The following is a 220,505-nucleotide window of genomic DNA, read 5'->3' as shown; positions in this document are numbered from 1 at the left end:
ACAGAACCACTTGTCTTGAAAAGGCTGAAATACCACGTTCAGCTGTATGGCTTCATAATGCAACTAAAATTCAAATTGTGACAGGTTGCATACTCATTGCCTTCATGAAGAATCTCAAGTTTAGTCTTTCCCTTAGGTAGTTGCCTTTTAAGATATCCATTGGAAAGGGATGGAGTGGTCCTATTCTTTTTTTCTATTGGTACCGGGAACCACATACCAGGCAGCACTTATAATATATACAGCATAAGTTATAAATTAACACATCCCATCATAAATAACTTTTATTTTTTTTATTTACATTTATCATAGGTATCTATTTTTACACATTTCAATCATAACCATTCATTATCTCTTCTGGTGTACATACATACATTCGATCACGCTTGTTACCTATCGGGGTAGACAGAGACTATGATTTGCCACTTGCTACGATCCTTACAGACCTCTTCCGCTTCCTCTTATTACTCTTTTCATGCATATTTGACGGTTACGAGTATTTCTAACATCTTCTGATGTACCTAGGCCTCTTATATTCTCCAGACTTCGACTTTAAGTCTTTTTCTATCTGCCTTCCACCTCAGTTGTGGGTTACCAATGATTTTTTTTCGCTACTCGGCACCAACAAAAATTGGAATAATTAATATCTTTATTAATCCAATTCTGTGGGTACAACTCTCATAAATGTGTTTTAAGGCTTTAATAAATAAAAAATGCACTTATTTTAGTCTTTTATTTGTTTACCGATCTACAAATATATTTGTACACGGGTAACTCGAAACATATTGGCGAATTCTTGCCCTAACACTCATTATATATTTGAATTTATTAATTCAAATGCTATGGCAGCCTAATTACAGAACATAAACTTATTTTTAGGTATTTTTCTTTACAAAATTAGTGAGGTATTCCATACCTATAACATAAAATTGAAAAACTTAGGTAACTACTAGTAAATAACAATATAGCGATCAAAAATTGAATACTTTTTAAAAATAAATAGATACTATGATAATAAAAACAAAACAGCGGGTAAGTTACTTAGTTGCAGTATTAACAATTATTATTTTCGATTCTTTGGTATTTTTATCTATACATAGGTACAAAATACTTGATTATGTATAAATAATAAAAATAATAAGTGATATCCACATTGTTACTTAAAAAAAGAACAGTAAAAAATCTTTAACGCGCTCTTTAAAGTTTTTAAAAGTAAAAATCTTGAAGATATATAATTTTATAAATATAAATTGTAATCAGCGTTATTTTCATTATTCACAACAAACGTAAAAATTTCCTATCATCATGACGTATATTATAATATTCTAAATTATTTTATTAATACATTCTCACTTTCGACATTTTAAAGAGACTACAATAATAAGAGATCTTATTACATACCTATCGATGTATTAAAATACTTAGATATAATAATTATCTACTTCTTTGTAACATTTCAAATTACTGGTCTTTTAACATGTCCAGATTGCAGCAGTTTAATAATTTTTGTATCCTGTTTGAGTATAAAAAGTTTTTCAACAGTAAGAAGTTAAATTCAACATTTATCTGTGCCATAATCTAAGTAGGTAGTCTCTGCCTACCCCTCCGGGAAAGAGGCGTGAGTTTATGTATGTATGTATGTATGTATGTATAATCTAAGTTGAAATATGAACAGAACATAGGTAGATTAGTATATACAATGGTGCAGTTTTATTTCGTATTTCCGAAGAACCGAGTAAGCAGCTAAACTTTTATAAATTTCCAGAAGATGTATCTAGTATTTTTTAACACGAGGCTGAAAAAAAAAACAAAATCCAATATGGGCACCTACTTAGCTAAATTGACACTCTTAAAGAGTGAATTATATAAATATCTATGTATTTCAAATAAATAAATATAAAATGATACCTAAATAAAACGAATTGAGCTAGCCCTCAAATAAGTTACCTTGTAATTAAGGGTAATAAGTCAAACTATTTTTTAATATCTTCCAATTGTTATGATAATTTTTTTTTTATTACCTAAATCTCACATTTTTAACTTTTGGGGTATCAATAGCTAATTAAAAACTTCAATTGCATCTAATGTAACATTCGCTGTACATAAAAAGAATTGACGTTAAAACATGAACCATGAATACAATTATAACAATTACGTCTTTTGTTTAAAACCATTTTCTTTGGCAAACGCATTAATTTCTCTGATTCAAAAATCCAAATTGTATGAAAGTAGGTAACATGAATTATCCTCCACTTAATTGAAGGGGAGAATTGATCACATATTATATAATAAGTTCTATATTATGTAAATATTTTCATATTGAGAATTTAAACATCCAATTTATCACAAATTACGACAAAATTGTTTTATTTACAATTTCAATTGTTATATTTTTTTTGTTAAGTAACACATGGTCTGTTAACAAGACGAACGTATATAAATGAGATTAGGTATTTATATCATATCTTGTCATTACCTGAGCCATAGAGAGATTATGGTATAATAATACCACTTACAACGTTATTGGAAAGTCCCGTTGAAGAAACAGGCAGAAACGTTGAAGAAACAGGCAGAATTTTTTTATCTTAATACCTATGTAGATTTTTTATCCATGGTTTAATTACTAGAAGCGCACACAGATATCGTGTTTTAGCGGCAAAATATAACCTGTCGCTCCGACATTCATTGATGATCATTTAAATTTAGGTATTCAGATGAACATTTATGACAATTTTCACATCTGGAAAATACCTAACACAGAAAGCTATAACATCCAAATTGGCATCTTTTAAAATAGCCTAACTATGGAGAAAATCTTATTTTCAATATCTTAATCTAACAACCTTTACTGTGGCGTGTTCGCTAAGTACGCATTTGGCGTCAATTCAATGAACATTATTTTACATCTTAGTTTACACAAATTTAATTACGTTTCACGATATTTACATGGTATAAATTTATTAGTTGGATCGTAACTGTTTATAACATGTCATCTCTCTATTAAATAAAGATACTAAGATTATTCAATCGTCTTAGCATAATAACTTAGCCTCTGGAAGTTCTGAAACCATGTTTTAGAACTGCACTTTTATAAACAACTTCAGCACTGCGCCGCCACGAATTTTAAAAACTCAAGATGGCTGAAATGGCCCCTTCCAAATTTTTCATATTTTTCTTTTTTTTTAATTCCCACTATTGACGATGAAAAAAATGTAAACCTTCTGAAGTTTATGGGTCAGTGAAGTTTTAAAAACTTAAGATAGTTAGTTACTCAATCATCGGTAGGTACTCATTTGACTCCCGGGATGCCTTGATTGAAGCGCGATTTTAATGATTGTGTAGAATAGAAGTATTATGTATAATAATAATAGTATGTGAAATACCGAAACGAATTTAAACTTTCAAAAACCGATTTCCAGAGACAGTTATTATCTACTGCAAATGCCATACAATTATGTAAATCTATCTATAATTATCAAAATGGCACCAATTAAAAGGGTTATTAACGAAGGTTTTTAGAGCAAATGTCTAATCTTACCTCTCTTTTCCTTTAACCTTAATAGAGGGAGAGGGAAGATAGCACATATGCACTGTCAACGTTATTAAAACCCCTCATATCTATTGGTAGGTAATCATCAACCCACAGAAACCTACGGATCTCAAAAATAATTCATATTTTCTTTGGAATGAGGTTGTACATTGGTCTCAGTTTAATATTTTTGTGCGACAAAATTACACTTTTTTTCCTAAAATAAATTGCCTATATAGGCACTTTGGATTAAATACAATTATCTTGAATACATCTAATCCATACACGAAAAAGATTCGACCATTTTGTGGAACATACAGCCAATCGCGATACATACAACGAAAGTTAATTTATTGTCTTAAACAATATCAACTCGATAACAGAAGGTATGTAAATATAAGTGCGTGTAATAAGTACTTACAACTCTAAAAATCGCAGCGTCCCACTGTCCGTACCTACAACCATTTATTGGCATATTTCTAATTGGATAAGTTATTTTTTTAACCTTTGCCATTACAACTATTTCAAATAAATCTCGAGTGTTCAAACAATTAAGTCTTGCAATTGTTATAACTGAGCAAAAAGGTTTATAATTTAATTACATTTCATTTTTCTCAAACAAATTCTTAAAGGTTTTTAATATAATAGTAATTTATTCGAATAAGTTGGTTTTTTTATTAAACACAGGTTAAAATAAAATAACTTAACCAGATAATTCCATTAGCAAGTAAACATTATTAGCGATCTAGGCCGGCTAAGGAAAGTTGAATAAAATGTCTAATATTAGTACATACACTATTCGTAATACTGATATTTGATACTTTGGCACTCCATTTTGGAATAATTGCTGCACAAGCAAATACACAGGTAGATAATATTTCATTTGTAGACTATTACAATTTCGGAGACCGAATACCTAATTAGGTAGGGACAAAGTTACAGAGTAACAAAAACGAAAAAAATATTTGTTATAGAAAAAGAAAGTACTTAACAATATTTTTTGTAATTGGAACTGGCCTAAAAAATGTTAAACTTTTCTTGACATTTAAAAAAAATGTAATTATTTGCCTTTTCTTAGTAACGCTTTATATAAGATATGGAAAGCAAATGTCCGTTTAAATCATCATTTAAAAAATTACACCCAGCCCTAGTTTGGATGTTTCTCGATATAGCGGCGCCTAATTTTAAAAAGTGATTTTATCTGAAGTTTTTGTATATTTTTCATACATGAAAATTTGTACCTTAAATCTTTTTACATGACTTACGCATAATATTACAATGGTAACTAGATAAATTGTATTGATATCTATTGAGAGATCACATTTGCTGGAAAACTTAGGTAATATTTAATCCAATTCTTAACATTTGATGATAGAAGACCGATGTGATTTTGTTGTCCAGTATCCTATATTAATTGCACAGACACCGAAATACATATTATTTACATTGTATGTACGTACAGGCAACAAAGTTTCAATTTAAAATATTTACCATTTTATACCACCGTCCTATAGAAATTTAAACAAGGACAGCGATACAAAATGTTAGTTTGACAATTGGTTTCGTAAGAAAGAGATAGCTACATGTTGGTAAAGATTCCAAACTTATTTTTTTTTTCTTTTTATTATTTTTAATCTGTACGAGTGCTTATTAAGCTATTGGTTCTGGATGAAAACATCGTTTTTTCGTCAAATGGATGTGTATGGTACAGTATGTACTACGTTCTTAGTTTTAGCCACGAACTTAAAAAATTCGAGATTCCTTTTTTATAAAGTCAAGTTCGACATTAGGTACTTATTTTTGCAAATATGGGAAATGTATTAGTAATATTTAAAAGTAAACCAGTACGCAATCTTCTATCTTGTTTTGATTCTTTTATATTTCCACGTGTTTCCATGTCGTAGTTGAGGTCAGTACTCTAATTTACAAAAATAACATGAAGAAATGTCAAAATATCCATAATGGCTACCGTGGTATTTAATCTTAGATTCGTAGACGAAAAAACGTGTCTTTGGAATCATTTATCCAAGTTTTAATTTTAGCATACCCTCTTAATAATAGGTAGGTACATATTACCACTTTTTTACTATAATAGGTAGAATAAAATTTAATTAGCCAAGTATATTTTACTTATTTCCCTATAATGTTCGTTTTACAAATTTTTATGGTCAGTGGTTATTACAACATTTCATAAAACAAGTTTTATCATTCACATAGGTTTGTTGCAATAAAATTACAATATTACTGTAAAATTTACTTTCACCTCTATCAACATGTAGTACAATCAGTATGACATGAAAAGCATAGACAATATGGCCAAGTTAGCCAACAACTTTAAGAAATAGGTTACATCGCCAGTTACCGCTATATTCTCAATTTTGTCAGGCAGTGATTTTCCTTCATTACATGGCAACATTTAAAACCACAGTTCATAGAGTGATAACCAATACCATGATTTGATAACAGTCGTTCGAACGTTAGAATTCAAAAGACGGCCGCCCATTGGCCACTGGATTCTCCACGCGATATAGTGCGTCCGCTATTGGTGGAAACCTAAGCTCAAGAGTGTACTTCTGTGAATAAAAGTTAGTTTTATTTTTCTGGATTGCTCGAAGGTTTCTTTCCTGGATCGGCAGATGGCGCTTGAGGCTGTACGCTGATACGGACCTCGCCTGTGGGGCCCACCACGATTTTCACCTGAAAAATATATTTTGTATGTCGTCATAAGGTAAGGCAGGATTACGGGGAGGTTAGTTGCAATCTCCGCCTATTTCTTCGTTTCGTTTCTTTGCGCCGTGTGGTTCCCGGCACCAAAAGGAAAAAGAATAGGACCACTCCATCTCTTTCCCGTGGCTGTAGTAAAAGGGATAGGCTTATAAACTTGGGATTATTCCTTTAGGCGACAGGCTAGCAACCTGTCACTATTTGAATCTCAATTCTATCATTAAGTCAAGCAGCCGAACATGGCCTATTAGTCTTTTTAAGACTGTCGGCTCTATCTACCCCGCAAGGGATATAGGCTTGTTTCTGTATGTGTGTGTATGTGTTCTTCGTTAAAGACACGAGATTAATAACGTATGTATTCATACCGTCATAGAATCATTAAGTTGGTATACAATAACACAAGTTGTAAGTTTTGGAGCTAGATCAATTATGTAAAAATAAAAAAAAAAATGTAAAAAACACTTCGTGTAAAAAATGTTTTATAAAGAGCATGTAGCCGCCGCGTCGTAGCAAGCAACTACGGCGTAGCTGCTACGGTGTAGCAAGAGGCTACGTCGTAGCTTAGAAATCGCTTCGTGTGAACCCCTCTCCTATCCATGCGCATTCCCAGTTGCACCCTCCACTGGCCTGGCCTGGGTTCGCTTCTTGTAAAAACTTGACTCGCCCAATTCAGAATCCATGGTCAAGGGCATATCTCGAGCTCCTCTTCAGAGAAAATAATAGATTTATTTTCAAAATTAGTTGCAAGGTATCACATACATACATATAATCATGTCTATATCCCTTGCGGGGTAGACACAGCCAACAGTCTTGAAAGGACTGATAGGTCACGTTCAGCTGTTTGGCTTTATGATGGAATTGAGATTCAAATATTGACAGGTTGTTAGCCTATCGCTTAAAAGAAGAATCCCAAGATTATAAGCCTATCTCTTAGTCGCCTCTTACGACATCCATGGGAACGAGATGGAGTGGTCCTATTCTTTTTTTTATGGGTGCCGGGAACTACACGGCACAGAACTCCCGCTACACACTTATTAATATTAACAGACTTACCTAAGTCTTATTATATCTACTACCGCTTCTAAAGCGCATGTTTAAAAGAAGCAGCGGAACAAACTGCACTGTAGCATATACCGAGTAACCGAGCTTGCCACCAGGAGAGATTGAAGATGACCTACCTAGTCCCCCCGTCAGACGTTCATGGCGTAATAGACCGGGTTCGGTGGCGCTGTCATGGGGGACGTGGCGGCGGGGACGTTGACCCCGGACGGGGCGCCCTCTGGGGCTCCCCTGGCGGCCCTCGACGGGGACCCCGGGGCCGGCTGGTATAGGGGAGCTGCCACCTGTAAAATTCACAAGGATATAATATGAAGATAGATATACCGGAGAGCTTGCATGAAGAGAGTTATGAATGTGGATGAAGCCAAGGAAGTATGGAGAGATCGCGGCAAGTGGAAAGAGGTAGTCTCTGCCTACCCCTCCGGGAAAGAGGCGTGATTTTATGTATGTATGTATGTATATATTAACCATTTGCAATTCGCAGTCATTTTTCTTAAATTATCTTTTCAGATTTATTGAAATCTTTCTTTTATTGTTGCGTGTTTTTAATTGCACCCTCGCACTTAAGACTTAGCTAATTTTGATTATATTTACATATATTTCACTTATAATCGCAAATGCATAAATATAAGACAAATTCGCACTGCTTAAATTATACTTTACTAATTTGAATTTAATTAAATGATCAAATCGAATTGAATAAAGTCAAATTATACTTAATTAATTTGAAAAAAACCGTCTACCCCGCAAGGGATATAGACGTGACCATATGTATGTATGATACGCATATAAGTTTTTTTTTTTAAAAACCATGCATTTTGATGTGTGCCAGCATCTCTACGCCACGAGTCACAAAAACAAAATCACGCGACGCTATCAGCCAATAACAGCGAATAGTCTAAATCGCACAAGCAAAGATTTCACGGATTCGAGCATATATACAACCTCCGACACAAATCGTCTGTCGCGCGGTTCCCCAGGCATCACACCTAGCCTGGCAGAAGATCTTCCCTTTGGTGGCGGTCAAGCTCAAATCGTCGATCACGAATTGTAATACAAAATCTATTTACTTTTATATTTTCAGGTATTAAATAAATAAATATGTACCTACGGGACAAATTACACAGATTGAGTTAGCCTCGAAGTAAGTTCGAGACTTGTGTTACGAGATACTAACTCAACGATATATATAATACTTATATAGATAAACATCCAAGACCCAGACCCATCAGAAACAGTTCTTTTCTCATCATGCCCTGGCCGGGATTCGAACCCGGAACTTCCCTTGTAATCTCGGGGTCATGTGAAGGCCGCGTGTATATCATACAATCCATGCTAAGCAAAGCTGTTAAGACATTCTGCCTCACACACACATACCTTGACAATTTGACACGACAACTTTTGCTAAACTTCTTTATAAAGCAAAAAAGTGCCGTGTGGTTCCCGGCACAAATAACAAAAAAGAATAGGACCATTCCATCTCTTTCCCATGGATGTCGTAAAAGGCGACTAAGGGATAGACTTACAAACTTGGGATTCTTTTTTAGACAATGGGCTAGCAACCTGTCACTATTTGAATCTCAATTCTATCATTAAGCCAAATAGCTGAACGTGGCCATTCAGTCTTTTCAAGACTGTTAGCTCTGTCTACCCCGCGAGGGATATAGACGTGACCATATGTATGTATGTATGTGTTTATAAAGCACGTTGTAAAATTTCGCAAGAGCACTTGGTGTAAACAAAACAAAAAAAAACTCTTCAGCTATAATATTAGTATAGATGTATACGAAGAAAAAACATTTTGTCTTTGTACTAAATCTCCAGTTACTTGGTGATTGCCACAAAACCACAGGAATCACATAAATTAGTTCCCACGGGAATGAGATTCGCAACATTTAAGCGAGCTAAGGTAGTTATACAAAACATTTGCAATGTAACTTATTCGCTAAGCAATAAATATCATTTCTTCATTTAGGCGATGCGCTAGCAACCTGTCACTATTTGAATCTCAATTCTATCGTAAAACAAAACAGCTGAACGTGGCCTATCAGTCTTTCAAGACTGTTGGCTCTGTCTACCCCGCAGCGGATATAGACGTGATTATGTGTGTGTATATTTTACAAATGATATTTATACAAACATACATAACATATAAAAACGTCTATATCCCTTGCGGGTTTGCTAGCCCGTCGCCTTAAAGAGGAATGCGAAATATATAAGGTTTTCCCTTAGTCGCCTTTTACAAAGCCTTCTCCTTGGAAAAGAGATGAAGTGGTCCTTTTTTTCTATAAGTGCCGGGGACCACACGGCACACGAATACACTACAAATTTTATTATAACTATAAAACGTGTTAAGGACGTCCTGGTAAAGGGTCAGGTCAAAAGTACCCGTAACCGCCGAGCTTGCATGAAGAGAGTTATGTACATATGTGGATGAAGCGAAGGAAGTATGCAGACATCGTGACAAGTGGAAAGAGTAGTAGTAGTCTCTGCCTACCCCTCCGAGAAAGAGGCGGTATTTTAAGTACCTATGTATGTAATTCCTGTGTATTTATGTGTTGTGTGGCTCCCGGCACCAATACAAAAACGAATAGGACCACTCCATCTCTTTCCCATGGATGTCGTAAAAGCCGACTAAGGGGTAGGCTTATAAACTTGGGATTCTTCTTTTAGGCGATGGGCTAGCAACCTGTCACTATTTGAATCTCAATCATATCTTAAAGCCAAATAGCTGAACGTGGCCCATCAGTCTTTACAAGACTGTAGGCTCTGTCTACCCCGCAGCGGATAAAGACGTGATTATGTGTGTGTGTGTATTTTACTAATGATATTTATACAAACATACATATAAAGCCTAGACGAACGTATCTTGATCAAATTAAGGACGTCCTGGTAAAGGGTCAGGCCAAAAGTACCCGAAACCGCCGAGCTTGCATGAAGAGAGTTATGAATGTGGATGAAGCGAAGGAAATATGCAGAGATCGTGACAAGTGGAAAGAGGTAGTCTTTGCCTACCCCTCCGGGAAAGAGGCGTGATTTTATGTATGTATGTAGGTAATTCCTCACCTTTTCCGAGTATGATATCATCTGCTTCCCGCCGCTCGGCTGCGGAGCTGGGACAGGCCTGTATCTCGCCGGAGCCGGGCATAACGTCTGAAATAAATCATAATAAACATAAAAGATAATATTTAAATAAATCGATTGTCTGTAAAGTCGGTTTACTGACGATTGTTGAACGTGACAACGTCTTAAGAAAATACTGATACACCACATTCACTTTTCACTGCACTTGATACTCGATCAAAACATGTAAATGTACTATAGTATAGCAGCTGTACACGCAGACGCATCGCTCACTCAAGTAGGAGAGGCGGATGTCGAACGCTGCCGAACGCGAAGGCCGATTGTGCCTCTTTGTCGCTCGTTCCGCGCTCTCGCTTGCACTTCGAGCCTTACATGGAACGCCTCAGAGCGAGGTAACGCCGCATGAGTCATGTTTTTTCGTGCGTGCAGCCGGCTCAATCGAATTTTAAGACGTTGTCACGTCACGATTGTTTGGTACGGGTGCGTGTGCGCATCTGTATAGTGAGACGTGATATAATCCTACCTGTAGTTGTAGAGCGTGTGAGTATTGGGCTCTCTGAGGCTGGATGGCCGCCGGTTGCGGAGTGCCGGCACCGCTCCGAATTTGCTGCGCAGCCGCTGCTTGGTAATACGAGTGCATTCGCGCGTCTGTAATATAAAATTAAATAGTTTTAGATACATGTGCCAGATACAAACATACATACAGGGTGACATTTAAAACAACTGCATCCTTTTAAACATAGACTATACCCATGCTTCTGAGCTGTTTGAGCCTATTTTTATTTAAATTAAACGTCATCGTTTTCATATTTAAAAACCCATAAAAACTACGTCACACGCTTTATTAAAGACCAATACTACAAAAAGAAATTAAAACTAAACATGTTAATAAATGTCTGAAAAATAAAATATTTTTCTAGTATCAAGATCGAGTAAAGTACAGAGTTGTCGAGATCGCTCAGCTGAATTAATTGTGTCGTTGACCACTGAATCTTACGCGTCGCTTTTCCGCCGGCCAGGGTGATATGTATGACGTATTTAGGATCGTGGATTTTGATACTTTTATTTGTTTTACTACTCTTTGAAATATGAACCGATATGTTTTCTTTTAACGTTTTTAAATATCCTTTAGATGAGTACATTTAACAGTTAAATTTATGCAGTTGAATTAAAAGTCACCCTGTATAGTCACTAGCCCAGATGTTAGACGTGCTTTCGAAAATCGGACCTACGTTAAAGACAAGATAATAATCAATTTTATTCTTGATACTTACAATCAGTATTCGTCCAATGCGCTCCATAATCGTGATGTTGATAATGATAATGATTGGTGTACGGCACGTAGAGGAGCTGATGATGGCTTCGGATAGGTGGTGGAGATTCTGGTCTTCGGCAGCGGGCGTTCCTCACTGGGGACGTCTGTTCCGAGCTCGTCTGCGAGCTGTATAACTCTTGACTACTGTCCGAGCAACTGAAATTAATGATATAAGACATTATTTTACACATGCATCCGTACATAAATCACGCCCCTTTCTCGGAAAGGTAGCTACATCTTTTCATTTGCAAAGATTACTGTATTTAAGTCGCTTCATCGACATTTATAACTCTCTTCATGAAAGCTCGTCGGTTTCGAGTACTCTTGACCTGACCTTTTGTCAGAACGTCTCCGATTTGATCAAGGTACGTTCGTCAAGGCCTTCCCACTCCAACAGTCCCATTCGCATTTCCTTTGTATATTTGTAAAACAACCTGCTTTCATTCATCATCTCGACATGACCAAACCATCTAAGCATTTTATTTTACATAATAAGTATTAGTTACATAATTATATTAGTTATTTTGTAAGGAATAACCTTAGTGTACAACATGCATATAATCACATCTATATTCCTTGCGGTGTAAGCAAAGCCTATTTCCGAAGGTTAGCCCTTAATGCCGTGTGGTTACCGGCACCAATAGAAAAAAATTGGACCATTCCATATCTTTCCCATGAATGTCGTAAGAGGCGACGAAGGGAATTTTTAATACACTAGGGATTCTATTTACAGACAATGGGCTAGAAATGTGGCCTCTCAGTCTTTTCAAGATTGTAGGCTTCGTCTACCCCGCAAGGGATACAGACGTAACTACATATATGTATGTATGTATTATTGTATAATTTAGTTATACATTCATTTGTTTAACTTTATTTGTAAAACACCGATGATTTTTTATTACATACACATCACGCCGCTTTCCCGGAGGCGTAGGCAGAGACTACCTCTTTCCACTTGCCACGATCTCTGCATATTTCCTTCGCTTCATCCACATTCATAACTCTCTTCATGCAAGCTCGTATTTTATATTCCCAATAAAAATTGTGATACTCAATTGATGTTGTGAGAGAATTCTAGTTAAATATAACTTTCTGAACAATTGCCCGCGCAAACAGTGCAGCGAGTCTGCAAGCGGCCGTCTGATTGCTCTGAATACACTATTCAGTGTTAGCACTGCGTTTAAGGGAATAAATAAATGGATTTGTATACGTAGGTAATTCTTTTAAGAGGAACTTGTGTGACAGGCTTATATTTTATACTAGCTGTGCCCGCGACCTCGTCCGCGTGGAATAGTTAGTTTGGGCATTCAAGGTTGAATAATTTTCCACGTTATTTTCACATATTCCATTATTTCTTTGCTCCTTATAGTTATTCCCTTACGGGGAAGCCAGAGCCAACGGTCTCAAATAGACTCAAAGTTCACGTTCAGTATGCTTTTTGAATTTATATTTAACTTAAACTATAATTCTGTGGTTAAATCTATACTAATATTATAAAGTTGAAGAGTTTGTTTGTCTGTTTGTACGCGCTAATTTCAGGAACTAATTGTTCGAGGAATGCTTTATGCTATATAACATAACGCTTCAACTATAAGGAGCGAATAAATAATGGAAAATGTGAAAAAAAACGAGGAAAATTATTCACCCTTGAAGGCTTCAATGATGCCCAAACTATTCCACGCGGACGAAATCGCGGGCGCAATTAGTAATTAATAAAAATATTTATCTACCTGACGGCCTCTGTGGCACAGCAGTAGTACGCTTGTCTGTGACACCGGAGGTCCCGGGTTCGAATCCCGGCCAGGGCATGATGAGAAAAGAACTTTTTCTGATTGGCCTGGGTCTTGGCTGTTTATTTATATAAGTATTTATTATAAATTATACTATCGTTGAGTTGGTATCTCGTAACACAAGTCTCGAACTTACTTCGAGATTAACTCAATATGTGTAATTTGTCCTGTATATCTGTCTATTTAACTTACCCAACATTAGCGTAAAGCGAGCAATTCCTATACATGGTCTCGTGTTGCCTCTGCTGGTAGTGCGCGTACGTCGCCATGCTTTGCGCGTGCGCATAACAAGCGTCGGTGTGCTGTTGCGGCACGGGCGTGCTGTTGCATTGTCTGGCTGTCACGTAGTCCGAAGATTTGGACCTATGACACAAATTCATTGTAAAATTAAATAAAAAAAAAATTAAAAGAAAATATCAGTTCAATAAAGTGGAAATTTTAGTTAATAAAAAATAAATTGCTATTATAATAAACTATAAAAGAATAGGACCACTCCATCTCTTTTCTATGGATGTCGTAATAGGCGACTTACAGATAGGTTTACAAACTTGGAATTCTTTTTAAGGTGATGAGTTAGCAACCTGTCACTATTTGAATCTCAATTCTATCTTTAAGCTAAATAGCTGAACGTGGTCATTCAGTCTTTTCAAGACTGTTGACTCTGTCTACCCTGCAATTAATATAGACTGACCGTATGTATATATATGTATCTATGTTAAATAAACTATAAATACAGTCCCTAATTTTGTTTTCACTTGTAGTAGTGTGATTAAAAGGTTGATTATTTGATGGTCCAAATATCATTTGGAAATAATTTCCAGTCCTCCAGTCACGAGATACCTCAATCAATTAACACAATGACATTAATATATAAATAAGCATACATTTATACATATAGTCACGTCTATATCCCTTGCGGGGTAGACAGAGCCAACAGTCTTGAAAAGACTGAATGGCCACGTTCAGCTTTTTGCCTTAATGATAGAATTGAGATATATAAATAAAGCTAGCTAGTGATCAGTATTATTCTTGATGTAACCAAAAAAGTACGGTCTTTTTATTGAGAAGTTTTTTCCCGAAAACTTGTATTGAAACTGTGTGCGATAAGAAAACAGGTTAAATTTAAGTTGAAGTACATAGTGCGTGAATTGAAATTTCATAGTAATTTTGACTTCTACTTTCTCGCATACATACATACATATAGTCATGTCTATATCCCTTGTGGGGTAGACAGAGCCAAAAGTCTTGAAAAGACTGAAAAGGTGACTTTTCAGTCAGCTGTATGATAGGATTGAGATTCAAATAGTGACAGGTTGCTAACCCATCGCTTCTATCGTTTAGCCTATCCCTTAGTCGCCTTCCCTTTTCTCGCAATTGGTCTTAAATTGTTTTACTCAAATAATTCCTATAATGACTACCGATAAAATCCAGCTACTTTTTTATTTGTTATCTACATATGGACTGCCTCGAAGTTTTTAAAAGCAGCTCCACATTTCAGTAATTTTAACTTGTACCAAAATTTAAGCTCGCGACAAAAATAACAACGGAAGCTTATCTTTTATTCAAACACACCGCCTACTGAACTCATAAAACGCCTGGAAATATTTTCTTTTGAATCTTCTATGTGTATAAATAAAAAATGAAATGATCTTCTTGGAAGACGCTAATCTTAGGTATCACCGGTTGATATTTATACCATTGTGAAAAGGTAAGTACTCTTTTATTGTATTTATATTCGAAGCTTCGCAATTCTTGATACGCGAGTGTTGTCGTTCATCATATTTTCCACGAAATTTCTTCCAGGATGAAAATATTATATCTTACATCCTGGAAAAAAAAATATCGCTTCGTGTTATCCTTGTTCGCCTCAGAACCTATTTCTTACAAAGTGTAAATAAAAGTAACTAAGTACGTGTTTACTCAACTAGAAAATTTATGAAGAGACAAATATAATATTGTGACGTCAATAAGTGATACCTTGTTTCCAATTTTAAAAATAAATCTATTCTATTCTTTTCTACAAGAATTGTTGTGATTCTCTTGGACCTAAGTAGAATGCAGTTTGAAGAATCCAGGTTTTTCCTGGAGAATATTTCCTGAGCCCCAAAGCAAAGCGAATGCTTCCCTTTTGGAGGTTTTTTGCTGGCCCAATATAAGAATTTATATTGAGCCAATAAATATCTCCAAAGAATTCACTTACCAATTAGACTTAACACCTAACACTAGCTCTATTTTACCGCCTCGATTTCTAATTGGCTTAAGAATGATAATACCAAGTGTAATTAGAGTTTGTGCGGTGGCAGAAGTGGGATAGCATCTGCTCAGAAATTGCATCTCGCCAAAGTTACAGGAAAATAAATCAACTCACCAATTAGAGTTAGCACTGGCTCTGCTCTGCGGCCTCGAGTTCAAATTGGCTTCCGAATAATAAGGCCAGGAGTAATTCGAGTTTGTGCGGTGGCAGAAGTGGGATAGCATATACTCAGAAGTGGTATCTCGCTAAGGTTACAGGTAAAGAAATCAACTCACCAATTGGAGTTAGCACTGGCTCTGCTCTGCGGCCTCGAGTTCAAATTGGCTTCCGAATAATAAGGCCAGGAGTAATTACAGTTTGTGCGGTGTCAGAAGTGGGATAGCATATACTCAGAAGTGGCATCTCGCCATAGTAACAGGTAAAGAAATCAACTCACCAATTGGAGTTAGCACTAGCTCTGCTCTGCGGCCTCGAGTTCAAATTGGCTTCCGAATAATAAGGCCAGGAGTAATTCGAGTTTGTGCGGTGACAGGAGTGGGATGGCATCTGTGCAGAAGTGGTGTCCGGCGAGGGTTGCAAGTCATTCTGCATTTGTTGAAGGATTTCGTCGGAGGCACCCAGTTGTTGCTTTACGGCTATTCCGCGGACGGCTGGCCGGCGGTGGAACCCTGGTTGAAATAGAATTAAATTATAATGTTAACGTCAACGATATCTCATATTAGAAGTGGAAGATCTCAGGTAAAAATAGTGAAGTGGACGTCATTGAGTCATTGAGTCTGTATTATTAGACATTTAGGAGCAGGTGCAGGATTCCTCAAAATTTCTTTCTTCAGCATTAATAAGAAAATCGGACTAATGTAGATAACGTACGGCTGTAGTGGAATTATAACTCAATACGCCTTGAATCGACTAAAATCTTAATTAACTACTCTGCCATTAAAAATATGACTTGTTTTTCCATATATATGCATTAGCTTGAATGATTTAAGGTTTTGCACCGTCAGTTTCTTTGGTAATAAAAATATAGGTATCATTTCTTTGTAAAACTTGGCAAATAATTGAAAGTAGACCTACCATAATCATCATGTTCGTCATCACTGCTAACCGGCTGCGACTCCTGGCCGTACCGCTGTCTCAGTCTCTCAGTCCTGGGCGCCGTGGCCCGGGCAAACGCGGCTAGCCCGTCGTCTCCTTCACCAGCACCTAGAAGTCCAGGAATTTTGGATGATTTTGATGACAGGAGCATCTTCTTATGGATCCCGTCAAAGAATCAGTTACAATTAAGTTATATCCTGTATTTTAAGTGATTACCATGATCGGGCAATTTTTATTTTATTGCTTTCGACCCAAGATAAATAAAGGAGTGCTAAACTTTTATTAAGACTACGCACAAATCTGTCAGCAAAAGATATCCTCACAATAGGGTGCGCAATCACTTTATACTTACAACCACAGCGCGCTCTTTCGAGACTCCCTATTGTTTTTTATTTTATCACTAAGTCTCTTATTTAAAACCTCACATTGATTTCTATAAAGTTCTGACTGAGAGGGAGAATTATTTAAAGTTACCTGGAGTACCAGCCAGTACATCCGGCGCAGGCGCATCGTTATGCTCCTGCAGATCTATAGTTGTGGCGACTGCTGCTGACGTTCTGTCCCCAGGAGGGACGTAATAGAAGCCCTCGTGATGAGCTGTGTTGCCCACGCAAGCTGTCAGTGGAGCCAGGGTAGAGAGGAACTGGCGTCGTGGCTCGGATCTTGGCTACAAGGAAAATACATATAGTGATGTCTATTTCCCTTGCGGGGTAGACTGAGTCAATAGTCTCGAAAAGGCTGAAAGGCCACGTTCAGCTATAAAGCAACCTGGAGCCTAGCAAGCTCAGGTTGCTAGCCCGTCGCCTATAAGAGGAATCCCAAGTTTATAAGCCTATCTCTTTGTCGACTTTTATGGCATTCATGGGAAAGATATAGAACCGTTCTGTTCTAAATTTCCAGAAACCACACGGCCGAAATTGATACAATTATCCTGATAGATGGGGCATTGGCTTTTGGTCTGTACCCAAACCAGTTACCCTTTTGCTGATTTCAACAAACACCTCGTAGAGAAAAATCTTCAGACTATCAGAGGAATAAATGTCTGCCGTGTCACCTCCGTCGGACAAATGTACATTTGTTTTACCGAAAAGATGTTGGCCTTATATTGCTGGCCAAGTTGTGATTTAAGACGAAGATCAGATATCAATTTGTCAGACTTTGGTTCCCATAACTCAGTGTTTTATGAGAGAAAAGGTGACCCCCTTTTCCCCAAGGAGAGTTTAAAGTTCAAAACATACCTTTTGTGGTTCCTGATGGACATCACCCAAATCTGGTGGCTGTTGGCGACTCGGCACCGGAGCTGATAAGGTGGAAGATGAAGAACTTGACGAAGCACTCCCAAAGGCCTTCTCGTTGTTCTTATCAACGCTCGTGTAAGACTTGTCGCTAGATTTGTCGCTCGACTTGTCCGAGTTGGAGAACTTGTCGGGCGCCCCGGAGGGCGAAGATCTTTGCTCTTCTTGGTCGTCTTCTACGTCGCACGTGAGGAGTCGGATGCGTTCTGCTAGCGAAGTCGTTTCTTGCTACATATGGGAAAAATTATATTGTTGTAAATTTCTTCTCGAATTTGTCAACAGATTTGTTTGGTGTTTTGTTAGTTTGACTCATTGCAGTGGAATGCTTTTAGCATTCACCTGTTGCTTCAAAATTCAGTATAGTAATGTATTAATAATGAACTTACAAGGAAACTCAGTTTGGGGTTTAATCAAGTTCTCGCGAACAAGAAAGAGAGAGTAAGATCAGATCGGGTTATGGTTCCACTAGATGAAAATGCTTAGTTTCCTTTTACGACACTTACGCAAAGCGTTTCAATCGATCGAAGCTTTAATCCAATATCCCTGCAAAGTTTGCGAAGTCAGAGTCTGAAGGGAGTTGCTTAGTGTAAAAACCTTATTTACTCAATTACTAAATAGCGGTACTAGATATGATCAGATTTAAGTGATGTGACGTCAATAAGTGATACCTTGTATCCAATTTTGAGAATAAATCTATTCTATTATACTAAAGTGATAGGAACCACGTAGAACATCGATTAATACCTAGCATCTTGTCTGTATGTGTTGACAAATTGATTACATATTATACCTAAACATGAACCAAACAATGCAATATACAGGTGTGTGGACGTCCTAACCATAGACATAGATATTGGTAGACCCCGCCAGTGAATGTACACTCCATGGTGCAGGAAAATAAACCTCTGTTGCAAACTAAGGCTTATATTGAATGACAAACTTTAGTTGTCAAACAAAAAAAACTAAGTACTTCATACATTTCGTTCAAACCAACTTTCATTTGAAGTTGAATACTTTATAAGTATCAAATTATTTAATTTTTTTTTTACATAGTTAAGAGTAAGACTTTATACGTATTTAAAAGTGAATATAAATACATATATATAAAAATACTATGATTTTGAAAATACCAGTTTTAATATGTAAGTCTCATCCAACGTCTTTAAATATCACGAAGGACTTTTTCTATAAAAAAAATATTTGCGCTGCAATAACATACACGTGGTAGGTATTTACATACATACATATGATCACGTCTATATCCCTTGCGGGGTAGAGAGAGCCAAAAGTCTTCAAAAGACTGATAGGCCACGTTCAGCTGCTTGGCTTAATGACAGAATTGAGATTCAAATAGTGACAATCATGTCTAGCTAGCCCATCGCCTAAAAGAAGAATCCAAGTTTAAAAGCCTTTAAGACATGTGAATGTGACGGAGTGGTCCTATTCTTTTTGTTTTATTGGTAGGTACGAGTATTTTATGTTACAAAATATTTTTCAGTTTGCTGTATCTACTGATACCTATGTCTGTGTTCATGAGCATACAATAATATGCAATTAATTATTATTGACGTATTAATGCCCTAATATCTGGCGGTTATCTGACGCACAATGGCAAGCAATAAGGGGGGTGGGGTGTTCTGTGCTCTGTCGTGTTCAGCATTGCTTAGGGTAACCAGGCCTTTGGAAAAAAAAATTCAAAATTATGCACATTAGTTTAAATACTTGAATACTTTAAATACTTTGACGGCCTCTGTGGCGCAGAGGTAGTACGCTTGTCTGTGACGCCGGAGGCCCCGGGTTCGAATTCTGGCCAGGACATGATGAGAAAAAAACTTTTTCTGATTGGCCTGGGTCTTGGATGTTTATTTTTATAAGTATTTTTTATAAGTATTTATTATAAAATATAGTATCGTTGAGTTAGTATCCCATAACACAAGTCTCGAACTTACTTCGAGGCAAACTCAATCAGTGTAATTTGTCCCGAATATATTTATTTATTTATTATTTATACTAACCGATGCCCTTACGGTGAGGGAAAACATCGTGAGGAAACTTGCACATTGGCTGGCAAATGTGTAACCATGGATCCAATACGGGTAAGTTTAACTGCAAAGGTTGCGGAGGTCAGATGGGAGTCGCTTCGTGTATCCTGACTTAGTCAATTTAGGATCCATGGTCAAATGCATACCCCGGGCTCCTCTCCAGAAAGGTGAGGATGAAACCGGGACTAAAGCCAGGAGGAAGAAGCCCAGGCGTTTGGCTAAAGCCGGACGTTAAAAAATTAAATAAAAAAATATAATTTTGTGTTACAACTCTTGTACTAAAGCTGATACACTTGTGGTCAGTATTTATGTATAAAGACTGTAAGTGAACAGCGTGTCACGTCTATATCCCTTGCGAGGTAGACAGAGCCAACCAGTCTTGAAAAGACTGATAGGCCACGTTTAGCTGTTTGGCTTAATGATAGAATTGAGATTCAAATAGTGACAGTTTGCTATCCCATCGCCTAAAAAAGAGTCCCAAGTACGTAAGCCTGTCCCTTAGTCGCCTTTTACGACATCCATTGGAAAGAGATGGAGTGGTCCTATCCTTTATTTTCTAATGGTGCCGGAAACCACACGGCACTTAACTAAAATCTAATTATATCTGGTACCGCTTCGAAAGCGCATGGGTAGATGATGCGGCGAAACCAACTACACTGCAGCATTATCACCGGACGTCATTTTACAAAAATATATCTTTTAAATCTTTAAATCATTGCCTCTAGAGCATCATGGCGACCCTACATGCCCGAGGATATTACTGTTACCACAGCTGTGATGATGATCATTGGTACGTAACCAACGCCGAATTGACATATGAAATGATAATATGAGACCGAATTCGTGTTACCTACATTATGAGAGATTAGTTTTGAATGACATCGTAAAAGGCGAGGGATAGGTTTATTAACCTATGATTCCTTTTTAAGGCGATGGGATAGCAAACTGTCACTATTTGACAATAAGGGAAAGAGATCGGGAACCACACGGCACTTCTTATATACATACATACATATGGTCACGTCTTTATCCCTTGCGGGGTAGACAGAGCCAACAGCCTTGAAAAGACTGAATGGCCACGTTCAGCTATTTGGATGAATGATAGAATTGAGATTCAAATAGTGACAGGTTAATAGCCCATCGCCTAAAAAAGAATCCCAAGTTTGTAAGCCTATCCCTTAGTCGCCTTTTACGACATCCACGGGAAAGAGATGGAGTGGTCCTATTCTTTTTTGTATTGGTGCCGGGAACCACACGGCACACTTCTTATATATTTATGTATGAAATATACAGGCCCCTTCATATATACTAGAATATGGCAGTTCTTAAATTCATCTTATCATTAACACAACCGCGGCTCAAACCTAAAATAGGCACATTCAACAAATATTCATTCATAAAATCTCAAATGCGAGCTTGAATCGCTAAAAAGCTACCGGCGAACTTTTGAAAATTCCCTAACGAATGACGGAACTTGCGGAAAAAAAAAGCAGAATGTAAGCATTAAGGTCAAGTAAGACCGCGCCACGAATTGCATTATACTAATTGGCTAAGTAAAGTTTTCTTAAACCTTTGTATTTTATATTTTACTTAGAAAGTAAAAATGTATTTAAACGGAATCATTTTGTTTTTATTAATTACTAGCTGTACCCGTGATTTCGTCCGCGTGGAATAGGTAGATATTTTTAGCATCATTGAAGCCCTCAAGGATGAATAATTTTCCCCGTTTTTTTTTCACATTCTCCCTTATTTCTTCGCTTCGCTCCTAATAGTTGCAGCGTGATGTTATATAGCCTAAAGCCTTCCTCGATAAATGGTCTATTCATCGCAAAAAGAATGTTTCAATTCGAACCAGTAGTTCCTGAGATTAGCGCGTTCAAACAAACAAACTCTTCAGCTTAATAATATTACTATAGAATCATCAAATCAGACTGACGGTTACAAAGTTATCGCTTTACACTATTACTATCGCGTTACTCGCTTTTTTTAGAAAGAAAGAAACCGAAACCGCCGAGTTTGCATGAAAAGAGTTATGAATGTGATTGAAGCGAAGGAAATATGCAGAGATCATGGCAAGTGGAAAGATGTAGTCTCTGCCTACCCCCCCGTGAAAGAGGCGTGATTTTATGTATGTATGTATCAATGAGTAGAAAAAGGTTAGAAAAAAGTTAACTTAGCCAATTAAATTATACTAATTGGGTTGGCTCGAGTTCAATGTCACAACGATACCTGATATTCGTATGGGCGTTTCGTGGAAACAGGTAAATGTTTACGGATATATGTAAAGATTGAGCTAATTCGAAAGTAAATTTGCGACTTGTGCAAAGATTATTAAACATTAAACGTATTTCAAAGGATCGTAAACAACTTGCGACTGTTGGTACAGAACTTTTGCCAAAAGTGGGGCCATATTGACGATCGTTTACAATGACTATCTAACTGTATAAATAAATTACGTTGTTAAAAATGCATGTGTTTAATTTTTTTATTATGCAATAGAACACCTCGGATGCAACCCAATGCATGCCAACCATGAAATATTATAGAAATAGTTTTTCTCATAGAAAAATATCGGTCAAATACGGCTTTCTGGTAACCGGACCCTGAAAAGCGTCTTCTCTAATGTTGGTTACCTAGTACATACATACATATAATCACGTCCATGTCCCTTGCGGGGTAGACAGAGCCAACAGTCTTTAAAAAAACTGACAGCCTATCTGTACCTGTTTGGCTTAATGATAGAGTTGAGATTCAAATAGTGACAGGTTGCTAGCCCATCGCCTAAAAAAGAATCCCAAATTTGTAAGCCTATCCCTTAGTCGCCTTTTACGACATCCACGGGAAAGAGATGGAGTGGTCCTATTCTTTCTTATCTAACGGTGCCGGATACCACACGACACCTGTTGGGGATGACCAAGAAGGTTGTTTCGAAATATTTCTTAATTTTTTATGTCATTTTTTGAATAGTGTTTTTTTTTTGTTGTTCTCGATTGATAGTGGAAGTAATGACCGTATTTTGCAATCTTCTGTATGTTTTTATTTATTACTGCCGCTAATTAGGGACATCTTTGGGAACAAGGAGAGCTGCGGGTCTACCGGGCAAACATACATACATACATATGGTCACGTCTATATCCATTGCGGGGTAGACAGAGCCAACAGTCTTGAAAAGACTGAATGGCCACGTTCAGCTATCTGGCTTAATGATAGAATTGAGATTCAAATAGTGACAGGTTGCTAGCCCATCGCCTAAAAAAGAATCCCAAGTTTATAAGCCTATCCCTTAATCGCCTTTTACGACATCCATGGGAAATAGATGGAGTGGCCCTATTCTTTTTTGTATTGGTGCCGGGAACCACGCTGCAAAAAAACCGGGCAAACGATTCCATAATAACACCATTAACCTTGAGAATACCTAGTATGTATTTCTATAAAAAAATAAAAAACCCAACTCATATACTTCCAAAACTATCAGCCTAGTGCGACTTACCTTGGGCATCTGCTTCTTCCTGGCTTCGCTTCTTAGCAACGAACACCTCAGAGCGTTCCTCTCAGCCACTCTCCTCACAGCCGCCTCCTCGGTCTTGGGCCGCACTCCGGCGTCCCACGCTCTGTAAACACATACATACATACATACATATGGTCACGTCTATATCCCTTGCGTAAATATAAATATATACGGGACAAATTACACAGATTGAGTTAGCCTCGAAGTGAGTTCGAAACTTGTGTTACGAGATACTAACTCAACGATACTATATTTTATAATAAATACTTACATATATAGATAAACATCCAAGACCCAGGCCAATCAGAAAAAGTTCTTTTCTCATCATGCCCTGGCCGGGATTCGAAACCGGGACCTCCGGTGTCACAGACAAGCGTACTACCGCTGCGCCACAGAGGCCGTCAGAAAGTAAACTAACCTTCAGTAAACTAAACCTCTATTGGATCCATGGTGGACAGGTTTCCTCATGATATTTCCCCTCACCGTAAGAGTATCGGCTAGTTTTCAAACCAATGACATACATACATACATATGGTCACGTCTATATCCATTGCGGGGTGGACAGAGCCAACAGTCTTGTTAAGACCGAATGGCCACGTTCAGCTATTCAGCTTGATGATAGAATTGTGTCTATATCCCTTGCGTGGTAGACAGAGCCAACAGTCTTGTAAAGACCGAATGGCCACGTTCAGCTATTAAGCTTGATGATAGAATTGAGATTCAAATAGTGGCGGGTTGCTAGCCCATCGCCTGAAAAAGAATCTCAAGTTTGTAAGCCCATGCCTTAGTCGCCTTTTACGATATCCATGGGAAAGAGACGGTGTGGTCCTGTTCTTTTTCGTATTGGTGCCTGGAACCACACGGCACTAATCTAAGTATAAATTAATAGAGTTATTCATTAAACGTTACCAAACTCGTGTCTAAGTTGATATGAAGTGATGTGGGTTCACATATCACGTAACTATATGTATATACGTCTTTGTAACGTTATTCAATGGAACGGACAGGTAAAGCTTTGTGGTTAAATTAATGATTTATGAAACGTCCATTTGTTAAACAAGACTTCGTGAACAGTTAACTTTATATTCGTATTGTTTTGTAAGGAAGGTAAAATTATAGTGGAGAAACTAATTCTAAAGGTCCTCAATAATTTTTACATATACATATTAGGGTGGTCCTTAAATACCAAAAAAAAATTATTTTTTTTATTTATGGTGAGGCACCCTCGCATAGTGATATGTAAAGTTAGAAAGTTACTTGGTATTTTTTTCATAATTTAATATTAATATTTAAGGGTCGCGACGGGACTTTTAAAGTTGGAAAGAAAAAATAAATACATGTATTTTTCTAAATGGTCACATTTATTCGTAGCAATGAAAATTGACACGTTAAGTTATTAAAATAATCCAGCTCAAACATAAAACATACAAAACAATCAAAATTTTACTTAATCAATGTCGATTTCTTAGAATCCGGATATTTTTTTCTAAATTCTTTCACAATCAAAAGGAGATATTGCTTTTGATCTTCATTGGCGGTGATCAACTTGTTATATTCCTCCATCAACGCAACACCACGTTCAGCAATATCATTCACTACCCTTATGGACCGCACAATGTCTCTTCCAGCTTTGTACTCATCATCTTCTGGCCAGTCATTCACATCTTTTTTTAAGAATTAAGATGATATTCATAGTATTTCAAAGAAACGAAGTGAATTACTGGACACAAAGTCTTCGATATTTTTTCTTGCAATGTCTTTCGTATCCAAACTAATTCTTTTCGGAGAGAAATCGAGACCTTCTTTTTCTAACGCCTGTACCATTTTTCGTTTGGTATCTGATGCTATTTCGTCATCGAAAAATGCAAATGATACGAGCTCTTTCTGCCAAGTACCACAGATGTCCCATAATTTTTTTAGAGTTACTTTGAATAGATCTGGACTTATATAATCGAATGTTGTCAGGTCCTTTAATAGCTACAAGTCATTTTTGGGAGCTGACAAAGCAACAGAAGCTTGATACCAGTACTTCATGTAAATCATGACTGAAAAGATGCAAACATCTTTAATTCCTTTTTCTTCTTTTTTGGTCATTTTGAACTGGTGTCTAAATAAGAATATTTTCAAGCAATATACAGCTTTTGCCATCCAGCATGCCCTGTGCAGTCCAGCTGGCATTCTAAATGATGCTTGTTTCTCAGGAAGTCCTCCTAGGTACATAATGGTGAGGTTGAGTAGATCTTTATAATCATCTCGAGGTTGATAGTCGTTGAGTTGGTTCTGAGCTAAAGAAATCATAATTTTGAATCTATTTCTGTACAGATTCCAGCGAATGAGGATCAGATGCGACTGTTTTGTAGTCGGTCTGGTCTATTTTGCTCCAGTGATTCCTGAATCTTTTAAAAATCAACATGTCAGGCCCACTTGATGGACCTAGAGCTGTACTTACGACGGTTCTAGCATTATCTCCAGTATATGATGGCGAAATGCAAGCCCAAGCATATCTTTCTCCATTTTTTGCTCCAATAGTATGCATGCCCCATTTCTCAATCCCGAATTGACTGCAGTCGTATCGAAGCACATGCATTTAACTCTATCGTTCAGTCCCCAATCCAGTATAGTAGCATACACAGCTGATGCACATACTTCTCCTGTTCCACGGTCCAGTTTCGGGACCGATAGTAGTTGTTCGATTCCTTGTCCTGACACCAAAATTGGAAGACGATCCACTGTTTCGTGCCCGGTAATGTCTTCTATTAGCTTTCCATCCCAGTGAATAGTTAAAGGCAAGTGAGTAGTGAATTCGCGTTTCAACGTCTCTGCCATCTCTTTACGATGTTTTATCCGATGACGACGAATGGACGATCTATTCACAGAAAATTCCATGGGGTCCGACCCAGCACATTTCAGCGTAGATGTGATTAAATTGCAGATTTCCTGTTGCTTAATTAAGCGGCGTCCAGACTTGATAACGGACGTAAACAAAACCGACTTGCGCTCACACTTACGGCTGATAGCGAACTAGTTGCGGGGCATGTCCTTGTTAATGTATGGCAAGAGGGGGGGTGAGGAGAGCAAAATGACAACTGGTGCTCGCCTATGAGCCATTAAAACAGATAGATCATAACTTTTTATAAATTTCGTCAGGAATTTCATTCATAAGCCTTTCTCTTGTTTTGAGTTTTTTTTTTTAATTTTCTAATGTTTGGCGCGACCCCTAAATATAAATTAAAAAAATAAATAAAAAAACTGAGTTCATTTTATAGCATAAAGAACGCAATGGCAAGGTGCCCCGATGTTATTTTTCACTTTGTAAAATAAGGACCACCCTAATACATATATTAGTACATATATTCACGTCTATATCCCATGCGGCGTAGACAGAGCCAACAGTTTTAAAAAGACTGATTGGCCACGTTCAGCTGTTTGGCTTAATGATAGAGTTGAGGTTCAAATGACTTTTTTCAGATGCCTAAAAGAAGAATCCCAAGTATATAAGCCTATACCTTGGTCACTGTTCATGGAAACAGATGAAGTGGGTCCTTTTCTTTTTTATATTAATGCCGGGGACCACACGGCACAAAAAAACGGCCGGCACGGCCGCTGGCGCAGCGGTAATACGTTTGTCTGTGACACCGGAGGTTCCGGGTTCGAATCCCGTCAGGGCATGATGAGAAAGAACTTTGTCTGATTGCCCTGGGTCTTGGATGTTTATCTATATAAGTATTTATTATAAATAAATATAGTATCGTTGAGTGAGTATCTCGTAACACAAGTCTCGAACTTACTTCGAGGCTAACTCAATCTGTGTAATTTGTCTCGTATGTATGTATTTATATTTATTTACTAGCTGTTGTCCGCGACTTCGTCCGCGTAAATTACGAGTTGAATCCTAATCATACAGTCAGATAGGTACAGACAGACAGAAAAAAAGTGTAAAAAAAATTCTCTATCCGTTTCAGTCAAAATATTAATGTATCTATACTAATATTATAAAGCTGAAGAGTTTGTTTGTTTGAACGCGCTAATCTCAGGATAGACTGGTTCGAATTGAAAAATTAATTGCGTTGAATAGACCATTTATCGAGGAAGGCTTTAGGCTATATAATATCACGCTGCAACCATAAGGCGCAAAGAAATAATGGAAAATGTGAAAAAAACGGGGAAAAATATTCATCCTTGAGGGCTTCAATGATGCCCAAAATAACTATTCCACGCGGACGAAGTCGCGGGCACAGCTAGTTTATTATAGTTTTATTATACTTATGTATAGATTATTTTATACTGAACCGTATTTCTACATGTGTACATATATAAAATTACCTCAATGTTTCCGAAGTGACCAATTGCGGCTCGATAGCCGGCGGGGGCGGTCGTCCGCTGTTGAAGAGTTGCTGCACTGCTGAATTGGTCTTCGGCGCTTGGATCGTGAGGATCAGGGGGGTCTCCAGCCTGGTCGGGAGACGTGTAACTTGTCAGTCAAATACAAACACCATTCATATGTTTTTGAAAGTCCTGTTATAGAATAGCATAGAATTTATTTTCAAAATTGGATACATGGTATCACTAATTGACGTCACATCACTTAAATCTAATTATAAATACTACGGCTTCAGAAGCGCATGTGTAGAAGAAGCGGCGGAATAATCTACACTGCAGCGTTTTCACCGGACGTCAATTTACAAATCTAAATCGTGGACGAATACACATTGTCTACTTTAAAAAACATGAATGAATGTAGAACTATTTCAAAACGAATAGGTATTTCTTCAAATAAATAAAGATAAAGATAAAATAAAATATTTACAACTTATACTCGTAGCAACACCATGTCAAAAATGCACAAGAATTTAAGAGGCCTAAGAGTTTATGTCAAGCTCGGGCCATACATGTTTATCTAAGTATACTAATATTATAAAGCTGAAGAGTTTGTTTGTTTGTTTGTTTTTGTATAGAAAATTAAAAAAATACATTAATGATGAGCTTTATAGGAAAGTCTATCACAGCACGGAGGATTATATTAATGACTAGCTGTGCCCGCGACTTCGTCCGCGTGGAACAGTTATTTTGGGCATCATTGAAGCCCTCAAGGATGAATAATTTCCCCCGTTTTTTTCACATTTTCCATTATTTCTTTGCTCCTTATAATTGCAGCGTGATGTTATATAGCCTAAAGCCTTCCTCGATAAATAGTCTATTTAACGCAAAAAGATTTTTCAATTAAAACCAGTAGTTCCTGAGATTAGCGTGTTCAAACAAACAAACAAACTCTTCAGCTTTATAATATTTGTATAGATTAAAAGCAGTCTTTGCAGTGTACCTACCTAATTGGGATATTTGTAAGACCACTATAGTACCGAAGTTACCTATGTGTCGTCGTGCCAATTTCCTTCTGCGCAGGAGTTTCGTTGTCAGATGCAGCGTGGTCCTCCTTCGGTTTCTCTTCATTGGATCTGTCCACGAATCTGACTGACCGCGGCGTGACTGACCCGTCCTCATCGCTGGCAGTGGTTGAACGCTGGTCGTCATTCTATCAATAAAATAAGGGATTAAAATGGCTAACTCATAAAATGATAAATATGCCGTGTGATTTTCGGCACTTGAGAGTAAGATTTTCTATGCCATGGATATAGTGAAAGGTGACCAAGGGAATAGGTGCACTAGGGATACTCTTGATACTCTTTTAGTGTAAGCTTCTAAGTGGAGTGGCAAAAAATAGTCATGCATCACGCAGTATGCTATTTTGGCGTACGTGAATATAAGTTATGTTATCAAACAAAAGTTACACGTTTTTATACATTAGAGAAATGAAATAAATTAATTTCGCGCGCGAAATTAATTCAATATTCTCATCAGTTTCATATTCAGCCGGGCGAGCAAAATTGAATTATTTTATACTAGAGGCCGCCCGCGACTTCGTCCGCATGGAAACCCTATCAATCCCGCGGGAACTCCGGGATGAATAGTAGCCTATGTATATGTTAATCTGGGTCTTCAGCTATCAAGTTCAGTAGTTTTTGCGTGAAAGAGTAACAAACATCCATACTGACATACTCACAAACTTTCGCATTTATAATATTAGTAGGATACCTACATCGCATTGACTGCAATATCGGATAGTTGTGCGATTCAATTTATCGATATAAAAGTTTTGCAATAAAACTATTTAGAATCAATTTCAGGAATAAAAACCGATTCACTTTCCGATTCAATCTCAATTCTATCATTAAGCCAAACAGCCGAACGTGGCCTATCAGTCTTTTCAAGACTGTTGGCTCTGTCTACACCGTAAAGGATAAAGGCGTGATCATATGTATGTACCTATGTATAGAATGTCGTAAAATGCAACTGAGGGATATACCTATTTATACACTTGGGATTCCTCTTGTAGTCTTATGATCTAAGCTAAAGCTAATAACTTTTTGATGTGGTCACGGAGGTCAGACGGGAGTCAGTCCCGGTTGCGTCCTCACATCTGGAGCCCAGGGCGCGCCTATGACCACGATCCTAGATGGGCTAGGTGCTCGTGTCAAAATTCTACGGAGGTCAGACTGGAATCGCTTCGTGTAACCTGACATACTCAATCCAAAATCTTATAGGCGAACCCAAGGTTCTACCCCTAGGAGGTTAGTATCAGGACAAACGATACAAAGATGATGATATTGAAAATGGATTTAAACGCGCTCTACCGAATGGTCGTCGGCAGACTTTATATAACGATGAAATGTCGTGAAAGGTTACTAAGGGAATTAGTTCTCCCAATTGCTTAGTTGTCACTTGGATTACAAATATAAATTTCCGTGTTTAAAATGGTGGATGTCGTAATATACTTACTCACTTATTATTATGTACATTCATAACGCCATTCATTCATTCTTTCCCGGAGAGGTAGGCAGAGGCTGTATCTACCTATCCAGTTGCCACGATCGCTTCATACTTCTTTCACTTCATCCACATTCATAACAGATGGAGTGGTCCTATATTTTTCTATTATTAACGGGAACCACACGGCACAAATATTAAATACATACATAAAATCACGCCTCTTTCCCGGAGGGGTAGGCAGAGACTACATCTTTACACTTGCACTTGCCCCGACATCTGCATACTTCCTTCGCTTCATCCACATTCATAACTCTCTTCATGCAAGCTCGGCGGTTTCGGGCACTCTTGACCTGACCCTTTTCCAGGACGTCCTTAATTTGATCAAGATACTTTCGTCTTCCACTTCGGCTTTCCCACTCCGACCTTTCTCTCCACACTCTCCTTGTATATATTAAATGTGTATGTAAAAGGTGAAAGTAGCCCACAATCATAACTTTATCAGGTACTCCTCATCTGACCTTTCTGCAATCCTATTCTTGACTTGTTCTTTCTCCTTTCCTCACCACATGCCTGGTCATTGGCGTCCTTGCTTGTCTCCAGAGACTTCCAGAGGCCCCATTGAGGATTCCACCACGACGATGTCTCGCTCGCAATCACATCTTAAGGGATGGACAGAGCCAACTGTCTCGAAAACACTATAAAGCTGGCTAACCCATCGCCTAAAAGAGGAATCCCAAGTTTATTCCCCTTTGACCTGATCGACTTTAAAAAAAAACGGGAAGAGAAACAGTTGACACAGATTAATTCTTTTCTTTGCCATCAGAACACCTTTCCTCACCACATACCTGGTCATTACCGTCCTTGTCTGTGTCCAGTGACTTCCAAAGACGTCCCCCCTTGAGGATGCCTCCGCGGCGTTGTCGTAACGGTGAACTCTCTGCTGACAGCCGCCCTTCGCCGTCACTGTCCTCACCTGATGATGAAACGGGTGATGAGTAACTATAACAGTTCTTTACTACTAAATATTAAATACATAATGTTCACGTCTATTTATGGAAGACGGAGTCGACAGTCTTGAAAAGACTGAAGACTGGTCACGCTCAGCTGTATGGCTTTACTAGCTGCGCCCGCGACGTCGTCCGCGTGAAATAGGTATTTTGGGCATCATTGAAGCCCTCAAGGATGAAAAATTTTCCCCGTTCTTTTCACATTTTACATTATTTCTTCGCTCCTAATAGTTGCAGCGTGATGTAATATAGCCTAAAGCCTAGAAATGTAAAAAAAACCGAAAAACATTATCCTTGAGGGCATCAATGATACCCAAAATAACTATTCCACGCGGATGAAGTCGCGGGCACAGCCAGTTCAAAATATGATGGGAAGATCTAATTCATTTCTTAATTTTCTTTTAATGTATTTTATCATATTGTCGACTAATTTATATGTTTGTTACAAAAAAAATAAGTACTATAATGATCACGAAAAATCTTTCAGTTACAAAATAGGCACATCATAACCTCCTATTATAGAGGTCAGTGATCGGCTCGCTTTCAGTGCTATATTAATTACTTACGAGCGCATCAGATGTGCGGCCGGAGCGGGGTCTACACAAACAATTGTACATGTGTACCTACTGCCGGCCAATCAATAACAACAATTTGTACATTCACAATGCGTGTAATGGGATTCTGAATAATTTATGTAGAGGACTAGCTGTGCCGGCACCAATACAAAAAAAAAGTATAGGACCACTCCGTCTCAATTTCAAATAGGCTTATTAACTACATACATACATATAGTCACGTCTATATCCCTTGCGGGGTAGACAGAGCCAACAGTCTTGAAAAGACTGAATGGCCACGTTCAGCTATTTGGCTTAATGATAGAATTGAGATTCAAATAGTGACAAGTTGCTAGCCCATCGCCTAAAAGAGGAATCCCAAGTTTATAAGCCTAGCCCTTAGTCGCCTTTTACGCTTATTAACTTGGGATTCTTATTTTAGGCGCTGTGCTAGGACTTTTAATTAAAAGAAGAATCCCAAGTTTATAGGCCTTTTTCTTAGTCGCCTTTTACGACAGCCATGATAAATAGATGGAGTGGTTATAGATAAACTTTTTTATATTAGTGCATCAGCAGCATCTTAGATATTATTTTAAACATATATCTTACTTGTCAACGGCGCAGGCGCAGCGTCCGTTTGGGTTTCTTCCATACACAGATCTGGTGGACATTCTGCAACAATTCAAACATAATAATTTTTTTTTTGAAAGAAGGTTTTTTTGCGGACGTAGTAGCGGGCGGCCTCTAGTAAATAAATAATAAAATATCTTTAACCGATACAACCTCGAAGGTCGTCCGTAAAATAAAGGTTTCTCTCGACATATCAGAATTATCGACAAACGCGTTGCAGTCCTTACCACGGGCGATGCATTGCAGTGCCGAAGCGTTAAACGCGTCGGCGCGATATGCCTGTTTATTTCGATGTGAAACTGTCATCCGGTAAACTACTGGCTCTGTCTACCCCGTTAGGTAATAAGATAGCACACTGGGTTAATGATTGGTCGGTGAATTTGAGTTGGCTCCCATAAAAAAACATAGCACATAGCTTCAAAAAGTGACATGTCAATATTTCTATTCAATAAAAATCTTCTTTTTATATGGGTCCTGTAAATCAGCTGAAGGTGGAATCATGTCTCGTGACTATTTGCTCTGTCTACCAAGTAAAGAATAAAGATGTAATACGCGAGTTCACATAAATAAATAAATTATAATACATATATTAATATCACGTTTTAATTCCATAAAGGACAGTAAGAACCAACAGTTTTGGAAACACTTAAGAGGAAACGTTCTTGGCTAAATCAGTGTTCTAAGTTTTGTAATCAGTGTTCTATGTTTTATTTACATACCTACATACATACATATAGTCACGTCTATATCCCTTACGGGGTAGACAGAGCCTATAGCCTCGAAAAGACTGAATGGCCACGTTCAGCGGCTCGGCTTAATGATGGAATTGAGATCCAAATAGTGACAGGTTGCTTAGCCCATCGCCTAAAAAGAGGATCGCAATTTTATAAGCCTATCCCTTAGTCGCATTTTACGACATCCATGGGAAAGAGATGGAGTGGTCCTATTCTTTTTTGTATTGGTGCCGGGAACCACACGACACGGTTTTTTTTATGTAAAAGTTTTCATAATGTTTTTACTCTCAGCCTGAGCAAATTATAAACAAGGATATTATCAGTTATTTGCTCAACGGTAATTAATCAGCCATTATACACAAGGCCAATCGTGCATCGTTAATTAATCTATTAACAGTTGCAACAACAGCATTCTGAACCCACTTCAAAAACGTAGAGGTTCTCAATTCAACGGTCTCTAAAGTGAAGGCTGTTCTCTGGAGTCACTCTCTCTCTCTCTCTCCCTCATCGTATCGTATTCCAGGGTCCGGCTTCAGAATTTCCACTCTCCATTTGTCTGTTCTTGGGCGTCCTCAAATGAAACATTGGCTTGCATAACCTTTTTTGTGAAATCCACTAGGTGTATTGGTAAAAGGTAACAGCGCCGTGTGGTTCCCGGCACCAGTACAAAATGGAAAGGACCACTCCATCAATTCCCCATTGATTTCGTAAAAGGCGACTAAGGGATAGGCTTACAAACTTGGGATTCTTTTTTAGGCGATGGGCTAGCAACCTGTCACTATTTGAATCTCAATTCTATCATTAAGCCAAATAGCTGAATGTGGCCATCTTATCAAGACTGTTGGTTCTGTCTACCCCGCAAGGGATAAAGATGTGACTATATGTATGTAAGTATGATATACCCAAACAACAAACTGAAAGGCCACGTTCAGCTGTTCGGCGTCATGATAGAATCGAGATTTAAATAGTTAAAGGTTGCTTGCCCATCGCCTAAATTAAGAATCCCAAGTTCATAAGCCTATCCCTAATTCGCCTTTTGCGACATCCACGGGAAAGAGATGGAGTGGTCCTATTCATTTGATATTTGTGCCGGGAACCATAAAAGTATAACGTGCGTGTTAAATACTTATATTATTTAGTATAACATACATACCTACATACATATGGTCACGTCTATATCCCTTGTGGGGTATTTAGTATAAATAGTAATTATGTCAACCACTGACTTTACAGAAACCACATTTTCTGTCTTTAAATACGTTTAATAGACGGTGAATAAGGTTGAATTCAAAAGTTCCATAGTTGTCTAAATGAAAAACCAGTGCCGTGTGGTTCCCGGCACCAATGAAAAAAAGAATAGGACCACTCCATCTCTTTCCCATGGATGTCGTAAAAGGCGACTAAGGGATAGGCTTACAAAATTGGGATTCTTTTTTTTAGGCGATGGGCTAGCAACCTGTCACTATTTGAATCTCAATTCTATCATAAAGCCAAATAGCTGAACGTGGCCATTCAGTCTTTTCAAGACTGTTGGCTCTGTCTACCCCGCAAGGGATATAGACGTGTTAATATGTATGTATGTATGTATGAAAAACCAACTTGCTTTCAACGTAAGCGGTCCGTTTGGCTTGAAAACAGAATGAGACATGCATTCTGTGAAAATGAAATTCGCAATTCAAACAAACTTATTTCAACATGTAATGAAATACCTGTCTCATTTAGTTAATTAAGCATGATACAAAGACCACATTTCGTTAACGCAACGAAGTCTATACAAAATGTAGGTAACTCATATTAAAGTTACGGCGAGCGAGCGCAAAATGCTAGGAAATTGTATTCTGCACATGCGAAATCTTATTATATTAGGCAGTGGAAAGTCTAGAGAGCCTTTTTAGTGAACAAAATTAACGTTTAATATGATATGATGTGTAATTACTTTGAAAAGTTTCAACGACTTAAACTTTTAACCGTTTTACATACATACATATGGTCACGTCTATGTCCCTTGCGAGGTAGACAGAGCCAATAGTCTTGAAAAGACTGAATGGCCACGTTCAGCAATTTGGCTTGATGATAGAATTGAGATTCAAATAGTGACAGGTTGCTGGCCGATCGCCTAAAAAAGAATCCCAAGTTTGTAAGCCTATCCCTTAGTCGCCTTTTACGATATCCATGGAAAAGAGATGTAGTGGCCCTATTCTTTTTTGTATTGGTGCCGGGAACCACACGGCAAAAGAGACTTGATTAAGTGAATATTATGTTTTACTTAAGTAACTACCAAAGCAAAAAATATTAACGCTTTCCATCAGGTAAACTAGCAAAGAATTTCACTGTGAAAAATATTCCATTTTAAAAATTCACAAGCTTCTGATGCAGCCAAGGAAAAAGTGACAATTTTTAACAGTCATTATTAACGCCTTTTGTGTAACTAACAGAATAAAACAGGTTCACAACACTTGAATGATCACTCTTGGAAATGCCGAAAATAAATGGAGTTTAAGGCTGGCTTCCCACGGCGCGACATATGTATAGTGCAGTTTGTTACCGCTTCTTCTGCACTGACGCCTTGGAAGCGGCAGTAAACTTAGTTGTAAGTAATTAATTTGACGTCATCCAATGTTGTGAAACCAAACGTTTTGACAAATATTAAGTGATATTTGTCAAAACGTTTCAAAATTTAAAAAAAAAATTCTATTCTTTATTATAGGACACTTCGTCCTGTAATAATGATTAAAAATTTTTAATTTGAATTTTAAATTTGAATATAACGAGTCGATGCGGTGCGATGCGGTTCGAGCCATGTGTATTTCGTTCGTCACCTTCGCATAGACAGCATTATGCTGTCGACAATCCAACTGCAAGCTGTCGACGCAACAAATTACGGCTGTCGACAGCTGCAATACGTCAAATTCAAAAGCTTTTTTAAAAAAAAAGGCACTTTGCGCGCCCAGTACACCGCAGCTTGGTGTCGCCATCAGTAGAGGCACGAGTCAGCCAAGTTGATGCTGTCGCTGTAACAATATCTAAGTCGACAGCTACAGTTTGCCAACGGGACAGCTTACTGTTACGTGGTTGACAGCAAAGTGCTGTACGCGTGAGTGGCGTCTGCGACAAATCGACGTCGTGATGTCGCGCCGTGAGAAGCCGGCTTTATCGTTTGCGAATGATTCCGACAACGATAAACGAATACAAATATTTGGCTATGAATGGTTACTTATTTGAGCGGAAAAATTGAAGAGTAATGATATTGTTACGTTTGGGCGCGGAAACCTTCCATGGGTAATTTGGAAGCCTGTAAATCAGCTGATAAAAAAAGAGAAAATGATATATGTTATCTTTTGTTAAGAAAAACTACAAAAACTATGAAAATTTTCGTAGAGACATGACAAAATAAGTTTGTTTGTCGCCTTTTCACGCGGTACCTACTAAGCCAATCTTTTTGGAATTAAGCGTACTTTTAGACTATATCCCGGTAATAACTATAATTATTATGGGCTTTGCTAAAAACTTGTATTATTATGTAGGTGGCACTTAATCGCGCGTGTAGGTGGAGCTAAATGCGCGCTAAATTCTAATTCCCAACCGTTCACCTCACTTTGTTCTCAATTTAAAAATGAAACGTTACAACGTTAAGTTAGTCACCAAGATGTCTTACTTAGCTCACTTCGCTTCTTTATTTAAAGTAAAACCTCATTTTCATTCGTTCACCTCGCGACGTTCTCAATTTAAATCCCGTCTTTTGATCTCGTAAACTGAAGTTGAAAGATATTACAAACTTTCTTTAAAGTTGGAATCATAAAGGATTTGTAATGAACGTTTCAGTATTGTATTATTTACGCTGTATACTCTCCACAAAGCAAAGTTAGCTACGTCGACCCTAAGGGTATGCTTTGCAACGCTTATAGTAAAACAATTTTAAGTATTAACTAGTTTTTTCAGCGATTTTTCGCACAAAGGGTATAGATTTTATAAAATTCCATTGCGTTGAGATGAAGTAAACATAAAATCTAGCAATTGTAGCGCTCTGTTCACATGCTGGGTGCCGTGTGGTTCCCAACACATTACAATAGGATCACTCTTATCCATGGTTGGCATACAAGGCAACTAAGAAATAGTCTAATAAATTAGGATTTTATTTTAAGCCGCAGGTAAGCAGCCTTTTGCTATTTGGATCTATCTCAATTACCTTTGCCTTTCAGTCTTTGCGAGAGTGTAGGCTCTGTCTACCCCGTCAGGCATAAAGACGTGATTATATGCATTATGTATTATGAATGAATGAATGAATGAATGAATTTTATTTATATAAGTAACAAGGACTCATTTGTATTAGTAATGCTTACAAACTATGTTAGGTACCTAGGGACAGCATGATTTCTAAAGTGGCCATTCTTACACCACTCCCCCCGAAATGGCGCAAGAATGGTTGACATATAGGCAGTCTAGCCTGCCTGCAATCATATTCAGGATGCCATTACCGCTGGCCCGCACCCTGCGCACCAGGGACGCGCACCGTTTGCGCATTGTTGCGAAGAAACAGTCTACACCTGCTACGGCGAACATCCCCGATGCACTACAGAAGCGGGGCAGACGCAGCAGCACCCTGAATGCGTTATTATACTGTATACGGAGAGCGCTGTAAGCTTTTTGAGTATATCGAGCCCACAGGCTGCACGTGTAGAAAGATGTGCAGAAGGCTCTAAACAATTATGTTGCAACTGATTTTATTTTCTTACTTTGTAAATTTATGTATTTCAAACAAACTAAATTGTACAGGGAAAATTATTTGAGGGCTCCAATGATGCCCGAAATAACTATTCGGGGACGAAGTCGCGGGCACAGCTAGTCAATAAATATGACGATGCAGTCTCACCAAATGATATGAGTGCCTGTAACTCAATCGGGACAGTAAGTGCATCTCAAAAGCATGTGAAATGGCGCACTAATGGCAGCATTCGACCGACATTTCCCGCCAGGACGATATTATGTAACTCTAGAGGCCGCCCGCGACTTCGTCCGCATGGAAACCCTATCAATCCCGCGGGAACTCCGAGATAAAAAGTAGCGTATATAATTTTATTGTGGGTCTTCAGCTACTACATACCGAATTTCATCGTAATCGGTTCAGTGGTTTTTGCGTGAAAGGGTAACAAACATCCATACTGACATACTCATAAACTTTGGCATCTTTACTAATATCATAAAGCTGAAGAGTTTGTTTGAACGCACTAATCTCAGGAACTACTGGTTTGAATTGAAAAATTCTTTTTGCGTTGAATAGACTATTTATCGAGGAAGGCTTTAGGCTGTATAACATCACGGGGCAACTGTAAAGAGCAAAAAAAATAATGGAAAATGTAAAAAAACGGGGAATATTGTTCATGCTTGAGGGCTTCAATGATGCCAAAAATAACTATTCCACGCGGATGAAGTTGCGAGCACAGCTAGTTTTTAATATTAGTAGGATTCCTCTCATTTGACTTCTCGCGAAGATAGTTTTAGATCTTTGATTACAGCGCTACCCTTGAGTCCGCCCCTTTATTTCCCCAGACGATTTCCCTAGGCCGATTCCCAGTCATTTGATCCAGATACGTTATCTCTATAATTATAGCACCTAGGTCACCTCTGTCACTTTTATATCCTTTGCGGGGTATACAGAGACAACCACCTTGAAAAGACCGAAAGGTCACGTTCAGCTTTATAATGGAATTGAGATTCAAATAGTGACAGGTTGCTAGCCCATCGCCTACGAGAGGAAACCCAAGTTTATAAGCTTATCCCTTAGTCACTGTTTACGACATACATCCATTCACGTCATTAAACCTTTTCCCTTTACCATTCCTGTCACAACATTGTCCTTCACTTCACAGCCGTTTCTCATTATGTCACACAATTTTGAATCGGAGTTTATAAAAACGGTTTGCATATTTTTTTTAACATTGAAGTGTTGCAATGTTTTGAGAAATTTTGCACAAAATATAAAATGCTGAAGCTTTATTCTAACTAAAGGGTGTTTATAAAATTGCAGCCGGTGAAAAATTCTCGAATATTTTCCGTTCTACATTTATTACAGAGCAAAATTCGCGGCGTTTCACATTGATAAAAGACATTCCTCGCTTTAAATATCACACATTTATACATATAATCACGTCTATATTCCTTGCGGGGTAGACAGAGCCAACGGTCTTGAAAAGACTGATAGGCCACATACAGCTATTCGGCTTAATGATAGCCGATGATGATCACAACAATGTATTCTCTCAAAGTTTGGATAGTTGTGAACTTGAAGTTGTTGAAGAAAATGCTGCAGTGCAGTTTGTTACCGCATCTTCCGCACTGACGCTTTGGAAGCGGCAGTAAACTTAGTTTTAAGTAATTTATTTGACCTCAACCAATGTTGTGAAACCATAAGATATGACAATTATTAAATGATATGAAGTGTACCATAATAATGCATTCAATTTTCGAATTATTAATTTTTTTTAAACTTTAGTACGTAATCTCGATAAGATTTATTGCTAGAATGCCAGGGTAGGGTTCGAATGTATGGCACATCCGTTTATACTACTCCACCAACGACTCTCTAATATACCAATCATCGTATAAAGGGTCGTGTATAGGGTATCCGCAGCTTCACCCGCGCGATTTAGAGCCACTCACGCGCACGAATTTAACGGAACCTACAAAACAATAGAGGATTTTCGCAAATCCCGTGTTTACCAAAGGTGTTCTAAGTACTTCTTCAGACTCTTGATAAATAACTACGCGATAATTTCAAGAAAATTTGTTCAGTAGATAAAGCGTGAAAAGAGAACAAACAAACAGACAAAATTATTTTTGTATTGATATAATATTAGTAAGGATTAGTAGAGGAATAATTTATAGGAACATAACGATAATTTAATTTTCCTCATATTTTTATACCTACACAATCAAAAATGCTATATATAAATAAAACTGTTGTTTGTTTTTAAAGTTTCAGTGTTTACAGAAAGAACATACATTGATTCATTTTATTACATTTCATTTCCACGAACGTGTATAAAGCACAGTAGCCGGTTCACAGGCCGGCAAATTCGAGAATTTCCATATTTTGACCGTCCCAACTTGTCGTCTAGTGAAGGGAGGCGTTACCATTGGTTCTCAGAATTATTTACGTAAAAAGTTAGTCTATGTTTGGCTCAGTTAGTAAGTAATATAAAAAAATATATTTAATAAAGCAGTTTAGCCATAAATGCATACTAATATATACTATAGGTAGAATTTCGCATTAAAAAAATATTTATATTTTTGATAAGATTAGATGAAAATATGTACAAAATATCACAAAAGGTCATCGTAGCCTCGAAATATACTGTCAGTAAGAAAGTGTTTGTGCTTAATAGTAAATGTGTTTTAAATTAATTGAATAAATTTATAGGTTGATCGATTATAGTAATTTATGCGCCGATATGGGAATCAAGTTACATCTATGTATAACATAGTGTTACAATAAATAAATATACATAAAGAAATATAAATTAAATCCAAAACATATAATAAATTACTCGAGCTGAAAATCAGTTACGATAGGTTCCCATTAGTATTTCCCACGGAATCACGAATTTAAGACAAATACGAAATAACTGTCCGAAGTTTAATAATTAAAGGCGCCACTGTCTCGCACGGTTGTCGACCGCATTACTTTCTAGAACCAATAGTAGGGGACATATTGCGGCTGCCGACGCGACATAACTGGAGCCAAGCCAGCGCTCACCCCCCGGCCATTAGATGTTTCAGTTTGTTGTTAATTGGTAGGTGGTTGTTTAGATAACATTTACTTGCAGAGGCGTCTAGTATTTTATTGTAGTTTGTAAAATGTATTTTATATTCTCTTCGCGACTTCGGAGTTTTGTCAAGCGTAGACATTCACTAATTTTTGCGTGTTGCAAGATAATTTGGAGCCCGACTTTTCTCTTTATACGCCGTCCGGTCGTGAGGTACCCAGCACTTTAGAATAGGAGCACTCTATCTCTTACCCGTGGATGTCGTAAACGGCGACTAACGGAATGGCTTATAAACTTGGGATTCTTCTTGTTGACTATGGGAAAGAAGTTAACAAGTAGAATCCCTATTAGACAACCTGTCACTATTTTAATCTCTCGCTAAATCTAGCGCCTTTATGACAACGTCAGCGCGCAATAAAATTGAATTGTATTAGAATATAACATCCGAAATCTTATATTCCAATACAATTCAAATTCAAAAATTTTATTCATTAGGCGAATTTTCGAATATCGAATGCAAATTGTCATATCCTTACGATTTCACTTAATTAGTTGACGTCGAATAACTTAGTTAAAACTAAGTTAGCAAAGCTAGACAGCGCTGTAATTTGTGATTTTCAGGAGCCTAGGTACCAAAAGAAGGTCGTAGCAAATAAATTTTTCTCATCAAAATTTCCTAGACATATTTAGCACTAATTGCCAATTTAGCGCTTTTTTAAACCGAAGACAGTTAGCAACACTGAAACATTGTTGCCAACTTGGTTTTGGAGCTTTGGACCTATCCTAGCGTTCTCACCTCCGAAAGTTTGTTTGTAACTTAATAACGCTGTAACTTGGCAAAATCTTTAAACATGTAAACTATAGTGAAGTAAGTATTTGAAATTTCATGTCTAAGCTTGTCCGGGCAAGTATGCGCACAGTACAGCATTCCGCAATAACAATGTTATAATTTGCAAATTTGACGCGTAGTTTCTTGTAGAGTACAGTCAACCGCACATCAAGTTATATACATACATAGAATCACGCCTCTTTCCCGGAGAGGTAGGCAGAGACTACCTCTCCGGGAAAGTTTCGGGTACTTTTGACCTGACCCTTTACCAGGACGTCAAGTTATATATATAAATATATACGGGACAAATTACACAGATTGAGTTAGCCTCGAAGTAAGTTCGAGACTTGTGTTACGAGATACTAACTCAACGATACTACTTATATTTTATAATAAATACTTGTGGAGATAAACATCCAAGACCCAGGCCGATCAGAGAAAGTTCGTTTCTCATCATGCCCTGGCCGGGATTCCAACCCGGGACCTCGGGTGACACATATAGATATATATATATTTTTAGACAAACGCACTACCGCTGCGCCACAGAGGCCGTCAAAGTTACCCTGAGTGAAACTTTTTAATGCGATAATAGAGGGAAATTTGCAGTTAATTTGGGTATTTAGTGTAGTTCAGTACAGTACAGTAGGTATAGTATATTAAATTTAAGAACATAAATTATTATCTAGTGTAAAATAATTTTAAACTCAAATAAATATCAGTGTAAATAAATACTGTACTGTAGATTTAAAATAAAATAATAAAAAAATAAAGATTACCGAGAAATTTCCATTCGGAATTTGCCTTCGAACAAATATTTGCAGATTCCAATACTTTTTATAGTTTATCGCGAACAGAATTTACACATTGTATTAAATACAAACAAACTCAACATTCGGAATAATTTTTTTTATATATATTTTTCAATAATAGATATCACATAGCGCAGGCACTATTGTTTTAATTTGAATTCTCTCTCGTGTTAGGCTTGGTATATACATACATATAATCACGTTTATATCACTTGCGGGGTAGACAAAGCATACAGTCTTAAAAAGACTGATCGGCCACGTTCAGCTGTTAAGCTTAATGATAGAATTGAGATTAAAATAGTGACAGGTTGCTAGTCTATCGCTTAAATGAAGAATCTCAAGTATATAAGCCTTATCCTTAGTCGCCTTTTACGACATCCATTGGAAAGAGATGGAGTGGTCCTATTCTTGATTCTATTGGTGCCGGTAACCACACGACACTCCTAATCACGTCTATCAGTATTTTTGAGACCGTTGGCACTGTCTACCCCGCAAGAATATCTCCATTGTTTGTACATTTGGTATTCCCTTGCGGGCGGACCCGCGGGGCGAAACTAGTCAAGAATAACTGTGGTCTCTCCGCGATACTAATGAACGAGGCACGGCCTGGGTAACTGGAATTCACGACCAGTTTATCAAGGGCCGTGTCGTATGGCACCTTGTAACTCGCCACGCGTATTTAAGAGTGTCTAGTTACGCTGGTGATATTTGAGATGGCAAGTTGGCAATATGCCAAGCACCTTACGACGAATGTCTTCGCTTGAGGTCTAGATAGACAGGTCATAAGTTCAGGTCGTAATGAGAAATGTGGGTTTTTTTTTTAAATATTTACTTGCAATTCAAACACGCGACCTCGAATTTCATTTCTAACATTACACACATATGGTCACGTCTATATCCCTTGCGGGGTAGACAGAGCCAACAGCCTTGAAAGGACTGAATGGCCACGTTCAGCTATTTGGCTTAATGGAGGTTTAAATAGTGACAGGTTGTTAGCCCATCGCCGAAAAGAGGACTCCCAAGTATATAAGCCTCTCCTTTAGTCGCCTTACGACATCCATGTGAAAGAGACGGAGTGGTCTTATTCCTTTTTTTATTGGTGCCGAGAACCACTCGGCAAATTAAAAAGTTCTAGACGCTTAAGTCTACACTTTGTTACTGTTTATTCTCTTGCGACGTTATAAGACTGTTCCTATGTCACAAATACTAATATTTACATACATATAATCACGTCTATATCCCTTGCGAGGTAGACTGAGCCAACAGTCTTGAAAAGACTGATAGGCCACGTTCAGCTGTTTGGCTTAATGATAGAATTGAGGTTCAAATAGTGACAGGTTGCTAGCCCATCGCCTAAAAGAAGAATCCCAAGTTTATTAGCCTATGAATAAGACTGAGTGAACCTATACTTTTTTTTTTTTTTGGCGCCGGGAACCACACGGCTTATACAAATATTTATATACGAAAAATCAACACATTCTTGTCGCCCACGTAAAAGTCATCAAAATATATCACGGCGCGAAATGCGACAACAACTGATAGATACAATAACGTAGGTAACGTAATATTTGAGAAATGTGAGTTATTTCCAACACTGAGTTTCGTGAAGTGACGGGCACTGTCGTTCCCACGGACGTCCCTCAATTTCCCGGGATGGAATTCCCGCGACACATCGATCTTAGATGAACAAGATTTAATATTTGATAGACATTGCAATTGGTCAAAGAGATAAAGGAATCTTTCTTGAGCAACCATATTTATACATTTTGAACACTAAGTGACATGTAATTATGAGCCTTATATGTTTATCTTATTATTATCTATACTAATATTGTAAAGCTGAAGAGTTTGTTTGTCTGTTTGTACGCGCTAATCTCAGGAACTACTGGTTCGAATTGAAAAATTATTTTTGCGTTGAACAGACCATTTATCGAGGAAGGCTATATAACATCACGCTGCAACTTTAAGGAGCAAAGAAATAATGGAAAATGTGAAAAAAAAACGGGGAAAATTATTCATCCTTGAGGGCTTTAATGATGCCCGAAATAACTATTCCACGCGGACGTAGTCGTGGGCACAGCTAGTATTGTACACAATCAGACAATATTGTAGGTGTAGGTATGTTAGTTACAATGAAAAGATAATGGAGAATTTGACAAATACATACGATTCAGTTATTACATAATTCAGGCCTCTAACATTGGCCTCCTAAATCATAAAAATTGACGATATTTTTCGACGTTAAATCACAAGAACTTTTTCCAACAATATTGCGATATCACTGTACCTAGCTCTCTGATTCGATTGCTCGTCCACAAAGCTAATCGTCTTAGTTCACTCGGTTCACGTGTATATCGTATTGCAGAGAATCGATACAAATTGAAACGATTAAATCAATTTGTCCGAGTAAAGTGTAGCAAGAAACTGAGCTTAATAGCTTTTTAATGTTTTGGATTTAAGATCGAACTTACATTATACGTACATATAATCACGTATATAATCCCTTGCGGGGTAAACAGAGCCAACAGTCTTGAAAAGACTGATGGGCCACTTTCAGATGTTTGGCGTTATAATTGAATTCAAATAGTAACAGGTTTCTAGCCCATCGCCTAAAAGAAGAATTACTAGTTTAGAAGCCTACCCCTTAGTCGCCTTTTCCACGTGGACGATATCGCGGGCACAGCTAGTGAAATTTAAAGGTTGCACGACAATAAGTGTTTATTTTTTCTTTTTTTTTTTTGCTTAATATTAATAAAGGCAATAGGTAGAAACTTTTTATGTACTTGTACATTATTATTATTACCTTTCAATATAAATAATAAAATAAAAATGAAGCAATTAATTAAAGGGGGCTTCCATATCACATACTTATTGTATTTTATAGATTCTGGTAGGTACGGAACCCTAAATGTGCGAATCCGACTCGCGCTTGGCCGGTTGAGATATAGAAATAGAATTTAATAACTTCAAATGACCGATACTCATCAAATTAAGGACGTCCTGGTAAAGGGTCAGGTCAAAAGTACCCGAAACCGCCGAGCTTACATGAAGAGAGTTATGAATGTGAATGAAGCAAAGGAAATATGCAGAGATCGTGGCAAGTGGAAAGAGGTAGGTAGTCTCTGCCTAACCCTCCGGGAAAGAGGCGTGATTTTATGTATGTATGTATGTATGTATGATACTCATCAATGCAAAATCAATAGTTGAATATATGTTTCATCAAAATATTTGAAAAGCGACTTGCTTCGACAAATGAGCTGTAACATGATCTCATGACACTTTCTTTACAAAGTCGGGTAAAAGGCGATAAGGTCTAACCTTATTAACTAACATCAGACACCTCGTATTTACTTAAGACCTTTTGAAATATCGTCACGTTGGCTTTATGCGGACCCGGGCCTTCGCCCTGGGCATTAAACGGTTGTATAGCGCCGTGTGGTTCCCGGCAAAAATAAAAAGAAGTATAGGACCACTCCATCTCTTTTCCATGGATGTCGTAAAAGGGGATTCTTTTTTAGGCGATGGGCTAGCAACCTGTCATTATTTGAATCTCAATTCTATTATTAAGCCAAATAGCTAAACGTGGCATTTCAAAACTGTTGGCTCTGTCTACCTGTCTACCCCGCAAGGGATATAGTCGTGACCATATGTATGTATATATGGGTCAGGAATACATTCAATTGTTATGTAAAAAATCCAATCTTTTTAATTTAGATATAGCGCAATACGTTCAGCTCTAAATAGCGATTTTTTTACAGCTGTACAGAGTCAAAGCTTTTTAACAAACCCTACTCTGAACTAAGAACGAACCTAAATATCTATAATAATAATCCCGGCCAGGGCATGATGAGAAACGAACTTTCTCTAATTGGCCTGATTCTTGGATGTTTATCTATATAAGTATTTATTATAAAATATAGTATCGTTGAATTAGTATCTCGTAACACAAGTTTCGAACTTACTTCGAGGCTAACTAAATAGAATAGAATAGAATAGATTTATTTTCAAAATTGGATACAAGGTATCACTTATTGACGTCACATAACTTAAATCTAATTATAACTACTACCGCTAATCTGTGCAATTTGTCCCGTATATATAAAAAATAGCTACTTTGACTCTGTACAGCTGTAAAAAAATTCTAGCTATTCCAGAGCTGAATGTATTGCGCAGGCATGTTGAGCCCCGCGCCCCAGATGTCGGGTCAAGGCCGCCCGGCCCCTCGAACATGCCATACGCCGCCGTCCCCAGACCGCTGTCGTAAAATATGGAGATCACAGAATGTTAGTACGGTTAGGTATATGTTACTAGCTGTGCCCGCGACTTCGTCCGCGTGGAATAATTTTAAAAAATTCAAATTTTTTATTCATTATTATAGGATACTTCATATCGCTTAATAATTGTCAAAACGTATGGTTTAACAACATTGGTTGACGTCAAATAAATTACTTAAACTTAACTAAGTTTACTGCCGCTTCCAAGGCGTCAGTGCAGAAGAAGCGGTAACAAACTGCACTGCAGCATTTTCTTCAACAACGTCAACTTCACAATATCAATTATTTTGGGCATCATTGAAGCCCTCAACAATGTATAATTTTGTTCGTTTTTTTTTCACATTTTTAAATAATTTCTTTGGTCCTTATTATTGCAGAGTGATGTTTTATAGCCTAAAGCCTTCCTCGATAAATTGTCTATTCAACGCAAAAAGAATTTTTCAATTCCAACTAGTAGTTCCTGAGATTAGCGCGTTAAAACAAACAAACAAACAAACTCTTCAGCTTTATAATATTAGTATAGATTTATTTACTAATGCATCAATTCTATTCATCAATTCTATCTTAAAGCCAAATAGCTGAATGTGGGCTATCAGTCTTAAAAAGACTGTTGGCGCTGTCTACCCCCTGATAAACACAAGAAACAAAATTACAAATGTTCTGCTTATTTCAAAAGAAATCTCTTCCAGCAGACCTGAGATAGGAGACATGATGGAAAAGGGTGAAGGGTGTTATGTACAAAAATCCCAACTAAAAGTATAAAGCTGGCACCAATACAAAAAATAATAAGACCACTCCATCCCTTTCCCATGGATGTCGTAAAAGGCGACTAAGGGACAGGCTTACAAACTTGGGATTCTTTTTTAGGCGATGGACTAAGCAGGTTGCCTAAATGGCCACGTTCAGCTATTTGGCTTAATGATAGAATTGAGATTAAAATAGTAACATGTTGATAGCCTATCGCCAACAAGAAGAAATTTCAAGTTTACTAGCCTTTCCCTTAGTCGCCTTTTACAACATCCATGGCATAGATACGCAGTGGTCTTATGCTAAATGCCGTAAACCATACGGCACATAAGAAAACAAAAAAAAAGTGTTTTGTGTACAAACGCTAGATGATTAAAAGACTCACTTCTACATAATTTTTATTTTGTGTCACAGAAAGCAAAGATCTAAATCGAGCGTCCAGCAGATGACCAACTTTATTCGCATCTCTATTCAGTTATCAGATAAATTTATGTGGTAGACCTCCATTTATATTCCAGGCAGACTTTTAGTGCCTTTCATAAAAACTAGATTATGTCAGATAGCGTTAGAAACGAGAATGGTCCAACAACTTTCCTCCGGTTTAGAAGCATGATAAGTATGCAGATTAGATACAGCCTCAGTTCGGCCCATATGAATCGGTAATTCTAATCTGATAAATAATTCCCGTGGGAATTTTAGGATATACTATCTTAGTTCTTCCCAAGACATACATATATATAGTCACGTCTATATCCCTTGCAAGATCAGTCTTGATAAACTGAAAGACCACGATTGAGATTCAAATGCCGTGTGGTTCCCGGTTAACAAAAAAATTACAATGTTTTCAATGAGGATTCTTCATTTAGGCCATGGTCTTGGAACCTGTCACTCTGTTTTCAGGTTTAAAAACCGGCCAAGTGCGAGTCGGGCTCGGACATAGAGGGTTCCGTACCATCATCGTTTGTTGTAAAATCTGTTTATTAAAATTTACCAAAAGTAATTAGAAATTACGTTTGTTGATTGTAAATTTTTATTTATTATTTAATTATTTGTTAATTGAGAGATAATAAACAAATAAATATTCAAAGTTTTGAGTATGAAATAAGGCATAGTAGGAAGGCTGTGAAGCTTTTGCGTAGCACCGGCTACAGTAATCCGGTATTGGCTACGATTTTCGTAGCAGCTACAAACCCTCGTAGCGCTTGCTACGAAAATGAACGATTGAATTTGTAATCCGTTCATCCGATGTAGGTACATTGAGTGAACGTTTATCCGTTTAAATTCTATCCACTAACTAAGGAAATGGTCTGTAAAAGCTATTTAAGACATACATATAATCACGTCCGAACCCCTTGCGAAGTAGACAGAGCCAATAGTTTTAAAAACTATATAAAATACTGATAGGCTACGATCAGCTGTTTCGGTCACTGATAGAATTGAGATTCATATAAAGTGACAGGTTGCTAGCCCATCGCTTAAAAGAAGAATCCTAAGTTTATAAGCCAACCCCTTAGTCGCCTTTTACGACATCCATGCGAGAGTGATGGAATGGTCCTATTCTTTTTTCTATCTGTGCCGGGAACCACACGGCACCTCATTACCTGTGTTTTTATTTTGTTTTTCTTTTTCTTATGATGCAATAAATAGTCTATATGTCTATCATAGAATTATAGATGCAAATTGCTAGCTCATCGTCTACAAGAGGAATCCCTAGTTTATAATTCTTACCATAGACAGAAATAGAATGTGCATGGTACCTTTATTATTCCTAGTTTTAACCCAATTCGGTGGATTTGAAAGCCGTATAATCGCTGAATTTACTGTTCACCCCGGACCAAAGCTCAGTAGGATAAGAAGCTTTCAGCCGGTTCAGCGCTTTACCGACGAAAGCCCGCCCGATTGGCTCCCAAACCAATTTTCCGTTTCCGAGAAATGTACAATGTTATTAACACATTTATTTATGGCCATTTGTTGCAATGCCAATAAAATGTTAATTGGCAATTATGAAAAACGAACTCATTTTAAAAACTAATTGTAAGTTATTTGTGTTCAGTTGAAAATTGTAAAATAATCATTATAATTTTGTTGAGACCGATTGTGATTAATCTGAGGTTTATATGTATAAATATACCTATGAGGTTTATAAAATAAAATAAAAAATAAGAAAAAAGAAATATTTATTCATCCCGTGAGTAGCTAAAGCGAGTCGCTAGTGATTAATAAGCTGTTCTTTTTATATAAACACGTGTTAAACAAAGATAGGATAATAACTTAAAATATGCTTTCATAAAAAAATAAAACATCTGTAAAATTATCGTTAAGTCTTATAATTATCTGCCAGAATCTGATTATATTCTCAGATCCGGACAGATAAGATAAATTATTTATTTATTTATAATATAATTCACATACATACATACATAAAATCACGCCTCTTTCCCGGAGGGGTAGGCAGAGACTACCTACCTATATGTATAATTCACAGTTTGATTTAACATACATACTCTGTTTTCTATATGTAAAATGGTGCAATAAAAAATTCTCATTTACTCTTTGACATCACATTCATCCGAATCAGTTGACAAAAGGAAATATATCACTGCATTTTATTTCAAAGTACTCACTAAATCTCTTGTTCGATTTGAAAAAAGCAACGAATTTCATACAGGGTTAGTATTTCTAAAGCTTTGAGCTACAACCGTACGTATTAGAGAGCTTATATAAAAATCACTTTGACATAGTGCCGTGTGGTTCCCGGCACCAATAGAAAAAAGAATAGGACCACTTCATCACTCTCCCATGGATGTCGTAAAAGGCGACTAAGGGGTAGGCTTATAAACTTGGGATTCTTCTTTTAGGCGATGGGCTAGCAACCCGTCACTATTTGAATCTCAATTCTTTCTTAAAGCCAAATAGCTGAACGTGGCCTATCAGTCTTTACAAGACTGTTAGCTCTGTCTACCCCGCAAGGGATAAAGACGTGATTATATGTAAGTATGCACTTTGACATAAATTATTGACATTATGAAAAGGGAAGAGAGATGAGAGTTATGAACGTGGACGAAGCGAAAAAAGTATGCAGAGATCGCGGCAAGAGGAAAGCTGTCTCTGCCTACTCCTTGGGAACTTGTTCATAAGTTCTTGAGTGTGAGTTTCAAGAGAGAAAAGCCAGATCACTCATGATTAACCGTTCATCCATCCTCATTCACAAATCTCTTGATGCAAGCTCGTCGATTTTGGGTACTCTGACCTTTCGCCAGAAAGTCCCTGATTTGATCAAAGTTCGTCTATGCCTTCCCACTCCGCGATTCTGATTCACACTCTATTCATATATTTGCTTAGCCAACCCGCTTCCGTTTATCCTCTCCATTTGACCAAAGGTAAAGGGTCAGGTCAAGAGTACCCGAAACCGCCGAGCTTGCATGAAGAGAGTTGTGAATGTGGATGAAGCGAAGGAAGTATGCAGAGATCGTGGCAAGTCGAAAGATGTAGTCTCTGCCTACCCCTCCGGGAAAGAGGCGTGATTTTTTGTATGTATGTATGTATATGACCAAACCACTTAATCATTCCCTTTTCCATTCCTCTCACTATCTATTTATTAATCATCTGTTTTCAATTACGATCTTATTTAAAAAAAAAAAGGAATTAATTAAAGTTGCATTTAAATTGCACAAAAATGCAAAAATGGCGAAGTAAACTCATCATAATTACGTGTACGTCCCACAAATTAATCCGATCAACGAGCCAATCTCACGCAAGCCTTTTTTAGTCTGAGAGCCCATCGAATAAATGCATCGTTCAGTATGATTGACGACCGAATTGGCTTTCCAGAATTTATTACGTAGTTTGAGTTCTCTTGTTTCGATGAGATGTGACGATTCTCTGTCTCTCTCGTCTCTAGGCTTTAAGAAATAAGCTTAAAACTACATAGCTTCAGTACTATGTTTTGCTCAATTACCTACGTACATGATAGCTAAACGGTGTGAGCGATTGCTATGTGAGGAAACCTTTTCTTTGAAGTAAATTTGATTATGTGTACCCAATATAGGTAACGTTACCTTGCAAATAATTCTAGTGAGCATATCTTAAAAAGGACCCAATAAAAAATCCTCAATTTTTATTCTACTTTATTACCGAAACCTGTAAAAGAAGAAATCTGAATTATTTATATAGACATGGAAGGTTACCTTTTCGTGTTTGTTTGATATTTTGGGTTGCAAAAAAAAAACAACTTTAATGGCATATTTAAATTTTCGATTTAACGTTATTTACGAAGCCAAAGAAAATTTTCGATTTAACGTTATTTAATAAACATGTCGACAAAATGCTTAATAATTTTAATATTGACAAAAAAACGTCCTATAGTTAAAAATAAATGAATTGATTATTTTGTATGAATATTGTTGAAAATATTAACATGAACAAAAACATATATGAAGTTGAAGAATTTAAAGTAAAATTCAAACTAAAAATAAATTTTAGTTTGGGCCCCTTGGTGAGGTATTTAAAGTAGTAATATATAAATAAATAAAAAAAATATTATCTGAGGGTTTCTTTACTGATACTCTTCCCTCGAATCTCTTCTAAAATTTCTAAAGTCAATCAATCAACATGAATCTTATAAATTTTGTATGATTTTTTTTATCTAACAAATACTCGAGTTACCTATGTTTTGAGAATTCGGGATCCCATACTAGCTGTTCAACCAATCAGAATAAAGTTTCAATATTTTTACATCATTATCCGCTCCAAAATGTAACTGTTATTGCTTTTCACGTTAGCATAAAATGATACACACGTTATAACGAATACATAATTATAACGGTAACAAAGCGTATGGATCCGTGAAATTAATTTTAACTTTAAAATGAAATTCAAAGCTTATTCATGGAAAAGCCGAAAGAGCTAACACGAATTTTATTATAACTTGATCATTTGCATTTGACATGCAAAACATTAATGAGGTATAACTAACAAAAGATAATTACATTATCGGCTGGGTAAGGTGCTTAATGACCCGTTAATTTTTTGAAAAGTTATCGTTAATAATGATAATGTTGTTAACTTACCTGATCCAGGAATCTTTTGATAGGATAATTTCTTAATATCACCTAATACTCGATGAAATAGACCATTTATCGAGGGAGGCTTTAGGCTATTTATCATCACGCTGCTACTATTAGGAGCGATGAAATAATGGAAAATGTGAATAAAAAGGAGAAAATTATTATTCCTTGAGGGCTTTAATGATGATCCTGACGAAAAACGACAACTCTTGATTATGTCCGTTCCCGTAGAAATTTTGAGAAATCCTCTCGTAGTTAAGATGTACTAGAGGCCGCCCGCGACTTCATCCGCGTTGAATCAATCTTTATGTTATTCTGGGTCTTCAGCTACCTACATACCAAATTTCATCGTAATCGGTTTTTGCGCGAAAGAGTAACAAACATATCCATACTGACATCTTGACATACTCACAAACTTTCGCATTTATAATATTAGTAGGATTCCAGTGACACTTCTCATCGTGCCGACTGCACACTCTACGTGTGATGACAACTCTATGTTCCACCCATTAATTATCCTTTACAAGCCGTGAATGGTCAAACACTAATACCGTGAGTGGTCCAAAATAAAGCAAGTGGACATTTCCAAACTTTTTGCAACAACTACCTGACGTGTTCACAATTTGGTACATGCTTTTATTAAGCTATGCAATTTGAATTTTCACTGTTCTGAATTTTGTAAAACTTCTAATAAACAATTATTCTCTTCTCTCTCCTGGCTTTAGTCCCGGTTTCATCCTCACCACTCAGGAAGTATGCCTTTGACCGTGGATCCTGGATTGAGAGACAGGTTTTTTAAAGAAATTTTACCCTTGAAAGTTAGACGACTCGACTTCGACTAGAAGACTCTGCCTTATAAATTCCTTTCGTTAGTCTATCCTCATCCATTCTCTCGACATTTCTAAACTATCTTAATATACTCTTCTCAATTTTGGTCACCATTTCCTCTTTCACTCCACACATTTTTCTTACATCGATATTTCTAATTCGATCTTTTATACCAACACCACACATACTTCTTAATATCTCATTTCAACTATTCCAGCAATGAATATATATATGTCACTATTTGAATCTCAATTCTCATTAGAAATCATTAGGCCAAATAGCTGAACGTGGCCATTCAGTCTTTTCAAGACTGTTGGCTCTGTCAAGACAAGGGACAAGGGACAAGGGATATAGACGTGACCATATGTATGTATGTATGTATGAATATATATAAATTGCAATATATCGTATTCAGTAACAGTACCTGGGCGACTCGATGATTATATGTTAAATTTTCCATATGACATCAGAGAAACTACAAGAAGTATTTTGCTTTTCTAGTCAATGGAAAAAATACGGCCGAGTTATTTGAACCTGGGCATCACACCTTTTTAGTCGGGTATCTTAACCCTTCGGAGGATTATCTTCAGAAATGTTTTAAGACATCGTTACATACAAAAATAAACATACACTTCATACTTGTGAATTTCTAAACACATGCGTACCTTTTGTGCTGCCAAATGATATATCGGTGTGCCCAACCTTCGTCACAGCTTACATTTCATATAAAGATATATATATATGTAACATTGTATATGAGTTGTGTAAGCTTTGAATGTATCGTATATATCTTTGAAGGTATGGTCGTGTGGCCCGGGGATATGATAAATGATGTTAACTATATATCGCCGGTCCGACGCGAATAAATAAGCGCGAAAACTTAAGTGATATATATTATGTAACTAGTACCTGGTCGACCGAGCGGTGCTCGGTGAATGTCAGAGAAACCATTGAGAATAGTAAAAACCAAAACAAATTTTAAAAACCACTTAAAAAGACATATAATATTTAAAAAACAAAAATTAAGATTATCCGTTTCCGGGAATCGAACTCATGACTAATATTCCGACTTGAGAACCGATCGCCCGACCACTACACCAACCGTAACAAGACCGCAGTGCCAAAATTATCGTAGTCTTAACAACCATTTTACGTAAGAAAATTATCTTGAGTGAAAATATTGGAAAAAGGTAGCAAAATATTTTATTTTCAACCCCTTATAAACCTATATTTCAAATTTCAACGAAATCATTAGAGCCGTTTTTGATGAAAACGACGCGCAACGATATGGTGACTAGATCACAAAGGTGTTAGTTAGATTAGATTGAACTTTGATTAATAGATAGCTCTTGTTACGTGGGTTCCTAATTGCCTCAGTACAAATGACCAACAATTCGTATCTAAGCGCGTGACCTAATAACCATGGAGATCAAAATATAAAACCTACAGAAGTATCTATCTAATGAAAATTTTAAATTAAATCACTCAAATGTAATTTGTAGAATCAATTACTATTATATTTTCTGTTTTAAAAAGGCTATACATACATAAAATTCACGCCTGTTTCCCGGAGGGGTAGACAGAGACTACCTCTTTCCACTTGCCACGATCTCTGCATACTTCCTTCGCTTCATCCACATTCATAACTCTCTTCATGCAAGCTCGGCGGTTTCGGGTACTTTTGACCTGACCCTTTACCAGGACGTCCTTAATTTGATCAAGATACGTTCGTCTAGGTCTTCCCAGTCCGACCTTTCAACCTGTTTTCATTCATCGTCTTCACATGATTAGTTGATATATTACGTGTTAAAACCAATGTGATATATTTGTTTGGTCAGGCAATCAAACAGCGACCACAATAACAATGGATTAATCATAAAATCGTTATAATGGATTAGTAATACTCGTAACCACAGAAATTATTCCGACTAATGGAAATGACGTGATGTTTTGGTGTAAATCCTTTGAAATATATACGAATACTATAAATGTGAGTGTGTTTGTTTATCCGTATTTTTAACATGGATAAAGCGAAGGAAGTATGCAGAGCTCGTGGCAAGTGGAAAGAGGTAGTCTCTGCCTACCCCTCCGGGAAAGAGGCATGATTTTATGTATGTATGTATTTTTAACGCAGAAACACAGAACCTGTACACAAGAAATATGGTTTACAATTATTTTTTTACGGGACAAATTACACTGATCGAGTTAGCCTCGAAGTAAGTTCGAGACTTGTGTTACGAGATACTAACTCAACGATACTATATTTTATAATAAATACTTATATAGATAAACATCCAAGACCCAGGGCAATCAGAAAAAGTTCTTTTCTCATCATGCCCTAGCCGGTATTAGAACCTGGGACCTCCGGTGTCACAGACAAGCATACTACCGCTACGCCACAGAGGCCGTCAATATAAAGAATATAAAGTATAGATTGTAGAATATTTTCTAAAATTCATTCATTGCGGGTGAAGACGCGGGCGCACTTGAGTTAGCGACCTTAAAAATACCTTCCTGAGAAAACACCCTTTCCAACATTTCAACAGGAACACAATCCGTTCACAACTTTCCGAGCGACTAAGGGATAGGCTTATAAACTTGGGGTTCTTCTTTTAGGCGACGGGCTAGCAACCTGTCACTATTTGAATCTCAATTCTATCATTAAGCCAAATAGCTCAATGTGGCCTCTAAAAAATCAGTCTTTTCAAGACTGTTGGCTCTGTCTACCCCGCAAGGGATATAGACGTGATTATATGTATGTATGTATGTTATCTCAATAATGGATTAACCACTGCAATTATCCGAGTAATGCGAATGACGTGCAGTGTCTAGCTGTAATTTACATCTATGATCGTACTCGCAACATGATTTAGTACTACTGTGCTTCAGCCGTTCTACTTGTTAAGTGAAACTTATCAACAGCTGCTCTCGTTCCGTTTCTGATACAAATTTCTTTTTTATTTACTGGCACATTTGTAGTTTTTGTAGTTTACATTTTATTCACGTCTTAAAGGCAAAGACTACATCTTTCCACTTGCCACGATCTCTGCATACTACCTTCGCTTCATCCACATTCATAACTCTCTTCATGCAAGCACGGCGGTTTCGGGTACTCTTGACCTGACCCTTTGCTAGGACGTCCTTAATTTGATCAAAATACGAAATGAATCATGATTGGATAATTTAATTTTTCCTACATAATCATATTACGAGTTATTTTACGTGAAAGGTTTTTCATAAACTAGCTTTCAGCCACAAATTCGCCCGCGTGAATTTAGCGTCATCTTAAAAAAGCGACGCATTTAACGACATCTACAAAAAAAGCGACGAATTAATAATAGGAAGATTAATCTATACTAATATAATAAAGCTGAAGAGTTCGTTTGTTTGTTTGTTTGAACGCGCTAATCTCAGGAACTACTGGTTCGAATTGAAAAATTCTTTTTGCGTTGAATAGACCATTTATCGAGGAAAGAAAGGACTATATAACATCACGCTGCAACTATAAGGAGCAAAGAAATAATGGGAAATATGAAAAAAAACGGGGAAATTATTCATCTTTTAGGGCTTCAATAACCCGCGACTTTATCCGCGTGGAATACGCGGATAAAGGCGCGGGTACTGTTAGTTCAGTATATAACTCGTGAAGAGCTAACAAAAAAACACTTGACCTCAATTTTGCATTTATTATATTAGTTGGTATGGGATAATAGGTTTCATCACCTAAAACCCTTCACTATTCTATGTAAATAATTTCGTGCCAGTCTGAATTTTCTCTAATAGACCCTTTGTCGGCCCAAAAGGTAATTTGCCGTAAATGTTTTTAATTGCCTTCCATTTCGTTCACTTTCTTCACAATTAGGGTTGTGATTAAGATTTATTTGCCGTGTGGTTCCCGGCACCAATACAAAACAGAATAGGGCCACTCTATCTCTTTCCCATGGAGGTCGTAAAAGGCGACTAAGGGTAGGCTTTTAAACTTGGTGTTCATTTTTTAAGCGACGGGCTTGCAACCTTTCACTATATGAATCTCAATTCCATCAGTAAGCCAAACAGCTGATCGTGGCCTGTCAGTATTTTCAATACTGTTGGCTCTGTCTTTTCATATGTATGTATGTCTGTATGTACATATAATCAAGACTGTATGTAGCTTGAAATTGCTCTTAAAATGTTCATGCAAAGTTTCTCAGCAGGCCGAACGAATGCTAAAGATAGTTTAACATAAAACAACAAATATAGGTGTTAGACTAGACATAGGCAGTGTGACTTGCTTTGTTCCTTGGGAATGCAAATTAGGAACGTGCATTTTAAGCTTAGTGATTTCGAGCAGGTCTCTGTGAAGACTTTAAGCTTTGTGTGACGTTGCATACTGTATTTTATAGTAAGTAGTCTTTTTTATTAAGCACACAGATTTATGCTAGCACAATAGTTAGTAAGTAAGATTCGTGTCATACGAGTAAAAGACCAAACCAAGTATATAGTCAATTTATATAATGAAGACTACATGTTATTACTTATTAAACTAATTTTACCTAATCATTAAATGAAATTTTCAAGGCATTTCTTTATTTGTGTAACGTAAATATAATATTGTCATTGTTATTCATCCATTCATTCATTCATATGATCACGTCTATACCCCTTACGGGGTAGACAGTGCTAGCAGTCTTGAAAGACTGATGGACAACAAAAGTAGACTTATTGTTTAAAAATAGGTACCTTTTATTATTCATCCAAGTACTTTTTGAATGTCCATAGCATTAAAGTCATATTTAATAAACAATTTTATTACGTAAATTCAAACTACATACTATAAACTCTTTGCAAAATAGAGAAAGCTATTTGCCTTTACAGGAAAATAGCTGATATACGACGAAATATCGAACCTTCCACGTTATACCAAGAAATTGTGAATGTCAAAGGAATTTTCTTAGCAACGTGGCGTACCGTGATGTATGCACGTATCCAAGGCAGGGTTAAGGGGGCGCCCCCCACTTCTTTAAAGCCATTTTATATTAAGTACTAGTTGACGCCCGCAACTCCGTTTGCGTGTTATAGGAAGTATGAATACTTTTGTTAAGACGCATTTTTACGCCATAATTCGGTTGATTTAGCTGGTATATAATGATTCTGCATCAGGTGTTTCAGATCTTCTATTTTTATACGCCAACAGAAAATGCTCATCAGGTAGAACAACTTTTGTTAAGACGTCATTTTAATATTTCCTATAGTTTAGCTGAGTTGTTATGGTTCGATATCAGCTGTACCAGATTCCAAAATAAATTATACCCAACATTTACAACAAAAAATTTTCAATTTATTTGAGAGAAGCGTGTACAAACAAACAGAGAGACTTTTTGTTTCAAATCTATGCTTGGTTACTATTTCTTCACCGTTATAAATATATTTTTTTAATATACTCAATGTGCAGACTACAATTTTTACGGTTTTATTATATGTATTTATGATTATTTTTATAGCCATATTAATTTTATACTTATTCACTTTTTAAATTTTTAATTAAATTAAAAAAAAAATAATTTTAGTCAAGACATCAGTCAAGATAGAAGAGGATGCTATAAAATTAACTAAGTATACGTCTATTTATAGGTCTGTATAATTATAGTTTCCACAGCTAACGCGAAAAGCTATCTTCAAGCGGGCGGAGCAGCGGACAACAGCTAGTTATGCTATAAGTTTTGTTAAAATATGTAATACTTTGTGTCAATTGTGTTTTGAAAATAAATCTATTTCTGCATACATCTACATCTTATTACTCATATAATTCATTGTTATTCTGACTACATTGGAGCGTCTTAATTGCTCAAGAAAATTTGCAAAGCATTTCTTTATTTTTGTTAGTTGAATTAAATAATATCGAGCTTTTGTTTGTTAAAAAGAAACTGAAATTTTGATATTTTATGGTGTCTTTCAATTACTTTCATTTGCTTCCTATGTAGCTTTTAATGAATTTGAGTAATTTTTTTAAGATATTATTTTTTTTTTCTAAATTATATACGTAATATTGGATCATTACATCAACAAGTGTTACCCTGTACCTATTCAATTGAGAAACATCAACACTGTACTGAAAAATCTTAATACTTTTCGCTCCACCCCCCTTTCCCCTCCTTTAAAAAGCACTAGCTACGCCCCCGCTGCGGAGTCGCATATTTATAAAGGTCATTCATGTAGAAAGATGCTTGTGCATCATCTGTCATTAGGTGCCACGTGACTTGCTCGAGCCACAATGCAGTTCTTGAAATGCATTTGCATTTTACGATTGCATTTATTCGAATAACTTTGCATATAGATATGACATAATCTTATATAATATGTATATAAAATTCTCGTGTCACAATGTTCGTTACCGTACCCCTCCGAAACGGCTTGACCGATTCTCATGAAATTTTGTGAGCATATTGAGTAGGTCTGAGAATCGGCCAACATCTATTTTTCATACCCCTTAGTGATAAGGATTGTCCACCCCAACATTTTTTTTTAATGTGAATTATTTTAAAATTATTTATATGGCAAAACAACGTTTGCCGGGACAGCTAGTAATGTTATAAAAGACGTAATGTTTGCTCCTTTTTTGTTTATAAAGGCTAATCTTCGGTAATACTGAACTGATAATGAAAATTCTTCTACCGTTAAAAGGTAAATTATCGGTGGATGTTAAAGTCTATGTATGTATCTACGGGATAAGCCGTGGCGGGCCGCTAGTATCTATTCTAATATTATAAAACTGAAGAGTTTGTTTGTTTGTTTACTTGTTTGTTTGAACGCGCTAATCTCAGGAACTACTGGTTCGAATTGAAAAATTCTTTTTGTGTTGAATAGACCTCGATTTATCGACGATTATCGAGGAAGTCTTTAGGCTATATAACATCACGCTGCAACTTTTAGAAGCGAAGAAATAATGGAAAATGTGAAAAAAACGGGGAAAATTATTCATCCTTGAGGGCTTCAATGGTGCCCAAAATAACTATTCCACGCGGACAAAGACGCGGGCACAGCTAGTTTAAAATATATATTCCTTTTTTGTTAACAGACTCACAATGATACCTCAAAAATCTAATATGTGATTACACTAAATGTTCTTCATTTATGAACTGAACTGTCCATGAATGTCCACGAAATATCAAGCATGTTATAAATTATATTATTTGCCGTGTGGTTCCCGGCACCAATACAAAAAAGAATAGGACCACTCCATCTCTTTCCCAAGGATGTCGTAAAAGGCGACTAAGGGATAAGCTCACAAACTTGGGATTCTTTTTTAGGCGATGGGCTAGCAACCTATCACTATTTGAATCTCAATTCTATCATTAAGCCAAATAGCTGAACGTGGCCATTCAGTCTTTTCAAGACTGTTGGCTCTGTCTACCCCGCAAGGGATATAGACGTGACTATATGTTATAAATTAATGTGCAAAATGTAATTTAACTACGTTCACTAAAAGCCCGCCGGTAATAGTGCTTAACGTTTAAGTGCTTTGAGAACTTGCACTTTGTGGTCGATTGAGGTTTATGTTTAGTTTGCATACTACATATATAGTCACGTCTATATCCCTTGCGAGGTAAACAGAGCCTTCTTGATAGTTTGAAAGGCCACATTCTGCTGTATGGTTAATGGAATTGAGATTCAAACAGTGACAGGAATCCCAATTCTATTACAGACATTACTTTGAAGCTGACTCAATCTGTGTAGTTAACTTGTCTCGTATGTATTTATTTATGTATGTACGTATGCTTAGATCTTCAAAACTACGACGACAGATTTTGATGCAGTTTTTTTTAATAGATAGAATGATTGAAGAGCATTACCTTTATGTAGGTATTAAAGCTGCCCATGCGAAGCCGGGGCGGGTCGCTAGTTTCGTTATAATCCTTCAACACTTTGTACATATTTATATCAAACATTTTCTCCGAAACCGCTTCTTATTCCAATTTCCCGATTCAACAATCCGAACGAGCTTACAATATTTTATTGTTATTTAAGTACTCAATACAAAGTTGGATCGCGTGGTTTTAATTCATTCGAAAACATGATTTCTCCGAAGAAAAACAATACCGAGAAATAACAGCGTCAATGTGGAAAAGTGATTTTCTAAGAAATGTCCGCCCGAAAACAAAATATAAACTGAGTAATTCATGTTTTATTACTTTCGTTTTATTTCATAAATTGGATCAATTAGTCGTGTAATTGTTATTGGCGAGCATAATTTATTTTTCTAGTGTATTAATTATTTTTAATGGCAACATTTTGTTCAATTAGTTTTCTTTTAAAATTGCTATTTATTTTTTTGAAGGTGTTAATTAAAATAGGACATCCATTTCACCAAAATACAATGAGATTAATGTTACGTTAACATAAAAAAAATATTTAAGATCTTCTGCCTCATGTCTTTAAACTCGGTAACGTGGTCAGCACTTTGAGAGGAGCCTGGGGTGCGCCCTAGACCTGACCCTAGATTGTGTGAGTCAGATTTTTACACGAACCAACTCCCATCTGACCTCCGCAACCTTTGCAGGGGAACCAACCCTTATAGAATAGAATAGATTTATTTTCATAATTGGATACAAGGTATCACTAATTGACGTCGCATCACTTAAATCTAATTATAACTACAACCGCTTCCAAAGCGCATGTGTAGAAGAAGCGGCGAAACAAACTACACTGCAGCATTTTCATCGGATGTCAATATATTAATATAGATCTTTTAAATCTAAATCATGGACGAATGCACATTGTCTATGTACATTAAAAAACATGAATGAATGTAGGTAGAACTAGTTATTTCAATACGAATTATTAAATCATGGTTTAATTTTTCCCTTAATGTGTTATGTAAGTATACTTTTTTGTTTGTTTACTGTCTTTTCTACTGAACTAGTTAGTCTTCTTGATATTTTGCGTACTAAGTATTTATGTTTTTGTCTGGAGAAGAACATAGGATACTTTTAAACCCGGTAAAAACTATAGTTTAAAATTAAAACCCTGTATTCATTTGCAGGTGGCGCCTAATTCATGTGTGTTTAATATTTTTTTCTGCAAATTATGTATATATGTGACCGCTCCCTGTTTGACCGCTCCCTGTTTGTCCTTAGGGAAATCCTAGGTTCCCCTAAGGAAGGAAGCAATTAAGACAATCGCCAGAAGGAAAAGAATGGTTTAATGTTTTATTGGTTATGTATTACATTGTATTTCTTAATTAAAGATGATAAAGTGACAAGTTAATAATAAAAGTGCTTATACACTTTGGTACATAGATACTATACCTAATCAACTCTATTACCCTTGCGGGGTAGACAAAGCCAACAGTCTTGAAAATGATAGGTCACGTTCAGCTCTTAAGCTTAATGATAGAATTGAAATTCAAATAGTGGCAGGTTGCTAGCCCATCGCCTAAAAGAAGAATCCCTAGTTCATAAGGTTCTAAGCAAGACAAGTGGAGAAGTCTCTCTCAACCCACCAAGAAATAAGTGGACTTGTATGTATGTAGGTTTCTGATAGACTATAAATAAATTTAACTTCAAAATGAAACAGGTTCTGTGCCGTGTGGTTCCCGGCATCAATACAAGGAATAGGACCGCTCCATCTCTTTCCCATGGATGTCGTAAAAGCGCTAAGGTATAGGCTTACAAATTTGGTATTTTTTTTTAGGCGATGTGCTAGCAACCTGTCACTATTTGAATCTCAATTCTATCATTAAGCTAAATAGCTGAAGGTGGCCGATCAGTCTTTTCAAGACTGTTGGCTCTGTCTATCCCACAAGGGATATAGACGTGACCATATGTATGTATGTATGAAACAGGTTCTCGGGTGTTTACTGTCGAAGAGCTAGCGACAAGGGTGAAATTAGACGCCATTAATTCTTTGACGCCGGGACGGACTGAATTTGGTGATATTTCTGTAATTAAACTGCCTGCCACTAACACACATACGGTTGGCATTTCATTAATTTTTTTATTGAAATATAAACTCATACAATTACTAAGTAGAGTGTAGTAGCGTAACAGTATATTTGCTAGTTGCTTATTTGATTTTAAACAAGCAAATAAACTTATTTTCGCATTGATAATATTATTTATTTATTTATGTACACAAAATTATATTCAGGAGTATTTAATACAGTAATTCTAGTACGAAGGAACTACTTATTTCAAAAGAAATTTATTCCTGTAGACCCATGAAAAGAGAGATGAATTTTGGAGCGGTATGGCGTGTGTATAAAAATGAGTATTAGTTGGGATCAGGATGAAATGAAAAAAACATTTAAACTTATTAAATTCTCAAAATGGCGCCCGCGAAATTGCGGTGGCATTTCCTCGGTCTGTCGCAAGGAAATCTTACTGCGGTCGATTTTACCTTTATAATTCCAACTAATAATATAATGTGCAGTGTAGTTCCCGGCACCAACACAAAAAATGATTAGGCAAAATTAAGCGTGCTTAATGCACCTACGTTTTTTTTTTTTCAAAATAATTAAAATATTTAACGGTTTTTATTAAAAAATGAAACGGTACTTAATGAAATATACCGCCAAGTGGCTTAAAACACTTCACTTCAACGAGGTCGACGTGACAGACAAAATGAAATTCAAAAATAAAGGCATGTCCGGACTCCCGGGCTAGACTTAAATATTTCCTTTTTAATCTTAAATTGTACAATTTTACGTGTAACATTTTCCTGGTAGAGCAAAATTTTAAAATAAAATCCGAAAATTATTTAATCATTTTATACATTATTTTTACGTGGTCAAAGTAAAGGGTAATGGCCGTGGAATATTAATTGAGGTACTAGCTGTTGCCCGTGGCTTCGTCCGCGCTATTTAGTGCCACCCAAAAAAGTGTACAGGTTTTTTTTTAAATCCCACCTGATTTTTAGTTTTAACATACATACATACATACATATGGTCACGTCTTCATCCCTTGAGGGGTAAACAGAGCTAACAGTCTCGAAAAGACTTATCGGCCACGTTCAGCTATTTGGCTTAATGATATGAATTGAGATTCAAATAGTGATAGGTTGCTAGCCCATCGCCTAAAACAGAATCCCAAGTTTGTAAGCCTATCCCTTAGTCGTAGTTGTTTTAATCGGAATGAAATGTAGCCTATGACCTTGTTCAGTCTCTCAATTATAACGTAGGTATATATCTACTCGAAATTTTAACAAGATTGGTTCTGTATCTAGATTATATGTGAAGAGGTAACAATGAACAAACTTACTTTAACTTACTTTCCAATTTATTATTACAAACATACATACATACATATGGTCACGTCTATATCCCTTGCGGGATAAACAGAGCCGACAGTCAGCTGTATGGCTTAATGGTGGAATTGAGATTCAGATACCTACAAAAAAAGGCGTAAATCTAACACAACTCAATGCTGCTACTCGTACATAAGATTCTAGATCTCAAAACTAGACTCCGTTCTGAATGCAGCTATTTCCCGCTAAACCAATCGCCCAGATTGGATACGAGTACTAACTGAGTTAGCCTGATTGAAAGTTCGCGCCGCACTTCGTCAGCCAAACGGCATTATGACTACCATGAAATGTTCAAACTACATATGTGTAGGAATGAATTACATCGAGTTGTAGGGACAAATGTATGTTCGTGTAGGTACCGTTTAGATTTAAGATTATTTTTTAATCGACTAAAAAAATAGGAGGTGTCAATCCGTGTGGTTCCGGCAGTGCCGTGTGGTTCTCGGCACCATTACCAAAAAGAATAGGACTACTCCATCTCTTTCCCACGGATGTCGTAAAAGGCGACTAAGGGATAGGCTTATAAACTTAGGATTCCTCTTTAAGGCGATGGGCTAGCAACCTGTCACTATTTTTCCAAGACTGGTGGCTCTGTCTACCCCGCTAGGGATGTAGACGTGATCATATGTATATTATATATGTAGGTTCTCAATTCGATCGTTTTTATGTATGTTACGGTATTTATAGTCAGATTTGACTAATTAATACTGATATCCTGACGTACTCACAAACTTTCGCATTTACAATATTAGTAGGATTTACCTCCAGATATTTTCGGGATATGCACCCCTAGGCGACGTACCGCAACTACATGCCAAATTACTTTCTTATCTCTAGATCTATTTTGAAAAATGCGACAATGAACCTTGTGTTCAACAATGTATTCTCTCGTCCACATTCTATTCTAAGTTTAGATATTTGTGAAGTTGACGTTGTCGAAGAAAATGCTGCAGTGCAGTTTGTTACCGCTTCTTCTGCACTGACGCCTTTGAAGCGGCAGTAAACTTAGTTTTTAAGTAATTTTTTTGACGTCAACCAGCGATATGAAGTATCCTATAATAATGAATAAAAATTTTGAATTTGTATTTTGAATTTGAACTTGTTTTTTTTTTTGTTATGGTGTTTTAGGAATAAATACTTTTACTTCTGTTTGTTCCGCCGCTTGTCATAGGTAAACTCGCTTTTCCAAAGTGAATGTGATGTTTAACGTTATTAAGTAATACCCTCTAGGTATTCCGTTATGAAAATTAATTTATTTGTTTAATTGCATTCAGTAATGCGCAGAAATTTATGCGTATTCAAGAAACAGAAATTACAAGAAAAAGGCAATGATTTATGAGTTTAGAAGCTTAATGCGAGGCATACTAATAAGAAGTTATGTTTCAAACAACTTATGTATGTTCTCGTAAGATGCACGAGCGGAGGCGTAAGTTATTAGAAAAACTATAAATTTCAATACTGGTAGTAGTAAAATTCCAATTAAGTTGGTGCGTTTTACATACATACATATAATCACGTCTATATCCCTTACGGGGTTGACAGAGCCAACGGTCTTGAAAAGACTAATAGGCCAACTTCAAGATCCAAATATTGACATGTTGCTAGCTCATCGCCTTAAAGAAGAATCCCAAGTTTATAAGTTTATCCCGTAGTCGCCTTTTACGACATCCATGGGTAAGAGATGGAGTGGTGAACCACACGGCACTGGTGTATATTATATTATATAACGAACGTGTTATTTTTAAAAGCTTCAGATTTTTAATCATATATCATTTCGCGATCACATTTGTAGAGGAACCAATAATGTTTTAAAGTACTTACATACATAACGTCCCATTCCTTCACGGGGTTGACAGATCCAGCAATCTCGAAAAGACTTAAAGGCCCCAAGAGTTATTTTTTTATAACTAAGTTTATGCGTACATTTCCAATGACCTTTCATGTGTTTATTATAAAAACATAAAAAAATCCAATTACAAAAACAAATTAAGCGTCGAAATTACATCGTTTAGGAATATTTATAGTCTGTCACTGCCAACGAAATATTAAGATCGAAAACGTATTCGTTATTAAAAAAAATAAAAGTGCTCTCGACCCACGGCGAAGGTTGCTAACTCTGTGACTCTGTAAGCTCCGACTACACAATGGACCGGTCAGCAATGGCCGGGCTCTGAGCTTTCAATAAACGGTAGCTAAAGCTTGCTGCAGTTGGCACACACATAATAGGAAGACAAACTAGGTTTTATCATGACGTAAACTGGTATAAATATACTTAGTATTTTGAAAGAAAAATGTATTTGTTTAACATCTTTCTATATTGTACTCGTAGCCGTAGCGTCTTAAAAATAAATAAGTGATCTTTAGATACTGTTTATAAAAAGGAAATGTATGTACATAAATATCCTAGTCAAAGAGTAGATATCTGATATTTACAAAAAAAAGTAGCTTAGTTAAATTATTAAAATTAACAAAAGATTAAAAGGAAAACAAAACTGAAACTGAAAACACTGTTCTATTTTTTTTAATCTTGTGAATGGCGGCAAATATCTAAGCCATTATTTTATAAGAGTTAAGTAAGTAGGCACATGTTTGCAACTCGAAAAAAACATAGATGTTTTAGTGGCCAGTACTCTCAGAAATAATATTCAGAGATACTATGAGTATGTACTGGCCCCTAGTAATAGGTACCAATCACTTTATTTTTAAAAGAAACATGTTCCTTTTTCGAATCCAGTGATGTAACAACTCCATCAGTCCGAGAATGATTCGATTCTCTTTGATTACGGACGAGCAAACGTTCCCGCCGCCCGTGGCTATAGATACGATGTAAATATTTGTTTTAAAAAACGAATTCCTTTTTTGAAACATGGTTTTCTATTACAGCTAGGTTACGTTTTTTTTTTATTTCGAGATTCGAGACATGAAACGTTTCGTTTCAAACGTTTGTTTGATACCACATGTCAGTGCAGGCATTTTTATTGAATTTAATCGTAGGTATCTCTGAAATCAGATATCAAAATGTATTGAATGATGACCATTTCTCGAAATGAGGATGTGCGAAACAGCATGTCAACATCATTAATGTTAAATACCATTACAATACAATGCAGCGTAAATTTCGAATTCGGTCGTCGTCGCATGAAATGAAATTAATTTCTCAACAATAGTACTCTGCATCAATAATTTGGGAGGTGCTAAAAACAGGTCAAGGTGAGGCGAATAACGGAAAGTGAATCGGGCCCGATACTTGTTTATACTAGTTTATTATATACAATCACAAGTAAGTACTTGCCAAATGTTTGACGACAATAAGTGATACGATATCTATTGATGAAAAACTGAACTAAAAACTTGACCAGTATGATTTTTGATTAAGTTAAATATATAAGTATCAAATTAGGAACGTCCTGGCTAAAAGTCAGGTCAAGATTACTTAGACCGCTAGCATGAGAGGATTTATAAATATGAATGAAGCGAAAGAAGCATGGAGGATTCGTGGGAAGTGGTAAGGTGCAGTCTCTTCCTACCCCTCAGTAAAAGATTCATTCATTGATATAGTCACGTCTATAACTCTTGCGGGGTAGACAGAGCTAACACTCTTGAAGAGACTGAAAGGCCACGTTCAGCTGTTTGGCTACATACAAACAGGTTGCTAGCCTATCCTTAAATAAGAATCCCAAGTTTATAAGCCAATCCCTTAGTCGCCTCTTACGACATCCATAGGAAATGAGATGGAGTGGTCCTATTCTTTTTTATATTGTTGCCGGGAACCACATGGTACAGAAGAATAATTCTGTTTAAAAAGATGTCGTAATAGTTGACTATGCGTACACTACTAACGTCAAGAAATCCCCAAGTCTGGACGGTGGCAGTTCGACGTACAAAGATTGTTGAATGTTCTTACCTATTTTTACTCACTTAGATGCCGTCTTCAACAGACAAACGGCTTGTGAAAGCGATACCCGATAAGTATATTGTCAAAGAGACAGTTAAATAAGCGAAAATTTTGTAAAGATTAGAGTGAAATTTCAATGTTGAATTCTTTTGAAACGGCACACATTTGTTAATGTTTAGATATAAATGCGAAATTGTGTTTGTTTACTTATTGTTCATCTCTTTTTTACGCTTTATCTCCATGACCGTTTTATATAAAATTTTCAAAATATATAATTTGAGAGCATACTGAGAAAAATCATCATCCAAAAAGTTTCCGTGGAATTTGCTTTAAACAAAAATAACTACGCGCAAGCAAAATCAGATTGAAAAAAAAAAGACTAAACGGAAAATTTAAAAACAGAAACTATTTTGCGCCCTTTGCCAGCATTCGAATAATGAAAAATGTTATATCAAACTCCGCCGTACGTGGTTCTCAACTAATAAACGATGTCACGGCCAGTCGGAATGCGAAAATTATAACTTTGTCCACTATTTCAGCGGGAAATGTTTCATTTTAACACTGAAAATGTTGGAGCAACTTGTTTGTTGTTTACCTTTTGTCGTGAACGAGAAAGTCGCAATCACAGGAGTCTAAATATTGTTGTTTAGATTTCAATGGTCCCAGTTTATTTACAAAATGGCTGACGTGAAAAACTAACTGAAATATGTTGAAAGTGGTTTTTTCTCGTATATGTCCATAGGTTCCAACCTCGCTCAGGTCATGATATTTTTTTATTAACCTGAGTATTTTTGTAGCTATTTTTCTCATTCTCTTTTTTTATAAATTACTTTTGATTATTTGTTTTAGACAAAACAAGTAATTAGGTATTGTCATTCACCTTGTGGGGAGAGGCTGGTGCACTGAGATACAGGCTCTGCTTAGTTCAGACACCAGTCACTCGCAATCTTTTGTTATATTTCTTGCTTGTGATTTGTTTTTTTATACAATAACTATAAGATTATAGAGAAAAATAAAGAAATTTCGAATTTTTTTTTGAATTTTTGAACCGATATTCCAAGTGTTTAACAAATCCTGTTATTTTTGCCGGCACGAATCTAAGTAAAGAATAGTTAACATGACCGAGGTTTTGAACCTGTAGCTCCATACGCGTCACGCATTCTGTTCGGACACCTAATCTATTGGACCACCGACTCTCTTAAAAATCATTCATCAACAACTAAGCTAAGTACTCACCCTCAGTGGGAGTTGTTTGTTGGCTGGAATTGATCCTGGGACGTTCTTCACCAGCGGCGATGTGCTTGGCGGTCCGGCGCACCGCCGGCCTTAATTCTCTGTCACCATCACTGGTCTCTTCCTCTTCGTAGCCATACTCCATTTCTGCAAAGGACAAGAGTTTTTGAGAAGAGATTGACAGATATACATCTAATATGATCTTGGAAAAAATTCTCAGGTTGATACATTTAAAAATGTGAAAGAAGATGTAGTTACAGGAATAGAAAAGGGTATGTTAAGATGGTTTGGTCACGTAGAGAGGATGAATGAAAGCAGGTTGACTAAGCAGATATACAAGGAGAGTGTGGAGGGAAAGTTCGGAGTGGGAAGACCTAGACGAACCTATCTTGATCAAATTAAGGACGTCCTGGTAAAGGGTCAGGTCAATAGTACCCGAAACAACCGAGCTTGCATGAAGAGAGTTGTGAATGTAGATGTAGCGAAGGAAATATGCATCTCTGCATACTTCAAGTAGAGGTAGGTTGCTAGCCCATCGCCTAAAAGAAGAATCCCAACCCTATCCCGTAAACGCCTTTTACGACATCCATGGGAAAGAGATGGAGTTTTCCTTTTTTTCTATTGATGCCGGGAACCACTCGGCTCGTAATATCAGCAGAATATACAGAAGTCGAATAATTACTTATGAAACATTCAGTAAGCACTGAAAGCTATTCTCGATAAAATAATCGGCTTACCAGCAACGCAGTAAATAAACATTGAAATACGCCATAATTAAACATCGGTAATCTTTCCACTTGCGAATAATGTTGGAAATTACTTATTGAAGTTAAATATAACTGAATATGATAACCATTAAGCTTTGCGGTTTGCAAATTGGTTTTATAATTAATACTGTTACAAGCATGTGCGCGTTGTTTCGCCCGCGTGAATTGAAATTATTTCTTTATTTAAACTTACTTACATCCATACATATGGTCTCGTCTATATCCCTTGCGGGGTAGACAGAGCCAACAGTTTTAAAAAGACTGAATGGCCACGTTCAGCTATTTGGTTTAATTATAGAATTGAGATTCAAATAGTGACAGGTTGCTAGCCCATCGCCTAGAAAAGAATCCCAAGTTTGTAAGCCTATCCCTTAGTCGCCTTTTACGACATCCATGGGAAAGAAGTGGAGTGGTCCTATTCTTTTTTGTATAAGTGCCGGGAACCACACGGCTGCAGAGAGCGAACATATAAAATGTTGCCAGGATGTTAAAAACTATAATTGACATAGACATAGACAATGTGAACATGATAAGGAGAGAATAAAATTTGTGGTTAAAGTTTCTTAAACAGATCCTTAACTTTATACTCGTTCCCATGGGAAAGTCTCGCTCTTTAAGCGTTGCCTTATATTTCCCGAGGAATTTTTCAATTCCGTTGCAGTGGGATTTATTTAAAAACGTAATAAATTTCAATTTCTTCTTTTAGGAAATGGGCTATTAAGTTTCATATTTTTTTTTCATTTATAACTTGACCCAGGACAAAGTTAAGATTTCGGGGCAGGCTACTAATAATTCAATTTAACTTTACACTTTCTCAAGTCCAGCTACTTGTGAACGTGAGTCGTACGACTATTGGCTCTGTCAACCCCGTAAGAATGAAGATGTGATACTAGTGTCTTTTTTAGCATAGCATGACTGATCAGTGTACTAAATGTAATCAAAATATTTTCAACGGTTTTTATATGTTCAGAAGATAGCCTTTACAAACTAATTTTGTGATCGATTCCCGTTATTTATATGCAAAATATTGTATTGCTAAGTGTCACCACAAGCATAATATCGTCCTTTTCTAACTAGTGTAATTTACCATATCTACATCTCTTTTCCTCTCGAGGTTAGGGCGGCAAATCGATAAATTTGGATTTATATCCCAAACCTTGGCTCGTAAAATGTGTAAGGGTGAGTTCACACGATGATACTTTGTAAAGTATTGATAATTTTGTGATTAATGTTTTGTTTAAACTATTTTTAACTTTTGAGGCAAACCGAAAACAAAACAGTCCAACTATTATTGATTGTTAACTCTTTATTGCACATAAAAGAAATATCACAAATTACAAAACGGTCCATCCCTCAGTCGCCTTTTACGACATCTGAAAGTGCTGGAAACCACACGGCGCAGCACAATTTTGCATTAAGCAATTTTACCCGAAACTGACGAACTTTGTGAGATTTATGATATTATTCGCATGAATAAAGCGAAAGAAATATGCAGGGAAGTGGAAGGATGTAATCTCTGCCTATCCCTCCAGCAAAAAGGCAAGTTTTTGTGTACATTCAGTAACTAGCTGTACTCGCAACTTCGTCCGCGTGGAATAGTTATTTTGGGCATCATTGAAGCCCTCGAGGATGAATAATTTTCCCCGTTTTTTTCACATTTTCCATTTATCTTTGCTCCTTATATTTGCAGCGTGATGTTATATAGTCTAAAGCCTTCCTCGATAAACGGTATATTCAACGCAAGAAAAATTTTTCAATTCGAACCAGTAGTTCTTGAGATTAATGCGTCCAAACAAACAAACACGTCAGCTTTATAATATTACTATGGATTTTAGGTGTTCCCAGTTGAACACGAAAAAAAGATGAGGGTATTTAAAATAGTTTTGGATTAATTTTTGGACGCATTACGACGTTATTCCATGATTTTCCCTAACCAACTCCAGACAGTCATCTAGGGTACCGTTTAATTATAAATAAGATTGGTCTTAAGTAATTAAGCCCTTGAATGTTTAAACAGCTCCCGAGAAATCTTATCCCGGTCACGACAATTCGCTATTTTGCCAGATTTAATGATTAATGTATAAATTACTTGAAATAACGTGGTTCACAGAGTTAAATGTAGGTATCTAGAAAACGCATTGTAATCTTGATATATGTAGGTAATAATAAAATAATAACTATTAGGTACATATTACAAAATTTATTACATACATACATATTATCACGTCTGTATCCCCTGCGGGGTAAACAGAGCCAACAGTCTTGAAAAGACTGGTTGGCCGCGATCAACTGTTTGGCTCAATGATAGAATTGATATTCAAATAGTGAAAAAAGAATCCCTAGTTTATGCTTATCAACTAGGTATTCTTAGAACTAGGCATATGCTAATATCCCTTAATCGCATTTCACGACATCTATGGGTAAGATATTTTTTTTATATTCGTGCCGGGAACCACACCGCAGAAATTAAAATTGCGATTTTTTTTTATACATACTCGTAATTAAAAGTATCCTAATGGCCTATGGTAACATGGTCTATTCTTGTACAAGATTCGAATCCCACGAAATTAATCGTTGTGCCTAGCTTCATATCTACTACCTACTTTTTAAATGCATGTTTATTTTAAGGTCAGGCCAAGAGTACCTACCTACTCGACGCCGGCGAGAATTGAACGAAGAGAATTATAAATGTGGATGAAGCAAAAGTGCCGTGCGGTTCCCGGCACCAATACAAAAAAGAATAGAACCACTCAATTTCTATATTTCATTTGATAGGCTCACAAACTTGGGATTTTTTTTAGGCGATAGGCTAGCAACCTATCACTATTCGAAACTCAATTCTATCATTAAGCCAAATAGCTGAACGTGGCCATTCAGTCTTTTCCAGACAGTTGGCTCTGTCTACCCCGCAAGGGATATAGACGTGACTATATGTATGTATGTATAAAGTGAAAAAAGTGTGCAGGGCTCGTGGCAAGTGGAAAGATGCAATCTCTGCCTACTCCTTGAAAGAGGCGAGATTTTAATGTAGGTATATGTTTTGAGTACGAATTTCGAATACATTTAAACGGTTTGATATAATTCAAAATGGCCGATATTAACTCTCTAATTATGGAAGGCAATGAATTAAATCACCATTAGGTATTCTAATGATCCTAATTGATTGTCGATCATTTCATTATCACGCGCGGATGTGGGCGTGCGAGAGATTAAAACTGACACCGACTTTATAGGAATAGAGGTGACATTGGAATATAATTATAATATTGTAAAGCTGAAGAGTTTGTGTGTTTGAACGCGCTAATCTCAGAAACTACTGGTTCGATTAAAAAAAATATTTTTGTGTTGAATAGACTATTTATCGAGGAAGGCTTTAGACTATATAATATAACGCTGCAACTATAGTAAAGCGAAAGATTGTAAGTATGTCAGGATGTCAGTATGGATGTTTGTTACCCTTTCACGCAAAAACTACTAAATTTGGTATGGGCTAATAAATAAATTTAAATATATACGGGACAAATTACACTGATAAGTTAGCTTCGAAGTTCGAAACTTGTGTTACGAGATATTAACTCAACGATACTATATTTTATAATAAATACACATCACATCATATCATATCATCATCATACATCACATCCAAGACCCAAGCCAATCAGAAAAAAGTTCTTTTCTCATCATGCTGTGGCCGGGATATGAACCCGGGACCTCCGGTGTCACAGACAAGCGTACTACCGCTGTGCCACAGAAGCCGTCAAAATACAATAGCACGTATTTATTATTATAAACGCCCTTACGCAGTAGACAGAGCGAACAGTCTTGCCGACTGTAAGGCCACTTTCGGCTGTTGTAGGGAAGAAAAATGCCTGTTTAAAAGCCTGTACCTTAGTCGCCTTTCACGAAATCCATGGCAAAGAGATGGAGTGGTCCTATACATTTTTCTATACGTACAACATTCAAACATGAAATCAAATGAGGTAAGTTATAGGACGTGATATAATGCTTATAGATATGTATGTATGTGTTAAGTCTGATAGATAGACCTTATCAATCAATCAATCAGCATGGGGCACAGACAACGATCATCACTTACCTCCACAATGCATTATGATTGATCTATTGTACTTCTAGCATGCTATTTATGTACATATACATATTATATGAAGTTGAGATTTATTAAGGAGGTCAAAGGAATTGCATCTATCGAAAACTGTTTGGAAGTAAAGAATAGAATAGACTTATTTTCAAAATTGGATACAAAGTATCACTTATTGACGTCACATCACTTAAATCTAATTATAACTACTGCCGCTTCCGAAGCGCATGTGTAGATGAAGCGGGGGAACAAACTACACTGCAGCATTTTCATCTGACGTCAACTTACAAATATAGATCTCTTAAAACTACATCGTAGACGAATGCACATTGTCTTCATTAAAAAACATGAATGAATGTAGAACTATAACGCTATTTACTTCTCAATAACTTAAATTATTTTACATCCAATCATAATAGTCACTTCTTTATCCCTTGCGACGTAGACAGAGCCAACAATCTTGAAAAGACTGATAGACCACGTTCGGCTGTTTGGCTTAATAATAGAATTGAGATTCAAATAGTGACAGGTTGCTACCACATCGCCTAAGAAGAATCCCAAGTTTAATAGCCTATCCCTTAGTCGCTTTTTACGACATCCATGGAAAAGGCTATGGAGTGGTTACTTTTTTCCTATTCTTTTTTGTATTTGTGCCGGGAACCACACGGCTTACACGGCTTAACTTATTTAATACCGGTCAAATAAGTTTTGTTCCGTAAAAGAAGCTTTCGAAGCAAAGAAATTCTTGCTGTTCAAAAGCTCTGTAATATTGAAGATTGAATCGTTCTAAACATCTTGTATCAAAAGGCATAAAATGCACTTTGAAATATTGTCATATAACGCTCGTTTTGAACTTGTAGGAGTTCACTTTTAACTTTGAAATGGAGCTATCCGTCAGTTCTTGCACCGGCAACGGGCGGTTAATTTAGTTGAATTATATTTACTGAAAGGCGACTCAGGGGTAGGCTTATAAACTTGGGATTCCTCTTATTACATATATAATAGACACGCCTATTTACCTTGCGGGATAGATAGGGCCAACAATTTAAAAAAAGACTGAAAGGCCGCCTTTAGCTGTTTGGCTTTATGATAGAATTGATATTCAAATAGTGACAGGTTACTAGTCCATCGCCTACAAGAAGAATCCCAAGTATATAAGACTATCCCTTAGTCGCCTTTTACGGCATCGAAAAGGAATGGAGAGGTCCTATTCTTTCCCTTTAAGTGCCCGGAACACGGCAGCTTTAATATTAATTTCAGAGAATGAAAATTAAATATGAAATTCACAAAATGCACTACATTTTCTTATAAACCAAAGCGCTGTAACTTAAATGAGACAGACATTTCAAAGAATTCCAACTTTCTCAAAGTGAAATGGTTCTGTTTTTATTAGCCGAGTATTATTCACACTGTCGCTCTTAATGGAATACGCGGACATTTTTTTTTACTTTTCATAAAGTACCTATTAAGAAAAGGTAGTATAAAGAAAAATTCTCGCGGAGAAATCATCTCTTAAATAAAAGTAATTAATCCCATAAAATTGAACCACAAAAGTATTATTTAAGGGATGATTTCCCGAATTTGCAGCGGTAACGTAATATTTATTTACAAATGAGTACAAAATTTTAAATGAATGTCAAGTATTCATGCTATGTTAATTCAATTTCAATTTAATATCGCCAAAATTCGTTCAACCAAATTCAATAATATTCTGTTTATTTATAACAAAATTTTATTTCAATGAATTCCGCTACCAAGTCATTTATTACGTGGTTAAAATTTATTTTGCTATATTAAAACCACGTTAATACAATGACGACCTCTGTGGCGCAGCGGTAGTGCGCTTGTCTGTAACACCGGAGGTCCCGGGTTCAAATCCCGATAAGGGCATCATGAGAAAATAACTTTTTCTGATTGGCCTGGGCGTTGGATGTTTATCTATATAAGTATTTATTATATAAAGTAGTATCGTTGAGTTAATATCTCGTAACACAAGTCTCGAACTTACTTCGAGGCCAACTCAATCATTGTGTATTAATAATAATGTAATTTGTCCCGTATATATTCATTTATTTAATTGGAAATAGATTTACTATCAAAATTGACTACGAAGTATCACTTAATGATTGACGTCAACATTACTTTAGTATATTTATCTATATCTACGAGGTATCGCTTCCAAAGCGCAGTGTAGAAGAAGCAGTGGAACAAACGATACTGCAGCATTTTCACCGGAAGACATTTTACAAATATAGATATTAAATCTAAGCCGTGGACGAATGTACATTGTCTAGATTTAAAACGTATCCTTATACATATTGTCACATCTATATCCCTTGCGAGGTAAACAGAGCCAACAGTGTCGAAAAGACCGAAACGACACGTTCAGCTTTATTGGCCTTATGATGGATCATACATACATTTAATCACGTCTATATCCCATGCGGGGTAGATAGAGCCAACAGTCTTAAAAATACTGATAGGCCACGCTCCGCTGTTTGGCTCAATGATAGGATTGAGATTCAAATACATAGTGACAGATTGCTAGCCGGTCGCCTAAAAGAAGAATCCCAAGTTTATAAGCCTATCCCTTAGTCGCCTTTGACGACATCCATGGGAAACACAAGAAGTTCTAATGGTGCCGGGAACCACACGGCACAACATTTAAAACAATATTTGTTTTCACTTATCTTAATAGTATATAATGTAAAGTATGATAAGTCAGATTTCTGTATGTACGTTTTACTCAAATGGAATTAAGATACAAATATTAAATTTGATGGACAATTATAACATGAGTGTGAACAGGTAGTAGTCTAGACAGTTATGCCCAGACTGACCTAGATCAAATCGAGACGGTCAGTGAGATCTAGGCAGGCCGAATCCGTATGATCCAATATCCGATGTCGGCCGAGAACGGGCCATCATCGCTTTGATATAAATGGATTCGACAGGTTTTGTAAGTGCCTTAACAGATTGATTGAGAGTGTTTGCTCTGTCTACCCCGCAAGGGATATTGACGTGACAATGTTTATGTATGTATTGGATTCGAGAGGTTTTGTAAGTGCCGTAACAGATTGCTTGTGAGTGTTGGCTCTGTCTACCCCGCAAGGGATATTGACGTGACAATGTTTATGTTTGTATTGGATTCGAGAGGTTTTGTAAGTGCCCTAACAGATTGCTTGAGAGTGCTGACTCTGTCTACCCCGCAATATTGACTACACTGAAGCATTTTCACCGAACGTCATTAATGATAATGAATTACATAACCCCTCCTTTTGCACTTAGCTAAAAACTTACCGCAATATACATACATACATATGGTCACGTCTATATCCCTTGCGGGGTAGACAGAGCCAACAGTCTTGAAAAGAATGAATGGCCACGTTCAGCTATTTGGCTTAGTGATAGAATTGAGATTTAAATAGTGACAGGTTGCTTGCCCATTGCCTAAAAAAGAATCACAAGTTTATAAGCCTATCCCTTAGTCGCGTTTTACGACATCCATGGGAATGAGATGGAGTGGTCCTATTCTTTTTTGCATTGGTGCCGGGAACCACACGGCACTCAAGCATATACCTACAAGTTAAATCCGGCTTAAAGTTTAACTCTAATATTACCTTAATATTTTTTATTTATTCTTAAGTTTTATCTTATCTCCTTATTTTCCTGGAAAATCTTCATTCCCCTATAATCTGCAGACAAGTGTCTAGTCTTAAAGAAAATAAAACTAAAGTATTGACTACAATAACCCTAATGGATCTTGAAAACTATTTCTAATGCGGGAATTTTAAATCCTAGATTTTATCCATAACTGAATATTGTCTGAGGTAAATTGAAATATCTTTTTACCTACGTAGTTTAAATGTGCCGTGCGTTTTTTTGTATCATTAAAAAAAGGAACACTCCATCTCGTTCCCATGGATGTCGTAAAAGTCGACTAAGGGATAGGCTTCCAAACTTGGGATTCTTTTTTAGGCGATGGACCAGCAACCTGTCACTATTTGAATCTCAATTCTATCATTAAGCCGAAAAGCTGAACGTGGCTATTAAGTCTTTTCAAGACTATTTGCTCTGTCTACCCCGCAAGGGATATTTACTTGACCATATATATGTATGTATGTATAATTATTAAGACGAAACAAGCCTTCAATATACTTAGTTACGTCGTAACAAGCAAACGCTCTCTGGCAGTTCCCATAAGACAAAAACCCGGAGGTTGAACTAGTTTAAAATACATCAGAAGAAAGCCTTGCCCCTAATCTCATCCCGGGGGATCTCCGCCGTTGTCATCAGCCCCTCATTACTCTGTAACTAGCCAATCTATCCTTAACCCAATAACTAATAGGGGGAACAATATGCTTACTGGAACAGAAACATTGGTTTTCCCTTGAGAGCAGTTTACAAATTGCATAGCTATTTTTAATAATCCATTATATGTTTCACATTGATGTCGTAGAAGGCGACTAAGGGATAAGCTTATTAACTTGCCGTTTAAAAACGTTGACAAATTATTAATAATTAGTATGAAACAACATGAGCGGTCACCCAGATACACTGAAATAAGGATAATTAATAGTACATACATAAAGTCACGTCTATATCCTTTGCGGGTTAGACAGAGACTACAGCCTTGCAAAGACTGATAGGCCAAGTTCAGCTGTAGTTGCTTTAGATGGAATTGAGAAATCAAACAGTGACATATCGCTAGCCCATCGCCAAAGAGAAAAATCCCAAATTTTGAAGCCTATTCCTTAGTCGCCTTTTACGATATCTATGGGAACGAGATGGGGTGGTCCTATTCTTTATTTTTTATTGGTGCCGGGAACCATCTTTATTGTATCAGAATAACATAGAGCTGACCGCAACCTTTTGCATTAGCTCTGTCTACCCCGTAAAGAATAAAAGCGTGATATAATGTGCATAAATGAAAGAATGAGCTGTACTATCAATAAATTTGACCACAACCAAAACCTCGGCATGGCTTAAAAATTAAAAGCATCATATCCGCGCACGAGTATATCCTACAGTTATATAATTTTAACGGATATAAAAAGATTTATCACGAGTTTAATTTAATACAACGGCCGACCTACTTTTGTGTTTATTTACAGGGTTATTCGTCAGATTTAAAATAATTAATCCTTTTAAACGTAAATCCGAACGTGAATAGAAATGAGAATTATTAAGTTTCAAGTCTCAACATTAACTGAGCCTTTCATCTGTGTAATTGAAAAGTCTTTATATATAAAACGCCGTGTGAATGGGACTGTTGGAGTGGGAAGGCCTAGATGAACGTACCGATGACATCCGATGAAAATGCTGCAGTGTAGTTAGTTCCGCCGCTTCTTCTACACATGCGCTTTGGAAGCGGTAGTAGTTATAATTAGATTTAAGTTATGCGACGTCAATAAGTGATACCTTGTATCCAATTTTGAAAATAAATCTATTCTATTCTATCTATCTATAAGTAGTTTTAGTTTTAAATTAATTAGTTTGTAAGTATCTTTTTTTCTTTCTTTTTATAAGTAGTTTTAGCTTTAGTTTTAATTTGATTTAATTATTATAATATTTATATAATTGTTAAACATGTAACACTTCTGTACAAAATGTACAAACAATATTAAATAATCTTTATTCTATCTTGATCAAATCGGAGACGTTCTAGCGAAAGGTATGGTCAAAAGTACTCGAAACCGGCGGCCTTGCACGAAGAGAATGTGGATGAAGCGAAAGAAGTGTGCGGGGATCGTGGAAAGTGGAAAGATGTGGTCTCTGCCTACCCCTCCAGGAAGGAGGCGTGATTTTATGTTATGTTATGTTTATATTTCTATCTACAAACTAAGGAAGGCAAGTGGAAAGATGGGGCTCTGTCTACCCCTCCGGGAAAGAGGCGTGGTTTATGTATGTATGTATAAAATGGAAAATTGACTTATTGACTGACTGATCTATCAACGGACGCCCCAAATTTCTAGACCGATTTCGATCGAAATTCAGTTTCTATATTGTAGGCGCTAGACGCTATGACACGATTTTTAGAAATTCTCGCGGGAACGGGAGATGACGGGATTTTTAGTTTTACGCGGTGCTAGTTAGAAACTAGCTGTTGGCCCCGGCCCCACCCGCGTATTGATCGCTTTTCGCGTAACTTGTGGAAACAACAATTATCCAAACCTAGAACAGAGTTAATTGGAAAACATATTTAATGTACAGATACTTGATTTTTACTGTCTTGTAATATATGTTGTTTATATGTATATACGGCGGTGCCGTGTGGTTCCCGGCACTATTACAAAAAAGAATAGGACCACCCCATCTCTTTCCCACGGATGTCGTAAACGGCGACTAAGGGATAAGCTTATAAACTTGGGATTCCTCTTTTAGGCGATGGGCTAGCAAGCTGTCACCCAAACAGCTGAGCGTGGCCTATCAGTCTTCAAGACTGGTGTCTCTGTCTACCCCGCTAGGGATATAGACGTGATCATATGTATGTATATGTATATTGATGAGAATGAACAATTCTTTTATTGCGCCAAATAGCTGAACGTGGCCTTTCAGTCTTTCCAAGTCTCTCTGTCTACCCCGCAAGGAATATTGACGTGATAATATGTATGTACGATGAGAACGTCTGTCTGTTTATTTTATTTTTTCATATATTTTTTTGGAGGTCTTACAGCTAAGTATTAAGTAAAAAAATTGTAAGCCAATTAAAAATTCCAACAGTTAGACGGATTAATATAAAATTTTGTTGATGAAATAGTCTGACAGCCTGATATTAACTTAAGACTTATAATAAAAACGTTAGGTTCAAAAACCTGAGGGTAAACAATATAATTTCACGCAAGTTCGCAAAATAAACATTCTACATTCATATAAATAGCTTCGTCGAATAAATATGTACAAAATACTTGTTTACATCCAGCCTCCGACTGCAAGATAAAAGCAATTTTCTGAATGAAACTCTCATGATGCCTTTTCATGGGAGCTTTCTATAGAAATTCGGTAAAATGTGCCGACGACCCAAAGTATTTTAGGCATAGACCAATAACCTCGAATCATTACGTTGAATGGAACGTACTATAGTTTTGTTTCAGGAGAACGAACCGTGATTATTCAGGGCCGAATTAGGACAATTTTTTTTTCAAGAGACAATTATCCGGTACGGTCTTAGTGTCTTTGATTCGATACATCGTCTGAGGTGACCTTCGTATCGATACATCGTTATTCTCCTGGCGTTCGACCAGGATAATGGACCCCCGGGCTCCTCTCCAGAGAGGTGAGGATGTTACCGGGACTAATGGTAAGAGGAGTTATGAAGGAATGTTATTCTCATACATACATACATATGGTCATGTCTATATCCCATGCGGGGTAGACAGAGCCAACAGTCTTGAAGACTTAATGGCCACGTTCAGCTATTTGGCTTAATGATAGAATTGAGATTCAAATAGTGACAGGTTGCTAGCCCATCGCCTAAAAGAAGTATCCCAAGTTTATAAGCCTATCCCTTAGTCGCCTTTTACGACATCCATGGGAAAGAGATGGAGTGGTCCTATTCTTTTTTGTATTAGTGCCGGGAACCACACGGCATGTTATTCTCCTGGCGTTAATTCTTACATGCTCCGTTTTCTATAGAGGGACCGCAAGTGCGTCTGTGACCACGATCCAGGTTTGGGTAAGTCAAGTTTTGACACATAGCAACTGTCGTCTGACCTCCGCAAAATTTGCAGAGGAAGCCTAACCCATATTAAAATTATGGTTGCACATCTGAATGTACAAGTTTCTTCATGATATTATCCTTCGACGTAAGAGAACCTAAAAATGATTACCAATGAAACTAGTAAATACCTAACTTAGTAAAGTGTTATTGGTGCATTGATTATTTGACTCTGTATCTAGTACATGGGTGACCGAGCCGAGTTAGATGGAACTGTTTCAAATTTCATTAGATTTTTTTTCATAGTACCAAGTATTTTTTTAATCTACGCCGTTGTGCCGTGTGGTTGCCGGTGGCCGGCACTGTAATAAAATAGGACTACTTCATTTCATACCCGTGGATGTCGTAAAAGGCGACTAGGAGAATAGCTAATAAACTTGAGATATTTCTTGTAGGCAATCACTGAGTCATCCAGCTGAACGTGGTCTTTAAGTCTTTTTAAAACTGTTGGCTCTGTCTACCTCGCACGGGATATAGACGTGACTATATGTATGTATGTTTTCAATTAAATTGATTTGCATGTTATCCGGTCCGCTCCCAATTGTGGTTATTATTGGAATTTCTCTGGCCGTGGAATCTCTCTGTATGAAAATGCTTTGTAAATTTCCGCATAAACTGATTGGTATTCATTTATGTGGGCCTGCCCTTTGTCGTATCTATACTTTATTATGTCTAGTATTTTAGCATATTGGATTTATTGCGCTGACATTGTACATAAATATTATCACGTATTTATCCCTTACGGGGCAGACAGCGCCGACAGACTCACAAAGCAAGGTCGCTTTTAGTGGGATTCACATAATAAGAATAATCCCAAGTTTATTAACATATCCTTAATCGCCTTTTACGGCATCCGTGGGAATAAGAGGGAGGGCCTAAACGAAAATGCCGGGGACCATACGGCACTATTGCGCTGACTTTGCTGAAATGCCAATAAAATATAAAGTAATATTAAAGTAATATTAAATAAATAAATACGTGACAAATTACACTGATTGAGTTAGCCTCGAAGTAAGTTCTTTGAGACTTGCGTTACGAGATACTAACTCAGCGATAATGTATTTTATAATAAATACTTATATAGATAGACATCCAAGACCCAGGCCAATCAGAAAAAGTTCTTTTCTCATCATGCCCTGGCCGGGATTCGAACCCAGGACCTCTGGTGTCACAGACAAGCGTATTACCGCTGCGCCACCGAGGCCGTCAATAAAATATAAACAGGTACAGGTAGGTTCATACATACATAAAATCGCGCCCTTTTCCCGGAGGGATAGGCAGAGACTACATCTTTCCACTTGCCACGATCTCTGCATACTTCCTTCTACACCCACATTCATAATTAATATAATTCTTGAGCTAAGCGCGTTCAAACAAACAAACTCTATAATATTAGTATAGACAATTGAAAATACTATAACATTTTTAAATTGCAAACAGTTTTATTTTGCAGAGTCAATAAAACTTGATTACATTAGTAGCGAGTAATCTTAATGTTTAAAATGTACATCGACTTTCCGATACTTATTTATTTAGAAGTTTTTTTTTGTCCAGCGTTCAAAAAGACTGTAAGACTTCTTTCCAAGAAATAATCTGCACATTTCATAAATATTTTTAAAACAAGTGTGAAAGGAAATATTGCTGGGGATTCCAATATTATGTTTGTACACAAAAAAATACTTTAAACTAACTATATTCTCAAAAATTAAAAACTTTTTACCTGTCACTATTTGCATCTCAATTCTATCATTAAGCCAAACAGCTGAATGCGGCCTGTCAGTTTTTTCAAGTTTGTTTTATAATAAATATTCAAATAGAGACAGTTTTACGACGTCCTGTCTACCTCGCTAGGGATATAGACGTGACTACATGTATATGTATGTATGTGCTCGTAACACACGTTGTGTACGCGCATCATTCAATTGACATTTATTCGTACGCAGGGATGACAAACATTATAAACTTTCAACATTTTTTTTATTATTATATAAAAATATTTTGAGCATTAAGGATATGTATGTATGTTGAGTTGTTTTCTCACGATGTTTTCCCTCACCGTAAGAGCATGGTTAGCACTCAAACTAATGTACCGTTCGATTACTAAAGCTCCTAATTTAAAAAAAAGGCGACTAAGGTATAGGCTTACAAACTTGGGATTCTTTTTTAGGCGATGGGTTAGCAACCTGTCACTATTTGAATCTCAATTCTATCATTAAGCCAAATAGCTGAACGTGGCGATTCAGTCTTTTCAAGACTGTTGGCTCTGTCTACCCCGCATGGGATATAGACGTGACCGTATGTATGTATGTATATATAAAATACGTAGTGAAAACTAAACTTAGTCAATTTAAGGTTAGTTAATAGTTTTTATCAAATTTAGCTCGTCCTTAATGTTAAGTGGAGCGATTAGTCTACTAAATACGTTTGAAGGTTAGAGAGTTAATTCACTTGACTCGACGGAAATGTTGCCACTCCGAATTCCATAGTCGCTAGCTAGTACCGCGGTACAGTGGGCCGTGTGATGAAATGTACAGTTCGGTACAGTCACCAAAACAAAAGCTGTGCTGTGTGGTGCAATTTAGGAATCAGGCAAATATGTTTCACACATAAAAACCCAGGCAAATTAGAAAAAGACGATGAAATTGAGATTCAAATAAAGACAGGGTACTTGTAATTTACTACAATCAAATTAGCTTTTTCTGAGACCTCTTACTGAATACTTCATCTGCCGATATTTTATTTGACTTTGAGTCTGAATTTCAACAGAAAATTATTTGGACAGGGTCTCAATTTCGAGGAACATTATTTCGACTTGAATTGCTTTGACTAAATACATATTCGACTAACGATATTCCCACAGAAACTACTTCGACAGCAGCCATTTTACGCATTTTCTGATTGTGAGAATTCAGCCTTATAGTTTTATTTGTACGAAGCGCTTTAAATAATAATTTTATTTAAAATCAAACGAATTACACTGTGCACTCAAATACCTATGATAAATTATATTACTTCGGTTAACGGTTCAATATTTTTAAAATTAGCTGAAAACATATAAAAATAAACATTCATTTCACATCAATTTTGTTTTATTTTATGAATGGAGACACAGGGTTTAAAAGTAAAATGGAATGAAGTCATACGTAATATAAAACGGCAACCCACCGAAGTCACTTTGAAGATAATGTCAAAAAATCGCTGCTATCTTTAGAATTTTGTCTGTCTGTATGAGTCCAAACATGCTGTATATGTGTGTGAAATAACTAACTAGAATCAGTCTAGGCTAACTAGAACTGGCTGGAGCATTACACCGCTACCCCTGACTACAGTGCCACTTATTAACAACATCTATAAGAAAGTAATTTTGGTTTTTTATTATTATTTGTAGTACTGTTCCTCTTCTCACGTCCAAACTCTCTTTTTGCATTTTTGCTACTTCGTATCCCATGAACTGCACCCCTGACGTATACTGGACACTTCCTCGCACATTTTCCTGAACTTTTCAGATAGCTTAAACCCCTGCCTCTCCCGCCGCCGCCGCCTCCTCCCCCTCCATACCTTCCGCCTCCCCCGCCGCCCCCTCCACCGCCTCCCCCGCCGCCCCCTCCACCGCCTCCTCCGCCTCCAGGACGGCGGCGGGGTTTCTTTTTCGGGGTTTTTATAAAATAATCATCAAACGACATAGAATAGTCAAAATAATCCCAAATTGCATCAAAGCCAAAGTCAAAGACGCAATCAAAACATTTCCGATGAACAGAAGGGAACTCAGGCAATTCAAGTCCCCCACCATCTCTTTCTTCGCATGGTCCGTCATGAAGCACCGTCAAACGTTTGTTCTTCATTTGCGCCATTTTAAAATCCTCACAATTATAATTCTTCAGATCATTTCCACATAATTTATAAACACTGCTATTGTGTGTTTTGTTTTCTTTTTTGTGTATGCCACATGCCTTGATTGTTACTTCTGATATAACTTCAGGATGTTCTAAATCTTTATCGAACTGTGCGGGAGGGTTATTGTGATGTGATTCCATGTTTACATTTTCCTGTTTGGTTAATTTTGCTTTAACAACTACTGGCTTGTTACGATAAGTGTCCACAACTCTTAGTAATGTCTCAGATAACGGTCCAGCCTGATGAGGAATCAGATCTGGCTGTTCTATTTGAGAATTTAGTTCATCATTGTATGTCCAACCATTATTCGTACAAAATGTACGTTCTAATAGCAAGAGAAATATAACATCTGGGAAAAAATAAACACCAATTACGGACTAAAAACTTCAATTTCAACATCGAGGGCCTGCTGGTGAAAAGTTAGATCTAATAAAAAAATGGTTTACCTATATAAAAATATAATAAATGTAGATGAAGGGAATGAAGTAAACAGGGATTGTGGCAACTAGAGAGATCTCTCTTGTCTCTGCCTATCCCTCCGCGAAAGAGGCGTAAAGTATATGTGTAAATTATAAAGATTCATCTCACCTTGCCGTAACATAGTCGAAAAAAAACTAACATAATTTCAGTTCATAAATGTGATGCTAGAAAAATGAATAATTAGCAACATGTCACAATTACAACGTTAATTAACAATTTGTGTACGTTACTTGGCTTGAAATTGAAAAAACTGGCCAAGAGCGAGTCGGATCGGGAGATCGCGCACGATGTGTTATCATTATCGAGCGACGATAAACAAAAAATCAATTTACTGTGTTCGAACCCCTTTTAATATTTATTTTGAAAGTTAATTACAGTGAGATACACCATCTGTGAAAATTTCAATTGCTAGTCATCACAGTTCATGAGATACAAACTGGTGACAGACCGACACACACACACAGTCGGCTCCCGCTTTTGTCCTTTGAGTACGAAACCCTTAAAAATTATGGTTTGGTAAATTTATATTTTCCCTACATAGTATAATATTCTTACTTGTATTCCCTTTATTACTTTAGGATAATACTTTTTGATTTGTTTTATAATGTACTAGCTATTGCCTGCGGGATAGCTCGCACACATTAGCGGTTATCGTAAATCGAACAGTGTCTTCCCCGGGAGGAATGGCCCCATGTCCTTCTCAGTACTTCTAAATAACTTGAGTGGTTGGCAGCACTTGAGGATCAATCACTTCTCCTTCCTATATGGATGTCGTAAAAGATTCATCTATTACAAGTATAAAGGGAAAGGCTAATAAACTTGGGATTCTTCTTCTAGCATCTGTCACTATCGGATTTTCAATTCCATCACTGTCCCGTGGGGCGTGAAGTGAACCCTAAACGACCTAATCGTGATCAACCCCTTTCAATTAGGTCTATTAAAATTTCGACTCACCCAATTGGAACGTGCAAATGAAATTTCAAAACGCATATCCGACCAATCAAATCTTTTAATTTTCATTTTCAGAGCTTCAGAGCGGACCGATGTGTAGTTTACCGTGTAAAATGTTTTTACAATTCTACCCTCAAACGGTGAAAAAATAAGTTTGCAAATAGACAACGCCGTTTTCACAGAGGGCCAATGCACACGGCGACGTGAAAATATCATGAATTCGAATACAGTTGCGACCATAGATATCGGTATGATATCGAATCAATTTTAAACTTTATTATTTTTACATTGATAGTTTTATAGTTTTTAAAATCAGTATTGTGTAAAAAAACGAAACAAAAATTGCCAAAAAATTTTTGACAATTCTATATGATTGGAGTTTATAGTGACACGAGGTTAATATTTATATATATTAAATACCTATAGTACCTGGGTGACCGATCTGTGTCTTATGTCGAATATTTCAACTGATATCAAAAAGAAACACAATTATTATAATGCAATCACCTTATATAAAAAAAAAAATTTGGTTGCAAATATAAGAATAGCTAATTTTCTCAGACGTGGGATCCAGCTAGATCCACTTTTCCCCACATATGCATCTAAATTTTCAACAAAATCGTCCGTTTTCGACAACGCGTGTACTACTCGTTTAATAGTATAGAATTGTAAACCTACGTCCACAACAAAGCTCTAATCGATCAAACCATTTCAACCACAGACCAAATAAAGTTTCACACCAACCCAGTGCAATGTAAATGTGACCCCGGGCGCGAAATTCACAACCGCATCATCACCAACACACGCCAATCGATTGACAGTGATTGTTACATGGCAAACATTTGTCTGCATTGCATATTGCATTGACATAAATGGTACGAGCATGCTGGATCAAATATTCCACTTTTACAGGTTCAATGTGATAAAATTATGCCATATACAGCTGAACTTGGCCATTCAGTCTTTTCAAGACTGTTGGCTCTGTCTACCCTTGCTCTCTCACTCGCAAGGGATATAAACGTGACCATATGTACATATGTATGTATGTGATAAAATGAAAAAATTTATGCGATTTGTTCGGCGTTCGTAGTAAATAGAGAATGTCCGTAATGCGACGATCCTTGATCTGTCAAATAAATATCTTCGCCTTATAATTTACTATCTGTGCCCGCGACTTCGTCCGCGTGGAATAGTTATTTTGGGCATCATTGAAGCCCTCGAGGATGAATAAATTCCTCCGTTTTTTTTTTCACTAGAATAGAAATAGAATAGAATAGATTTATTTTCAAAATCGAATACAAGGTGACACTTATTGACGTCACATCACTTAAATCTAATTATAACTACTACCACTCTCAAAGCGCATGTGCAGAAGAAGCGGCGGAACCAACTACACTGTATGAATGACTTTGAATCCCCTAACGTTGATTGTCACCTTCCGAAACAGTAGAATGCTCTTTCTCTACGACAACCAAGAAATATTAATTAAAAAGAAGTACCTACTAAATAAAAAAAGAAGTACGAAGAAGAGCCGTGTGGCTCCCGGCACCAATAGAAAAAAGAATAGGACTACTCCATTTCCATTTCCCACGGATGTCGTAAAAGGCGAGTAAGGGATTGGCTTCTAAACTTGGTATTCTTCTTTTAGGTGATGGGCTAGCAACCTGTCACTATTTGATTCTCAATTCTTTCATTAAGCCAAACAGCTTAACGTGGCCTTTTAAGGCTGTTGGCTCTGTCTACCCCGCAAGGGATATAGACGTGATGATGTATATATGTATGTAAGTACTAAATACAACCTAAGCCAACATAGGTGACAGAGCAGTTGGTGAAACCATGTATTCTGCGCAGAAGTCGAAATTTTTGTGCGGCGCGTAATTGTTTGAATGGTTGAGTTACGATCTTCTATTCTATTCTAAGTTTAATTGATATTGTGAAGTTGACGTTGTTGAAGAAAATGCTGCAGTGCAGTTTGTTATCGCTTCTTCTGCACTGACGCCTTGGAAGCGGCAGTAAACTTAGTTTTAAGTAATTTATTTGACGTCAACCAATGTTGTTTAACCAAACGTTTTGACAATTATTAAGCGAATTTTGAATTTTGAATTTGCTTTTAATAACGGGTCATTTAAACCCTCAAACTGAGCTACCAAACAGAAATCGCTTACCAAGTCCAGTACAATAAAGAGGTCAGTGCCACATTGACTGTCCTTGGACAATGACGCGCCGCGGGCTGGCGGACACATACTAACATACACACGTACGACACAGCCAGCTGTTCGTTACATCGTACCTTTTCAAGCAAATACAGTATTTTCTACATGTATTTTTAGTTATTTGTCTGCGCAGAAGTCTGATTTTCGCACGCTCGTAGATACTTATAAATCGAATCAAATTTATTTGATTTGATTCAAAAAGGCATAATAATGATTCATTTTTATGGGTCACTAGGGGCCGTCCGCGCCTTTGTCCGTGTGGAATCAATCCCGCGGGAACTCCGGGATAAAAAGTAGTAGTCTTCAGCTACCTACATACCAAATTTCATCGTAATCGGCTCAGTAGTTTTTGCGTGAAAGAGTAACAAACATCTATACTGACATCCTGACGTACTCACAAACTTTCGCATTTATAATATTAGTAGGATTTCGAACTACATTTAATAATTGCCACCTCTTTTGATTTCACAACGTTGGTTGACGCCGAAATCTAAGTTTAGTGGCGGTCCAAGTGCACAAGAAGTGGTAACGAACTGCACTGCAACATTTTCTTCAACAGCGTCAACCTCACAATAATCCGAACTAAGAATTATAAATGTGGGCGAGATAATACATATTTATGATTACTTTCGGTGTCGCAATAAAAAAAAACTAGTAATTTAGACTATGTCACTTCTCGTATATTTTTATTAAGTAATAGATTCTAACATTTCACTTTTAGTGAACCAAACGGTTACAGTACAAACGCGCATTGCATCAGAAACTTATATTTACTGAATAGTTCAATACTCAATATCAGTTCCGATGCTTAGGTAATATTTACTTGATACATAACCTAGTACTTATAATCCATACAGTACTCAATATCAGTTCCGATACTTAATATTTACTTGGTACATAACTTAGTACTTATAATCCATATTAGTGCTTAGCTTAGATAGTATTTAGTTAGCAATGTGTATCTCGTTATGAAGCTCTGATATTAACAAAGTACGGTGTTTCAACGTGCTGATGTATGCAAGTTTGATTTACCTTTGAGAAACATTGAATATACAGACAGACAGACATACCGACGTATATGAAGTTGATGATCAAAGCTGGCTTGTTGAACTAGTCGGTATTCAGTACGAAACATTTAGTCATGATTTAGATTTCCTGGTAAGATCTATAGTCATATCTTTATCTCTTCTATGGGGTAGACAGAGCCAATAGTCTAGAAAATATTGATAAGCCATGGTCAGCTGTTTGACTTAATCGTAGAATTGAGATTCAAATAGTGTCAGGTTGCTAGCTTAGACTAAAAGAATCCCAAAATAAGCATTAATTCCGCCTTTCACGACATCCATGGGAAAGAGATGGAGTGGTTCTTTTCTAAATTGTCGAAAACCACGCATGAAATATGTATGTTTTAAATGTAAATGTAATAACTAAGAGTATTAAATATATCGGAGGAATAATTAAGGTGTAATTTCAGGTAGAGTCGAAATCTGATAGTTTGAGTGGTAGGTTGATAGCCCATCGCTCAAAGTAAGAACATACATAAATACATATAATCACGTCTATATCCCTTGCGGGGTAGACAGAGCCAACAGTATTGAAAAGACTGATTTGCCACGTTCAGCTATTTGGCTTAGTGATAGAATTGAGATTCAAATAGTAACAGGTTGCTACCCCGTCGCGCTTATGAAGAATCCCAAGCCTATCCCTTAGTCGCCTTTTACGACATCCATGGAAAAGAGATGGAGTGGTCCAATTTTTTTTCTAATGGAGTACCTAATGAAAGTAAGAATTCCAAGCTTATAAATAAGCCTTAAAGGCGTGATTTTATGTATGTACCTATGTATGTAAGCCTTACCCTTTATTGACTTTATGAGCATGCACACTTATTTTTTTCACGACCAAACCAGCATTAGCGCTGAATAACCCTGAATCATGAATGACCCTCCTTCAGGACCGCTGATTACAAACTTTCCAAAGTTAAAGAACACTTAGCGGCGAGCAATCTGTGAATGCGTCGTGATTGCACCCCCTTAGAGCATTCCACCCCGACTTGCTCGACCTCACGGTCACCTTGCGGGGTCGACGACTCCTCCGGACTGAGGTAAATGCAGCTGTAGAGCGCGCTTTCATACGATTTTTACGAGTATTTTGGGCACTTTTTTCACATTTTTTTTTCACATTTTCCATTATTTCTGCGCTCCTAGTAGTTGAATTTTTCAATTCGAACCAGTAGTTTGTGAGTTACTCTTCAGCTTTATAAAATTTGTATAGACTAGCTGTGCCCGCAACTCCCTCTGCGTGGAATAGTTATTTTGGGCATCATTGAAGCCCTCAAGGGCGAGTAGTAGTAGTAGAGTTTTCCCCGTTTTCTTCACATTTTCCATTATTTCTTCGCTCCTAATAGTTGAAGCGTGATGTTATATAGCCTAAAGCCTTCCTCGATAAATGGTCTATAAATGGTGGTTCAACACAAAAATATTTTTTTAATTTGTACCAGTAGTTCCTGAGATTAGCGCGTTCAAACAAACAAGCTCTTCAGCTTTATAATATTAGTAGATATAGATGTTTGTTATCGCTTCTTCTGCACTGACGCCTTGGAAGCGGCAGTAAACTTAGTTTTTAAGTAATTTATTTGAAGTCAACCAATGTTGTTAAACCATACGTTTTGACAATTATTAAGCGATATATAGTATCCTATCTATAATTATCACCTACTTATAATTATTACAAGTTCTTGGGAGATTCTTGGCCTAAAAAAAAATATAATAGTTTAGTCTCATTCGCCTTGTTATTTTTGTATGACTTTATGTTTCTACTTTAGAGATCCAAAGGTTTTAGGTATGTTATAGTTATGTTATGTTATGACCATATGTATAGGGATAGGCTTACAAACTTGGGATTCTTTTTTAGGCGATGGGCTAGCAACCTGTCACTATTTGAATCTCAATTCTATCATTAAGCCAAATAGCTGAACGTGGCCATTCAGTCCTTTCAAGACTGTTGGCTCCGTCTACCCCGCAAGGGATATAGACGTGACCATATGTATATATGTATGTATGTAGATATTCACAGATGTATGTAGATATGGCTCTGTCTGCCCCACAAGTGTTATAGACGTGACGTGACATATGTAGGTAGATATTCCCAGGTACGCTGATACATTAAGTGGCTTTAACGAAGCGGACATGACTGGTCACACAGGAGACCGCATGCGGTCTGTCTGTCACAGCAACGCCACATATACATGTATGTAGATTCACTAAATGCTAAATTAGACTTCGATTTGATCTTTAAACTATGATAACTATTTAGGTATTCATGAAAGAGATCAACTAAACGAATTGAAATTGAAATATAAGTTACATACACACATGCATACATATATGAAAAATAAATTGAAATATAAATACATATATATATGTGTATGTAACTTGTATTTAATTTTTTTTTTTATTATAACATCGTCTAATTTTAATATTCGCAAAAAAAGGTTAATTCTTGATTTTAAACTCTTTATTTTTTTTACGTTAAATTGTCTAATATGACGTGGATTTTTTCTATAATAACGGATAACGGTTCCATGGCTGACTCTTAGCAAAGAAATAAATTTACGTGTGTCACTTTCTGTGAATATTATAAAAGTCAATTAACTAATTTTTTTTTCATTAATTTCGGCAAAAAATTGGGACTCTTCTTTTAGGCGATGGGCTAGCGACCTGTCACTATTTGAATCTCAATTCTCATCATCAAGCCAAACAGCTGACCGTGGCCTATCAGTCTTTTTCAAAACTGTTGGCTCTGTCTACCCCGCACGGGATATAGACGTGACTATATGTATGTACGTATGTTATATGTATGTATGTACGTAAAACTTTGCACGCGCTCCATAACACACGATTTTTACTCTATATATATAGTTAGTACTAGGTACATAGAGGTCGTGTTCTAGAGTCAACGCTCTGACAGTAGGACAAACACATACCTCCCTAACCTTTGTCCCATTTGTCTGTCCAGAATCGACTCGAACCGCCGCCAGAGGTCGCTAAACTCGATGAAATTATCGAAATAGAAACTAGATCGGTCTATCTTTAAATAGTTCTGAAAAAAATAACTTGGAACGAAGTCACTTATAGGTACGTAAGTTATTACGGACTAGAGGCCGCCCGCGACTTCGTCCGCATGGAAACCCTATCAATCCCGCGGGAACTCTGGGATAAAAAGTAGCCTATATGTTATTCTGGGTCTTCAGCTACCTACATATTAAATTTCATGGTAATCGGTTCAGTAGTTTTTGCGTGAAAGAGTAACAAACATCCATACATCCATACAAACTTTCGCCTTTATAATAGTAGTAGGATTTATTGGTAGTGTTTTTGATGATTTAATAATAGTTTTCTTCCAGTCACGCCAAATGCATGGTGATTTAGTGATTCACCCGCACACGTATCGCGTCTTAATGTCTTACGGATAAGACAGAGCTGATGGTTACAAAACTTTAAAAGCAACTTCGATCTGGTGGCTTGATAACGGAAGAACGTGACGGTAATAATCCAAAGTTTATAAAGCCTTTCTCATGCCATGAGTACTTTTACAATCTGCCCTGATAAGCATCCGATAAACAGTTTTTCATTGCCACCAAATCAACGTTTTGCTACAATTTATGAAAAATAAAACAGAAAACATAACAGTATTTCCATGGACAAGTCAAACTAAATCCTTGGACAATATTTTCATTGCAAACATTGATCCTACGGGTCAAAAGATTACACTATGACAATAAAAATGACTACAAAGTGGATTAATGTTGAAAATAAAAATACACCTTCAATATTCTAGCGTTTGCTGTCCGAGCGACATCGGGAAACGGCCAAGTGCGAGTCGGAATTCTCTAAATTTTATTTACACTTTTTTGCTATTGTATTCTTTACTATCTTCAACTTACATATATAAATCATGTCTTTCTCCCGGAGGGGTAGGCAGCGACTACTTCTTTTCACATGCCACGATCCGTGAATACATCTTTCGCTTCATACACATTCATAATAACACATTAAATATCATCATTGTTCAAAATAATTTACAATGTGCTGCAATAATTATTTAAATGTCTGAATTTAAATAATTATTGCTGATTTAAATGTAAGTTCTAATGTAACTTGTAACAACATTAAAATCTACAACAGACATTAAAATAATTACATCTTAAGAACGAATTTTACATAAGTATACATTTGGTGGGTTTGAACAATATTAATACAATACTTTAAAAATAATTACGTGTATACATACATATAATCACGTCTATATATCCCTTGCAGGGTAGATAGAGCCAACAGTCTTGTAAAGACTGATAGGCCACGTTCAGCTATTTGGCTTCATGATAGAATTGAGAATCGAATAGGGACAGGTTGCTAGCCCATCGCCTTAAAGAAGAATCCCAGGTTTATAAGCCTACCCCTTAGTCGCCTTTTACGACATCCATGGGAGAGAGATGGAGTGTCGTATTCTTTTTTCGCCAGGATCCACACGACACGGTAGATATAATTATGAAGAAAATGCTGCAGTGCAGTTTGTTACCGCTTCTTCTGCACTGACGCCTTGGAAGCGGCAGTAAACTTAGTTTTAATTAATTTATTTGACGTCAACCAATGTTGTTATACCATACGTTTTGACAATTATTAAGCGATATATAGTATCCTATAGTAATGAATAAAAAAATTTGAATTTTTTGAATTATGATTAAGTTATGTTGACGTCATTAAAAGTTACGATCTAGTTGTAATACTTTTAATAGTCGGACTTAACTCACCACTGTTTCAGAAACTATCAGTTCAGATAACTATTGAACATCAGTTTAAGTTAACTATAAGGTAACTATTGAACATCACTTTATTTGCAACTCCGTGTCGGATAGATCAGAATGGTGTAGTTGGACTAACAAACTAACTAACCACAACTCTGATTTGAGCATTGAGAAATGCAGTTACGGCGAGAAATGGCGCCGCAAAATCACATTACGGCCACAGGACGATGGCATAGTAACATACTTAAGTACTTAAGACCTAATACTGATTAAGCTAGATCGAAATACGATTGTGCTGTAACAATGTTCTAGATAGATTTAGTATTAATTGGATCTGGAAGCTTTCCTTTCGGTATGTCTATTTGTTTTGCCGTGTGGTTCCCGGTAACAATATTAAAAACAATAGGACCACACCATCTCTTTCCCATGGATATCGTAAAAGGCTACTAAGGGATATGTTTATAAACTTGAAAAATAATAGGACCACACCATCTCTTTCCCATTGATGTCGTACAAGGCGACTAAGGTATAGGCTTATAAACTTAATATTATTCTTTTAGACGATGGGCTAGCAACCTGTCACTATTTGAATCTCAATTTTATCTTAAAACCAAATAGCTGAACGTTGCCTATCAGTCTTTTCTAGACTTGGTAACGTTTAGCTTGGCTCTGCAACCTGTCATTATTTAAATCTCAATTGTATCATTAAGCTGATCTTGACCTTTTAGTATTTTGAAAACTGTTTGCTCTGTCTATTTGGCAAGGGATATAGCCTGTATGTATGTAATAATGTTTTAAAAATATCCAGAACTTTATCCGCTACACATTTACATTTACCTAATAAACAGGCAAAGCCTCTTTACAAGGTTTCATTGGAACTCAGCGCATCGCTTAACTTCATCACACACATGCATAATTAAGCTGAAAGGCAGCTCTTTTTATCACAAATTTTTAATTCCATTCCATTGCATCTGCTCGCGTGAAAAGAAGGAAGAGTAGATAACGCAACGAAGATAACATACATTCATATAATCACGACTATATCCCTTGTGGGTTAGACAGAGCCCAAAAGACTAAAAAGCCACGTTAAACTGTTTGGCTTAATGATAAAATTGAGATTCAAATAGTGACAGGTCGCTAGCCCATCGCATGAAAGAAGAATCCCAAGTATATAAGCCTATCCCTTGGTCACCTTTTACCGCATCCATGGGAAAGAGATGGAGTGGTCCTATTCTTTTTTCTATTATTACCACCACACGGCGGTGAAGACACAACAAACAAATAAACTTACTTTCACATTTATAATGTTAGTTACGATTCCGCATTGAAATCGTAACAAAAATTCTAGACAAACTGTCGAATATAAAAAAATAAGTATGGAATCATTATGGCAGTTAAAAACTATGATTAATCTTTACCAATATTATAAAGCTGAAGAGTTTTTTTGTTTGTTTGTTTTTTTGAACGCGCTAATCTCAGGAACTACTGGTTCGAATTGAAAAATTCTTTTTGCGTTGAATGAATATCGAGGAACATTTATCGAGGAAGGATTTAGGCTATATAACATCACGCTGCAACTATAAGAAGCAAAGAAATAATAGAAATTGTAAAAAAAACGGGGAAAATTGTTCATCCTTGACGGTTCAATGATGCCCAAAATAACTATACCACGCGGACGAAGTCGCGGGCACAACTAGTAAATTATATTGAGCAAAGCAAATCCTCTCTACAAAAGGAAATGGGCAATATGATCGGTAAATTGCATCTAGTGAGCAGTCGGGGCGATCACCGCCTGTTGGTTACCGTCCTAATTACTTAATTGTTCGAGTTTGCTTCGTCGAATTTGAGGGATTTCCATTTTGCACGTGGAATTTGCAGTTGCAATTTACCGCTTTTAAGAGACGTGTGGTTCCCGGAATTCCGGAACGGGACCACGCCGTCTAAATCAAAATGTTATAAGTACAGAAAATAGGCCTGCGCAGGCGCTTTTCACGTCATTTTACATCACAGTAATTAACATACATACATACATATAATCACGTCTATATCCCTTGCGGGGTAGACAGAGCCAACAGTCCTGAGCGGACTGATAGGCCACGTTCAGCTATTTGGCTTTAAGATAGAATTGAGATTCGAATAGTGACAAGTTGCTAGCCTATCGCCTAAAAAAAGAATCTCAAGTTTGTAAGCCTATCCCTTAGTCGCCTTTTACGACATCCATGGGAAAGAGATGGAGTGGTCCTATTCTTTTTTGTATTGGTGCCGGGAACCACACGGCACCTAGTGTTACTACCCACAGTAATTAAAATTTAAGTTATAACTTATATTATATATGCATTTGCCAAAAAGCTACAAACGACTGTTTCCCGCACTTTTTTAGAGATTTCGCGATTGAGATAATACCGGACAAGTGCGAGTCAGATTCGAAGAAGGGTTCTGTACTATTATTATCATATACAAAAAATGCGTTTTTTTGTATATGTAAAATTAATTACCTTTAACAATTACCTACCTGCTTTATTTTTAATTAATTTTGAAAGGTAACATACAGATATGTGCTGTGAAAATTTGACGCGTCTACGTATTACCGATATTAATATTTAGCAAAACACGTTTATTGAATACCCTTTAATATACATATATTTAGTATTTGATGTTAACGGAAATATCTACATATTTTGTGAAAATTTCACTTTTCTTGCTATCACGGTTTATGAGACGGACGGACAGACAGACAGCGGAGGCTTAGATATAGGATCTCGTTTTTAACGTTAGGTTCGGTACACTAAATAATTTTGTGATATTTTTCGCATCGACATAATGACGATGAAAGCTCTCTATACCACGAGGATAAAATCACCTTGTATTGCCACTTGTAACTTTAATATCTAGAAGAATAAAAGTACGACTGCTCGGCAAAAATGAATTTAAAAAAGAGGCAGTAAAGTTCAATACAGAAAAACAGATAGTGTAAGTTCTTACTTAATCCGTTTTAAGCTTTCAATAGTAAAGTAGGTATTTAACATTTTTTTCTATTTATTTAATCGTGGCTTACATCGAAATGAATTGTCGTGTGGTTTCCGGCACTTTAGACTGCTTTCCATATTTTTCCCATGGGTGTCGTTAAAGGCGACTAAGGGAATAAGTGGACATTCATCTAATGCAATCTGTGCTGGTCTGATAGCGAAGACAAAATAGTTCCCCCAGTAAGCCAGCTCCTATTCAGTAAAGGGAATGGCAAATATATTTGGGATGGTTTTTATACGATGGGCTAGCAACCTGACTCTTTTTAATCACAATTCCATCAATAATCCATACAGCTGGCCTTTTGGAGACTTAGATCTCTCTACACCGCAGGGATAAAGACGTGATTATATTTAAGTATGTATGTGAAATTAATTACTTAATTTATATACATACTTACTACCTTTTCAGAAAAGTCCTTTCAGTTGCTTCACTTAGTTTTTATTATCAAACGGCCTCAGATCGTAGTAAACAATAAAATGTGTAAAATACTTTAGCGGCCAGACGGCCATTTGCATATTCCAACTCCAACGGAGCCGCAATTCTCTTTTTGAATAAATAAAAAAAAGAATACAAGACAGAAATACAGCTAGCGTTGCATGAACGTCAAAATTGTTCGCCGCCGCAAAAAAAAATACAGTTCGATATTTTTTATCTGTGAGTTGAGAAATAAAAATTTCGAACTGCGAATTCTATTCCCGCCAAATAAAAGTGTCAAACGGCGTACGTGACTCTTGCCCGCGGTATTTGTAGCAGGAATAAGCGGATTTTAGTTGGACGTAGAAAGTATTCCCGTGACACGTTAACTTTGCAACAGTTTGCCAAAGAGCCCACCGATATTACGTCATCTGCCAATCACACAGGTATTCAGGCGTTGCATATCACAGAGAATATCGCAATCAATACCTGATCTCTGAAATATTGAACGAAATATTCTCACCATTGTGTTGAGAAAAAAAAATGTAAGTGATTTTTTTCATTTTCAGTTTTTTAAAATAGACATTATCCTTCTGGTCCCTAGAAATCTGTAATCTTCTAGAAGTTTGTCTTCAAAGTTCACTAAACAGCTTGTTCACTTGTAAATAATATTTTTTAATACTGTGCAATACGGCTGCCATTGTAACACCTACCCGACTTAGAAATAAATGAATATTCATCACTCGTACGAGGTAGACAGAGCCATATTCGCAAAATCTCAAGGGCACTTTCATAATTATGCCAATAATGGAAGTGAGATTTATAGATACTTATATAGATAAGTATGCAATAAATAAATATGTAATGCTTCTAAATAAACAAACGACTAAACATTTTTGTAAATAAACGACTAAACATTTTTGTTATAATTCCAGGATCGTCCCTGTTTGGGGCGGAGTAGCCTAACAAACGAGTGTACAAGGCCTAGGGGAGCCTAAATCTAATCACTGTTAACCAATTTTATGTCACGGCCTGAATTTTACACCCTGTCGCTCAATTTTCCTACATTCGCTCTAGGGGCCGGCGTTATCGGCTTTTTCAATCGTTTTTTTTTACATTGGAAAATTTTCACACCTCAACATCTATCAGGATATTTATTTTCAGTTTGTTTTTGACAGTTCTTTGAATTGTGTAGAAACATTTGGAGGTTATAATTTTCAACGTGCAGCATTACACGTTTTTCGGGGAAATTTAGCAAATAAATATAACATTTAATAGGCATTCATTGAAGAATGATTACTTAACTCCAACATGGCGCTACAAAAAGGGAATACTTGCCTGTACTTACTATTCAACTCTGAGTAATTATTATTCAAAGTTCTGTGAAATTTTCAGTGCTGACTTAATATGGAAGAGCTGAATATTGATGGTGACCATGGGTCAGCAAAGAAAATATTATAAAATATGATATAGTTTAGTACTTTAACCTTCAGGTATAGTAACTTTACTCCATTTTGCTTGAATGCTAAGCCATAGCTGTAAAAGCGGAAGCATGCATGGCTCTACTGTGTGTAACTTCAGTTAAACTCCAATTGTTTTCAGGAAATCATATTTGGAAGTGCTATCTCAGACATAGATCTAGCTAAATACTACCAGATATTCACGAATTTTTGTAAGGCAAAGGCCTTATCCTAAGTTTCTTTCCATCCCTGACGTTAACTGAAGAAATATCAACACTAGGCTCCTAGTCTAGTGTTCCTCTATGACCATGATTCGTAGCGGAAAAGTCAGGTTTTTACAAGAAGCTACTCGTTTGACTTGTTACAGTCAAGGTATTTAAACCCATATTAGATTACAGTTACCACCCAGTCGCCTGAATGTAGAGTTTCACGATGTTTTACCTCAACGTAAGAGCATCAATTAGAAATTAAAATAATGTGAGTTCAAAAGAGTTGTTGAAATTCGAATCTGTTACTTTAAATAGAATCTCGGCATAATGCGATGAAGAATATTTGAAGGTTCACAAAAGTTTATTAAAATAGGTGAGCGAAGCGAGCAATTCTAAATTTCTGACGAACATAATACCTATACCTATTGATCAATTTAAGGACGTCCTGGTAAAGGGTCAGGTCAAAAGTACCCGAAACCGCCGAGCTTGCATGAAGAGAGTTATGAATGTGGATGAGGCGAAGAAAGTAGATGCAGAGATCGTGGAAAGAGGTAGTCTCTATAGGTGATTTTATATATGTATGTATGTATAATACCTATGTTTCAAAATTCTAAAACACGCAGTGTCTAACTAAATCTATGTCTACGGCTGCCGCCTACACAACTATTGAATTGTTTGCCCTCAATAACCACCACATCACACTCCGATGCCGCATTGAAATTGTTAGTTTAACGATTAAACTTTAACGAACTAAGTTTTCGATATATACCTGTAAAGATTTGTCAGTTCAGGATATGAAGTGACTTGTTCTTCCTGTGATATCATAGGAGGCGACTTAGGACCTAAGTCCTATAAAAAACCATTGAGAAAATCCTTTTAGCTTGAGACTGGTGTAATGGTACCTATTTAATCAACGACACCATTTTTGTTGTGCCGTGTGGTTCCTGGCACCAATACATAAAAGAATAGGACCACTCCATCTCTTTCCCATGGATGTCGTAAAAGGCGACTAAGGGACAGGCTTATGAAATTGCGATCCTTTTTTTTAGGCGATGGGCTAGCAACCTGTCACTATTTGGATCTAATTCCATCATTAAGCCAAGCAGCTGAACGTGGCTAATTCACTCTTTTCGGGACTGTTGGCTCTGTCTACCCCGTAAGGTTGGACGTGACTATATATAAGTATGTATATACCATTTTTTGAAAAGTTCTTTTTTGTAAATCATGACCTGACTGTAAATCGGTCATAGGACCGGTAAGCAAATTTCCATTGTTTCACAGAATTGCCATCCATTAATGGATGAATGTCAACTGTAATTCACACAGAGGCGAACGACGAGCTTAAAGTTTTCCTAGTACCCAGTCAGTACAATTATATTATTATTTCCGATTTATCTCGTACCTACTAAAAACGAAACATGCATTGCTAACGTAATGCAATCTGATGTGAGCCGAGCAAATTAATTGAAAAATGGTTATATTTCGTTAAAAAAACGGGGAAACATAGTAAACAGAAAATATTTTCGCTCGTAACGAATGTAAATGCCTTGGTAAATACCGGCTAAAAATATACAATTACGATTACAAATAAAACAAGTTGTATTCAGAGTTTCGCGTAAAAATAATACGTATATTTTGAAGCAATATTATTTCACTAATTGTTCAATAATAAGAAAAACTTTGAGAATGATAAGATTGTGCAAAATAAAAATGAAAAAAGATATTCTGACGCAATAAACACTGTAGACGCGAAAAATGTATTACAATCCACGAGAAGTTGTGGTTAAATTATATTTGTTTTTCGACGACCGTCGCAACGATTAACTCGTTTACAGTCTTTCTTTTGCTTAAATAAATAAAAAATAATGTCCGTAGGATTCACGATTGAGCAAAGAGTTCTGCTATTTCAATACACACCTCATTTCAAATAATTACGTGAGATACACGTGCTATTTAAAAGAAACCAACGAAGAGTATTTACATACTCTTTGCTAAATTAAATCTGTGTACATGTGTATCGAGTCTTCTTTTTAGAATGCTCAATTTAAATTATACTAGTTTCTCTTCAAATTAAGGTATCACACGATCGTTTGTCTCCTTTTGATGTTCCTGTGAGCAAGATTCTGGGCAATCAAGTGAGCGGACGAGGTGGGACTGTTTCTCTGAACTAAGTCTTATCTTACTCGCTTTCGGTGATTGAATTTTTTCTGTTAAAAGCGCAATGGTTACCTTCAAATCAAGGACAATTCATGAACTGTGTTTTCAATGTCATTGAAATTAGTTTGGAAGGTTCGAATTTGGACAAACGGAGAATAATTTCGTAAATCGCTGATAAATATGCTTCTGCACTGTTTGCATCCACTTTATAATTATTATGCACATATTTTAATGGACAGACTCAACCTCATAAAATGATTTGAGCAGTTAAGCCCGGCAATTTACATAGTGCCAGAACATGCAACTTTCCCCGCCGTAAAAGCCTTTAACTAATTATACACCAGCGCAAAATTTTAGTTTAAAGCTGTTGCAATGCAGATCCGCAGAAGATACCATATGCTGTGGAAACTTTGGTAAAGTTTTAAAGTCTGCTGTATTTTCGATACCAACCGAGCTTGGGAAAACTAAGGAATATATTTTCATTCTACTTTAAGAGAAAAAAAAAGGTTTTTAATATATATTTTTTTAAGTTACGAATTTCTCGGCCATTTATGAACCGATTTTTGTGATTGTCTTCTCAGATGGTTTTTTATTTATCAGATCAAGATTTGATGATGGAACCTTTGAGGAACCGAGGGGAATCTTCAAATTTAATAGGTACTTAATTCAATGTGTAAATTCTGGAGCTAGGTATTTATTGGATTTAGTTGGATGTATTGAAACAATCGCTTTTTCTATGGAATATAAGTTTTAATCTTATGATATTCCACAAAATATAGGTACTACATTTTATATCACCAGTTTGATGGCATCTCAATTTCAGTTCACGTATTTACTTATTTAAGCAATATTGTACAAACAGCATACACTCAGCGACTTCAATAAATGCCACCCACAATGACCCGATCATTTCAATGTCAGTTCAATATTATATCAACCCTCGTTTTAGCTGAAGCAAGCTGTGATATTACAAATCTTGGCAGATTCTTTCGGTATTTGAGAAGAGGCAGTATTGGTACGCGGCTATGGTATATCGATTCTTTTAGACATCGGCGCGGAATTACGTGTTTTAGGCGATGTGCGTGTGGCATCATATCACTTATATGTAAATATTATTAGATTTCTGTGGGCGGTGAACAGCAAGAATTTAGATTCGAGTGCGGTTTGTTTGATATATAAGTGATTGTAATTAAAATTAAGAATGCAATTGAAAAAAAATAAACTAAGATAAAAAATGAATAGGTAGTCGATCGAAGTTATGTTTCAAATGATGTCATCCATCGAGTAGTCTTTCGTATAGTTAAAGGATGGATTTTTTATAGAATGCGTTCGCCAGAAGTGTACCGCCAGCCGTCTTTGTTATTACCGCGAAATTTTAGCTAGATTCTAATGAATAAGAAGAAAATACTTAAGAATAGTTACGATGGACTTTCCTACGAATGTATTCTTGCGCTAAAAACTCCTATGATTTTGAAAACTACCTTGAGCTCGGGGCTTCGATTCCGTGGGAAATTAGAAATATCCTTACTTAGCAGATGTCAGGATATCCTGAGTTCAGCGGTGTTCGTTATATTATTGCTATTCCTATTACATGTCAGTAATTTTTTTCTTACAAAGGAAAGTTGAATTATTTACCACATTGCAATTATAGCAATATTCGTTTTGTAGTGACATTTTCCGTCGACCGTGAACGGTTAAAAAGACTAAAGCGATCGAGTGCTCTCTCTTTAGATGAGTACAAAAGATTCTCGGATGTTTTGAAACATGACGCCCCTTGCGTCACTTGTTCTAATAACGATCTAAAATGGTTTTATACAATGTTGAGAGGCAGACAAAACGTTCCATTGTTAGTTAATAAAAGAACACTTGCTGACAGTTTCGCTTCAGCTCCTTACATACTAACCGAAATAATTAAGTATATTGATAACAGGCGTGTTTATATGTAAATTTAATACAGTCGCTTAGCATTTATGTTAAGCACTCGCTTTGCATTATTATCGGTGTAATGAAGAATATAATTTATACGGAGTTGAATTGATATCACGTGAGCGATCTAGCGTCTCACGGTGGGAGGCGGAGTCGTAGGGTTTCCGTTCGTGTCGTAGGGCGTCGGAACGTGGACTGGCTATCATTTAGCGGATTAGAGGGACAATGTTGTTGTAAGACGGGAAATACGAGATGGGAGCGAGGCCGACGGCGCTCGTCCTTGGCAGAGGTGAGCTGACTCACCGAGAGGCTGGTGAAGCGCGGCGTGTGCGTCGCAGTCGGCACAGATCGTGGACCGCAGCATCCGCTCCCGCTGCAACCGCCGCAACAGCTGAAGATGTTGAGGCGTAAACACCGTACCGGACCTTTCTCCCACCAGAACCACATCCCCCGCGTCCCACCACGCTTGCTCCCGCAGCGTCCCGTCTCTGTTAAACAACCCCATGTCCTTATATCCCTCGGGCGGACTGAGGGCCCCCGGCTCCGGCTCTTGGTAGCGCTCGCACGCTCCGCAGCCGGAGCACTCTTCGCCTTCCCCTTCATCAGAGTACCCGCACTCATCTCGGACGACAATAATGTAATCGGCCTCGAAGAACTCATTGGCACTCTCGTCGAAGACGACCCTGTGCTTTTTGGCCTTACTCCCTTTTTTTAGGGACGACTTTAAGTTATCGTGGTCTTTATTGTGTCGCGTGTCGCGGGCGGCGCGGTCGCCGCGCATCGTCGCGTGTGTCTGCGGCACGAGCGGCCGCCGGAGTGTCGGCAGAGCGTCACACGGCCGCAGCGCCGCGCCGCGTATCGATCGCTCCGCCGCGACGCCCGACCCGCCATACAAACACTATCATACTCCGCGCTCACTCGTTAATTAGACACGTTCAATGCGAGATGCCGTACGACTTTTTGTTACCTCGTCGATATCGACAAACTTTTAATGATGTAATGACCTACCCGAATATATATTTTTAGGATAAGCCCCTTACTGTTATTGGTACGGTTTCGAGATACGTATTTTATTATATGGCTCAAATGTATGCGTAGATTATAATTCTGTTTCTGTAAATACAAGAAGTACTCGATAAAGATTCCGGATACCTAGAAATAATTAAACGATAACTTTTCGGAGAAATACGACGGAAGGTGTACATAACAAAGTTATTTCTAAATATTATTTGCTTGTAATATAATTGGAGTACAAGGAAAATGATGGGTAAATTGAGGATATTTGAAATAAACCGACATTTCTCTTATCCCCTTCAATCAATCTTGAGTGAAAAGGAAAAGATTACTTACTCATCAAAGAATACCAAATGCTTATTATTGATTGAGGTACAATGTTCGCTAACAATATAAGTACCTAATCATAAAAACATAACCCATCCTTTGCAGTTGGGTAACTAATAAATATATAAAGAAGAAGTTCAGTTTTCAATACATACTTACCTTCTCATTTTCATTGATCTCAACCGAGTCAGATAGTCAACACCGTGTTTTTGATCTCCGTATGAATTAATTTAAATAAACAGTGTAAAAGTGGTAGTCTAATTTTTAAAGTATAATAACCCTATTAGTTTCAACCGTAAATAATATATTAACGCATAGTATTCAACAAAACTAGTGTAATTAACATCATTACGTCGACGTGAATTGGATTTGTTTTTTCTGTGCGGGTACAGTGTTCACATTACTGTGTTTCGACCGCCAGGGCATCGTCGCGGTTACGCAGTCAACGCAAGTGCGATTATCGCGTGCAGTACCGGCGAAACGCGGTTCGTGCGTCACAGTGGAGTGTGTGTCATAGATTAAACAGGGTTGAGAGTCGTATATCGCTGCCTAATAGACATTGTTATACGAAATCCATAAATCGGCCAATATGAAGTGTGCTGGTTGTATGAAAACTATTAAGGATCAAAATTTTGTAAAATGTACATCGTCTTCCTGTGAAAAAAGTTTTTGCTCTTTATGTATAAACATAACAAATCTCACAGCGGACCGTAAAAAACTATGGAAATGCCCTGAGTGTTGTGCCACTAGCAAGAAGGGTGGTGATAATAGCCTCACACCAGTTCGAGCCAACAACGAAAATGTGACGACTCGTAAGAAGTCAGACTCAGCGGGAAATGAGTTGAGTCAATTAACTGATCAACTACGCACCTTAACTCAAGAATTCTCTTCCGTAAAATTAAATCTGGAAGACCTTACCCGCTCGTTATCATACACTAACGGAAGGATGGATGAGATAATGTCCAAAATAGTTGAAACCGAGGGACGAATTAGATATTTGGAGAAAAGGGACTTAGAAGTGGACATCCTGAAGGCAAAAATTAATAATCTCCAGAACGAATTAAATTCTCAAGCGCAGTATAACCTTTCCAATGAAATGGAAATTGTGGGAATACCAGAAAACACCAATGAAAACCTGCATCACGTTGTCCTTTTGGCGGCAAGGAAGGTGGGAGTATCTTTGGAGGAAAACGACATAGACTGGATTGCCCGGGTGGGTCCCAAAAGACCCCCTGTAACCGCAGCCTTGCCTGAGGACAGGCTGCTTGCCCCTCGTCCAGTTGTGGTTAGACTTCTGCGTCGTACAAAACGCGACCAATTTCTGAAAGCCTCGAAGTCTCGGAAAAATCTTTCCAGTACTGACCTGGACGTCCTAGGAAGTACCAGAAGAGTATTTTTTAACGAGCGATTGACAAGAGAGGGCAGATTACTTTTTCGTGATGCCCGGGCCAGAGCCAAACAGCAAGGATATGCTTTTTGCTGGTGTAATCATAGCACCATCTACATCAGACAGCGAGAGGGACAGGGGGCTGTACGCATATCATCGAAAAGCGATTTGGACCGTGTTCTTCCTGTGCAATCTCCATCCGGAACTTCAGAACATTAGGATTTTTCTTGTGCTTGTGTTGATTTTTTCTATATTGGGCTATTCTAAGAGGTTATGCTACTATCAGAGCAACGTAGTTTATGCAAACAAAGCTGTTTTGAATAAATTTGTAAAATTAAGCTTTCCAAAGGAATACTTTCTGGGTTCATACAAGGTGACACTCTCTGCAATGTATCTATGTTCAAGTAATGTTTGTGTCAATGGGTTTACTGTAAGTTTAATACTGCCAATTATGTTTTATCCATGTGTTTTTGACGCGTCAAAAAACAAAATGTTAATTTTATTCTGTTCGAAAATAAGGATATGGCTTACTGGAGGTATAATAATATTCATATATTTTTTTGATACTACTAACACATCCAAAATTGGAAAATTACCATATTAAAAGGCCTGGTTAACGACGAAATCACATCGAAATTGGATTCTATAAAAGTTAACTGTGAGATATTTGACGACGTTACCAGTTGCAAACGGTCTTTTAAACCAGTTCACGATTTTAAACTTCTTGCTTTTAACATTAGAGGAATAGGAAAGAATATCGACGCTATGCTTGTAGCTCTTCAGTCTCTTGACGTATCTTTTGACGTTATGGTCTTAACAGAGTGTCAGCTTTCTGCTTCAACAATTATACCTCACATCCCTAGTTATACTCACCACAGAACAAATAGATCTCACAACAAAAATAGTGGAGTTGTAGTTTACATCAAGGATAACTGGTGCGCCACAGTATCTGAACCTCCCATAGAAGAGGCTGATAGTTTAAAAGTCCACATTCCCAATGTCATGGACATTCTTGCCATATACCGTTCGCCTTCTTTTAAACATCTTGAAAATTTCCTTTCTTCTCTCCAAAATTGTATTGTAGACCATGGTATACCCTTCTTATTGGCAGGCGATATTAATGTTAATATATTGGATAGTCTGAGTACTTCAGATGATTTGGTATACATGTGTTTCATGGCGGAACACGGTTTCCTTCCAGCTATCACAGAGAGAACTAGAGGCTCACGTTGCATTGACCACATATATATCAAAAATATACGCAATCCTGAGGTCGCGAAGGGTATTGTATGGAATAATGCTATAACTGATCACTCTATGGTAATGGTTGGTATATGCGTCCAAAATCAAAAACCGGCCAGACCAAGTCGTGTTAAGTTAAGGCGCGATTACGAAGCTATAAGATTGGAACTAGCAACTGTTGACTGGAGCTGTGTTACCGTTATAGATGATGTTAATATCGCGAATGATAAGTTTATGGAGCGACTGAATGTTATCATTAATAAACACTCTCGAGAGATAACAGTAAGCAGATCTAAATTTAACCTTAAGCCATGGATAACTCCAGGGCTTATACGTTGTATGCGGCATAGAGATAGTTTACATTTGAGTTCAAAAAATGACCCTTCTAACATAAATGCCAAGGTCATATACAAACGCTACCATAACTTCTTTGTAGACCTTTTGAGAAAGGTCAAAACAGAATATGAGGATAAGAAACTTAAAGAAAATAAAAACAACCCTAAAGGTTTATGGCGTATCATTAAGGAAATAAGTAATTTAACTAACTCTAAGAAAGAGCCAACCGAACTACTTAAACAACCAGGGTGTCGCGACGTGCAGCAGTCTCTTGATAGCATTAATTTGCATTTCTCAACGGTAGGACAAAGACTAGCAAACGACATACTTTCTATAACTAACAAGACAGAGGCGGAACTTGTGGCAAACGTTAAAATTAAAAATAATCCCGTAAATTCATTGTTTCTTACTCCAACAGATACTGAGGAAGTTCAAGGTTTTATATCTGGTCTTAAAAATGAGAAAGCCCCGGGTATCGACGGTTTGGGAAACTCTTTGATTAAATATATTAAAAATGAAATTGCTATACCTCTCGTACATATATTTAACCTAAGTCTCCAGAGTGGCGTCTTCCCAACTGCCTGGAAAGTTGCCTGTATCTCACCAATCTATAAGGATGGAGTTAGAGACTCAGTAAATAACTATAGACCTATAGCACTTTTGGTTACTTTCTCTAAATTACTAGAAAAGCTTGTCAACAAGCGGTTATTAAAGTTTATTGAATGCCACAATTTACTATCCCCAAAACAATTTGGTTTCCGAAGGGGTAAGAGTACGGAGGATGCAGTCTCTCTCTTAATAAACACGGTTGCATCTCACCTTGATGAAAAACGGAACTGTATTGGTATGTTTTTGGACTTAACCAAGGCATTCGATACCGTGTCAGTGCCTATTCTCCTTGGAAAGCTGGAGTCCATGGGAATCCGTGGCCTCTGTCTTGATTGGTTTACGAGTTACTTGACGAACAGAAATCAGTGTGTAAGGATTGGTCAGGTCTCTAGTCAAACTAAGCCGGTACGATTTGGAGTTCCACAAGGAAGTATACTTGGACCAACCTTATTCCTACTGTACGTCAACGATATATTTGATATTGAAATTCCAAACTCCGTTGTTCTGTGTTACGCAGACGATACTGCACTGATTTTTCACGGTGCTACATGGGCTGAAGTTCATGATGCCGCTGAACGTGGTATGACTCTTGTTTCTGAATGGCTTCATAATAACCTATTAACCCTGAACACAAATAAGACCATGTATCTGTGCTTTCACAGGACTGCTGCGTCTGCCCCTAACCTAGATCTAAAAATACAAATTCATAGCAGGTTATGCAATATGCAGCACTGTTCTTGTGACGTTCTTACACGCGTTGAGTACATGAAATACCTTGGTGTTCACGTAGATGAAAATCTAAATTTTAAGAAACATATTGAGATTCTCTCCGCTCGAATAAGAAAGGTGGTTAATGTAATGCGTAATCTTAGAAATGCTGCGAGTATTGATACTCTGAAATCTGTGTACTACGCGATTTGTCAATCAATAATTATGTATTGTATTTCATGTTGGGGAAATGCTGCTAAGGCTACTATTATTCGAGCTGAGAGGGCTCAGCGTTCGGTGTTGAAAACCATGCTTCGTAAACCATATAGATACCCGACAGATGATATTTATAGGGTGGCTGGTGTGCTTTCCGTGCGCCAACTTTATGTATTAAAAATGTCTGTTGCTATGCATAAATCAGTTCTTTCTGCCAGTAACTACGAAAATCTTGCAAATCGAAGAGTTTTTAGAGTACCGGTTCCCCTAGTTAACACAAGATTTGCGCAAAGGTTAGGCATCTTCATTAAAATATATATTTACAACTATGTAATCAAATTCTGCAATATTAAGAGAAAATCTATACGTGAAGCCCAGAGGCTTATTAAAAATTGGTTGTCTACTCTAAGTTATGATGAAACAGAAGAAATATTAATCATTGAAAGTTGAGTCGAAATATTCCCTACCCACTTACTATCTAGTTTTTAATTTAAGTTTAAGTAACTAATTATTTTTAAATTCCGTCTGGCTCAGAAATTGTATGTTGAATTATTGTAATTGACTTCCTCGATACAGGCTTGCCTAGTGAGGAAGTCATAGATATTAAGCATAATAGGCAAATATTCTGCAATATACATGTAACCTTCTCTGTAAATTATGTTTATGGTCATGTTTATGTTTATTGTAGCAAATAAATGCATTTTCATTTTCATTTTCATTTTCATTCTTTTATTTAATTTTGCCTTCTTTCTTACATATATAGACATATACCAAATTAAATACATTTGAATAAATAATATTTCGCAAAACTCAAAATAAATTGCTTACAATAAAATTAATGATATTTTTTTTTTTATGTAAACATTAAATAAAACTCATAGAACGATAATCAAATCTATGCGCAACACAGATACTTAATTTAAAAAAAAAAAAATTGAAATGAAATTAAAAACATTATAGAATTAAAATAATGCATTTTCACCGTGTGCACTCGTCGCTTGCACCACACGCCGTCGCTCGATGCAGCCCGTTGCAAGCATCGATAAAGTCGATGAAATCAATTGGAAACAAACTAATACTCTTTGACTCTGCAAATATCGCTGCAGGGGTTCCGTACCGCAATTAGAGAAATAGATTCGTGTGTTTGTTTGTACGTATATCAACCGTAACGGTGGTAAAAGATTTTGTAACTAGCGACGGGTACACAAAAACTTTTCGCGAAATACGAAACTTGATTGTTTTAAATGTAAGTAGATTATATTTTAATAGTATTTACAAATAAATTATGTTTTAAATACCGTACAGTGTAGTTTCTGTCATTATTTGAATCTCGATTCTATCATTAAGCCAAACAGCTGAACGTGGCCTTTCAGTCTTTTGATGACTGTTGGTTCTGTCTACCCCGCAAGGGATATAGATTATATATTATGTTTAGAAATATTTTTCTAAGTTATATTTATTTGGTTTATCCGCAACATGTTTCAAAATTTATTTCTATAAAAGCTATCGACAAACTAATTAAGTGATGCTTTTTGCATTACGCCCGGAAATTGTGCTTTACAAATTGAATTTTATAGGTACAATAAGGTTTTTTTAGCCTAATACGACTCCCATTCCAGAGCAAAGACTACCAATTTATCCCTCCACAAATGTATGTCACCATAAAGTTTTAATTTATTTATTTAAGTATTTGGAGGGAGGAATGCTAAAATACTATATCAAGAGTCAATAATAAAAAGTGACATATGCTTCGTCTTATTAGTTAATTATTCGAATAGTTAATTATGTACATTTTTTCGGTTTTGGAATAATTTTGGTACCTATAGGTCAGTAAATTAAAAAATCTTTTATATTTTAATTCTAATTTCTTCTTAAACATGGAGGAGTGGTGGAGCAACTTAGAATCATCTCTTATTATAGACTAGCTGTGCCCGCGACTTTGTCCGCGTGGAATAGTTATTTGGGGCATCATTGAAGCCCTCAAGGATAAATAATTTTCCCCGTTTTTTTTTTTCATATTTTCCATTATTTCTCTTCATTATTTGTTTACAGTTGCAACGTGATGTTATATATCCTAAAGCCTCCCTCGATAAATGGTCTATTCAACACAAAAAGATTTTTTAATACGAACCCGTAGTTCCTGAGATTAGCGCGTTCAAACAAACAAACTCTTCAGCTTTATAATATTAATATAGAATAGATGTAGGAAGCAATTTAAACAGAAAATCCACCATATAATAAATCATGAACCAATAATATCCAAGAACCAAGGTAACAAGCAGACAGACGTAAAGCTTTGTTGAATGATATCGCAATTAAGAAAAATATTTCTTAATTAAAAAAACACCAAGTTCTGGCGAAAAGTGAAGCCAAGAGTACCCGAAACCGACGAGCTTGAACGAAGAGCTATAAATGTGGATTAAGTGAAGGAAGTATTCAGGGATCGTGGCAAGTGGAAAGATGTGGTTTCCACCTACCCCTCCGGGAAAAGGCGTGATTTTTTCGTAAGTATATTAGCAACCACATCTTACCGTTTGTCTCGATCCTCGCATACTTCTTCCGCTATAATATCATTCATCAATCCGTTCGTGCAACCTCGTCTTTATTCACGCCCTTTTCCTTTCTAATACAGAATTTCTGATACTTTGTGATGGTGAAGTTTCACCAAAGACCTGATAAGCATGCTCTGAACAATCGTGGAGGCTATACGTAGTAGTCTGACAACACCTTACCAAATCTTTTGTGAAGTCGAAACAAAAGCTTTGCGGAGAATCAAAGTTGTTGGAAATTTCAAAAGGCTTTCTGGGACCATTAGGTATAATTTTATGAATAAAGACAATCAAGAATATGGCGGGGGTGGTGCAGGGTGAGAAGGGTGAGGATAAGGGAAAATACAGATTATATTTGTACAGTAATAATAAAAATCCTCGCACAGCCTTAACTACCATCGTACACTCTTCATCCTATACAAAAAGCTACCATACAATACCTGCTGAAAAATCCGAATATTTTAACTTCATACATACATACAATCTATATCCCTTGCGGGGTAGACAGAGCCAACAGTCTTGAAAACACTGACAGGCCACGTTCAGCTATTTGGCTAAATGATAGAATTAAGATTCAAACAGTGACAGGTTGCTAGCCCATCGATTAAAAAAAGCATCGTAAGTTTACAAGCCTATCCCTTAGTCGCCTTTTACGACATCTATGGGAAATAGATGGAGTGGTCCTATTCTTTTTGTATTGATTTCGGGACCCACACTTTTAACAACAACAACTAACATTTAATTAAGAAATAATGAAGAAAGAACATTTAATCTGTCTTTTCTAATAATATTTAATGTTCTTTTGTCTATCTTCTGCTTCTATCGCTTGGTCACGACCCGCGTTAGAAGAAAGTTTACCCTCATCCGAGGAAAAAAGAAAAAAATGTGAATTACAATAATATATACCGATGGCGTAGTTAAATGAATTAACCACAAAAGCATACTTGAATTTTAAACCTACTCCAGCCTCATTACAATGAGTCTTTCCTGAGTTACGTACATTAGTATGAGTGCTGAACCATTAATTGTCGTTAAAGGAAAACTTCATGAGAAAACCTACACATTCTTGCAACTGGATGTGTCACCATGAACCAATATGGGTAAGGTTTCACCCTATGACTATTCCACTACAATGGTTGCGAATATCTGAATGCTCTGATTTACCAATTTGTTTAATTAAAGACGATCTTGATCTGGCAGACAGAGCCAACAGTTTTGAAAACATTATAACCACGTGAGTGAGATAGGGACACATATATTACAATGAGCTATTACAGTTTTATCCAACTTTTTATGGTTCCTGGATTGGTCAATTCAGCTACATAAACTGCACATACAGTTACTAAAGATGTTTTCCCTCACGATACTAGGCTCTTACATTCTAAAATTGTGTAACTCAAAAGAATTTATTCTTAAGTGGTGAAATTAGTGACAGTAATCTTCTATACTCCATACATATATAAAAAAGAGAAAAGACTTGTATTTTATTAACTTTGGTACACGAATAGAATAAACCTCCATATAGTAAGAATGGATGGATAGCACAAAATATAGGGTCCTTTTATTAATGGAAATTCCCAGAGTAGCGAAGCTCTGCGCTTAAGCTAGTGTTCTTATGATTAATTTGTATAAAGAGCATACATTCATAAATCACGTGTTTCCTGGAGTGGTAGGCAGAGGTAATAATTTTCCACTTGCCTGGATTCATGCAACCACACAATCTCTTGGTATCAGGTAGTCTGGACCTGATCTTTTGCCAGATAATACAGATATCAAATGTGCACATATTATTTTATATAAAGGTATATTACTTGGGTTTGGGAGTAAACATATTCAGCCATGTAGGGGTGTTAAATAGGCACACATTTCTTTTTTACCTTATAATGATTACAATAAGGCAATTTTGGATTTTTTGATAATACTGGAGCCGTTTAAAAGTGTTACAATTATACTGAAATACAAAATGGCAGACAAATAGAATCCAATAACGCCCTTATTGTAATTCCTACATAACCACTGTAGCAAGAATCTGAGTAGCCTTTTTACAATATCTCATATGTCTATGAATAACAATTGAATAGAATAAATTGTTGTTCTGTCAATTTAGCTTTTCCTACACCTCTCTTTTAAATATATAGAATATCTGATTTGGAAATATTATCATGTAATTTTATGAAATAAAGTCATTTAATATACAAATGTACAGTTATTCTACAATTGACTTTTATTTAGCTGTCAACCTTACACTATGTAACTTCTTACCATGTAAAGTCTTAAATTACACAACATAAGAAGCACATTCCAGGAAAACGCAGATATTTTGGGAGAAGCAATTCATAAGCTTAATTTGTATTGATATATACAAATTAGGCCTTAGGGCAAAGATACAACTTTAAAAAGGAGATTGTGCTTGGAGACAGTGAAAGCTGTAGATAAGTAGGTACTAAATTTAGAAGTGGAATTCCAGTAACAAGAAAACATATCATTAGGTGGTACTCACATGATATTGGATTATTCATATTTATTATAGACTATCCGCCTTTAACGCAAGAGTTCTGATGATTGTTAATAAAAGAAAATTAATTTAAAATTGGGGGACATATTTATAAATTTTTATAAAAGATTAAATTAAAACGAACAGTCTTGAAGAGCTGACAGAACTTCTAATAGATGGACAGTAAATTTGGAGTAAAAACTCTTTAGATAAATGAGAATATGTATGTAATTAATTACTTTTTGGTAATTTTGTAAACAAACAATACAAATCGAAGATGACGTTTTTTAGTGTCAAAGAAACTGTCAACTGCCATTGGTCGGTACTGTCAAAGTGGCGCTTGTGTACCTTAGGCCCAACCCAACCCTGTAACAAAGCAGATTTTTAGCGAAAAGTTTAGTTTAATATAGAGCGAAATAACACGTTGTGCAGTTCTCCATTATAGTAAAGTGGAATACCATGTCTTACCCAAAGACATAAAAAATAAACTGTGGCTCAAGGCAATAAGACGTTCAAAATTTAAGCCAATACAATAAGTTTGCCACAGAGATTTTATTTCATTAGGTTTTATGTGATATAAATTATGAAATATGATGTCCCCATAAACAAAAAGATGTTTCCCTGTGCCACCTATGACAAAAAAAGAATTTGCTTCGCGTTGCGCTGATTCGTCGCCGAGCTTGCCAATGCCATACGTTTCTATAGTTTATGATAGATTGTCCATGATTGTTGTTGTCTTGTCCTGAGTAGAATTGAAATTATATTTTTCAAGTTGTCTTGTGCAAAAAAAAATATTTCAATTATTGATACTTTGTAAACTACACCTACCTACCTTCTACTTTTTGTTGTTAAATTTTAATATTAATCAATCTACCTGGTGTTATTGGACATATTTGTCATTTATCTTGCCTTTCACAAAATTGTGACCCTGTTGTAAGTTATGACTACAAAGATACGGTGAGTGAGATATTCCGTTTAGAAATTGTTTGAAATATTTTTAAAATAGTAATAACACACCTAAGTTCCATTTTAAATGAATAATCTTATTCCAACCCTGACAATTATATGAATTATCTGGTTAGTAATTCTTGTTTTGGTAGGTGGTACAATATGAGTCATAAGGTTGCTGATTTAATTCAATATATTGAAGGAAATGATTCAATGACTGTTTATAAATTCACAATTATTCATCGATTACTTTATTTCTGAAGCAAAGTAAAGAACAATAATTTCCTGAGTGAGTAATTACTGAGCATATGCTTCAAGACAAATCAAATAAGTTTTGCTCATTTTGGTGCCTATATCATTATTGATTTTGTTTCAAATAAAAAATTGTTTAAATTCAAATAAAATTATACTACCTACTAATTTGAATTTGAAAAGCTAATCCTATTGAAATAAATATATTTGAAAATAACCCTAGTTAGAGTTGTTCAATAAGGTTTTTTATTTGAAACAAACTCAGTAATTGTAATAAAAACATACTTGTTTATAGCTCAGATTCCAACTAAATCAAAATTACATCTAATTTAAAAGAAAATTTTAATTGTATCAACTTCTGTCTGTCCAATCTAGCCATATTAATAAATGTGAGTGTGTCTGTTTATCTGTTTTAACATCATCAATCAACCATCTATTAAATTTTGCATACATGTATGTGATGTACAATGGGGAAGGATATTTGATGTGGGTGGAGCTGCAGGCAAAATCTAGTAATAAAATAGATTCTGTAATTTAGTACACAAATAAATATTTGATGGCAATCAAAGCTGAGCAAGATTGTCTATAGATGATGATCGATGATCAATAGATATCATTACATTTATAATTTTTGGTTATTGTATTTTTACCAATTTACCAAATTAATTATAGTTGTGCTAGGTGCAACATAAGTTTTTAACTGAACAAGAAAGAAAAGGAAAGAAGATCATCAGATATTCTATGGTGTCTGCAGTTTAGAAATAACTAGTGGGTGTCAACTAGGGGAGACAATAAACACTTACTCGTATATCGTAACAATAATGGAATTCAGTATAATAAAGGACCATAGAGAGAGCACCCACGGCACCCTGTATAAAAAGAAAAATCCCATTATTTCCAGTGCCCGTGTGAATCTTCTCTTTCCAGATGACTCTTAGTTACAATTGCGAGTGACTGAATGATTGTTATTGTTATGTAATTAGTGTGTATATGCATTTTATATATACTAGCATTTATCTGCAGCTTTGCTCTCGCGAATTTTGAATCACTAACATGACAGAACCCTCAGATAACTCGTGAAGAGGCAATAAACAAATGAACTTACTTTCACATTTTTAATATTAGTTGTGATAGATTACAAAATGTCTATTGCACTAAAAACTTTAGGTACCTCTACATCACACACACATTTGATGCATTAAGAAAATGTTATATAAAAGGAGAGTGTGAATGGGAATGTAGATCAAGGTACATCTTGATCAAATCAGAGAAGTATTGGAAAAAGGTGGATCACGAGTTTCTGAAATTGATGAGATTGAATGAATTGAATGATGAATGTGGAAGAAGTAAATAATTTTTAATTTCTTTTTTCAAAATATTTTATTCTTGGTCTTTCTTGTCCTTTAATGGTTCTTCCTTCTTGTACTCTAAATATTATTAATTTTGAACGGACTACAAAAGATTCGAAATTTTTTTTTCTCAACTTTAATTTAAATTTATTTTTTAATTTGTCTCGACATTACATATCCAAGACCAATGAAGTTTGTACATGTTTGTACAATTTAGAAGCACTAATTAACTTTTATTAAAAGTAGTTTTGACGTCATTGCTTACCTTCGCCCCTAAATTTGAAGATAAGATCCTTTATTGAAAATAAATAAATTGGAATTGAAAATTATGATGAATACAGAATGTTACAAATCCAATTTTCATTCAAATTCGTCGAACAGCAAAATTAACAGTTTCTGAGAAGTCGTAAAAATACTGGAAAATTCCAATACCAAAAGTCATCAGAGTACATAAATAATAAGAGATAAAGACATGATGTTTCCGGCACCATTAGAAAAGAAAGAATAGAACCACTCCATCTCTATCCCATGGACGTCGTAAAAGGCGACTAAGGGATAGGCTTATAAACTTGGGATTCTTCTTTTTGGAGACAGACTAGCAACCTCTCACTATTTGAATCTCAATTCTATCATTAAGCCAAACAGCTAAACGTGGTCTATCAGTCTTTTTAAGACTGTTCGCTCTGTCTACCCCGCTAGGGATATGGTCGTGATCAAATGTATGAATGTATGTACATGATATACTTATATAACGTCTTAACCATTTACCAAGCAGACAGGGCCAACAGTCTCGAAAAGACTGAATGGTCACGCCCAGTTGGATTGAGATTCAAATATTGACAGATTATTAGCCCGTCGCCTAAAAAAACGTATGTATGTATTGAAAAGAGCTGTATTGCTCTATATCCACACGGCACTGTGATACAGCATCCTACACATATAATATGTAAATTTATCAATTAATATACCAGGTAATGGGTCTGTGCTGCTGCAAGGAGAACGCTTACGAAGATGAGCCTGCGTACGCGCCGCCGGTGGCCTCGACTGCCGCGGCGGTGAGCGCTGTGGAGCCCAGGGTCCGAATGCCTAAGGTGGTCGACTCAATCATAGTTGACCATCTGGTGCTCGAAATGCTGGCTCTGATAGCTTCTTTTGTTGACAAGTAAGTGTTTTAGATGCACATAATATTTTAATGTGCGTTAAGGTGCCGTGTGGTTCCCGGCACCAATACAAAAAAGAATGGGACCACTCCATCTCTTTCCCATGGATGTCGTAAAAGGCGACTAAGGGATAGGCTTACATACTTGAGATTCTTTTTTAGGCGATGGGCTAGCAACCTGTCGCTATTTGAATCTCAATTCTATCCTAAAGCCAAATAGCTGAACGTGGCCTATCAGTGTTTACAAGACTGTTGGCTCTGTCTACCCCGCAAGGGATATAGACGTGATTATATGTATGTATGTATATTTTAATTGTTACTGTTGAGGCCTGGTAGAACATTGCTTGATCAGGATGTCCTACCGAGAGATCAGATCAGGAGTACCAGAAACCTATGAGCTTGTAAATAAAGAGAGTTTGTAAGGATGTGTGTTTGTTTAGTACTATTTTACACAAAATCTTCTTGACGGATTTTGATGAATTTTAATATTTTTTTTCCCCTTAATTCACAGCTTGTATACATACATAAAATCACGCCTCTTTCCCGGAGGGGTAGGCAGAGACTACCTCTTTCCACTTGCCACGATCTCTGCATATTTCCTTTGCTTCATCCACATTCATACACAGCATGTATATAGTGGGATTAATAGGATAGATTTACAAGTTACAAGGTTTTAGTTGAATGGATGAAATCCTCATTTGGATAAGCCCGCCATTGTACATATCCTTCTAAAATTCAATGCTTCTTTTGTAATTTTTTGTATTTCTTTTTTTATGCAATAAAGAGTTAACAAACAAACAAGTCTGTATACTAGAAATTACCTATGTTTTTAAAAATAAATTTAAATAATAAATGTTACATACGCTGTTATTTGCGTGTGTAGATAATAACCTGTGCAATTGCAATGTTTTCGATTTTCATCTTATTAACGTATCTGCATATCTTTCGTATGTTAATTATGCATATACATAATTAATGCACTTTATCGGGCCAAGGTATTTTGTTTATAATAACTAGTTAACAATGTTTTTATTGACTGGCCATAATCGTGCGTGACGCGAATGTTGCCGTGAATGCAAACGTTTTTAGCTTCCTTTTCCTCTCGTTAAGTTTGTAAAAGTCGATCAACGACAATGCTAATAAACTTGGGATTCTATTTTTATGAGATGCGCTTCCAACCTGTCAGTGTTTGCCAATTTCAATTACAAGATCGAGCCATAGGTCTTTCCGCGACTATTGGCTCTGTCTCTCCCGTATGGGAAAAGAAGCGATTTTATTTATGAACATAGTTCTTCCTTAGTAAATTTCCTATGAGGCTGGCATAAAAACTAAATTATAAAACGTATATATTAAAGAATCATATAATTTAACTCCCGCAGTGATGAAGAATCCCCGGTGTCTCTAGTCAAACTCCACGTTATAGCTGACAAAGAAGACGGCTGGATACAAGTGGTATCCTCCATGGTGAACGTGATACCTTTAGAAGACCCATTCGGTCCATCGGCCATCACTATTTTGTTTGATGACTGCCCGTTGCCGTCGAAAGAGTCCGTTATTAGGGTAAGTTGTACATATATGTTATGTAATGATGATGCCTTTGGTCTCTCCTCCGCTGGAAGTTGGTCCGGAAGAATAACTACATCCCAATCCAGGTGCTTCAATGTGGTGAGGGCTAGATTAGTCCAAAGTAGATAAAAAAATTGTGCGTACAGTAACCTTGTGTAATCACCTAGGATAGGTAGCGAATAAGGGTTTTAAGATAACACAGCTAAAGTTATAATTGGAACACACTGACATGACAATACTCAATTGCTCACTTATTATGGAAAATCGTGACGAATAGGCAAAAACGGCGGGTAGAACGCAACATCTGCTTCGCACTGGGGTGTAGAGCTTTCGCGACTAAAACACTCCAAGCAATGCTTTACAAGACAATATGTTACAACGCCATCTGTTTTTTAATACCGTAAACGTCTGAAACAAGACATTAATTTAATAGGTATTGAAAAATATGTACAACGCCATCTATCGTGGACAGGTGACGCAACTGTTTGGCCTGTCATCGGACCGAGCGAACACTGGCGAGCTGAACGTGCGGGTAGAACGCAATATCTGCATTGTGCTGGGCTGTATTGCTGAGAAGCTGGCCGGCCCCAACAGCGTAGCGGTGTTGACGGCAGAAACACTGGACTATTTGATCACATTCCTTGTAAGTATGATTGAATTGTAATGTAACTGGTTGACGCCTGCGGCTCTGCACGCGTTAAACGATTACTCTTGTTCCGTGCCGTGTGGTTCCCAGCACCAATAAAAAAAAGAATAGGACCACTCCATCTCGTTCCCATGGATGTCGTAAAAGGCGACTAAGGGATCGGCTTATAAACTTGGGATTCGTCCTTTAGGCCATGGGCTAGCAACCTGTCACTATTTGAATCTCAATTCCATCATAAAGCCAAACAGCTGAACGTGGCCTATAAGTTTACTCAAGACTGTTGGCTCTGTCTACCCCGCCAGAGATATAGACGTGATTATATGTATGTACGTACTCTTGTTCCCGTGAGAATTTAGAAAAATTGACATCATCAGTCTTATTACTTGTTCATCGAGAAAGCAGCTAACGAACATGTTCCAGTAAAATTTTGTAATAGTAAGCCGATTTTGATGCACAAAGAACTTGAGAATATTTCCTAGGTCACCGGCCAAATGCCATCAAAAACAAATCAACAAACGAGTCTCAATCATAATCATTAGGCCACACAGCTGAACGTTCAGTATTTTCAGGAGTTTTGGCTCTGTATATCTCGCACGGGTATGCAATCGCAATGTACTTAATAATAAATGAAAATGTAACATTTATTTGGAAACGAGAGCAAGTAAAATTTAATTATATAGAATTACGATGACATCTGCATCATCTGCATGAACCTGAATCTCAAGATTGCATGCATACATAAAATAGGAGGAGGAAAAAGCAGAGATCTTTCCAAGATTATTTGTATTGTACATATGTATGTGCAAATAATCGACTTGAGAGTTATCGCAGAACAAACATACCTACCTACACACATCAATACATATATTTGCCACTATTCCAATTAGCAACATAAAAAGCGAACGAATCCGTAGTCCAAAGCTAATATAACGTAAATTCCCTTTCAGATAACCCGCCGCGAAGCCTGCATAGTGTTGTTCGCCCTAATAGCCTTAGAGAAGTTCGCGAGCACGACTGAGAACAAGTTGACGATCAAAAGCAGACTGGAGAGGGAGCCTGTGAACCCGTTGCTGGTGTTGGAGACGCTGGCTGATGATGAGGACAACGTGTGGAGGCAGGTCGGCTTCTGTGCCAAGTGGGCGCTCGACAATCTGTGTAAGTTCATACACATACATACATATACATACATACATATATTATATATATACATATACATACACACATATACATATACATACATACATAAAAATCACGCCTCTTTCCTGGAGTGGTAGGCAGAGACTACCTCTTTCCAATTGCCACGATCCCCGCATACATCTTTCGGTTCATCCATATTTTTCAATATGTTTTTGCTCAATAAAATTATGTCTTTTCACAGTTATAATAGAAGACAGAAAACTATCATACGAATTAGTAGACATGACGGGTCTGAACGTTATACTCAATTCGCAAGACGTCAGCGAATACTTGAAGCTCTCCTGTAACGGGTTAGAAGCGAGGTAAGTTATCCTATTTTTGCACGTAACTTAACTGTTTGATGGAGTATATTGAAGAAATAAAGGCCAACTTTTAAAATATATGTGAAATTAATGAATTAAGTCTGTTGGTTTGTTGGCTGTATGTGACCAATGTTTGTATACGCATTAAACTTACCATTTCGTGATATTGTCTATGACGTAATGGCGGCAGACTGTCACTGTCACTATAAGTGAGAGTGTGTACGTGAGCCGTGTATATATAAAACTACACGAGCATACTACGAGTATTATTGCTTCATTTTTTTACCTTATAGTAACACTCCGTCCGCCATTTTTCCTACGTCTATGCATATACAGATAACTGATTGTCATCAGATGTGACTCGAACTCGTTCGAGAGCGTCCGCTGCACGTTCCAAGTGGACCAGGGCTGCTGGTACTACGAGTGCTTCATCATCACGCCTGGGGTCATGCAGATAGGTTGGGCAACTAAGAACAGCCATTTTCTCAATCATGTAAGTTTCTTTTATACATAGGTACATAAATATGGTCGCGACTATATCCCTTGCGGGGTAGAAAGAGCCGACAGTCTTGAGAAGACTGAATGGCCACGTTCAGCTATTTGGCTTAATGATAGAATTGAGATTCAAATAGTGACAGGTTGCTAGCCCATCGCTTAAAAAAGAATCCCAAGTTTGTAAGCCTATCCCTTAGTCGCCTTTTACGACATCCTCAGCGGCATGACGTCACAACCTGATATCAAAATTCTAGCTGTGCCCGCGACTTCGTACGCGTGTAATAGTTATTTTGGGCATCATTAAAGCCCTCAAGGGTGAATAATTTTCCCCGTTTTTTTTACACATTTTGCATTATTTCTTCGCTCCTAATAGTTGAAGCGTGATGTTATATAGTCTAAAGCCTTCCTCGATAAATGGTCTATTCAACGCAAAAAGATTTTTTTAATTCGAACCAGTACTTACTGCGATTAGCGCGTTCAAACAAACTCTTCAGCTTTGTAATAATACTCGTAGTAGGTATAGATTTGATTTTTTTTTTAGTGTGGATTTGATTTTTGTTTTTTTTTAGTGTAGATTTGATTTTTTTTTTCACAGGAAGGCTACGGCATCGGCGACGATCTATTCTCTCTGTCATACGACGGCTGCCGTAAACTCGTTTGGTACAAAGCGAGGCCTACTTCCGTGGCCGACGTGCCAGCGTGGAGCCCTGGAGACGTGCTCGGCTGCCTCATAGACATGGCCGCCAAGGAGGTGATATTCTCCATCAACGGACTGAGGCTGGAGCCGTGCACCGAGATCTTTGAGAACACCAGGTGAGGGTGGTACTTATATAAATGAGAATTATAGCTTACTAGCGACCCGCCCCGGCTTCGCACGGGTGCAAAATTCGGAAAGAATTATACATAAAAACCTTCCTCTCGAATCACTCTAGCTGTTACAAAAAACCGCATCAAATTCCGTTGCGTAATTTTAAAGATTAAAGCATACAGACAAACAGACTGATATAGCGACTTTGTTTTATACTATGTAGTGATGAGGTCGACTGTTAAATAAGTTATGAAATAGCGGAGCTTCCTGGCGCAAGCACGTTTTGCTTAAAAGGAGGTTCCCACAACCTGATCTAATGTAATTTGTGGTTGCCCAATAAATATTTTTGATTTTTTTTTTTTAAATGAGAAGCCTTGAAATGGCAAGGTTTTTTTTCTTTGTATTAATGCAATAGGTCGTCGTTGTCAGTATGCAGAGATTGTTGTTAAGTATGCAGAGATCGTGGCAAGTGGAAAGAGGTAGTCTCTGCCTATCCCTCCGGGTAAGAGGCGTGATTTTATGTATGTATGTATGTAGGTCGTCGTTAATATAACACAACGTTTCTTATGAAACATTTATATATATAAATGTGTAGTCACGTCTATATCCCATGCGGAGTAGACCAAGCCAATAGTGGAAAGACTGATAGGCCACGTCATCTGTTTGGCTTAATGATAGAATCAAGCCATACAGCTGAACTCCATGCCTTTCCCGTGGATGTCGTAAAAGGCGACTAAGGGATAGGCTTACAAACTTGGGATTATTTTTCAGGCGATGGGCTAGCAACCTGTCACTATTTGAATCTCAATTCTATCATTAAGCCTAACAGCTGAACGTGGCCTATCAGTCTTTCAAGACTGCTAACTCTGTCCACCCCTCAAGGGATATAGACCTGACTATATGTATGTCATATATACATATTTCATAAGAAACGTTGTTATATTAACGACGACCTATTGCTTAAAAAAAAAAAAAGAAAAAGAAAAAAAAAAAAACGTTTGTGCATAATCTTCTCTTAAACAGGACGGGTTTCTTCGCCGCCGCCAGTTTCATGGCGTTCCAACAGTGCCGGTTCAACTTCGGCCACGAGCCGTACCGGCATCCCCCCGGGGATAGGCAGTTCTCGTCGTTCAACGACCACGGTTACCTCACCGAGGAGCAGAAGAAGGTGAGTGTTGTGTTTGGAACAGGGATCTCGTGATGGATTGTATGTACAGTCAAAACCTGATATAACGACATTGAAGGGACCGTATAGTTGCCGACGTTATATCCGATTGTCGTTATATGCAATACAGTCATATACACAAGAACAGTAGTTACATATATGTATGTTTTATCATATGTAGTTATTTATCTAGTATAAGTGTAGGTTATGAATGTAAAAGAGTCAGATAAGACATAAACATATTTATTACGAAATAATTAGAATACAAAATGTACTTAGCCGCTAGTTACGGGTTACAAAATTACACTACAGGTATGAGTATCATCAATATCAAACTGTTCATTAAATGCAACAAATTTCGGAATATCATCGTCGTCCTCCGCTTGTGATAGAGAGAGACCTTTGAAACCTGCATGGCGAAAGCAGTTAGCTATAGTGGTCTGTGTGACCTTTTCCCAAGCTTCCGATATCATTAGAATTGCATCCAGAACAGAGAGAGTTTTAATGCTGTTATCAATATTCTGTATCATTTGTATCACTTGAAGTTTTCTGTATTGTGTTTTTAAACAATTGGTCTAAAATATGCAAGGTCAAATGTCCGTAAAGTGGGAGTAAGTAATAATATACAAAATATTTCTTCAATGCTTATCAATAAGATTTAAAATCGTTTGTATTGTTTTGTTTTGAGCGGATCGGTTGGTCGTTATAGCCGATGAATATCCATAAAGTTTAGTCGTTGTAAGCGATATGTCGCTGTATCCGATGTTGTTAAACCGGTTTGTTTACTGAATAGTTTACTAGGAATTCGGACGGGACCATACAATCTGGCTGTAATAACCGATAGGTCGTTGTAAACGATGTCGTTATAAACAGTTTTGACTGTAGTTTGATTTGAACCAAAAAAATAAAATTAAATAAATTTCAGGCTACTGATAGGCCCATAACACAGGAGAAAAGACAAAATCATACATCGAAATCCTTTATTTTTATTCAAATGCAAACTCAAAATTTTTTATTCATTATTATAGGATACTTCATATCGCTTAATAAAATTGTCAAAAGTTTTAGTTTAACAGCATTGGTTGACGTGAAATAAATTACTTAAAAACTTATGTTCACTGCCGCTTCCAAGGCGTCAGTGCAGAAGAAGCGGTAACAAACTGCACTGCAGCATTTTCTTCAACAACGTCAACTTCAAAAATATCCAAATTTAGATTGTGGACGAGAGAATACATTGTTCAGATTAATATATTTATATGAGATTTTAATAATGGATGGCCGGAGGAGCCCCTCCAGAGTGTTGAGAAATATTTAAACTTATTTTTGGACATTTTTATATTACAGGTGGTGCCTCGTCGGATATATTTAGAACAGTTGAGGTGCTCCAGTGTTAAAGAAGATTCCTGCACTCTGTGCTTTGACGACACCGCCTGCTGCGTGTTGGAACCGTGTGGTCATAGGTAAGTACTTAGAGTCTTAATTATATTACACAACTCCTATAAAGTATTCAGCTCAATGTGGCCTTTCAGTTTTTTTCGAAATATATTTATATTCAAAATAGGATACCAGGTATAATTTAATGACTTCAACATACAGACATATGATCACGTCTTTATTATGTTATAGTGTAGACACAGCCAACAGTATCACAAAGATTGAAAAGTCACGTTCAGCTGTATGGCTTGATGATGGCATTGAGATTGGCAGTAAACACAACTTTACTAGCCCATCTCCTTAAATTCCCAAATGTATTAGCTTTTCCCTTGATTGACTTTTACAATTTAAAACAGCTAGCACACACTATCGTTTAAACTTTATAAACTAGTAATTACGTTATTTAATTAACAAAATAGCTTGGCCTGATACTTGTGGCGGAATTGAGATTCATATCGCTCACCTAAACGGCTACTTATCTATCTCTTAGCCGCTTTTTACGACGGAAGATATGGATATCCCAATTCTAATGTGCCTGGAACCACACGTCACAATGAATCACTGTAAATTATTACCTTCGCAGAGGTTTTTGCTCGCTCTGCACATCACAACTGAAGGAGTGCCCGATGTGCCGGGCGGCCATTTTGAATATCCGTCGCGAGGACACATGACAGGGCAGCCCTCGCTCCCGGAGCGAGTCTGCCAGCCCCAACATCACCCTGGAGGAATCCCCCACCCCCTCCAGAGGGAACAGCCCCCGGGACAACTCCCCCTCGAGGGGAAACACCCCCTGTGACGTGGAAGACGAAATGGACGACCAAGTCTTCGAACTGCGGCCTAGGGATATCGTCAACTGCGTCAGATATCAGTTAGGTTAGATTGTTTGTTGCCACAGATGTAGATGTAGCTAGACCCTGCAAGTGTGTACTCCGCGTTGACAGAAGAACCTCTCTTTGAAATTGGTTCATTGGAGTTTGTAGTGACCCATTATTCATTCCATTACATTATGGATAGGGGTGTAATTTAAAAAATAAATGGAATAAAGTGCCCTGTTGACTTTTGTAGTAAGCAGAGAAAACTTGATACGCTTGCGTTTCGAACAGATGGGTAATCTTGCGGTGACGCTATGACCCTAAATGGGGTTACAATACGAAGGTCAGGAGTCGATTCGTGTTAAAACTTGTCTCACCCAATCCGGGATCACAGTGTGAGGACGCAACCGGGACTAAAGCCAAAATGATTTGTGAACTTGCGAGGTCTAACTTGATGTATGTCTGTGTTCGAAACTATGTGTGTAGTAAAACCAAATGTGCCCCATTTTGTCCTACGTAGGTCCTTATAGGGATGTTTATTGGTGCAAAGAAATAAAAATATATATATTGAAGATGTATAACTATATAATGTTCTTTAGTCATGTTTATATATATTGAATAGTCGTCAAGCTTGTTTGAATACAAGGAAATCAATGGTGAATCTTTGCATATGATCGCATAATTGATTTCCATATAATTATTTGTTCGTTTTAAACAATATATGAATGCAAATACCTAAGTTATATTTTATTATTTTTCGAATTGCATTATGCTTGAAATAAGCATAATGTTTATTATTTTTCAAACGCAAACGTTATTTCATTTTAACGCTCGAATCGGTGTAAAATTTTTAAAATTATCACCTAATTGACTTGTATTGATTATTTATTAATAATGCGTGTGTAAATATTTGCGACTGAGAAATTGCGTCAAAAAGACTTGCGACTGAGAAATCTTAGCCAAAAGTCTTGCGACTGAGAAATGCGAGACAAAAAGACTTACGACTGAGAAATCTTAGCCAAAAGTCTTGCGACTGAGAAATGCGAGACAAAAAGACTTACGACTGAGAACTTCGCGTCGAAAAAAAAATTGCGACTGACAAATTCGCGAAACTAAATATAAGAAGATGAAGATGCTACATCATCGGATCTCACTTAATAATGGCGATTTTACAATTTCAAAGAATAGGTATATATTTTGCCATCCGTGTTAAAAATTAACATTTTAATACGAGTATATCGAATTGAAGGATCATATATTGCAAATTGATTTGAACAGTATTAAATGTAAATGTATGACAAAAGATTGTGTAGATTTAAGGAGCGATTGAATCTGATAGGTTTTTAATGCTGTTGATTAATGCGATATAGTGTAAGAGACAGCTTTACTTTTGGTAACTTTCGTTGGAGTGGCTTGACATTATTCATTAGATTTGTAGCTACGAACAACAACTACAATTATTTATTTTAAATTCCCTATTCCCTACACCTAAGTTAATGCACCCGTATTTTTATGATGCAAACAAGCATCTTAGTGATGTTTACTAAAAAATGCAGACATCTTTTATAAATGCCTCGTTATGGGATTTTAAGATTGACTGTCGGGTGATTCTGGGCCTTATTTATTAATTTTAACAGGGCGGCAGGAAAATTACTATAAATTCTGCGTTTTGAATTTAATTGGTACTTTCATTTTTGCCGGTTACACATGCGCACAGATTTTAGATTCAGGATATCGAACGCTTTAAATTAACTGATTATTAAGAATATATTTAAGGACCTATTTATTTATTTAAACTTTATTGCATAAAAAACAAAAATGTACAAAAGGCGGACTTATCACTCAACGAAACGGAAATCTTCTATAAGTTATGATATAAGACCATCCAAACCTCTTTCACTTCATACACATCCAGTCTCCTTATTTCGCCAGAGCGTCGCCAATATGATCAAGGTTCGTTCGTCTAGAGTTGATTAATCATACTTACAAAATGTTTAGTACTTTATTCACAGAACCTTTTTAATAACGAAAATATTTCCAAAAACCGTAAAGTGTTCCACAAATTATGCCGTTATGAATGGACTTTTGTACCTGCTAACCGAATGACAAATAGTAACCAAAAGTGAAACTATCTCCTAGCCTATGAATGACGTAACACGCCAGTAAGGTTAACTTAGCTTAATATATTCGTAGGGAAACATTATCGATCGAATTTAGACCTTGCTATTGAAATGTTGATTAGTTAATTTACTGTTGTAAGTAATGTTGATTTAGCGGAACGCGGTCTTAGAGTGTTTGAAGGAATGACTTTTGCTTATATCAATAGCTGAGATTCGCCTGTGTTGTCTTTGAAATGTTAATAATATATGAAAGTTGTGTTATGCTTGTTGGAGTCACCCAAAATCTAGTGAACGGATTTGGATTAAATTTAAAATATTATCAGAATAAATAAGAAGTCACAATTTTACGCGAGTCGAATGCGGTTTGTGTAACAGAAATAAAAAAGATATGTTCATTTAATTGATTTTTTACTTGTATCATAGCAAACAATAAAGAAAAGCATTTTTTAACAGAATTATCTTATATTCTCCGTAGTTGGATGTTTGATTGATAATCGATGGTAAAAAAGTTGTTAATTTTTATTTCAGTCTTAACATATAATGTACCTACTGTCACTTTTGGTGATAACGTATAAGATTTACATATTTTTTTTAAATAGGTTATACCTTCTCAATTCCCTTGTAGCACAATTGCTTGTCCATACATTTTGGCACAAATTCATTTATGAAAAATACAAATTGTCAGGTTGTGGTATATATTTATCCGTCGTCGTAATTTTAAAAGCCAATGTTTGCTCCGTCTAAGTCCAGTGTAATTTATATTATAGATAAATATATAGAGTGTAGCTTAAAATACATGGGAATAGCAAATATATAATCCTTATTAAACAATTCTTAGCATGATAAATAAATACAAAGCATTTATTTGTAAACTGTCAAACATGAAAAAATAAAAAAAATAAAATGTTTTTTTTGTGTCGTACGTTGATATCTGTATACGCTTTAGCACTGAAACGTCAACGAAATTTAAAATTAACAGCGAATTCAAGGCTCGTTAACCGCTTTGTGCCGTTTGTTGATTATAGTTTTAAATTAATGCAATCAGAAATGATGTGTCGCTCAAATTTTGTAATGCCATCATCGGTGCGAAAGCGATTGAAATGTGTGATACGTTATGTTAAAATGTTGCATGTAAGTACATAGAAAAAATATATGATAAAAATATGTTTATTTAAAAACTTGTCTTTTATCGAGTAATCCAAATCCATAAGCAAGAGTAAGCAATAGTTTCTGGTTTCATATTGATATGAGTCATGCACATTACGATCTCCACTATCTATAGGTCAACTTATGTGCCGCGTATAAATAGCGTCGTTTGACAAAGCTATGAGAGGGGTTTTACAAAAATTGACTAGTTCATTTCTGATTGCAAGTTATCTTAGGTAAGTCAGTGTTGCCCGCACTTATCACAGATTATATAGTTAATACGGCTTTAATGACAATTTTTGTGTAAAAATGGACTGCTTAGGTCTTATTTTATTATATAGCTAAATGTGTAAATAGTTATCGTTATAAAATTTTAAAATGAGACATGTAATGTTCTGTCTTTAATCTCATTACGTGTGTTTGACGCGCTTTTAAGCATCGCATAGATTATATTTTACCTACCATAGACAATTATAAATTTTAAAATTCGAACACAATGTATGCTTATAATTTTATAATTTGCGCTTTATGTAATTAATACAAAGAATTTGACAATAAAACTATTGTTTGTCTATGGTAGAACGGTAGAAATAAATAAATGTTAATTAGTTGCTTAGTTTCTACAATGTGTTCTGTAAAATATAATTGTGTGTATATATTGCTGTTCTATACGTATGAATAAATTAACAACACACATACAATGAAATCGGATAAAATGTGACTTCGTGCTTCCATTTCCTTATCATCCTCGAGTTATAACTTCATGTTTCAGACTATATTTATGATGTATTTGTATAAAACAATTAAGACAATGTTCTGTAATCCATCGTAACTTATTTATTCAAAATACCTAGTTTCAGCGCGCTGAATTAAATCAATGTGCGAAATAAATCAACCCGTAGATTAGAAGAAAATCTAATCACAGAGTTACAGATCTGATATGCATTTTCAATCACGGATATTTCATAAATATATACATAACATAATTGATGTCTTATAAAATACAAAAAATATAAATAGTAAAATAAAAGATTTCAACGGTATCTCACTATTTTACTGTATTATTAATATCAACATATATATAAATAATATACATTATGACATATATGTATGACTAGATTAAGAAAATGTTCTTCTATATCACCTGCCTCATAAAGTCACTATCGGATGTTATTTAAATATTATATGATATATTTTTTCATACGAATTTGTAGTAGTGTTAATTAGTAAAACAATATTGTCTTAAGATTATATTTGTATTTTCAGCTCAGTGTTCTTAAATCCTAACTTTTTAAAAATTTCCCGGTATTACACACATTTATTCTTCTTTATATCATTTCATTTAAACTGGTAAACAATGGTTTATAGACTAAAATCAAAACACGACTATTTGCCCACATCACCTTAAGCACATTCATTTAAAATTTCGTTACATTATGAGATTATTAGGTTAATTTAATAAAACCTGACAATATTTTTGACCCTTCGGTGGAGATTAGATACGAAAATATAATAGTTTTAAATTGTATAATAAAGAATAGAGCTTTCATTCTAAATTTTTAAATGTATTATGTAAGTGTACAAGACTATACCTTTGCAAAGCTTGCAGAAAACTAGTGGCGCAGAGCATTTAAATTCTTAGCAACAATTTATACTGAGATATATAACTATTATACATAAGATGTTTGGTACTTTTTAATTCATTTTCTAATCCGATTAAATTTTTGTACATTGTAAGAAAGTGGTGTACCACCTACTTTCTCACTGTGTCGCTCTACATTCTAAATTTAAATTCAAATCTGCACGAATCGAGATATTTATTATCGTTTTGTTAACTTAAATGTAATTTTTCCTCAGTGTAAATTGTGGCTAAAAATATTGTTTTTTTTAAACTAAAGAAATATTTGTATAGACTACCAAACATGCGTTTAATTAGACCTATTCGAAATTCCAAAGTTGTGAAATGGGCTCAAAATTAGTGTATAGAAATTAAAAATCGATCATTCATTCCTCATTATAATTTTGATCTAGATTTTACTGACTGAGACCCAAAACTACCCGGTGAATTTCTTTCGAAATAATAAGGAAATAATGATTCTAAAATAGGTGTACTCTCATTACAAAATGTAAGTAGTTTTTAAAATATGTGAGTTCAATACATGTTATGTGTTTTAGTGTTTTAAAAAAAAAGACATATATTTCTCGAAAACACATTGCATATCGAGAGTAAACTATTTACACATATATTGTTATAGTTTGGAGGTCACATGATAAATAAAACAAATTATGACAAATTAACACAGGTCTTTTATTGTGATCCATTTTGTGCATCTCTTTGACCTACTACTTATAAATAGACTTGGAACAAAATGTTTTATTAAAAATATATAAAGGCGACTAAAGTATAAGCTACACTACTAGATACTAAAACCTGGGATTCTGGCGATGGGCTAGCAACCTGTCACTATTTGAATCTTAATTCTAACATCGAGCCCGACAGCCGAACATGGCCTATCAGTCTTTTCAAGGCTGTTGGCCCTGTCTACCCCGCAAGGGATATTATATGTATTATGTTTTAAAAAGCATGTAAGGTACAGTCACCCATCAGATTTACGATAAAATCAAGAGTGCTCAAAATAGAAAAGCTTGTATCAAAAGCTTATTAAATGTGGATGGAGATGAACTAACCAAAAAATGAGACCACCCTTAACCGACCAACTTCCATGAACAGAGCATTGAATGTGGCTCATACGAAAGAAGTGAAAAAATATTGTGGCAAGTGGAAAGAAGCTAGTCTCTGCCTACTCCTCCGGGAAAGGCTTGATTTTATGTATGGAGCAAGACTTGTGCAGGAAACGTGGAAAACAAAGTCTGCCTACCCCTCCGGGAAAAGGCTAAAACACGAACCTTTTGTTGCTTTGTCTACGCCAAGGCACGGCGGAAAGGATTCTCGCTTTAGCATTATGTTTTAGTTTTTCGTTAAGAACGGCACCGATAGATGGCGTTACTATACAAATCCATCAATGCGTAGATTTTGCCGCGAACTTGACAGTTCACGCATAATACGACCGTGACATTAACTTGTTATAACTTGGACGTGCCAGTAGTTATCGCATCGGGTTTCACTGTCGGGGATTTTATAGAGAATTAGGGGCACGGAAGTCGCCTTTAAGTCGAGCGCCAAACATTCACTGCTGTCTATCCTGTACCGGAATAATTTCGCCTTTTTTTTCAAGTCCCTATTCGAGAACCTCTTGATAAGGCTAGAAAGGACGTGTCCAATCTAGAAATTAACGCTATCCAAAATTACAAACCTATAGGTCACATTCGAAGTTAAGCAAAAGCATAGTTTCCCATTCATGACACTTACTTATGATCATCAAAATTTGAGTTAGCACTTCCCATCAACTCAAGAGATCTGAACTTTCGTACAGTCGTAAATCCACAATCTACCGTCGGAAGGATTTCCTTAATTGTTTTTTATTCTACCTTGACCTCATACCTTACATTTTGATTATCATGACCCCTGACCTCCCTTCTCACGAAGGGACGCGACCGGGCGGGTCTCAAAACCAGGATGATCATATGCCTATTATATAAGATTTTAAACTGCTTAGATGCCTATTGTTAATTTAATTTATCAATGCTTAAAATAAAAAGTATTATCCCTACAGACATAAGTATTATCTATTGATTGAAATTATTTAACTTAAGAAATTTTGGATCGAAATTTGACATAGAAATGTACTTGACGTCGGAGTAACAAAGACTTAACTTCAATAAAAGCTGGGGTTAATCTTGTGTCTGGGTCCCGGTACTTAGAATAGAACCACACCATATCATTCCCGCGGATGTCGTAAAGTCAACTAAGGGATATGCGTTGGGCTAACAACCTGTGACTATTTGAATCTTAGTTCCAGTATCTTAAAAATGCTCCCATTTTTTTTCTTTGAACTAACTTGTATGTAGCACACTATAGTGCCGTAAATTTACATGCCATTTACCATGAATAAGTTCATACCGTTAACAGTTCACGTTACCAATACCAAATTTTGTACCGTTATACTTATCGTCACCTTATGGTCGTCTTAAGACAGAGGCATTTGTATATTTTAGGGGCACACCTACATTTTCGATAAAAAAATTACCAACACTTGTTTTGGTTAACGCTTATCAAGAAATGTAGAAAATGAACACCTAGGATTCTTTTTGTAGCCGATGGGCTACCAACCTGTCACTATTTAAATCTCAATTCCATTATTTAATCATACGACTGAATGTAGCCTTTCAGTCTTGAAAAGACTGCTGGCTCTGTCTACCCCGCAAGGGATATAGACGTGACTAATGTATGTAAGAATTCCTATGACTAAACTTACTAATCTTAGTCATCAAACCACAGTCGGTTTCGCTGCACTAATTACAGATTTTTAGGTACCTATATGATAAAGATTTCGGCTTACAAATCCTTTCTTTTTTTTTCATTACACTAAATTCTAGTACTCAGGTACTTACTACGTACTTATTAACGAAGAACTTCAACTATTCTTCACTGCGTTTTGTTTGTGTACCTTCCTCCATTTTCTTTTCTCGTCGTCATGTTGGTAACTCCATTCACAAGAGGTAATTCCTTATTTTAAGAAGTTCGCTCATGTGTAAAATAAGTATACACTACAATACAATTTAGGTAGGCATCGTATGGTTTCTAGTAAGTATATAAGAATAGAACTACCTTTCCCATGGATGTTCGTAACAGGTGACTAATACAAACTTGGAATTCTTATAGGCGATGAGCTAGCAACCTGTTAGTATTTCAAACTAATTTCCCTTATAAAGCCAGCCAGCCAGCCAAATACAGCTGAACGTCGCTTTTCACTCTTTTTGCGATTGTTGCATCTGTCTACCCCGAAAGGTCTTAAGACGTGATTATATATATGTATGCATGTATTGTATAAGTAGCTATGCTAAGTGAACGGCATAAAACTTATACTAAGAGCAATTTGTGATTTGATAATGTGTAGGGCAAGTATTTCTTAACTTCATTGCACACACTGATCAAAAACACACACATCTATTTATTTTTACCACAAGAGCGATAAAGGGCGAAAGAAAATAGTCGTTGCCTACCCGGGTGACGGATAATAAAAATTGAACTCGACTCGTGCCTTAGTTCTAGAAATCCTTGTAAAAGTTAGTCTATTTACCGGTCAGTAATACAGTTTCCTAGTAATTTCCACGGCAGTATTAAGTTAATTGTAGTGCAGCTGCAATGCGATGGGTTTTTAATTCAATTCGCGTCAGGGCCTCACGTCACTTCCTCGAACCTTCCCGAGTTTCCTACTTTGCCGCCATTTTGCGAACGCGTCTCATTTCCCGCCTGTCTGATGTTGATGGTAGCACGTTTCGTTTCATGCAGTAGGTATACATACATTATTGTCACGTATCTTGAACGGACTTCAAAAAAGAAGGAAATTATATTTTTTCTGATTTTGGTACGATTACTGATTACGCAGCTAATTGTGAACGGATTTTGATAATTCGTTGTTAGATTTATTTATCTCTCTCATATATCACGAATTTCTAAATATCGAGAGAACTCTTAAGGTCTTCATCGTAAGCAAAGAATACTCATAAACACAAGTGAATTTGGTAATAAATCTAAAAAATTATGTGAAGGCCATTTCCTAGTGGAAATCCGATTCCTCCGATTGTTAGTATCTGATAACATTTAGCTATTTTGTAGGTTCCTCTTACAGAAATATAAAATATTTGATATAACGCTAGATTTGAAATTTCAGATAATAACATATGAAAGGAAAACATAATAAATATAAAGTAATAAGAAAATACGGGGAAACGTACAAAAGACCCTCACATTCACATGGGATGAAAGAAATTTATAATATGCCGTAAGCTATTTTCCTTATTTGTACAGAAATCCTTCCCAACACATACCAGCCTAAATTTATATCGCCACTAACATGACCGCGCTTAGTTCAATTTGTTAATAGACTGACCAATTTCAGGCATTAGATACTAATTGATTGCCGGATAATTATATCCCGACGAATCATGAGTAATTATTACCTACGTGGAGTTTATATCGTACAAAATCATCGTACCGAGGGGCATACAATTTCGCGCGTATGGAATGCAAATTGTACCAACATTGAAATCAGAACATTATTTCCATAGACTAAAACGCATTTAGCAATTAGGTATTTCCAGCGAATCCATTGACTAAAATCGTCAGTTTCATGTTTCTATCCAGACACGCCGGTTTTGTAGTTATATCGTAGTTATATCTCTATAGATTCAGCCAGAGGACCAGACCGTACTATTGAAAGCCAGATTCTTAGAACAGGGCCTATAAAGGAAAGCCAATCTATGATACTTTGCATGCTATGAAAACATTGAAATAATGTATACTTAAAATATCTTGTTTCTATATTTGGTTCTTGATATAGTTTGCCAATAAAACAATCACTAACAAAAACAAAGTTTATTCAAGCGTTACAATACAAAACAATTACTAAAATCACTCTTCTAGTTCAAGGTATTTCTTCTCGCGAAACCTGAAAATTAAAACAAACACTATGAGCGCCAAGGGTAAATGTAACGCAAACATAATTTGTATACCGAGTTGCTAATAACATAAAACACATCGAATATGAAATCCAAGAGGCAAACATTAATTAGAAACATGACAAAGAAAATACATCACAAAGATCAGCTTAATATACATGTAACTAATTTTAGAACTTTGTCTTCGTAAATTAATTTCACATTTCTAATTAATCTCAACGATTTTAATAAGATCAATGCTAAATTATTATCATTAACATACACAATAGAAACATGTAAAAATGATGAACAAAACAATACTGTGAACAAGAAAACAATTTCAGAACAAGAAAATGACAAGTCATGACAAAACACTGTTAGCTTCAAAGTGGATGAGGATAAAACAACTTAAATGGAAAAAAAAAACAGTAGAGATCTTCGTCCGCAGATGACAGCGGCCGAGGAGTCAACAAAGCTGGCTGTGATATGGTAGGTCAGGTATCATTTCACAACCAATTTGTCGGCCCCCGGCTGCCCGCGCCGGTACAGACTCGAACTCCCGACCCGTCAGCCGCTCGCTCCCAACCCATCGCTCATCAAAGCTGGCTGTGATATGACTGTATAACACATGACAACCACTTTGTGAGCGACGGACTGGTCGTCCTGATTAGGACTTATTTCTTGAACATTACTCGGATAAATTATCTAAACAGTTGGTACTTTCGGAAATTAGAATCTGCATAGAAATAACAGGACTGACACATAGTGAAAATAATGGAATGCAATGATTAAATTAAAACAAAAACGTTATCAGAAAATAGTGATGAAGAAAATACAAACGTAGAAAACAAATTTGTACAAAACATTAACTGTTTTAGAGTAAAAACAACAATACAAAAATACCGAAGCGTCGTCACGTCGCACAGCCCAACTCGTCAAAAATGGCTGTGATATGATGGATGCTACATTGCACAGCCATTTTTACGAATGGGCCACGGACCCGCGGCGTCGAGCTGGTGCTGGCTGGACCGTGCTGGCCTCCGAAAACCGACCACATCAAAGTGGCTGTGATATGGGGACGAACATGTCACCGCCGCTTTGACGGGCTAGGCCCGGGGACGCGGGGTCTCGGGAGCGGTGCGTGCCAAACGTCGTTGGGTCTGATGAGGCCATGCTCATCAAAGCTGGCTGTGATAGCTGCTACATGATCTATAACAAACCACCTTTGATGGCAGGGCCACATCGGATTTATGTCGAAACAATTGTCGCTGAAAAATCACACACGTAAGAGAGAAATCGTCACACAGAAAAAAAATTACACAATCACTAGCAAGTGATAAGAATAATAAAAACAAATCAACATGGTAGATAATTGGGTATAAAATACAAATCCGGCGCAGCAGTGACATTGATCGACAATGAACTCAATGCAATGTTAGTAATTCAGCTAATCAGTTCATTCCAATAAATTCCAATTTGTCAAACGCGTCCGAATGGCAAATTCCATTAAGCGCCAATACAATAAAACAAACAACGGAAGCGAGAATCCTGGATGCACGATCGGCTGGCAGCGCTAAAGAGGTATTAAATGATTCGCAACGAGGTACGGCCGAGTAATAAAGTAATCCGGCGAACTCGCAGGGTGTTCTCCAAGACCGCTGAATCGAAAACGCAATTTTCCCCGCAATGAATAAATGCAACAAACATCGCGAAGTGTTTAATGCAATAAGGTTTTCCAACCGAGCGCCCGCAATGTCCAGATTAAAAACGGATTTTCCACGATCGTCGGGAAGCCTGAAGTGGTTATAGCCAATTTATTGCAATCTCTTTTCTGTTACACTCTATCCCTTTTAAGTAAATTGATGTTTATTCCGTGTCTTCTATTTCTGCCGCTTTGGCTATTGTATACAGGTATGGATATAATAATAACAATTATATTAATGCCGGAGCTAGTATTTGTGCTCCTAACGCTGGATAATCAAATCAGATGTCTCGAGCTATCCAGTCGGAATTATGGTCCAGACATCTCGCAAACGACGTGGTTTCCAACTGTGATATTGGATGTCTTTACAATTTAGAGACTATTATATTTAGTATAGGTGTTTATGGGAGAAGCTAGATGCTGGGTTACAATTTCCTACGCAATACAAACAAGTTTTATAACTTTGTACTGCTTCTGCAGTACAAAGTTAAATTAAACTAATGACATGATATGTGTTACAATTGCATTATCATCAAAATCTATAGAAAGACCGTTAGCACGAGAGCTCACAACAAAACAATCCATATTTTTTTGCATAAAAAATGCAAGTGCATTCTACTCAGCGCTTCCAATATTGCGAGGTGTTAAATAACGCAATTCGCAATCGGCAGCCGATAATGGAGCCGGCATTGCCGCGTTATCCCTGTAATTAAGTTTGACAGGCGAGAGGGTGAAGAGCGGAGGAAGAGAGGAGACAACTAGGAAAATTCAATTTTCATAAATAATCTGATTATTGACTTGATTTTATAAGATAAATATGAACGACCAGTCGGCAAATGGGACTTCGTTCCGTTGGAATATAAAATGTAGCCTACAGTCATAGAACGCGAATTGACAAGGTTATACAAGTGATAAGTGCTAGTGGATGTGACGATGCAACTGATGGTCGTGATACTACAACGTCGTTTGTATTGCATTTCAAATCTCAAGATATAAAGGAGAGCTTTACAAACAGCGTGCGATGCAAGAGGTCGCGTCATTCCTTTAGTTTCAATAAAAATATCTCATTTCTTTAGTATTTTACTTTTTGCGATCGATAATATAGCCTTAGGTAGAAAATGCTTTTATCCGACAAACATAAAAAAGAATCAATTGATTCATCGGATCTTTTTCAATCAACAGGTGCTTCGGTACATTTAAGCTTTCCAATGGGAAAACAAATCTGAAATAAAAGAGTAGTTTCAGAGGAATTCTCTTTGGAATTCAAAGTATTTGCATTCATAGCGGTTCTTTTTACTCGTACAATCGCGGCTTAGCGAGAATTTTAAGTATAATATATTCTTTCTCTACCATTGATTAATGGACATCGTAAAAATCGACTTAAGGATAGAAGCACTAGTAACTAGCGCATACATTTTTAATGGATGTTGCTCTTAAAGCCAAATATTTTCACAGCATCTAAATTCCTTAGCGGACCTCTAAATAAAGGCAAGAAGAGATGGGACTATCCGATAGTGAGTTTTTAAATACTAATATTCCTTATATTCTCACACACAAGCATACTTGTTACTCACGCCTGTTAGGGTAGGCAGCGACTACATCCGTCCAAATTTCTATAATCCTTTCGCTTCATTCACATTCGTCTTGCAAGCAAGTGTTAAAATATTTATTATTTTTTATACAAGAGATTATAAGATCACCCCGACAGTTTCATAAATGATCTCCAGTGAAATCACTGCATTTCGATTAACGTCAGAAATCTAATCTCCTTATCGATAAGGCCGGATTGGTGTGAAATATTATTATTTAATGTGGCATTGAGTCGAGCAACAAATACTTCATTATTCGTAACCTAAGTCCCATTAACTAAGACAATCCGGATGTTGAGAGATAACCCGTAGGAAAGGTTAATTATAATCCCAAGGATTTTAAACAAGGAGGCAAGGCTGTTTTCCAGTTAATTATTCTTATCAATTTATTATTCAACGATTAATATATCGTGAAATTGTTTGCAATTTGAAAACCTTTGTTAAGTCACCCGATCTTGTTCATCTAAACCTCTTAAAGGTGTGGTATCACCCAAGCTTCAGATGTTTTATTCGTCATAGTAATCACCTTATAAAGTGGTCCGAAATAAAATACTTAAGGTTCTTTTTTTAATATTACGTTTGCTAACCAATGTTCTTACGGTGAGGGATAACATCACGAGAAAAACTGTACTTTTAAGCGAATGGATGTGCAAATCATGATCCATTAGGTCCAAGGTTGCGGAGATCAGACGAGAGTCGCTTCGTATATGTAACCTGAATTACCCAATTCCTGAGTAACCCAAACTGCCGAGCTTGCATGAAGAGAGTTATGGATGTGGATGAAGCGAAGGAAAGGGGTGTGATTTTATACAGAGGTAGTCTCTGCCTACCCCTCCGGGAAAGAGGTAAAAGGCGCACCCTGGAGTGAGGATAAGGTGGGAAGAAAAAGAAAAATTGGATAGTATACTACACGGATAAATAAAGATGTTAAACTTGTAAACTAACCTTTATCATTCGCCTTTGACGCAAGAGCCGCAGCGTTTGTGTCCAATTTCGTCCTAGCCAGAGCCAGTGTGTTAAACGCAGACTAATCTGTAATCTAGTTAGCCGCTGACACTGACTGGCCTAATTTCAGTCAACTAGTGAGGGCTAGCTCCCTTCGCTCAATAACTAGCTTATTACCATTGTTACTCGAATTTGAAACCAGTGATGTGCCGGTAACGAACTGTATTTGTGGATACGGATCCGATTAATCATATTTGTATAGGATCTGTGGATTCTAATATAACAATTCTACCTATATGTTTTTTATTTTTAACTTTTTAGAATTCCTTTAATATTTTCAACAACATGATATTTTTTATGCAAATAAACTTATTTCGAACCAGTATACTTCTTATAATCATTGATAAGGTTATAATTAAAGTGTCTTGACGTATAACAAAGCAAAGAATGTTTGGAAATACTTTTTATTTCAGTAGTCAGGACTCAATATACTATTTCGATATTACACATATGTATAAATGCATGTTAAGCAAAAAAAAACCTTTATCTTAAAAAATGTGTCTAGTAAGGACGAAATAGGAGAGAGTATGTTAAACGCAGTCTGTACCTGTAATCTAGTTAGCCGCTAACATGCCTATCCTAATTTCAGACAGCTAGTGAGGTTAGGTCCCCAAAATTTGCAGAGTATTGTAGCTAGAAAATAGTGATGTGCCGATATCAATTTTGTGGATACGGATATTTGATGTTAATCATTAAATTAAATATGAATTAGTAACCGAAAAGTAACTATAAAGACCCAAAGATGCGTGTTGTACTGTTTAGTTCAAACATATTTAAGTTTACAAGCCTGCAGTGCAATTATTATTTTAAAACAAAACGAAAGAATATACGTATAAAAACATAAGCTCTAATTAATTATGTTGCTGATCGTACCGACAAAATTTAACCCTTTCCGCGCAGGTACATACATCGCGTTATGACTAACGAGGCTTGGCTGCAGTGAATGTGTTAAACGCAAACTAATCTGTAATCTAGTAGCCCTGCTCGCCACAAACGCCCCGAATATGATTGGTCTGATTTTAGCAAACTAGCGAGGGTTCGGATCAGCCTAAAACTGGCTACGCATTTCTTGAAAATTAGTTTCGATAACAGTGTAAATCTGTGGATGATAAACTCGATCTTCTTAAAAAACCGTAAAGAGTATTTAAATGGAGGATATGTGTCAGAAACAGAGTTGTCCCTATTCGACGTAACAATGGTCAGAAAATTGTTAAACAGACAAAATTGACCCGTTGTGCGCTGGTATGTTCACGTTGTGCCTAATTAAGCCCAGTGGCAGCGAGAGTGTTAAACGTGGAATAATCTGGAATCCTGTAAGCCTGTTTACCTCTAAAGCCACGAACAAGCGTGCTCTAATTTGAGTCCCGTAACTAGCTTAAAGTAGTGATGTGCTAGTAGCAACTTAGCGGATGCGGATCTGAGTACGGATATTTGATGTCGAGATCCACGGATACGGATAGTTATTATTCAATATGAGTAATTGACAGAGTCCGAATTCGCTGAGCTTGCATGAAGAGAGTAATGAATGTGGATAAAGCGAAAGAAGTATGCAGAGATCGTGGCAAGTGGAAAGAAGTAGTCTAGCCTCTGCCCTCCGGGAAAAAGGCGTAATTTTATGTATGTATGATAGTTGACTTACTTACGCTTACAAAGATCCAATAACGTGTCTTGTATTAACAATATTTAAACTTTTAAGTCAACTGGTGACTGCCGAGAGAATTGTTTTTTTAAACTTACAATGTACGAGTAAATCTTATCTGCGGAAACGACGGATATTTGGTATCAAGTACCGCGTGTATGGATACCTCTTATTAATTTGTGTTAAGGTTACGTTTTTACGGTTTAGACGACTTGTGACTTAGTTTTCAGATATCAAATGAGAACAGTATTTCTCGAAATAAGAGAACTTAAAAATCTATAGGAAACTCATTCAAAGCACGCCTTAAGACTCGTAGCATCATAGCAGCAGAGGATGTTATTGAGAGAGCAAACATTAGAGAAGCTTTAGACAATGTAAGTTTAAATAATAGGGATAAATCCTTTCGAATTGAAAGAGTGAGATTACACCCATGTGTCGTTAAAACAATCAACATTAAAGCATGAATAAATTTCCTAATAAAGTTTTACTCGATAGAAACTGTACAGACCGTGGTTGCCACGACTAAGTTACTTTTATACCTAAATTTCCACACATTCTGAGCAAAAGTTTACAACAAAACACCGCACGCGGAGCAGTTTATGCGGAGACATCATTAAAACCAGACAGAACTAAAACTGCATTGAATTGTGTCCACCGGACTGGGTTTGAATCCGAGAGTTTGAGACGAACATGTAAACTTTTCTATGAATTCAATTCCGAATGCTGGCATTAATTAAATTTCAGCCGATGTTTAAATAACTCCTATGAGCCCCGCTTTGTGTGCGGAACAAAGGGACTATGTGTCACCGCACAATTATTTATTAAATACCTAAAAATTTTACCAGAAACTGTACAGGTGTGCTTTGGAGCACAATACACCATGATCGGATAAAAGTTCAGACTGTACATATAAACTAAACTCGACGGGAAGCAAATGCATCAAATTTTCGAATGGAAAGCACCTCTCTAATGGGGCAGGTGTCCGGAACCATTACGGAGGTTTCAAATCAACACCCGGCTAACCCACAGAGCACACATCAAGCGGGTGACACAGGCCACTGGAAGCCACAACACAACAGACTAACGCAATTGCAATATGCCAAAACATCGATACGAACATGCCAGCTATCTATCTGCGCCGGCACGCTCGAGGCTACCAATTAATACGTCCAATCCAGCAATTCCAATTCTGAAATTCATCGGTGATTTTCAGAACCGCATTGGGTTGGGGTTTCACGTGAAAATTGATTTACAAGTGAAACTCCAACCGATCACCGATAGGCGTCCTGGGTTAGACGTTCAAATTGTATCATACCTTTGCGAATTGAAGCATCAAATTGTTAGTAAAATAACTTCCATTTTGTGCTTGTTCTTTGGTTGTTTTCATTAATCAACAACTTGTCTACTACTAACTACACAAAGGTCGTCAATAAGATTCTTTCATCAATCTGACATTTCTCTTTAAGCCTCTGTGTAATCAGCATACGGAATTGCCACAAAACATAGATGAATGTGGCTATAATACTACAATTCAACCGTATGAAAGACGTAACCAATAAACATAAAATCCCTGTACATTCAGACGCCGCTGGGCATGATATGAGAGCGTAATCAAAACCGAATAAAACCGGTCAAGGTGTAGAGAGAATACAGGAAAGCGTACAGCTTAACGCCTCGGGATAACGTGAAAATGAAAAGGAAATAAATAGACATTGGATGAAAGCACAACTTGGAATTATTTCAACGTATAAGATGAGAAACTGTTAGATAATAATTTTCATCGCACTGGCACTATGTAGATAACGCAAATTCAGCGAATTGAGTTAGAAACAGCTAGGATAAGCGTTAGAAAATAGCATGAATGTGTCGTTTAGCGTATGCACAGGATTGTCGCATGAGACCGGAATTGTATTAGCCGAGAGCCAGGTGGGGTCCGAACGAGGATCGCCGTCCGCACGTCAGCCAATCAACCAGAATTTGAGGCGGAAATGCATTTAGTCTGAGCCGGCCGGTCTATTTGGAATATTTATGCGTGCATTTCGAATACGGACGTCAGTGTGCGTTTGGAGTCTGGATTTTAGGACTTTTTAAATTATAGAAATGTAAGGCTGTTAGTCATTTTGAAATAAATATGTTACGAATGCACGTGAAAAATGTTATAAAAGTTAGTAAACACATGAAGATCGACAAAAATTGGGATAATTTTCTAACAAATTGCTTACAGGGTGCTAATTAAAGTTGCTTTTAAGTTAGCAGGTAAAATAAAACAACACGAAAGAGAAATAATATGATTATTGATAGTAGGTAAGTAAAATTAGTAGGTTTATGGAGAATTTCCTAAATATAGGTAAACATATTTCTTTTCAATTGAACTATAATCGTCTACTAGTCAATGTTCTAAATATGGAATTGTTCTGAATAATTTAGCGAGAACTCTGCTATTTTATCGGTTTCATTTTAAAAGATTTTTCAAGACTGTTGTCTCTGTTTATTACATAGACGTAATTGTATGTTTATTTTTCCAAATGTTAAAGGCGTAATGACTGTTTTATTTTAAATTTACTATAATACTATAATATTTATACAGATCTTCGTAAACTTTCATCTGGCACTACAACATGTAAAACCAATAAAAATTTTGAAAATCACTCTACGCTCCCGTTTGATTTTCCAGAAAAAAACGCCTTTGTTAACGCTAGTTAGTTTAGGTTTCGTTTGTCTCAGTGCCAAATATTTTAAGTTAATTCGTTACAAACCAAAAACTAAAATACAAATCTTTTCTCTTTATAACTATTACGTATCATCATTAAATCCAGCTAGACTAGACTCTATCTGAGCCCGTCACAGCCACACACGTGATATACAGTATGTTAGTATCGCTCGATAGTGAACTTCTGAGAACGCACGAACATAACAAAAGTTCGCCAACGGTGCTAGACTAGAACAATAGGCGTAGATTAACAAAACAAAGGGCTAGGTTTGCTGACAGTTCTCCGAAACCACGCGCTGTCTGGAGAGCCTACATCAGCAGGTCTCTTCTTGGGAACCGAACTAGTTCCAATCCGTTGTTAACAAGGACTACATAATTATAGTTGCATGAATTGATGATAGTATGTAGAAGTATACATATGTACATGTTTAATGATACTGTGATAGTGGTTCTGCTTAGTTGAAGCACGGTGTTTTATATAATCTTAGTTATGTATTTTAAATATGGTTCTTATTAAAAAATAAGTGTTTTAAGAAAACAAGCTTTTTTTATAAAATTGCATTGAAGCTGATCTTTAAATTATGGTTCCCATTAATAAATGTTTGAGGAGAACAATAAACAATTTTTTATATATATAAAATTGTATTGACGCTGATCTTGAAATTGATAATTGAACGGTTACATGATAGATTAAGTTGTCAAATTAAGTGTGGTTTGAACATCAAGATATGAATACAACCACAAGCAAATCGTAACAATTTTTAAATATTTGTATATTTTAGATACGCAAAATATTTGATGCACTAATAAATTTCTCTTTTAATGAGCAATTTTAATTTTTCTATTACACTTTCAACACACGCTCATGTCTCACATTAAACTATAACATTAACCAAACTTCAAAGTGGGGTTCACACTAAATTGTTAGGTATTCCTACCAAGATTCGAAGGCTATAAGTCTCTGTACCTATCTTAGTCGAAACAGCCGACGTGAGGGGTGACACAACAATGCATATCGAGTTACAATTTCAGACAAACGAGACCTTCGTATAGGGATAAGGACATCCCTCCAATTTTTCCAATGTTTGTTATTAAGCCATAAATACACATATACGGCCTCTGTGGCGCAGCGGCAGTACGCTTGTCTGTGAGACCGGAGGTCCCGGTTTCGAATCCCGGCCGGGGCATGATGAGAAAAGAACTTTTCTGATTGGCCCGGGTCTTGGACGTTTATCTATATAAGTATTTATTATAAAAAATATAGTATCGTTGAGATAGTATCTCGTGACACAAGTCTCGAACTGACTTCGAGGCTAACTCGATCTGTGTAATTTGTCCCGTATATATTTATATGTATTTATTTATACATATATGTAGTTACATCTACTTTCCTTGCCGGGTAGACAGAGCAAGCAGTCTCGGTTAGACTGATAGGCCATGATTTTAAGGGGTGTACTGCTACCGTTGTATTATTGGCGTAAATAAATAAATGATGGAATTGAGATTAAGCCATATCTATACTAATATTATAAAGCTGAAGAGTTTGTTTGTTAGTTTGTTTGAACGCGCTAATCTCAGGAACTAGTGGTTCGAATTGAAAAATTCTTATTGTGTTGAATAGACCATTTATTGAGGAAGGCTTTAGGCTATATAATATCACGCTGCAACCATTAGGAGCGAAGAACAAATGGAAAATGTGAAAAAATCGGGGGAAATTATTCATCCTTGAGGGCCTCAATGATGCCCAAAATAACTATTCCACGCGCACGACGTCGCGGGCACAGCTAGTCTAGTATATTATAGTACAGTACTACAGCCCGCTGGTTCACCCGTGTAAATTATAAAACGTAGTAAATTTCCATTCTTGTGGAGTGTTCACATATTTTCACTGTATAGTTTTATTGTTAGAAAAAGAGTAAAACAGGCATCTTGCTATTTTATAAGAGAATATTATACAAAATATTTGCATTACACAAAAGAAACTGTTTAAGCAACCTACCTCCACATTATGTAGACCTAGCGATAACTGCAAGACTATGTTTTCCAAATAATAATTTGCATCCCACGGTTAAACGTTACGTAATGCTAGACTTAGTAATTTCAACTTTCAAAAAGATTTTCCTGTAGGAGTTACAGGGTAATATTATGTTTAAATTAATACAATTGTAACTGAAGAGATTACCGACCCACTCAAACAACAACACCAGAAAATACTGTAAGTACTGCGAAAGATTGGTTTCACACCAAAAATAAAAACGCTAAAAAAAAGAGACAAAATACAACAGAAACATTGAAAAAAATAACGTTATAATAGAACTAATTAAATTCAATACATTCCGATTCCACTTAAAATCAAAATTGAATTAATATTACTATTTATTAAAATATAATATGTCGTGTTAAATAAATAATGGAATTATAATAAACAAATATTGTATGAGTCAACAATTTATGCATTCTAGTTTCAAAAACTATGCAGGGCACACAACAAAGTGAAATGTTTTGATTAAATAATTGAACGTTCAGCATATTTCAATATTATATCCAAATAATTGGAATTTCCGAGCTCGGCCGAGATTGATATCGGTACTGTTAGAATTTTGCAATTTTGAATAGGTCAGATTCCAATTCGTATATTGCTAAATTGATACATATAATCATGTTTATCTTCAGCGACGTTAACAGCGCCAACAGTCTAAAAAAGACTGAAATGCGACTTTTTATTCTTTCTTTTTAATAGACAATATTATTAGCAGCAATTTATTAACAGTTATTAATTGATATAGCAATATTTACACGTGCTGATTTTCTGTATCGCCCGATGGTGTTGTCAAAGAAAGCTTTCAATTAGCAAAATTTTGGTGAAAACAATGTAAATTTTTAAATATAATAAAGTATAAAATGTTACTTTATAGTAAAAATAATGTCTAGTAAAAGGTCAAACAGGTATTTTTGACATAGGTATTTATGGACTGCGCAGACACAAGCTATTTTATTTCAACTATTCTATCATTAAGCCAAATAGCTGAACAAAGCCTTTGAGTCTTTCCAAGACTGGCGGCTCTGTCTATCCTGCAAGGTATATAGACATTTTTATAAATATGTACTTATGTTCCGAGCTTGGCACATTTCATGTTTAAATACTTCTTTTCCTTAATCAGTTGGAAATAATCAAAATTCTTATTTTTAGATTTTCTTTTTCAATCGTACGAAATTCATGAAATTTTTCGAATATTTCAAACGTGTTTCATACTTTTTCTGTGATTTATGAAAAAACCAAAATCTCAATAGACAGTTTGTGAGATGAAGAGTTGGTACCGGAATAAAACAAAAACGCATCACGCAACGCCCCGCCTGTAATAACTTATTTACTTTTTAATCATTGAAAAAAAAAACAAATTAAGTAAGAAAACAATCATGGAAAGAACAATGATGAACGTCTGTCTGAACTGTGCGAAGAAAGTGAATCGAAGCGGAGATAGTGTTGAATTAGTCCCACTGACATCAAGAAACACAAAATCTGGCATAATATTACTTGTCTTCTCTACGCAGTGGGTTTAACCCTCTACTCGTTGGTTTTACCCTCAATTTCAAAAATCCGCTAGTTTTCTGAAGAAATCTTGTAGCGGGAGCGATGATAAGGCTCGACCAAAGAGAAAATCTTCCGCTAGGGTACGTGTTATGCCTGGGGAACCCAGACGGCAGACGATGTTGAGTCGGAGGTTGTATTTATGCTGTAATCCGTGAAATCTTTGTAATCGCGATTTAGACTCATCGCTGCTATTGGTAATTTTCCTCGCTTTGATTGACAGTTGGAGTGTGATGTTAGTGATGTCGACACAAATCTATTTTTGTACCGTCATAATTTCTATAACAACTCAATCTATACCCGTTGTTCAAAATTGTATACTCACTAATCAATACTAATATTATAAAGCTGAAGAATTTGTTTGTTTAAATGCGCTAATCTCAGGAACTACTGGTTCGAATTGCAAAATTCTTTTTGTGTTGAATAGACCATTTATCGAGGAAGGCTATTCTCCTATAGGCTATATAACATAACGCGAACATTTAGGAGCGAAGAAATAATGGAAAATGTGAAACAAAAAGGGAAAATTATTCAACCTTGAGGGATTCAATGATGCCCAAATAACTATTCCACGCGGTCAAAGTCGCGGGCACAGCTATGAAAAATAAAGGCCTTATTATACCCGGGGTGCAATCACCGCTGCAAGTTAAACAAATTCATTATCTATAACAAAAAAAAGAACCAATCGTCCTAACACAAAGAGAATTCTTTATTAAAAATACCAAGGTCTCCCTTTACAGATAATATTGGCACTAGTAGTACCCGTCCCAATATCTGAGATATTAATAAAGACTGAATAAAAGAAATCCAACACCCCCGACTAGGTCGGTTCGGCGGACCAATTATCCACCAAATCCTACAAAGAATGAGGTGACAGTAAAACATACCGTATTGAGAATCATTGAACACATTGTTAGAAACACGTTATTTTCAAGTGGAGTTATTTATATTTATATTCCGTTGACTAAACAATGTCGTCCTTGTTTTTGAAAACCATACCTCGACGGGTCTGTCATGGAAAATTACGATTGACAACGAAATAAACCAGCGGCGACTGTTGGACTTATTAAAAAATCTAACACAATCAATTATTGTAAACTTTCATTTTACGGAGATAATTAACAATAAATATATAATCACTACATAATATAAAACAAAGTCGCTATTTTAGTCTGTTTGTCTGTATGCTTAAATCTTTAAAATTACGCAACGGATTTTGATGCGGTTTTTTGTAACAGGTAGAGTGATTCAAGAGGAAGGTTTTTATGTATAATAACATTTATAATTTTGCACCCGTGCGAAGCCGGGGCGGGTCGCTAGTAGTTCTATAATGCGCTTATTGCGGGACTGAGCGCTGGGCAGCCAGAGGGCGTCCTGGTGAAATGCCTGTGATCCCATGATGCCCTCAAAATGGCAAGAAGGGCGCACGGAGGGGGTTTAGTGGGTAGGCTGGTATATTAGGTGCCAGGAGTCCCACACTCTCCCGGGTTAAGGACCGGGAGTTTGTCCGTTAAAAGGGTTTTCCCCATCGATAATAAAAAACCGTACAAAGTTGTTATCCTGGCGTTACCTTATACTTTTACCTATGCTTATATCGATATCAACCATCAAAGACCAGAGACAAAGTGGGGAGAACACTGGCACCCACGGGAACAAGTGGAGTGAGAAATATTGAAAAAAAGAAAAAAAACAACGGCCTTCATAATTTATTATAGCAATGATGACAAAGACACTGCAATTAGACAAGCTTTTCCAGGGCGGGTATAATAATACAATAATTTCCAGTTGACCCCAAATAGATTCATCAAAAATGTAGGTGTACGAGTAACATATCACGGAACTAGGTCGTTATATTAAAATTGCAAGACTACAATACGAATGGCCTGGGTAGGTACTAGGTATTGATCTGGGAGTTTTAAATATTTAATTTTCGACACTGGTAACATTGATTTTGACATGTCTCTAGTGTAATACGTCAATTCATGGCAATGCAGAATTGATGATTTTAAATTTATTTTAAGTGATTTATAATAAAATTTTCAACAATTAAAATCAATATTTTATGCAGAAAATGGCACGTCATTCAACATTTCAATAAATTAAATTTAAGTTACTTAAATGTAATAAAATACTATTTGTCAAAAATCCACAAGCTTCCAAGACGGTAACCAATGTTTTTACTATACAAAAAAAAATACTTTTTAAAAATTATTTACTATCCAGTGCGATAGATAAAATTATCTGAATTATAAAGGTTATCATTATTATTTAAAAAAAACATCAACATTGATAGTGAACAAGAAACGTATTCAGCAAATTTGCGTCAATGTCACGGCATGCGTTAATAAACCGGTCAAGTGTGAGTCTGCTCTAGGTACCGAAGTTCCCAATAATAAAAGAATATATATTTTAAGCTTTTATTTGAATTATTTTTTTAATAATCCGAGTAGTTTTATAAGAGTTGTTTATCCTGTCCAGTCTCAATTATTTATCTCCAAATTGTAATTTTTATTGTCATGTATTTTATCACAAAGACAACATAAAAAAAATATTACACTTAAGTCACATTCCCATAACATTCATTGCCTTTAATCAATATTTTAGTTTACTTTAGCCAGCCTTTGAGAAACGTAGTAAGTAGTATTAATTAATTTTACGCAAATGCACATTTTTAAAAATTACAAAATAATTAAAAAAACAAGATACTTTCCTAGTTAACGATACAAAAACATAACGAATTCCTTTGAGAAAGTTGTCTGCATCGAAAGGTTAATTAATGTATTTCCAGTTTCATTTATGAATAATGAAAAATAACTTGTCTTTCACGAGAAAACAATCATTAACTGTCAAAAGGGTTTTTTAATTTTATTTCATTTTAATTGTGGCATAAAATTTTTATTTACAGCTAACTTTTTTTTTATTTCCAAAAGGTATTTTCACATCGAAATCTAAATAATAAAATTTTATTAATTTCTTTCAAATATAAAACAGAAAAAATTATAATTAAATCGCGAATATAAAGGAAAATTAGTCGTAAGAAAACCTAACTGCATTTATTCACTTTTTTATTGAATATAACCTACTTGTGCAAGTGTTTTACTTAACTTGAACTTTGATACTTTTTTACGTCACTTACATTTTTTACAATATTTTTCTGGTACTTAATTTGAAGTAACTTTTAAATGCAATTATTATTTTTAATTATTATAATTTTTTTTTACTAAATAAATTTAAAGACATCATCTTAAGTTGCTGAAATAAATAAATAAATTAGGTTTTTAATATAAAATGGTAAATACCTAATGACGTATATATGATAGATAGTAAAACGCATCCAATCAAATAATAATTGTGTAAACAGAGATCAAAGCGGCCATGCAGAGTTGAAATGAAGCGCGTTTTCATTCGATAGAGCAATGACATGTCAACGATCCGACCAATCAAGTGGAAGGTCACTGCCAAATAGCAGCGTCGATACATACTTGTTTCGAAATTTGAATGCCAACGCATTGATGTCAACAAGTTTGAGACAATAATAAAAAAAAAATATGTATTCTAAATACAAATGAGTAAACTAGCTCATCAAATTAATATGTAGGTAATTAAGTTAACGTTTAATTTAGTCATTTTATTTCAGCTGAACTTGGACTTATTTCAAAACTGTTACCCCCTTAGGTTAAGGTAAGGAAGACTTATTCAAAAAGAATGTGATTTTTAAAACAGTAACGAATTTGCTTCCATATTAAAAGAAAATTTATAATATAATTAAAAAAACAACATGGACGAATAGTTATAAAACACCCTTTTATATGATAGTCAAAATCAAAGACAGAAGACGGCTGGCCTCGCGCTTTTAAAATAAATTTATAATTATGACAAATCGGACGCGTCCTGTTGTTGGTATTCGTATTAAACCAAAATATACACGCCGAGTCTCGGCAGAACAACACTACACAAATAAATTGATTGCAAATTAATTACCAAAAGTACATTTATTAATTATGGTTCAAGTATTTGGTCGCTGCAGTCACTGTCCGTAGGCTTAATTAACGTTGAATATTGGAATTTTGAAGCCAGCCATCACGGCTGGATAAATTTACAAAGTCGGTTTTAATTTCGCACGTCTGTGAACCTTGTTTGCATTTTCTGTTTGAGCACTATGTTTGTTGAGAGGCTATTTATTGCATTTTGCATCAAAACGGTGCCCGGCCAGGTACTGTCCCGTTATTAACTGGCTTTCGACTATAAATTGCACATTTCACCCTTTGACTGACACCTATCCTATGTGCGGAATAAAATTGACTTTTTAATAGTCAAACTTACTGAAGGCAGGCAAGTTAAATGCTGATTTAAATTTCTGTTTCTACAGAATTTAATGGACGATACGGAAGCGTTTTACATATTGTGACTAAAAACAGATTGCACACAAAAATGTATGCGCAATTTTAGCACGTATTTAAATATTAATTCAACTCGCTAAAATTCGATCAATATCACAGCAACGGTCGAAACATTCACATAATAAAATCCGATATATCCATAAACATGATAAATATATACAATTATCAATAACACGATAAATATATTAAATCTTGAATACGTTGCGTCTTCTTGGCTGTTCGACGAGAGCTGCTCGATCCACATGAAAGACAAGGTAGTGAGAATTGGTGATGTACTGGACATCTCACCACCCGTGTCTTTCACGCGGCAGGGAGCCAGCGCCGGCGACCCGTCACGTGCTAGAAGCTACTCTAAATAAAGATATACAACCTCCTCACACGTTCGGTATGCCAATATTTTTGAGAGTAACTTTATGAGTAATGTTGGAATTAAATTCAGATCTAATATAGCAGTCAATGAATATTTACTGTGCTTTTAATTATTATCACACATTTATGTCTTTAATAAATGTCATACATTGAAAAGCATGGATGACTCTTTTGAATAATTTTAATATCTAAAAAAATATATTTTAAGAAATCGCAGACGTCACTTATATGTTGACTTTATAATAATTTTCGGCATCCCGAATGTGTAAGGAGGTTAGGTGTAACTGCGCGAACGCATAAGAACGAAAATATTTTTTATCATTACTTCATCCGACCGTGTACACGGACGTAAAAACAAAACATAAAATTGAACGACGCGAATATTTAAATAAAATTAAAAACGTCATTTTCAATTAGGTTATTATATAAGTAATGTAATGGTATTTCCATTATTTGGTCATATTAAATAAAGTTAATATGCAAACAAATTTTAACGAGACTATCACTGTCAAATAACTTAAGCACCGAAATAAACAATTATTTAAAAAAAATAAATTTACAATTCAAGAGATCGTTCAGTTAGTGAAAATAAAACAGGTGAAACAATAACAGGGGATTTAATTTTAAAAGCCGCAGAACAGCAGACTGAAATTGAACTCCAATATTTTTTTAAGTCTGAAAACACGGTCGCTGAATATTAATTGTTGGTTACAAATACATTTTTGATGAAGTTTAAAATATGAATCGGGTTTATAACACAGATCGCAAAGTCACACCAGAAAACGGTACATACAAATATTTCATAAATATATACATTTGCAAATATAAAATCATAACATTTTAATCATCAAAATACATTTTTTCTGTCATCACGAGAACATTTTCAAAGTAGGTATTCTTAAGTAGTGTTCTGTGTCTACCACACAGAAATGTTCTAAGTAAAATATAGCTTATTCCAATTGAAACAGGTACGAGAGTAGTACTATACAATTGAATTGCATGGTTCGATGTGTTTTATTATAACAAAAACAAATTTTATTTCATTAACGATTCACAATTTGTCAGTTGGAAATAATTAATTTTAAATTATATTCAAACTCCAATTAGGAAAGTTACGAACGAACAGTTTCCGAAAATTAGCCTAGCTCACTTGTTTGAAATTATTATTGTGAGGGTAGGCTGAAATATTTGACGCGCTGGGCCGCGTAACAGCGGTAACACTGCGCAGCCGCAGTATTACAGGAATCCGAAACATTTGTGCCCACCAAATGCCCATCACATGTAGGAATTTCGAGAACCGTGTTTGGGAAATAGTTTCATGTGTTGACGCTGTTAGATATTTATTCGAACACATTAAAATAACAATATGTCATCAATTTAATGCAATTTGGTAAGTTGTTATCGACATGCGATAAATATTAACGTGTAATTTTTAGTTTTTTGTTATTTATAAATTTATTTATCTTTACACTTTGACACAATAGCATTTTCCGATGCAAAGTTACAGGGTTGACCCGAGCTAATACAATCATAATTAATATTATTTGTAAAAATATTAAATACGAGTATCGACTAGGTACTTCAAAAAATTAAACATCAAAACATTATAACGGGTTATTTTTCAGACAACATAAAAAGTAATCTTAGTATTTATACGCTAATTAAACCGTAAAATTGATTAATCATATTTAGAAGTTGTAATAAAAAAAAATAAGGAAACAATTTAAATAACCTTCTAAAACCTTTTCCTAAAAATGTTTCCGAATAAATCATAGTTCAATTTGCTGGGCGTAAAAATAAACATTCCATTTAGTATTTTTTTAATCCAATCACGGATTTGCGCTTTCCGGTAAATTGGAATATCCGATATACTGAATACTGAAATACACAATGCACTTATTCAATCAACATCAGGTTACATTTAGCGTTATTTTATCAAGTAACAAAAACGAGAAATCCATTTTATTTATTATTATGCGAATGAAACTCAATATTCGATTAACGGATTATAGATTTTAGCAGCATTAAAAATGAATGTGTAAATTCAATTGTGTTCTGAAATGCAATTAGTTTAATTTTGAGTAAAATTTACCGATGGTTTTAAATAAATTTCAATATAATTTAGTGTTTGTTAATTTAATATTAATGGAAATACGCGACATTTGATTGCGAACTTTCAGACGGTAAAATTTAACTTTCAATCAGTAATAATGAATGCGAATGGTTTATTAATTATGAATTTACACTGTTCTTTTTTTAAAGGAAAGTAAAACTTTTTATTTGTACTTAAGTCACGGATATTTGATTGAATTAAAATTAATTTTTATTATTGTTAAAAATTAGAATTTATTCTTATATTTTTATATCCAAGATTTTCACTGGTTAGACAAACAACAAAGATAATTAACCAAATGGTAAATCTAATAGAACGAAACATGCAATTCACGATGTTACTGAAAATGTTAATAAGGTATTCGATAATGTCTACAGCTTAAATTAATACGACAGAATGAATGAAATGAGCATGATAACACAACAATGATACGTACATGTTTCGAAAACTCATGAAATGTGATGACATAAAAAATAAGTCGCTCAAGCGCATACATGAGGAATAAAAACAAAAACAAATAAAATACATAGATGAGGGGATGAAAGTTGATGAAAATAATAATGCATGAAAAGCGTAAAAGTCGTGTGAGAGATATGAGGTTATGATTGAATTGCAATGGATTGACGGTCTTTTGTTTCTCTCACAGACATATGACCTACCTGGGCAGTGCAGGGATGCTCGGACGTTCGACGTTGCTCCAGCGGCCGCCACCGGTCGCCCTCGAAGCTCTGCTGCTGTCAAACGGACCACAAAACCCATTCAAATGATTTATAAAATTTCTAACTAAAACGCCAGCACCTTAAACACTAACAGATTATCACATTTGCGAAGCAAAATCTGGGGGAAAATAATTATTGGTTACATATATGTATATAAAAATAAAAAAACAAACGAATAAATATCTTCCCGTTGACCTATTAAAAAAAAATTTAAGTCGCTGTAGCAATGTTAAATTTCGCATTAACGATGATAACACATAAAATTATCTAAGTCTAAATGAAAAATAAAATACATATAATAAAGAAATTACATATTTTGATAATTACCTGTGAGGGTATGATGATAATTCTTTTAATCAGCTCGAAGATGTTCTTGTCACCGATTGTCAACGAACCGCGTCATTGTGTCTGCAACAAGAGAAAATCTGTTGTTTGAAACGAGAACATAATCAACTAAAGCGGGTACATAATATAACAGAAATATATAATACTATATTCTAATTTAATTATAAATATAGTGCGCACAGCTTCAGCAGAGCGGACACAGTTAAAAATAAAAATGGAAAATTCGCAGAGCACAATATTATAACAAAACAGAGGGTATTTCAAATATAAAACTATAGAAATTAAACACTATGCAAAACTCACCGGTGGCGTAATAGAAATAAATATTCCTCAGTTACGTCACACAGCACCACATCATTACCTGCGAAAGAAAAAATTATAATTAATATAAAAAAAAAATTGCACCGGAATACACCTAATTCAAGATAAATAAAAAAAGTTACATAATATACGAGCTTAGTTTTCTGAAAAAATGTAACTTTTCTGTTTCATGATTTATTTCTCAACACGTTAACTAGCACTATATTTTTAAATAAGCATTAACTGTACATTCCTTTTTCGATTTTCAAAACTCGTCTACCGTCAAACACTGCTATCAAAACTCGCAGAAAAAAAAATAAACTGACCGCAAAAAAAAATTAAAAAAATAAGCCTTGCGTTACCGGACACGAATTTATGGAAAGAAAAAAAAAACAATACAGCAAAGGTAACAGCTGTTGCATTACCGTTAGCAGATGCCACACGTTAGGTGACGGCGGGCGGCGCGCGAATGATCGCAAACAACACGCTCACCTCACCGCCATCGGATTTGAGTGCAACAAGCCCTTGCCTCTGTGCGTACCCGCGCATGCGCCCTCGACACTCCTAGACCAACCACTTTAATGAGGTGTGGACAATGTGTTGACCAAACTACCAATTATGACAATTGATCATTTAACCGAAATAATTATTCGCATGTCTGTCGCGCAGACTTCGACGACACAAATAACATTATCTGAGGGTAGTACAACATTATTTCGATAGATCGGTTCGTTTACTGCGCCCAACGCTTCGTTCAACCATTCCGCTCACTGATTGAGTCGTAATTGCAAAGTATTATTTTCTACCAAGATTGAACAAATAACGACGTTGCTTGAAAATTTGTGGAACGTATATATTATGGAATTCCTCGAAGTTATTTCGAGACTTGTGTAACAAGATACTGACTTAAGGATATTTTATAATAAATACTTATATAGATACCTTTCACTATTTGAATCTCAATTCTATCATTAAGCCAAATGGCTGAACGTTGCCATTAAGTATTTTCAAGACTGTTGGCTCTGTCTACCCCGCAAGGGATAGAGACGTGACCATATGTATGTATGTATGAACATCAAGACCCAGGCCAATCAGAGCAAGTTCGTTTCTTATTATGCCCTGGCCGAGATTCGGACCCGGGACCTCCGGTGTCACAGACAAGCGCACTACCGCTGCACCAACAATGATATTTTGATTAGCACTTAAGTAATTTATTGTAAAGCATGTAATCAAATATTAAATGAACATCTTATGAGAGATGAAAAATAATTTGGATTCTTGCTGATAGCGACGAATTTAACAGATTGATATATGTACAAGTGTATTTGTTTCCAAATCGTAAAAATATTTACGATGGAGATTAAACACAGATTATCGTCAAAACAGTCACTAACGATGACTTTTGCTTTCATTTTTATCAGTCACAATAATTTTTCGATATAAATATTATTTATGCGTGGGTACATAAAGAAAATATATGTACACTTTTAAGATATTTTGACAAGATGTGACTAAGACTGCAAGAGTAGTAAACAAATGTATCTAACGTACGATGCTAAATAATTCAAATTAGTTGATCCCAGCAGAATATCAAAGAGTATATTCAAAGTTTGCACCAAAACAGGAGTCATTTACATTATGGCTGTCCATAAAAGGTGCATAAATAAAATGATTACATCACTCGAGTCGTCGTAAATTAACGACTTCCGTGCCCAACGTCTAAATGACACATGTTCTCATAAACAGAACTGACAAATGCACTGCACCATTTCCAAATGGTCAACACTCAGTGGTAGGTACATAACATTACTTTCCATCAAGATTTCATTGTAAAGTTAGAAGAATATACATAAAATCACGCGACTTTCCCGGAGGAGTAGGTAGAGACTAAACCTTTCCACTTGCCACGATCCCTGCATAATTCTGTGAAGCTAGTCGGTTTGGGGTACTCTTGACTTGACCTTTTGCCAGAACGTCTCCGATTTGATCAAGTATAGATATAATAATACCCTTTATTGCAAATAAAATTATAACACTAAAAATTATTGTGTAAGTACCTACTTAATTAAAAAACAAGCAAGCAAAGCATTTACCTGACAATGCTACAAAATTGACGATTGCATTTCATACTGCCACCCAACAGTCGATAAGCTTAAGTAATTTCATTGTTAAAAGATTGTGCCTGTAAGAACTATTTAAATTGACCTTCCAATTCCTAGACCGTGGTGTATTACTGAAACGCGTAACTGAGACAAGTGCCAGAGATGATAATGAAACTTTCTCTACCGTAAAGTGAACACAACATTACGAGAAGTTGTTCAAATATTGAGACATTTCAATAAATATTTATAATTCAATAGCCTGAACTGAAAATGACTCACACTGTAGGTAATCATTCCATACAATAATGAGTTATCATTACATGTTCTTTGAACCAAGATCGATATAATGGATAGTGTAGTATCTTTTATTACGCACAAGCGTTTGCGAATGTCCACAATTTCTATCAGGACATCACTATCAAATATACATTAAATAAACTTTATCAGTCAACCTAAAGATATCTGACTCACAAAAAATATCTGATTACCTAATATTGGAACTTAAGGAGTGAATACATTAATGTGTTACGATGTTGAAACAATTTTGGTTTTGGGCGACAAGGAAGATTACTTAAATCTACCAGTCGGAGCGTGAAAATGTTGTATTGGCCTGCGACACCTGAACAGTCTTGTCACACCCGAGGACGTCGAAGACCAGTTTAACACAGCCGGTGCAAAAGATGAACCAAAATGGCAACAGGTGAGTACTTTAAAATATACCGACCGATATGAAAACATATTTGCACAGCAAACAACACGTGGGGTGCAGTGGATTTAAACAATATAGATTTTATTTCTCGCACAAATAAATACAATCAGTATTGATAAACATCTGATGAACTATAAACGATCCGTGAATGAATATGTATGGAAATAAAAACTTCCGTAAATAACTGAGGCTAGTGGACTGTAAACGCCGCCCTTTCCAATAATAATTGTGAAAATGTATTGTATTTGCATGCGGTTAGCGGTGTAGCCAACCCCTCAGTTTTAACTGTATATAGATCTACAGGTTTTTCGATATTTACCAACACCGGTTGCAGTTTTGATAACGAAATGCACAGATTCTTTATAATTTGTACAAATTTCATTTTAAAAAAAGAGAACTTTAGGAAGGTGACCATAAACAATTCCTCATTCCGCGCATGAATGGAAAATCAAATACATCACTAAAAATTAAACGTTGAATCAGGTTTCTACATTTTTTAAGCTGATATAATTTGACTTAACCCTGAGGTGGGCAACACTGGTGGTTTGTATTCCGTCCGACTGGACCTTATAATTGCCATAATGAAGCACGTCGGTGCTCCAGTGTTCAGTCCCACGAGCTGCAATATCACCGAGAGAGAAGTTGAATGAATGTAATAGCTATTGAGATAAGCCCGCCTTTATGTTCATTTATCATTTCGTTTTAGTTTACCTAAGAGGTTATAGGTATACGCGTAATCTTTAACACAAGAACTTTTTCTTTATCAAGTCAGAAATAGAACAATATGTCAAAAGAACAATATGTAGAATAGTATCTTATCTAACAAATGACTGTGACCAAAAAGGCAAAAATGTGAATAGAATGTGGATAACCATATTGATACTGCTAAGATTCCCGTAGAAGAATACAGGAAAAAAAGACGATATTTTCTTTAATACATCATAGACATTAAATGAAAATTGAATTAATAGCACAATAGATGGAAGCAAAGAGTAGGATGCATCTATTTCACTGCAGAATATTTTAAAAAGGGTCACACTTTACCTATTACGTAAAATATCTAAACTATATAAATCAAACTGTATGTATAATATTACTAAAATCCAAATTGTAAACCACATTAACAGCTGCCAAAAAATAGACACAAACTGACTTCAAAGACTTGCATTTGCTTCCAAGAATTGAATTGAGTTTGTCCTAATTGGAGCTGGTATTGTTCAGTTCGTTATCTGTGCAGTACAAGACATTCTTCCGGTCGCACAATACGCCGCATGTGGGGGGGTATTTTACACGTTTATTTTCGTATTTTTGCGCGGCGCAAATGCGCGCGGAGTTATTCCACTGACACGGTCGTTTTGTGAGAGAAGTTGGGTTTCCTTGTTACAAATAACAATCTCTCAATGGAGTGAACTCTTTCCTTAGAAAAAATTTTAAATGTGGTGCAAATAAATTGCTTCATATTTGAAATATCGTTATTGTCATTCAAGGAAAGATGTTATCTATAATACAATTGAATTGTGTGTATTGTATTATATAAACTACCAATACTGAAAAAGACATTCTTAAAAATAGTCCGTAAATGAAGTAAATTAAAAAAAAATTAAGAGGCGTGATTTATGTATCACACAAAAATTAACTTGTTTATGCCGTGTCGTCATTTTTTTTAAATTAATGCATATATATTTTCTTTAACTCATTTGTCGTCATTCAATCATGTGTCGCATCAATACCTACTAATAGTTACAAATTAGGTTTTAACTTTACATGAGGCGCGGATATCGGAAAACCTTGTCTTATTAAGAAATCGATGGCTACGCGCATGCGCGCTCCGGCGTTTGCGATTCGCAGTTAACCTTACGCTAAAACTTAACGCCCCCTGCAAAATTACGACCCAAACGGCCCGGGAACAAGAGCTATTTTCCCGCTTTCGATCCCGGGGAACCTTGTTGCGTATTTGCACGTGTTGAATAAGCTCCACTCGAAGGCTGTAACATGTGCGTTGTAGTTTTAGTAACGGAAGAGACAACGCATTTTTCGCTTATGCATTTATGAAACTGATCGAATATTTGACTTAACAATTGCTTAAATATACAGTGACCCAATTCGTGGATGAGAAAGGACGGTATTTTCGCATCATTCTCATCAAACACATCACACACACATCTTTCTTAAAGACGATACGCCACTATTTCCATATTTTTAGAGACAAAGACACAACGGCTGCGTGCGAGCATAAAGTTAACCCTATCTCACTTCTTCATTCCAAAATGTGCCCGCTAACCGAAGCAAAACAAACACGCAAAAAAAAATGCAACAAGAACAACAACAACAACAACAACAGCCTCGCCGATCACCTGGATGTTTCCAGGTGACCGGGCATTAGGAAATCCAGCGCTGACCTCGGCGCAAGTTGACGGCCGCAGCGAGTTCAAAGCCACCTGTTCTCCGCTCCGTTTTACGCTGCCATTGAGAATTTCCCTCTTAGTACTACTAGTATTTACATGCACCGGCTTATGACGCCGGTCGCGTTACACCTGCTGTCTGCTTTTGTTCTGCATGCGCGCTTAAGTTCGTTAGCATACGGTTAGATTTTTTTGGTGAATCTTTTTATTGTTTCATCTCTGTTCTATCTTTGTATTGTTCTGATTATTTTATAATTGAAAGTCTGTCTACTTTTAACTTTGAAGATACATAGGTACATACATATAATCACGTATACAGCCCTTGCGGGGAAGACAGAGCCAACAGTCTTGAAAAGACTGATAGGCAATGTTCAGCTGTTTGGGTTAATGATACGAGTTGCATTGAGATTCAAATAGTGACAGGTTGCTAGCGCATCGCCTAAAAGAAGAATCCCAAGTTTACTAGCCTATCCTTTAGTCGCTTTTCACGACATCCATGATAACGAGATGGAGTGGTCCCATTCTTCTTAATTTATTTTTTGATGCCTGGAACCACATGGCACTAATTAACTTTGAATCAGCAACATATTAAAGCTGAAGAAGAAGTATTACAAAAATGCCGATAAAAACTAAACAGAAAAACAGACGGTGTCAAAATGAGAGTAAAACGAGAGAACAGAAATAAGCAACTATGTACATTGCTGAACCTGCAGTGATAACGTTTGTCGCTTTAGTATTTGCGTAGTAGCTATTCAATGCGGCTTTGACATTGCTCTCATATCTCGAAACGACGTCATTCATTCGCTGTTATTTATCGAACTGTCACTTTTACTCCGAAAGCCCGGAGTACACTCTCTGTGAAACGGTGTAGCTCGCACTCATATTCACACTAACCGTTTAAATAAATACATACATATGGTCACGTCTATATCCCTTGTGGGGTAGACAGAGCCAACAGTCTTGAACAGACTGATAGGCCACGCTCCACGTCAGCTATTTGGCTTAATAATAGAATTGAGATTCAAATAATGACAGGTTGCTAGCCCATCACCTAAAAAAAGAATCTCAAGTTTGTAAGCCTATCCCTTAGTCGCCTTTTACAACATCCATAGGAAAGAGATGGAGTGATCCTATTCTTTTTTATACTGGTGCCGGGAACCACAATAAACATAAATAACAATAATTAATATATACGGGACAAATTACACTGATCGAGTTAGCCTCGAAGTAAGTTCGTGATATGTGTTACGAGATACCAACTCAACGATACTATATTTTTTAATAAATACTGATATAGATGAACATCCAAGACCCAATTAGAAAAAGTTTGTTTTTGCCCTGGCCAGGATTCGAAGCCGGGACTTCCGGTGTCACAGACAAGCGTACTACCGCTGCGCCAGAGGCCGTCAAATGCGCTCTAAGTCGTGTTGTACACATATTTGCATCCTTGTCACTCTGCCATGAATGTGCAATCTGCACATAACAGTTACAACAAAACATATTTCGCGCTTTTCAAAATAGATATGTTTATTATTGTTCAAGTTACTTTTTACCAGGATACATGGCTGACAATAATCTTACATGAAAAAAAAACTGGCATCACCAAGTATCTGATATACAAGTGTATCGTATGTATTCTAGCCTTTACTCTCCTTTAGAAAGTAGCAACCATAGTTCAACGTTTATTCAGAAGCCCTAATGAAACAAAAGGTAAATAAACAGATTTTCTTTTATGAAAATTGTACACCTGTACCAATAAAACAATAGAAAGTTATAAAAAGGATGCCTTACTATATTTCGAGTTCTTGGAATAATTATTTGAGCTGTCGCCGAGACTTTTGCTACCGAACTAATCCTATAGTAAAGAGCCTATATATACACGTTTGAAAGTTAATTAGTTAGTTGTTTTATATAACAAAGACAAATCAATTGAAAAATGAACAACAATAACAGTAGAAAATTAAGACGCAAATAATAATAAAGGCGAAGATAGCATACATTTTGGTTGGGAAGATGTTTCTGCTGGTGGCAACGACGCATTCGGTCCTGATATAATTAACTATCACAATATTCACGTTATCCACTGCGCAGTAGCAACCTTACTTCGTAGGTGTAAATAAACGTTCTGCGCAGCGGTCACGCTAATGTCAGGAAGTTTGGAGCATCGTATTATTATCGATCCGAGCTTCTTCGTTTGTCAAATTGTTCGCGAGTATTATTTTAATACTCCGCAAAATGTGAAAAACATCACCGACCCGGTCTTAGAAGAACAATGGCTTATCTAGAATGTTGAAAACAAATCAGTTTATATTATTCGTATTAAGACGGCCGTTTGTGTTTAAGACACAGACCGTAGAGATACGAGCGGAAATTCTAATAAAGCAATCGTGAATTTGCTTAACCCATGAGAAATTTCAATGCATAGTCTTCTACTATAGAACTATAGGAACCACACGGCCGATAGATTGTCCGTATGAAAACAATCGGTGCAAACAAGTTGCCACCGTCACACGGCGATAACCGTGTTTTGTTATAACAATCATATCGTTGAACGTGCCCGTCAGAACGTCACGCTATCATCGCCGGAATAAATTTAGAACGAATAATGTAAACGAACAACGCCTCCGCGTAAAAAGGTTTCATTGAAATTATTGCGACCTATCATTTCGTATAAAAATATGAATTTAAAAGCAAACAGCGTTATTTTTAAATTTTAAACAACCGGTGTTGTTACTGTGTATTCTCCTTTTAAACACCTGACAAACTGAAACGCTGCTAGCATTAGCAATGAGGCACGGACTTATCAAGTTTAATAAGGATAATTTTTGTGCATATCCTTAAATACGGATAAATTGTATCGTTGTAAAACAACCAATAATCCTTAAATAGCAATACTATATAAATAGTAAGAAAACTATAATAATCAATAACGTTAAAACATTAGAAGAAAATGGACAAATGATGGGAAAATATAACGGGCGTGATAAAACGGTGTAATTAACGCTAACTAAGGCTGCAGCAGATATAACAGTAGGTAGGATGGAAGAACTATTCGCGGATTTAGTAGATACGCCGTAGTAACAAAGTTGGCTGCGCGCCAGCCATACGAAGCGGTGAGGCCGCCACATCGCTGAATTATCAGAAAAGATTGTTGTAAAATTAGTCTCGGCCAGCACTGCAGATTTGACTGAAATTTTTAAAACCGTGGTAGTTGCCATATTGTTAATGCAATATGTGGGAACATCGTTGAAGAGCTGTACAAAAAGGAAATTATATCTTACAACAGACCTATATAGCATAAGAAAATGAATGTACTATACACTACTGAAATTTAAAAGCTTAATATACAGTATACAAATTTATGTTGCAAAATTAACCACAACTTAATGGAAAATATCTAAAAAGAATGGATAACTAACGAGTTAGAAATGGCGTGTGCCAGGAAACACAGTGAGTTAAGAATCCCTAACAAATTGATAATATAATTTCAAAAGCGATAACACCTATCCAAATTATCATGTCCGCTGCGCCGTTATCATTGGCTTTAAATAAAACAAAATACCGGCTATCTCTCCATTATTATATGAGAGATAGTTCCATTCAGCCGAATGAACTTATTCTTCTACAAATTTCATTAGCCGCGTTCGTATAAAGATGTAGGGCGATATTGTAGTCAATAAAAAAGGAAATTCACAAGAAACGTGTCAAATCTGTTGAAGAGATATTATGCTATGATGCCATTTTACAACTTAAGACCGAGTGTGACCCTGTTGATCTATTATACTCTCCAACACCAAACAATTATTGCTTCTCTTATAATTATAGTACAAATGCAGAATCAAAGAGGAAATTAACCAGGCATGCTATTAAGTGTCACTTAAGTAATAATAACAAGAGCACAGCATTAATGACATCATTTCCTGATAATAATAACATATTTGCGACTGGTCAGCGAATCCGATCGGGGTGAATAACAATCATACAACAACGCAATGCAAAGAAGGAGGACGGCATTACCTTCAATTGCGATATTTGTTTATGAATTGTTTAATTACTTATTATATGATCATTTAGAATACGTACATACTTCAATATAATTTAAAACGGTAGAAATTAGAACATACGTTAAATTAATTCGAATGAGCTAGTACTTGTTGCAACTCAATTTTTAGATTACTTAGTTCTATCGACTTTTTGATTTGTTGTGTAATCTTTACGATTTCAAAACACAATCAATAAAAAATAATAAATTCAATAAATAAATCAAGAAAGCTTACCTGGCACCTGTTTCCTGTCCGACGACTGCGTGATGATAATGATAACGCCATAGATAAAGAGTTTATTTCACTCCTGAAGATTCTCAATCATTTATCAAGTGTTATCAGGTGTCGTAATGATCCGGTGAACCCGGTCGCGTTGCGAACCGCCGATGTCCGCGACAGCAAGGCATCGGGCGCCCGATCTGAGAACAATGAATTATAAAGAATCACAATTGCGTCCTGACATCTCATTTTGAAAAGAAACAATAAGCAGAAGTATCTAAAAACTGGGCTCGCTTGTCCCGCCAGCGATTCCGTAACGGAATATATTCGCCACGCTCCGCCAGCACAAAGGCAAGGAATGCACGCATTGCACAAATTTCAACCCAGTTTTTGTGACAGGGGGTGACTTGTTGAATGCCGGGTCGACTACCTGCGTTTGGTCCCTCGTCGACCGACAAATCCCACGTAAAGAGGCTTATGGATCCCGAGGTTTGTTTGGAACTGTGGGAGCGCGCTCAATATGCCAGCAAATCACTAAAGCGATTGTGGCCGAAATTCATCATGCTAATGGGGCAATATTGTTTTATGCGTCACTAATCACTTTAGCCATTCGTTGTACTTTACATTTAGTATTCTGTTTTTACACCGACATAATATAAGACGTAGAAACACTAATCAGCAAAATATAGTTCCGCCGAATTCTAACTTTTAGGTTTTTATTTGGAAATTACTATGGAACAGTTATCTATGAATCTAAATTGGCGACAAATTTTGTACAATCATAATATATTAAACGTCATTACAACACCTATTATCTTCCAGATTTGGAGCAAACGGAGCGAAATTACTTTACAAACATCAGACTTGCTCTTCTAACACGAATTTCATCCATTCCCATGTGTAACGCTCTAATTAGTTTGGAGAATTTCGAGAACTCTTGTTCAACGTTGTTTGCAAGTAAGCATTTTTAATTTATGTTGTGGTGACATTTCTCGCAATATAAGTCATAATTGAAATAAAAATGATTTATGTGTTTTGTTTTACATTATAACGATTTTAATTCTGAGCGCGGCTTGCGTGCGGCAATGCTCTACTTGGTGTAACGGAACGTAGCGTGGACTCTCATCGCAACCGGTTCTGTGGACCTGGATGCGAAATCAAAGCTCAATGTACGAAGATATTGGAAATCTGTACATATTTAAGAACGACATTATATAATTGACGATAACGATAATATAATTAACGAAAAAGACGTAAAAGCTTCACCAAAATTGTCCAAAATGACTTAAGAATTTCTATTGGATTCAAAACGCTATATGTAAAAAGAAAAAATAAAAACTATTCACCTCCATTATATACAAACGGGACTAAATAATCGACTTTATGACCATGACAAAAAAGGACCGACCCGGGACAACAAATCACCGTCAACGATGACTTTCTCTTGACCAGTCATCACAAAAGCGAGCATTTTTCAGCTAGCGTAGCAAACGAACCTTCACCATTTAGTTGTAATTTAACGTTAGGTATACTTCCTACATCATATAAGGCACCAAATTAGCCACCGTGTAGATCTTCCTGACGCACCGGCATGCAGTGGCCGTCCATTTAAATTCGATAATAAGATTCCAAGTCACGTAACTTCACTAACTAGTAACGGCGCTGCGAGGCGACGGTCTCGAGCCGGCACTAATATGAGAACTATGCATCCGGATACAAATTTCAAATCTAAAACCACCTCTAAAATTGTATCTAATCAAATTTGTACGCCTAAAGGGCGGCATATTGGGATGAATGTTATTCGATTTTGCATTAGCGGCTTAACGTAATTAGCTGATTGACATGGAATGTTCTAGTGTAACAATTATGATAATTTTCAATTTGCCTAACTGCAATCGAGTGAAGCTATCGGTGATGGTATCTAAACAAAATAACTCCACTTAAAGCAGTAACAACATAAGAAAAATTTAAACATTTTATACCGATTGTATGGGGATGATAATAATTTTCTAAAAATGACCGCATATCCATAACATTGTTACCCAATCACCTCGCAAAAGGAATAACTGTATTCAACTCACTAACTAAAATGTAATTCTCGGTAGTGACTATGTGGTGTTTCTGTGTCGCCCCGGGCGTCCGGTCACCCCACATTGTAAAAGAATAATATTCAATATGAGCCTCGTGCATTTAGCAGTGCTCTTTTTGAACATTGATTATCTTAGGGATTTTGAATTGACTTGAATTAAAAAAATAACAAAAGACAGTGCTTTACCTTCTTAAAGTGATCGTCTTTAGTTTTAAATCAAAATAGAGATTTAGATCAATTTGAAAACCCATCCCGTTCGATTATGGGAAGCAGACAGCTTTAGCATCAGAATTGAAAAGTGGCGCGAGGCCATTATAAAGCTGATACAAAATGTCACCCAGAATCAAGAAATATTTCTAATGAAACTATGTTACACTTTGTATGTAGTTTGTCTGTACCTCTTAAAGATTAATGTCTGCATCCACTGCGGTCGACTGATCTAAATAAACGACCCGCCCACGATGTTGGACAGAACTGGTAAGAAAAGTAAATATATTCTGACAATATCTAATGTTTGCAAAATCCTAACACTACATGGACAGATTTAAATTAACATATTACAACGTCTATAAATATATCATGACATTAGGACTTCAAATATAATCAGTATCGTATAATAAAGGAGGGACTAGTGAGAACGCAATTTGGAAGAAACTAACTGTACCGACGAAGAGGCGAAGATGAAGTGGGAAAATGTAGCCATGAAGAAGGGAGCTTCATACAATGAGATAATTAAGACGAATTAGGTAAATTCGCGTCAATCCGATCAATACAGTTAATTACGCATCTCACAGTGTGCAAACTACGGACATACTTGATCAAGCCCAACCTAGTAATGCAATAACGAAATTTATATAAGAGAGAAATTAATGAGGTTGTTACTATTATTTCTAGTATGGATTGACCAAGAAATTGCTTCAGTGGAGATGTTTTTACCAAAGAACTGAAAGGTATTAAACTAATTCCTTCAAAAGTGCATAGTCAAAATTTTAATGTTTGTTACCGCTTCTTCTGCACTGACGCCTTGGAAGCGGCAGTAAACTTAGTTTTTAAGTAATTTATTTGACGTCAACCAAGTTGTTAAACCATACGACAATTATTAAGCGATATAATAGTATCCTATAATAATGAATAAAAAATTTTGAATTTAAATTTTTGAATGACTTTTTTGATTAAGATCTCAATATACTTCTATGGGGACAACGAATCTCGACAAGCACACAACGCGAAGAGAGATGGCTTTCTTCGCATACCTAAAATCGCGTGTGCAATCGGACGCAGACGCCGGTTCCGTTGCACTCCATTTCGCACGAGGAGTGCACCCGTAATCACGACCGCACACAGCCACTAGTACTACGAGCGACGTAAAATATCATCAATGATAACCGAGACACCGCGTAATTGTACATTGTTAGCAATTGATACAATGAGCGTGAGACGCGGTACGGAATTTTAGGATCTAGATATGTTAAGGGTTGCTGTTTCTAGGAGAGTTGAAGATAATCGAGTTAGTTCATCCTGTTGCAATTCTTTTTTTTTTTGTTTTGATTGATTCAATTTGTTTTCTGTCTGGAGTGCAATATTGTCATGACATTTAATTTCAATTTCAACATTGTTTATATTTTGTGAGTTGATGAGATCTTCGCGACGATATCAAACGTTATCTACTCATAATTATCATATTTCTAACTGATTCATATTTCATTCAGGGTTTCAATTCAAAATGTTATTTTATGTGCATACTAAGAATTAGCGAGAGATAAGCATTGGCCTTTTCTTTACATGTAGATAATTGTTTTAATCAAATTACTTTATTAAATGAGAAATAAAGATAAGTTTTCTCCTCGCATTACCAAACCTTTCCTCATGTTGGTGTCTCAATCATATTAGACGCTTGAGCACGAAGAATAACATGTAAGATCAAGTTATTAACACATGGGTCGTAAAACGAGTCGAGAGGCCCTGCAAGGCGAACTGGTCATTGGCACGCCTGCGGGGTCTTCGGCCGCGCCATCTCATGACAGTTACTGACCTAAGACTAGACGCACCTTCGTCACATTCGAGGGTCGCCTTGCACCTGGCGACGAGTCGGGCTCGTTTTTCTGCTAGCTATGTGTCGATGGCGGTTTATTTTAATAGTGCCCGCGCAGATGGCGCGAGCGCAGGGGTCGCCCGCGCCAGCCAATAAGCACCCTATCGCGAGCGGGGCAGGGTGCACATGGGCCTGCGCCGCTGCCCAAGCCGTGTTGTAAACAAACCGGGCGAGGGCAATGGCTGCGCGCCACTCCCCGCGCTGCCGCGCCGGCGACGCCATTCAACCGGGAAGTTCACGCTTTATTTTTAGCGTTCCACGAAACCACCAATGATAATATAACGGCGTTTGTCAGGACAATTGTGTGAAATATCGGTTTCAGCATACTAGCTACTCGTTATGACGCTTAAAACGTCAAACAGAAAAAGCGCGCGAAAATATCAACGTTAGCAAGTTTCTTTGTGATATTATAATGCAAGCATGATATTAACAATATCATCATTGAACACCAACGGATAAGTACCACCCAGCCCTATTCGCGAGGTTCGAGATAAGATAGGAAGAGAAGTTCGGCGTGGGTGCGTCGAAATCGAAGGCGAGCAAAATGGCTCTGCGTTCAAATTGGGGAGCGACAACGGATATGAGAAAAAAAAATAAGCGTGATGCGCTATCGCGATGGGAGTAAGAATGCGGCACCGGCTTGCCGACAGGAAATAAAACGGTGGATCGGCTATTTTAAAAACCGGTCCGCAAATAATAATAGGCTTAATATTCGTAACTTCCATAGTGATATTGTCGAGGGGATTTGTCAGAGGGCCAGGTGCAGGAGCGGGGTCAATAGCCGGGTTAATGCGTTAACTAAACAAGCGGCATCATCGCATAGAGGCATGCTTGGCTGTGAGCGGTCGCTGCGACGTAGCATCCGCAGCAGCATCGGCATTGACATTGGAGGCGGCGACAGCGGCCGGCGCTGGGGCCAAGAACGCGATGTCGCTTCCGAGAATTGTTGTCTTCGGCGACGTCGGCGGCGGTCGGGCGCGAGTCAATGACCCGATGGCGAGGAGGGCGCGGGAGGGTGCGCGCGCACGCAGCCGCGCCCCGCCTTTATTTATTACGCTACGCGCGGCGCGCTCGGCGCCGGCAACGCGCGGTGGGGCGGAGGCCGCATTCCGGGCGACCGGCGCCGTGGCCCGCCGCACGCTGCCAAAATAACGCACACCGCATCATCTCGTGAACCGCCCGCCGACGTCACGAGTCCAGTCACACTTTAAAATAAACTAACTCAAACTTACTCAGTTTCGGGAACGGGAAGCGAGCACGTGCGTCGGCCTCGTGTACCATAAGTGTCACAGGATCTGTCACGGCCACCAAAGTCACTGTCCATGTCAAAAAAAGTTCTAACGAAGCCGGCGAGACGATCTTCGGTCACCGCGACACCGATCGGTCTTTACATAAGTCAACACTGAAGTTCACATGGCGCGCGCGAAGTTCTCGTCCTGAGGCACAGCATACGCGTCAGATTCGATCGCGGTATGACGCATTAGTGAGCGCGCGGCGCGGCCGTACAGAGTGCGCAGGCAGACGGGTAGTGGAGCGGTGGGGGGGCCGCCCCCCTCCCGCGGCACCGTGCTGCCCTCTGCGTCGGGCTCATCGACCGCGCTCGCCCTCACCGCGGCACGGCTGCTGCCGCCGCCATGCTCGTGAAGCCGCTCCCGCTACCGCAGCGACGTGTTCCCGCTCGAGCCCGACGGGACACTGCCTGCGATCCGCATCACCCCCCACACTATCATATTGAAAGTTACGCCAGCTTGACAAATAAGGAATCTGAACTTAGAAACAACGAATAGAAAACCCGCCAAAACTTTGTAACTCAATAGCAACTTTGAAGTAAAAAATGTTACAACTCTATCTAAAGGCATAAACTTGGCAGCGCTTAGTTGCCATTTAATCAATATTTAGATCACCAATGTCATGATTCATGGATTGTCAAAAAAACGCTGAGTCGGTCGTGGGGCGGGGGCGGCAGCAGCGGTGCGCTAACGGGCGACGACGTGTCAACAACCACGTACTTACGTTCGCGTCCAAACCGCCGTACGTACGAGCCTCACGAGTCTCGCAGCGGCGCGTTGAATACACCGTAATAACTGATAGATGAGGTATTAAAGCCGGTAACTAAAACAAATGCATCCGGCGTTTGTCAACTACAACTGCAGAGTAAGCACCTTGAACAGAAATTAAGTAAACAATTCAGACATTGTTCAGACGACAAAAGATCGCAACGACCGCGAAATTGCCATAGGTGCATTTCGGGCAAACGACCATTTACGACTACTAAGAATAATAAATTCAATAAACATTTCAGTTTCCTATTCATACGCATGATCTTATTTCAGCAAACACTGAGGATCTGGGGCAGAAATCCCATGGAACCTTCATAGAGATTCAAGAAACAATAATACATGAAATAACAACAACAACTCACAAACCAAGATACTTAAATAAAGGCACAAATGAAAGCAATGCCTCATCCACGAGGCTCGATTCTTAGTTTCAAGTGAGCTGCGATTCTGCAGCATTCAATGAACTAGTTTTTTTACTCGCCGACGCTCGAGTAAGTACGGCCCCGAATAAGAAATGAAACGCACGATCGCGGCCTCTCTAACGGGTAGTTATTTGGAGCGGATGGCGGGGTACTAGGATACGTACGAAATCAAGAGTGCACAGGTGACTAGCTTTTTTCTTTACAATTTGACGGAACAGCGGCGCAGACTGGGGCGTTTCTTGTGGATGCTATTGATGTTGTCGAGATAAATACAATCATTACAGGTACTGCATATTGTACATATTATACATATCTATGTATGTCGCAAACAGTAGGTGACAAAGTACAGCTACTCTCTCATTTTTCTTCTAACAGATAGCACTAAATTTCTGTAACTTAATAATAATTAACTGGCAATAGTGACAATTTGATCGTTGACTTATTAATGAAGATATCAGATGAACAGTCATTGTGTCCTCTGCATCTTTGTGTCTTCGTTCTTGTAATGTCATGTGGCAACAAATGGCTATGGAAAATTAATAAAATGTCACCAACAACATTAATGGATACAATTCCGATGCTATTATAAAAAACTGCGAGACGACATGTTATAGGTATAGCCGGTTGATCACGGTGGAAAAATGTTGCTTTCAAATTCTTATTAGATATACACATATCGGAGAGCATTCCACTATGTCTCTCAGCGGTCTGAGCGGTACATGATAAGGACGGCATTAACACAAAATAATGGACAAGACAGAAACTATTCTTCTAGGGCAAACAAACATTTAAACTCATCATATCAGGGATGAACAAGAAGATCACGATGATGAATAAACAATACGAAAAGATAACTTTCGATAGTCCTCAAAAATATCTGTCGAATTATTCACGAACTTTGTTAAGACTTTGTTTCACCTTTCCTCTTCTTTTGATTGAGACGGGAAAGATGTGAAGAATAAGTTTGACTCTTCAGAGCACACCGATGAGAAGACAAAAAATAACTGTCCTCTGCTATCTGCGTCAAATAGCAAACCCTCGAGTCATATGACTCATCAGAACAATCAAGTTTTTTGGGATAAACCTCCCAATAGTACCTTCTATATATCTTGTTCAATAAAAGAGGTCATAATTACTTCAGTTGTTTCGCAATTTATCGCGGGTACTAAGTGTAGAACTCATAACATACTTGAAGTTCTAACTTAGAGCTTGATAAAGACAGAAATGAGCAAAGCACATAAGCATCTTACATGTTAGAAGTTTTAACATGATTTGAGTTAGTATACAGTCGTACAACTCATTAGAAGTACTACGAGTATTCCGCCACCACTCATAGCTCAACCAACCTTACGGGCAACATCCCCAAGTTATGTTCGAAGTCCGCTGCTATCACGTTTACTTTCTCCAAGAGTGCACAATTTCTTTACTGCCTACAAAATATCCTTAGTATCCCTTTCGTTAAGTATTACTCATCCTCTATTCTAAGGATACGCCGATACACGTTACGCATAGCCATACAATCATAAGAAGTTCCAACTTCGAACTGAGTAAGTAAAGAGCCGTAGATTCTTTAATTTACAGCATTGGTCCGCCTACGCCGCCTCACAAATAGCGCGCGCGCCGCCTCTGACTCAGCGCAGACAATGGTGTCCCCGCTTCAGACAGCTTTCGCCAGTTCAACACGTCATCGCGAATTATCAGTCGACAGTTGCATAGCTGATTAGCACTGGACCTATCCGGCTTTTTACTTAGAAGGACCTCAAGAAATCTGAATAGTATAAGACTATGGTTTCACTTGAAACTGTAACAATGATGAATCGCCGATCGGAATGACGTGTATTCTCCGCAAATCATCAGCACAAATTGTACCTATCAAAAACATAGACTCCCATCTCTCAATAACTTGCAATAAAAATCAATATTTTCATGATTAGTCTGGGTCGTATATGTTTGTTAATATGTATAAGGATCCCTACTAATATTATTAATTCGAAAGTAAGTTTGTTTGTTAACCCTTCACTCGTTGTCTACTGAACCACTCTTCTTATTTATAATTAACAGTCTGGAGAAGAACAAAGAGTACTTTCATCCCGTTAAAAACTGCGGTTCCCGTGAGATTTGCAAAATACCTGTATTCTTTCGTAGCTGGCGCTAATTTCGCGTGGGCGAAGCTGGGGTTAAAAGCTAATTTACTATATAATACAGGACTTTGAAGTTTATATCGCATCCCATAACAAAAGTTTCGAGTTTCAGTTTGGGGTTAGGTGTAATGTATGTCTTGTACTGTATTTATTTGTAATTTGTTGAAGGACCCTCCCTGATCATGGAAAATTTGAATATATACTGAAGCTTTTGCCATTTTTAAAACCCGTGATCGCAAAATATCGATGTTTGCAATTCGATAGACTTTCAACTTCAGTCGAATATTGAAACAAATTTTATTGTCTGTTAATTCGGAGGAGTGCGTTTACATCGTCGAAACAGCTATATAAATTTTGAAGGTGTAAACTTTATTCTGTATCAAATGTGCTTTTATATGTACTATTAATATTAAAAAACTATAAATTCCTAAGAATCTAATTAAAATTAGATCATTTAGTGACATCATCGACCCTTAGTATAAGGCAATAAATACTTAACTTCTTAGTCGCAATTTGAAAATATGTTATCACCCTTAAATAGTCCACTTAGAAGTAAGTTGAAATATAAAAATTTGAAAGTTTTAAAAAAGACCGACTACTATAACTCTAGACACTAAATCATTTTACTACACTACGTAAGAGCACCAAACTATGAATAGTACTAACGGTACATATGGTAACGCGGAACATTTTAAAATTTCTCCCATACGTCATGGCAAAATTTCTATAGTTACAATGCTAATAACTAACGTAAGCTTAAATATTCTAAGGTTAGCTAAGGTTAGTAAATATTTAATACTACTAGAAACGTTCTGTATAGAAGTAAAGAACAACTATATGTAGACAGACTATTTCACTATTAGAAACTCACTTCTATCATTAATCCAAACAGCTGAACGTGGCCAATCAGTCTTTTCAAGACCATTGGCTTAGTCTACCCCGCACGAGATATAGACGAGATTACATGTAGATGAATTGTTAAAGTCGTATATACTTTATGTTACGACGACCACTTAGTTCAGGAAAAAATACGCCAGCAATTATTGATGGTAAAATAGGTAACAGAAATTTTGATATGAAGTGAAATAAATATAAAAGCATTACTATACAATTGATGAATTGAGAGTTCCAGAATCATTTAGAAATAAATCGTAATAACATCAAATGACAACATTTGGATGTCATGGTAATAGGAGAATTTAATTGCCAATGCAATTCGTCAATATCTGCACATCCATATTAATATTAAAAATCCTGCGTTTAACGATAATGACGCCGATAAATTTGGAACTATAAAATGTATAAGTACAAAATCATCAGATCTCGGAACGGACGAAACTCAACAAACAAAGACCGGTCCACCTCGGGCCCACATCTACACAACAACACATTTATATGAAAATATTAAGATAACCGGAGCCCGAGTTTTAAGTTCTAGCCGTTTATCAAAACCAGTTTAAAAGTATATCTCTATAAGAGCGTTTTTACGGAGAAAAAAACAGAAATAATTTCTGGATGCTGTACAAAGAAACTGGTATAGTAAATCGTAAAGAGTTCAACAACCACGGACGCTATATGCGGCCGTCTTCAATGTAATCCACGTTGGATGGCGGCTTTTTATTCAATCAAGTACTGCATGTTATTTGCTGTCGTAACGGTGGGATAAAATCTGTCGTTCGCGCTGAAAACCATCGCGGGCAGCATTCCGACGCACCGACTTTCAGTGCGATGCGTTCTCAAATATTTCTCGAGTGCTCGGCAAATATGACCAGTGGCACATACTAATGCGATGCTAATGATTACGCCGGACACATATTAATTTGAGTACGGCACTTTGGAGCCGGCGACAAAGGCCAATCAGTAACGGTAAGGCTCCGGAGACCTGCGAAGAAAGCCGCGGAGCTGACGACATTTTTATATGAAGCAGTCGTTATTTTTGCTCTCCCGACACAGCCATTTCCAGAACTTAACTTGGCGATCGCTTAAGATAACACTTTTAAATGACAACTTGCACACTGTGGCAAGAATAAAGGTGTGCCTAAGTTTTAAAGCCTCTTTATTCGCCGCCTCTTACATTAGTAACTTCAATTCTTTCCAAAGTTATCCAATAGTTAACTCGGGGATTGCATGAGATTACACTTTTAAATGACAGACACATTGGCAAACTGTGAAAACATTTGTCAAAGCTTTTAAAACCCATTCAGTTGCCTCCTCCTACATTAGTAACTTTAGTAACTTTTGTTTTAAAAGTTATCTCCTCCAGTCAACAAAGACTGTCACATTCACAGAGCGATAGTTATTACAATATATTTTTTTTGACTAGCAACGTCGCTTAGCTTGCAAGCAGCATCGGCTTGCAACAAAATGGCTGCTATAAGCGAGTTAATAACGAGACGGCTCGAATACGGCCGTGCAGTTAAGCTGTGACTACATAAGCGATCAACATCATAATCACCATGGAATATATTCGGCATTTTTTTTAAATATCGTAAATAAATTTAAATAGTATCTACTACTACTACTTTATATTATTTCTTTTTTATTTTTTACGGAACGCGAATAAGCAATAATTTGGTAAATAAGGAGATTTGGCGAAATTAGGTAAATCGCAAGTTACCAAACACGATGTATCTATCTTTCACACCGCTAAATTAAAAGAAAATTTGATCAACTATTTGTGTAAAAGAGATTTAAAATTAAAAAAAATAAAAATTGATTGAAAGAAAATCAGAGCCAATTAACCTATTCAATAGTATACGGAAATTTCTATTTCCAATGGGATAAAATACTTGTTTGTGCTCTTGATGAATGAATGGTTATTAATTTTAAAAATGAGGAATCGAAGTTCCTTTTTCCACATGTTTATTAATAGCTAGAGCTACGCAGAACGTCCTCCGCTAATTTTAGAAAAACTTACATTAGAAACCTATGCTCCAAATTTTAATTCCTTTTTTAAAATTATCCGTGGAAATGCCACAAAAAAGGTAGTTACAGCAAAAATACCAAGGTACTCAATGTATCCTCAGCGCTACCAGAACAGGCCTGTGAATATTTTTGCACCGAGCATCACCGGACTGGTCAGACGGCATTCCCCGCGCCGACGCTTTACCTTACACAGCTAAATAACCGTACTCCAGGGGAAATATCGACGAACAACAATGTTCTCACACAAAAACATTAATTTATAAATAGCGGCATTCGGTATGTATAAACGTAGCCTATAATTTCCAGAGTTACCTTTCATATGGTGAAAGAAATGACATGATCGGTTCAGATTTTCGAAGGAACAACAAACAATCAAAGTTATTTGCAAACTATACGTCTTAACTGGTATTGTATTAGCATAAATTTGATAAGTACCTAAGTTACCATAGATATAAGGTTTACCTGCAAATGTTGCGGAGATCTGATGGGAGTCGCTTCGTGTAAAAATCTGACTCACCCAATTCAGGATCAATGGTCAAAGGCATACCCTGGGCTCCTCTCCAGAGAAGTGAGGATACAACCGGGATTAAAGCCAGGAGTAAGAAGGCCATATGATAAGTGGACAAAAATAAGTTAAATTCAATGTTTAGTGAGATATGAATGTGGATGAAGCGAAAGAAGTAATTATACAAGAATCATGTAAATGGAAAGAATGAAATTTTTTTTTTATTTTAATTTAATATTATTTAGTCATAATTTATTTCAAATTATTTTTTATTTTAATTCTTTATTTTTAAAATTAAGTTATATAGTTTTAAATTTAATTTAGGTCTATCTATGCTTGTTCACTTTCCATTTATCAATATCGTTGCTCATTTACCCAAAACCGCTGAGAAATCTATGAAAACTCACTATCCACTACTAAAACTGCAAGGCAATTTCATCAACGCACTACTCACGGACCCAGCCGTCACCGCCCAAGGCTACGTTCCCGTGGAAATGTCGGGAAACCCGATAAGAGGTACTCGCTGCCAACAACAACAAAGCCAGTCGGGATTCTTGCGTAATTGAAGACACTTCGTGTTTAGACGGCGAGATGTTATGATCGGTGAAATCCAACATTTGCCCATTCATGTTACACGTATTGGATGGAAATTCCTTTAGGTGGATTGAAACTTCGTTACCTTGATCAAATCGGAGACGTTCTTGTGGAAGTTTAGGTTATAAGCACGCTAAAACGACGACCTTCATAAAGAAAATGATAAATGTTGATGAAGCAAAATAAGTATGCAATTTTCGTGGCAAGTGGAAAGATGTAGGCTTTGCCTCCCCCCTCCGGGAAAGAGATGTCATTTGTTTACTTCATATATGTTAGGTTGGATTCTCATTGTTTTTCAGGCACAAAAGAAACTATCCCACCAAGCCACCTCAACCTCTATTTACAGAATCGCTTCCGCAAATTGCAAAAAACAGAAAGTAAGGATGTGACGGCGTTGATAAAAAAACTCTTATATACACTCACACCTGAGGAATCAAGAACTGGGGGCACAAGATGAGAGGGAACTGGAGATCCCGAGACATTACCATTTGTAGCATCAATCATATCTTCAGAATCCGTTCGTTCACTTCTCTGCACTTTGACCGGTCTTTGGGCTCTTGTTGTGTCCATTCAGGCATCAGTTTTGTCCGTTCAAACCGCCTGACAATAAGTTGCACAAAAGACTGACCTTTTACATTAAGTACCCACTGAAGATTGCCATTTACAAAATATTAAAAGCGGATGCTGTCTGGACCTTCAATGGACATACAAAGAGGACGTGTCGTCGCGGCGTCTCTTAAGATTGCATCTGTAATATCATAAAGTTAAAGTGCATAATGGTGTACTAGTTTGATCGGTTAATTTTTCACTAGCCGTTCCAATGCAACGATTGTTTGCTTATCAAAGATACCCTCTCTTGTGTGGTGATGTGTGCATTTTCTAGTTTCTAAAATACAATTAGTTGAATATATATAACGATTTGAAGGCGATTTTTTTACAAAGAAAAACAAAATCCGTGAAAATACGCTTAAAATATAACTGTCTCACGTTTACATTTGTTATACATTATTTTTATTTATATTATTATAATTAATATTTAATGTAAAATATAAAACAGTGTTTTTTACTGAACCAAAAAGCGAAATTCAAGCGAGTAGATGTTCATTTGAATTCAGTTTTGACTGACGGCGGTCATCACACGAATGTGATGATATTGATGTCATTCAGGGAGTGGTGTATGAATTGTATGAGTTATTCATCACCCTTCAACCTCGGAATTAACAATATGTTTTGACACCGCTTGTTGCTTTCGAAACATATAATTTAATTTGTGAAGACGTTGTTTATTGGAACGAGAGATTCTTTTACTAACATTTTTTTTATTTTTAATTTTGATATTTGATAAAATTTATCAATTTATTAATAATGTTAAAGTTACTGCTACTGTAGAAACGTCGGAACAAACTGCTGTGCAGCAGATTCAGAATAACGTCGACTTCACTATATGGGAGAAGAAGAGAAGAGAGAAGGAGACACTAAAAGGGGTAACGACGTGTTCTCAATAATGTGAGTAACGAAAATAGTTTTCATAATGGAATTGAAGCAGACAGTGTGTGAACAAAAAGAAAAGAATTGAAAAATCAAATTCGCTGGAGGCAGAATTCATTGACAAAATGGCTCGTTGTTTATTACAAACAAGAGAAACAAACACCTGTTCGCATTTTCTGATGGTACCCGTGTTTATAAAATAAAAAAGACTATTTCCATCTCAATATCAATTAGACTAATTAATTCCATTAGAAGAATTCTTCAAAAACACATTTACTGTTTTTTTCCTTCTAGTGACGACAAAAATAGAAGAATTTTCACCTTATGCCTAATTGAAGATACTTTGATATTTAGATAAAGTAATCAACAACCAAAAACAAGACATAATTTAATTAATACTCTTGAAATAATTAAATTAGAAAGAATTAAAACATCGCCAACCAAAACGATTTATAGATAGAGATAATTTGAGGGTGCAAGATCGTATCGTAGCAATTTCCCTGCATTACTTAGCATTACCTGGGTGACCGAGCGAGGATCGGTGGACGTTACAAAAAACCCTGATAATATAAATAAGAAATAGAAACTGCTAAGGATCAAACCTGAGTTCTCCGAGAAAACAGATCGCGTACACGATCTGTTTTCTCGGATTATTCACGTCAATGTCTAATTTGTCGTCAAAGGTTCCGAATGATATCAGACAAAACACAATTATCAGTAGTCAAGCCAATAAACTAATCACCTTATATGGAAAAATTAATTTGGTTTAAAAAAGGTGAAAATTACATCGACAACAGCAATACATACAAATAATTCTAGTTTCAAAGTATACGATAAAGGGTGGAGAACAGGGTAGTACACTCGTCGCGACCGTTTGATGCCGCACCGTAATCAGATCTCTCTCTAATATCCTGAAAGACGTGCAGGATGCCTCGCGACACCTAGTACGTCTGGGCTGCCTCCGGGACTCTATCCTGTTGCCAACTACCTCTGATGAAAGCGCTAAAATGCGATTGCTAAAGGACAATTAAGACGAACAAAAAAAAAATCATCCATCAAATTTAAGTAAAATATTTGAAGCTGTTGCTTGTCTATTCCGTTTTTACCTTAAATTTCCACAACTATCTGAAATTCTTGAATATAAATCATTTAAAGAATAGGTAGTACTGATTACTACAAAAATGCATTAAGCCCTAAACTTTTTCGCGACGTGGCCGAAATAGCGACAGATTTAGCGCCGAAAGCGCTGTTGGCAACACTGATTCTAACTCGATTCTTATTCACCAATGCGGCACGCAGGTAACAGTTGACTGATATATTCCACATAACACTGAAGGGATATTGACGGATATTTCGTTGTTATTTTTTTTCTTTATCTCCGGTATACTTGAGAAAACGTTAGGGTGTCTTGGTAGGCAGAACTAAAAATTGTATTTTGTTGGTGTCTGTTTGAAGAAGGCTTTGATTTAATCAAAGCCCAGATAACAAAAACACTAGCTTTTGTTTAGGACACGATAATGAAGGTATAGGAAGAAATAGTATCCTAAATATTATGTCTATATCTGTGTCTAATAACATCAAAATCAGTGGAGATGTTTTTAAATTAATCGTAAAAAACAAAAATAAAAAAAAATTCTTCATAATATTAGTAGACACAAAAGCCACCATATCAAAACGGCTAACGGACGACCAACAGTTATCAAATTACAATCAATTTGGTTACATTTATATGTTGTCCGTACTTGCGAAATAATATACGGGAAGCAACCTACTCGTACGTGGCATAATGATAAAGTGTCGACTAAGGTTAGCGTCGCGCATTACCTTATATAATTGATTTCTTACCTGCGCCTGCGCATGATTCACAAGGCCCGTTCCATTTGGACAGTTTCCGTTGGCTACAAAATATGGTTGCTTTGTGTAGTGATTGTGACTTTGCCAAAGTTGTTTTATGGCTAGTAAGGTAACTAAAACTAGCTACGAAGTATAATAGACTAGACTTTGCCTGCAATTCCGCCTGCGTTATACGAAATGTCGATTATTATAATTCCTTCCTCTGCTTACAATTCCTTAAAAAGAAATTAAAAACCACTAGCCATGGGGAAAAGCAATAAGATCACCCATTATAATTCTTACTTAGAATATTACCTATTTACTAATGAGTTATTATTTGAGTGTGCAATAATGAGTTATTCATAATACATATATATAAGCCAAACTTTTAGTTTCTGACGCCTATCCGTCTCGCATGTACTCTTAAATACGTTGTCTATTACTCAGTGAAATATCATGAACCAAATGATAAAGATGAAACCCCGTAAAAAGCCATGAAAAAATAACCAAAACGCGTCTCCTGGATTAAAACTGAACGAAATCACTGTCAAAGCAGGCCGTGTCCAGTTGTGAAACAAATTACACCTTCCCTGCGCCCGCGTCACAACATGACAGATTGGACTAACTAACGTCCGTCAATACGCTCGCATTGGATTTGTTTTTCAGGGGAAAAGCCGTGAATGGATAAAGTTCGCAAAAGCGTAGGCATATCCATAGGCAAGATCCGGGTGGGCAGTTCCCACCCTAAAATTTTGAATTTTGGCAACAAAATGTTTTTATGTCCATTAGTAATAGGGATTAAGTTCCCCTGCAAAGGTTGCGGCGGTCATAAGTCGCTTTGTTTGCTTAGTATCGTGTCATTGGCGCACCCTTGGCTTTCACTCCAGAGAGGTGAAAACGCAACTAGAACTAAAGCCGAGAAGAGGGCTAGTATGTAGCTAGTCGTCCGTTGGATGGGATGTCAAGCCCCTAGAAAGTAACATCACGATGATAGCCTTAAGAAATATGTTTGTCTGTAGGGGCTTGTGGGGGTTATTCTAGATCTTTGACGAACGTATCTTGATGAAATTAAGGACGTTCTGGTAAAGGGTCAGGTCAAAAGTACCCGAAACCGCCGAGCTTGCATGAAGAGAGTTATGAATGTGGATGAAGCGAAGGAAGTATGCAGAGATCGTGGCAAGTGGAAAGAGGTAGTCTCTGCCTACCCCTCCAGGAAAGAGGCGTGATTTTATGTATGTATGTATGTATCTTTTACTGAATATGATGAATATGAACTCACCTCAGCCCCCTTAAACTTCTACTTAATATTTTTAATACCGCTTCCAAAGGGCACGTGAAAAATAGGCGGAAAAACAACACTGCAGTGCAGCGTTTTATTAAGCGTTACCGCATTATCAACACTACCCCCCTAAACCGGCTGCCGAGCGTGGGTAGGGGGGGCAAATCCCCTTTTCAGATCCTATTTAGCTCCGGCACAGAGAGGGCCGTGCTTTTACAGCAGATATCAAATAAAACTAACCAGTATGGTGAAGCCGTCACACTCGATGTCTTTATACTATTAACAAAATGGATTTTCTATTCAGGGGAAATGGCGCGATTTTATTTACGTACAAAAGACTACCATCCACCCGCCGCCTCCGCCCGCGTGATTTTTACCCTTTGTGTACTCCACTTGATGTGTAGAAAATTATATTGAGATAGGTTCGGTTGTTTAATTCTGAGGAGGCGACAAGAAGAAACTCATTTGAGAATTTACTAGCTGTGTCCGCGACTTCGTCCGCGTGGAATAGTTATATTGGGCATCATTGAAGCCCTCAAGGATGAATAATTTTCCCCGTTTTTTTTCACATTTTCCAGTATTTCTTCGCTCTTAAAAATTGCAGCGTGATGTTATATAGCCTAAAGCCTTACTCGATAAATGGTCTACTCAACACAAAAATAATTTTTCAATCGAACCAGTAGTTCCTGAGATTAGCGCGTTCAAACAAACAAACTCTTCCGCTTTATAATATGAGTATAGATAGATAATATTAGTTGGAATTCTTTTTTCAAAAGTTAAAAGGTTTGTTGAATGTGGATGAAGCTGACAAAATATACCGGGTCATCAACAAACAGTCTGTGCGTTCTCCGTATAAAACTTTCTTAGTAATATTCGAGGACTTTTCAATGAATTTCAATCACAGAGAAACTGAAAGAAGTATTAGACGCGCAACGATTCCATTTACCGTGGTGCAAATCACACTTTTCAGTTGCCACGTCACAAATTCATACTTCTCCTAATCTTTTCCCCGGCTCGCGGTCTGCGAATCTTAGTTTTTTAATCAAAGTTTAATCTCGAATAATAACTAATACCCGCCACGGGGACTGTCGCGTCGTGACAGTTTTAAAGTAATTTGTAATATTCGCTGTGGACGCCGGGGGTGAAAAGTTTTTCCGACATGATTTTCTTGTAGGGTCAGGTCAAAAGTACCCGAAACCGCCGAGCTTGCATGAAGAGAGTTATGAATGTGGATGAAGCGAAGGAAGTATGCAGAGATCGTGGCAAGTGGAAAGAGGTAGTCTCTGCCTACCCCTCCGGGAAAGAGGCGTGATTTTTATGTATGTATGTATGTATTTTCTTGTATTTCACAAGATACATAGATACATAATGGTCAGAACCAGTCTGGTTTGAGATTTGAGGGTTAGTAGCGTAGCGGTAGTATGCTTGTCTGTGACACCTAAGCTCCAGGGTTCGAATCCCGGCTAGGGCATGTTGTAGAACTTTCTCTGATAAGCCTAGCCTTGGACGTTTATCTATAGAAGTATTTATAATAAAATAAAGTATCGTTGAGTTAAGAGTCTCTTAATAAAAATTTCGAATTTACTTCGAGGTTAACTCAATGTGTTATTTTTCTCGTATATATATTTATTTATTTATAGATTTTTTATATACCACAAGTGTGGTATGAGGTAGATTTCATGTTTTTTTTTCAGATTCGTCAAAATTACAAACAATTTTCATGTACCCCATACTTAATATAATTATATCAAAATTGATCAGTATTTATTACATAGATCAATAAACGTTTCAAATCTTTCCCCCCTAATAACAAAATCAGATTCCAAACAATTTATGTTACTACTCGTAACTCTTAGAAGTATAAAAGAACGCTTTTAATCCAATGTTAAAAGAAAAGGCAAATTAATCCGTTCAGTGTCCACTGACGGCGTTCATTAAAAAAAAAATCATTTTTTTTTAAATAAGAGACGCATAGTGAAATATGTAGAATTGTTGAAACGGTATGCGGAAAGCGGGGAAAAATGTGAAATCCTTTTCCGCAGTCATGGAAACGGGTTACTCGCCTTTTTGGGAACGCGCCGTATCACCAACGGAATATTTCGTGAACGAATAAAAATTTCAGTTGCCGATCTTTTTCAAAAGACCATGCGGCTGGTAAATGCTGGAATGCTGTAGGAAAGGAATACGTGTAGGTAATATTGTATGTTATGTTATGATAACTAAAGATGATGAATACGAAAAGAAAATGCTGCAGTGCAGTTTGTACTGCTTCTGCCGCTTCTGACACTATGGAAGCGGCAGTAAACTTAGTTTTAAGTAGGTAACTTATTTGACGTCAACCAATGTTGTAGAACTAAAAGATATGACAATAATTAAGTGATATGTATTGTCCCATAATAAAGAATAAAATTTTTGAAATTAAATTTGAACTTTGAATTTGAAATATCCAGTAACCGCCTAAAACAGCTTCCATGAAGAAAGTGATAAAGCAATAAAAGTATGCCAGAAACGTGGCAAGCGAAATATAACAACGCATGTGAACTCTGCCTACCCCTCCGGGAAAGAGGATGGATTTTACGTATTGATAAAAATATAGCAACTTAGGGCACAAAAGGAATTATTCAGTACTCACAGATACCTACAACAAAACGTGTTGCGTTTTGTTTACAGTACTTGTGAGGGTAACTGGCCTATTAATTTATTTTGTAAAGTGTTTGTCGTTCTGTCTGGTGCATGAAAATTAAACGAAGATGACTTCGTTTACAGCTAACACAATCCCGCTCCTCTTACCAAATAAATGAGAGGAAATTGTATCTGGGGGGGGTGGCGTCTTTTCAATTGCTATAAATTTTACATTTCATAAAGGTAACCACGTTATAATTATTCGATTCAAGATCAAATTGGAATGACATTGAAGTGGTAAATGTCCTTCGATCATATTGTATGTGTAAGTTTGGGATGAAAACATAAGCATATGTATGAAAAGATTGATGAATGTGGAATAACCAAAAAAATATTATTAGGGGTCTTGACAAGGGGAAATATGTATATATAACCTCCTCCTAACACTTTAGCACTCTCCGGGACAGAGGCCAGATTTTATAAGCACCGATTTGACCAAATTTAGGTTTGCTCCAAATTTATTGTGAACCATTTCGCAATAAACGTTTTCGCTTAAATTTACATATCTGAATTCTCGAATTCAGCGGTATTAACGGAACATACAAACACTTCTGCAATAATGATATTAATAGGTATTACACCAAAATGCAACAAGTGTGAACATGGACGGGTGATGCGGGAAAGGGACGTCCGAGCTTAGCGCAGGGCTGCCAACTCCGGGCTAAACTTGCAGTATTTTAGTGCTATACGGATTTTTATTCACAAAACAACAAAAATCCCGTTGGTTTTTAGGATAACAGATTTTGGCGTCCATTCTGCGATAGCGTGGCAACTAGTAAAACAACCTTAATGAACGTTAATGAGATTTTTTAGAGAGTCAAGAAAGGGCTGCGCTGTCAGAGACCAAAGCACGAGTCGGATCGTACATTGTTGGTGGTGGGATTTACCAATTGGTGGCGATACCAGTCAATCGGTCTTCACCACCACCGCCCCGGAATGACTTAGTTGAACATAATAATTAGCTATAAATTTCCTGGGAAATTTATAAACTTTCGTAGGGTTCTAAACGGCAGATGAATTGTATTATTTAAATTTTCGTAAATTGATAAAATTACCGAACTCGTGGGTTAAATAATGAGTAAGCAATAACCAATCGACATGTGCGCTCTGATTGGTTGAATAAGAATTATTATTTATGTCGATATTGTTATGAAACTGTAAAAAAAGTTTATGCACTTAAAGTAAGTAATAAGTAAGATAACACAATTCATCTCTCGTTCAGGATCTAACGAAATAACGTTCTTGTTATTATCCGCTGTCATATACACAAGAGGCAGCCCTAACTAGCCGTGGGAACAGTGTTCCACGCACAGAATACGCAGCCCGAGGCCTCACGGAAAAAAGTTGTCTGTGCACTGTACGTACTTTGTCATACCTTTCGAAATGCTGGCGAAAAATAACGGTGCCTTTTGATGTCGGCATTAAATGCTGCGTATTATTCCACCGCATAGCTTTTACTCGATCAGTCCTCGCTCGACTAATTAAACTTTCAGGTTACGGTGTGAACGACTTTTTTCAAAGCGGCTTTAGCGCCTGGATTCCCGCTTTGATTTTGGTTGAAACGTACTGATTAAATCATAAATTTAAAATGAAATACAATTACGAGAATGCTACCCGACGTAGAAGGATACTCGTAATTATTTTTTATTTGCAAATAGAATGAGAGACCAAATACTGAAACGAAATAAGAATCTTCTAATAAGGTCAGTGTAAAACTATAAAATTCAATTAATGTTTCAATCTCAATCTTCAATGAATATTAGTTTTGTTCGTACACGCTCATCTCAACAACTAGCTTGATAGATTTTAATGCACACATAATACACAAGTTACAATTTATTTTCGTAACTAGAACCACCCGATTTTCGTAAATTGTACAAAGTCGCGAGTAACAGCTATCATAATTTAATTAGCTGACTGTGGTCTAGGGGTGTATTAAGATAGGATCTCAAAAAAAATCCGCAAAGACGGTAATTCCCGCGACTTTTAGTTTTACGGAGGCGATGCCGCGTATTAAAGTTTACTAATATACGAGTGAGCGGACTGAGCGGTGAACCGGCTGAAAGTGAGGGGGCGAGTGTTTTGTATGTTGATACTATTATTAAATCGCTTTAACAAAAACCGGCAAGGGCGAGTATCATTTAAGTTCAGGTATTCCTCAATTGATTTGCCGAAAAAAATTCTTATATGACTGTTTTTAAATTCCTTCTTGGCCAAAGGTTTCGGATTCATTCCAAAAATGAAAAAAGTTCTTTCTTTTCTTATGATAACTATTTCTTCTTCTTCTCTGCCTTTTCCAACGTCATGCAGGATTTTGTATAATTATTTAATTTACAAACAGGTTTTTTGCAATTTCGATGGGACCAATAGTTTGAACCAGGACAAAAAGTATGACCTTCTCCAGATCTTCTACATTAAAAAATATCCCATTAACCAGTGAAAGATAACTCTTAAAAGTGTCAGTAATGATAGAAGAGAGAGGTTACATTCCGTTCGACGTGTGCGCAACCCCAAAAGTCGAATATCACAAAGATTTTTGTTCGTCAGAAATGGATGTTTAACAAAAACAGATCGTGCCCAGGTAGAAAACAACACGGGGCCATTCACACCAGAGGCCAGTGTTGCCAACTTAGAGCTTGCGGAGCTATATCTACCGCCTTTTGACCTCGTCAGCGTCCAAAGTTCAGCGTAGCTGTGCAGTTAATCTTCCGCCGTTATTAAATTTCTATCAAAAATTTCCAAAAATTATTCAAGATTTTCATGGAATTGTAGTCGAAAACCGAATGGACAAGCAAAAATAGGTCGTTAAAGAAAATTATTTTATTATAAGTAATTAATATAAGCACAAATTCTTTTTTTTTCTGGTCGTAATTTTCTCATACCTCAAGCGCTTATTTTGGCAATAAGCTGGCTAATATATATGGCGATTCTTGGGACCGATTTAGCGCCTTCTTTTCGGCGTAGGTTGGCAACACTGCCAGAGGCTGCAAACTTGCAGATGCGTTTCGGAATAATGAACAGGCCCGGCCGAACCTTCCCAAGTTATAAATATGATAATCGCTGATTTGTTATTGACTGCATCTTCTGTATAACCTGTACTATGTATTTTAAACCGACATCAAAAAAGAGAAGTTCATTTTATAACTTTACAAGACAACAATATAATAAGTATACCTCTCGATTTGGAGAATTCTATTTCGGTATGATAACGTAAGGATATATTTTTTGTAACATCGTATTTGGCGAGCTTTTAAGTAGCTATAAATAAGTCTGTATTTCGAATTCATTAAATCGTATTCTTGTTAGTTACCTAAAGATTTATTTGAAAGCTTTTGTAAAGCTCTGTCAGAAATGTGTATTCTATGTAATTCTTATTATTATGTATTAATTGTTTATTATTGAAGTTATAAATATTATAACTCATAAAAGCATGAAAGTATATATTTTTCAAATATTTTGGAACCCATATGTTGCAGGTTTTCGACTGGAAGATTTCTACCCAACCAATAGGCTTCACTGTGCCACGCATTATTTTCTTGCAAAGAAATATTAGATCTGAGAACTTTTTAATCATTCCTCGTCTACACGAAACCATATTCATGCAAAACTAAAATTAATCAAACAACATTCCACTGTAAAATAAAATCTAGAATATCATTCGAGAATTGGCTAAGTAAAGCTTTTTTGGCCTTTACTTTGATTTAACTTTTTTTTATAAAAGCTTTTATAGAGCATCATATTTTTTCAGTCATTTATATTTTAAATAGTTGATGTAGCCATCCGCGTGATGTTATATTCCAAGCACATTTTTGTTACTGCGTTTTCGTGCAACACATCTACTGTTTTATTCTTATAAAACCTTATTTACAAAACATCTTCATACATAGTTTGTAAGTAGTATTTAACGGCAATAAATCACGAAACGCGAATAAGTAGATGACGTCACGATACAAAAATCAAAAGTTTTATTTAATGAATCAAAATCTATCATCATAAATCAAAAGATCGGACTGTGTTCGAAAACAATTTTAAGCTAAGTTATTATAAATATTAACTTTATAAAAACTTAACTTAGCCAATTCAATTCCCCCGCACAGTTTCACGAGAGAAGAATTTATTTAATGTTAAGGGCACCAATAAAAAGCTGCATCGACTAGGATGCGAGATGCGACGATCGCGAGGCGGTTGACCTTCACGTTGTTTACGTCGGCGCAGGCGCATCGGTCGCGTCACGGCCGCGCGTTGCACCGGCCCTGCCCTGCGCCTGGGACGGGACAAACAACCTACATACGTATACGTACCGACCAATACATAGTGCCGTTTCATTCCATACGCGGCTCGAGTATGCAGGACGCCGCCGCCGCCGCGTCCGGTTCGCCTCCCGGCCCGGGCACCGATTTTTAAGTAGCTCCGACCGTTCTCGGTTACATTGTTGCTTTCACGTGTGAGATGGTCGTTTAAAACAATTAGAAAAGCCGTCCAAATACGTAGAAAAGGCTAGACAAAAATACCTTTCTTTTCGTCAAGCTTTAAACTATTACTTATTCAGTAATAGGCAGAAAGAGGAACGCAGAACAAAACTAATAAAAATAGGTTCCCAATAAGGAGCATCTAATCTAACATTTTGAAGGCAAATATATGACAGAACTTGGATCCAAGTTTCCATTGGGCATGAAAGCATCGGTTAGACACCTACTTTACGGGGTAGACAGACGCAACAGTCTCGAAAAGACTGAAAGGCCACGATCACCTGGGAGGGTTAACTATGGAGTTGAGATACATATAGTGTTAAGTTGCTAGTGGAGACTTTCTCGTGAACAACATCTATTTCAAATCACATGTTAATGGTATATCGTATACGAATTCTGCACGTGCAATTCAAGAATCAGCACCCAGGATGGGATGGCAGTGAACCCTACGCGCCCATTGTGATTACTACTCGTACAAACTTGCGGTCCGTCTTCGAATCCAATGTATTTTATAGGGACGCTGCATTGTTGCATTCCTACACAGATATGCCTTTTGATCGTATTACGATATGATGCTCCACTGATGTAGGATTCTCCTTTAGACGGCAGTACTTTTCGATAAAAAGTTGGCATTGTAAATATGGGTTTTAGTTTAATGCTGTCAAATTATGTTTCTAGTAAGGAAAATTAATGGAAAGTCTAATAACCCTGGGATTCTTCCTGCAGGCGATGGGCTAGCACTATTTGAATTTATATTCCATCATCAAGCCATACAGTTGAACGGTGCCTTTCAGTCTTTTCAAGACTGGTGGGCCTATTAACCCTGAAAGGGATATAGACGATGATTATATGTATGTATGAGATCAAATAGATGAATAGATAAAAACTGACAAGAAATAAACAGGACATTTACAACAAAACAGCACGTTGCCTTTGTAACTAGAGAGGCAGACCTTTAGGGGGTCTACTAAGCAACGTAATACTGAAGATAAAACGAACTTTGGCAAAACGATTGTCGAGATCCTTCAAAACCTTCGACTCTGACATCACTTCACATCTTGTCATACACCTAAAACATACAGCACATACCATGAAAACCTACTTGCCTACTTCTTTCTAAGGATTAACCGACTAGTCTTTGTATTTAATAAATATATATACGGGACAAATTACACAGATAAGTTAACCTTGTATCCAAGACTTGTAAGATACAAATAGATCCTTTCAGGACCAATTAGAAAAACGTTTTGATCATCAGTGTTTTCATCATTCTCAGGACCGAACCAGTTTAGAGCTGTGGTTGAGACGCGGGATTACTATCAATACCAAGGCAGAAATTTTCCAGCTATGTTTTAGATCTCCAGTTAAACAATATAACCCCACTGAGTGAAGCTTTTTTCCTTGATCCGACAAAGTGGCTTGAAAGCTCTAACTTACCGGATAGAAACTTCATTTTAAAGCAGGTCAAAACATTCATGACTTTTTAAAATCCGGGATCAAAATAAAGTGCTCTCCAGTTGGAGCTTTGACCAATAAGTTGGCATCAAAAAAGCGGAGTGCACGAAGTTATAGTTTATCCACTAACAAAATTTGTCATTTTTACTTTTTATTTACGAATAAAATTCACATTAATAATTTACAATTTAATCTGTAAGACCACATGAGCCCGGTTTCTCCTGAACATCGGGCTGGACAATAGTTGCAAAACAAAATAACCACACGGTAATTTTCCTCAAATTATATTTTTGAATAGGTATCACCTGTTTTAAGTTATATTCTTACCAAAAAGGACGAATATGAAAAGAAACAATATGTCTAAAATGTCTGATTTGAAAAAGCACGAAACCTAACAAATCTTCAGCTACGGGCAAAAATAATAACAAGGGTTGAAGTAAAAATAAAATGTTACTATATTCTTTGCAGCAAAGTCCTGAAAAATAATCCTCTTTCGTTTCTAAACGTGTATAATAATAATCCTAGAAAGCGGATTGCTCTATACTTAGTGAAAGACGTTGTTTGCCGCGCCACACAGTCAGAGAAACCGTACCAAGTGTTCTTAACTAATCTTAGTCGGTACAAGTTATGAAAACATGTTTTTGGAAGCTCTAGCGAGATGATTTCATTTCATTCTTGCAAAGGCTTTGTATATTTGCAGCGCTCGCTTTAACCCGAACAACTTTATGCTTCTAATACCTTAAACTTCATTTCGCATTTCAACTGTCGGGTTCAAGACAAGAGAACCACTAAAGACAGTGTTTTGATATTACAAGCTGTGAAACGATTTGGCACAGTTACGGTCAACTGCCCGCATGAAATGTCTATTGTCTATAATTTATTTACTAGTGGTTACTGTTTTTTATATTACTGTATTTTTATGACTTAGTGCTTGAAATTTGAATGAATGAATGATTTATTATGCAATGAGTGATTGAGTTTACTACATGGCAAAAAAATATGCAAACTACAAAAAATTTTAAAACGCATTATCTGCCAAACGCATATTGTCGAAATTTTGCATTCAGGAAGACCATAATCTAAATTGACGTACGCAAAAGTCTAGGTTCCCAAGATGAGACCCCACACAGACCGGAGTAACAACAAGATGATGCGTATCCCATGGGACACGCAAACAAAGCAAAAGCAGAACTAGTGAAACGAAACCGAGTAAAATAAAGAAGTGGTAAGTGGACTTGTAAATAAATAAAAATGGCCACAATTATCGAGTCAAGAATGCACGGACCATTACATCGCATCGGGGATATAAAGAAAGTTTCGCACATTTTAAAAACGTGGCAATTTGTGAAATTCATGTTGTTACAGACAGACCGCACAAAAAGACCGTCCAATGATTACAGATGCGTGCCGTTCCTCGTCGTTTTCGTTCGTTGTTTATTATCATTACCAACGCGAGATTAACCGTTTTTTTTTGTTCTTTCTTCTTATTTTTAAACGTGTATCATGGCCGTTGCTAAAGTAATGCACGTCATGGCGTTTTACGTTTATAAAAAATACGCGTCTTTAGCGGAGGGGTAGGCAGATATTACATCTTTTCAGTTGCCACAATCCCTGCAGACTTCCTTCGCTTCATCCGCATTCATAACTCTCTTCATGCAAGCTCGTCGGTATCAGGTAGGTAATCTTGACTTGACTTTTTGGCAGTCTCAGATTTCATCATGGTACGTTTATAGGCCTTCCCACCCCAAACTTTCCCATTCAAACTGTCTTTTTATATTTGCTTTGACAACCTGCTTTTATTAATTCTCTCTACATGGCCAAACTATCTAAGCATTTCTTTTTGAATTCTTGTCACTGTATTTTCTTTCACATCACAATATTCTCTTGTCACGCTGCGTAGAAAGACAAATTGCTTGTTTCAATACTTATTATTCATTACCAGATAAAGCGTTCAATGTGAACGTATGCACATTTATTTCGCAAATCATATAGCCTTAAACTTTCTTAAATAATCCCCCTTTCTATTGTTTAAACCCGTATGAAAATTCGAACAGTAGTTTCTGAGATAAGCCCAAGCAAACACAAACTTCGCCGCGTGGGAGACTCCATTTAGTGGTGATAATGATATTAAACATGATAGTCCCTCCCGTTTTTGCATTAATCTAAATATATAAATGAGAACATTGACTGATTGAATGTATTAACACACATCCCAAACTGCTAGGTCTAAAGATTCAAAACTTCACATAAAGGTTCTTTATGCAGTTAAGGGTTGCATTAAAAGAAAATCCTGCAGGTTCCATTAGCAGGATATCTAGTTTCACGCGGACGGAGCTACGGGCGTCATCACGTCAATAACAAAATAGGAAAGAATAGCTTTCCCAAAATACAAAGAAACAAATGTAATAAAAAAACTGGAATATGCTACACACAAGATATCATTTGACATATTCTAAAGACGAAGTAAATTCAATTCTGGTCCAACCCATCTCGCGCGCAGTATCTTGGAAATGTAACCCGAGTTTTCAGACACTTTCAGCTATCCCAATCATCCCGATTCAGCTGATTTCAATTGAATGTTAGTAGTTAAAATTGACCCGCTTCTCGGCGTTTCATTGAACTGTAATTCAATCATATATGTAAGTCATCTTTGGCAAGGCCTTCCCAACTTTGACAGATACCTAATATCAATCTATACTAATATTACGAAGAGGTACAGTTTATAACTTTGATTGTTTGTTTGTAAAGGCTTATCTTCAGTAATATTGACATCAAAAGGTAACTTTATTAGGTAGGCTATGTATTTGCCACGGGCAGGGCGTTCATTATAAATATAAAACGCGTCACCTTTGCGTGACGAATTACTGACAGATCGAGCTAAATTTGGCACGCAGATAATTGCTATAATAGTACGCGTCATATTCATCAGATTAACGAATTCCCGCGGGAACGAGATAATGGGATGTTTCAAGCCGCGAGCTCTGTTTAGTTAATAAAGGTAATAGAAATAGTAATAATCTCTTTTCTTCCTCTCTAAATATATCATTAAGTATCATCCAGATTAAGTTAAGTACAAAACCATCTTCTAAGGCACTGCCCGGAGAAGATATAAGCTTTGTCGTAACTATTTCTTAAGGCGGGGTTTTAGTATTATGCTCTCCAGCCACCTGCGTTTTTAACCTGACAAAGGTCAACTGGTGGATTTTAAGTTTTTAGATGTTTCTTACGTGTTTGTATCATTTTATTTTCAATATATGATACAAGCTATCGCGTCAGTACGTCATCATAACTTAAGCCTTTTATATCTACTACCGCTTCCGAAGCGCATGTGTGGAAGGAACATTCGTTACTCATTGCCAAGTTATCCACTTTATTAAGTTTTACAACACTTGACTCATCAAATATTTTATTGGTGAGAGTATACCAGCATTTTATCTGGTTTTGTATTGACTTGTAAGGGTAAAATTTTCAAAAGCCTTCCATAGATAAGATTATTAAGTAACCTTGACGTGAATTGGAGAAACGTGAATGGTACTTTACGTGGTGTTAAAAGATTTGTATGTTCGCAGCTGCTGTTCTGTCACCAAACTGTCTTGATTCAAAATGTCATGAATGGCTCATGTAGGTACTGGGAATAGGTTAGGTAGGGGTAACTGTTTTTGTCGTTTTAGTATTTTTTATCACATCTGCGGAAGTATCCTATCAAAAAAGATAAAGTTACCTGACAAATTTGGCTCAAAATTACAAATCGAGCATGTATCCGCCAAGAACACTAAACCGCCAGCATTTACTAATTCTTTGCAATGGAGCATGACTAGTAGCAATTTCAGAGCCCTTCAATACAACTCACACCACTCTCTGATCCTTAACGTTAAAACAAGTGAGTCTAAAAACAACGCAAGTGTGTGAACCATGCACACACGGGTTTCAATCGTGTTTTGTTCCACACACACACACACTTCAAGCAACAAGTGTTCGTGTGTGAGTGATAACTGACCAACATCCGCGACCACGACCACGGAGTCAGCGTCAGTAAACAACACAGAGCAAGGTTGATCGCGTCGGTGTGCGCGAACTGCTCTGTGGCAAACAAGATAAGTAGGTTTTCAGTTAGAAGTTGGAGATACAACGCTTGATCGGCTATGTTGTTCTGTTTGGTAGGTTTCTACGAAACGTGTAGCGGATGCTGATAAATCTAACTTATTGATGACTATTCGTTGTGTACGGATATTTCATTTCGATAAACAGAGTTAAACTGCAGAACGAGGACTTCGCCATGCTCCAAAGGTTTGTTAATGCAAATTTTTGTGCTTTTGTGAATTTGTACTATTCTAATCTGTTCTTTAATTTGAAACTCAGGAAAGGAATAAGAAATCAGGAATTTTAAATAGATCTTATGCTATAGAAACTTGTTGATTTTGAGGAAAGAATCCTTCACAGGTCTTTGACAATTCAGATTACGTACAAAAACAGTATATTGGTTCGATAAAAAAATCAATCAAAATCCCAAAGACAAAGCGATCGAGTTGAAAACATTTTTTGTTGGAAGTGAGTTGACATTCTCATTATGCCGATGATGAATTAGATGCGCTTATCTTTCATAAAAATGTACGAATATTTTAAAATTGAAGGTAAATCGTCTGTTGTTACAATGAAAAGCGAAGGTTTTGCAAAATAATGGCTGATAAATTCATACTTCACCAGGTACCTATTTTTATAAAAGTAGCGAATCTAATTGGTAGTATTTGTTAACAGGCGTAACCACAACTAATTCGGTATGTATTGAGGCAGAAAGGTGCGCGTCCAAGCGCAAGTTTCGCGCCATGCGTTCGAGTTTGGACGCCAAACAACGCTGCCCACCCGAGAAAAGAATGGACAAGGACGGCACGATTCCAAAGGCGTGTGCGGGAGTGAGAAAAAAGATGTGTGGCGGAATGCGGCGCACTTAATTTTTGTAACGGACTACGGGTCGAAAAGCGCGCGTCGCAGGCAAGAGGGCCATGTATGTAGTACGGGGGTACGGGCCGGCGGGGGGCGCGGGCGCTCGGCTGTAGTACGACGGCCCGCGCTTCTCGTAAAGGAAGCGACCCTGGCGCGGTCATTGCTCGCCTCGGCCGGCGGCCGCATTCCTCGCCTCCGCCTCCCGGCCCTCTAAGGCGCCTGCGCATCAATGAACGGCGCGCGCGCAACCGCCGCGGCCTATCGCCCCGTCTCGCTCCCTCGGCTGTTTACTTTATCCCCTTCTTGCTCCTGCTCCATCATATCTGGCGTGACTATGCTGATAGCTCTATTGCGCGTCACCCATCATGTCACGTATGATGAAGGCACACTCACCCATACAATATCATTGACAAATTACATGGCCATTACGACCGACTGCATCGGGCAAATTGCACGCTACGAACGCGAATTATGGTAACTATCGGGTACTAAAATATAATAAAGTGACAATTTAAGAAGGCGTACACTGAATTATCAGTTCGTTTTCGTGTAAGCAATAGGCATTTATGTAACACGAGTCATGCGAATAAAGTTAAACATTAGGACTTTGCTGTCCATAGTCGTGACGAAGCTGGTCCTAAACGGTACTGACAATACATACAATCAGAGTAGGTTTGTAACAAGCATGTTAGAAAATGTGACTGTGTAATGATCAGTTAGGCGCTCAGGTAAAAGCAAAGTACTTGTATTACAAACAATATAAAAGACAGCGATATGACAGAGCGAGACAGAATTGGTTCTATTTTCATAACTTGAATTCAGGAATAAAACCATCGACGGTTATTTTATCTGCAGTCAGGGTAAACAGGATATCAAGTCACCCCACATGAGACTCATGTAATAAACAGAGATAAAAGTCACTAATTGCTGATTAACGGACTGTTGACTTGCTATTTATTATAAACAGACACGCATGGAGATCGGATGCTGAAGAAATTGCAATTGTGCAGAATAGTTATATCCCTGGGAAAGTATAATTGATCTGACATTTGCAACTGATCTCACGGCTATTCTAGATATGCCTAAAGACAACTGCAATGTAAATAACATTGCGAAGACAAAAACAGGAAACTCTTTATTATCTATCGTTGTCAAGGACATTCGTTCGTAAATAAAAGCGATTATTATAGCGGTAAAGCTAAAAAGACCCATAGCTGTTGAAAGATCTCCACCGATTTGAACGTCTAGAGATTAAGCCCTATTTTTGTAAAATTCTTTAATAACTTAAAGCCGAAATTGCAAAAACTACATGACCAACAAAATATTAGAGGCGTGTAATCCACCCGTGGCGAGCGGTACTTAATGACGTTAGTACAATGAGTAATGAAATGAAACTTTGCCAATCGCTTCTGCCATGAAGCACGAGGTCAATAACCTCCATACTTGAGTTTTATGTTTATGAGCGCCTACTATGGACAACATCCATATAAATGTTACTGGTTCCACTCTGCCACTTAAAAAGACAACGTGAGATACAAAAGTTTTAAGGACTGTTAATGAAACCGAAAGTATGTGTACCCCGCAATTATGAGATGCCAGCTAGTACGAGACAGGTTCATTTATTTTCGTATCGGCTACAAGAACTGAAATCGGAATGTTGTAGTACATGACAACAGGTAAAAGTTTACAAATAAAATAATGAGATAGCAAAATTTACAGGATTAAAAATAACAGTTAATGAGAAACAAACGGGACGTTAAAGAGTTTAGCTTTGAAGATTTACGGGGGCTATCAAAAACATCCTTTAACGTAATTAGAGATGAAAATAAAAATTCAAAAGCTCGGGAAAATTCAGAGGAATTTAAATGGAATAAAGCTGAATAGCAGCGTTTTGCTCCTAGGGTTTATTCCAGATGAATATCAGAAAGATCCGCTCGCAACTAAAGTGAGCATTGAAATTTAAGTTGAACAACAAGTAATAAAAGGAAATATGAGTGAGAGATATTCTCAAATGAAAAGAATTTTAAAGCTGCAGAATTAGTTTGAACGGGCTAATCTGTCTGGAAAGCGAACGAAGGCGAAACACCTATTCTTTTGCGTTTGATAGCCTAGACTGATAGTACCTGTATAGTTTTACTTTCAGACTACTTATTGCAAAGTGCTGCTGGTTTCTTTTTCACAGAATTGTTTACCGATAGCCCCGGATTTAGTTCCTTTTCTTTTACGCGCGACTTTGCTCGCACTCATGTCTTCCTTATATTTAATTTTTTTTTTTAACGATATATGTTCTTTGTAATGTCTTATTATTTAAAGTTTTTGAAATAAGTATCTGCGTACTTTGTAGTCCTAACTAGATGTGTGTCAAGAAAATTGAATAACTATAAGTGAACGGGTAACAAACACACAAACTAGCCCAATCTTTGTAAATGTCAATAATTTCTAGTTAATTTTATAAGGAACTAATTTAGGAAAATTACTATCAGTCCATCATAGAACTGTACCATGGTATCTACTATGTGACAACGAACTATTTTTTGCCTCATATTTATACGCACGCGCATTTTTAAGTCGCAATTGTTGTTACCCTCATACGCATGACAGTCGAGTCTCCGACATTTGAGGCTATCGGGACCGCATCCACCTTACCTGTCGAACGACTTCAGAACGGCGCGCGGTCAACGGTCGACAAACTGCGCAGGTTGGACATGGGCCGATGGAATCCGCGGGGACAAAAAAGCTACGCTCCCGCGCCGCCCGCAGAGCGCTCGGACTACTAATATAAGAGGCGCGGGAGAACGATTCTCGAAACGGTTGGAAAACGTTCGAAACTTATTTTGAATCTTTACAAACTCCGCCGATGGTCAGTTTGACATGTAAATTTTTTTGGATGTGGCAAGGAGCGTCGGTGGTCGAAGGCTTGTCACGACTCAAATTGTGATTTAAAGGTTCTAGTCCTGCCTGGGCTATTAATCTTAGGTAAATAACATTACTTTAATTGCTAACCTACAATGAGGCACGATAGGTACAATGATTCTCAAAACGGTTGAAAATGTTCGAAACATATTTCGAGCCACACTTACGGTGATCAGTTAGAAAGCCCAATAGGGTGTTGTCGATAAGGCCAGCTGCGTTGGTGGTCAAACGGTTAGGGTAACCGCCTTTGCCAACGTGATGAGCAGATTCAAATCGTTCGCGACGCGGTCGTCAATTTAATGAAATAGGTACCTAATGAAAAATCCCATAAATCTTTTCTGAGTAATACTTTGATCGTTTTTTGTGCTATGCTCTCAGAAGTGAAGGAAAACATTATAATTTCGATTGTGTGAAAACCTGGGGATATCTCTGAATGAGTAGTATACTGTTTTTACTTTTACTTTTTGTTATTAATAATCTATCACACTTTACAGAATTTATTGCTTAATAATCAGTCAATATTGTGCTCCCTGGGTGAAAATCTACCTATTATCTGCCTCCAATTTGTATCTATCTCATGAAATGCATCTTCTGACGCTCAAGACAAACTCCAATGTCTAACAAATTGTGGATAAAGACATGACAATGAAATTATCAGAGCATAAAATTTATTTGCACTTGTGCTATTCTCCTTTATAATGCTCTCAACAGCCGGCGAGAAAGGATAGTCGCCAGTGGCGGCGCCTTCCGAGAACTTCTCTCCGTGCGGCGTTTTCTCGGAAACGCTGTACTTTTTTTACGCGCGCCAAACTTTATTGCAGGGTTTCCCAAACTTGCAGTGGAGCGCTCGTGCAGTTTCTGAGAAGCGTACTAAAGCGCAGATTTGATATCAGAACGGAGATAGTTGTAAGAATTTATGTATTTGAAATGGACAAGACTCACAACGTGTAGGCTAAAAACAAATGTTATGCCACTCCCGCGGGGTTCGAATCTTTGGTCTGCTTTTCTAGCTGAACTTTAAATTGCTTGAAGATTAAAATGAAGCCTTCCCAAACGAAGTATATAAGCAAAACTGAAGATACCGAAAAACAGGCTGGGATTTTGAGAGATACATATATACATAGAGATCAGAAATGATGAAAAAGATAGAAGGGCCTATGGACAGTTTGAATTAATAAATCAATATATTTTTATATGTGAAAACAGGTAACAATGGTGTTTTACTTAGTTCTCTGTTTCCTGCCTACAGGTCCACAAATGTCAAATTTAAATAGTTTCGTTTCATTAAAATTTTATGCAAACATTTGAAAATGAAAGAACCCTAGATACTTTACACAAAATAAACGCGTGTTTAGCTTGTACAAATCTTTGCCTATCTTAACAATGCCCTGGCCTCTAACTTGCTTCCGACACACACAACTTTGAGAAACTCAGCTCCACTACAATACATTAATAAACGCCCAATCAATCAATCTAGACGTGACACCTTAGGTTCAAGTTCCACCCTGTCCACTAACTTGCCCCCTAAACACCCCAGTTTAGGGTTGCCATATCGCTATACCTAATAGCTGGAATGAACTGTTACTTTGGCCAGGATTCGATTCGATATTTTGACCCACAGTGGGTTTTACGGGAATTTTATTGTGCTAGTTAAAAGGCGGCGTTTAGAAATGTGTAATGGCAAGTTTCGGAATATGTCGTTACACTAACAAAAAGCGATCACGTCCGGTGTTATCCTGACGATCCTCCCCAGTTTGAGAAGCCCAGCCACCACAATGCGAGGCGGAGGCTACCGCGCATTCCTGAGGAACCAGCCCTTGAGCGGGCGCGGCTTGTGCAATCTTACATTCCGTTTCCGAACAAGTTTTCCATATTTCTCAAACGTATTCAATATTCCCAGCCTTTCGTTACGGTTCTCTAGTGTACACGTAGAAACTGTTATAAATGAATAAATGATTACGAATCGTTTTTATTTTAAAATCTGTTACATCGCGTTAACGCGTTCAAATAAAGTAGGCGGGTTTTACAGAACCAATAACAGAGAAAATTAAAACAACTTTGATTGGGCATATTATACATAACATATTAACGGTTGAAATTCATTCATACTGTATCGCACTTTCTACCTGTCCATACGTTTTAACCACAGATATGGAATCGTGCTTTCAAGGATTTTATTATTTAAACCCTCGTTAAACTCGTTTAAAACTTTTCAATAACTGAAAAACAAAATATTTTCGTACTGGCGCAAAAGGCCGGTTACACAAAATTCATTTCTGAATGCAGACATGAAATGGTTTTCACTCGAATTTTAAGCGGAAAAACGAACGTCTCCTTTTTCGATTTTACAATATTTTCAGTGTTTTTCGACTTACATTAGCTTTAAATTCGATCAAGTCATGGAAGTCCAAACAAATCTTTACCAATGAAGGAAAGCCATTTAGCTGAACGTGACCATCAGAATCTTTCTGAGACTATTGGCACTGTCCACTGCGCAGAAAATAAAGAAGTTATATATGTCTGTATGTATGTAGGTGAAGCTGACTCAGCCAATTTAAAATCATGGTCGAAAGCGGATCGAGCTCCTCACCCGAGAGGTGAGGATGTAGCCGCGAATAATGTCAAGAGGAAGAAGAAGTATCACCTATGTACATACATGACGTATCTTAAATAAATGGAGCGGTCCTATTCCGTGCCGGGAATACTTCCCATTCGTCTTGTCACATAATCACTCATGTTCAATTCTAGTTTAGAGTTTCTGAGGCACTTGGATGCGCCTGTCAGCGGCCTGTTTAGCGATGTGCCGCCAGAGTATTCTCAAACTCGCTAAAGTTTCCTTATTGCTGTGAAACTTTATAGAATAATCACGTAAGTAAGCAAAATAAGATTTTTTGTTCCCGTACAAAAGACTCTCATAAGTCTGAATCTGTGTGATTTATTTAACGCAAGAACACGAAATCGTGTAAAAATAATTATAATTACGAAGGAAGATCAAGGCGAACATACCTTGGTCAAATCGGGGACTTTCTGGTGAAAGATCCGGTTGAGAGCCCCCGGAACTTACGAGCTTGCATGAAAAGACTTTAAAATTTATTTTATAACTATGTACTAGCAATCTTTTGTTTTTCTTTTTACACAGTAACAAGAAAATAGACAAAGAAAAAAAGATTGCCTACCCTTCCGAATAAGAGGCGTGATCATATTATTATTAGGTATACGAGTATAGCATAGGTATATGGCGACATCACTACCGTCACACATCCGCTGTCAATCATAGCGAAGAATATGACGCGCTCCGCCAATAGCAGCGAAGAATTTGAATCGCGCAAACAAAGATTTCACGGATTGGAGCATTAATACAACTTCCGACTCAACATCGTCTGTCGCGCGGTTCCCCAGGCATCACACCTAGCCTGGCGGAAGATCTTCCCTTTGGTGGCGGTCGAGCCGAAACATCGCTCCCGTTACAGATTTAATAATACCTGACAAGAAATTAAAACGACAAATATGACGTAATAAGTGCCGTGTGTTTCCCGGCACTTAAGAAAAGGACCACTTCCTCTATTTCCCACGGATGTCATAAATGGCAACTAAAGGATAGGCTTATAAATATGAATACTTCTTATAGGACGGGCAAGCAACCTGTCACAATTTGAATCTCAATTCCATCATTAAGCCATACTACAGCTGATCGTGGACTTTCGGTCTTTTCGAGAGTGTGAGCTGTCTACCCCGTAAGAAATAAAGATGTAATAATATGTTTATATAATATATAACAGACAGAAAGCCGATATTAGTTTCGTTATTACTATCTCAACGTTTTAGAGAATTCCCTCTTGGAATTACTCTCAATCAGCTTGTCCACGGCATTACAGGTATTTTTCATCTCAAGTGGTCCCAGGAACGAATTGCAATTATATTTTATTGTTCCGAGCAAGGATATTAAAATAAGAGAACGTAATATCTTCGTCCGCGTAGCCTTTGAACTAAGTTATTTTCTTGTATTAAATACCTTGCTTATTTTCCAGACCGCCTCAGGTTATAAGTTAAATTGAAGTCTTTGGTTGGCTTCAGTTCCTTCCACTTCTTCCATTAGTACGAGTACATTGGACAGCCTTCAAAGATAGCGTTCTGAACTGCAGTCTCGCTATTGCGTTATATTAAAAATGAACTATATCTGAATCATGATGAATGTTTGTCTATTTTATCTATACTAATATTATAAAGCTGAAAAGTTTGTATGTTTGTTTGAACGCGCTAATCTCAGGAACTACTGGTTCGAATTGAAAAATTATTTTTGCGTTAAATAGCCCATTTATCGAGGAAGGCTTTAGGCTATATAACATCACGCTGCAACTATAAGGAGCAAAGAAATAATGGAAAATATTTAAAAAAAAGGAGAAAATTTATTATTCATCCTTGAGGGCTTCAATGATGCCCAAATAAACATTCCACGCGGACGAAATCGCGGGCACAGCTAGTGTATTTTTAATACAAACGTTGATACCTACTATAACCTCGGCTACTCGTATTTACAATTAACTCTGTCAAGTGGCAACAAAAAAAAAAACGCCAAAAATCTATATGAGAAATGAATCTCTAGATGAGTGTCAATTGTTATAAATGCTGCACCCTAATCGTTCGCGTATAGTTCCGGGCGGGGTCAGTGACCGCCCGCCGACGGAAATAGTTGCTCCCTCTCGGGGCACCGGCGTGCGGTGCTCTGTGCTCGAGGAATACAGCAACTGCGTAATTCTATTGTGAGAACATCACTTATGCCAGGATGTATGTATGTAGGTCTAACTGGCTAGTGGGTATTGCAAATTAATAATTGCTAACTAGTTAAAATGTCAAATATTGTGAATGGAGAAGAGAGTTGTAATGTTTTCCGTGTTGTTGGTGGTTTCAGGCAATTATGAATAGAACCTATACATGTTTTTCTCCCATGGGTGTCGTAACAGGCGACTAAAGGATAGGCTTACAATATTAACACTTGCGGGGCAGACAGAGCCAACAGTCTTGAAAAGACTGAATGGCCACGTTCAGCTATTTGGCTTAACGATAGAATTGAGCTATTGGGCCAAATTGGATACAATGTATCACTTATTGATGTCGCCTAACAAACATACAAGCATACATAAAATCACGACTTTATAACGTATGAATGTATGTTGTATCCAATTTTGAAAATAAATCTATTCTATTCCAATGTTTGGTTCTTGTCAAAATATGATAGACAATTTCTCTCAACTAACCACTGCTTAACAAATCCATCGCTACAAGTATCCCTTGCGTAATCCCTAGTCTGTCCTTAACATTCTGGAAAAGCTGGTCCATTATCCCTGATCCTCACCATCGCGAAAGGGGGGGCGCCGCACGAAACAAAATCCATTCGTCTCGTTCCCTAATCCTTGAATTGGAAGCATAAACACGTAGAGGAGTGTAGCCAACCCCTGGGATTCAAAATATATTTATTTTTTAAATTTAATATCTACCAAACTAGCTGTTGCCCGCTACGTTCGTCCGCCGTAATAGATTACCGATCATCTAACTAAATGCAAAAAATTCAGACTGAATCTGTGCGTGGTAGAAACTTTTATACCAGTTTTTAAGTAGAACCAAGCCTAACATAACTAAGAAAACTGTGTGTAGTCGAAAGCTGGTCTAGCTTTACTCTACATTGGGGCTGGCAACACTTATCGTAGGAAAGTGGTCTGCGCTCTTTGCCTTCTGGGGTATGAACCGTCGCTGCAAGTAGAAACGATGTTATAATACTTAATATCCAGGAGTTGATGCCGGAGGATCCGGGATCAAATTGGGCGTTTTAATCTTTACATACAAATATTATGAAGAGAACGTTTGTATATTTGTTTGTAACGAATAAACTGGTAAAGTGCCTATCTTGTACCTCCTGGCCTTTAGTCCCGCTTGCATCTTCACCACTCTGGAGAGGAGCCCGGATTGGGTGAATCAGGGTCACGAAGCGACTCCCGTCTGACCTCCGCAACCTTTACAACGGGGTCACGAAGAAGAGTGGTACCCGCGGAATACACGGAGTGGATTCGAGATATTACCAAAAGAATTCCACGCAAATCTCGCGTTCAAAAGTTAATAATGATAAATAAAATTTCCTTGTATCCCGATACGGGAAAGGATTATATTTCTACTTCATTAATTAAATTCCTCAGCGTCCCGTCGTCTCATAAACTTGTCCTTTTTGTGAATTTCTCAGGATTTTTGCTTTTGCTAAGATTACTAGGGGGATTACGACAGCGGCGCCTGAAGTGGGTGTCATTTAAATATACAAAGTTATTATCATTTTGAAACTTAAGATAAAATGAAGTAATAAATCTTTGGATAAAATTTAATTGTAAAATTTATTACTACGGCTCATCTGTTATCGAAAATGAATACCAACTATTTCAATATAGCAAATGTAAGTTTGTTTGTTTTCTCCTCACGAGTCATCCGAACTGAATCAATTTCCTTTAATTTTTTGCGTACTTATATATAATTAATAGTCTGAAGAAGGACAATACTTTTCATCCCGGTAAAAATTACACTCGAACTGCCGAAACCGGTTTTCTTTTGTATGTAACGCTAAATTTTCGCGTTTTATAGGACGCGCTAAATTCGCGCGGGCGAAACTGCGGAAAAGACGTACAACTAGTACCTACAACATAATGCGTAAGTACACCTCGATATGTAATGCATGAAACTTGAAGTACCTAGTGCCTGATTGAAGATATTCAAGACCTGAATAAGGGCATCCTGCAAACATATGCCGCAACGCAGACCCATTTTGGCAAAGGCATTTCGCGTGAAGCCTAACATGGCCGTCCTGAATGTTAAAAAGGACTTATTACATCATTTCACACAATGGCCAAAATCACGTCGCAGTGTATTTGAGAGAGACGTTATATATGTAAATAGATACATACATATCACCACGTCTATATACCTTGCGGGGTAAACAGAGCCAAAAGTAATGAAAAGACCGAAAGGCCACGTTCAACAGTACGGCTTCATTATGACAATGAATTAATAAATTTAAAATAAGAATAAACTGCGGCAAATGCCCGAGACCTTAAGAAGGCCAAAATTGACAACAAGCCTTCAGAACCGAAGTGTTTCCGAAGTTTGACGAAGGGAGCCGATCCCAAGTGAAATGGAATAAGACAAGGCAAGGATGAAGAAGAAAATAAAGCGCCTAAGATAAAAAATATACGTCAAATTTAAATTCAAATTTCGAATGCCACATATTATTTTATTTTTTTTTTAAGTGTGGAAAGTCCTTCGTCTAATCGGCCGGCTACGGGAAGCCGGACGGGTTATTTGGGGCTTGAACCCTCTAAAACCACACGGTGCCATCCGAATGCCACATATGAATCAACATATTCAGTGGAATACCTCAGCATTGCTAGTGCCACACATACAGTCCAGGCGTCAACTGGCATCGACACTAAGCTAAGACGAAACAATTTGCTAGCCAGTCAAAAAATGCCTAAGATAAAAATAATACACTCATATAAAAATGATAGCAAGTAGATGGGACTGTCCATACATTCAGCACTGCTGTGACAGACATGTACCCTGTCCACCGTTTCAAAGGAACTTGTGAGCGTATTTGTTTATTTGTACCTATTTGACATTTGTAAATGTAATTAATGAAATTTGATAATAATAGATGTTTGACGTATTACGAGTATAATGAATTAATTTATTTTGACTAAATGAAATTTTTATGCTAGTGAATTAATTTGATTTAAAATGGAGTACGTTACTTGATTGATTTTAATGTGAATATGGATGATTTTGTATTTTGTATTTTCTCTTGTATTATGGGCCTATCAGTAGCCTGAAATAAATGGATTTTATTTTATTTATTTTATTTTTTTATTTATATAGTCACGTCTATATCCATTGCGGGGTGGACAGAGCCAGCAGTCTTGAAAGACTGAAAACGTTCAGCTGTTAGGCTTAATGATAGAATTGAGATTCTAATAGTGACGGGTTGCTAGCCCATCGCCTAAAAGAAGAATCTCAAGTTAATGAGCCTAACTCTTAGTCGCCATTTTCGATATACATTGGAAAGAGATGGAGTGGTCATATTCTTTTTTTTTTATTGGTGGAACCTCACGGCACATAAATAATATTCTAGTCAATCATAAGCTATCGAACAAACACATTCCTATGACAACGATAACTAATCCAATATCAAATGACAATACCAAACATTTGTTCCGCGGCACAACGCCTTCGTTATGCCGTGTGGTTCCCGGCACCAATACAAAAAAGAATAGGACCGCTCCATCTCTTTCCCATGGATGTCGTAAAAGGTGACTAAGGGGTTGGCTTACAAACTTGGGATTCTTCTTTTAGGCGATGGGCTAGCCACCTGTCACTATTTGAATCTCAATTCTACCATTAAGCCAAACAGCTGAACGTGGCCAATCAGTCTTTTTAAGACCGTTGGCTCTGTCTACCACGCTAGAAATATACACGTGAATGTATGTATGTATGTAATAACGTAAATATATGTATGTACACAATAAACAGCTAGCCAATCAGAAAGCGTCTAATACAAACTACCAGTCAATCATAACCAGTAAATTCAAATTTCGAATGCCACATATGCACCGAACGTATTCCGAGGCGCAACGCCTCAGGGTTGCCAGCGCCACACAACAAGACAGCCGTCGACTTCGCCGGCACATCCGATCCGGTGCGACGTATTCCGTGAGCCCGCGGGAAGGCAGTCTATTTCGATATACTACGCTGAAATGTATCTGTGCGAAAACTTGTCGGTCACATCGCTTATTTACAAAAAAAAAATACATGATGAATATAAATTACTTGTTGCTTGTATCGTTTTTTTTTTTAAACCGCCTCTACGCTGAAGAGTACTCGTACGAGAACTTGTCGCTTACAATGCTTTAAAAAAAATTGGTCCAAAATCATCTCCGTGATGCGGAATTTTCCGTAAGACGAGACGAGTATCACGATATCAGTCGCCAAAGCCTACCAGTATGAAAACTTGTCGCCTACATTTTGAAAATGTGAAATCTGAAGTCAATTCGTGAATTCTACCGACAGAAAATGTCAGCTATCCCAATCCTAACTAATATGATAAATACAAAAGTATGTTTGTTTGTGTAGAGGTCTAGAGGTACACGCGTCATCTACTCAACCAATCTTGTTGAAATTTCGCGTATACATTATAAAAAATCTAGAAGAACGAACGAACGTAAAAAAATCCCGTGGGATTTGCGAAAACACTGTATTCTTTTGTAGCTGAAGTAACGAAGAAGCTGCAGGTAAAAGCTTGTTTTGTATAAATTTTGTATAAAGAAAGACAACTGCGTGTTATTAAGATTGATGTTAATCATAAGCCCGGGAACTATATTATCAAACTGAAATAATATTTAATTGCAGAGATGTTTATTGCCTGATAACGATATTGCCTGCCACATTAGTATCCAATAGAATACTTAAAAGGAAAAGAAACAAAATAAAATTATGTAGATACGAATCGCATTCGTATACGAAACCTCGACACTCGTCTACTTCTCAAATGGGGCCCTGATCTCTCCAGCGTTGCAATGCACATCCGGGGCGGTCGATACGGGCGGCGACTTGCGCGGTGCCGCGGTCCCCCCCTCCCCTCGCTCCCTATCCCCAATATCGCGGCCCCTCACGTCTTCGAACCCCCCTCCCTAGACGACTCACATCGATTCGCGCGCTTGATAATTATTAAGAGCTTGTTGGCGAAATTTATCTCATCTTCTAAGAAAACCGATTATAAGATTGCCAGCTGCTGTCACGAATTATATATTTTTGTTTTTTTTTTATTATTATTTATTTTTTATGACGCTGGCTAAGACAAATTGAATCCGAACACACATGATTTATTTGATAAGAAACGTCTCTGCCTACCTTTTCGAGAAAGAGGCGTCATTTTAAGTTACTAAATAAAATGGTGAAGCTCGTTAAATAATAATTTTAATATCTTGCTTGAATGGAGAAATGGAAATAACATTAATAGATAAACCGTGAGCAAGATTCTGCGAAATCCTCCATGGTTACTTGTACAATACAATTAAATTTCACTTGAGCAGTACTCAAGTATGATTTTGTTACAAACAGTAAATAAAACGTTTACTTATGTTATAAATGATTCCCATTTCAGCGAAGATTTTTATTAGGTAGTAGATGGTATTTTTAATTCATACCGAGCTAATAAAAGGAACAGAATTTTGTGTCGACTATGTTATTTTTACGCTACCAGAACAACATTTTTGATGCTAAATTCAAATTCACATTGAATGGAACTGTATTTGGGAATCGTGACAACTGCTAGATGGAACTTACTATGGGAATCTAACTGAAGCATTTCATGTTTAATAAGACGAGATTGAATGGCAATCCTCCAAACGCAATATTTATACTTCAACTGCCTGATAATACTCTAATAGTGCGAGTTGCACTTTAATGACAACCGAACCTTAAACTGTCATATCTTTGATCAAACAAATGTTACCCAACCAAACTTTTTGTACGTACTACTGACACATATTTATAGTTACCGCTAATGTCAAATTTGACGACGTAAACTCTTAAACGCGGCTATGAATTTTGTATTTCACCCAGTTTGGAAAACAAGCAAAATTAACATTATCAAAACTGTCACATGGATCGTCAAAGCGAACCGTCCCCAAAAGCGTAGCCAGATGTCCCGGTTTTGACCTGTTTTTTACCCTCCCAGGACGGTCCCGTCGCAACCTGAGCGGGACGCCCCAAATCCCGCTTTCAGTCACCAATTCAGCGCAGTAGGTCCTATTTTGAATGTCTGTTGGCGGTGCGACGCGCGGGAAAGTAGCGAGGACGCGTTTGATATTCAGTATTCTTATTTTATCTTCTACTTTTTCTGTCGTCTTTTGAAAGCAGCAAGTGTTATTTTGAATGTAATATGTAATACCATCGATGGTGCGACGCGCGGGTTCGAAGCGAGGCAACATTTAATTTTCTTCATAATCCTTAATTTTTTAATCTTCCTTTTGCTGTCGTCCTGTGACAGGAAATAAGATTCCTCCAATCATTCTAATCGTCCGGATCGTTTCCAACAATTTTAAAAAATAATCTAAAAAAACGTTTTGTGTTTATTTTTTCCCCGATTTTATTAACAGAACTTTGTTTAGAATACGGAATCTGGTAACACTTGTTTTAAATCTTCGAGAACCAAAGTGAGACAATAGATTATAGTACCTACTCACCATCTACCAGTGATGCAAGTAAAAAAACGCCTGTTTCGTTGTACATGGAAATACATCACGTGGAATATATTTTCTTCTATTTAATAGTTCTAGTAAACGGTACAACTAACTATAAGGGGTTATTTCCTAAATTGCATAAAATTACATGCCTCAAAATTCAGGGAATCAGTAGTGAATTTGCATGTCCTGTAAAAAATTCCGTGCAACCAACCACTTATGTTTAGAGGATAATATTCCTGCTTTCCATAGCGAATGGACGCGTTTTTCCACACATTAAAATAATTGGCCAGCTTACAGAAGTAGAATTTCTTCTCTTTTTACAACGTCCTTGAAGAAAAGTTTTTAACTTACAAATTGCAAGGCTAATGACTTATTTCTCTACTTCTATAGTTAAACATCGTGGCTATTACAATTTAGACAAAAATGAGTAAGCGCGCAAGCGGTGAATGCATCTCAATCTGGCGGGAAAAAGTGTGGCGCGCGAATAAACTGCGAAAAAAGAATTCGTTGTTCATTGAAATGTTGTTTTGAGCGTGAAATTTTCGAATCATTGTCATAATCGGGCCCTTGTATCATACGTTTATTAATACCGTGATATGTTAGTTGGTAACTGGCTACGACTATTTAGTTACGAAAATGGCTGAAGGTTAGCAATCTATGTGAGCGTTAATTATAGACACAAATACCTACGTTTGCACCGTATAGACATCCCTACTAATAGAGCGGTGAATGCATCCGAAATTGGCGGTAAAGTGTGCGGCGCGCCAATAAACTTTTAAAAAAAGAATTTGTTTTTATATTTTCGAACGTGGAATTTTCGAATGCGTGATAATCGGTTGCCAGTTAATAATTACATGATACGTCAGCAATCAATGTGAGCGTCATTTCGTTAAGTTTCATTCAACGCTGGCAGTGTAAGTACACCAGAATGTTATTATAGACATACTGGTACACATACGCTTGCGACGACACATTCGCATAGGAACTGTAGCGACATCCATACTAATAAAAAGTGTTTGTCCGTCTTTCACGTCAAAACGAATGAACCAATCTCCATGATATTTTGCATACCTACCTACTATATAGTGTGGAGTACGGAGAAAGATATAAGATCTTTTTCACGAAATGGAGCCGTGGGCAAGCCAGTACTTACAAGGTAGACAGAGCCACTATCTCATAAGGTGTACAGACCAGAGCAGTCATGAGACTCAAATAATGTAATTGTTCAAGTGAAAACTTCTATAAAGCTATTCAAAACATAACATAACATAAAATCACGCCTCTTTCCCGGAGGGGTAGGCAGAGACTACATCTTCTCACATGCCACGATCTCTGCATACTTCCTTCGCTTCATCCACATTCATAACTCTCTTCATGCAAGCTCGGCGGTTTCGGGCACTCTTGACCTGACCCTTTACCACGACGTCCTTAATTTGATCAAGATACGTTCAAAAGAATTCAAAGTTCATAAGCATTTTTATTATTGACCTCACCATTTGCGCAGAAAGGAGAGCAGGCTGACACACACACCACGTTTCTTTCTAGCCACCAGAGCGGGGTGGACAAAACTGTGCTTACAGACACAAGGGTACCTATACGAACGCCTGAGGCGACCGCTAGTTATTACGACCCAGCCCCAGCCCTCGACGGACTTCAATCACAGACCATAACACAAATATACTGGACCAAATATACTATATACGTAATTACATGCCGTGCATTACGTGCCGTGTGGTTCCCGGCGGTGCCGTGTGGTTCCCGGCACCAATACAAAAAAGAATAGGACCACTCCATTTCTTTTTTCATGGATGTCGTAAAAGGCGACTAAGGGATAGGCCTATAAAATTGCGATCCTTTTTTTAAGCGATGGGCTATAAACCTGTCACTATTTGGATCTCAATACCATCATTAAGCCGAGCAGCTGAACGTGGCCATTCAGTCTTTTCGGGACTGTTGGCTCTGTCTACCCCGTAAGAGCGTGACTATATGTATGTCTGTATGTAATTACATACATATAATCACGTCTATATCCCTTGCGGGGGGAGAAATAGCTAACAGTCTTGAAAAGACTGAGAGGCCACGTTGAGCTGTTAGGCTTAATGATAGAATTGAGATTCAAATTGTGACAGGTTGCTAGACCATCGCCTAAAAGAATCACAAGTTATAAGCCTATCCCTTAGTCGCCTTTTAGGACATCCGTGGGGAATGGAATAATCCTATTTTTTTCTATTATTGCCGGGAATCACACGGCAAATATTGTAGCTATACAAAAATTACAGTTAGTTTAAAGGGGACCTTTAGAATTTGAAAAATATTTTGTTTACATTGAGTATGTCTAATTGTGTATGTTCTTTAATTCACTACCATTGGGTAGAACCGATGGCCACACGTACATATGTCAGCACAATCGGCCTCAAAAATCCATATACATACATTTAAATAACAAAATTGTAATGCATATAATCAAAATGACACGAACTTAAAACCGACTGGACCGATTTTAATGTTAATTGGCAAAGGGACAAAAAGCACCTTCAGGAGAAACATTTGACTACTTTTCCCACGGAAGCGAAGGCCCGCGCAAAGGATAGCCGCCTATATTAAGTCCAGAGTACACTCTGGAGGTCAGTGACTCCAATTACCTACCACAATTGGATTTGTCGCATAAACTTGTCGGTACGATCCACAGAGCAAAGTGCGCGCCGGCGGGCGGACCGGGCAGCGGTGCTCTGTACTGATTTTATATCGGATTTCGACCAAAGCCTCGGGGTTCATTCAGAGCCAATTCGAGTGTGGAGTGGGCTCGCTGATTATAAAGTGCAATTCATATTTTCAATACGATTATCGGTATGGTTCCAAACGTATGTATGTTTATAGATTCAGCTTATGGTTAACACTTACTGAGAGTACAGTCAACGAGTAAAATTAATTGGTATAAATTTTAACCGAGTGTGAATTATTGGTTATGACTGATAACGGTCATGTGGAGAGGATGAATGAAAGCAGGTTGACTAAGCAGATATACAAGGACAGTGAGGAGGGAAAGGTCGGAGTGGGAAGACCTAGACGAACGTATCTTGATCAAATTAAGGACGTCCTGGGAAAGGGTCAGGTCAAAGAGTACCCGAAACCGCCGAGCTTGCATCAAGAGAGTTATGAATGTGGATGAAGCGAAGGAAGTTTGTAGAGATCGTGGCAAGTGGAAAGAGGTAGAGTCAGCCTACGCCTCCGGGAAAGAGGCGTGATTTTATGTATGTATGTATGTATGTGAATTATTCCACCCTGGCTTTGTTTACAGTTTATAAGTATATTGGGCTACTTGGATGGACGGAAATAAGCAACCTTGGGTGCATGGTGAAACACAAGAAGACAATATGTTGCAAAGTTCTCGTAAACGGACAAATTACAAGCTAATTTAGTTAATGCTTATATACCTAATATGATTTAACTTATTTATCTAAAAGAACGCCAAAAATCAATATTTTATTCAGAATATAGTTTTTCGTACGCACTTTATCACCTCATTTTATATAACAATAAATTAAAGTTATATCTAATATACTAATATTTGTCAAAAGCTACAAACTACCTAAGCACTGAGAGTAAATCAGGTTTTCCTTGTAGGCCATTTGTGCTAATAGGTTTATCAAAAAATCCCGTTAATTTCCGTTCCCGTGGGAATTTCGAGACATCGTTTCTTAGTTCACCTCCAGAACACATAGCGCTTTTGTATTTTTTGCCTTACCAACTATTTAAATTACTGTATTTTTATGATCTTTCGTATGTAGGTACAATAAGTTATTACAAACAAACAAATAATGAAACCCACACGCCATATTTCAAATCTCTAGACCCAGTGTTTAGACTGAGCTTAAACAAAAAATTGAACGAAATTTCGTTTTAAACCCTATTTCGAAAGGGGTGGCAGAGGGGTAGTTATAGGTTAAATGAACCGAGCCCGACAGGTTTACTCACTTATCTCGTTAGAGGCGCCTGTAAAAGGTATTTTTTTACACAACGTACATAGGGTAGTTTTATATTGTTTCTTTTATTATTTCTATCTGGTCTTTCAGTCTTTTCGAGACCTTTGCTCTGTCTATAGGTATATATTTTTGTGTGTTACCGATATTTATTGGTATATCATCAAGAGTACCAGAAACCGACGCGTTTGCATGAAGAGAAATATGAATGTTGATAAAGCGAAAGAAGTATTCACGGATCGCGGCAACTGGCAATAAGTAGTCTCTGTCTACCCCTCTGACGCGTGATATTATGTATTCTACAATACTTGCATTATCGTAACACTGGGTTCGTTACGATATCGAGTTCATTACGAATGTAATCGTAATTTCATTCACATGCGATATGCGTGGGAATAGATCAGAGGTAAAAGCAATTAATTATAGGCTTGGCTAGATCGGATAGGGCGTCGGTGGACGTGTGGTTAAGCTTCCAGACGCCAAACAAAGGAACTGAGTTCAAATCTTATTGCGACAGCAAAATCATAGAGAAAACATAAATGTCTGTCATGTAATAGTAAATTTTTGAGAAGTCAATCTACAAACTATCTGAACAGTTAGTTATCGTACAAAATGCAATGGAATAAATACTGTTATTTTCTTACCGACATGAGAAAAAGGAAAACTTGTTTTATACATCCTGTTGGACTTCGAATATTGAAAATAATACGAAATTAGGCATATTTACAAGACACTTACCTTTTTCTGAAGAAGATGTCATCTGAAATGTTAAGAAATTGATATTAGCAACAATATATTACGTAAATCATGATTTGAAATTAATAAATTTTAAATTAACTAGCAAATAAAAGCTGAATTTACAAACAAATCAAATAAGTTACTTAACATTCAGTAACCTTATCATGGCATTAACTAAGAGACAATTTTCTTATTGTAAAACTCTTTTTCATACACAATTTACAATAGATTTGATTAGTGTTGTTTAGTGTGTGGTGTTTTTTTGGTGTTTGATTTTCAGGAAAAAAACAATTGAGCAGGGTAATGTGATCAAATATTAATAGTTTTCTCAACAGTGAAAACTTAAAAAGTTCTCTTAAAATTAATTGTAATTCACATCTGATTACAGGTCTATTTTTAGACAACTTTAATGTTTTAGTTATGTGAAAAATTAAATAATGTTCATATGGCTGCTATTATTTGTATATTTGTAAGTTTGTTTTAGATGTAAGTACCATACCATACACAATAAGTATATCTTTTTTCTTGTATTATAAAGCTCAAGATGCTCTTCATTGAATTGAATTCCTTAGGAATTAAAAGTCTATTTCTATCCAATCCAGATCTCAGTCACAAATCATATCAGTACATACATTCACACACTCATAATATCTCATTCCCATAGGAGAAGGCAGTGACTACAAATTTCCACTTGCCACTCTCTCAGCATACATCTTTCGCTACATATAATATCATCAAACTTGCAAATCTGTTTAAAGTTCTTCACCTGAACTTCACCAGTAAGTCTCCTATTTGTGGCTGGTAAATATCCTTGTTGTGATTTTTTTTGTTGGAAGAACAAGCAACCTAACATTGTTAATACACATAGATCATGGGACATTTTAAGTCCTCTGCTTATATTTATTTCACAAAATTATTCCTCATGTATTTTGTTCTCGCTACTTTGGGGTTACATCTTCTCAGATGGATGTTGTAAGAGGCAACTAAGACAACAAGCACTTTTAACTTGTGTCATTGGTGTTGGGTTAGATGCTTGTTTTAAAGGTGTGGAGGAGGTCAGACTGGAGTTACTTTGTGTTATTACCTCACTAACTTAAACCTGGATTGTAGCCATAGAACATAATCTTAAGATAATGAAGATAAAAGGTATATTCTATACATACATACAGACATAAAATCACGCCTCTTTCCCGGAGGGGTCTCCACTTGCCACGATATATATATATAATATTCTATGGGTGCAAGTAAAATAAGTTGGTAACTACCTTGCAACGTATGTACGTCGGGTAAGTACATAACTGAAGGCGAATTTTATTTTCATGACATAAATAATCTATGGTTAGATATGCTAAATAATTATTTTACTAGCTACAGATTCGCTGGACTCATCAGAAAGTATAACCAGTACGAAAGAAAGAGAAAAATTAAGATACCGGTGGTATAACTATGCGGTGCCTTATCAAACAGTAAGGTAATCGGTAAAACTAGGTAAGCGCCTTTAATTATTGAAATTACATACCTCTCGGCTTTCATAAGGTGACTAGAATACAAGATTAATATTATTCACGTAAGTTCAGTACAATTCGTTATACATTGTACTTGCTCTAGCTAACGTTTTTCTAATTCGATTTGCGTTGTGGTGCGAGAAATGTGAGATGCATTATTTTCACGGTTTGACAGCTATAAAAAATAAATGACATTGAGAGAAAGATGGCATGATGACAGAAGTCCAAATTGACAGATGACAATCACTAAAACCAAAGCCAAAACTCCAACGTTTTAAATTTCTGCGGTAATAGCAATCTAGGTAATAGCACAATAAATCTGTAACCAGGCCTCGCAGCTTCATCTCATTAACTTTCCCGGGAATCTAAGGACTTACATTAGATTTGACTCAGTTTAAAAAAGTGGCAAAAATATAGGAGCATTTCTAAGCACAGTACGACGGGGGCCTGCATTTCAAAGTTAAGACTCATAAATCTTATGGAATCACGTAGGTGACTCGTCTAATTAAAGCGGTATATAATTTAATTTATCAAGAAAACCGTTCATATTTAGTTAAACATTTTTAAATTGGACGATAAACAAGACCATTTGTTCATGGCAAATTCCTTGCGATTATGGCACGACAGCTTGCACAGCAGAGACTTTTTGACGATTTATTTATTTATTTACGCCAAAAATACAACGGTAGTAGTACACCTCTTCCAGTATTTGGCAAGGAATTCTTATAAGTACGATAACACAACAAACTGACGCAAAGCAAAAAAGGCATGAAAGCAGAATAAACGCTGCGGTAAAAAGTGTGTTAAAGAACTAAAGCGAAATAGAGTGATGTTACCTTAAAGCTGTGCTAAAAAGATTGTGTGGTGAATATTATTATTATTTAAATAAATAACGGAAAGAAAAATTTTTACGTAATAAGAAAATGGAGTGGTGTAACTAAATGTTCATCTATGTCTATGACTGTGTATGACACATAAAATTTCTCTTCTTCTTCCACCCAGATACGGCTGTATCAATCGAATATTCGTTCCTCACTAGAG

At 36.8% G+C, this 220,505-nt stretch overlaps 3 protein-coding genes and 1 long non-coding RNA gene across 5 annotated transcripts; 2 read left to right on the top strand and 2 right to left on the bottom strand.

Moving 5' to 3' along the window:
* Positions 1 to 6,121: 6,121 nt before the first annotated feature.
* On the bottom strand, positions 6,122 to 106,064 carry LOC106130542 (uncharacterized). Its single transcript, XM_060953742.1, has 18 exons — positions 105,587 to 106,064; positions 70,170 to 70,313; positions 32,688 to 32,750; positions 31,374 to 31,490; positions 31,272 to 31,279; positions 29,059 to 29,222; positions 28,016 to 28,144; positions 23,675 to 23,795; positions 18,086 to 18,370; positions 17,322 to 17,514; positions 16,827 to 16,955; positions 16,189 to 16,420; positions 13,691 to 13,861; positions 11,668 to 11,864; positions 10,917 to 11,041; positions 10,376 to 10,462; positions 7,429 to 7,593; positions 6,122 to 6,223 (listed from the first exon to the last, which is right to left on the bottom strand). Exons 1-17 carry the CDS (start codon positions 106,062 to 106,064, stop codon positions 7,441 to 7,443), a joined length of 2,796 nt encoding a protein of 931 aa, XP_060809725.1. The 3' UTR covers positions 6,122 to 6,223; positions 7,429 to 7,440.
* A 1,506-nt stretch (positions 106,065 to 107,570) lies between these two features.
* On the top strand, positions 107,571 to 108,230 carry LOC132903964 (uncharacterized). The gene has a single exon (XM_060953723.1). The coding sequence runs from the start codon at positions 107,571 to 107,573 to the stop codon at positions 108,228 to 108,230; it is 660 nt and encodes a 219-aa protein (XP_060809706.1).
* Positions 108,231 to 116,892: 8,662 nt separating this feature from the next.
* On the top strand, positions 116,893 to 133,862 carry LOC106130600 (RING finger and SPRY domain-containing protein 1). Its single transcript, XM_013329490.2, has 11 exons — positions 116,893 to 117,122; positions 119,686 to 119,876; positions 121,253 to 121,433; positions 121,912 to 122,082; positions 123,033 to 123,240; positions 123,464 to 123,584; positions 123,939 to 124,077; positions 124,675 to 124,892; positions 125,911 to 126,055; positions 127,397 to 127,512; positions 128,070 to 133,862. Exons 2-11 carry the CDS (start codon positions 119,689 to 119,691, stop codon positions 128,155 to 128,157), a joined length of 1,575 nt encoding a protein of 524 aa, XP_013184944.1. The 5' UTR covers positions 116,893 to 117,122; positions 119,686 to 119,688; the 3' UTR covers positions 128,158 to 133,862.
* Positions 133,863 to 138,048: 4,186 nt separating this feature from the next.
* LOC106130534 (uncharacterized) lies at positions 138,049 to 219,614 on the bottom strand. Of its 2 annotated transcripts, XR_001228498.2 has the most exons (7): positions 219,479 to 219,614; positions 217,960 to 217,981; positions 168,096 to 168,280; positions 158,609 to 158,666; positions 158,288 to 158,368; positions 157,901 to 157,975; positions 138,049 to 138,136 (listed from the first exon to the last, which is right to left on the bottom strand). It is a non-coding gene; the product is annotated as an uncharacterized LOC106130534 (long non-coding RNA). The 2 variants fall into 2 exon arrangements; XR_001228497.2 differs by lacking the exons at positions 217,960 to 217,981; positions 219,479 to 219,614 and adding an exon at positions 173,494 to 173,726.
* Between the last annotated feature and the right edge of the window lie 891 nt (positions 219,615 to 220,505).

This window comes from Amyelois transitella, chromosome Z (genome assembly GCF_032362555.1).
Source record: "Amyelois transitella isolate CPQ chromosome Z, ilAmyTran1.1, whole genome shotgun sequence".
NCBI lineage: Eukaryota > Metazoa > Arthropoda > Insecta > Lepidoptera > Pyralidae > Amyelois > Amyelois transitella.
This window is presented reverse-complemented; position numbering and strand designations above follow the sequence as displayed.

Excerpts from the sequence above, each read along its gene's own strand:
- LOC106130542 (XM_060953742.1), bottom strand. The coding sequence starts at position 106,064 with ATGCGCGGCGACCGCGCCGCCCGCGACACGCGACACAATAAAGACCAC. Across the intron at positions 17,515-18,085 it reads TCCATCAGGAACCACAAAAG|CCAAGATCCGAGCCACGACG; the intron begins GTATGTTTTGAA and ends TTTTCCTTGTAG. Across the intron at positions 11,865-13,690 it reads TCGCTTTACGCTAATGTTGG|TTGCTCGGACAGTAGTCAAG; the intron begins GTAAGTTAAATA and ends CATTAATTTCAG.
- LOC132903964 (XM_060953723.1), top strand. The coding sequence starts at position 107,571 with ATGGATGAGATAATGTCCAAAATAGTTGAAACCGAGGGACGAATTAGA.
- LOC106130600 (XM_013329490.2), top strand. The coding sequence starts at position 119,689 with ATGGGTCTGTGCTGCTGCAAGGAGAACGCTTACGAAGATGAGCCTGCG. Across the intron at positions 121,434-121,911 it reads CGAAAGAGTCCGTTATTAGG|GTGACGCAACTGTTTGGCCT; the intron begins GTAAGTTGTACA and ends TATCGTGGACAG. Across the intron at positions 123,585-123,938 it reads TGTAACGGGTTAGAAGCGAG|ATGTGACTCGAACTCGTTCG; the intron begins GTAAGTTATCCT and ends GATTGTCATCAG.